At 41.2% G+C, this 211,493-nt stretch overlaps 9 protein-coding genes across 15 annotated transcripts; 7 read left to right on the top strand and 2 right to left on the bottom strand.

The window, feature by feature from the left end:
- Positions 1–9,839: 9,839 nt before the first annotated feature.
- Positions 9,840–70,683, top strand: pea15 (proliferation and apoptosis adaptor protein 15). The gene is made up of 4 exons (XM_088915531.1): positions 9,840–10,167; positions 57,309–57,483; positions 60,714–60,869; positions 61,686–70,683. The coding sequence occupies exons 2-4, from the start codon at positions 57,312–57,314 to the stop codon at positions 61,748–61,750; spliced, it is 393 nt and encodes a 130-aa protein (XP_088771657.1). The 5' UTR covers positions 9,840–10,167; positions 57,309–57,311; the 3' UTR covers positions 61,751–70,683.
- A 3,295-nt stretch (positions 70,684–73,978) lies between these two features.
- LOC148833661 (uncharacterized) lies at positions 73,979–114,061 on the top strand. Its single transcript, XM_088915530.1, has 30 exons — positions 73,979–74,215; positions 75,177–75,277; positions 75,668–76,012; positions 76,875–76,925; positions 77,868–78,212; positions 79,070–79,120; positions 80,063–80,407; positions 80,854–80,904; positions 81,787–82,128; positions 84,505–84,630; positions 85,531–85,635; positions 86,451–86,564; positions 87,275–87,394; positions 88,344–88,412; positions 88,937–89,056; positions 89,737–89,850; positions 91,924–91,992; positions 92,531–92,650; positions 93,331–93,444; positions 94,754–94,822; positions 95,349–95,477; positions 97,492–97,551; positions 97,762–97,806; positions 98,125–98,217; positions 99,586–99,636; positions 100,753–100,803; positions 106,248–106,274; positions 107,273–107,308; positions 111,182–111,208; positions 112,167–114,061. Exons 2-30 carry the CDS (start codon positions 75,184–75,186, stop codon positions 112,712–112,714), a joined length of 3,831 nt encoding a protein of 1,276 aa, XP_088771656.1. The 5' UTR covers positions 73,979–74,215; positions 75,177–75,183; the 3' UTR covers positions 112,715–114,061.
- A 2,734-nt stretch (positions 114,062–116,795) lies between these two features.
- Positions 116,796–126,726, top strand: LOC148833660 (E3 ubiquitin-protein ligase TRIM39-like). Its single transcript, XM_088915281.1, has 8 exons — positions 116,796–116,897; positions 117,740–117,769; positions 118,296–118,332; positions 120,561–120,680; positions 122,238–122,294; positions 123,100–123,156; positions 124,187–124,213; positions 126,209–126,726. Exons 2-8 carry the CDS (start codon positions 117,767–117,769, stop codon positions 126,724–126,726), a joined length of 819 nt encoding a protein of 272 aa, XP_088771407.1. The 5' UTR covers positions 116,796–116,897; positions 117,740–117,766.
- Positions 126,727–129,123: 2,397 nt separating this feature from the next.
- Positions 129,124–148,121, top strand: LOC148833659 (uncharacterized). The gene is made up of 23 exons (XM_088915277.1): positions 129,124–129,217; positions 129,608–129,952; positions 130,800–130,850; positions 131,789–132,133; positions 132,582–132,632; positions 133,433–133,774; positions 134,518–134,643; positions 135,525–135,629; positions 136,445–136,558; positions 137,360–137,479; positions 138,425–138,493; positions 139,051–139,179; positions 139,842–139,886; positions 139,967–140,023; positions 140,219–140,263; positions 140,344–140,400; positions 140,598–140,642; positions 140,977–141,021; positions 141,102–141,151; positions 141,908–141,978; positions 143,418–143,434; positions 144,943–144,978; positions 146,942–148,121. The coding sequence occupies exons 1-23, from the start codon at positions 129,124–129,126 to the stop codon at positions 147,493–147,495; spliced, it is 2,913 nt and encodes a 970-aa protein (XP_088771403.1). The 3' UTR covers positions 147,496–148,121.
- A 2,845-nt stretch (positions 148,122–150,966) lies between these two features.
- On the top strand, positions 150,967–163,321 carry LOC148833658 (E3 ubiquitin-protein ligase TRIM21-like). 2 transcript variants are annotated; one of them, XM_088916418.1, is made up of 7 exons: positions 150,967–151,254; positions 151,708–151,737; positions 154,519–154,561; positions 158,297–158,404; positions 160,899–160,985; positions 161,893–161,982; positions 162,267–163,321. In XM_088916418.1, exons 2-7 carry the CDS (start codon positions 151,735–151,737, stop codon positions 162,776–162,778), a joined length of 843 nt encoding a protein of 280 aa, XP_088772544.1. In that variant the 5' UTR covers positions 150,967–151,254; positions 151,708–151,734; the 3' UTR covers positions 162,779–163,321. The 2 variants fall into 2 exon arrangements, with proteins under 2 accessions (XP_088772544.1, XP_088772545.1); XM_088916419.1 differs by having other exon boundaries at positions 151,148–151,268.
- Positions 163,322–164,392: 1,071 nt separating this feature from the next.
- LOC148833657 (zinc finger protein RFP-like) lies at positions 164,393–174,399 on the top strand. 3 transcript variants are annotated; one of them, XM_088915484.1, is made up of 10 exons: positions 164,394–164,811; positions 166,277–166,341; positions 167,314–167,430; positions 168,677–168,763; positions 169,105–169,239; positions 170,092–170,124; positions 170,508–170,537; positions 170,881–170,940; positions 171,803–171,829; positions 172,238–174,399. In XM_088915484.1, exons 1-10 carry the CDS (start codon positions 164,795–164,797, stop codon positions 172,789–172,791), a joined length of 1,125 nt encoding a protein of 374 aa, XP_088771610.1. In that variant the 5' UTR covers positions 164,394–164,794; the 3' UTR covers positions 172,792–174,399. The 3 variants fall into 3 exon arrangements, with proteins under 3 accessions (XP_088771611.1, XP_088771610.1, XP_088771612.1); XM_088915485.1 differs by lacking the exon at positions 170,092–170,124 and having other exon boundaries at positions 164,393–164,811; XM_088915486.1 differs by lacking the exon at positions 166,277–166,341 and having other exon boundaries at positions 164,395–164,811.
- Positions 174,400–174,407: 8 nt separating this feature from the next.
- On the bottom strand, positions 174,408–184,753 carry LOC148833656 (butyrophilin subfamily 1 member A1-like). Its single transcript, XM_088915474.1, has 11 exons — positions 184,610–184,753; positions 182,430–182,506; positions 181,472–181,810; positions 180,181–180,474; positions 179,125–179,244; positions 178,512–178,538; positions 177,910–177,945; positions 177,783–177,809; positions 176,897–176,923; positions 176,332–176,358; positions 174,408–175,587 (listed from the first exon to the last, which is right to left on the bottom strand). Exons 2-11 carry the CDS (start codon positions 182,497–182,499, stop codon positions 175,022–175,024), a joined length of 1,533 nt encoding a protein of 510 aa, XP_088771600.1. The 5' UTR covers positions 182,500–182,506; positions 184,610–184,753; the 3' UTR covers positions 174,408–175,021.
- A 2,320-nt stretch (positions 184,754–187,073) lies between these two features.
- Positions 187,074–205,321, top strand: LOC148833655 (zinc finger protein RFP-like). Of its 4 annotated transcripts, XM_088915494.1 has the most exons (11): positions 187,122–187,358; positions 188,815–188,879; positions 189,142–189,189; positions 190,699–190,821; positions 191,929–191,994; positions 193,053–193,094; positions 196,005–196,046; positions 196,173–196,214; positions 196,329–196,370; positions 201,094–201,120; positions 202,908–205,321. In XM_088915494.1, the coding sequence occupies exons 2-11, from the start codon at positions 188,822–188,824 to the stop codon at positions 203,429–203,431; spliced, it is 1,014 nt and encodes a 337-aa protein (XP_088771620.1). In that variant the 5' UTR covers positions 187,122–187,358; positions 188,815–188,821; the 3' UTR covers positions 203,432–205,321. The 4 variants fall into 4 exon arrangements, with proteins under 4 accessions (XP_088771618.1, XP_088771621.1, XP_088771622.1 ...); XM_088915492.1 differs by lacking the exon at positions 188,815–188,879 and having other exon boundaries at positions 187,074–187,358; XM_088915495.1 differs by lacking the exons at positions 188,815–188,879; positions 193,053–193,094; positions 196,005–196,046; positions 196,173–196,214 and having other exon boundaries at positions 187,074–187,358.
- A 2,279-nt stretch (positions 205,322–207,600) lies between these two features.
- On the bottom strand, positions 207,601–210,837 carry LOC148833654 (butyrophilin subfamily 1 member A1-like). Its single transcript, XM_088915525.1, has 2 exons — positions 209,370–210,837; positions 207,601–209,013 (listed from the first exon to the last, which is right to left on the bottom strand). The coding sequence occupies exons 1-2, from the start codon at positions 209,773–209,775 to the stop codon at positions 208,712–208,714; spliced, it is 708 nt and encodes a 235-aa protein (XP_088771651.1). The 5' UTR covers positions 209,776–210,837; the 3' UTR covers positions 207,601–208,711.
- Between the last annotated feature and the right edge of the window lie 656 nt (positions 210,838–211,493).

The following is a 211,493-nucleotide window of genomic DNA, read 5'->3' as shown; positions in this document are numbered from 1 at the left end:
TACTGTAGCGGGCAGATCTCTTCTCTGAAGAAGCGTGTCATTCGCTTTTTTTTCTTTCTTACAAAAAATAAAGCACATTTTCTGTGCAAGAACCTTAAAAAGCAAATATGGATGAACAGAAGGTTATGTGTTACGGCAGTATGGGCCTTTGAAATAGGTCTTTTTCTGGGCAACACTGCCCTCTGCTAGGAAAACATGGAACTGCAACATGACATGAAATTCATTGTTTTCAGAGCATCTCATTCTTAACCGTTTACTCCATTGGATTCTCATTCCTCCTGGAGGCTTTAATAAGCCTATTTATTCAGCTTGATTTATGCACTGCCTGATTTCTTTTGCGGGGTCAATCTCTGCTATTGGATTTATAGTCACGGCTTGGCTGAACACTCTAGTGGGACGGTTTTATTCACTGCTAGATTTTTACATTTATACATCTATTGCATTGCTACTCCCTAGGCTGCAGCTTATTTGGTGTTTGGATAAATCATGAAATGGACATTAAAGAAAAATTGCTTTCATGTATCTTTATTACCATAACTCTAAATGTACAGTATGTAGAAAAATGTATAAGTGAACAAGAATGATTTCCTATGGAACTACAGAGGGCTTTCTAATACTAAAGTACAGTTTTATGGCCATTGTTAAAAAGTGCAATAGGTCTATACACAGAGAGACAGATTGATTGATAGATAAGGTTACATTTTTAAATTAAATTTTATTGTTCAAATGTGTCAAACAACCATAAAACACTATACATTTCACAGTCTGTGTTTTTTTTTTCAAATCACATTTTTATGAATATAAATAACCCACCACAATTTTGAGTAAATAAAACAGCCATCATATTAGATTTCAATATGGGGTGTCCAGACATATGCCTAGAAAAAACGTGTAGACAGATTTAGATTTGTGGATTGAGTATGTGGAAAGGTAGACAGAAGGATGGATAGCACATCACTGTCAGGGAAAGTAAAGAGGTGCATCACAGAAAAATAGTGGCGAGCTGACGAACGCAGAACAGGCTTGTCTGTCACTGGGGTTTGGAGCTGACTGGTACAGAGTTTTCCCCAGTTTACCAGGTGCTCACTCACAGCCTCCTCTTAGTCACTGAAAACAACAGCTGAGGTGAATGAAGTATTGACTAGTTATTGATCCATCACCAGGAGACATTGTTGAAGTGCAGGGAAGCTGGACAGGAAGGGAGGGGGGTTGTGCTGTGTATTTCCATATGTTGTCTATACCTGTGAGCGTGTTTGCTCTTGTGCAACTGTACTATATTTGTAAATATATATTTGTGTAGGTGTGTCTATGTGTGTGGTACACGTGTGTGTTTATCACTGAGTGTGTACAAGTGTGGGTGCATATCAGTTTATGTGTTTGCTTACGTGTATCAATGTCTTTATCTGTGTTTGTAAGTGTACGTGTGTGTATATGTTTGTGCGTGTGTGTTTATATGTGTGTATCTGTAAGTGTGTTTGTGTCTGTGTGAATATCTGTGTGTGTGCAGGTGTGTATATGTGTGTGTTTATCTGTTAATGTATGTGTGTAGGTGTGTGTAATTATTGTATATACTGAATATTTGTGTGTGTGTGTTGATCTGTGTGTGCGGGTGTTAATAAGTGTGTATGTGTGTATGTATCTGTGTGTGTGCAGGTGTTTGTAAGTATGTATCTGTGTGTGTGTAGGTGTTTGTAAGTGTGTGTTTATTTGTTAATGTATGTGTGTAGGTGTGTGTAATTATTGTATATACTGTATATTTGTGTACGTGTGTTGATCTGTGTGTTCGGGTGTTTGTAAGTGTGCATCTATGTGCGGTAGCAGGATTGTTTGAGGGGGGTAGTTTTCGTGACTGAAAAATGCTGCAGATTCAAAGCCGAAACCGCTGAACCATGGAGGAGATGACAAGAGGCCCCGCAGCTCTGACTCTGATTGATCTACCCTGCTCTCCGTGTCCATCAAACTGTCTTCCCAGGCTGCCAGCGTGCGTGACTAACCCTGCCCTGATTTATATTAACCTGTCTGGTTCTCTCTCTTTCTTTCTTTGGTTTTACAAAAAAGCAGTCCTGGAAGGGGAAAGGGACCACTGTGTGAGCTTGGAGTGGTATAAGATCACTTTATTGGCCATATACAATTTCTTGTATAAGGAACTTGTCTTTTCGCAGACCCCAGCTTGCTCTCCATGAGACACACAGACAGGGAGAGAAGCTGGGGGTCAGAGCACAAGATCAGCCATTTATACGGCGCCACTGGAGCAGTTGGGGTTAAGGGCCTTGCTCAGGGGCCCAACAGAGCAGGATTTCCCTGCTGGCTGCGGGATATGAACCAGCAACCTTCCAGCCACAGGCGCAGATCCTTAACACTCTTTGCCTGAGACTGAGGCTGGTTTACTGCGCTCCAGGAACTGCTATTGCACAGACTCAACAGAGTAAAGTTGCACAGGAAAGTTGCTGTTTTATTGCCTGTTTCCAAATCTTTTACTGTGGATTTATCTAGCATTTCCATGACTGCGTTTGTGTCTGTTCTGTCCAGGAAGAGTGATTTAATTTTTTTTGTTAAGAATGATTACATCCTAAATTGTGTTTTTTGTACTAGAGAGCTTGTAGGGGCAGCACGGTGGTGCAGTGGTTAGCATTGCTGCCTTGCTGCACTGGAACCCTGAGTTCCATTCCTGGGGTGCTGTCTGCGAGTGTCACGCCCTCTACATCTAGAGGGTGCTCCTTCTCTGTCCTGTTCCTAGTTTCCCTGTGCTTTACTTGTTCTTCCAGTGTGTCTTGTTTACTGGGGCTATATATTTCTGGGTCTTCCTTTCCTCCTCGCTCGGCATTGGGATCGGATGTCGTGAGACTAGCTTCACCAGGTCGTCCCATGTCCGCTGCCTGAGGACTCTCGCTTCCTTTTCCCGACTCCACCAGATACCTCAAACCCTGCCTACGCAGAAGGTCTTCCTGTTCTGCCGGTCTCTCCACGGCTAGCCTCTGGCTTCCATGACAGAGAGGAGTTAGTATGTTCTCTTCATGCTCGCTTGGGTTTCCTTCCACAGTCCAAAGACATGTGTTTGTGTCCTTGTTTGTCTGCTCTGAGAAGGACTGGTGTCCTATCTGTCACGATCGTAAACCACTCCTCTTAAGGACACTCCAGCCTTTCCTTGTTTATTCTTAATCTCCTGCATCTGCCTCCGGTTCCTGCCCCAGTGCTATAAAAGCCAGATGTTCCTGCCAATCTGGGCTCAGCTTTGGAAGATGGACGCCCGGAAGCCCGCCTACCCACGAGTCCAGGAGCGACTCGACGGCATCGGCTTCACAACGGCGTCCTGACCATCTGGGTCCAGGACTGGGAGCGCCTGGCCCTGTTTCCCCTTCTATCTCCCTGACCCTTCGCCAGATCGCGCTCCGGCTTTTAACTTCGTTCGTCTCTGTCAGGATGGATCACCCGGCTTTGGACATTGGCTTTCCCAGGATATTCTAAGGGACTCCCTTGGACTTGTTTGCCCTGGACACCCCCCCCCCCCCCCATGCACCAGTGCACCTTGGACACGCCCCCTGTTATTCTTCCAGCCCCTATCCTAGTCTTTTTTCATCGTGTTTTCTCACTCCCTTCCGGATTGTGCTGTCTGCATAGGGTCCTGAAAGTCGCTTTGTGACAGTGTCCAGGGTATATCTCGCCTTGAGCCCATTGCTTGCTGGGATAGACTCTAGCTCCCCCGTGATCCTGAATTGGAAGAAATGGTTAGAACATGGATGGATGGAGGTAGCTTGTAATATTGTATACCACCTTGCATAAGTGCTTTCTCAAACTGACAGCACAAATAACAAGCACAAAGGGAACAGACAGAGGTCAGATACCTCTGACATAGTGCTTGCAGTCATCCTGTAGCAACCCCCCACCATTCCCAGCAGCACCTCAAAAGGTGTCACCCTGGTTTAAGGACACTTTCTGCGTGTTGCTCCCTGTCTGACTTTTATTTTGGAAACACAGCCAAAATGAAATGCCTCGTTCTCCCTGTTGTCCGTGCCTCTTGTCTCAAACACTCCCCGGTATTTTGCCTCCTGAGCTCCGTCAAAGATGGTCTTGTTCCTGGAAGAAAGCAGACTTGTTTATTGTTTGCTGTCCGAGTCCATGTGGCCGTGCCCTGCAACACAAAAAACTGCCTGTGTCAGTGTCTCAGCATAAGCCCCTATTGAATCTGCTCCATCTGCCGAAGAGACAGAGGTAAGCAGTCTGTCTGTTTCCTTGCCTCGGCCAGCTCTGTAATCTCTCCTCCATCACTGGGGTGCCAGCCTGTCCCATTATGGATTTAGAAATCCAGTAGTGACTCCCTCTCCCACAGGAAAGGTCATCGAGGTCAATTCTCAACGTTCCTTTTCCTGTCTCACTAAGAATCTCTAAAAGAGATTTAAGCGTTTGTAGGCACGATTATTTTTTCGTCACCATTAATTCTCTTTGCAGATCTACCGAATATCAGGATGGGAGCCCGAGGAAAATCAGCCAAAAGCTCAAATCTTAAGTGAGCCTCTGGCTGTTGGAAGAGTCAACCCCATTTGTCTTTCAGGTTTATATTGAACCTGAGCAGCTGTATAGGGTTGTGAGGAGAAAAGCAGAAAAAAAACAAGAGGTAGTCTGAAATTTAGACTACGTGGTTATTGCCCTTTATTTTAACAGAAACTGGAAGTAATTGGGCTGCACAGTGGAGCAGTGGTGAGCATTGCTGAATTGCAGCACTGGGGTCCTGGTTCTATTCTGAACTTGGTGTGCTATCTGCATGACGTTTGTGTGTTCTCCCTGTGTCTGCATGGGTTTCCTATAGGGGCCACAGTTTCTGCCACAGTCCAAAGATATGCTGCTAAGTTAATTGGCTTCTGGGAAAACTGGCCGTGGTGTGAGTGTGTGTGTGTCCGTATCTGTGTGTCCAGGGAGTATCCCACCTTGCTCCCATTGCTTGCTGGGTTAGGCTTCATCTCCCCCGAGACCCTGCACTGGTTAGAAAATGGAGGGATGGAAGTAACTAAGGCCAGCTCTGAAGTGCAGCTGCTACAGCCAGACACGGTCGTAGCTTGCCTTGTCTCTAGTAATCTCTGAACTCCTAGAGCCCGCACAGTGCTCTGCTTTTGGGGCAGAGTGGTGGCACTGTAGCTAAGGATCTGTGCCTGTGGCTAGAAGGTTGCTGGTTCAAATCCTGTGGTGGGCAGAGGAATCCTACACTGTTGGGCCCCTGAGCAAGGCCCTTTACCCCAGCTGCTCCAGGGGTGCTGTATAAATGGTTGACCCTGTGCTCTGACCCCCAGCTTCTCACTCCCTGCCTGTGTGTCTCATGGAGAACAAGCTGGGGTCTGCAAAAAGACAAATCCCTAATGCAAGAAATTGTATATGGCTTATAAAGTGATTTTAGCTGATCTTATCTTCATTGCCCTTGGGGGCTGTGATTTCTTCCTCTCAGCTGGAGTCAAACCCACTTGTGCCCCCAAGAGCAGCACTTCAGAGCGCTCCACCCAGGCAGCAGTCTCGTGTACGGCTCAACCCCTGAGTTACGAGTCCAGGGTGCTGGACTTCTTTATAGCCCTGTCTTGTTTCAGCAGAACAATTTGAGCCGTTTTTCTATTCTGTTGTCATAAGTTCCCACATCATGAATTCAGTTCAGGAGGTCACCGGTAAATCGGCAGAGGTTTCTATTCCTTCACTGTGCAATTTAACGCTAACGGGTTCGTGCCTCGGCTTGATGTATTGTGTTTAATAGGGCTTGTAATTGTTGAGACAGTGCAGGTGTGTAATTAATGCTGTGGTAGTAATGCTAATGACTTCCGTGGGAAGAACGCAACCAAAATTCATGATGAATCAATGCAATTATGTGGAGAGCACACACACACAACAGATTCACAGATCACTGAGTGCACAAGGACAAATCTGTACATCTGTTTATGCCTTAGAGGTGAAAGGTTTAGCAGTATTGATATTTTTGTTGACTTATCAGGTATTTTCCACATCCGCTAAATCTCTACAGCTGTCCTCTGTAAATTGAGGTCCCACTGGACTTCCTCTGGACTTCTGACACAGCTTCCTTTCTAACTCTGTATGTATTGTAGAAGAGAGAGTTAGGCAAGGGGTTTGTTAACTCAGGGATTAAAGTGAGGAGTAATGATCACTGGTCTGCTCCTCCCTGCTCCCTCTGGGCATCACATGTTTTTATCAGCCCAGCGTGTCTAAACCAGCTGTAAATCTATTGATTAGTATTCCTCTCTCTTTCCAGCTCTAGCAGGGTTAAAGTGCTTTGGGGATGAGGAGAGGGATGAATATGATTGACTCATTTTGTTATTTCCATTTTCATTTCTCTCTGTTGGGATTTTTGTTTTCTTAGTCTTTCCAAAAGCCACACATTACTCACCAAAATTAAGACAAAAGCGACCAGATTGCGGGTCTCTGTGACTCGAGTGGCTGAATAGCTCTGCAATTCAAACGCAGAATGAAAAGCAGGGGAGACGAGGAGGCTGAATTGATAAGGAATGAATATGACTTTGCGATTTTGTTTCCCTCTCATGTCTCCATCTTTTCAAGGAGATTCCCCAGCTCCTGGCGTTAATGAGGGGAGCAATTAGTGGAAATGACTTCCATTCTGATGCAAATGTGAAAGGGGAAAATGGAGTAAAAAAAAGGAGATAGACTTTGGGTCTGAAACTGTCAGTTGCTAGTTTATCAGGCGGTTGGGAAGCTCAGAAAGAGCCCGTTTCATGGGAGTTGGCAGTTCTGGATTTTTGTGTGTTCTGAAAGAGGAATCTTTCGCTTTCTCTCTTGCTTTGGTTCTCTTAGCGGTCTGTTCCTGTTCGTCCTAGCACCACACTGCCGTTTCCTAAAAATAGTCAAACTTGTGATCTCTGATCAGACGTTGCTTGTTACTCGTGTCCTCATTTTTATTTCCTCTACCATTCAACTGCAGTAAACACAGAGCAGTAAACACAGAGCTTTCTATTGTAAAGGCTGCCACTACTGCCTCTGGCCAAATATTTCTGTCTCCGTCCACAGATTAGAACTAGAATTTGAATGAGAGGAAGTGCAAAACAAAGTTGAGATCCTAATGTGGTTCAGACACAGCCTGGCAGCACTAGGACCTAGGCACCTGACTGAGACTGCAGCCTGACTGTTGGGCTCAATCTGGTGGTGGAGTTCCAGAGAGGGTATTTCCGGCCCTGGGAACAGCTCAATGAAGAGAGAAGGGAATACAGGAATTCCGGGGCCCTGCAGGTTAGGGTTAGGCCTCTTTAGCCTTCCTTGCTGAGCAATAAAACCATCCCTGCATTTTCTAACCACTGCATCAAATACAGGGTCGAGGGGGAGCTGGAGCCTACTGTGGCGAAGTGGGGTACACGCTGGACAAGACTCCAACCCATCACAGGTGCCATATATTGTGGAACGCCAAACCACAAGGGGTAGTTGGGAGGATGGTGGTAATTAGGACTGAAAACAAAGGGTGCATCTTTACACAAAGGGTGGTGGGAATAGGGAACAAGCTGCCTGGCTACGTTGATTCAACCACTTCTGTAGGATCCTTTAATAAGCAGCTGCTCGTGATTCTATAGGCATTAGGTTATGAGCAACCAAGCTCAATGGGTATAACAGACACCTTGTTTTTGGAAGCTTTCTTATGTTCTTATTCTAGCCCTTCTGCTTTATCTGGACAACACTGGTTACTTCTTCTGTTTACTTTATAGACTCATCTACTATGCAATACAAGACACCCTTAAGCCAGCTGGATTGATCTAATAAACCACAGGGAAAACAATTATGTGTTGCACTTGGACATCTTTGTTGAACAGGCAAAAGATCGGGTGATAAATAATAAGAAGACTCTTTACACTAATATAGCACTTTTCTGGAAACTCCATTCAAAGTGATTTACAGGGAATGGGGACTCCCCTCCACCCAGCAATGTGTAGCACCACCTGGGGGATGAACATCTGTTCATAACAACATTACATTAACAAGCAGCTATAGAACAATAACAAACACCTTCATTCAAATAGATAAGTTGAGATTTGAATAAAGTCAGTTCCCTAGGATCTTATCCGAAACTCAGCGCAATGAGGTTCATTGTTCTGCTCGCACAGTGATTCAGCAAAGTGAGAAGAGCACCACCTACTGGTTTGCCAACACCATTGCAGCCAGCAACGTGAATTTCTCTCTTGCCAAGAACTACTGCAAAAGGTATATATCCATCCATCCAACTGCTTCATCCAAATTTGCAGGTTGCACATTTGCAGGTGAGTTTGAGTCTATCTCAGCAAGCATCAGTCACAAGGCAGGGTACGCCCTGGACAGGACGCCGGTCCATCACAGAGCACACACAGACACACACACGCACATCATCACACACACATTCACTCCAAGGGTCAATTTTCCCAGAAGCCAATTAACCTACCAGTATGTCATTGGACTGTGGGAGGAAACCGGAGATCCCAGAAGAAGGGAAAAACATAAAAACACCACACAGTGATGCAAAGCAGCAATGCTAACCACTGTGACATCATGCCACCCAATATAGAACTCCTGTCGTGTTATATTTTTTTCTGATTGTCAGCCCATCTCAGACCTTAATGACTTGATTGAAGTCATTGCCTGGACACGTAGTCACATCAGCAATGTTTTATGCAGGGCAGTCACAAATTGAACGGTACTTCTCAAACAGGCAGGTACACAAGGACTGGAGTGGTTTCTATTCATTCAAGAAAACGAGATGGACATGCGTGAGAGAGAAAGGGGTCGAGGCGGCTAGGCGGAAGAACCGCCCACAGCAGGACAAAGCCGCGAATAATGACGTCAGCGGCGTGACAACAGGCCCGGCACCGCTGGGCAGGTGTTACTGACAAAAACCACTCAGCTTTTCACTGGTGATTGGATTCAGGCTGCCTGTACCCAGAGTGCCCATGTCTTCTGCATTGTCGTGCCACCGTGTTTGTGCCGAAACATTATGCCTTTTATAGAACCAGTGTCATAGTTATTCATTGCCGCTTGTGTCATGGCAAAGGATCGTGAATGAGATTAAAAATGTGGTCAAGGTCAGTGAAATAGCAAGAGTTTTTTTTTTCTATGAGTCATGCTGTCGGGTCCATCTCCTTTTAACTTTTTTTTTTTAATGAACGAGGCTTACTGATGCCAAACGTGACTGGGGCGCATTTACCCACTCCTTTACACAGCGTTTGACATATGAAAGGCAAAGCGGGAATCTGGCCATGTCCTCAAAGAAAAGGCCAGCGACGTGAAGTACGGAATGTGTTTATAAAGGATGACTTTGCAAGTTTGTGTTGGGGCAGAGCGCAGACTTGAACGGAATCATCGACAACACAGGCAGAAAGCATTTTTGCGGTGAAAATTCTATATTAGGTTTCGTTCATTCCTAGTTGGACAGTAGTAACTTAGAAAATGAATCTAAGACAAAGCGACTCTCCTGTACTAGCTGGGATGCAGTGAGTACTTGGAAGGTCTGAATTTTTGTTTTTTTTACAGATGTAACCTGCATCGTGTAATATGCGATTGTGTAACACAGTACAGCAGCGATCCTTGACTTCCCTTCTCCCTGTCATTAAAAAACGGGCTTCAGGGGCCGGCGAGCAGAACAGACCGATGCCACATTCCTAAAGACCTTATGTCGTTCACCAACGTGAAGCTCGTCCAAACAGCGAGACCAGCCGGGACGAAGTACGGTAAAATATCCTCTCTGCCCCTTGCTTTAGCATACCCTGCACACACTGACCGCCGTTTACAGAGGAGAAAAGAATCAGAGAGAGAGAGAGAGAAAAATGAGAAGGAGGAGGGATTTGCTGACCGGATAGCGTGTGACATCAGCTTCAAAAAATGTGTGTGTGGATGTGTGCGTCTGTGTAGAGCCAGAGTCAGACAGCGCTCCGAGGAGGAAGGGGGAAAAAAAGGCGTTTCCATAGAGAAGCCGGCTAGACGACCCGGAGTGGACGTTCGTAGCGCTGAAACCAAATCCGATACATCGGCAGAAGCAGATCGATACCGTTAAATAAAGCCGAAGCCAGGAGGGACGAGCGGACTTGCAAACGGATTGCTTGCCAAGCCCCCAGAAGCAGCTGGAAACCGCCAACTTTCACCCTCTTACCCCGAAAGGCAGAAAAAGCATCTTCCCGTCCCCGGCTGACTTAAGCGACTCGCCCGCACGGAGTAAGTGCGAAAACACTCTTATTTCTCATTACGTATTTATTCATCTCTTTTCACCTCTGTGTTTCCTTCGCTCGGTTACAACTTATGCTGGGCTCGCGCGTTCATTTGTTTACCTTCTCTTTTGTTCTTGCTGAATGAAAGACACCAGGAATTCCGCTGCAAACAGTCTCAGACCCCCAAATCATGCGTTATCTACGGCCAGTCTTACTTCGGTCCCGTTTGCGCAGAAAACAGTGTGTGTGTATTCGAGCTAGAGCTGCTGCCAACTAATCGAGACCACATGGTAAATAATAAGAAAAGAGCTCGGATGACATCGTCTTGGACTGGAATCCACCCGAGATTTTCTTTATTTTCTCAATGCCCCCATCTTCAACACTCCCCTTAGAAAACACGACCGCAACAGTCATCGTGAAACTTGCTCTAGAGCAGCCTGCGTCCGGCTCGCTGTGCGTACCGACGCCTTTCAATGTACAGTACCTCCCACTACAAAACTACAGAATTAGTTTCCAGTCGTTCCGATGCATCTGGATGTAAGTTAAATAAATAATTAACATATTTATACAAATCGGTGTCTGGGAAATGTCGTGCCTGCAGACGCAGAACAAACGGCTTCCACTGTCATCAGTATTCTGCATAAACAGCCCATCAATCTCTGACCTATTTTCTCCATACAATTGAATGGCACCTTATGGGCGAGACAGCTCCCCAGCCTTTTAAACGTGCTTAATATGACCATCCTAACGGTGGACATGTACCTTAAGGATGTGTTGTGCAAACAGAAAAAAATAGGCAACTTTTTTTTATTTATTCTTTTAAAACGTGAGTTAGTTCACCATTAACCCCGTATAGACATGCGCTTAGTTAAAAAAAAATGAACAGTAAAATAACTTTCATTCGGTGAATATCGACCAACAGCCACCCCACCGTGCGGGTTGTTCTCAGTTATTTTTTTTTATCGATTACCTTACGAGTCATAAATTAAGACACGAGGCGACGACGACCGTCAGTTACCCATTTTACGTTTTTCTTCAAAGTATAATGACGTCCGAGTGTGGACCAACGCTTGGAGCAAACGGACCGTTAAAACTTATTTTCTTTTCTAAACAAGATGATGGCGGCATTTAATAGTTATAACAAGGCAAGAAAACCAGTTCTTTGGGGGAGTCGGTGAAGTGCCTTCTGGCTGATTTGTATTTCCAGGTTTCTCTCCTGACTCAAGTACGACGGTCTATCAGCTGGTGCCGTGGTGCCAGTTTCCTCCCTCTGTTCACATCCGAACCAAACCAGGCTGCCCGGATGTCGCCCTTTTCCCCGTAGTCAGCGAGTGTGCTTATGCCCAGGTGAAACAGTAGCAGACCTATCACCTTCCCGTGCCTTGGTAAAACCTGATACAGCGGTGCTATTGTTTGACAGTTGCGAACTATTCCACGCTCAGCTGTAGCATGTAATGTAGGGGAATACTGAGACCTTAGTAAAAACAGAATTACCGTGTTGTGCTCCACTTCGTAAAAATCACGTATTTGCTCATGCTGGTACTACAATGCGGTAGATATTACCATACGATTGTTACTATGGTGAATTGTTATATAATTTAGTAGGGCCTTCAAAACAATCTGGATTTTTTTTTAATCTTCTCGGTGCTGTCACACCCAGGTGTAGCTTACTGTACTGTTTTGGGAATGATATATTCAGCCTTGCACAGATATCCTTAATATATGTATTATTGATGAGCAGTGCCACTCATTTGCCTCATACCTTACTGCCTGGGCTTTCTTTGAGAGCTCCCCTCTATATAAAAATGCACTAAGTAATACAATGTAAAGAGTACACGAAGTAGCATACCTTAGTATAGAGTGTGCAAGTGTGGCATATCATTCCTGTGTTGTGGGGTCGATTTCAGTTGGGGGCACCTTCCGTGTGGAGTTTGCACACTCTCACCTGTGCTTGCATGGGCTATTTCTGGTTGCTCTAGTTTCCTCGCACCCCAGCTGGCTGGCTAGGTGAATCACTGTCCTTAAACAGCCCCTGAGTGTCTATGGCCTGCAGTGCACTGCAGGGGAGTTTCACACTGAGGTCGCAGGGAATAAGCTGCTGCTTGTTGTGACTTTCAGCAGCAATCAGCAGCTTCCCAGTGATGGATGGATTGATGCATGGTGCTGTGGAATAATAGCGCAGCAACTGGACAGTGCAAAGCCAGAGCAGGCTGTAGGGTGTGCAGTTTCAGTCCGTTCAGGCTGTACAGAGACAATCCCCGGGAGACCACTAGGTGGAGCCATCCTGATCATCACTGACAGTGGAGCTGAGTCCTCTACAGGGTGTGGCTCGGATGCCATAGGAAGCTGTAGTGCTTGAGAATCAGTGGGATTAAGGCCTTGGCCTTGAAAATGAATAAAACCAGCCACATTTCTGCCACAAATGGGAGGCCCTCTCCCTTTCACACAGACAGCATGGAGTTTCTCCACTCTGCAAAGGGAGATCTTCCATTTCATGGTAATCAGACAGCTGCCGGCTGTGTTCTGGAAACAACGGGAGTTTAGGATCCAGATTCCTGACTGCAAGCCCAGTGGGTGGATCCCTTCATCCCTCGATCCTGATATTTCATCCAGGTCCCTCCAGCCACTCCGGCTCTATAAATGGAAGTCACAACTGTATAGGTTAACAAAATAGGTCACTGTAAACTCTGTAACTCTCTGTGGATAAAAGCATCAGCCCAATCACAAATAATAATAACCTGTCAGCTTAGTACAGCTATAACTACACCCATGTGGCTTGTGGGCAACACTCTCTGTAACCACAGCATTGTGTACGGCGTGATCTCCCTCTGCACTCACCTACCCCTCAGTCCACAAAGTGAGCAGCTCGCCTGCTCTGCTGTTCACGGAGACAGCTCTGACCCCTCTGGAGCCATATCAGCAATATATACAGTACAAAACGCTGCACTACTTCAGAGCCAGTGGATAGCTCCCAGACACTTTACTTATAAAGCTTAAACACAGTTAGAATAATGGGATAATAACAGACTTCATTTATCCATTATTTTCGAACTGCTTTATCCAATTCAGGGTCACGGGGGAGCCGGAGCCTATCCTGGCGAGCAATGGGGACAAGGCAGGATACAACCTGGATGGGACACCAGTCCATCACAGGACACAGACTCACAGGACATAAACATGCATACACTCACACCAGAGCCATTGAACTCACCCCTATGCCTTTGGACTGTGGGAGGAAACCAGGGCAGCTGGAGGAAACCCACACAAACATGGGGGGAACATGCAAACTCCACACAGATAGCACCCCAGGTCTGGAACTGGAACTGAGCCCAGGACCCTAGCGCTGTGAGGCAGCAGTGTTAACCACTGCATCATCATGTTGCCCAGGAGGCTTTATCGGACTGAAATAATGGATTTTTTCGTGCTTTCCCACTGCACTCACTGCACATACATACAGTATGATCACATCCGTGGGAAAATGGACCATTTTATTCCCTGCTGGGAGTGGGTGGGTGTTCAGTGCGCAGAGACTGTAACGTGTAGGATCCTGTTCCGACGGTCAGCTGTAGCACATGAGAAACGATCTTGTCCTGGTCTGGATCAGCTACATCCCAGCAGGGTAGCAGATAAAGTTGTGAGTCAGTCCGGACAACCAGAGGATAATGGTAATATTTCTTCACTCCTCCTTCCCTGCATCACCCCCCCACCACCACCACCACCACCACCCTTCTCTTCTGCCTTTGAGAAAAGGAAAATATAAAATTTACAAGCCTCGTGCTTTCAAGATCGTCCCTTGACAATAGGGACTGGCAGAGCGGATGAATCAGGCACCAGGAAGGCCCTGTGTTTGTGCAGTGTGTTGATGTCATCTCCAGTGTCACAGTCCACCCTGTGAGCCTGCAGGCAGTTTTCCCAGTCTCAGTCTCAAGACACGGGGGTGAGCTGCGCACATCATCACAGCTTCAGATTCGGGCAACGTAAGGGATTGGTGTGGTTTCCATCTAGGAACATAAAGGGTACATTTTGCCAGTTTAGAGCACACATAGAGTGAAGAGGAAAAACAATCCACTGACAACTGACAATTGTGAACAGACGTGACAGATATGATCAGCCTTTCTCTCTTGTTCAGAAGCTGACTCTTCTGCAGGGCTGTGCTAGATTTCAGTACTGGAGCACTGATGAGATGGGGGGGGCAGTTAACACTGTCTTAGGTCCTAGAATCAGTTCTGGCTTGGGATATTTTTTGTGTGAATTTTGACCGGGGTCTGTGGTTTCTTCCTACACTCCAGTGACATCATTGCTGTGCCTGAAGGCATCTCTAAATTGCTCAGTAAGTGCACATATAAGTGTCCTGCAATGGACTGGTATCCTGTCTGACGTGTAGTCCTGCTTTTGGGTCCTGTGGTATCAGGATGGGCTCCACAAATAAGCACTGTAATGTTAAGAGACTGAGAAAGAGACATAGTTCAGTCTGTTATGGTGAGGGTTGTGGTTTCATATTTTTAAATGCTTGGTGATTTACAAAATTGATCACTGCATGTCAGCATAAACATTGACAAGATTTGGAACCACAGTGGCATAACTCTGATATACAGGGGCTAATAGTGGCCCAGTGATGACTGGCACTTGCAGTAACACTTACTGTGTTCAAAATGAAGAACGACATTAAGGAAGTGGATCCTCTGCTGGTTTGCAGAAAGAAATGAAAGAGCCTGAGTCAGCAGACAGTTTCAGAAGGGGAGTCATCCTTTGTCTATTTTTAAATCTTGGCCATTTAGCTCAACCAAAAATGCACAACTTGTTCTTAATAGGCAAATCATATTTGGCACGATCATATATTTAACTGATCTCATGGTATAGGAATAGATGGTTAAGAGCAGGGTCTTTAACTGAGGTGCTAATGTGATGGATAGGCATCGATGATGCATCGCCCTCAATCTTAAGTGAATATGGAAGTGACACACAGCAAACCAAGCGCTGTCTGCTTCACAATTCCTAAGCATAACCAAGCACTGCCTGCTTCCCAAACACTCAAGACCTGCTCCTAAGCAGAACCAAGCACTGTCGGCTTCTCAAGACCTGTTCATAGGCATAACCAAGCGCTGTCGGCTTCTCAAGACCTGTTCATAGGCATAACCAAGCGCTGTCGGCTTCTCAAGACCTGTTCATAGGCATAACCAAGCGCTGTCGGCTTCTCAAGACCTGTTCTTAGGCATAACCAAACGCTGTTTCTTGAGACTTGTTCCTAGGCATAGCCTTCTGCTTCTTAAAATGTGTTCATAAATAGGTCTGGGGAGGGTTAAAGTAGTATATTTCTAAACTGCTCAAAGGGAAATTGGGTGAGCAAATGAGTAAATTGTGACAAAAATCAAGAACATTATTCATTTTTTGTAGAGTAGCTTTAAGATGTTTTAGTGTCCTTCTGGCAAACAATGACACCATTGAAAATGTGTTTGTGAATGCTTATTTCCAGCAATTGTCTCTGGAAAGCCAAAAGCGTGGCGTGCCACACCCTCTTTACCCATTGAGAAAATACTCCGGTGTGGGGACTGTATACGTCTACTGGTCATTTCCTGTCATCAGTCTTAAGGCCTTTTTTGGTGTTTGTGCTGGACAAACAAGAAAGAATATACAAGAAAATATCAAGGTAAAATCTCCTTATATATATACAGTCTGAAGAATGGATAGGTTTCTTGTTCTTAAAGGAATCTTATATTTATGAACCTTTTGTTCTCTAAAATCAGGATGTTTTATAGGAAAGAATAAGAACAGGGGGCACTTTTATATATAAGGGGTCGAAAAGGTCTGGGACAATCTATTTGGCCAAGTTGGTGAAGCCAATAAACACCCTGGCATCTTTTGAAAAACAGTTGAATGAGATCTTCCAACTAGGGCAGGAGGTCTTCTTTACACCGATGGTGGTGGGAGTGTGGAACAAGCTGCCCAGGCGTGAAGCTGAAGCCCATACCCTGGCTTCGCTGAAGACACAGCTGGATGAGAAGCCTGGATCAGTTAGCTTCGTCCTAGATGGCGTTTATAACCTATTTTCTGTCCCTATGAAAAGATCAAATAGAATCCCAGACTTGTTTTTTTTTTCCTCCAGTGCCTGGGTTCTTGGCCAATTAAATAGAAAAAAACAAACTGCCCTGTCAGATGAGAAGCCTAGCGGGTTTTTCACGTTATCTGAAATGACGTATTAAACGCATTTTGGCGGGCTGGAAAATGTAAAAAGGTGATTCGAGGGCTGTCTGCGTGCTTAGTATGCTCAGGCGTGCCAGCACCGTTTAGCATTTAATCCACTTTCTTTCTCTCAAATAAAATGTCTTGCTTAGTGTAATTTGATTTGATACAAGTTGATTCGATTTGCTTTTTTTTTTCGGGACGTGATTGCGTTTCAAAACGACTCTTAACACAGCCTTCTTGTGTCCTGCTGTACAAACAAAAATAGGCCAGTGTCTTGTGTTGTTGCCGTGTTTTCATCTGCTCTTTCGTTTTTCTTCCTCTCAAAGGTTTTGTGATTTTGTCTCGTTATTTCTATATAAAACCTAAAGTATTCGATTTCTTAAAGAGTTACTAACATACACGTATAACAGCAAATTCCATTTTCAATTCACATCGTGTACTCGGGGAGACAATCAGATTCATGTTTTGCGATTTTGTTTGGGATATTAATAACATGAAATACAGATTTTCTATTTCCGAGACTGAAGAAATTGTCAATGTTTCGCCCCGAGGCAAGGGAGATAAACCCAAATCCCTTTCATTCGCACTAATTCAGCGTTAAAATGTCTGATAATCATTATAAGTATTTTTAATTTGCTCAGAAAGTCGGGAGTCCGAAAGTTTAAGTCTCCAAAGACGCACCCATGAACCTTCCAAGCAACAGCATCTTTTAATTTTTCTATCTTCATACTCCCGTCTGCCGGATCGTGTGCTCTTGTGTGAAAGAGAAGCGCGTCACCCGAACTGTGTTGGCTGGTGCAGAGGGTGAGAGGCCGAGGTTTTGTGATAAAGCTCGTCGGGGAAAGGCGTTTGAAAACCGGATATGCCGACGTGTGCGCAGACAGGGACATTTCCCTTTGTCCGGATGTTTAAGATCGGTGAATTCTTGCGTCCCCAAGTTCGACAGGTTTTAAGTCACTTACAGTAAGTGAGGAGCTAATGTGATTTCCAGTTGCCAGGGGTTACCTAGTGAAACAATAAAACTCGATAATTGCTGCCATAATTTCAAAGTGTAGCAAAACAAAAAGTTACATTTCGCCTAGGGGAGCAGTGGGGGTTGTGGAGTGTGGGGAATTTATAGTTTCTACAAGGTTTTCATTTAAGACTTGCTTACCCTTCAGTTTTCAAATCCAATTTCTGTTGTCTGTCCTAACCCATAACACTCACTGTATTAGCAAAAATAAATGTATCCCACTTACCTCTTCATCTTTGCTAAGGATCTGTGCCTGTGGCAAGACGGTTGCCAGTTTGAATCCTGCGGCCAGCACAGGAATCCTACTCTGTTGGGCCCCTGAGCAAGGCCCTTAACCCCAACTGCTCCAGGGACTCTGTACAATGGCTGATCCTGTGCTCTGACCCCCAGCTTCTCTCTCCCTGTCTGTGTGTCTCATGGAGAGCAAGCTGGGGTATGCGAAAAGACAAATTCCTAATCCAAGAAATTGTGTATGGCCAATAAAGTGATCTGATCTTATCTTATCTTAATTCAACAGCTCTCAAGTTTGATTGTTACACTAGTACAGTATGTCTCACCAGGTGACCAAGGCACCTCTCACATTGCTCACAGCAACGGCACGTTCTCGCCTCTGTAATTCTCACTTTCTGATTTCTTCCAATTTGTAAATCATTTGGTGCTTTGTTTCTGTGCCTTGCTTTCCAGCTGAGATTTACAATGTGTATCTTGAATTGCTTTCCAAACTATAATATAACTTTAAGGGGCGGTATGATGGCACAGGGGTTAGTATTGCTGGCTGTAACGATGCGTTGCTCAGGACCCTGTGCAGACGGCATCATTTGGAAATAAGTGGAAACGGACAGGGGGAGGAGACGATGAGGAACTGGCCAGGTTGAGGAACAGGGGGGCGTGACGACTGTGCACTGGGGCTCAGGGGGGGCGTGGCCATGGTGAACTAGTCCAGAGGAGTCCGGGGTGAAGTCCAAAAGTCCAAAGCCAAGTGATCCATCCAAGACAAAACGAGACAAGGTTTAAAAACCGGAACGGGATCCGGTGCAGGGACGGGAAATAAAAACGGGATGACGAGGCCAGGCGCTCCGAGCCCCGGAGCCAGACGGTCAGGACGCCGTGGTGAAGCCTGTGCCGTGGGGTCTCTCCTGGACCCGCTGGTAGGAGGGCTTCCAGGGTCCGTCTTCCAATGCAGAGCCCAGAATAGAGTGAGCATCTGGCTTAAATAAGGAGGGGCTGGACAGGAGGCAGGTGCACATAATCAACTAAAATGTGAAAGAGCCAGAGCACCCTTAAGAGGAGGCATTACGATCGTGACACTGCCTCACTGTGCTGGGGCCCTGGGTTAAATACTGGACCAGGGATGCTATCTTTTTGGAGTTTGTATGTTCTCCCCTTGTCTGTGTGGGTTTCCTCCAGGTGCCCCGGTTTCTTCCCACAGTCCAAAGACATGACGGTAGGTGAACTGGCTTCCAGGAAAATTGACCCTGGTGTGAGTGTGTGTGGGTCTGTGTGTCTGCTCTGCAGTGGACTGGCGTCCCATCCTGGGTGTACCCGGACTTGTGCCCAGTGCTTGCTGGGATAGGCTCCAGCTTTCTTGCTGCCCTGAATTGGAATAATGGATGGGTGGAACTTTATTCATTTGCTGTTATAAATGGATTTTAGATTATCAAGGTGCTGAACTAGATTAAGCCAGCTGAGTCATCTTGCTTTCTGAAAGTCTGTAGCCTATCCAGCCCTGTCTTTGAGACTAATACTGTGCTGCCATCATGGTTTCCAGTTTGTACCATACAGTAAATCTCCCCTGGTCTTTCTCTTTGTCTAAAAGAGTCCCAGAGAAATCGAATTACACTTACTGTACATGGGTTTCAAAAGTCCAGTTTTCCTTTTGGATGCAATCCCTTAGAGTGGCGACCCTCCCTCCTGGTCAGTCAGAGCCTCAGTCCTGCAGCTTTTATAGGGGACACACTTCACAGCCTTTAAAAGACTCAGAGCTGGTTGGAATTTGGACCAACAGCAGACACTTCAATCGAGTCATTAAAGGCTGAGCTGGGGTGCAAACCTGCACATGGATTGGGAGTGAGGATCACTGGCTTATAGGAAGATTCTCCTGGCCTGGACTTGGAGATTCCTCTGTGTCTGTTGATGTCCTGTCCAACAGAGGTCCCAGCTGCATAGAGTAATGTTTTAAGTTGACTTCAGTGCTGGCGCAGTGCTTCAGCACTTCTGAGAGCTCTGATCCTGGGTTCGATTCTGGCCTTCAGAGTGGACTAGACATGATCCACCTGTGGTCACCTGCCTGTATGGCAGGCAGCAATACTAACCCCTGTGCCAGAGATGTATGAGGAGTCCCATTCAGGGCCTAACCTGCCTAGCGCCCCCTGCCTTCCAAGAGCCGGTATTGGACTCTGCGGTTATTGAAAACAGATGGATCGAAGTTCGTCTTCTGTAGATTCAATATGGTTGTACAGGCAGGTGTCCTGCATTTCCTAACTGCTTAAGAAAAACAAAACACCATGAAACAGAGTCTTAATGAAGTTAAGAAAAAATGTGGCTAGTTATCATTTTATATTGATCGTTCGGAGTGACATCGGAAAGAGAACGAGCAGATCTGGGTGGACTGCAGGGGCCAGAATTAAAAACAAAAGACGATTTGAAGTGCCAGGAAAAAGAGAGAGCACTGATGGGGGTCTGAATGGCCCGTTTTCCTTGGGAAAATCCCCTTTGTTCTTAGAGCTTTGAGTTGACTTTATTCATCTCTCTCCGCACTTTCGAGTGCGAGTCATCTGAGCCTCTCCAAGGTCTCTGAAAGACCTTCGGTTCTTTTAATCTTTGGAAAGTGGCTTGAAAAACTATTTCAAACTGAAGCCACAGCAAGCGAAAGAGGGAAGCCATCAGCATCAAAGCCGGAGAATACAAGAGGCAAATGGAAGTGATTTCGGTGTCTGAGTGAGGTGTGTGCACACACACGGGGCGTGCAATGTGTCCTGCTTGTGAAACATGCTTATCAGATGCTAATCCGAATTTTTAATTGTGCCTCCCTGATCTGTGTCGGGGAGTTTCCATTTGTCGAAAGGGGAAATTCTGCCAGTGCTTCATAGCTTTTTTAAAACTGAAAGTCTGCCAAAGAGCAGAAAAAACACCTAAAAGAGACTGGGCGGCACATGGGCAAAACCAGGCATCTGGACAAACAAGAAACTCTGCCTCTCTTCGACCTGGCAGGAGGGGAAGGCTGCCAAGCTCTTCACTTGATCTCTTATCCATCACGCTTCCATTCACCAGGAAGCGCTTTTCAATGAGTCCTGACACTAGGGGTCCCGCAGGGAGACGTCTTCATAAACTCGCAATTTGGGATTTTGTTTTTTTACCTCCCTGGCCGAAAATATTGATCGGGTGGTGCTGGGTTGGGGCGGGGATGGGGCCTGGGAGGTCAATAGCTCTTGTTTTCCAACAGCCTCCCGAGACGTGAGAGGAAGCCCCTCCTGGAGGTTGTTAGGCCCACACACACACACACACACACACACACACACACACACAGTGGTTCTGTGTGTGCAAATGTTGATGCTAACAGCCTGCAGAAGAAGAATGGGAATAAAATGTATCGGTAGATAGACAGATCGTGCATTACAAACTGAAGAAATATATGTCTTAAATACAGAGCACACCTGGGCAACAGTGGAGGGGCTCAAGAGTATGTGCTGTATGAATTAGATCTTTTCTTGAATGGGCAAAGAGGGATTAGCATTACAGTGCACAAACAGGTGGGCTCTGGGCCGCCGGATCGCTGCTAGAAATCACGGCAAGGCCAAGGAAGTGATCGATGAAGATAAGGGAGTCGCAGAACCGCTGGAGGAAACATTTGGAAAAAGTGTCGGAGAAGTGGCCTTCAGAATCCCTTTGGATTGTAAGGGATCATTGTCCCTAATTCTGCCTGTAAATTAATCACTAAGAAAATAAAAATAAAACAATCAACAAAAAATGAGTGATTTGTGAGTTCGGCAGCTCACAAGTACACGGACTCTCGCACTGTTTTTTTTGGTTGTTGGCAGCACTTTAAAAGCCTGTTCGCTGAACCTTTGTTTTAACAAACACTATTGAGCTTTTGATCACCAACCGGGGCTGTTCTGGGGGCATGGAAGTGTCTCTTGTGCGCGATAATCTTGAGTTTGGCGCCACGTCAAGTTTGCAAATGGTTTAAGCACAGCTGTGGCTACAGAAGCTGAGGTCATGTCACTCTTCATAGTTTCCGTTCTTTGGCAAGAGTCCCGCTATAAATGAATCTGTTCTTCGTATATGCAGAAGTATGCGCATATATTCTGAAAACAGTGTCACGATTGGTAAATGTATTTTGGGTAGAAATGGGAAGGGAGACAAGATATTTGCTGGCATCTCTCTCAGTTTAGAGCGCATTTTTGACATTCATCGCACTGCGGTTTGGAACCAAGGTTTGTGCGGTACTTAAACTTCTGTCTTTAGAGGGCGAGATCACACGACCCAGCAGGCACCTGTCTGCGCTGTTGAAGAAGGTGCGATGAAAGAAGAAGGTGTTTACCACTCTCTTCTGCTGCTTTTGGTTTGTGCAAGTTAACAGCTGAGGCTCCCATTGCTCTGCAGTGTGATTCAGTTCAGGGTTTGTGCTGCATCGTGTTGTCCAGCCTTGGTCCTGCAGAGCAACAGGATCTTCTGCTTTTTAGTCCGACAGCTTTCTCATTGATGTAGGCTTTACTAGTCAATGTAAAGAGCAAGGCGATCTTGAAGCACTGACTGAACAAGCCTTGTAGATCCTGAAAGAACTGAGCTCTCCAGGGCCACAGCTGGGGACCACTGGTGTGGAATTTCATTGATAGAATACAAATACCTGAAACGGATCCAACTGCTGTGCAATACGAGCCTTTATTCGTGTCTCTGTGAGCACTGTGTTTTTAATCACAAAAGTACTGTAGACAAAACCTGATTGGTATTGCAGCAGTTATACGGAACATAGCGTCAGAGTGGCAGTGTATTGGACGAGGCAGGTATTGACACTGTGGATAAATTATAGGGATTGCAGTAATGACACATATGCAGTAAATTTGAACTGGACCTGCTGTGTGCATCAAGCATCTGTCTTGTTGGCATGTATCAGAGTAATGGAAAAAAAAAGGATATTTGCTCCATTGTTTTTAATTTTGTTTCGTTTTCTGCAGTTCCTGTTCTTCTGTATCCTGTTTCTTAGCTCCAGTGTGAGGCAGCTCCAGTGTGCATTTGTCCAACAGGTGCACATATTGTTACACATTGAGCCAGTGTGTTTATAGCGGGGTAGTTGTTTGTGCTTTTAGTAAAATGTTCAGGTAAGTAAAGGTCAGGACAAGTCCTGAAAGCCCATGCACAATTAGTTCATTTCCATATCCTAGTCTAGTTCCGACTGTATTGTGTAGCGTTCTCAGTGACAGAGGTGTGGCATGAAGCACATTTTGTGCTCTGTGACAGATCTCGCACCAAGGACTTTGTAATTCTCACCGTACGAGTCATGCATGACCACACAATGGACAATGCTGCTGTCCCTAGTTAGGTATGGCATAATTACTGACCCCATCAGACAGAACCAAAGGTTAACTTCATGTTAGGAGGAGCCAAGATGCTTAGCTGCTGCATGCCTTGTTTTATGAGATTTTAATATCGAGGATCTGATCCTCTCTGTAGTTTTGCATAAGAGCACCATTGACTTTTCATGGTTTGTCAGTGGTTATGGCTTGTTAGGGACTGCGGTGTTGACAAATAAGCACAATAAAGAAAATAGTAATCGCACTACCACTCGGTCTGATGCATGTCCTCATTTATTTATAAAACTATTATGAATCGGGTGGCACAGTGGCAGAGCGGTTAGCACTGCTGCCTCACAGACCTGGAAGTAACTAAGGCTGGCTTTGAAGCCCAGCTGATTAGAAAAGGGATGGATAAATTTGAATACGAATCTCTGAACAAATCAGTAGCTAAGGTTGCAAACAATGTACAGGTGTATAGTATGAAAGGTGTGCGAGTTTAGTCACGGTATTTCTGAAGAGCACAAATAAGGGTGAATGCATGTAAGAGCTTGAACATAATGCTTTGTACTTCCTGGAGGATTTTGGTAATGAATGGATTGTGGCAATCCTCAAAGTACAATGTTACAAGTGTATCTGTAGTGATATTGCAGCTGGAAAACCACAGTCACTTCAACCACGTAGTCTGATGTTGCATTTGGAGCTCTGTTTGTACATCTGGTGCGTAAGAACAAGTACGTCTTTCTAGATCTTCTGTGGATTTGAATTTAGGTAGCAATAAAATCCCTCCCCCCCTCACAACCATCGCAGACAGTGGTTAAGGCTGGAATAGTTCTGAATCTCTGTAAATGATGCAGATCATAATGTATCATAATGCACAGTGGTTTCAGCACGATTTTCCTCGAATATGTCCCCTCCTGTGGTCCTGGCTGCGTGTTGCATGGGCATCTGCTTCTCCTGCAGATATCTCTATGGAAAAAAATGCTCAAGAGCAAGTATGGAACATGAAAAAGCTCTGAGCTGCAGAACTACCTATTGACCAGTGTTTACCAGCTTGATATTGACCAACTGAGGGACCCCTCTGCTATGATCAGAACATTCAGGTTGTAGATCAAAAGAAGGGTTACTAGAAGGAGATTCTACTTTTTCTTTTCTTAAATCTCGTTAGGAACAAAAGAGAATTTTGCAATGTGTTGAGATGATCTCTGATGCTCAGAAGAAGGACAACAACAAAATCAAGCCACTCACAGCAGAGCTATCCAAGGGGTTTAAAAGCAGCATCGAGCAATGTGGTTAAAAGTTCCTAATCCAGACGATTCACATTTTCTGCCTCCCTAGTTTAACGGAGCGATCCAGTTTATTAGCATTTCCCAAGGCGGGTGATAAATAATTCTACAGTGAAACAGCTGAGTGGAAAAAAGAGGTGAGGAGCTGACAGAGCTTCTCTGACATCTTTTAGAAGCTCAGCGCTTCGGGTCCTTTGACTGTCAGGCGTGAGGAAGAAGTGTTAGATACTGAAAAGGACTTTTGAACACTTCTGACAAACATATCAACATAGCTCTGGCTCCAGAAAGATTTCTCCCTCGGAAAACAGTAGTGGGAAGCTAAATTGTATGTAGGGGACTTTCAGAAACACCCACTGTAATAAATACAATGAAACATTCCAATGTTCTGAAGAATGGTAATGTCAGCATGGAAACGATAAGCGTAGCACGTAAATGATACGTCCCTGCCATATTAACAGATGCCAAGGCTCAACATCCATCCATTGTCTAAGTGCTTTATCCAGTTCAGGGTTGCAGGGGAGCCTGAGTCTATCACAGCAAGCAAGGGGCACAAGGTATAATATACCTGGAAGGGATGCCAGTCCATCTCAGGGCACACACGGGCACCGATACTCCCACACTTAAACTCACATCAGGGCCTGTTTCCCTAGAAGTCAATTAACTTACTAGTATGTGTCTGAACTGTGGGAGGAAAATAGAGCACCCAGAGGAAACCCACAAACTCCACAAAGATAACACCCCAGGTCTGGGATTGAACCTGGAGCCCCAGCACTGTGAGGCAGCAATATTAATCACTCTCCCATCATGCTGCCCCAAAGCAGCTCATTGGTAAGTCAATAGTGCTGTGCAGATTTGAGAAGAAAGGTGTAGGAGAAAAGAAACTGGAGATAGAAGGCAGGAGATTATGTGATAGAGATATAAGGCAAACACCTGCAGCTACATCCACTTAGGTTCCTCTGATCTCTCAGTTATATTGTTCCTAAATGTTAAAACGTGAAGGAAATGAGTAGTGCTCAGTTGTGGCGCAGACTGATCCAATTCTATTGGTACCCATTTCCAAACTTAATGATCACTCCTAAATATTTGTACCAAGGGGATACTACATTTTTCACAGAAAATATGATTGATAACCATAATTATCACATGGTATACAAAAAGCAAAATCACTGTTGTCAGTTAAGAGTGCCTGTGATTAATTTTATGCATAGCATATTTTCACTGCAGGAGTTTTTACAAATACAGTCATGAGTTATCTGTGTGATCCGTGGTCTTGTAATGCCAGTAAGATCAAGGTGAACGAATGAGCTAAAGCTAAAAATGTCTTTGGAAGGGGCAGAAAGCCTCAGTCATTTGTCTTCATAGATTTTTCCTTCTACACTCAGAGACCTGAGGGTGATCAGAGAAAGGGTGCTACACTGGATGATCGAGGGTGATCAGGGAAAGAGTGCTACACTGGATGATTGAGAGTGATCAGGGAAAGAGTGCTACACTGGATGATTGAGGGTGATCAGGGAAAGAGTGCTACACTGGATGATTGAGGGTGATCAGAGAAAGAGTGCTACACTGGATGATTGAGGGTGATCAGGGAAAGAGTGCTACACTGGATGATTGAGGGTGATCAGGGAAAGAGTGCTACACTGGATGATTGAGGATGATCAGGGAAAGAGTGCTACACTGGATGATTGAGGGTGATCAGAGAAAGAGTGCTACACTGGATGATTAAGGGTGATCAGGGAGAGTGAGATGGTTGATGATTAAGGCTGATCAGTGCCTGACATGTGGTTTAATGGTTCTTGTATCACTTCCCTGCAAATCCACACAACTACAAAAAAACATGCTTTTACTCAGCCCTGCCCGTCTAAACAGTAATCTTCTCAAATGTGCTTTGTGTTAGTGAGAAAGAAGCCAAGAGAGACACTGAAAACACTCCCCCCCTCCCCTCCAGTCTCTTCCAGTCTCTGGGGGAGGTTGTGTGTGTTTGTGGTTGGAAGGAGAAATGAGAGAGTAGAAGCAGATACCTCAGGAAACTGTGACCCAGTCTAGTGGCTTTCTCACTGAGAATCTGAGACTCTAGACGATCTGGGTTCACATTCCTAACATTTCCACTTATGGGTGGGTGGGTGGGGGTTGAATTGTGCTCAGGGGTGGTGTATTTAATATATGTCTGATGTGGCCAGAAGCAGGATTCTGTGTGGTGGTGACCAGCTTACACTGATGCTGTGGCAGCCATGGTCTGGAAGAAGAGCACAAACAAAAATAACAATGATATGACAGCACTGTAAATCTTTGGCTTGAGAATGCGTGGACATATGGAGCAAAAGAAAAGGGAAAAAAAAAGTCCTGAAGTCTAGATCTGTTTGTGTCATCTGTTTATCGCCATTATTTTCGAGTTTTTTCCCACTTGGTGCCTGTCTGTCTCGCGGAGCACCTAAAACGCTAACAGGACTTGAGGAACGGTTTCCTCACTGAACAGGGACGGCCAGTGGGATTCACACCAGCCTTCTGCACTGTCCGTGCGCTAGTGCCGGCTGCAGTTTATTGTAGAATTGCTCTAGTATTGTGAATAATATATATAGTATATAGTGTATAGTGTATAGTGTATAGTGTATATATAGTGTATTGTGTATAGTATATATAGTGAATAGTAGCCATTTTAAAATAACAGAGCTGCATGCATCCTCTGTGATTCCCCCCCTGCTGTCTCCACCTGCATGTGTCTTGTTGTGGCTAGTTGTTCCACTTAAAATCAATATGTGTGTCAGAGACAGTAAACTGAGGGAAGAATTTCAGATCTCTCCAAATCCTTGATCCTAATTTCCTTGGCATTTAGCTGTTGTAACACTAACCAACCTGTCTCCGCTATTCCCTTGACTCTCTCCCAGTTGTATCTAATCGGAACTATTAGCCACAGAACGCCTGTGTCAACGCACATTCATTGAGCCATATCACTGGCAACAGATTCAGACTTTGATACCGCTGTATGGTAGCAGGTGGAGAGATTTTGCAAATCAAAAAATAATCAAATTTGACACCTCCCTAGGGATCTGAACCTCGGGCAAAATTTCAGTATCGCAGGAGCTTTTGTTAAAGAGGAGGCTGTGAGCAAAATGCACTTGCTGTTCTAGAATGCAGCAGACCGCATCATCGAATGTGACCTTGTGACCTCTAGCTAAGGCGTGCCCAACCTCGTTATACAGCCACCTGGCTAAATACACCCTCTCTTGAAAAGTAAGCTACCATAACAGAGTGCCGATCTGTACACATAACTAGATGGAACTAGATGGACTGCAACAAAGAGCATTTTGGTTTGTTTTTGTGATGTAGTTTCATGCTTTCAGGAAGAACAGTTGTGTTTCGCTTGAGAATCGACAGGCCTGTGTTTAAAATAGCCCCCATGGAATGCAAATGATCGGACCCTATCTAATCGCTTGGGGATCCCAACGACTTAGCGAAGGAATTTAATGTCATGTAGCAAGGTGCATGATGCTCCTTTAACTGACCATGTTTATCAGAGCTTCCTCAGTGTCAGGTGAAGCTGGTCCTGGAGCTGTCTGTCCGGATTCACACAGAATTCATCTCTTTCTTGGGTGATTAAGGAGTCTGGTTTTGCTAAGATCTTGGCAAAATTATCATGCCAGCTTGCTCAGCTCAAAGGCAGAGGAGGAAGGTGGATCAAGCCCCACCCCTGTAATGATGACAGTGGTCCAAAATGGGGTCTAGGGACCTCAGCGCTCTTTCTGTAGGGCTGTATCAATAGGAGAGACCTCATTCATTAACAAGGGTGCCTCAATAACAATAATAACTTTTATTTATAAAACACCTTTTCAAACCTTTTATCATGAATAAAGAAAAAGACAGGAAAAGTGCAATTAAAGTAAATGGAAAAATATACAAGTGCGTAGAGGTTTTTACAAACTGACTGCAGGCAATCAGACGTAAACCTTGTTTTAAGTTTAGGTTTGAAGAGAGTTAAAGAAGTTGCCTCTCGTACAGTCGGAGGAAGGTCATTCCACAACAATAGAGCAGCAACAGAGACGGCGTGACCCAGAGTCTGTGATTTAGTCTGAAGGGGACCGGCCTCAACTGAACGGAACCTATGGAGGGGGAGTGTAAATGTGGAGCTCAGAGATGTATGATGGAGCCAGATTGTTTCGAGCCTTGAAGGCTAGCAACAAGCTCTTGTATTGAATATGCAACTGTGGCTCAGGATCTGGGCCTGTGGCCGGAAGGTTGCCGGTTCATATCCCGCGGCCGGCAGAGGAATCCTACTCCATTGGGCCCCTGAGCAAGGCCCTTAACCCCAGCTGCTCCAGGGGTGCTGTACAATGGCTGACCCTGCGCTCTGACCCCCAGCTTCTCTCCCTGTCTGTGTGTCTCATGGAGAGCAAGCTGGGGTCTGTGAAAAGACACATTCCTAATACAAGGCATTGTATATGGCCAATAAAGTGATCTTATCTTATAGGCAACCGATGTAGAGACTTTAGTGTAGGAGTGATATGCTGCCTGGGTCTGGTGTGAGTAAGTAGTCTAGTTGCAGAGCTAGAACAAATTGCAGCTTGTTGAGGAAAGAGTTAGGCAGCTCACAGAGTAAATAGTTGGAGAAATCAAGCCTTGATTTGCATGAATCAGGCACTCAGCATCGGACATTGATAAAAATTGCCTAATGGAGGCAACGCTGGCTACAAAGTCCGTCTCTCAGGGTGACTCCTTTCCCCTCTCCTGAGCCTGCTGAGGGCTACGTCAGCGCTCCTCCCTCTGGCTCGGGGGAGATGACTTTGCAGTCGCCCGTGCTCGTCCCTCGGTGGCATGGCGATCAATGTGTGCCTGTCAGCACGCACTCTTCCCCAGCTCTTCCCCGCAACACGAGTGACCCTTTCCAGTGGGGGACAAGGCTGGGAGAGCACAGCTCCGCGAGGCGAGGCTAAAAGATTCTGACCTCCTAAAGGGGCGGATTAGGAAGTCAGCGGGATCCTGATCGATTCTGCTTCACGCTTATCATCTGAGCTCCCCCCCCCCAACAGAGATTCAATTGCCAAAGTTAATTTCGAGAGCTCAGGTAGCAGTGATTAGAAAAAGAATCCTCTTGTGGTATTTTGAAGTGTGTCTTATATTATCGAGTGCTGTTTTCCTTTCACTTCATCTTAGATGTTCTCTGGAGGGTTTGGTTTGCTCACTTGTGCTTTGGAAGACCAGCTCTTTTCATCTGTCACCCTGTGTTTCCCCATGAAATGAACCCACAATTCCCAGGATTTTGGGTCCCACCAGCTCCTAGTCATTTATTCCAAAAGCAAATGGAGCTGCTACACCCTGCAGTGCTCCCTACCGCACGTCCTGGTGTGCAAGTGTTCTGTAGTCTGCACACATCTTTCACCAAAGAGGTGTCTTTTTGGGAGACTAACTCTCCAGCTCAAGTTGATCTGTCTTAGAAGGCACTGGCTCCAGTGACCATATCAGCAGTGAAGGTTGTTGATTCCACATGAGTGAACTCTGACCTCACCCCCTTGCCAAATCCTCATCCTGACCTCCTGGCCTGTGTTTTAATAACCCTTAAAACAGTCAAGCTAAAATGCTCTGGTTGGGACCTTACAGACTCCTAGCCCATTAAATTGAGCCTGGTTACTGTCCACTGCACATCACCTTCTGCCCTTGGAGTAAATATAAGGTCTTTCTATGAGCATCTGCATCAGGCCCTTCACAACACATAAGACCAAGGGTCCAGATGATTGCTTCGTTGGTGTTGTTCAATTTGTGTCGCATGTACAGTATATATTACGTCGGAATATCGGAGCTGCTTATTCGAATGTGCCAGGCCTCTGTCTGGTTGTGAGGGATTTAGGACAATGTCAAAAACCTTCATTCTCCGGTCCAGAGCAGTGCAAATGTCCTGTCTTACTGTATGGGTTCACCAATGGGAAGCTGGCACACTACTGCGCTGGGATGTGCACTCGCTCCACTGTTTCCATTCCCAGAAGCTGGGGAAGACGGAGAGGACGGGGTCTGTGCATTTGCTCGTGGTACAGCAGATTCACTTCTTATGCTGTACTTAGGTTCCTGACATAGTTATTGCACACACATTTGTGTAAATCAGAACACCTCTCTTAGACCCTCCTATACCCCTCCGTCAAACAAGTAAAATCAATGGGTTAATTAGTTTGTGTACATAGTTTAAAGTATTATGAAAACACAAATTCAACCTATCTGTTCTTGACTTGCCTTTCCTCTTTGTACTTGTCTTCGGTTTCTGAGCCATATTGAGGGTGAAGCCTGTAACACGCATGTGCTTTCTTTATTGGTGCGGCATTGTTACCAAAGGTATGTGCCGTGCCAGATTGGAATTTGTGAAAGTTTCCACATTATTTCAATTTTTATTTGCATTATTTGTATTTTTGGACGTATGTCTACAGGAATACATACCATATATACAGGAATTCCCATAAAAATGTTTATTGTAAAACGCAAGTCTACTGTATTTGGTTTCCTCAGGCTGGCCTACTGGTGCCACAGGGGTGGGGGGGGGGGGGTTACAGAGAGAAACAGGGCCCGTTTTAGGCAGGTTCTCCCTTTTCATACAGACCTTTGTCAGAGAGCATCTCTCTTGCTGTTTTAGAGCTTTGGAGCTTCGTGTTTTCCCCTCTGGTGCTATTGGGATTGACACCAGAAATCCACCACGTGCACCGCTAAAAGAGCATCTGTCGCGTTAAATTTTTTATAACCAGCCCTGACTAACAGGCAGAACCCAATGGGCAATTTTCATTATTCAATTTTACCTACACCATCAGTTATTAGATTTTCCAGATTTTGTATTGTGATTGATAGAAGTCTGTCTGTGTTTTTGAAGGTCAGCTTTTTTAAACCTAGAGTGATTTGTGGCCAACGTGCATCAGGCACAGTGAGTTCTGATGTACAGAGTGTCGCCGTCCAATTTTCTGAAGGCTTTTATGCAATTATTAAACACAAAGCATTGGACGTAATTCTTTGAATCATCCATCTGCTGTTTTTTCTGCTTACTCACCCTGACCTGGCCACACAGGGCTTGCTCAGAGTCTGATTCATTGAAATCATACAGGTGGCAGGCCCACAGTTTTATAGTTGGGGCATTTCAGCACTTTTCTATACTGTGGTTCCAATTACTTCTCATTTTCTTTTTAAAAAAAAAAATCAGCGTTTTAATTAGACTCAAGTCACCACTTCCTCCCCTGGGCTATTTTTTTCATATCTTAGTTCAAATGCTTTAATCTCCCTTTAGAACGTATGGAAACACTGGCAAGACCTCTCGTTTTTAATTAACATTGCCTCAGTCTTAATTCTGTGTGTGTATATTTTGAAGAGATGCTTTTCCCAGAAACTCAGTTTAGGGAGAAAAGTAATGAGGCAAGGGCTTTCCATGTCATGGAAAACCAAAAAATGCCGCAAAACAACAGCAATTAGTGATACCAAACTGGGAGAAAGCAGTGGATATTATAAATGAAAAAGCCCAAAAGGTTCTAACCTTGTCAGCCCACAGATGCACACTTAACCTCACAGATGCAGGTGAGGACTGCATGGTGGGTAGGCTGAGCTGAAGGCTCTCTGACCCCATCACAAAATGAAATGATGGCGCAAAGGAAGAGGCTCGTAGATCAGCAGGAAAGGAGAGATAAGGTTACACGGGACATCCGCAGGGCTAAATACAGGACTCATACCGATGATTTACCCTCCCCGTTGAGAGACTTCATCACCTCAGGCCTGGCTGCAAACTGGGGGGCGAAGCAGCCAGTCAGAAACATCCCGTGCTGTGAAAAGGCACTGCTTGTCCGTGGGCTGAGAGCAGATACGCTGCAGCCTGTGATTTTTCTCACATCCTTCGTACCAATTAGTTAATTGGTCTGATTCAGCAAGGACATTTCACCCAACCGCCACAAGACGCCTGGTGTCGATCCAAAGAACTAGGCATCTCCACAGCCACAGAATGCTCTGTCGAAGTTTTGGCTGTCTGATAGAGGAGACTGGAATTTAAGTCATTTGTGCCCTGATATTGCATAAAAGAGCACAGATATAAGAATGACAGAAAATCCAGAAATGTACAGTTTCACCAGCTATGTTGTAGCACATGCATACAAGTTACAGTATTTTATTGTAATGTGAATCCTTTTGCTCTATGTACAGCTTTGCTATAAGCTGTTGTCGTCGCGTTCTGAAGTAAAAGAAATAAAAAAAAGAACCCATTTTTATTTCCCATAACTCATTGGCAAGGACAGCGTAGGTGCTCTTGGGATGTATTTGTTTTCCAAATTTGGAAAGTCTGAGCGTCAGCACAAATAGCAACGGAACATCCCTAACAGGACCTGCTGAAGAAAAATCATTATGCAGGCAATCAAATTACCCTAGAATGCAGATGGAAGTCTATACCTAAACTATGAGATATCACCTTGCGCTGGAGACCGAAGGTGGAGGTTTCTGGAGAACCTTGAGCCAAAAACGACAAATCGTTTTTATTGTTGCAACCTGGTGCAAGCTCATCTGTTATAAAATCGGCATCTTGGCACGTATTTCTTTAGTGTTTGCGATAACCTGCGTAGCCAGACATAAAAGAGGGCCCATTAAAAGCTTAGAAACAAGAGGCGTCAATATGCTTTGGTACCCTTTTCATTTTCAAGTGACCTACATATCTCCTGCCCTCGCTCTCTCTCCATCTCGGATTTTGCGTCGCACCATCTGCTACATTCCTGCAGCAATCGCGACTGATTGCCATTTAGATTAGTGATGGAGAGTGAAAACCAAGGCCGGGAGCAGTCACGACCAACCCGTCAAGCTGTTAGGACACGCGCACGGCTTCCACCCCTCTGCCTCCGTCTTCGGTCTGATCGCCAGCCCACTCCACCGCATTCTCTCTTTCCCACTGAGGAACACCCACTGCTTCTCAACCTCCTCCCCAGCCTCCCAGGCCCTCAGCTCCAGACGCTGGCTCACGCTGCCTGCTCTCTCCTCGCCCTGACAGCTGAACCCACCTTTAGATCTTACCTCCAGGCTAAGTGCTGGGCAGAGCTACAGCAGCAGGATTCACGTGCTCAGCATTGGCCACAGCTGAATGAGAGCCTGCGCCTCCATTTCTCATTGCTTAGTGACCGGAGAAGAGAGGACAGGCCAGAGCAAAACAGTGACTCAGCGACTTTTCTCAGGATTTCTGCAGATCTAGTCCGCTGAATGCCGCTCATTGTACGCGCAGGAATCCCAGGACAAAAGAGCGCAATTCAGGATCCGCCCGCTTCAAAGCTGGGCTAGTGAATCTGATGCCTGATAAAGACAAGAGCCTGCTGACAGCGATTGTAGCCTGCCTGGGCTGATGAGCGCATTTAGAGACAGCATGCCAAGTCCTGACTATCAATGCTTTTCATGTTCACTTACCAATTCTCTTTTACTTCCTGTGATCTGATGAGCCTACAGACTCTGCCTAGCACACAATGGGGCATGATTTGGAATCAACAGCCTAGGACTGATGGTTATAGAGACTGAACTGCAGCTCTCTCATCCTAATTATTTAGAGAGGCAGAGAAATTATGTGAAATTTCACCACATTTGTTTAAAGTTGCTGGGATTGATGCTTAAGCTGATTTGAAAGAAAATTGTCTACAGCTGGTTAGGACTGACTGTGAAGGACCAGCATCACAACGAGGAATTTATCCTGCCTTTGACCCTTTGTTTTCCAGGACAGGCTCAGTTTCCTCTCTTACCCTGAACTGAATAAAGTGGTTAGAAAATGGATGGATGTCCTAACCTGGTTCATGGAAAAATGGGGGAAACAGCATAGATACATATGAGCACAGAGCATAGATGAACATGGAGAAAAACAGACATCCTTCTTGTCCGGCAGATGGACGGCCATACATATAATTGGATACATGGGTAGAACTTCCATTTATTTCTGTATACAGTATCTGTATACAGATTCACAGATGTCCTATTCCCTGTACTGATCCTGCTCTGTGGATAGAGAGACATAAAGCTTAATTGATTTAAAGGACTATCCTGAGATAAAGACCTAGACTTCCATTGGTCTATTAAGAGTCTGTATTATTGACAGATGCACTGAATTCCCTTTACCTTGACCAGTGGGGTGATGGAGATATAGAGCTATATGTCTGCTATTGTGTGTTAAAGATAAATCGAGCTACCATGCCTCTTACTGCACCTGCTCTGTGGATAGACTCTGAACAGGAAGGACTTAGCTTTCCATTGCTTATAGCTCCTAGCTCAATTTAATTAAAGAACTTGGTTACTGTAGGGACTTTCTTTAACATCCTCTGAGATACACCACAGAATAATATCCATCCATCCATTTTCTGACTGCTTCTTCCTCTTCAGGGGAGCCGGAGCCTTTCCTGGAAAGTAACACGTGCGAGGCAGGGTACACCCTGAATGAGACGCCAGCCCACTGCAGGGCATACACAGACACTAGCACAGACATGCACACACTCACACCAGAGCAACACGTTGCTTTCAATATAGAGAGATTTGCTTATTATTTTTTATACCCAACTGGTTGCAAACATGCAGTTGTGTGTTTTCACTCCCGCGACCAGGATGAATGAGGAAGTGTGATCCATGCCTGATGTTCAGCACGGCCTGGAAGAGAAGCACATCACAGACCGCATAACATGGCTGCAATCTGAAGGGAAAAGATGATGGGGGACTGTATTGCTGAGAACAGAGAGCCCTGCCTGACTTATTCCACATTACTTCTAGTCAGCCAACCTCTACTAGGGGAGTCACAGTTACAGTCAGCTAGTGACCTGACACAGACTTGAACCCGTGATCAGAGAGCTCAGCCAGCCCTCAGGTGAGCACCTTTGCTGAGGGAGCCACTCAGGAAACACCATGTTGCTTTTTATACCCATCACCACAGAATACAACGAGAAACGATTTTAAGAACGGTTGTAGAGGCTTCAAACGAGAGTCATCCAGTAGGTTTTATAACTGTCTTACAGTTACAAAAAATGTAAAACAATGCTAAAACTGAGGTTTTCCAAGCTTCTTAGCTTATTTTTAGGCATTTTGCTATTATTTCCATTACTCTTTTTGTTCTGTTAGTCTTAAATGAGGAAATGGCCATTAAAATGTATTCCATGTGTCTTATTGTCATCAGTCTGAATGTATGAAGGGTTATGTAAGACTTTAAAATGAAAATGAGCAAGAATGATAGTATAACTAGAAAATAGTGACCTTACTAAGACCTGGCTATGGTTTCATTATCATTGTTTAAAAGTGAAATAGGTCCACACACAGTCACAAAGACATGATTCAAATGAGATGAGATTTCAACTCTTTCAAAAAGATTAGGTGCCAATAGGTTAATGCCTGTGCTTGATTTACTTGTTTAATTGAGTGTGGAATTGTTAAAACTGTGCAGGTGTGTAATTAATGCTGTGATAATAATACTAATATCCTCAGTGGGAAGAATGGAGCCTAAATTTTCTACCTTTTAGATGAATCAATGCAGTTATTTTGACTTAGCACACACACCCAATAGATTTACACAGACAAACTCTGTACAGTACATACGTTTGTGACACACAGGTACAAGGTCAATATTTGACTGGGATTTGTCAGGTTTGTAGGAATCCATCCCAAGTCTCCAGCTGTCTTTATAAAACACGGACTCAGCAGATTGAATTTATACAGTGTCCTTATCAATGCCTAAAGTAAATTGCCATAGAAGAAAGTAACTGTAAGTAAAAGGCTTTGTTAAATCAGGGTTTACAGTGAGGAAGAAAGAACACTAGTATGGGCATCTCAAGTTGCTGCACATCCTGCTTCTCTAATGCACACTCTAGATGAATTTATTATTGCTAGAGATGTTTTGTTTTGGCAGGGAATATTCCAAAGTAAAGGAACATTAGTACAGTTATATATGTCATTTAAGCCTATCAAGGGAGATAGTTTTTTAATATCTAGCTGATGGGAGGCTGTGGATCTGAGAAAGAAAAAGCACGTTCATCAGTGCTTTTTTAATAAAAGACAGATTGTTATCCAGTTATGTTATTAGGCCTTTATGAGGTTGCCTGGCGGTGCATCACACAGGATCTTCGATGTTGGCTCTTACTTGGATAAGAAATTACAACTGACTGAAAAAAGTGACTGTGCTTCTTTCATTTCAAGACACCCTCACAGCACTGAATGTGCTGGACTGAGTACCAGGCCTTATATTGACAGAATTAACTCAGCTGCAGCTGAGAGAATTTTAGGTGAGATGTGCATTAGTATTGTTTGTTCTTCAAAGAAATGTGGCTTTTTAAAAACTAAAGGTAGGCATTCCAAACAGAAACTGGTAAGTGAAATCAAGCATACTTTGCATTCTCTTGGAAACACACAGACACTCTAGTAATTAAACAGCAGAAAATAATAATGCTGTCATGGGCTGCTTACTATACTTACTTTTTTATAGTTCCCTGTTGCAGTGTCTCAGGCTGCACTATAAGCCCATCAACACACTGAGACCTAGATTATTGCACATGCTTTTCTTCTCACCTGATGTCATCATCTCTCTGAAGCTAAGCGGGACTGGACTGGTCAGTACTGGAATGGAAGACCTCCAGGGAAAATCAGGTTGCTTCTGCAAGTCTTGCTGGTCAACCAGTAGGTGGTGCTCTTCCCTCTAGACCAGAATTTCCCAATCAGTATCCGCAGTGTGGTGTAGGAGGAGCTTGTTCTATGGATGACACATTAAACTGAGAGCCAAGCTATTGGGCTATTAAAGATGTCATGGTGATGTTCATAAGAGCAGGGGTGTTAATCCCAGTGTTTGGGCTTTCAGTCTGAGTTTGTGCAATCCTAGAACTCTTCCTTAAATCCATCTAGGACAGCTGGCACAGGATGGCTGCCATGAGTCACCCAGAGGTGGCTGCTCCACTCCAGGGGAAGAAGGGTAGGGTCATGTCCTAGAAGCGAAGCCGTTAAGTAACTCTTTGGGATGAAAATCACTGTGTAGAGATACGAAATTAGTAGATGAATCATTAACCAGTGTAATGCAGGAGTGTACTGCGTAGATGCAAGAATATGGGTGTCAATGAGTTGTTCTTAAGAAGCTTTTTTATGTCCAGCATTTTTGAAGTGCTTTAAATTATGAATGAGAAGGCGCTGCCAGAACTCATCCTCCCCAGCATTATTCACAGAGTCTCGCACACATCTCTTGCTTCAGTGGTGGCGGGACAGAGAGAGAGAGAGGAAAAATGAAAACTTCTGGTCTCCAGAGGCTGGAGGAAGGAGGACGTGGGGTGGGGAGGTGGGGCCGAAGACAGCCTTAGCACTGGGGCACATATTTGGCCTTGCAGCAGTTTAAAAACGACGTTTCTGAATGCAGACTAATGCACATCTGCGACATGTTACTTTATCCCGCAGAGCAGCGGATGAAATTAAACCATAAAGCAAATACAAAAAAATATCAAACTGCAAAACTGAAAAAAAAGGAAAACCACAATATTTTGTTATTTGGTTTTATGACTAAGAAAGAAAACTGTATCTGGAGTCTCCAGATGAGACTCAATTACCATGAATGTAATTTATATCTCTACAATATGCGCTGCACTGTTCTGTACTCTATTGCAGTGCCCTGACTTACTGACTCACATTTTTCCTGAATATACAGTAGTCCTGCTCTTTTCCACCAAAAGGAGAGTTATAACAGTAGGAGAATCTGACTTGATGTGTCTTTCAAAGGGAACAGTGCTTTTTTGGAATAAAATGCAGGAAGGAAAATTTTGAAAGTGTTCTTTTTTTCATCTTTGCGGTGGGAATTCAATTTTCCTGTAGAGCAAAGACTTGTCCTGCTTTTTCAACAGACTCCACAAGCCAGCTTTCTTGGAAAAAGAAAAAAAATGCTGTGGCTTTTCACACCAGACAGGACATCTCCATTCAGCACATTTGAGACGTGGTCTTAATTGCTTTAAGTCTTTTCAAGGACAGGGGTCACGGAAGATAAGTTTTTAAGTGTTTACTCGGCAAACAGTAGTAAAAACATTTTCAATAGATTATATGTTCACTTAAGTGAAACTGTGCTTTGATTTTTTTTTATTGGAACTGTGTATTACTGTATATTTATATTTTCATAAATTTCTATTAGATACATGAAAACTTAGATTACATAGAACAGAAAGCTGTTACAGTATATGCATTACTTTCATACTTACAAGAGATGTCCTCTTTAAATTCAAGGAGCTGTTCATACTGTATGCTATTGCTTTTCACAGTATTTTTAATAACAGAGGGATTAATGGACAAGATGGACCATGTGGTTTATAACTGCTGCAAATTCTTAAAATCTGTTTATTGCACTATATATAATAATATGCTACATGTAATATAGTACAACGTTATATTGAAGAAACCAAATATACTTTTCAATTTGTGTTTCAAAGAGACACAGGGGAATGAAAAAATACTTTTAAGGGTTAAAGACAGTCGTTGTTAACCTTTAATATCTCATACTGCAATGGCTGCTTTTAGTGTAGAAAGTGCCTTGCGCCAGGCTGATTGCTTTCGGCAGAGATATGCCAGGAGAAAGACAGCTGGCACCTGGGGGGATTAGCTGAGTTCTAATTCCAATGGTGAATCCAGCTGCTGTTTTTTCCTCTGCCCCAGCCCGAGCAGGAAGTGTCTCCATAACAACCACAGGAAGTAAGCCGGCTGGCCAGTCACAGCTGGGTTTCCATGGTAACTGGGTTTGGCTGCTGCTTGTGAATGAACCATTGGGGAAGAGAGAGAGAGAGAGGAAGAGAGAAATTGAACCGTTTTTGTGTTTTGAAGCCCTGTCAAGTTCTCTTAATTTGACTTTGTTTTGTGAGAGAAAAAGCTGACATCTTCAGATGTTTGGAACACTTGCATACAGACTATATAGCAACAAAACTTGTACAACATCAAAGCTTAGGGGGTTCAGTTGCGACTGTAACATTTTACTCTGTGACATTTGTGAGAAAGGACACTTGAGAAACACGACAAAGTAAATATGGTCACAGGCAAATGTGACATCCAGCTGGCCAAGGTCTCTGCTCAGCACCCTTTAAAACCTTTAATCTGCGGCATCCTAGGCCAAAGAATATTGTTAGATGAGAGGTTTAAAAAGTGCAAATGTAAATTTGATAGAATCGTGTATAAACAAAACTGCATTCATGTAAGTAAACATACTGAGTGAAATTTCTGTCTGTCTTCTTAAATATGAAACTTATTTCAGATAAAAAATCTGACTGGATGTCCTGTTCAGCACATGTAAAGGCTTGGTTTTCTTCTTTCCAGTGCAGTTATAGAATAGGATTGGACGCTCACACTAATATTGGTCTCAAAACACAAGCTTTTGAAATCCTTTCACAAAGCCACAGTCATGTATTCTGCACTTAATAATTTTATAATTATGGGCTGTTAAAGTCTATGTGTTTTGTAATTGCACTGTTATCAGCAAGCTTGAGAATTAACCTCAAAGAGCTCAGCTTTAGAAGCCCAGAGGACATGCACAAAAAGACATTTCATATACAGCATGAATGGTGGAAATTGCAATTAATGGGAAAGAGAGCAATAATGACAGTTCTAAAAGCCATTATTTTCACTGTTTTTGTCACGATTCAATATAATAAACCTTGATTGCAGCAACGTTTTTGTGAACAAAGGAAAATCAAAGGGCAATAGTTTGGAACAGTGACTAGAGTTCTGTACACAGAACTGAAAGGTTGTGCATTCAGGTTGCGGGAGGAATACTGTTATTGTACCCTTGAGCAAGACACTTCAGTCAGATCGGTCCTGTGAAACTCCCAGCTGTGTAAATGGGTTCAAATATAAATCACCCTGGATAGGCATCAGCCAAACAAATAAGTCTATATCTGCCACCTTTAATCAATGATGCATTCACTCCTGTGTTTTGTTCTTAGTGTATCAGAAAACCAAGAGATTTTCACCGTCGCTTATTGAGCGTTCTGTGAAATGACCTCTGGAATTGGCCAGCCCATGGCGGATGAGCTCCCAGTAATAACCGGAACGGATCAGATTTGGAGCGGAGTGGACCATGAGGGCAAATGTGTGCCAGCCAACCCACTCTGCATGGCAGCTCTCCAAACAGTTTCGAAGGAGCACCAGATGGAGTAAAAAAAAAACAAACTGTGACATTCTGGGTCTTTGTACTGAGAAAAACAAAACATTTCTTCTAATCACGCTACAAAAATTAGCCAACAAGGATGAGATATATAGTCTGTCTGCTGCGGTTGTTATTAATCTATGTGCCTTGAGGTTATAATCCCTTTCAAGTGTATAAATACAAATGTTGGTACTTATTTATACAGATGGGCTTGCTGGGGTCTTTTGGGTAAAGCATCTAGCTCAAAGGTACAGCTTGTCAAAAAAAACATAGAGGTACTTAGGATAGTAAGCAATGCAAGACGCCAGTCTTCTAGACTATATTGGTGCAGAATTACAGTAGGAATAATTTAGTCATATACATTAAAAAACAGTTGTGTAGTTTCGTAGCATCTGTCACAGCTATAACAAAACGAGGCAGGATAACATAGTCATCTGCAATCATTTCCACGCAGCATTTATTGGGCCCAAGGTTGTCTCCTTTTATTAATTGTAATATGTTCTGTTTGAGTATCACAAATACAGTTTGCTGCAAGTTTGATATTCTTTCATTATCTGTAACGTCTGTCCTTGCTGGCAAAGGTTTCACATGGGCTTGTATAAAACTCCCCTGGGCCCTGCAGGATAATTACGTTTATGAAGTGAGCTTTTAAAATATATATTATGATCTGCAACTAGCTGTGATCCCTCGACATTAAACTGCAGGCAAGTGAGAGTGTTGAACATTTGCTCGTCACACTATAGGTATGAACAAATTGATTGTGTTTTTATTATGATTGTTGCTGAAATTACCTCTTTGAGCAATGTGATATTTCTGTAATGTTCTGCTGAATCTGTCAAGGAGCTGCTGAAACTCATGGAACAGTCATATATCGTAGGTAATGAAGACCTTTTGCAAAGCCTGGAATTTTAAGAACTTATAAAGACAAGCCAGCTAGCAGCCATATCACCCTTAAAGAAAAGTCAGCCAGCAGCTATATCACCCCGCAACTCATAACTGGCAGCCCCCTGAAGCTAAGCAGGTGTGAGCCTTGTCAGTACCTGGATGGGAGACTTCCTAGGAAAACTAAGATTGCTGCTAGAAGAGGTGTTAGTTAAGCCAGCAGGGGGCACTCACCCTGCGGTCTGCGTGGGTCCTAATGCACCAGTATAGTGATGGATATGCTATACTGTAAAAAGGTGATGTCCTTTGGATGAGATGTAAAATTGAGGGCCTGACTCTCTGTGGTCATTAAAAATCCCAGGGTGTTTCTCGAAAAGTCTTTTCCAGTCATGGCCTCCTAATAATCCCCATCTCTGAACTGGCTTCATCACTCTGCTCTTCTTCCCACTGATAGCTGATATGTGGTGAGTGTTCTGGTGCACTATGGCTGCTGTCGCATCATCCTGGTGGATGCTGCACATCCCCATTACCTGTAAAGCGCTTTGAGTGGAGTGTCCAGAAAAGCACTATATAAGTGTAAGGAATTATTATTATTAAAAGTCAACGTGCCCAAGCATGCATGGGGCTGACTGCTGGTCAGCTTCCATATGGTCATGACATATGTTAGCCCCAATGGAACGAGAGTCAATAATAAAAGAAGATCTTATTAAAGAAGAACCAGGAGGCAGAATGTGAATCCATAGCTTATCTATATCCCTGAACAGACATTCCTGCAGACTGCCTTTTATTTCTGTACAAATAAAAATCTTCCTTATGTCTGGTCTCTGAACCAGCGTTCATTCTAGCCACGCCAAGCAGATTTGCTCAGAAGCAACAGTGAAACGTGAAGCAGAGGACACAAGTGAGAGCCACAGGGAAGTGCATTTAAAACCAAAAGCAGGTGGCACTTCTTTACCCAAAGGTAACTTAACAACTTGCCACCCCCCCCGGACTCTCTCTCTAAAGGGCTGTGGGAAAGTGGATCAAGCTCCACAGCCATGGTGTTGAAGCCAATAAAGGTCTTTCAAGACGCATCTGGATAAGATCCTTGGATGAATTAACTATTAAGGGCCAAACAGGCCAGATGGGCAAAAAGGCCTCCTCTTATAAGTAACCTTTCTTAAACTCTTAATCTATTTGGCTGACATTCATTCAAAGTAACTTCCATTCACACAGCTGGGTTTTTTACCTAAATCAATTTGGGTGCAGTATTTCACTCAAGGGCTACAACAGCAATGTCTCAGGTGGGATTTGAACCAATGCTCTTTCAGTCACAAGACCAGAGTCCTAACCACTGCTGCACAAGCACAAGAGTTGTGAAAGATCACAGGATGTTTCTGGATGGTACCTGGATTTTTTTTATGTGCTGCGTTAGAAGAAATAAATCATTGTTTATTTAAAATTGTAAAAAAGTGTTTCCTGTTTCCCGTTACAAGTTGTTTTCTACTGTAGTTTATAATCTTCTTTTGCTGCATTTCCATAAATGTCTCCTGCTCAAGAACGTTGGAAAAATTGTGCCCCTTTTGAGATTCTGTGGAACCTCCATAGTAACCCAGTTTACCTTACAGTCATAACTTGAGGGGAAGAAGATATTGCTGCTTATTAGTGAAATGCATTCATCCTCAGAGCCGAGTTCCTTTCCAGATGGGGTTTGTTTTCTCTGTTATCAATCTCAGTAGAACCCCTTCTGCAAGCACCCCCTCTCTCCCTCAAATTACCCCTAACAACAAATCCAAACACGTTTCTTTTCTGAAGCACTGCCAGAATTTTGGCAGTGATAAAAATATTAATTAGATTCTGGGGACAACAAAACCTCCGTAAGCTTTGTCAAAGCAAATGAAAATGTTTGCACCCTGGTCTGAACTGTTGCTCAGGCTGGTGAGTGTAGATTCAGTGTGCTCACAGAGGAACATTGGCAGACACCCACTAAATTCAATAAACGGCTTTTCTGAGATGTGAATAGCCAGTAATTGAACCTGGAAGATTAAAGAACACTTGCAAAACAGCACACAAGTAATGTCCCCTTTGCTGACCCAAATCAATAAGCAGAACTGCTCACAACCTGGCAAGACACTTCAAAAGCTCAGAAACTGTTTTGATGGATGTTTATCACTGAGCATCTGAAGCTGGGAAAGGCCAGTTTTCTTTACAGTCTTTGAGTTGTTTACCTAAAACTGCCTATTTCAAAGCCCCCTTCAGTTCTCTCACACAAGCATTTTTTACTTACACATTTTAGACAGAACCCTATGAGCACTTTTAAATCAGTGTTTATAATACGTTTGATGTTAGAATCTTCATGCAATTCATAGCTGAAGTCCAGGAATAAACAATCAAAAGCTAATGGTTAAGCAAATGTGTTTGTAGGATGTACGGCAATGACTTGCATTTGGATTTCCTAACAAATGACCCAAAATTTACTCATTTAATATAGATCTACTAGTTCAGTGGATCTCACCATGGTGGTTAGGGTTATAGTTAAGTCACTTTGCACAACAGGATATTGTTGTTGCGTTACTGCATTATGGATTGTTCATTATCTGGAAGATAAGACTCAAGGTAACTCTGCTGTCTCCGACCTTGTTAGCCCCTAACTGAAGCTGCTTGTAACAACCAGACCATAAAGCCGTCCCACATAATTCTGTTCATCTTCAGCTTGTCAGGCTTTTTTTTAATGTTTCAGCTGATTTCAAAAGCCGAGCATTGATTTCCAGTACTTTTGACAAAGTGCGGCTTAGTCAGAGACAGTGTGGCTGAATGACTGAGGAGGGGATTGATGAAACTCGATAGAGATGGAGAGACAGATAGAATGGAGCTAAAGTTTTGTTCACCACCCAGAGATGACTGTGAACTGAAGCAGTTTCAGAAGCTGGCAAGGTCACAACAATGAAGTTTCCATTCAGGAAGTTGTGCCAGTCTTTGCAGGGAAGATGGTTCAGAGACCAGGGATAAGGAAGATTTTTATTTCTACAAAACTAAAAGACAGTCAGCAGGAATGTGTGCTCAGGAATAGGGATAAACAAACAAATTCACATTCTGCCTCCTGGTTCTTCTTTTAATAAAATTAATAATGATTTGCATCTATATAATGCTTCTCGACCCATAGGACTTTAAAGCGCTTTACATAAAGAGGAGATCCCTCTGCATCCATCACTGTGTAGCCCCCACCTGGTTGCCCAGTAGCCCCAGGACACAGCAGATCAGTTGGAGAAGAAGGAAAAATGGTCACAATATCCGCTCAAAGGAGAAATGTTTGGAGGTCAAATTGTTCAGGACTGGAGTGGAACTATGCCAGAATACCAGGTTTCATACTCCTACTCTTCCAAACAGAGCCATGGGCTCTTTAAAGTCTTGGATAACGTGCTGCATGTCAAGAGGTTTGAAAATGCAGTGATTGTTCAGCAGCATTGAAATTTGGGACTCCTTGTTTTCCCACTCCTATTTAAAATTAAACAATACAGTTCGGCTTACATCACTGTTTTCCTCTTAACTGGTTCGCTGGCTTGAATTCAGTGGTTTTAAAGCCGCTCGATGCGACCTAAAATCCTAACACACTATTTGACAGCTTTCCTGCATATATACAATTAAATGCACTCAATTTGTCTAGCAACGTCTGGGATATGTTTTTATATCACCTACATGCCTGTCAGTTATTTCCCAGCTTGAAACGTTCACTGCTTACATGCTTGGTTAGGCTACCAGTTAAAGGAGGCATGCGAGCTAATCGGTCGTCCTTTAATGAAGTCCCGTTTATTGACTGCTACCGTTTTTCAGCCTCCGTGATAATGCTGTCTCCTGGAGAGGTGGAGGGGAAGAGAGGCGCTGTAGCGAAGCCTGTTTTCCCAATTCCCTGTCAGGAGAGATTCTTTCGCTCTAATCGCCATTGCTGCTGTTGCCATGGTGACTGATAACAGCGGTGGTTCGGCTTTTGCCTGGTTTTGACATTCGGCTAACCCCTACAACCCCCGCCCCACCCCACCCCCCCCCCCCCCCCCGCCATAAATTAACCTCTTCCTTGCTGCTGACACAACAACCTACCATCTCTGTTGTGAAACTGAGTGTTCTGGGTAGGGCTGTGATTTCCTGTGCAGTTTGGCGAGGAGCAGTTTCAAGCCAGTTATTTTTTTTGTGACAATTAAAATGTGCATAAAAAAGCATGAAGGGATCGTGGTGTCCGACACCAGGGAATTAGCAGCTTGTTGAGTACTGAACCTCCTTCCCTAAATGGTCTTTCCTGGGAAGAGACCATTTAATTACCAGTGGTGGCCTTGGCTGTCTCTTGCAGCTTGTATACAATTTCTCCATTCCTCCAATCCCCAGTCTGCTTTCCATTCAATTTCATAGCCTGCCCTCTCACGGGTTGTGGACTCCTCATGGAAAGCAGTGATTGCTTTCCAAGCTGTTCCCAGGGTTTTCATTGTCTGATGATGATGAAAGACTGTGCTAACCCTTTGCTGCATGGCCTCTGGGCCTGTTATAGGACATTTTGATATAATTTTTATAAGTATGTTGCCATGTTATTTCTGTAATGTACGTATGGTTAGATTGTATTGTGTGTTACCTGTTGTGGATCCACAATGTTGTTTTGTGCCGATCTGTTCCACCATGTTGTGTCAGGATACAGAACTTGTCAACCCACCCCTTTAAATGGAGGTTCACTTGTCCATCGAGAGGACCAGGAGTGGGGCTTATAGTACAGTATATGCAGTAACCTGGCCTTGGTGGCATAGTAGTTCGGTTGCTGTGTCCTGATGTTTTTTTGTTTGCACTTTTGGTTTGCTTTCCCTTATTGAACCTGCACTTACTGTGCTCCTTATCTGATGGTACGGCATTTGTTTTTTGGCTTGGCTAAAGAATCATGCAGGGTAGTTGGGCACACTGACTCAGATCCCTCCTCTGCAAATTCTTCAGTACTGGGTGAACTTTGACTGGTTGGTAGAGTTCTGCCACCGGAGATCTCTGACCTAATCACCCTCAAGACCCCACAGTCCACACAGTCCGGCCTCCATCGGCTGACTTTGGCTTTGCAGGTTACAAGATCAAGTTGAAACCCCTCCAGTATACACCGAAATCCAGTGGAGTTACCTGGTGGTTTCCATACAAAGTCAAACCCTGTCCTCGGTCGAGGTTGGCCATCTTTCCTGGTCATGGCCGTTACCTTTGTGGGTTCAGATCCTTTTATAGGGTGCTGATGTTGTGCCCTTCAGCAAGGTGTATCGCTTCAACTGCACCATTAAAATTCCCACCTGTATGAAATGTGTATATCCCCAATCTCCAGAGTAAATGGACCATATTTTCTCAATGGACTTATCTGAAATAAATAAAGGTTTATTACACTTATTACACAACAGAGGTGAAATAATGGTCTATTACACTTGTAATTGACAGTGACTCTCAGATCTGTGCCCAACCTTCCTCCTTCTGGCTTTCTGTAGCACACTAAAACCCTCATTCCTTGGTCAGTGACCTTCCTGCATGGAAATAGCAATGATGAAGAGAAAAGACTTAGGAAGCCATGTACGTCGTAACAGCGGCTCTGCCTGTATCCCTCCTGGGAAGGAGGGGACAGAGCTGGGTTGCACACTCCTGGGATGACCTTGACATTTTTTGATGGCACTGTTACTTTGTTTGCTTTCAGGTTGGGGGTTCCAGGGAGGGATCCCTCATCACAATTTGTTTTATTGTTTTGTATTTGGGGACAAATGGGACACCTCCTCCCTCTCCTCTTCTTCTGGGTTTCCATCGGGTCTCTTTCACTTTCAGGGAGGGAGTGGGGTTCTTACATCTCTTTCCATTATCCCTTCATATTGCAGAGGAGGCAGGCAGGCGTCTCGGCTTCAAGACTAACACGGGGGCACAATGGCCGAAGTCTCCTAGGCCTTAAAAAATGCTGTGTGACCTGTGACCTGACCTAGCACATTTATTTACATGTACTTTCCTGTGTATGTCTGAAATACTGTATCTTCCTTCTCCTCCCCTGTCCCTTTTAGGTTATCAGAGTAAACCATTAACACAGAACAGAACAGCAAACTACTTTATCCTGAGGGGTTCTTTTTCTGTCCTTGTTGTGGAAAGAGTTAACCGCACAGTAAGACACTGTTAATTGCAAACTCCCAACACACACACACACACACACACACACACACACACAACTCGCACACACCTTCCCCACTCCAACTTACAATCACTCTTCCATGTTCACTATTTTTTTTTCTCAATGCCTTTTTTGTGCGCTCTTCTGTTGCTAGGCGACAGTCTCCCTGCTGAAAATGAAAAGGGACTGGTTTCCATGGCGATGTCAGCTGTGAGAAAGAGAAGGGGGGGGGGAGGGCTTTTTGAGCCTGGGTGTGTGTGGGGTGGGAGGGGGGAGTAGCAGTTCTGGCAGTGGTGGTAGAGATGATGTGTTGGAGTTTGGAGGTGGTTGTGTGTGTTGGGGAGGGGGGCGTCTTTTATATCCTTTTGCTCTGTTCTCTCGGACGTTCTCAAACTTTCCCAATTGCGCCACCCCGCACTCATTCCCATTCCTTCTTTGTGAGCGCGTTTTCCCATTCAACCGAGAGCCCTAATTTAAACTGACATCAAAGCAAGTCTGCAGTAGAGTATTTGCAAAGCTGAAATTCATAATAAAATCACAACAGTCAGGGCTGCAGGGGTGAGGGATTAACAATAACTCAGCCGAGCCGTCTTCATTGATAAGTGCAGACACCAATTACTGAGCTGGAGCGTTTAGAGAGCCCTGATTCTCACTCACTGGGGAGGAACCTTTCCAGTCCTTTCTGTGGGAAGGCTCTCTTTGTCTGCTCTTCCTTTGATCTGCCTTCTCTGTTCTCTCTCGGAGTTCCATTACTTCCATTATTATATTCCACACTAAGTGGAAAATGTTCTAATAATAATAATTGCTTACACTTATATAGCGCTATTCTGGACACTCCACTCAAGGCGCTTTATAGGTAATGGGGATCCCCTCCACCACCACCAGTGTGTCCCCCCACTTAGATGATGCTCCAGTACTCTCACCACACACCAGCTCTCAGTGGGGAGGAGAGCAGAGTGATGAAGCCAGTTCAGAGAGGGGGATTATTAGGAGGCCATGACTGGTAAAGACCAGGGGGAAATTTGGCCAGGATGCCAGTGTTACACCCCTACTCTTTTCGAGAAACACCCTGGGATTTTTAATGACCACAGAGAGTCAGGACCTCGGTTTTATGTCTCATCAGAAGGACAGCACCTTTTTACAGTATAGTTTCCCCGTCACTATACTGGGGCATTAGGACCCACACAGACCGCAGGGTGAGCGCCCCCTGCTGGCCCCACTAACACCTCTTCCAGCAGCAACCTTAGCTTTCCCAGGAGTCTCCCGTCCAGGTACTGACCAGGCTCACACCTTCTGAGCTCCCATGTGTTGCCAGTTGTGAGTTGCGGGGTGATATGGCTGCTGGCATGAGGTACACTAGAGGTACATTCCCCCCACCCAAGTGAGAAAGGCAGGAATAGACTCGGGTGGGTGTGTCAGCATGGTGCGCGAGAGGGGCCCCACAGTGGGCATGTGTGTATTTGCATGAGGCCAGATGAGCACAGCCATACATGCTCCCACCCACGCCACCCCAGCTCTGCCACACGCACAGTTTCTCTCTCACCAGGACGTTTCACTGTCGGCCAAATGAGAACCGACCCCAGAGCTGGTTGAGTTTCTGTTGCTTCAGCAGGGTGTCTACACCACTCACTGTCTTGCAGCTCCAGGGTTCTGGGTGCTGTTCCTGCTCGGTGTGCATGTCTCGGTGGAGTCTGCACGTTTCCTTTTTGTGCACCACTGGCTCTGATTTCCTCCCACATCCCTAAGACATGCTGGTCAGGTTGATTGGTGACTTCAAAAATGTCTTTCCAGGGAGATATCAGACTATGACAATGTGTTGTCTTTGCCACCTTTACTGGCAATTGCACTAAATAGAACAAAATGGTCTGTCCTTACGAGCAGCCTTTCTGATGACCTGATGTTCTGAGAGTACCTGATTTGCAGCTAAGCTCAGACAAGCAAGGAGAACATTGATACGCATATCAGCCATGCAAGCCCTGTGAGAAAACCCTTGAGAATTCACAGGGATATATGCCTTATGGGGCAGCCCAGTGGAGCAGTGGTTAGCATTGCTTCCTCACAGCACTGGGGCCCGTGGTTCAATTCTGGACCTGGGGTAGTATCTGTGTGGAGCTTGCATGTTCCCCTGTGTTTGTGTGGGTTTTCTCCAGGTGCTCTGGTTTCCTTCCACAAAGACATGCTGGTGGGTTCATTCCCCTTGCCCTGGTGGAAGTGTGTGTGTATGTGTGTGTCCTGTGATGGACTGCCTTTCTGTTGAGGACGTACCCAGCCTGTTGCTTGCCAGGATAGGCTGCGGCTCCCCTGGGACCATGTGCTGAATATAAATGGATCGATACATGTGCGTTATGTGAGAGACTTTCATTAAGAAATAATTGCAGGTCAGGTGACATCCAGCCTGAGTGACGATTGTCTACAGCACATGCCGTTAAACCGATGCTATAAAGCTGTGATCTGTAAAAGCCCACTGTCTGTCAAGGTCGCAAAAAGAATTCTCTCAGCCTCGTCCTTTAAGACAAGCTCCGCACATCGTCATGTCATGTGAAAGTCAGCACACATCCTCCGTGAGCAAAACAAGAAAGAAAGCTCTCACGAGAAAAGAAGATCGGGTGTGGAACTAGAAATAAGTCCGCAAGTGGAGAAATTCAGCGGTGTCGTTTATCGGCTGCTAGATAAGTGCAATAAAATGAATGTGAACTTAAAAGCAGCGTCTTTCTTGTCCTATTGCATGATCATTTTACGTAGGGTGAATCAGTTTTAAAATTTGTTTTTTTCAGTTGGGTAAAAGCATTCATGGTTGCGTTTAATACAAGGAACGGTCTGCCCGAATTCAGTAAAATTTGATCCAACTTCAAAAACCTTAATAAAAGCAAAACATAGTGAAAGCCAGCAATGTGGTGCTAAAAGCAGCAGAAATGTCTTTCAGGTGCAGTCAGATAATTTCTCTCGGTTTGGCTGCGACGGGGGATTATTTCTGGCCCGTGTTCGGCAGGGCCAGGCTCATTCGCTCGGCCGGATCACTGTTTATACTTCATTTCACACCGCCGCAACGTCTCGCTTGCCGTGATGTCACGCTGCTCCCCTGTAAACGCCGGATCGCAGGAAGTGTGATGTGCTGCTCTTTAATAAATCTCCCGTGCGTATGCAGCACTTAATCAGCCTCAATGAATCATATTTCGCCCCGGCAAGTTGCACGCAATCACTGGGTCAATTTCGCCTGAAACAACACCAACGGGGAAGATGAAACAAACGTTTTGTTTTTTTTTTCCAAGCTCATCGGATTGCCTTCATTCTAACTCATCCATGAAGGTGTTTCAAATGGCACAGCAGACGAACCCTTATGATGTGACTTCTGTGGTCTTTGTGGCTTTGTCTTTCCACGTATATATTTACAGTATGTGTGTAACACCTCGCAGGGCTCTGATGTATTTTAGGAGCTTACAGTCACTATGAGTGACGTACAGTATTGAAATGAATATTGAATAGTATGACTATACACTTGCTTCCCTGGTCAAACTTAGCTGATGATCCCTAATAAGGTCATTACACTATCTATGGCTGTTAACATTGACTTTATATTTGCAAAAGGCAGGAATGGATGTTTCTTTACTCCCACCTCTCAGTGTTGTGCACCAGCAAAAGCTCATTAATATTCCTGTCCCTATAATCCATCTCTATCTGTCTTTATGTGTATCTAAGTCTGCCTTGATCTGTCTGTCAGCTCCTCAGTTCATCTCTCCTTCTATCTACATGCTGTAGTGGCCAAGACAAGCACTGGGGACCTTATCTCCCCAAAGAGGGGGCAGAGTACAGTAAATGTGTTGTTAATCCTTGTGTATCTACCTATCTGTGCTTCTGTTTTCAGAACTGTGCTGGTCGTTTCTTCAGTTATTCATGAAATAAAAGTCACATAGACAAAAGGGATATCATTTTAGAGATGCCTTTTAAAATCCGTAGGCTGCCCCCAAATACACAAGCAGAACTTTATAATGGAGTGATCTTTGAGCGCAAGGCCTGCAGTCAGGCGCTCCACACCTGCAGTTTCCATTACTCACCCCCCCCCCCCCCCCCGGAGAGCAGAGCTCCCTCAGCCATCTGACATGTGGATGACGATGCAATATTCATGCCTTCAGAGTCGTCTCTCTCTCTCTCTCATCTTGCCTTCCATCTTGTGAATGGGAAAATAAAGCTGACAGCCCACCGGAGCAAGAAGTGTTTGCGGTTGTGCGTTTGCGGGAAGAGCTTCTGACTGGTTTTTTTTTTGTCTTCTGTAAAAACCCTCGTCCCGTGCCCACGTCGGGAAGAGAGCCGAATGGATACCTGATCCGGTCGTTCAAAGTGCATTTTAAACAGGCGGTGCGTTCGCCAGATCCGCTAATGCGCTTGGAGAGTGTCGCCGCATAAAAAGGCAGAACAAACATCAATGAATCGATTGAAAGTAACGGGCAGGGCTTACAACGGGAAATGAAAGGGAACTGGGGCTCCCAGCACTGCTAGCATGCAGGTCTAGGGCGGTGTCGAATTGTAAGAGCCCCATATGATGTCGTCACTGCCAAAGTGCATTCCTGTCCCCTTCCTGTAGGGGTCACACTGATCAGTCTCCTCTTTCTGCCACATCGATCATACCATGTATATCTCACTGGCTGCAGGTTTGAGAGGTCACTGCTACTAATTTCATTGTACAAAATCAGGCGCGTTGCACTTAGATCCCTTCGTTTTCAGCATTTCCTGGCAGTTCATACTACTTTAAATTTAGAATCGGCCAATCATACACCGGGTATATTTCATTTACAATCTGTCGTGTTTCTCAGACCAGTCTTCTCTCTTAATTTTTGGATGAAGGCTTCTTTAATTACACCTGGTAAATTAAAGGGGATCCCCTAAATTATGATACAAAATAATGCAGATTTCAAAATCTCATGGCACACGTCGCACGATGAGAGCTTTTTAAAAAAAACACGTACCTCTCACCGTTAGCTTGGCCACTTTCTGCACATCATAATCACGCGCAAACTGCACAGCAGGAAAACTCGACTGCGACTAACAGCCTTTCTAGTATTTTTAATGGAAGACACGGCCCCTGACAGGAAGGGGCTTGGTGAAATACATCGTTCTAGCGCAGAAGAAAGCAAACGCCAAGAAACCAACACGTTGCACGCGGTAACACCGAGACGCTAAATACTGGGTAATAAGGCTGACAATTGCCATGTAAAAACACACTCACGCTAGTGAAAGTGAACTGAAAGCTTATATTTCCGGGCCTAAGAGAAAGAGCGTACCGCTGGCATTGGACACTACATTTTGAAATGAGGATGTGTTGGAAGGCCGCAACGCTGGGTGCATGGAGTGGGCGCAGAGAAGAGCAAAGAGCGACGGCGAGGGATTGTACCAGCTCAGGCGCTGCGTGCGGACTTCTGACGTCCACGTTGATTGCTCTGTTCTGTGTTTTGACAGCCCAGTGCTTACAGCTCAGACGCTGTTATTATTACATTAGTCACCGCACTAGTTACTTCTTCTGACTAGATCCTTTCTTCCCATTCAGTTTACCGTAGCCGATTTCTGGCTTTATTTTTCCATAAAAACAACAAAACGGACCCAATTCCCTACGGTGATCTAAAGGGTTATCACCGGTGCGCGCTGTGTGTAGCTTCGTTTATATATTAGACACACAAACCCATTTAATACCCAGCAATATAATTACGCGTGAGTTTTGACCACCTCCAATTCTCCTTTACTGATTCATTATGTGAAATTTAGTTATTATCTGTGAAAGGCATTACATAACCTATAGGCGATTAGAAAAAAATCTAATTTCTAATGGGAAATGTGTCCTATTTATGTGGGGGTGTTAGTATTATTCAAAATGCATGCAGGCTTTGAAGTGATTGTGTATATTCAGGCAGTTTTCTAACCACTTTTTCCAGTTCAGGGTCTCAGGGGAGCCAGGGCCTATCCTAGCCAGCAATGGGCACAAGGCAGGGTACACCCTGGATGGCACACCAGTCCATTGTAGGACAAACAGACACAACCACACACATTCACACCAGGACCGATTTTCCCAGAAGTTAGTTACCCTACCAGTATATATTTAGATAATGGGAGGAAACAGGAGCACCCAGGGGAAACCCCTGCAAACAGGGGAAGAACATACAAACTCCACACAGATAGCACCCCAGAACCAGAATTGAACCCGGAGCCCCACCGCTGTGAGGCAGCACTACTAACCACCCAGGGCGCCCCGAGTTTGTAGAGTTTTGTTTCAATCTCAACAGCTACACATTATGACCAGTCCTGCTCTGTCAAAGAACGCAGATACTCCATCTGCAGGGTCGAGCAGCCATTTTGTGATCAAATCTTTATGTTAAGGTAGAGGGTGATATAGCTGCTGCCTTTACAATAAATATTAAGATCAATTTAGCGAATTCTTCCAGCTCTTAAGACTTAGGAGACCTGCAGAAATGCCTGCCCCCAAGGAACGGGACTGGACACATGCCCAGCGCTGTGAGGCAGCAATGCTATCCACTGCGTCAGCGTACCACCCTCCTCTCTGTATCTAAAAACTTAAAATCAACTCACCGGGGATACTGTGCACTAGAAAGTGCATCCTGAGGGAAGGGTAAGATGTAAAACCGAGGTCCTGGCTACCTCACTATTAAAGAATCAGTTTAAATTGATCAGCTCCTATATGTAAAGTGCTTGGTATTCTTTGAGATAAAAAAATACAGTATATACTGTAAAGATCAGATCACTTTATTGGCCATATACAATTTCTTGCATTAGGAATTTGTCTTTTTCACAGACCCCAGCTTGCTCTCCATGAGGCACACAGAGAGAGAAGCCTGGGGTCAGAGCGCAGGGTCAGAAATTATTACGGCACCCCTGGAGCAGTTGGGGTTAAGGGCCTTGCTCAGGGGCCCAAGGGAGTAGGATTCCTCTGCCGGCCGCGGGATACAAACCGGCAACCTTCCAGCCACAGGAGCAGATCCTCAGCCAGAGAACCACCTCGGGCCTTGGGAGCCCGCCCTCACCGCATGTAAATGCAATTAGCGTTAGTAATTTTAATAATGATTGTACAACAAGTGAGGAAAATGATGTGTAACGATAAAGCGCAGAGTGCGTATTTATATGTACGGAGGAAGCAGTTCTGATGTGTTACACAGAGTCGTACTCCGCTTTTTCTTGGATGGCAGAGCAGCGCGTAGGCGGCGGCCCGTTCGCAGGCCACTGTGAACTAAAAACGCGCGGACAAAAAGCCACTTACACTCGCCAGCTGCTCAGAAAAAAAAAGCATGTGGCTCTTTGGTACGTTCTGCTCACACCTACTGACAAATTCATGGTGTGAGAAACACGATTTACGTTTATATACAGTATTCACTACTCACGGCCGCATCAACACTGCGCTGCCTCAACAGCCCTCGGTCTTATCGGGACACTCCTGCTCCGGCTCTAGCTATGAATCAGGTTGCCTATTTTGAGATAACGTGTATTTTTTTTTTAAAAACGAGTAGCTTTGAGGTTTCTCGAGATGTGGTAATTGCCTTTTATACTCTTTTACACTTTTATACGGTTTTGATGCCACTTTTCCGTTTCTGAGGGCACTGCTCGGAACGGCCTTATTTTCCTTATTTTATTTTCTGAATTGGGCTCCTCTTCGCGATGAACTCGATGTGAGCGCTTTCGAGTGAGTCACGCTACACTAGAGTAAAAGAGGGCGCCATTCCGTTTTAATAAATGCATTATATCAAATTAGATCACGCTTCTAAGTGCTTCCGTCTAAGCTCCTGGCAGTTATTTTATTACTACCTATTTTTTTTATATACTGTACAAAGCGACTTACGTTTGGGGCTGTTTATACACTGTTTCACTGAAACGTGACTGAAATATTTCTTCATGGGTGTTAAGAGATGTGCCCCATATGGGCTTCTAACACACGAACCTCCAGTCACGGGTCGTATTCACATTGGAGCAGCGCTCCCTCACGCGTTACATAGAGCGGCGTTTCTGTAGTTGCCCTAAAACGTTTTTCACTATTGCACGCCTCTGCTCCTACCAGAGTCTGTAACTCTATGTTTTAAACGTGTTTTTTTCTTCTAGTTTGAATGCGCTATATTTTCCACCTACATTTGGACTTTACTGGGCAAACAATTGTTTTACTACGCTATATAATATTTTTTAGAACGATGAGATTAATACGATGCCAGTCTGTCGTTGTGCGGGTAATCCAGTTTTTAAAAAAAAACCCAACAACAACAAGAAGTAGCTCTTCTGTGGTTGTCACACTCCCCTCTACGACCACCCCCAAATATCCACATGATGTGCGGGATTCTTATCTGGGACACCCTGGTGTAATTGTCCAGTCCCAGCCGAATTTCGTTGCTTTTAGAAAGAGGTATTTGTCTCTTTTAGGGCGCACAAAGCCACCACCACCAAAAAAAAAACAAAAAACGTTGGATCCACCATGGGAAAGGAAATAGCCTTTTTGTCTGCCGGCATGGAAGACCCCGTTTGAGTTCGTCCGCCCGGGGTCGATTTTCAGTTCAGTCACGGCCGGCAGGCGAGTGAGTCAGACAGGACAGCAAGGCTGTGCCCAGCACGCTGCCGGCAGTCACCGCCAGACAGCGCGCTGAAGCCGTGGAGGAGGGGGGTCGGGGGAGACGGCGAACAGTAAGACTGTTTGTGCTTTGTGAGAGAGGACAGGGGCGATCGGTCGTGAACTGGGGTCAGCGGGCCTAGCTGAGGGCAGTAAATAATACGCTTATGCACAGCTCGGGACCGACCGATTGCCGTGCGCGATTACCTTTTACAGTTCAGCCACGTTTTTTATTCCTTTTCAAAGCACGCCGATAATTTCGTGTCCGTTCGTGACAAAGTTGAACTCCTCCGATCCGTGACGTCATGTTTTTTAGCTTTTGATTTTTTTAGCTCTTGATAAAATAATAAAATGTTTCGCGTGACCAGCACTTACTGTACTGTCTTGCTCCTTAGAAGAGATTTCAGTTATGCGAGTAATAAACGAACGGTTTGCACAGACCAGGTGCAACTGAATCATTCGAAACGTGACTTTGTCAATCGTGTGGGTTTCGCAGATCAGATTTAAATGGAGCTGGCGTGTGTGCGTGTCTGCCCTGCCATGGACTGGCGTCCCCTCCAGGGTGTATCCTACCTTACACCTGCTGCTTTCTGCTTGCCTGTAGACTCTTGCTTTCCCGTGACCTTGAATTAAATGAAATTATTAGAAATGGGTGGATGTTAAAATAAATGAACAACATTCAAGGTTTGTGTTTCCAGTTCAGTTATTTGAAACGCTTTCACACGTTTTGTGAATTATATTTGTTACCAAGCCTAGAAAAAAATGCGGCTTGGTGGAGCTTTGTTAATTATATTGAAAGAAGGGCCATCCTGACGCGTTTTCAAGGTCTCTTGTCCTGGTATTTACAATGTGCAGAGTCTCCCGGTTTTGTTCTGGCGTTATGATACATTATTCCAAGGCCAGCAATTCAAAGTGCATAAGTAGGAGTCCTACTGGAGAAAGGGTTCCATCTGCTGGCAGCAGCCTGTAATTACTGTTTGCTGGCAATTCAATTTGAGAAAAATATGAGCGAATGAGATTAAAACTCAGACTTCTAGCACGGTCTGGATTTTTTAAAGGATTTTTTAAAATAAAACTCGATTTGTTTCTACTGTACTGATTTGCAGCCTTACTCATCGCATGTGTAGATACTAACATACCTTCTTGCGTTTACATGAAAGAATGCACGAAGGTTTGCAGAACGGTTTCCAAATTCCGATCATAAAGCAGCATTCGCACAATCGCTGACAATAACATCAGATAAGCAGTAAACATTCATGCAGAAGACTTTAGACTCGTGGAATTTAGCTGCTGCCAGCAGATCTTTAACCCACCCTTTAACTGACTCATCATTACTTAAACAATCCTACAGCTGAATTCTATACTCAAAGGGTTGTTTGGAGCGCAGATTTGCCTTAGTTATTCCAGCAACAGATCATTTGTTTTACAATTTTTCTTTGTCCCTCTGTCTCCCTCTGCTGGCCAGACCATGTCAGAGTACAGCTCTCTGCTCAGCGACCTCTCTGAGAACATCACCAACGAGGACCTGGAGCAGCTGAAGTCTGCCTGCAAGGAGGACATCCCTGAGGACCAGAGCACCAACATCACCTCCTCCAAAGAGTGGTTCAACTACCTGGAGAAGAACGACAAGCTGGCACAGGGTAGGGAAGAGTAGGACACTGGCTTTGTCACATTGTGGGCATGGCACTAGGTGCAGGACAACATATTAACTAAGCATTAGAATCAGGGATCAATGTAGCCTAATTTGAGCAAGTAATAACCTTTAAGGGGCATCATGGTTGCCCCACAGGGCTGGACCCCTAGGTTCAATTCCTGGGGTGCTATCTGTGTGGAGTTTGCATGTTCTCGCGAATGTTTGAGTGAGTTTCCACCGGATGACCCTACTGTCCCATGAGATGCTGGCAGCTTAGTTGACTTTTGGGAAAATTGGCCTTTGTATGAGTTGGAGCAGGTGTGTGGCTGTGTGTGTCCTCTGACTGGTATCCCATTGAGGATATTTCCCGCCTTGTGCCCGTCACAACTGGATGAAATCACAACTGAAGGTAAACGTGTGTGTCTCTTGGGCTGATCCCGCTACACAGCTGTGTCTTACAAGCAAAAGCAAAATCACAAAAGTAACATCTGAATCAGAAAATGAAATGCTAAGTGAAGTGGGACATATATATATACAGTGGTGTGAAAAAGTGTTTGCCAACTTCCTGATTTCTTATTTTTTTGCATGTTTGTCACACTGAAATGTTTCAGATCATCAAACAAATTGAAATATTAGACAAAGATAACACAAGTAAACACAAAATGCAGTTTTTAAATGAAGGTTTTTATTATTAAGGGGAAAAAAAAATCCAAACCTACATGGCCCTGTGTGAAAAAGTGATTGCCCCCTAAACCTAATAACTGGTTGGGCCACCCTTAGCAGCAACAACTGCAATCAAGCGTTTGCGATAACTGACAATGAGTCTTTTACAGCGCTGTGGAGGAATTTTGGCCCACTCATCTTTGCAGAATTGTTGTAATTCAGCCACATTGGAGGGTTTTCGAGCCTTAACCGCTTTTTTAAGGTCATGCCACAACATCTCAATCAGATTCAGGTCAGGACTTTGACTAGGCCACTCCAAAGTCTTCATTTTGTTTTTCTTAAGCCATTCAGAGGTGGACTTGCTGGTGTGTTTTGGATCATTGTCCTGCTGCAGAACCCAAGTGCGCTTCAGCTTGAGGTCACGAAGGTCACTTGAGGTCAGGCAGGTCCTATTTAAGTGATTTCTTGATTAAGAACAGGTGTGGCAGTAATCAGGCTTGGGTGTGGCTAGAGAAATTGAACTCAGCTTTCCAAAGATGTGATAAACCACAGTTGATTTATGTTTTAACAGGGGGGGCAATCACTTTTTCACACAGGGCCATGTAGGTTTGGATTTTTTTTTCCCCTTAATAATAAAAACCTTCATTTAAAAACTGCATTTTGTGTTTACTTGTGTTATCTTTGTCTAATATTTCAATTTGTTTGATGATCTGAAACATTTCAGTGTGACAAACATGCAAAAAAATAAGAAATCAGGAAGGGGGCAAACACTTTTTCACACCACTGTATATATATTCAGGGCTGGCTCAAGGGGCCCCCTCAATGTGCAACACAACACATTTTTAATCAGCACATTCAAATGTGAGTGAAAAATTCCCTATAGCGGCTCTTTCTGTTGCTGCTGTGGATTGTCCCAATCAGATGTCCAGTCAAAAACTGACCGATCCTAATTGAATACGGAATGTTTCAGAAGCACAGAAAAGAGGAGCGGGATTAAACATCTCCAAAGCAGAGGTACGCCGCGTAATAACGCATGATATGCGTAATAATGCAATCTTCTGTAGTTTGTTTCGGTTTTGCGTCTGTCAGATCCATGTACCTGGCGAACGGCGGACATGTTACAGTACATTTTCAGGGGAGACGTAGCCTACTGGAGATGCCTTCGTAGAAGTTAACCGATTGTGTTTCCCTCAATTGTACACATTAACCGTGTGGGTCACCTGGCTAAAAACCGACCAGGTGTAAAAGTTAATGTGCAGTACAAAAGACTGTCCTGCGATCGTACATAATGGCCATTAAAACACACTGTTTTCCTCGCGGCTTCTCCTGTATTTCATTAAATGGGGGTATTGTGAACCCAAGCTTCGGATTGCAGTCTCTCTCCCAGTGACAGCGGCAGGAGCAGAGAGGAGCTTTTCAGAGCTCGAGATGATTTAAATACACCCGAGGTCGAAAATATAGGCACATTGATTTGTAGAACATTTTTATAAAACTCTTCCATCTGCTCAGCCTCTACTGACCTCACCTCCCTTGTTAGTGAGTGCTCTCTTTCTTTCTAACTTAATTTCATATTTATTTCTGCAGGTCATTCAGGGTTGCAAAGCGCTAATTTGTAAGTTACGCTTTGCTGGGATTTTGAAATAACGGAGATCCAGTTTATCATCATTTATTGTTATCAATGCCCCTGTTGTCATTAATTATTGATATTAATGCTTTGTCATGACTTGCAATGTCAAAATACTTTATCTTTGTAAAATGTGTGCCTCATGTTCTCGTTTATAAGTTATTCATTATGTGTCCTGCAAAGCTAGTTAATAAACGTTTTCTAGTGATATAATTTTTTTTTTATTGTTCTAAGTAGTACCATAAGGTTGTGTTGGGAGCTCATAGCAGTGCAGTGTATAGTAGTGTCTGTGCAAATCATGACCTGGAGGGCCTAGGGCCCCCAAACAGCTAGGGCCAGCCCTGTATATATACAGTATATCACATTTCCAACACTACTAGATCACTGCTCAATCATATTGTGGGAGGTCAGAGTAATTGCTGGCATGTGTTGACTTAGCTTTGGTAGGTACAGTAGAGTATGTAAACAAGATCATTTATATTAACAGGTGCAGCTTTTTTATTTCCTCCTACAATGTGATAAGAGTAGAACTGATTGCGTATCAAAGAACTGGACAGGCACCCAAGGGTGAAACAAAGCTCTTTCTGAGCCTGTACTGTATATTACAGTTGGGAACCCTCTGCAGTGTGACTGCTGTGCAGGGCAGTCCCAGTCCTGTGTCACTGAATGTACTGAGGTCAATAAAGAGTGCAACTACATGAGGGTCTCGCTCCTCTGTTGAGAATTTCACACAACTCCCAGTATTGCTGTGGGTATAGTGGATTGCCACCACATAGTTGACCCACTGAGAATTGCATTTGTATCCTGCCTTGCACCTGCTGCTTGCTGGGATAGACTCTGGTGACCCTGAATTGGATAAAGTGGTCAGGATGAGGGACAGCTTCACAATCCTGTCTTTGTCTCGAGTCAATTGTTTAATCGTGCATTGATTGCTTCTGCCTTGCTCCCAGACAACCTGTCCTACATCGAGCACATCTTCGAGATTTCCCGGCGCCCGGACCTGCTGACCCGCGTGATCGAGTACCGGACCACCGTGCTGAAGATCTCCGAGGACGACGAGATCGACACCAAGCTGACACGCATTCCCTCGGCGAAGAAATACAAAGGTACGCCTCGGCCCCTCCTCGTTAAATTGTTAGACGGATTTTCTTTTGGCTCACAGCCCCAAGAGGGCAGAAGAACAAGGACGCCACAACAGACATTCCAAACAGTTGTGCCTGGGGTGATGTGCATTAATATTCATGGAACTATAACAAAGCTATAATGGACATTCGGGAGGATGGTTAGATCCTAACATCGGACACTTCCAGAGGGTGTGTACATAAGTCTTGCACATGGGACTTCCTGCAGCCCATCTCTCTCATTACCCTCCCACTCCCCCACCACACCCCTGCAGCAGCTCCCTGGCTCAATCCTTGTGATACTGAGGTGGGGGGAGCTTTGAGAGCAGCCTCATCCTTAAGGCGAGTCTGTCTGTTCTCTTAGCTAACTATACTCTAGATCTCATCTCTCTCTCACATTTACAGTATTAGGGTGTAACTGAACTACTGAACTCATTTATTTAGTTGGCGTTTTATTACACATTTGTACCCTTTTATACAGCGGGGATGTTTTCAGTTATTTTACTGGAGCAGTCAGGGTGATGTACAACAGCATTGTCACTCCTGGGATTTGAAATTTTGTTATAAGTTATAAGTCCAAACCCTAACAACTGCTCCAGACTGCCGCATGGATCTTCAGGCTTCAAAAAGGCAAGAGCAGGAGTGTAGTGGCCCTTAGAGTGCCCGTTTGTTAGGCTAACTGTAGGCTAAGTTAAAGCTCCTTGTGACGGTCTTCTGTGAATTCCGAGATTTGCCGATCGAAACGTTTCTTTTAAAGGATGCTGTCCCACGCCAGGCCTCACAGACGCTCCTGTCTTTCAGATATCATCCGCCAGCCCTCGGAAGAAGAGATCATCAAGCTCGCCCCGCCCCCCAAGAAGGTCTGAGGTCGAAGTCGAGGACGACTGCGCCGCAGAAACCCCGCCCCTTCCCATCATTGCCCCTCCCACTTCCGTCACCGCTGACACACACACTGACGCACTAGCAGCCTCCCGACCAGTCACTCGAATCCCACGATGCCTGACAAGTCCCGCCTCCCCTCTGATAAATAAGACCTGGCAGCGAGAGAGGGAGACGGAGAAGGAATTCTTCCTTGGAAGAGTCTGCCGTTTAACTGGCCCTCCGACGAGCTGAGTGTGTTTCAAAATGGCGTAACCTGTTACTCCCCCAGCAGCGCGAAAGAGCTTCAATATAGTTTGCTCCACATGCAAAGTGATTAGTCAGGGGATGGACAAAAGTCATGGTACATTCCTTATCATTTTCTGACAGCTGGAATTCCGTTTCTGCCGTTAAGCCCAAACCGCAAACTCCTGAGGTTTTTCCAGTGCTTATCGTGATATGGCATGGCATATCGCAATAGTGTGCCCCGGTTATTGCAATTGAAAAAAAAAAGAAATGCCGCATGTATTATGCAGCCTATATCGCAATATAGTGTACGCTGTGTGGCGCCTGTTGTGATCATGGCAGCTGAAGTTGTAACGCTAGCCTTGATATTGCAGATGCAACTTGTTGTTAATCTGGTTTTTATTGTTATACGCTAATGGGAAAGATGCAGCTGACCTCCGATAGTATTTCCATTAGAAATTCAGTATAGATCCAATTGTTACTGATCGGATGTTTCTCAAGAACATAGAAACTATTTGCCGCATATTTTGTTCCGCTACAGTCCAACTCTTGCCTGTGGGTGGGCTAAACTCACTATATCACTCGATAACTTTTCAGTCTTTAACGTCTTCTCTATGGGAGAACCTATTGCGATAAGTGTAATTATCATGATACTGTCAAAAGTCGGGACTTTTTTGATCTTTCACCCTTACCTGAGATCACAAGAATCCTTACTTTTCGACTATTCATGTCTAAAATGAGATATCTCTTTTTAAATTATATATTGGAATAGTATATATTTAATATTTTTATAGGCTTATTTAAAAACTGCATTCCTTTCCGATTTTAGCACTAGAGAATTTCCTTTTGATTTGAAAAGCACTAAAAATACTGTAAGGATTCTATGCTTTTCTTCAGTTTCTGGTATTAATGTAAATTGAACTGCGACACAACGGTTTTAATTCCGCGTTTGAGTACGCCATGAAAGCGTACGCTGAAGGCTCTTTAGACGTTTGTGACACCCAACACAATGTTATAGAAATGAAATTTAAATAAAAGCAGTATTGGAGCAGTGTGGTCTATCAGAAGAGTGGTTAAAGAAGGAGACGGAGAAAATAAGTAGAAACTGTTCTAAGATAGTGTAGTGAAAAATCAGCGTCGTTTTTCTGAGGTTCTTGAACTGTTGGGGAGCTTTTTAACGGATCGTCATAAGTTTTCAACTGACAAATTAACTTAAATACTAAAGAATATCAACTAATAATATGTGGTGTCAAACTAAAACCGACTGTGGTGCAGTATACATCATTGCTAAGGCAAAGTCAACGGCAATTTAAAAGCTTAGGGCAGTTGTGTAGTAGGTATCTGCTATCTCGGCATGATCAGAGAACTTGAGATATCCCTTTACTGCTTCTCTGAGGACTTGAATCATTCCAGCCATGCACACACTCCTAAAACTAGACTGTTGACAATACACGCGTTATCACTGTGTTTCCACGACTCAATTAAGCCTTAGCAGATAATGCGCGTTTTCAATGCGTCGTCCGGTTTTGTGCGTTAAAACGTTGCTCGCGGCGGAGTTTTTTGTTTGTTTTGTGAGGCGCTTCGTGTCTCACTGTTCGCTTTGACACATAATGAATAAGCAGAGCGCGGCGAACGGAAGGTCCTTTGGTTTCACCGTGGCGTTTCTGCCTCGGTGGGGTGGGGCCTTGTCTTCAGAAATCCCACGGGACCCTCCCTCCGGCTGCCCAGTTTGGGAACCGCAGGCTTGACGAAACTCTGCTTTTGATGTGCTTTTGATGAACGTTTCGTTCGTCCACGACTTGGTCCGTTGTCAGTCGAGTCCCGTTTTTGTCCGTTGGTTAACAAGCGTGGTACTTTTTTAAGTGTTATTTTTTTCAGAAACCTTGCCGCTTTCTTACTCTGTTCCACTAATACTTCACGTGCCAAGTACCAAGCCTTTACAAGTGTTAATGTGAAGAAAAACACACACAAAAAAGTTTTTTTTTAAGTCAGACGATACTCAATTCTATGCAAAGCATCTAAAAAAAAAAAGACGAACCTACAGGTCAACACAGCCCTCGACTCTCCTCTGTTATTTATCGTCCTCCCCCCCCCCACACGACCCCCGGACGCTAATTCGTACGTGTCACCCCTAACAAAGGTTAAGCGATTGCATCATTTTCCCTGTGTTTCTGAAGGGTAGCTCTTGAAAAACCATCGATTGTGAAATTCCGTGTTGGGTCGAACTTTCTTAAAAATCTCTTGATTTGTCGACTAAATTCTGGTGTTGTTGTAATCCGGACGCCCTTGGCGTATGTGTGTTAAACCATAAATATCAACCTGGATCATGTTCAGTAAAGTTACCTTAACATACGCATTTTCTCAGATTTAAGATAAAGCATGCTACCTTTTACAGTTATACAGCTACCTAACAAGGTTATATTTACATATCGAGCTTTTCAGCTGCAAGCAGTGAACGGAGTAACGTGTTGAAGCACAGAATTTCTCGCTTGTTAATTATAGTGTAGGCAGAGGAAGTCGAAGCTGCTTCGATGTATGTTCAGTGGATGTGGTTGAATGTCTGCTATGATGAAGCGGGTGTTCTCACTTGTACCACTCTCGCTCCTGCGGGGAGTCTTGAAAACCGCAGAGCAGTGACTTATATATTGCTTTTTTTTTTTCCTGAGATACTGGTCTGTACGTTTCGATCCGTGTGCTTTCGCTGGTTGCTCAGCGTTTTTATTCTCGACCACAGCAGCCTCTTATCGCCATAGTGGTCTTGCCGCCGTTTTGCTGTTGCTGTGTGTTTTACTATGTTAATAGAGTATTGCTAGTGACGTAGAAGGTGGTGGTTCAGTGTCTTTTACTCTAACTCTGGCCGTACAAGGATCGTGTCCTAGGCAGCATCGCAATGTTGCTTTGCATATCCACTTAAACACAGGGACCAAGAAAACAGAACCTGATCGATGCGATCTGGAAGGGGGTGACGAGCGGTCCAGGCAGTTTCTCTAAATTTTAGCTGTGCCGACCTCTATGCCCTCTAAAAACTATTTCCGCAGACTGCTCGTTTTCTATCAGTTATGGATCCTGATTCTCCGCTCAGCTGGGAAAATCTCTCCTTCCAGAGGCGAGCAGTAACGCACACGTGAACAGCATCGCTGTGCTTGTTTCCCGCTTCCCTTAGCTGGCACAGACTCGAAATGGCTTAACGTTGGTTTTGAAATTTGATATCAATGCTGAACTTTTCCCGAAAATGTCCGGATAGCTCCAGGGCAAACAGAGGAGAAAGTTGTTTTATTTGTTCTCTATGGTGCTTGGAATGTAGATCTGTTCAATTTTAATGTCTGTGGTTGAGTGCTCAGTATTGTTTGGTGTTAAAAAAGGTTTTGATTTCCTCAACATGCTTGGTGATCGAGGTTCTATTTTCCTTCATGTCTTTGCTCAGCGTGTAGGGTATGTTGTCGGTAGATCTTGGTTAAAGGAGAGGCCTAGCCTCCTTTTTTTGTGAGTCCTCATCCTCTTTGGCAAACACTAGACATCTGTTGTCTCTGACACCCCAAACAGTCCTAACATTGTGGAAAATGCCAAGCTCTTGAGGTACACCCTGCTGAAGTCCTGCAGCTTTTTGAAAATGACCAATACTGTCTTTAATCTTGAGATCTCATTCCAAGACATGATCATGCATCACACAGAAACAGCCATGCATTCCATTCCGGTTTCTAGTTGTACTGCAAAAATGATATCGTTCGACTGAAATTCTTTTTTTTTTTCCTGTGAAATTCTGAACTGTATTATTTAGTCTGATGAACGGTATATTTAGATTCCCCAGGTTTGGGTGGTTCCATAAAGGGACTGTCTGCCAAAAATACTCTGCCCCAGAAGAGAAAACAGGATTTTGCATGAAAACATTGTTGGTTCTGGTAGGGACTTTTCTGGCAATTCTTGGGGTGATACACCTTAAGGTGTGTAAGTGCTTACTTCTTCCTCTGAATAAATTCCTTGCCTTTACTATCCTGTGCAACCCCTGAGTGTACATTCAGGCTGCATTGCTTGTAACAGAGTGCATGTGATGTCACACCAAGTTCTCCCCATTCAAGAGGCCCAACCTTTTGGCATAGTGGAATCCTCTGCTTACTAAGGAGAGTGCTGTGTGACTATGAAGTCTTTGGTTCCCAGAAGCTGTTGGCTATTGAAATTTCACATCTTGCATTATTTTCTAGTTTTTTTTCAAGTAATAGAGAAAACCATAGAGAAATTAGAGATTTGTTTCATCTATAGCTGTTACCCAGAGCTCTACATCAGATTTGGCAAATTTACTAGTATTAAATTGGGCATCAGGTTTCGTGTGGTGGGAGGCAAGTTTGTGCACCAATTTGGCCTGTATCACTGTGAAACCACCACTAAGAAAAACAAACCCGTGCCAGGCATGCACTCCCAGACTCAGTGTCGGTTGAAGAAAGGGGGATAGGTTTAGGATAGGCAGACAACTCAATGGAGTTCAGAGGTACCTCTTTCAGTTAGGTGTCATGGAGTTCAATGTTATTTCAGGGTACAAGAGAGTTATACTCCCAACAAAGATACTTTCAATATGAAATTTAATATGAAGTCTTCAATTCTCCATAAATTCATCCGTATACTAAATATTTCATTAATCTACATAATGTATTAATTGCTATTTGTGTAAATCAGAGCTGAGTATTTTGGCAATGACGATACAGATCTTATTCTTTAGATATAATTGATTATTGAGTACTACTGTAGGTAACTTCTGCTCTGTGCCATATATAATCATTTTCATGTAAACAAAATATCCACTAAAGCCATGTTCAGTGCTCTCAAAATGAATCACTGTTACAAACTAATTAACAACTCAGCTGAAAGAATACCAGACCTCAAGCCTGGGGAACTATTTGTCACCAAATTAGCATCACACACTTTTTTTGATGGTATTTCTAGATAGGAGCAGCTCTTTTCTTTCTTAATGAAGTTGTATATAAATATTGTGAGTTTATTTCAGTGTGTTTTTATTATTGATTAATTTATTTAATGCAAATATGGTTTAATGTAACAGAAAATGTTTACTAACTGGAAAAGTTGTAAAGATGAAAATAAAACTGTGCTCATAATTGTACATGAAAGGAACAGAAGCATTTTCAGTAAGAATTGCATAATATGTGGTGAAAAGTAGTTGTCTTTTTAGTGACCCAACTTGTACCCCATAAATATACCAGTCCACATACACAGGATTATTGATAAGTTTATACAGTATTAATTATAAATGTACAATATTATTTAAAATATTGTAGATTTCCACATTTCTGGGGGGTGAGAAAAGTTAGGAGATTCTGTTTTCCAGCAGCAGAAAGCGTGCCCAATAGAGAATATTGTCTCAACAATATTCAGCGTCTGTGTTATTTTCGCTGTAGGAATTTTGGTAGCTTAGCATTTAACAGGATTTTCACACCACAAACAGAACTGCTTTGTATCGAAGGCTGAGCTGCGGTAATTCATTGATCGACGTAGCATGATTAAATCTGAATTCTAGAGAGGTTTTTGATCTATGTTGAAAATTATAATCAGGTCATATTTATGCGTTTTCCTGCAGGAGCCTGGTTGTGTGGACTAGTATCCAGGGTTTTGACTTATTCCAGTTTCAGATATGCGCTTCTCCATGTCGGCGATTTCAGAACCTGTTGTTTTCCTGGTTTTTAATGAAATTCATGGCGTAGCAATACGAGCAACTGAATCTGTGACAAACTGCAGTTACCACTGTAGCCAGCAGAGGGCACATGACTTGATATGCCGCGTAACTATTAAGGTTTTCCCCCGTTTGCTCTGAACTCACAGAAGCAGTGATTGAAAATTTAACGTTTCAATTCAAAAGCGTAATCTGAAGCTTATTTTTATTAGTGTGTGTCTGATTTTTTTTTATATACAGCAAGTCACCGTCGTGTTCGAAAAAAAGCAAGCGAATTCCACGGTGATAAGACGAAAGCAGCTTTAAAATGAAGCCCAAGAGGGGAAGTCGGGAATGGACAGGTGATTTCTCACAATTCATAAAAAAGGGAAGTGAAAAGGATAGAAAATCGTTCACATCTGGATGCTTTTGTACTTTTATGGCCTGGAAAAGATTGCATGAATGCCAACGGCTTGATACTTTGCGTTTTATTCTCAGAAACAAAAAAAAAAACCCGAAAGATGTAGAGCTAAGGGATATGCAAAGAGTGCATTTTTGTTTTCATTTATTCTCCCGTTTTGAAAACTGCAGCTTTGATACAGAACCACATTCCTTACTGAAAACACGTTATAGTTGGACAGAAACCACACAGTCACCAAGGCCTTAAGTTACTAACTGAAAAACAGGCTTAACCTGTTATATAAATAATAGAGGGTTCTTAGCCAAGTAAAATGATCACGTCCGACAGGCAAGGTTCATTTTTCATTCGAAAACCTAATATCTTTTATATCTGAAAAATCTGAAAATATCTGAAACTGCATATAGCACATTCCTTGAGGATCTCAGTGGCTTTAAAATCCAATTCTTATTTTAGCTTTTACATTCATTTTCTTAAGAGCTTAGAGCCCACGTTCAGCCATTCAGTTCATTTTGCTCTGTTACACTGAAGAAAGAAATGGAGGAAATACTCTGACCTCCTAGCTCCGAAGGCAGAATGGATTTCAGAGGAATCATTTGAAAGCCAAGTGGACTTTGCTCCAGTTAACAAAACAGGAAGGCCAGACAGAGACGTGGTGCTCTCTCCTTGGTTCTAGAGGTAGATTAGTACAACTTGACATCCGTTACTTAGACTCAGTTTTGTACGTAACAAATCAGGCCCCTTGGCAGGATTTCTGTCCAAATGTATTTTCCTTCCCCAACAAACGATGCAAAACTACATTTAAAAAAAATACAGTTTACATTCTGCACTAACGCTTCTGTGCTAGACAATGTGCCAAAGTGCTTTCATGCTGTGTGCTAAGCAAGAACGTCTTGATTTGAAGATGTTTATTAGGCAGTACACCCTGAACAGTCAGCACATTAGAGGTTAGGTTGGGGTATAGATACAAATCTGTAACTGCTGTGCTGTAGAATACAGCTTCCTGACGCAGTGGCTCGAGGTGCTGTATTGAGACGGAGATAGCAAGTTTTTCTCTCTTTCTTGAACGCGGTGGAGTGACGAACAGGGCGGGTGGGAGCTGGAATAAAACCACAGAAGAGATCTGCATTCCCACGCGTCCCTATAAAGAAAGGCCCAGAGCTGGGACAAAGACCAGCTTGTGGCGAATATTATTTAGGATGATGATTATGAGTGAAATGTAATGCCTTTTCATTTACAGTCCATTATGGATCTTGGAAATTCCTGGAAAGGGATTTTCCTGGGAATTGGTGGTGGTGGTGGGGGGGCGAGTTCAGATTGGAGAGGTGCTGCAATATTCTGTTACAACCTACTGATGATGGTTCTGGCCGTTAGAAAAAGTGGCCATTAGCTGATGACTTTGGCAGAGAAAGGCAGGAGGGTGGAGGGGTATACATTTGAGGGAGATGCAGGATGATGAGATTAGCAACAGGGTGAAGGTGCAGAGGGGGTGTGGCTGTGTATTGTGAGAGGGGACTGGACGTGAGAATACTCCATAAATACCGAACAGGATGCACGGATTTGTAAAGTGTCCATTCACGGGAGTTTGAGAAGAAAGATTTCACCTCTTTGGGCGTGCTGTTATACAGCTGCAATCTAACCGCTTGCTGGGGTCTCGGTTTGCAAATAGGGTTCAGTTTGAAGTGATGTGTGAGTGATCAAAATGTAAAAGGCTAAGATCACTTTAAAAAAGAAAAGCTTCAAACCTGAAGGATATTGGAAGGAAATGCTGGCACTGACTCCAGAGCCATCTTGCTTAAGTCAGTTCCACGTTTTCCAGAAAATATTTATCTCTTCTTGAAAATTCACTTTATCTCAATTTTTTTTGTTTGCCTTATGGTAGTTCGACAGTTAATACTCCTTTGAAGGGCTCTTCTTGTTTTTTTTCTTTCACAAAGATTTGGTCCAAGGACTGGAGATTCATTTGCAAAAGGTAACAGATAGGATTGCCATAGAATCCCTCCCAGGGTCACAGAAGTACTCCTTTTGAAAACAAAATGTGATGTTTGTGGTATAAAGCCGAGTCTGTACTTTCTAGTGGTATTGTGCTGCATCTGTCTGAAGTCCCGGACTGAGCCACTGAGAGTTTTGGGGACAGGGCTGGGGTGTATGGCAGACAGGAAAAAGGAAGGTTCTGATATAAGGGTCTTTTAGTTTGAGGAAAATTGAATAAAATGACCTGCTGAAAACCAAACAGGCTTCAATGCAGGAGGGTGTCCGAGTCCGTTAGAAGAGACGAGGCAGATGGGGAGGATAGTGGAAGTAAAGAGCGCTGTTTTTTTTTTCTTTATTATTATTTTTTAAACATGACTGTGTTACAAACACCAAGAGTTTGAAGGATTGTTTTCCTTTCTGGTTGTGTGTGTGTGATTTATTTTTCCTGTAGAAGAAAAAAAAAATATTTTGCAAAGATGGTGACAAAAGGAACAGAGCTGAAAAATGTTATTTAAAATAAAAAAGTACAGGTGTGGCTTTTCCATGAATTAAATGAAACTAAACTGAAAGAAATGCCATTTTTTGTCATTGTGCTCAAATAAATATAAATATTATATTATATATATTAAAATATATTTGCTAACCTATCCTGCTGTGATGTCTGTTCATTTCAGAAGCGTTTTAAATGTCTTTGCGGTGTATGTAATCTACAGTATTTTTCTGTATAAGTGAGATATTTATATATTAAGAGTCTATGGTTTTACGTATTTAAACATACAGTATCTGAACCTCACCTAGTCCTCACCAAGTGCTAGCAATAGATAAATCTCACCTCATGTGACAAATAACACTCACAGATTTTGTTTTGTCGTTATTTATTAAACAACAAAAATCGGCCAACATTCAGAAGCCTTGTGTGAAAAACTAAGTGCAACTGTACTGATTCCAAATCAGGCGCCGTCCTTCGGATGAGACGTAAAACCGAGGTCCTGACTTTGTGTGGTCATTAAAAATCCCAGGGCGTTTCTCGAAAAGAGTAGGGGTGTTACCCCGGTGTCCTGGCCAAATTTCCCATTGGCCCTTACTAATCATGGCCTCCTAATAATCTCCATCTCTGAACTGGCTTCATTACTCTGCTCTCCTCCCCACTGAAAGCTGATGTGTGGGGAGCGTTCTTGTGCACTATGGCTGCTGTCGCATCATCCAGGTGGGGCTGCACACTGGTGGTGTTGGAGGAGAGTCCTCATTACCTGTAAAGCGCTTTGAGTGGAGTGTCCAGGAAAGCACTATGTAAGTGTAAGCAATTATTATTATTAAGAATGTAATTAGGATCAGGTGATGTTAAACAAGTGCACATGATTAGTTGATGATTTGGAAGAACTTCCACCTGTATATATAATATTAGAAAATTTAGCAGGTTTGTGGTAAAACGCCTAGGTCAAAAGATATCTGTGATGGTGTCAGAGAAAGAATCATTGCTGCTCATCAGCCTGGGATAGGTTATAAAGTCATTTCCAAATAAGAAGTCTGTCATTCCACAGTGAGAAAGATAATTTACAAATGGAGAAAGTTCAAGATAGATGCCAGTCTACCCAGCAGTGGGCGTCCCAGTAAAGATCAGGCCATATGATGCTCCCAGAGATTCCAGACAACCTCAGAGATGCATCCAGGGATCTACAGGCCTCTGTCAATATGCTAAACGTTAGAGTTCATGATACTACTGTTAGGAAAAGACTGAACAAGAATGGGTTTCGTGGAAGGGTAGCCGGGAGAAAACACCCATCACTCCAGAAAGAAAATAGCTCCGCAGCTTAGGTCTGCAAAACAGCACCGTAAAGAACCACAAATCTTCTGGAACAATATCCCCTGGAATGACAAAACAAAAGTGGAGTTTTTTGGCCATAATGCCAAATGCCATGTTCGGCAAAAAAACAAACACAGCGTATCGCCACAAGAGCCTCAAACTAACCGCCAGGCCACCATAGCGGAGAGGTGATTTGGGCCCGCTTAGCCGCCTGAGGTCCTGGACGCCTCAGAATCATTGAGTCCACTATGAATTCCTCTCTATACCAGCGCATTCCAGGGAGCAATGTTATCACGGATGTCGGAGAGGACGAACCGTGGAATGACAGGAGAGCGAAAAGACCCTGTGCGTAGCGGCGAGACGGGGGTTAGCCCGGGCTCGGCTGTTCAGGGAATGCCGTATAGAAACCTATGCCCTCAGGTAGCGGACCTGGGGCGACCTGGTGCTAGGCGGGTTTCAGGACATCCGAACGTCAATACCGAGCCCCGGCAGAACGAAAGACCCGGAAGTATAAAGCCCAGGGAAAGAGGGAGACCGGAAGGACAGCGAAGCAGGAAACTAGGGACAGGACAGAGTAGGAGCGCCCTCTGGCTACAGAGGGCGTGACAAATGTGTGGTCATCTGTCCCACAGCTGGAGCTTAGCCGAAAGTGGATCATGCAACAGGGCAATGATCCAAAACCCACCGGTAAATCTACAACCTGAATGGCCGAAAAAAAAAATAAAATCAGGATTTTGGAATGGAAAATGTTACAGAAGACTTCACGTTATCGCTGCTAAGGGCGCTTCCACGTGCTACTGTACTCACTTACTTTTTTCACGTACGGCCATTGAATGTTGGCTGATTTTTTTTTTTGTTTAATAAATAATGCGAAAGTAAAATTTGTGTGTGTGTTATCTGTCACATGAGGTCAGATTTATCTACTGTTAGGACTTGGTGAGGACTAGATGAAGGTCCAATATGTCTTAATACGTATAACCACAGAATCGTAAGGGGGTGTAATTTCCTTTTCACATCATTTTATAATATATACAGTATATATTTATTAATTTATTATAAATTTGTATTTATCTAGTGGTTTATAAAAGAGCTCTCAGAAATTCACACAAATCTTGAGTTCGTGGCTAATGACCCTGAAACACGGCTGACGTTGCTAAATTCAGAAAAAAAAGGACATTTCATTGACTCGGGCTAACGCAATAACCGGAGGGTGGAGCTGGTGAATTTTCACAGTGCGTCTGAAATTTGTCTCCCACTATTACTGTTTTCCTGATGCCCGCCATTCCTCTTGGTGTTCAAATAAGGCTGTGTGCCAGTGATGTCACTGAGATTTACCTCACACGAGATAAATAATAAGGACGTCGTCTCCTGTAAACTGTTGTGATACTGTCCGTACGCTTCAGTTCTCAGGAAGAAATGTCGCTCAGGTTTAATTTGCTTGTGAAACTCAGGCCAGGAAAAAAAAAACAGACTTTCGCACACAGGCACTTCGTTAAAAACGCCCCCTTTCTGTGCGAATCTGTGCAATAGAGAGCACATCACGTCTCAGACGTTGAGAGCTGAAACACGTCCCCGAATCTCTTTGAAACAAAACAGGTTTTTTATTTATAATTAAATGTATATATTTATATATAATTTAGATAAGAACACAAAACGTAAGGTTTTTAAAAAGAGAGGAATCCATTTGGCGCATCAAGCCCCTTCAGTCTGAAGATCTGGCGCAGTAGTATCTTTCAGGATGAATTTCTGTTCTTCAGATGGTAATGGAAAATGTTTTCTTAAAAAAGTCAGAAATATTGGTATCTATGGGGGGAAGCACAATTGTGGTGGATGGGTGTCTGAATAACAGCAGAAAAGATGGAATCAGTGTAGAAGCGATCCCTGCAAAACCGAAGTGATGTAAAAAGGTCTAGGGTGAAAAAATGAGCAGTTTTTACAAGCTTTCTACCGCCTGCGACAGAGCAGAATTTACAGTATGTTTGTGGTTTGTGTGGACAGTGAGCCCTGCGCTGTGGTCGATGATAATACACCGGGCTCTCCTACTGCAGCTCTGCTCTCTCTGACCGATACTGTAAATTACAGTGTAATATGAGAAGGTCACTCCCACCGTGGTGTCATAACGCAACCGCTTGTCACACTTTCACTTTTGGTTTCTCTGCTTCAGAAAAAAATACATTAAAACATTTTAATAGGCAAGAGTTTTGTTGTAGTAAGATCGACTGTAGTATTTTGATGTTGTTGACACCCATAGAGGTTACTTCTCGCTTAAAATGACGATAATTCCAGTGACGTTTTTAAACTAAGGAGTAAACAAAGGAGCGAAGTCTGTCGGGGGAAAACTACTCGTTTGATAAGATCATTTTGCGGACATAAAGGTACAGAAACAACGTTCATTAAACGGGTTTTTGCTTTTAAAACAGGCGACGGAGTGTAATTGTTGAGAAGTGCTTAGATTGTAATGAAGATCACTACTGTATACATGTATGTATACCGTATACCATTCACACGAACTCGGTTAGTGGAAGCTTGAGTTTTGTATTGTCTTAAGAAAATACGGACTAAACTGATAATAGTGCGCGATTTCGTTTTATGAATGGTGTCATGTGACCCACACCCGTTGTGATTGTGGCAGATTTCACCTCTGTACTGTAGTTTAAAATCTTGGCGCCTACTCTGTGGCGGCACATAAACTGATTCTTCTCCTTAAGCAGCGACACTTTTCTGTAAGTATTCCTGTAAATTTGAAAGTATTCTGACAAAAATTTTTTAGGTGCTTAAAACTGTAAACGTTCATTTTGCTGATGCTTGATTTCACTTATTTAACTTTTTATTTCGGTTAGGAATGAATTAGGATAAAGTTATTTCATGAAATCAGGGTAATTTGCATGTTATTACAGTAACAATATTCTACTATGAATAATCATAAAAAAGACGAGTGATTTAAATTGTTTCATTTATTATTGATTATATTAGGCTGTGATACAGCTGTTGCTACAAAGAACACTGGTACTAGTGACATGTGGACAGTGGATTTGTATTTTACTGGAATAAATACGGAGAGGACAATAAGACGAGACAGACAAGGTGAAGCTGCAACAAAGAATAAGTCATGACATTAAAGAAAACAAAATAGAGACATTAAAAAAGAATTTTAAGTTCAGTCAGTAAGATTAGTTGTCCCATGAAACAGTAAAGCACACATATGAGAGGGGACACTATGTTGCTTGTATGAATGTGTTGAGCATGGAGAGACTATAGAGACGTGTTGTTTGGGTCAGTCAGCACTTCATTGCGGGAAAGTGAAGGGAAAGTGACTGACAATTTGCTCTTTGACAGGAACGTTATGGATATAAACAGCAAGATAAATCTAGTGACCACACTGCTAATTGCGTTGGTCAACTGGACGCGGAAGGACAGTACAATACTTTCTAAGCCAGGTATGAGCTGCTGATAACAGTTCTTCTACAGGACTGGCCTGTTCTTATAGCCCACCGGTCTGTTTCCAAACCAACCACAGCTGGACTGTGTAACGTCATTTGGTGTGATTGCTATATTACTTTCTTGCTGGGTAAAAATAATGATTTATGCTTTACTTTACACTTGGTTTAAACCAGTCATTGCCAGCTTTTTCCATCATGCATGCTTTCTTGACATTGCAGCAAATATTGTGAGAGCAATCACGTGAATTATCAAGATAATTCAAATAAATTGAAATAAAAAATAAATTGTCTGTTAAAAAAAGTAACTTTTTTTTTCACATTTGTTGAACCACAATATTTCCTACCATATTGGAAATCAAACCACCATTCTCTTTTGTTCACCCCCAGGTCTACAGTGTAAACTCACGGTTCCATTGGAATCTTTGACTGTCAGTGTGGGCAGTGACATCGTCCTGCCCTGTCACCTCACACCTGAGACAAGCGCCGTGTCTCTGGAGGTGAGGTGGTACAAAGGGAGCTCTGGTGAGCTGGTCCATCAGTACACAGACAGGAGGGAGACAGAAGGCCCAGGCTACCAGGGCAGAGTGCAGCTGTTCCATCAGGAGCTGGAGAGAGGCAACGTGTCCCTGCTGCTCAAAGATGTCAGAACCTCAGACCAAAGCACCTACATTTGTCACGTCTACTCTTTGCTGGGAGATGAACTGGATTCCCAGCTGGAGATGCTGGTTACAGGTAACACAGTTGAAGACAGTCCTTTCAGGTTGCTAAATAAAACAAGAATCAGGGTTGCTATGAGTGAATACAATTTAAGATGTTACAGTATCATTTGCATTCGGGTGGCAGGGTGGTGCAGTTGTCAGCACCCACAGCTCACAGTGCTGGGTCTCTGGGTTCAGTTCCTGGGATGCTGTCTGCATGAAGTTTGTATGTTCTCCCTGTGTCTGTATGGGTTTCCTCCAGGTGGTCCGGTTTCCTCCCACAGTCCAAAGACATGCAGGTGGGTTAACTGGCTCCTGGGAAAACTGGCCCTGGAGTGATTGTGTGTGTGTTTGTGTGTGCTCTCCAGTGGACTCATGTCCCATCCAGAGTGCATCATGGCTTGCTGGGATAGGCTACGCCCTTCCCGACAACCCAGTATAGGATAAAGATGGATGGACTGCTTTATAGATGGAACAATATTGTTCATGTACTGAACATTTTATGTTCAGTAAATGTTTTTAGGGCTATGAAGCAGAATGTAGGGTACACAATCATCTCCAGATCTCCAGAAGTTAATGACCCTTTATCTTAAAAAACAGATCTACATATATGATGTATATTATATATTAGATATATAATACATATTATTCATATGTATATTAGATATATTATTATATATTATATTATAAATGCAAACACATTTTACAATTTCAAATTCTTGTTTTCAGCATATGAAATTATCATTTAATTGTTTTACTCTTTTAACATTTCGGAATTTCTCACCACTTCTCCTTGTCATTTACATAACAAGTGTTATGTAAATGTTTGTATATTTCAGACCATCTTTGTCAATAATAACAATAATACATAATAGTAATTTCCCTTTCTTCTCCAGAACCTGTATCAGAAGATCTCCCAACTCATGTCCCACCATCTCCAGTCACAGGTTAAGTACAATTGGGTATTAATCGTGTTTCCTGTCCAATGTTTGATTAAAGCCTATTGTGTGAAAACTGTAAATTATCTGTTGTGCTATATGCACATTATTTACTAGAGTCTGAGCAATATCTACATATATGTAAGCAAAAAACATTTTAATTATTAAAGTTCTGTTTATATTTTAGTAAGAACTGTTTCATCACACAGATATTAGCAGTTAACATGGGTGCATGTAACTATACCAGGTACCAGACCAGGTTGTAAATCCAGCATCTTGAATATGTGCAAAGGCACATTTTTGAGGAAAATTCAGACAAAGTTGTCAGTTTACCTGATTTTATTCTGTGAATCTTGCTGGTGGCTTTCAGCTGTGTTGACTGGGAACAGAACCCAGAGAACACAAACTGCGAAAGATCACATTATCTTATTGCCACAAAGCTAACAAAGCACAACATTTGATGGGAACTGTACCTGAATAACAAAATGTACGCTGCATCCCTCCAAGCCACAGCATGTGACTGAACTGGAGCTCACAGTTGCAACACATAGCTTAAAACAACAGATTCCTTATCCCACGATTAACATCAATGTGTCACTGTACAGACAGGAATAAGAGCATGATGTCAAATCTTAATACTAGCACTGCAGACAAGCTTGTGTCCTCAAACTGTCTTATCTCCTGACAAAGAACTAATCCGCCATTAAGGTCTTACTTGAACTCCTTCAAGACTAAATGTGTGCTTACAATATATTCTCCCTTTGCCTTTACTTTGACATCCAGAGTTCTACTGGGGATGCAATCTGACCAAACAGGAAGAGCAAGTTTAGGGACAGATATTTGTGTTTCTTAAATATTACACAGTATTAATTCTCTCATATTAGTATCCAATCACAGTACATGGCTACAAAATGAGCCACCCAAATACCATTCTCTTTTGTTCACCCCCAGGTCTACAGTGTAAACTCACGGTTCCATTGAAACCTCTGACTGTCAGTGTGGGCAGTGACATCGTCCTGCCCTGTCACCTCACACCTGAGACAAGCGCTGTGTCTCTGGAGGTGAGGTGGTACAAACGGACCTCTGGTGAGCTGGTCCATCAGTACACAGACAGGAGGGAGACAGAAGGCCCAGGCTACCAGGGCAGAGTGCAGCTGTTCCATCAGGAGCTGGAGAGAGGCAACGTGTCCCTGCTGCTCAAAGATGTCAGAACCTCAGACCAAAACATCTACACTTGTCACATCAAGTCTGTGCAGGGGGATGAACTGGATTCCCAACTGGAGATGCTGGTTACAGGTAACACAGTTGAAGACAGTCCTTTCAGGTTGCTAAATAAAACAAGAATCAGGGTTGCTATGAGCGAATACAATTTAAGATGTTATCATTTGCATTGGGGCGGCAGGGTGGTGCAGTTGTCAGCACCCACAGCTCACAGTGCTGGGTCTCTGGGTTCAGTTCCTGGGATGCTGTCTGCATGAAGTTTGTATGTTCTCCCTGTGTCTGTATGGGTTTCCTCCAGGTGGTCCGGTTTTCTCCCACAGTCCAAAGACATGCAGGTGGGTTAACTGGCTCCTGGGAAAACTGGCCCTGGAGTGATTGTGTGTGTGTTTGTGTGTGCTCTCCAGTGGACTCATGTCCCATCCAGAGTGCATCATGGCTTGCTGGGATAGGCTACGCCCTTTCCGACAACCCAGTATAGGATAAAGATGGATGGACTGCTTTATAGATGGAACAATATTGTTCATGTACTGAACATTTTATGTTCAGTAAACGTTTTTAGGGCTATGAAGCAGAATGTAGGGTACACAATTATCTCCAGATCTCCAGAAGTTAATGACCCTTTTTCTTAAAAAACAGATCTACATTTATGATGTATATTATATATTAGATATATAATATATATTATTAATATGCATATTAGATATATTATTATACATTATATTATAAATGCAAACACATTTTACAATTTCAAATTCTTGTTTTCAGCATATGAAACCATAATTTAATTGCTTTACTCTTTTAACATTTCAGAATTTCTCACCACTTCTCCTTATCATTTACATAACAAGTGTTATGTAAATGTTTGTATATTTCAGACCATCTGTATCAATTATAACAATAATACATAATAGTAATTTGCCTTTCTTCTCCAGAACCTGTATCAGAAGATCTCCCAACTCATGCCCCACCATCTCCAGTCACAGGTTAAGTACAATTGGGTATTAATCGTGTTTCCTGTCCAATGTTTGATTAAAGCCTATTGTGTGAAAACTGTAAATTATCTGTTGTGCTATATGCACATTATTTACTAGAGTCTGAGCAATATCTACATATATGTCAGCAAAAAACATTTTAATTATTAAAGTTCTGTTTATATTTTAGTAAGAACTGTTTCATCACACAGATATTAGCAGTTACCACGGGTGCATGTGACTATACCAGGTACCAGACCAGGTTGTAAATCCAGCATCTTGAATATGTGCAAAGGCACATTTTTGAGGAAAATTCGGACAAAGTTGTCAGTTTACCTGATTTTATTCTGTGAATCTTGCTGGTGGCTTTCTGCTGTGTTGACTGGGAACAGAACCCAGAGAACACAAACTGCAAAAGATCACATTATCTTATTGCCACAAAGCTATCAAAGCACAACGTTTGATGGGAACTGTACCTGAATAACAAAATGTACGCTGCATCCCTCCAAGCCACAGCATGTGACTCAACTGCAGCTCACAGTTGCAACACATAGCTTAAAACAACAGATTCCTTATCCCATGATTAACACCAATGTGTCACTGTACAGACAGGAATAAGAGCATGATGTCAAATCTTAATGCTAGCACTGCAGACAAGCTTGTGTCCTCAAACTGTCTTATCTCCTGACAAAGAACTAATCCGCCGTTAAGGTCTTACTTGAGCTCCTTCAAGACTAAATGTGTGCTTACAATATATTCTCCCTTTGCCTTTACTTTGACATCCAGAGTTCCACTGGGGATGCAATCTGACCAAACAGGAAGAGCAAGTTTAGGGACAGATATTTGTGTTTCTTAAATATTACACAGTATTAATTCTCTCATATTAGTATCCAATCACAGTAGATGGCTACAAAATGAGCCACCCAAATACCATTCTCTTTTGTTCACCCCCAGGTCTACAGTGTAAACTCACGGTTCCATTGGAATCTTTGACTGTCAGTGTGGGCAGTGACATCATCCTGCCCTGTCACCTCACACCTGAGACGAGCGCCGTGTCTCTGGAGGTGAGGTGGTACAAAGGGACCTCTGGTGAGCTGGTCCATCAGTACACAGACAGGAGGGAGACAGAAGGCCCAGGCTACCAGGGCAGAGTGCAGCTGTTCCATCAGGAGCTGGAGAGAGGCAACGTGTCCCTGCTGCTCAAAGATGTCAGAACCTCAGACCAAAACATCTACACTTGTCACATCAAGTCTATGCAGGGGGATGAACTGGATTCCCAACTGGAGATGCTGGTTACAGGTAACACTGTTGAAAGAGATTTATATACTAAAATGACATTTTTATTAATTTTATGTATTGAAAAAAATATCTCAAGGAGCTTAGCATTGTGCGGGACTTGAAACCAGGCTTTTTCTGGCGATAGACCAAATGCTTCCACATGCCATATTAAGCATTCACTTAAGGTATATGTTCAGGTGTGTTAATATATGTATGACACAATGTGCTGTGTTACCTGGTGTACATTCTGAATGGCTGGATCTGTTTTTAGAATGCAAACATAATTTAACATTTCAAAATCTTTTTTTGTCAAGAAAAATGTAGCATTTTCTGTTGACTTTTGACAGTGCAATTTTTTCCACTATTTATCCTTAACTTTAAATATCAAGTCAAATTTACATTGCATTACATGGAACTTCTAAAACATGGATAATGGTAATCCAGAAAAATAATATTTTTTCCTCCAGACTCTGTATCAGAAGATCTCCCAACTCCTGCTCCTCCAGTTGTGATCACAGGTTAAGTACCTTTGGATATTAATCACGTTCCCTGTGAACCATATAGTTAATGCTTATTGTTTGAAAACCTGAAGTTAACCATGTTGCAACATGTCCATTTTGCATTTATAACATTCAGAGTATATATTTGTTATAAAAACATTTTTTTTAAAAATATGTTTTGATGTTTTTTTAAGAGTTCTGCTCCTCCCAAGATACCTCGTCTCAGTGATACTTTCAGATTATGTGGGTGTGTGAGAGTGTGTAGGGGCTCCGAAATTTAATGAAAATCAAAATACAGACATCTTGCCAATTATCGCTCATACAACACCAGTGAAGCCAAAAGATCTGTTATGGGAGAAAAAAATCACAATTTGCTCCTTATAATTATAATTGTGCCAAAAAGTTCTCTATGATGGGAACTGTACCATAATAGCATCCTATAGACTGTACATCTAAGAGACACATTGTGTGCCTGCATTGCAGCACATAGATAGCCAAACAGCTGGGTCCCCAGCCTACTAGTAATACCAATGCAACACTGTGCAGTAAAGGAATCTGAAACCAATACTAAATAATACTAAATGTTATTCGCTTGTAATGCAGTCTTGCAGTGTCAAAATTTTCTAACCTCCAGATAAGGAATTAATCTGCCTCCAAGATATTCCTGGGACTAATATGCGACTGTGTGCAAGATTGCAATATTTTATTTTTCTTTTCCTTTGTGTTGAAGTTCAGTTTTTGTGGCACTGGGATTTTGAATCTTGACAAGCAAGAAAAGTGGCTTTTAGATCATCTTTTAAATATTACACTGTTAATTCTCTTATATACTGTAAGTGTAAAGACACACTAAATCCCTTTAACAGCATTCACCAAAGCACTATTCTCTTTTGTTCACCACAGATCAGTTTACACTCATGGTTCCATCAAAATCTTTGTCTGGCAATGTGGGCCGTGACATCATCCTGCCGTGTCACCTCACACCTGAGACGAGCGCCGTGTCTCTGGAGGTGAGGTGGTACAAAGGGAGCTCTGGTGAGCTGGTCCATCAGTACACAGACAGGAGGGAGACAGAAGGCCCAGGCTACCAGGGCAGAGTGCAGCTGTTCCATCAGGAGCTGGAGAGAGGCAACGTGTCCCTGCTGCTTGAAGATATCAGGATCTCTGACCAAGGCATCTACACATGCCAAGTCAGCTCGGGGTTTAGGAACAAGCTGGAGTCTAAGTTGAAGATAGTGGTTAGAGGTGAGTACTGGAGCTTTTTATACTATGGCTGTTACTTTCAGTTATATACTATATATAATATATGCTACAGTGGTGTGAAAAAGTGTTTGCCCCCTTCCAGATTTCTTATTTTTTTGCATGTTTGTCACACTGAAATGTTTCAGATCATCAAATAAATTGAAATATTAGACAAAGATAACACAAGTAAACACAAAATGCAGTTTTTAAGTGAAGGTTTTTATTATTAAGGGAAAAAAAAATCCAAACCTACATGGGCCTGTGTGAAAAAGTGATTGCCCCCTAAACCTAATAACTGGTTGGGCCACCCTTAGCAGCAACAACTGCAATCAAGCGTTTGCGATAAATGGCAATGAGTCTTTTACAGCGCTGTGGAGGAATTTTGGCCCACTCATCTTTGCAGAATTATTGTAATTCAGCCACATTGGAGGGTTTTCGAGCCTTAACTGCTTTTTTAAGGTTATGCCACAACATCTCAATCGGATTCAGGTCAGGACTTTGACTAGGCCACTCCAAAGTCTTCATTTTGTTTTTCTTAAGCCATTCAGAGGTGGACTTGCTGGTGTGTTTTGGATCATTGTCTTGCTGCAGAACCCAAGTGCGCTTCAGCTTGAGGTCACGAACAGATGGCCGGACATTCTCCTTCAGGATTTTTTGGTAGACAGCAGAATTCATGGTTCCATTTACCACAGCAAGTCTTCCAGGTCCTGAAGCAGCAAAACAGCCCCAGACCATCACACTACCACCACCATATTTTACTGTTGGTATGATGTTCCTTTTCTGAAATGCTGTGTTACTTTTACGCCAGATGTAATGGGACACACACCTTCCAAAAAGTTCAACTTTTGTCTCGTCAGTCCACAGAGTATTTTCCCAAAAGTCTTGGGGATCATCAAGATGTTTTCTGGCAAAACTGAGACGAGCCTTTATGTTCTTTTTGCTCAGCAGTGGTTATCGTCTTGGAACTCTGCCATGCAGGCCATTTTTTCCCAGTCTCTTTCTTATGGTGGAGTCATGAGCACTGACCTTAACTGAGGCAAGTGAAGAATGCAGTTCTTTGGATGTTGTTGTGGGGTTTTTTGTGACCGCTTGGATGAGTCGTCGCTGCGCTCTTGGGGTAATTTTGGTCGGCCGGCCACTCCTGGGAAGGTTCACCACTGTTCCATGTTTTCGCCATTTGTGGATAATGGCTCTCATTGTGGTTCGCTGGAGTCCCAAAGCTTTAGAAATGGCTTTATAACCTTTTCCAGACTGATAAATCTCAATTACTCTGTTTCTCCTTTGTTCCTTAATTTGTTTGGATCACAGCATGATGTCTAGCTTTTGAGGATCTTTTGGTCTACTTCACTTTGTCAGGCAGGTCCTATTTAAGTGATTTCTTGATTAAGAACAGGTGTGGCAGTAATCAGGCCTGGGTGTGGCTAGAGAAATTGAACTCAGCTTTCCAAAGATGTGATAAACCACAGTTGATTTATGTTTTAACAGGGGGGGCAATCACTTTTTCACACAGGGCCATGTAGGTTTGGATTTTTTTTTTCCCTTAATAATAAAAACCTTCATTTAAAAACTGCATTTTGTGTTTACTTGTGTTATCTTTGTCTAATATTTCAATTTGTTTGATGATCTGAAACATTTCAGTGTGACAAACATGCAAAAAAATAAGAAATCAGGAAGGGGGCAAACACTTTTTCACACCACTGTATATGGACATTTGCAGTTAACACTCATCCCCAGGCACTACTTATCCCTGCTCATTAGAGCACTTCTGACCTCAGTTACATATTGGTATTAATTGAATTTTGTGTTCAGAAATACACAAAATAGTCTTTAACAGTGACATTATTGAACAATATTGTTAATATATGTACAGATTATGTGTCAATAAAAGGCTTTTTGAATGGTGTCATTTTGATAGTTTCCTTAGAAGACCTTTCGTTTTAGTAAGGTGCGTCAACACTCTATAATGCCAGCTACACCACAACATCGTATTATAGTTTATATTATATTAATAATATTATAATATAATATTATACTATATTAGATTACAGTGCTGCTATATTTTCCTGTAGTAAATCACACAATTGACCAGACTAAGTGCTCCACATCCCACTACTTACACCAATGTAATGGAGCAGAATGGTGTTAGGTTTGGGGATCAGAACTGCATAATTAATTAGCCAAAAAAATGATCTCTCAGCTGTTTTGAAATTTTAAATCTGACTATAATGCAAGAGTGAATATAGGATGTGTTCTTTCACCCTCACCTCGAAGTTAAAGGTGTTCAGTTAGATTGGTTCTTAATTAGATTCTACTTACTGTCAAGCTATGGATAACTGATTGATCAAATGTTCACTATATATCCATTCTTTTATCTTCCAGGCCAGAAGCATGGACAGCCATTATCCTCCCATTGGGATCACCGAAGAGAAGGTTTTGTACTGGGAATGGCAGTGGCTCTGATGGTTTTTATATTGTTTCAGTGGATGAAGAATAGAAAAACACAAGGTATTATAAAATCTCAAAATCTGTGTTATCAAAGGTATATTATGTAAACATAATCATGACACATGCATTTACATAACAAGTGTTATTATGATAGAATACAACACAAAAAAGGCTGTATTTTTTGAAGTTATTGTAATACAAATATATGAAGGTACTTCATTTTTAAACTGAAATGTTTTTAGGAAAAATATTTACTGGTAAATTGCTATATAGACCACGTCTTCATGGGGTCAGAGCGCAGGTCAGGCATTTGTACAGCGCCCCTGGAGCAGCTGGGGCCTAACGGAGTAGGATTCCTCTGTCGGCCGTGGGATAAGAACCTTCCAGCGACAGGCGCAGATCCTTAGCCACAGAGCCACTGCACCGCCCCTATTTTATCCTCATCAAAATGTATTAGAATCACCTTATTTCCACTAACTTGTAAGCACATCGTTCTATTTTTATTTTGTCTGCTAGTTTCTATTGTCTGGTTCACTAAAATAAAAGGTGTGGACAAAGAGATTTGCTAAACCTTTTAGATATGAAGCCATGACACGCCACTAAAGTAATATGGGGAAATATGTATTTTACTTATCTTACTTATCATTAATGAATACATATTAATAATGACTAATCAATGAATCTGCTACTTTGGTTTGTGGGGGAGGGGGGGTCTGTCAGCACCACTGCTGTATACATGTATATAATTCATTTTCTTTAAATATTTATCAGTGTGTATTTGTCATTTACTGGTCTGGCTTCAGGGGAAAGATAGACCTGTTGAAATCCATGCCCTACAAGTTCTCTCTGTGAGTCTTCCAGGGGGAGATTGAAGAAATAATGGAATTGAGCACGATGGGCTTAATACGTTTTTCCTGTTTTTAACCTGCTTTCTTTGGAACATTGGTTGTTTTTTTCTAGGAAAGAAGTCTCGAGTCCTGCGGAACACGTGTCTCGGCCTGATATTTCTGTCTGCAGTTGTTGGAGGTCTGTTTTACACTGGTAAATTACCACAGGAGCTGTCAGGTATGTTTTACAGCACAGAATCCAGAGAGGTGTAGGATCCGTGAACATTGTTCGATCACATGATTGATTTGAACTTTGTGATTAATCTTAATACAGAGAGTCCCCATTATGTCACTTTTAAGGACTGAAAAGTAGCAATTTAAAGTGTAAATATGAGGTGTTAGAGACCATAATCCTGGTATTTCTTCCATAAGAACAGCTTAGGATATTTACCATGTCCTTAAATCATTTTCCTTTATATCATAAAAAAACATATTTAGATATATACCAATGACACCCAGTAAACTTTTTTTTGTTTAGAATTTTAACACTAAAACCCTCCCAGAAAATGGTATGGTTAGGGACAATTTCTTTTTTTTATTTAAAAACACAAAAGCATCTAAGTATGATAGGGAGGTTTAATATGAACTTTATAAAGTTGACATCATATCTCAAATCAGCTGTTTTCATTGCAGTACCTCCCTCTCACAGCTTTTTTTTGGTCAGTAGACAATCTTATGACTTTCTCCTCCATGAGTGCTAAGCTGGTTAGAGTGTTTGGATTATGAAGATCTTTAACCCAGCAATCATCCCATTGTTTCCATTACCTCACTTCTTTGCCATATTATCTGTACTTTTGAAATGCTTTTGAAGAGAATTTTCCCTTCCTGGAGATGGGAGAAGGGGAGTTCACCGTTCTGCTATTGTGTACAGAAACATGTTGCAAATTGATTCTACATTTTGGGGCCCTGTAGTGCTCTAATGGGGGAAGAAGTATTGAGATTTAGTGACAGTTTTCTTAATTGCTTTGAAGACCTTTACTTTTTTGTTTTAAGGAATGATGCCTTGTGATGATGCAGACAGCTGCCTGCCCGTTGTGTCAGCTGCTGTGACCATCTTGATTTCTACATACTCTTTCATCCGAGTCGTCAGGGTCCAGGAGAATCCAGGTACACAGCACAGCTTCATGTAGATAGTTGTCATGTAGAGTTTGCCATGATGAAAAGCATCTGAAGACTCTACTAAGACAGATTACAACATAGCACAGTCAAATCAGAAGTATACACTATACAAGTCAATACGCAATAAAACCATGAGGGTTCTCTGAAATAATTTTTAATAATTTTTACTCCCCATGCACTTACTGTAGTCAGCAATATTAACATGACAGCTTTTAGCTCTAATAATAGTTGCAATACACACTTTAAAAATCATCATTAGATTTTGTTTTGCTCAGAAAACATAAATGGATATGTGGAATAGGCAGTTCACAGCAGTGAGAAACACAACCCAAAAGGTACAAAAATGTGGGGGGACACCACAGTCAAAACTGTTGTTATTGCCTTAAAATCAAGCCATTTCTATTTTTACTCATGAAATTAATAGGAATATTAATAGTTCAATATAACATACATTTTATTTTGGGTTAATTTGATGAATAAATATAATTATATACATCATATTTGATCAAAAGTACCTCATGTTCAACATGTTTGTGTTTCATATGACTGACCTTTTTGATAAAATAGTTTTGGTATTGGTGGACTTTAGAATGTTAATCACAATTATTCAAATTTCAAATATCAAGGTTGGACTGTAAATTATTTATGCATTATTTATTGTTGTACTCAACTCTTTTCTGTTCTTATTCAATGTCCAGGGATTAAAACTGAAGTAGCAGTGCCTTCCTGGTTCCTGCCTACAGGAATGGGATTTGGTGTGGGCTTGTTTGTTGGAATCGGAAGTATTTGCCTGTACTTCATAATGAAGAGCAAACAAGGTATATTAATTTCTAAATCAGCAAATTTGTATAATCAAAATATGTCCGTGGTAATCACAAATGTTATTCTCCCACATAAAAAACATTAGTAGTATCCCACTACTGTATCATAAAGCTGAGCGAATGATGAATTTGCTTGTGAGACCCTGTTGGATGGGTGTGAGAGTTACAAGGAATAAGAGGCTTTCAAGCTACTAAAACTAAAAAAGCATCAGACTATAAACAATTACCAGTGCAAAAAATATGTATCCAAGTATAAATATATATAAGTATATATTTTATATACATTTTAAGTAACCACATCCATTACTGCATGTAAGGGTGATGATTAATTGGAAGCTGGAAGGAGGTCTAATTCTAATGCTGCACTTCCGCTCTCCTATACAGTATATATATATACTACCCAATCTCCACCCTAGCAGCAGCTCCCATGTTCATTCCTCATAACTGAAGGGGATTGTGACAGAGCTGATCTTCAGCAAATGGCACCATTTCCTTAGCCAGGAGAACTCACACCACAGTATTAAGTTATGGATGTTATTCTCTCTTTTTAGGTTTGCAAGATAATAGTTGTGAATTCTGGCAATTTAAGAGTTTAACAGATACATGAAAAAGCTTCCTGGCTGCCCATATCTCTACACACATTGTTTCTATCACCCCTCCCTCAACCCCAACTTCACCCTAGCAGCAGCTCCCTGGTTCATTCCTCATAAGTGAGCAGGGTTGTGACAGAGCTGATCTTCAGCCAGTGCTGTTATTTCCTCTGCCAGGAGAGCTACCACCAAAGTTAGAAGTATGCTATCCCTTTACATTCAGCAATTAATTTCTCAGTTCCAGTTTGACCAAATTGTTGCATTGCATGATCCTGCAGTATGAGGTTATAAATCACTGGATACCTTTTGCTTCAAGATAGTTTGTCACATAATGGATATTATGCTCTTTTTTTCAGGCTTGCCAGAAAATATTGCAGCGTACTTGCAGTTTAAAAGATTGACAGATTATTTTGAAAATTTCAGAGGTAAGAAATATTGTGCAGTCTGGCATCATCACAGGCAAACACAGAGAAATGGATTCACAAGATTCATGTAACTGGAACCTCATTTTTAACCAAATGCCACAGCAAGAAATACACATTCTGTATTCTAAAATGCCATTATTTACAAAATACACTAGCTACCAGCAAACACCACAGTAGATTATTTTACAACATTAAAGTATGTCAATACTTGCATTTAATGAAGTGCTGTGTTCAATTGTTAACACAAACATACAAGAGCAGGCAAAAGACAATGCAAGGAATATTAAATTCCTCAGATAGGTTAGTCAATAAAAATATAAATCTATATTTTCTAAACAAACTATTTTCTTTAATAATTCACTTTTTAATTTTATAATGAAATCCTGTTCGTATGGTTGAACTTTGTAAAGGTAATCAGAATCTGGGCCCCAATCACAGTACAGGATTCACTGCTTATGATTAACATGTTATGGACTCCAGGGCTGTTGTGCTCAGCTCATTTCTGTTCTTATTCAATTGTCCAGATATTCAGCCCGGAGAAGGTGTTCCCTCCTGGTTACTGCCAGCTGGAGTTGGATTTGTAGTGGGCCTTATTATTGGAGTGTGTTTCCTTTTGGTCTACCAGCTGTGCTTAAGAAAACAAGGTAAATGTATGATCTTGATGATCTCAAACTGAATTAAAGCTCTGAGAAACATGCACCTTTACTGCTTCGTTTGGCCAGGTGATTATAGTAACTCAGTGAATTTACATGTAAGCTCCTGATGTTTGTTTGCAACTCATGATTCTGGGATGGGTCTTGGATTACCCTAGACAGGACAGGCCTTGGGCTTACCTGGATATGATTAGCATAGGGTTGCAATGGATGAGACTGAACAATTGAAATGAATGAAGTATTCAAGGTAATAACACTAAAATAATTACCAGATTATAAAAACTGCCATTACATGAAATATCTAGAATACCAGAACATTTTTGTATCCTATATTTTAACATTTTGTTATTTTAAAGGAAAGCTGAGAGCAGATGAAACATTTTATTTATGGTACACATTTTTGTATTGTACCGTCTCTATTCTCCACTGTCTTTCCTCTCAATTCGTTGGAAACATTCCTTGAATGTGTCCAGTGCCATGGGACTGAACAAAAAGCCATTTATATTAGACGTTCTGTATATTCAGATTAGTTACTGCTTTCTGTAATCTTTTTCAGTCAAGGGGAAATGAATTGACCAAAATCTTCAGGTGAATGACACCAGTACGTACAGCCCTATATATGATAGTTCAGATCTCTTTTCACTGGAACACTGGTTGTTGTTTTTTTCTAGAAAAGAAGTCTCGAATGTTGCGGAACACGTGTCTTGGCCTGATATTTCTGTCTGCAGTTGCTGCAGTTGGTGGAGGTCTGTTTTACACAAACAAATTACCACAGGAGCTGTCAGGTATGTTTTACAGCACAGGATTCAAAGAGCCATAAGATACATGAACAATTGTGTACAATCCCATGATGAATTTTAATTTTGTAGAGCTCATTTGTTTACAAAGCTTAACCAATATAGAAAGTAAATATAATCGTAAAAAATAAAATACAAGTAGTACCTGTCATCGATGCAGAGTATTCTGTGATGTATGTCAGACCAATGCAATGTATTGTGTTGTTTGAAAGGGGCAAGCACACTCAAAATTATTATTTCCCCTTCAGGAGGTGGTGGGGGGAATCCTCTGACACTTTCTGCTATGATTAGGTCAGGGAGGTGCTGGTCAGTTAACTCTTCTTTTTGGGGCCCAGCAGTGTTCTATGGGAGAAGGATCTGAGAGACACTCGTCTTAATTGTTTTGTATCAGTCGTCACAAAAGTGTGTTGTTTTTATGCTCCCTGAGCTCCCAGAATAGGCTTTTGGATAGATACCCGTATACAGAATATGAGGTTTTCAAGCTACTAAAACCAGAAAAAATTGCCAGACTGTGAAATGTTACCATTGCAAGAAATATGCAGTAATGCTATTCTATGATACATATGTTTGGAGTAGCCCTATCCATTGCTACACTTAATGGTGTTGATGAACAGAAGCTCAGGTGGAGGTCAAATTCTAATCTTGCACTTCCACTCTTCTACACAAGGTAAATAATAACTAATTGCATAGAAGACAAGCATGCCACCAGTCTCCCCAAAGTAAGGATTTTATGGGGATAAGTTCTAGATAAGGGAAAGATATCCTTCTTTAAACAGCATTGACCGATCCCTCTTAATATATTAAGACTGTTTATTAAAAATGTATGTCCCGGTTTGTTAGCCTGAGGTGATGGAATGTTGTTCACAGTTCTGAAAATAAATCGTTAGCAACCAAACACAGTCCTTAATCCAATATTCACTCTTCTTTAGCAGTCCACAGTCCTTAACTGTCCAAATTCACACTCCACACTTCTCATTCACAGATTCTTACTGCACCACAGTTCTCATATAACCTTCCTCACTTTTACTGTATCGGCTTCCACATTATCAACCTGATCCAAGCTTGATTTATAGTGTTTTCAGAGCTGCACACCTCTTCTGCATTTGTTTAATTAAGAATACAGGAATTTCCTCAGTTCTGCCACCTTGTGGCTCTGGTCAGACGTGTTGGTGGGGTCTGGGCATATATCTAACGCATGCAGTAAGTTATTAGAAAAGCTCACTGGCTGCAGACACAACTCTATTCACATCTTTTCTAGTTTCCATCCCTTGACCTCAATTTCATACTTGCAGCTGCCTCTCTAGTTCATTCCTCATGAATGAAGGGGCTTGTGACAATGCTAATCATCAGCTAGCACTGTCATTTCCTCTGTCAAGACAGGCAATGCCAAAGTATAAAGTATGCTACTGAATTATATTTATCTCGTTTCATCACAATTACAAGTACCAAATCTCCACCCCAGCTGCACCCTAACAGCACCTCCCTGGTTCATTCCTCATAACTGAGGGGGGTTGTGACAGAGCTGATCTTCAGCAAATTCATGTCATTTCCTCAGCCAAGAGAGCTAACATCATAGTACAAAGTACGCTACTCCTTGACATTTGTCAGCTTGTGTCATAGCAATTATAATTTGACCAAACTAATAAATTGAATATATTTCAACAGATATTATGGATATTATTCTCTCTTTTTAGGTTTGCATGAGAATAGTTTAATTCTGGTAATTCAAGAGTTTATCAGATAAATGTAAAAGCTCCCTGGCTGCCTATATCTCTACACACATCTTTTCAATCACCCCTCCCTCCACCCCAACTTCACCCTAGCAGCAGCTCCCTGGTTCATTCCTCATAATCTTCAGCCAGTGCTGTTATTTCCTCTGCCAGGAGAGCTACCACCAATGTTAGAAGTATGCTATCCCTTTACATTCAGCAGTTCATTTCTTAATTCAAGTTTGACCGAATTATTGAATTGCATGATCCTGCAGTATGAGGCCATAAATCACTGGATACCTTTTGCTTCAATATAGTTTGTAACATAATGGATGTTGTGCTCTTTTTTCAGGCTTGCCAGAAAATATTGCAGCATACTTGCAGTTGAAAAGATTGACAGATTATTTGCAAAATTTCAGAGGTAAGAAATATTGTACAGTCTAGCATCATCACAGACTTATCCTAGTAAGTGAAACACAGAGAATTGGATTCACAAGATTCATGAAACTGGAATCTCATTTTTTAACCAAATGCCACAGCAAGAAATACACATTCTGTTTTCTAAAACGCCATTATTTACAAAAAACACTAGGTACCAGCAAACACCACAGTAGATAAAGTATGTAAATGCTTCCATTTAATGACTTCTCAAAATTGAAGTGCTGCGTTCAATTGTTAATAAAAACATAAGAGAAGGCAAAAGACAATGTAAGGAATAGTAAATTATTCAGATAGGTGAGTGAATAAAAATATAAATCTACATTTTCTAAACAAACTATTTTCTTTAATAATTCACTCTTTAGTTTTATCATGAAAACCTGTTGGTATGGTTGAACTTTGTAAAGGTAATCAGAATCTGGGCCCCAATCACAGTACAGGATTCACTGCTTATGATTAACATGTTATGGACTCCAGGGCTGTTGTACTCAGCTCATTTCTGTTCTTATTCAATTGTCCAGGTATTCAGCCCGAAGAAGGTGTTCCCTCCTGGTTTCTGCCAGCTGGAGTTGGATTTGTAGTGGGCCTTATTATTGGAGTGTGTTTCCTTTTGGTCTACTGGCTGTGCTTAAGAAAACAAGGTAAATGTATGATCTTGATGATCTCAAACTGAATTAAAGCTCTGAGAAACATACACCTTTACTGCTTCGTTTGGCCAGGTGATTGTAGTAACTCAGTGAATTTACATGTAAGCTCCTGATGTTTGTTTGCAACTCATGATTCTGGGATGGGTCTTGGATTACCCTGGACAGGACAGGCCTTGGGCTTACCTGGATATGATTAGCATAGGGTTGCAATGGATGAGACTGAACAATTGAAATGAATGAAGTATTCAAGGTAATAACACTAAAATAATTACCAGATTATAAAAACTGCCATTACATGAAATATCTAGAATACCAGAACATTTTTGTATCCTATATTTTAACATTTTGTTATTTTAAAGGAAAGCTGAGAGTAGATGAAACATTTTATTTATGGTACACATTTTTGTATTGTACAGTCTCTATTCTCCACTGTCTTTCCTCTCAGTTAGTTGGAAACATTCCTTGAATGTGTCCAGTGCCATGGGACTGAACAAAAAGCCATTTATATTAGACGTTCTGTATATTCAGATTAGTTACTGCTTTCTGTAATCTTTTTCAGTCAAGGGGAAATGAATTGACCAAAAGCTTCAGGTGAATGACACCAGTACATACAGCCCTATATATGATAGTTCAAATCTCTTTTCATTGGAACACTGGTTGTTGCTTTTTTCTAGAAAAGAAGTCTCGAATGTTGCGGAACACGTGTCTTGGCCTGATATTTCTGTCTGCAGTTGCTGCAGTTGGTGGAGGTCTGTTTTACACAAACAAATTACCACAGGAGCTGTCAGGTATGTTTTACAGCACAGGATTCAAAGAGCCATAAGATACATGAACAATTGTGTACAATCCCATGATGAATTTTAATTTTGTAGAGCTCATTTGTTTACAAAGTTTAACCAATATAGAAAGTAAATATAATCACAAAAAATAAAATACAAGTAGTACCTGCCATTGATGCAGAGTATTCTGTGATGTATGTCAGACCAATGCAATGTATTGTGTTGTTTGAAAGGGGCAAGCACACTCAAAATTATTATTTCCCCTTCAGGAGGTGGTGGGGGGAATCCTCTGACACTTTCTGCTATGATTAGGTCAGGGAGGTGCTGGTCAGTTAACTCTTCTTTTTGGGGCCCAGCAGTGTTCTCTGGGAGAAGGATCTGAGAGACACTCGTCTTAATTGTTTTGTATCAGTCGTCACAAAACTGTGTTGTTTTTATGCTCCCTGAGCTCCCAGAATAGGCTTTTGGATAGATACCCGTATACAGAATATGAAGTTTTCAAGCTACTAAAACCAGAAAAAATTGCCAGACTGTAAAACGTTACCATTGGAAGAAATATGCAGCAATGTTATTCTATTATACATATGTTTGGAGTAGCCCTATCCATTGCTACACTTAATGGTGTTGATGAACAGAAGCTCAGGTGGAGGTCAAATTCTAATCTTGCACTTCCACTCTTCTACACAAGGTAAATAATAACTAATTGCATAGAAGACAAGCATGCCACCAGTCTCCCCAAGTAAGGATTTAATGGGGATAAGTTCTAGATAAGGGAAAGATATCCTTCTTTAAACAGCATTGACCGATCCCTCTTAATATATTAAGACTGTTTATTAAAAATGTATGTCCTGGTTTGTTAGCCTGAGGTGATGGAATGTTGTTCACAGTTCTGAAAATAAATCATTAGCAACCAAACACAGTCCTTAATCCAATATTCACTCTTCTTTAGCAGTCCACAGTCCTTAACTGTCCAAATTCACACTCCACACTTCTCATTCACAGATTCTTACTGCACCATGGTTCTCATATCACCTTCCTCACTTTCACTGTTCCGGCTTCCACATGATCAACCTGATCCTAGCTTGATTTATAGTGTTTTCAGAGCTGCACGCCTTTTTCTCATTTGATTAATTGAGAATACAGGAATTTCCTCCGTGCTGTCGTCTTGTGGGTCTGGTCAGCCATGTTGGTGGCTGGTCAATTCCAGTTTGACTGAATTACTGAATTGTATGATCCTGCAGTATGAGGCCATAAATCACTGGATACCTTTTGCTTCAAAAGAGTTCATTACATGATGGATGTTATGCTCTTTTTTCAGGCTTGCCAGAAAGTATTGCAGCATACTGGCAGTTCAAAAGTTTGACAGATTATTTTGAAAATTTCAGAGGTAAGAAGTTCTGCCTGGCTTGTTCATAGGCTCATTTTAGTGATAAAAACGAAACACAGAGAAATGGATTCACAAGATTCTAACAGGAACCTTCTTTGTTAACCAAGTGCCACTGTGGGAATGACACATACTACTTTTCTATTATGTCATTATTTCCTAAATCCAACATAAGCAGCAAACACACCTTACTAAGTGCTGCCTGGCAATCTGTGCTCAGAATTTTAATGTAGTAGTACCTAGTTCTGTTGTCAACAAAAATACATAATAGAACACAAAAGAAAAGGTAAACAGCAGTAAATAAAAAAGTAAAGTTAGTCAATAAACATTATGAGTACATGTTTTCTGAAAAACAATTTTCTTTAATGATGCACTCTTTAATTTTATAATATCATCATGGGGTTGTGTTGAACTTTGATGTTTTAATCAGAATGAGGGCCTCAGTCACAGTACGGGATGTAATGATTGACATATTATTGACCCCAGGACTGTTTTACACAGCTCATTTCTGTTCCTTTTAATTGTCCAGGTATTCAGTCTGGAGAAGGTGTGCCCTCCTGGTTACTGCCAGCTGGAATGGGATTTGCAGTGAGCCTTGTCTTTACCGCAGTTTCTTCCCTTTTGGTTTGCCTGTGCTGTTTAGGAAAGACACAACGAGGTATATTTATGACCTTGATAATCACAATATTGTTCATCTGAGAAACGTGCCTTAACTGTGTTGTTTAGCCAGGTGATTATAGTAAATTATAGTAGTGAATTTACATGTAAAGTCTTTATGTTTGTTTGTTTGTTTTGCACCTTATGATTCTGGGATAGACCTTGAATTATCCTAGATAGCACAGGCTGTGGCTCACCATGGACAGGATAGGCCTTGGGTTGCCATGGATATGATTAGCCTAGGGTTGCCATGACAGAGTAGGCTCTGGGTTCCCTCAACAGGTATGGCAGTCTTTCTGATGGTGCATTGGATGTGTAGACTGACTCTTTCATCCACGTGTCGCTGCTACTAACACTAGGAAAGTTACAGACTATACAAATAACCATTAAACGTACTGTTGTAGTGTTTCATAGCCGTTCAGGGACGCCAAATATGTAACGTTGTGGCTCTCTGAAGGCACCAGTTCTGTAGGGTTTGGGCATTTACTGAGACAATTATCAATTGTAGCAGTAAATCACAAAGTTGATTCTTTTGATGGCTTTAGAATCCAACCATGCGACATAACTCAAACAACGCGCACACACAGGTACTAATACACGAGGATACATTTATTAATACATAGAATATGCATATAAACCTAACAGACCTTATCGAGAGGGTTATCAGAATACAAAAGATATATATTCATTCAGTTACAAAGTGTTACACATATCAAGAGGACATACGTTCAGTATATCATTCATTAAGACCGTTTCATAAATGAACTTGGTTATAACTTCTACATTAGATACTCAAAACAAGTACATAACTCTTAGGAATTAAATTGATATCAACTGGTTGGGATAACAATTGAATTCTCGAGCTGTAATGCATTGAAGTTGAATACTCATCCAATCTCTGGGGATTCAGATCTCCTGCGGGCACAAAGAAACAGTTGCAGGCTGTTGCTGTCCAATCCGCGCTCTCTGGCTCGGTGCCAGGTTGTGCTGTGCAGCTTGCGATGGTGCGCTGCTGATGTTCACTGTTGGCTTTAACTAGCAAAGTTTGTGCACAGGAGAAAAGATGACTGTGGATCCCAGCAAGTCAGGAAGAGGACCGGTTCGTTCCTGATGAAGAGCTAGTTCTGAATAGTGATTCAGCTGTCCACAGTTCTGACCTGTTCACGAGGCCTGCTGCTGGTTACTCTCTGGCAACCTCCACTCTAGACTCTTAGAACAAAGGAAAGTTCTGGCACTCGGACACACTGGCCGTTCCGTGGTTGTCCGGGCTGAGTCTCGGGATGGTCAGGAGGCGCGCTGCGAGAATGTCCTGCCCTTGGGAGCCTTCTGCTCCTGGGCCGTCCTGCCCTGGAATTCTCCTTTGAATTCCCTTTAGAACAGTCCACAGAATCCTCTCCAGAATCTTACTGAATCTCCCGAATCTGAATCTCTCAGGCTCTCTGTGTTGCCTGTTTTTACCTGGAGGAACTTCAGCTCGTTGATTGGCTGAAAGTTCCATGGGCATCAGAGTCCCACGTGGGTTACTCAGCCCTACCAGTCCCTGATTGGTTGATCAAGGTGAGATATGAGTCACTTAGTCCTGACACTTAGTAATGCAGTCCAGATGTCCATCTGGCACTCCCTAGACAGATAGGCGCCAATGGATGACCATTGATCATGATAGCCAGACTTAGCTAAGTGCATCCCCCTTTGGGAGCTGTCCTAGGAAACCTTAAATCACCCTGCACTAATGGTCTCTCTGTGGCTGCACCACAGAGATGAACAGAGAAATGGGGCCTCATTTGGGAAACAGGCCTAGCTCTGAAAACAGATGGTGAGATTGTATGTCTGGACGGACAGTGGTTCTAATGCCAGGATACAACAACTACTGCTGTCTGTATTCACTTTCAGTCAAGGAAAACCAAATGGGCCAAAAGACTGAAGTGAATGACACTGGTAGGTACAGTACTGTGTGTTATTAATAATACACTTTACTTCACTCCAAATTCACATTCAGTGTTTATGTTCACATTTAGGGAAGGAGCACCAAACACACCACCAAGTGGATGAAACAGACCTAACTCTGAAAACAGATGGTGAGTTCATATCTGGAGAGGGACAGTGGTTCTAATGCCAAGATACAACAAGATGCTGTTGATTCCCAATCAAGATCTGTGCAGAACATTAGTTTTGTTGTTGGTATTGCTCTGCCAATACGTAGCTACGATAATATTGATCTGAGATAAATTACAAGTCCTTCACACTACCTCAAAATTAACTAGTTCTGTCTATATTCTTTCTTTCAGTCAAGAAAAAACAAATGGGCCAAAAGGTTCAAGTGAATGACACTGGTAGGTACAGTACTGTGTGTTAATAATACACTTTACTTCACTTCAAATTCACATTCAGTGGTTATGTTCACATTTAGGAAAAGAGCACCAAACACACCAAATGGGTGAAACAGGCCTAGCTCTGAAAACAGATGGTGAGATTGTATGTCTGGACGGACAGTGGTTCTAATGCCAGGATACAACAACTACTGCTGTCTGTATTCTTCTGTCAGTCAAGGAGAACTGAATGGGCCAGAGGATTCAATTGAATGACACTGGTATTAATAATACACTTCACTTCAATATCATCATTAACTACTGCTGTCTACATATTTCCAGCCAAAAAAGACCAAAAGGGCCAAGAGTTTCAAACAACACCTAAGAGGCACAAAAGGCACAAAATGGATCAAGTAGACAACACTGAGCAAAAAAGTAAGTTCTGTATGTATTCACAATCTTGAGAGGCACAGACGTGGAATTTCAACAAGAGGCTGATGAGTCCCAGACTAGATCTGTACAGAACAATAGTTTTGCTGCTGGAATGGTATTGTCATGGGCAACATCACCCAGAAGCACCATTCGTCCTTCAACATACAGTTAAAAATATTCTCTGGCCAGATGTGAAAGAGTGATGTCTAGAGCTGTCTAACAGTAAGAGGAGCATTACAGTCTTTCCTCCATCCACTGGCCTCTGCACTGGGGTAATAAGTTGGCCCTGTCTTATATAATACTGAACGATAAGTCAGGATCCACTGCGAGGAGAAATAGGGGCAGAATGGCTCAATCTTAATCTCTTTTGGTCCTTCACACGTGTATCTGTGTATTGCATAATATTCTAAATGTGCCCAATATAAATTCTGCAAAACAACAAATGGTGTTAGTGAACAGAATTTTGTGTGATGGTCAAATTCTAATCTTGCACTTCCAAGATTGTGCATAAAAGCTCCCTGTCTGTACATTGTATTCAGGCCCGCAGCATTTTGCTTTGTTAGACCCCACAAAAAAAAAACACACACATTTGATTCTGAGTAAACATATTTTTTTATTTAGTAATCTATTTTTTATTGAAATAAAGAAAGGAGGATAGACAAACTTAAGAGGTTAAGCTTGTCTCTCACTCGATTTTTCAAACAGAACAACAGGCTTTTATTCTTGAAGATGAGCAAAATGTTTCATACTGAGACGTGCGTTTCTATGATAGGTCAGTAAGATTGGTTTTTAATTGGTTAATAAGGCATAAACAAGGTCAGAGAGTCTGGCAGTTAGTTCAGGTCAGCCCTGGCAATAAACCAAGACCCCTGTTCCCTTCATGTTGCTAAACCTGAGTGTGGGATATATGAATTACTTCTCCATTCAGTTGTCCTTGTCTGGCCCTCAGTGTCCAGAACAATAAAACTATTCTTCAAGACTTCATTAAAGTCTAAAGTGAAAGACTTCATTGTTAACTCAGAAGAAGCCAAAGGTTCCTTCAGCTTCACACAGACTGGGGTGAAGGCATGACACTGTGGTAAGGCTCTGTGCCTGTGGCTGGAACATTGCTGGTTCAAATCCTGTGGCCAGTAGAGGAATCCTACTCAGTTGGGCCCCTGAGCAAGACCCTTAACCCCACCTGCTCCAGGGGTGCTGTATAAGTGACTGACCCTGTGCTCTGACCCCCAGCTTCTCTCTCCCTGTCTCTGAAAAGACATTTCTAATGCAAGAAATTGTATATGGCTAATAAAGTGATCTTATCTTATAGATATGCTACTGCATTATTGGGACCTTTGCTCTGTGGTTATCTACTGTTATCTTTATTTGTAGAGAAAATAGCAGAGCTTGAACAATGGAATAAAGAGCTGTGTGATGAGATCAGTAAGTACTGCTCTATTTTCTGTCTTTGAAGTATGATATCATTTAATAGTGTAGTTTTACAGGCATAAGAGCAGATATAATACTTTGGGTTTTTTTAGTTAAGCACTCATGATCTCACTCAGGAGGGTGTAGTGTTCTGTTAATCTCGACAGGAACAGCTATGTACAGTCAAGTCTTTATTGTTCGATCACTCAATGGACTTTCAAACAGTGGTCATTTAACAACATGGTCTCTTCGTGAACTGATTGTAGTTTCCCAGCATTCAAACATGACATAAAGCCCATATTACAAATAGCGGTACAGATGAACACTGCATTTGCAAAAGTTACAGCACGAATGTTAAGAATCAGTGTTGTCCAGTTACTGTTGTCTCCTATTGATTTGCATGTTTGACCCATATATGTACCATTTGAGGAAAAGGAGGTTAGGAGAAAAAAATATACAGGAAAAAGTTCTGGTTTTATCTAGATTGTTTTTTTGAAGGCACGCCATTGTATTCCCAGCACTGTCACGTCTTGTATTGTCCACTCAGAAAAACAACACTTCTGCATTGACTTACTGAGCAGGAAATATCCCCATAATCTGCAACAATGGTGATCTTCTATTAATGGAGATTTCTCTCATCAGAGTTCTCTTACCTCACTGGTTGGCTTGAAAAAAGCAGCAGTCAGCACAATGTGCGCAGTGTGTCTGTGTTGTCCCCATACATTGTCTTCCTTCAGGTCTCCCCAAGAGTCATTCTCTGTCTCCAGCTCAGATGATTTCTCTCACAAAAGAGGACAGTTTCATCTTTCTCCTGTCAGCTTGTTTCCCCTGAATAGCCTCTGAGAATACAGATAACATGCTAGACTTACAGACAGATTCACATATTCACATACATTATATAGAGACTACAGTATATACATATATTTAGTGGTCTGGAAGAGTAAATGAAACATTTTCACAATCTTTGTTTTGAAACACAAAGAGGTTTATGCACATTCCACCTGTTTCTGTTTGACATCCCTCACATTGTGATGAATTTTGTCATTCAACAATAACTAAATAACTCTTCCTTCTTTAGTTATTTAAAGTCTCTGTTATATCCTGTTATTAACTGTAAATGTCTATGTGCAGGCAGAGCAAACCTTGTCATAGAAAATTTGAAAGAAAAGCAAGAGGAGCTCTGTAAGTATTGAAATATTTACAGTTTAGTGGCTTTACTAGGAGAGGTTTGCAGAATGTATTCTTTTCATTTTGTATAGAAGTTGGTTACTTGGCCTCATGCTTTATGCTTTTACTTGTTCATGGTTTCTATTTGAGTTTCTATTTTCTACTCTTTCGTTTCTTGCCAACACCAGCATATCAACCCGAGCAACAAATGGTACACTGGCGCACTGTCTGTTTGGTTAGACTTCATCATGGAAGGGAATAATAGATGACTAGATACTGCAGTAACAGCCAAATAAGTTCTAGAACCTGAGATGAAGTTTAAACAACTGAGTTTATTGCATGCAAGGAACAATAAGACCAAAGTATTGTTCGAAATATAGGTACAAAACTTCCAGTTTATAGAGCAAACTTCAGCTGCTTCTGACGCAAATTGTTACCATGGTAATGGGGGGGGGCACCTGTGTTTGGACATTCCCAAGACCTTGACCACTTTGAATGGTCGGTTTTATCTTTTCTTAGTTAGGGGGGGTCTTTATCTTGCACTTGGAAGTTCATATCAATTAACTCCCATCCCTACCATAACTCAAAGGTGCCTAAGCATGAGATGTCTTGTGTCACAAGACGTCTTTGTGCAGAAAGAAATCAGTTAACCCTTTTTTCACATCTTATATCTTTCTTCAATACCATGAGGTGTTGCAGGGAGATACAACTATAGGCCAGCTGCCAGCTGGAAGGCCCTGTGTGGCCCACTGTCTATGTGTTCTCAGTGGCTTTTTGATAACCTCAGTCCAGGTTTTGACTTTGTACCCTGACATCTCACTGTACGCCAGTTGATTGGTGAGCAAGATGACTAAAACACCTGATCAGCTGTTGTGGTGGACTGGTGAAGCTCCCAGTATTTCTGTACTGTATTGTACTGTACTGTATTTTTTGTCTGGTCTTACATTACATGGTGCATAAACTTGGATATAGTTAGAATCTTAATAATTCTCTCTGAAATATATTCAGCTTCCAAGACATTTGCTGCTATACAGTATCTGGATGCAAGATGAAACCCACACCATGTGCTGCTCTAGTATTAGTATTAGTATTAGTATTAGTGTTCACACCACTAGCCAGCAGCCATGTTACCCTGCAACTTACAATTGACAACCCACTGGAGCTCAGCAGGTGTGAGCCTGGTCAGTACCTGGATGGGAGACCTCCTGGAAAAACTAAGGTTGCTGCTGGAAGAGGTGTTAGTGGGGCCAGCAGGGGGCACTCACCCTGTGGTCCATGTGGGTCCTAATGCCCCAGTATAGTGACAGGGACAGTAGACTGTAAACAAGCGCTGTCTTTTGGATGAGATGTAAAACTGGGGTCCTGACTCTCTGTGGTCATTAAAAATCCCAGGCCGTTTCTTGAAAAGAGTAGGGGTGTAACCCTGGCCAAATTTCCGGAGCGACACGCCGGTTGGAGTATTTCTCGGTCGCATTTAATGGCAACGTCAGCTCAAAGATTTGGTTCAAACCACCAAATGGAGACGGGCGTGCCGACAAGCGGACCTGCTGATGCGGGATTAACGCTAGGATGAGAGATTAGTGTTCATACCACTCCATATGAGAACATAATCTGAAGAAATGTATTTTATACCAGATCATTTTTGCCTACAGTCTGAAATATCCATTACTTATATTTTCCACCTCTTCATGAAATCGGTGATTTTAGGTTCTTTATGTCCACACATGTTTTAAATGCTCTTGTTGTACTTTTCCAGTCCTTTCCTGTCCATTTTCCATTATCCAGCCATTTATTTCTCCCTTTTATTTACTTGAGCAATAATAATAATCTGCTCCCGGCTTGCTAGGGGTTGGTCTTTGGGAGGCAATCTTTACAGATGCTTTTTTCACGATTAGAAATATGATTTGGAATGTATTTAAAAAGTATTCGTATGTTTATACAACATCTTGATATTGTATTTTATTAAATAAGTGAAAAGATTCACTATGTGTTCAATCTGGAAAATAAGATGTAAAAAGAACACATATCTAAAAGGACAGCTGAAGTCTATCAGAATACACAACACACAACTAGTGACTTAATTAGACTGCAGGAACTACACTTTCCTTCCTTAATGCCAGGTTTGTATTTTTGAAGCTATGAGTATATAATGTATTGTAACGTTGCCATAGCCAAAATGTAATGGTAGTGTGCTCTCTGAAGGCACCAGTTCTGTAGGGTTTGGGCATTTACTGGGACAATTATTAATTGTAGCAGTAAATCACAAAATTGATTCTTTTGATGGCTTTAGAATCCAACCATGCGACATAACTCAAACAACGCACACACACAAGTACTAATACACGAGGATACATTTATTAATACATAGAATATGCATGTAAAACTAACAGATCTTATTGAGAGGGTTATCAGAATACAAAAGGTATATATTCAGTCAGTTACAAAGTGTTACACACATCAAGAGGACATACGTTCAGTATATCATTCATTAAGACCGTTTCGTAAATGAACTTGGTTATAACTTCTACATTAGATACTCAAAACAAGTACATAACTCTTAGGAATTAAATTGATATCAACTGGTTTGGATAACAATTGAATTCTCGAGCTGCAATGCATTGAAGTTGAATACTCATCCAATCTCTGGGGATTCAGATCTCCTGCGGGCACAAAGAAACAGTTGCAGGCTTGTTGCTGTCCAATCCGCGCTCTCTGGCTCGGTGCCAGGCTGTGCTGTGCGGCTTGCGACGGTGCGCTGCTGATGTTCACTGACCGGCTAGTTAGTGTTGGCTTTAACTAGCACTGTGCACAGGAGACAAGATGACTGTGGGTCCCAGCAAGTCAGGAAGAGGACCGGTTCGTTCCTGATGAAGAGCTAGTTCTGAATAGTGATTCAGCTGTCCACAGTTCTGACCTGTTCATGAGGCCTGCTGCTGGTGCTAACCTCGGGTGGATCCTCTGGTTACTCTCTGGCAACCTCCGCTCTAGACTCTTAGAACAAAGGAAAGTTCTGGCACTCGGACACACTGGCCATTCCGTGGTTGTCCGGGCTGAGTCTCAGGATAGTCAGGAGGCGCGCTGCGAGAATGTCCTGCCCTTGGGAGCCTTCTGCTCCTGGGCCGTCCTGCCCTGGAATTCTCCTTTGAATTCCCTTTAGAAAAGTCCAAGAATTCTCTACTGAATCTCACTGAATCTCTCAGGCTCTCTGTGTTGCCTGTTTTTACCTGGAGGAACTTCAGCTCGTTGATTGGCTGAAAGTTCCATGGGCATCAGAGTCCCACGTGGGTTACTCGGCCCTACCAGTCCCTGATTGGTTGATCAAGGTGAGATATGAGTCACTTACTCCTGACACTTAGGAATGCAGTCCAGATGTCCATCTGGCACTCCCTAGACAGATAGGCGCCAATGGATGACCATTGATCATGATAGCCAGGCTTAGCTAAGTGCATCCCCCTTTGGGAGCTGTCCTAGGAAACCTTATCAAAGGAACCTTAAATCAGCCTGCATGAATAGTTTCTCTGTGGCTGCACCACAGAGATGAACAGAGAAATGGGGCCTAATTTGGGAAGCTCAGAACACTTAATTCTTTCTTATTAATAAGCCTCGCCGCTACAGTATGTATTATATTAAATGATCTAAATTGAGGTATACTAAAATATCTAAAGAACACAAGGTGAATAATACCTTTAGTCATACATACTTATTGAAACAAATGAGGGGTACGAAAATGGAGAAAATCAGGAAATAACTGCTTGTAAAGATTTCTGCCAAGAATATACCCGAGCGGTTGGTATAGTTTAGAGGCAAGTGAATTGTTTGTTCTCTGGCACAGCATTGGTGAAAAACGTATTAATTCAGGCACACCTGGATAAACACATATTTATTAACAAAGATAGTGACACACACTACATACAACATAAACATACAGCACACAAGTTTCTCTGTTTACAAGTTTACAGACAAGGCATTTCAGAGACCTACTGTATGTCTGTCACGAATGATCAGCAGACCAATCGAGAGGATGAACCCAGTGCGGTACCTCAGTGGTCAGGAGACAAAGGGAAAAGACCCAGAAGCTTCCAATGCAAGAGAGGGCTAGGCGAGAAACATGGTCAGGGGGGGGTCCGTAGTTCTTATCCAAAAGCGCGTAGAAGATTTGGAAAGGACGGCAAGGTAGGAGCTCTGAAGGGGCGACCAATACCAAACGAAGAACAGAGGGTTTTAGAGGGTTTAAATATTGTGAGAGGAGGAAGGTGCGCTGACAGGTGGTGTCGTGGTTGGTTGATTGATAGGGAACAGGGATTGACAGTCGTTTGGAAGAAGTGCTCAGGGCTGGAGTGTAATTAGCATGAGAGCGCTTCCGTGTGGGAATCTGGTTGGATGAGGGCGTGACAATGTCTAGACTACCCAGAAAACCCCTAAACTGCTACCAAGTACTTGACTTTTCAATAATGCCTACAGAGGCCAAAGAAGAGAGAATTTGTGTAATAAACTAAATAGAATATGACCTGCAGTTAAACCATTATCTCTGCCAACTCAGATGTCACAAAATAAATGGGAACATATCCTAAAAAGGTCATTATTCTAAAATGCACTCAGAGAGATTCTTCACTTTAGGAAATCAAAATTCCCCCAAAACTACAGAATAGCAGGCTCACTTAGCAAGGTTAAACAAATAGTTTCATTCAGGTCTTTCCTCAGAAAGGTTTTTTTCTCAGAAAAGAACCTCTCACCTGGCACATGCTTTATGTTCTGTCTCCTCTCTTTCTCTGTCTATTCTTTTTCTCTGTTCTCTCTTGATCTGATCTCATCGGTTGTCCTTTTAAAGTCCACACGGAATTTGACAGGAAGCCAGTGCAAGGACTCCAGGATAGGAGTAATGTGAACACTTGCACTGGACCTGGTCAGGATTCTGGCTGCTGAATTTTGGACATACCTCAGTTTGTTCAATGTAGATTTAGATACCCCAGAGAGTAGAGCATTAGAGTAGTGAATTCGGGAAAACACAGATATGTTTGTTTATACATTATACCTACATTTCTGGAAATTTGAGAACTTTATATTTCTTTCTCAGAGGGCTTCAGATAAAAAGCTTTTATTTGGTTTAATGTATAGTTTATGTGCAGTAATACCTATAGCCACATACATGCACACATGCAGAGAATGATGTTTGTTCCTTACAGGTATATACTGTATGTTTCGTGTCTCACAACTTATATTCCATCATGAACTGACTAATAAGGACTAATGTAGGAACACTATTCTTTAAAATCATCTATCCTGAGAACAGTTCCTTGCCTAATCATTCATTTTGAAATGTCCAGTGTTATTGTAATCAAATTATTATGCTTATTAGAATCTGATTGATTCTGGCTAATCTAAATGATTCAAATGAAAACGTTAATATTGTTAATAAACAATAGAACATATTAACTAACTCATGAGTTTATATTTTCCAGGTTTCCATCAGATACAACGTTTTGAAGGTAATTTCTCTCTCTTTTTTTAAACTGAGATGTCACATTCAAATCCAGATGTTGTTTGGACATTAATTTCCAGTATAATTTAATATATAAGTGATATAAAACAAGGTTTATCAGGTGGAGTGAAATAGTTTCCACCAAAGTAGGCTCTTCTGTCTCAGTACTGTAGATGGGCTAGAGAATTTCAGTTTTTTCTTAGTTTGGAACAGATAGTATGAGGAGACTTGAGCCAAATAGTTTTCATTATTTGGATCAAGTCTCCTCACACTCTAAGAAAAACTGAAATTCTCTAGCCCATCTACAGTTCAAATAATGATCCAAATAGTTTTACCTCTCACATACACACAAAACGCTCTCACATTCACTAGTTCTACCTCTCACATTCACACAAAATGCAAATTTTGGCCCAATGTAGGCAGTCCGTCTAAACGGCACAATGTGATTGGCTGAGAATTTATCAACACGCTTTCTCATTTTCTACTGCTCTACAAGATGGAGGAAAGAAAGCAACCTCAACCGCATCAAGCACTGTGCCAAGCCGTAGCTTTAAGTAATAAAACCTTAGAGGTAAAACTAGTGAATGTGAGAGCCTTTTGTGTGTGTGTGAGAGGTAAAATGGAGAGTGTGAGAGCAATTTGTGTGTGTACGAAAGGTAAAGTTTGAATAATGGCCTAAACGGCACCTCATATATATACGCTTGAGGAAACATGACAAACTTCCAGATGAATGTGTATATGTTTCTTCTACATATATACATCTGGTGCCTCACAACTTATATGCCATCATGAATGGCCTAGGAATACCATTCCTTAAAATCACATAACCCGAGAAGAGATCATTCATTTTGAAATGGACAGTATCATAGTAGACAATTGATCGTATCTCACTAGTATCTCATTCCATCACTGATTCTAGCTAATTGAAATGATACGAATGATGACATAATGTTAATAATAAACAATAGAATATATTAACTAACAAGATGACTTTATATTTTCCAGGTTTTCCAGGTTTGTTTCAGATAAAACATTTGGAAGGTAATGTCTCTTTTGTAATAGTTTTTTTTTTCATTTTATAAACTGAAATGTTCAGCTCAGATTCATTGTCGTTTGTGCATTCTGTTGTGAAAAAGCACTCAACATGCATTTAATTAAATTTTCCATATTAATTAATATATAATTGATATAAAGCTAGGGTTCATCAGGTGCGGTGAAACAGTTTCCAGCAGAGTAGGGGCTGCTGTCCTAGTACTGTAGCTGGGCTGATCCAGGATGCTGAGAGAATGTCATTTTTTTTTCTTCCAATTTGTAACAGAACACACGTATGAGGAGACTTGATCCAAATAACAAAAATTCTGAAAGGTCAATCCAGCAGACCCCTTCAAAACCAGCAGTGAAAACAAGATTATATTGTTTGAAATTAAGTGCTTTTAATGCGGACAACAGAAAATGTTGTGTTACACAGAGATTTTGGGAGTCTGGTAACAGATTCCCTGTCATATTGTTTTAAATCACCTTGGCATGCTTGATGAAGTGGGTGGATGGGATCCTAAGATTACTTAGCTAATAGTAACTAAAGCTGGCATCACACTACAGGACTCGACATGACTTCTAGTCAGAGAGCACGTCAAATTTAACGACTGCAGTTGCTGAATCTCGCTGCCTTTTCTGTCCTAGAGGGCGTCAAATTATACGACTAGGAATCGCAGGGGGTGACTAATTACACGATTCCCTCACGACTTTTCATCACGGGTCCAAATCTCGTATTGCACCGTGAAAGTACCGCGAGGCCGCCTCATTTTGGCAGCCAACCAACACGGAGACCAAGCACGTAAACATCTTGAAAAATGTAACACAGGCATTGTTTTCCACAAATAATCTTCAAAAATACAATTCTTCTTTATAAATATAGAAGAAATTTACAAAAATACAAGTTCAAAAGATAAAACACCTTTAAAACAAATATTGTAAACAAATTAGTATTGCGCTATAACGCGTAATATTATTACACATCTGGCTCACTGCCCAATCCTACGACTTACGACTCTCTACGAGAAAATGAGACCAGTTTGATTTTGTTGTAGCGGGTCGCAAAGAGTCGTAGGGGCTGTTAAGAGTCTCTGGGGGTGTCACACTACACAACTGAAGGTAACGGGCGCGCGCTGCGACACTCTACAACTCGCTGTGATTTTGTTACGATTAAATATATATGGCTACGACTGAAAATCCTAGGAAAATTTACGTAGTGTGATGCTGGCATAAAGGAAAATGAGTGTAACCTGGTTGGCTGAGACGAGTGATTTATTTCTCGACAGCCTTATGAGACCACTGGTTGAAGGGCTTCCTTCATACAGTATATTAAGGACACTGACCGTGCTCTCCAACTCTTTAACAATTTCCATTTTCAGGGCACAGAATGTTTAATTTGTTTTTTATCACTTTTGGACATCTCATCCTTATACAGTACATCATATTTCTCCACAATGATGGTCTTATAGCCCTCAAGCACACCCTGGACAAATGCACAGTGCTTGATCCACCTACCCAGACTCTTATATGTCTTTCAGAATTGGTCCTCCACTGTCATAGCTGTCAGGATCAAAGATGTCTCCAAACCCTTAGTTCCCCATTTCATTTCTAACAGCCACAATCTTGCTGATCTCTTCATCTGCATTTTCAGAGATTGATATCAAAACTCCTTTTACAGAAAGACATTTGAAACCAAAATTATCCTGAAACTAGGATCACACCTTCCCTCTTCTCTCAACGACAGACTCGTTTCCTTCTAATCCTCTCTATTCATTTGGTTCATCTCCTTGAACTTTCCACTACTTCTATACTCCAAACACTTCATGTTCTCAGACTGAGCCCTGGATAATTGACTTTAAATTCAAGCCTTGTAACCAAGTAAAACATGAATACTATCATGAGAAGGCAGAGATGAAAGAGCGATTTCTCTAGCATATGCACTAAAACAGACAAGCTCATTCTAAAGGTGAGGTAAGGTAAACTGTCAATGGGGAGAGAGTTTGAGAGAGTTTTACTCTAGTCCGGGGGTTGGCAAACTGTGGCACACGTGCTAAGTGGAACCCGCTGAGACTTAGCGTAGGGTACAAAAAGCACCCCAAAAATTGGGATTTGTGGGGATTGATCTGCTACATACTTGATCCTAAAGAGGACTACTTAAATCCCAGCAGAGTGGAAATGTTGATGCGCCTGAGGCGTGACAGCAAATTAAGAGATGAGAATCACGTCACGGTCGCTGCATGTCCTTACATAAACCGGACGGACAAGAGCCAGACTGGTACAGTAGTTTCCAGTCCTGTTTGATCTAGCGTCTTCCCCGTGACATAAACTGGTAGTCTCTGACTAAGTGGTATTCTGTAACTGCACTAAAAAAACCTTGTGCGTGAGTGAGATATGTATGACTAAAATGCTTTAAGTTGAACATTTGGTATTGTTGCAAGTCAACCCTTTTCAAAAAATGTCAGCCAAAGAAAGCTCGACTGTTTCAAAAATTCATGGAAAGAATGGTTTATGCCACAAGGAAAAAGCATTACCTGCACATTATGTTGCAAAACTATTGTGGCACACACATTTAATGTTTTGAGACATTTTAACACAAATTATCATTGTTACATATGGATACTGCTGACAGAGCCAAATATATAAAGAAATATGTTGAGTCATATGCCAAACCTAAAGACAGTCTATTGAAGTTTTACGAAAAGGCTCAAAATTTCTAATAAGGCAACAGTGGAACTATATATTTCACATAATATTGCACATTTTTTAAATGAACATCTTTTCATAATGCACCGAAGATGTGTTTGAGGGCTTTGCCAACAAAAGTGATATTTTGGCTAAAATTAGAGACGTACCTCTCTCGGATAGAAGTATTCAGCGGTGTATATGCAACATTGTTGGCATTGTACTGTACATAGGCAGTTAAAAGATTAAAACTGGTTGTTAATTACAGGTGTGTTTGTGATCTACTTTGTCAATTAAATACATTTTTATAATACATTTCTAGTATATTTTTGTAAAATGATTAACCGTTGAAACCACCTGATAGTACGTGGCACATGTTAAATTTAACAGCAGGAAAAGTGGCACAGGATACAAAACAGGTTACTGACCCCTGAACTACACTGTAATTCACTGATGCCAAGTCCGTATTTTTCAAGCTATTTATGTAAAGGGTATTACTGTATGTATATTAAATGATGCACTTGAAGCTATATGAGGGCTTTTTGGGGTCCTAGACAAGATCTTGGAAAGGGGCCCCTCCAGATCATGATTTGCACAGACATTATTATCAGCTCCCAACACAATCTTATTTGACTATTTAGAGCAATTAAATATATAAATGATAAATTATTAAAATTATAACAAATAAATTCTTAACTAGAAAACTTGGTATTCAGCTTTGAAGAACACATGATGAATGACTTATAAATAATAACGCGAGACACACAATTTACAAGGATACAGTAGCATGTACTTGAGCACTGAAAGTAATAAATAGGAATATTAATAACATTACATAACAACAGGGCCTCTGTTACTTCAAACAAATTAGAGTTACTTATACTTATAACAAATTACAAATTACTGCATTGAAACTTCTGTGGAAAGAAATGGAAGAAATACATCTCCAATTAAGTAAGAAATAAAAACCAAAGTTTTTATTTCAAAAAAAGCTCAAAAACAAGAGTGGTGAGATCAGGAAGGCTGAGCAGCTGGGAAAGTTTTATATAACAAATATTCCATAAATCAATTCACCGAGATTTTTGGAACGCAGAGTCATCAATTACATTTTCATTCAACAGTAGTTCACCCACTACAAGTGATTCAAATGTTATAAACCCAAGAATATATTAACTAACTTGTTGATTTTATATTTTCCAGATTTCCTTCAAGTGCATATTTTTGAAGGTAACTTCTCCATTTTAATTAATTTTATTATTTTTTAATTCTATAAACTGAGATGTTCAGTTCTTATTTAAATTTCATTTGGATGTTCTGTTATGTTGAAGCACTCAGCATTGTATTTAATGTGATTTCCAGTATAAATTAATATGTAGCTGATATGAAACTAAGGTTAGGTGGGTGGAATAGTTTCCATCAGAGTGGGTTAAAATTACCTTGGCAACCTTGATGAAGAGGATAGCCGTGATCCTAAGATTCCTTATCTACTGGTAACGAGTGTACCATGGCTTACTGAGAACAGTGATATCTTTGGTTCATTTTCTTGAACATGCTGCTGCTTCAGCACTCCACATACTTCATGTTCTCAGTAAAACATGAAGACTATCATAAAAAGAAACAGACGAAGAACACATTTCTATAATGCATGAAAACCAGACAAGTTTATTCTAGAGGTGACATAAAGGAAACTGTCAACGGGAAGGAGCGTTTAAGCAAGTTTTACTCTAGTCTCTTCAAATCTGGTCAGCTGATGCAGAGCACTCAAATTCATTGAATCGAATGTGCTCCCACAGCTGACTTTAAATCCCTGTCTGACTTCAGGCTAAGCATACAGTGTGTGCTGTCTTATTCGAAGCCCACAGTTGCTCACAAGACTTAGTCTGCACCTAAGCCCCTGATCTCTTTATCAAGCCCCAGCAGGGTCTTTCTCTGGCCCAGCGCAATACACTCATTCTTTCTCTCAAGAAACAGCTCTTGTACAGCTCAGCCTCACACACAGTTTCCACACAGCTTACTGCTCACAATGTACCATCATTTATAGCTATAACTATTCTCAATAATGCTCAATTTTCAATCTTTAACCTCTTTGTTTAGAGAAACCCACTATTGCACTGGAGTGTTCTAAGAGGTGGATTGTATTTGAAGTGGAGACAGAGAAAACTTATACCCTCTCTCTACTTTATAGTGATAATGACCCTGGATGAGGACACAATGAACCCCTACCTGAGAGTGTCAGAAGATGGCAGAAAACTGTGGTGGACAGAGCAGCGCCAGAATCTCCCTGACAATCCTGAGCGGTTTGATGAATACCCCTGTGTGCTGGGCAACAGGTTACCAGCAGAGATGAGATGGGGGTGTTACTGGGAGGTGGAGGTTGGAAACAAGTCCTGGGAGCTGGGAGTGGCCCGAGACTCAGTGTGCAGGAAGGGGCAACTGAGTCTGAGCCCTGAAAATGGGTTTTGGGTCCTCAGTCTTTGGGATGGGAAGCTGACGGCCCTGACTGACCCTGAGACCCCACTGAACACAGAAGTTCCCAGAAGAGTTGGGATCTATGTGAACTATAAGGAGAAGAAAGTACACTTCTACAATGCTGATGTTGCTAAACATTCCAACAAAAGTGAAAAATACACCCTCATCCATACTTTCAAAGAGGAAATTGACAGGACTGTCCGTCCTTTCTTCTCCCCTGGGAACAGCGATCTGGACCCTCTGATCATAACTCAGGATCATTAACAGGAGTTTAACTGCCCTTGAAAAATATCCTGCTAAAGTAAATCTTAAAACTCAATGTATTACGATCTATGTACAAGTCGTGTTGACCATTTTGGATATCTTTTATTATCATCACTTTTAATTGAACTCCTTAAAAATTTACCCTTGACAAATAAGTTGCAGTTGTCCAAGAAACTTTTGGAAACTTCAAAGTGATAAGGGTCAAACTGAAACTGTGTATATACAAATTGTTTCATTTTACATGTTTTTGCAGCTGCGTTAAAATGATAAAAACTATTTTATATAAAAAACTACTATTTTGAAATTATTTGTCTGGGTGCTTGGGAGCATAGTGTGGTAATGCACAAGATGTGTTTGTTTGAGAGGTGTCAATTTTGCTATGTGCTATTATGGTCATCTAGGCCTATTTAATTCATATTTAAACATATACTGGTTTGTTCTGAAGCAAGCAGATGTATAAAACTTGACAAGTAAAAATACAGTATCAGCATCACTTTAATTTCACATATTGTAATATCTGCAACCTACCTGAGTACTTCTTGGCAAATTTGTTATTTTTTAAAATGGAATGTACTTGGAGTGGTGGTGCAGTGGTTGTGCCTCGCAGTACTGTGGCTCTGGGTTGAATTCCGGACCTGGGGTGTTGTCTGTGTGGAGTTTGCATGGTCTCTCAGTGTTCATGTAGGTTTACACCAGGTGCTCCAGTTTCCTCCCAGAGTCGAAGATGTACCAGTAGGTTAGTTGGCTTCTGTAACAAAAATGACCCCAGTGTGAGGGTCCAGGGTGTACCCTGCCTTGCGCTAAATGCCTGCCAATATCCACTGGGATAGGCACCAGCCAACATGACCCTGAATGGGAATAGTGGCTATTGAAAGTGTTGTGAAGACGCTTTGACACAGAATGCATTTTGGAATTCATTGTTGATATCATTCATTTGAAAAAGTCTGAGGATTTGCCTCCAGGATTAGTATTTCTGTTCTAAAACTGTTAATCCAAATTTGTACAAATCCATTAAGGAAAAATACTTGTATCTATCCTTAGAAGCACTAGCATGGTCGATGCTGTAGACAGGACAATTTTTTTTTCTACAATGTTTTTTTTTTTCTACAATGAATGTAGAAAAAAAAACCCACAAAATATGTAAAAATGTATTGACAGTGAAAAAAATAAGATTTTTATAATTTTTTAGTAGCTTCCTATGATGTGGATTTTTGTATATACATATACTAGGATATATGTGTGAATTGTGTGAGTGTGAACTCTGCACTGTGTAAGAAAATAATTTTGTTATCCTCTCCTACAGGAGTTGTGACCTTACTAAACAAAATAGAAATAAAAGCAGAGTCACTCCCACAGTGACTATAGTTGCTTGTTACAGTCTCATTTCTGAATTTAATACTACATCTCTGCATTTAAGTAGGTAACAGTTCCAGTTAAAACTGATAGTAGTATTGACCTCAAGATTAGGGATAGAGAATCAGTAGCAGAGGACATAAGAAAATGATTAGTGACTTTAACACTAACCTGTTAAAGGGCACTTTAATAATAATAATAATTGCTTACACATATATAGCGCTTTTCTGGACACTCCACTCAAAGCGCTTTACAGGTAATGGCGATCCCCTCCACCACCACCAGTGTGCAGCCCCACCTGGATGATGCTCCAGTACTCTCCCCACACACCAGCTCTCAGTGGGGAGGAGAGTAGAGTGATGAAGCCAGTTCAGAGATGGGGATTATTAGGAGGCCATGATTGGTAAGGGCCAATGGGAAATTTTGCTGTGTAATTGTCTGAAACCAGACTTGTAGGGTTAAAAAGTGTTGTTTGCAATACGATGGAATAAACCCATTACCTGTTTCTTTGCATTGCTAACACATATTTGTGTCCCTGGGATGTTTTAGGCAGAGAACCTAGTATAGCCATTGCAATGTGAGTAAAGGGTTCCTCAGTGATGGGTAGGGCTGCAGTGGTGCGCAGTGCCGTGCTTTGGAGAACTAAGCTGACAGTCTGGACAGTTGATATGGTAACACCTGACATCGGCATATATCCCCAGGCAGACAAATCTTTTTAAAACCCTTTTATGGGTGTAATCTATCCCTGGGTGTCCACCAAGTGGTCCACCCAGTTGAAATGTGAGTTGCCGATATTTTTGATGGCCTGATTTGGGCCGTAAGGCCGGCAAAGATAATTTTTTATGATCATTGAATTTGCTAATTGAGAGCATCCCTCGATGGGTTGTCCATTCAACTTGACTTGTTCCCATGCGTGTATCAAGATAGGATCCATGACTAACCCTAACCCAGGTGTCAAGGGGGTTGGTATGGGCAGAGACCATCTTCGGAGCGAGAGAGCAATGCAGAGAAAGAGAAGGAGTGGAAAAAGGTCACAGCTATGAAATATTGAGACGTACTGGTTAAAGCCTCTTTGTAAGAACATGCAGTTGCTCGCTAATGTTCACCTTTTAAGGCTACATCCGCAACTGTTCTGATTAGGGTACGATATTGGTGACACATTTAATTTTCCTGTTCACACAAACGCACAGAAGATACTGCTATTAAAAGCAAAATCACCCGGGCCAACAGAGAAACAAAGCTGCAGACTTGTTATCCTGGCACCCGCTTGAACTCGCAGACGGGGCCACTGGAGGTCAAAGTCACCGTGCATGGTCATGTGATCACCTGAAAACCAAGGCGCTATATCTCGGGAACAAAAGCAGCTGGGAAGTTACTTTCACAAACCGGCACAAACGAAGCACTAACGAATAAAACCGGTCCGGTTCCCCTACGACGTTGTTGGGGGGCTGAGTGACGTCACGACCCCCCAAAACAAGGCGTTATATCTCGGAAAGGAAAGCAGCACAAACGCTACTTTCAACAGTACAAACCGGCACAAATGTAGCACTAACGAATGAGGGGGGTTTCATCGTTTGTGCTGTCTGTAGGGGGGCCAACTTCACAGAGCCCTGATCTAGTCCCACTTTTACTTCTGTATTCGCATTGCAGATTTAGGATTTATTAGGATTTTTCATCATACACAATTCTCTTTGTCAATGTCAGTTTAGTTTGCTATACACTACGTTTGTTCAGTCATTCTTATCCAAAGGTGAAACTACACATATTTCTATTTTACTCACCCTTACTGCTGAAGTATTTTTTTACTTTATTTAGTAAAAGTTGTGAGAAGCCCAATCCCCTCCGGCCATTGTTTCTGCCTCGAAAAATAAAAATAATGGAAAGATGTAGGGCACCAGTCAGAAGGAAATTCAAAGAGTGGACATCGTATCGCTTTAAAGATAAAAAAATGATAAATGTCGTTAAATGTTTGATACCGTGTTGTACACAGCAATTTTTCTCTCAGTACACACAAGGTGTACTTAGTGAATTCTTTCAAACACAACAGTGATTTACATGATTGTGTTTTAACCGGCCATGCATGTGACAAATGGCTCTGATTCATGGTTTTGTGGTCCGGGTTTTTATTTTATAGTGACAAAAGATGTGCACTACATCAGCTAAGAATTGTATATGTTTAGAAAGGAACATTTTTCTGCAAAGCTTTAAGAAGATTTGCTGCCCATATTTGTTACTCTGAGCAAGCGCTAGTAAATTAGCAGTCATAGTGTAAATATGCTGAACGTTGGATATTTTTTTCCAAAATGAATCAGCAGAAACTTTCACTTTCGGTGTTGAAAGCAGCTTTAATGGAAATAATCTTAATGTACTTCAGAAACTCAATTGATTGTGGGCGCAGTCCTAACGGATAGATATAAAATCCAATTCAAATTTCATTGACATAACTGATGAATTGCAGTGTTGCCAAAGAAGAAAGTCACTGAAAATTAAGATATCGCCAGGCTCACGGCCTATCTGTAATGAAGGAAGGGTTAAAAACAAGGTTAAGAGTATAAAATGCAGCCAATCGGCAGTTCGTTCAGCTTGTAATACTTGCCTCTTATTGGGTAAGCTGTTACCTCCTTGACTTTCACAAAACGTGTATCACAAAGTACGCACAACTGGGACTACTGTACCTGCCCTGTTGTTGGAGCTTCTTTTAATCAGAAGAGTTGCAGAATCTGAAGGACTGCCCGAAAGTTGTGGGTCCAGCTTGGTGAAACGCAATACCTTTAAAACAGTTGTCGCTACACGGCATTGCAAAGCTGCTTTGTGCTGCTGCGCTACTACTGTAAGTAAAAGGTGATGTAGTTTCTCCATTGCCAATATCTCCTATTTCGTTCTCCATTGCCTGAAAACGAGACTCAGCGTCTCCTAGGCAGCAACAGTTTTATTGCAGATGTAGAAAAGGGAATGCTATGAAAGACCGTTTCTGCCAGGGAGTAAAAAAAAACGCGCTATGGTATCTCAGAATTCCGACTTTATATCTCAGAATTGCGACTTAAAAACTCAGAATTACGAGTTTATATCTCACATTTGCGACTTCGAAATAGCCCACATTTCATTGCCTGTCCTTTTGTTATTGCGACGGATTCTTGTTCTAGGGCTTGTGCCCTCGCCGCTCCCACCCTACTTCGTGCCTCACTGCATTGGCTCGAACCCAGGTCTTGCCAGCTGAGCTAAGAACACTTAATTCTGAGTTTTTAAGTCGCAATTCTCAGATACTTAGTTGGAATTGTGAGATACCATAGCGCGTTTTTTATACTCCCTGGCGGATCCCGCCTTCCATAGAATGCAGTACTGAGTCCGTATTCTTAAAACCTGTATATCGCGTTAATGACACCAACGTTATTCGAATAGTAAAACAAGAAATGTCATTTATGTCTTAATTGTATCTTGCAAATGTTAATTAACAACAGTTAGTTTTCTCAAAAGAAGGAAAACAATAGAAATTCGTCTAGATAGAAAAACGTTCATTCATATAGGTGTTCATCTTTAATTCAGATCGGTACTGTAGCTTATTCTCAAAATTTTGTTACATATAAATCCGCATTGTTTGTAATTAGTAGATTGTTGCAATATACTGGCATTTAGAAAGGACTTGTTTTAATTTAATTATTTTCTTCTTGTCAGATCTAGAAGCTGTGTATCGCCTACACGATGGTGAGTAAACACAAGTCGCACAGTCCTAAATCTGAATAATATCAAACACCAACATGGCAGTATTTTGGCTAAAACAATGTTTTACTTGATATTATTTTAGTACATTCAGATTTTTTTTATTTTCAAAATAAACTATATTAACATTTAATTCTTCTGGCAGTAATTTACAGATTATAATTATCTGATCTATTGTGTGTCATTTTCTCTACTGTTTACACAGTTGTGAATATAGGCAGGTGAAAGTATATTTCACATGTTTTTTACACCGTCTAAATGGTGTTTCCATTAAATGTTACTGCACGATGCTCAGTCAGTGTCTGTTATCCCAATTAAATACATTCAGACATTCTAATATGATCACAAAAATGACATTTAATGCAGTTCATGTCACTGAAGTGTTTTTGGTAAATATCAAGTCAGAAAGTGGCAGTCCTACACCCGAAGAAGGTCCCACAGCCTAATAATATAACATCATCCTGTTAGAAATGAGTAGAAATATTGAACTCGCATTATCTCATTCGTACAGGAAATTTCTAAAATTACTGCAGCAGATATTGAAAATGGTAAGTTTTCTATTTTGTAAATACATTTACAATGTGACCAGGCTAAAATGCTCTAAATGATGTATCTGCATTGAATTTGTTAATATTGTTTGGGAATGTTATTTGAGATCTGTACTTTCATTAATAAACTAATTAAATCATCAGCATGTTATATAGCCCTCTGTGATTTGTGCATGTGTATCTATCCGTTATGTGTTATTATCCACTATTTCGATATTTATTTGCTTACAAGCACCATAAAATTATTTGATTTGGGGTTAATCTTGAGAAAACCCAGGCATATAAACTGTCTTCACACTGTATAATTACATAAAGAACATTAATATTAAATTAAGTGTTTTCTGTGTGTATTACATTGGGAGAGTTGCTGAAGTACCTTCTGTGCAGTTGTGTTTAATTATTTATCCGATGATAATTTTTCATATGCACATACAGTGCCTTGCAAAAGTATTTTTGCCCCCCCTCCAATGATGATTGATTATTTTGAATTAAAAAGAATGCATATAATTTCGAAGGACTGGGTCAAATATCTGCTCAATGTAGACACATACTGTATGTGTCCTTTGCTGTTGCAGTTTGCTGTGTACATGTAGATACTGTTGACACAAACACTCTATGCTCACAGTATATATTGGAAAGGCAGGTGATGAGTGCTTTTAGTGGTAACAGGAGCAGTTATGAGAAGAAGAACTTGCCTCTTAAGCAAAAAAATAGTTGAAGCAATAGCAGTTGCAGTGCCTCTTGGTATATATAGAGGGTGAATATTTTTGCAAGACACATTATGTCCTGGATAGCTATTGGAAAATGTGCAACTTTTTAGAAGTCTTTACATTAAAATTAATTGCTTTATGAAATTGTTTTAAAAAGAACAATGGAATGGAGGAAATATCAAACTCCTCTAATAATGTTTGAGAAATGATGTTAAAAAGGGACCACATTAATGATTTTGTCCAGTTTTAAGCAATATTTTGAAATTGAAAAAAAAGCCCTTTTAGATGTTTAACCGCTTTAGCCAATTAAACAAATCTGACTGTTTTTTTCATTAAAATTGTAGCAGGACCTACTCATCCACTATGTTCTACAGGCCCTCTTGTTCTACAGTTTTGATTTGTGATTAATTAATTAATCAGGTCAAAATGATCAATTTGAAATGTAGTTCAGGTGGGTAGCTGCGTCAGCATGCGTAGGCTGCAAAGGAACAAGTAATAGGTTTATTCCATGCTGAAAAAAAGAAGAAAGAGAACACAACGTTTCGGCCGTGGAGCCTTCTTCAGGTGTGAGAGAGACAGGGCAGTAGGCAAAGGTAAAGTAGCGGGAGAACAAAGGTTGGGAGGGAGGAGGAGTGAGAGGCGGGAGCAGGGGACAGAAAGAGAGGCCAATCAAGAGGTGTGAAGTCAGAATGGGTGCAGAGAGGTGTGAAATGAAACTTCCAATGAATGGAGAAAATTTAAAAGAACAGTAGTCTGTCGTTAAGGGAAGGGAGAAGGTGTGATCCTAGCTGCAGAATAATTTTAGTTTCGGTGGTCTTTCTGATGTATGAGAGTGTGTAAATTTGAAACTGCAGCTGCTGAAAAGTTGAATAACCAGTACAATCTACATGTATAAGATACACTATATTCATGGGGACAATGGAAGTTAAAAATGTATTTCAATTTTTAAAAATATTTCTCTGATTACAAAATTCATACTAATAACTTGTGTGATATTCATTACTATAAGCACAATTCTTTTTGTTGTTTTCTGAGGGGTGCAGATTTTCAAAAAATATAATGAAAAACAGACACTTTTTAAATGTATTATTTGATCCATAACTTCTACCCAAACTATTTAATATTATGTCAGCATCACACCCACGCCTGTGGCAGCTTGTAGCCCATGGTCATGGGAGACTTCAGCATTCCCACAAGCAAGGGTATTTCTTCCAGCTCAACCACTCATGCCCACTATTTTCTTTCCACCTTCTATCATTAGTATCTTGTTATCTTTTAAGCTACTATGCTTTGCAGCTTTACAGTTTTTTATCTTGACATAGTACTGAAAAAATGTTTGCATCCTTAATGAATTTATGCTAATCTCCATCATAACAGAAAAGCTGTGCTGCTTTTTGGTCAAGGAGTGCAAAACACACGAAAACTAACATTGTAAATACAACACAACACATACTGCAATTGATGTCTGTATTTAGACGAAAGGAATGCAATTTTTATTTTGTTTCTTATCTTACACAGTTGCCATCATAGGTGGTGTTCAAAAGTGGCATTGGCCGGGGCCTGCAGCAATTCAGCTTGGACTGGGTGTAATAATAAGAGGGGGCTTGGTTTACTGGTGTATGAGAAGAAAACTACAAGGTAAGTCAGAAACCTCTAATTCTAATAATTTCCTTAAGATTGGTAATTAGCCACAAATAGTCTGTTAACAATGTAACAAAAACAGCTGCTTGTCTCTGTGAGACAAGTTTGTCTGTGCAGTCTTTCTGGAGGTTTGCTACTGTCCAATACAAATTTATAGGGGAGTAGTGGTAGTTTCTTTCTGGCCTGTTATCGCATTTGTTTCCACAGTCCATATCTAACGTCTCTACCTCTCTCCCAGATACCGTTCACACCAGGACTGGACACCTGGCTTCCCTTAACCTTAGGAAATGTACTATTAAGGCGAAGAGAACCTGCTTGATGTTACTAAATGTACTCTCCTCCAAGAGTAGTGATGTTCTTGCTTCCGGTCCTCTGGGAACTGTCAGCTACCACTGAGACTAGGAGTTAAGGCAACTAACAGCTAACAAGCCCAGGAAGACTCTTTAGCTTCCTCCTTTGCTCTACCAAAAGGTTAACCAAGATAAGACCTCTGAACTCTTAGCTCACAAGTTCCTGGGCTCAGTGATTTATGAGTTAAGTCTCACCATCCCTCAGCGAACTAAGCTGTCTCCTGCTCTATTACTTAACTGTTCTTCAATCCTAGTTTCCATAACCTCCTCTGAGGTTCTTTAGACGTAACTTAGTCCCTTCTGGACACCAGTCCGCCAAGTGCTAAAGAAACAGGGCAATAACTCTCAAGCACTTGCTGAGAAACCAGTACTGTAGCTATAAGTACAATAATAACAGTTATCTGCCTAGGAACCAGGACAGTTAGTTCCTTTGTAGCACTGTCATACTTGGATGTAAATAGTTGGTGTGTGATTTTTAATAGCTTGATTGGTGGGAGTTTGACTGTGGTAGTCACATTATTCAATAAAATGGTGTGTTGGTCCTTACAGGTACATGATAAAATGTCCTTTACTTTATAAAATGTACTGTATATACTATCTATGTATTGACTTGTACTGGGTAGGCAGCTTAGTTTTCCTACTGTATGCTTGTAGTAAATTATAATACCATTACCCATCAAAGATGGATTAGCCTTAATACAAACAAATAGGAAGGTGACAGATAAGAGATGTAAGGCTGGTTAATAAAGACCCTCACAGCACAGTGTTCTGATAGTGAATTGTAAGAGGTATTTCTCTAAACCAGGTAATGTACCTCAGAGCTCTGTCTGGAAGATACATAAAGGAAATATGTCTTTAAAATAACTATATATAGTATTTATCATTTATATTAATCTAATGAAAATTCATAAATACAAATTTCTCAAACAAACATAACAATAATAGTTTTCATTTCACTGTCCAAATGCTTTATCTTTGGACAGCACTGCAAATTCATGAATTCATCTCTTCTAATATAAAATAGTACCTGCTGTTCATACTGCTTAACTCATAAAGGAACAGGTAAAGGTTTATTCCATGCGGAAAAGAGAAGAAAAGAAACAATGTTTTGGCTGTGGAGCCTTCTTCAGGTGTCTGCTCAGTTTGTGTCATTCTGGGAAACTCAATATAAATCACACAACTTTGCACTTCTATTCATTTTTAGGTAACAAAGAACACAAGGACCAAACGGTGCAGACAGACCACACTGTCGAAACTGAGGGTAAGATCTGTACGTAGTCAAAATGTTCAGAGGAACAGTATTTCTGACTCCACAATAAAACGTGCCTGATGACACAGAGTCACTCCTGTGCAAAAACGTTTGCTGCCGGAGCTCTATCAGTCAGTTAAATAATTATATGTAGTTCTAACTCGGGTGTCGCAGTGGTGAGCATGGCTGTTTCAGACCACTGGGCCTTGAGTTCAGTTCCTGACCTGGGTTACTATCTGCGTGGAGTTTGTATGTTTCCCCATTGCAGTGTGAGTTATCTCTGGGTACTTAGGTTTCCTATCACAGTCCAAAGATGTGCTGATGGGTTAATTGGCTTCTGGGAAAATTGAGTGTGCCTGTGTGTGCCCTGAGATGGACTGGCATTCAATCCAGGGTGTACCCTTCCTTGCACCTGTTGCTTGCTGGGATAGGCTCTGGCTCCTCTGTGACTCTGAACTGGATCGATGGACTGTACTTTATGTTAATAATAATACACTTTACCTGACTATACCTAATAATATTAGAAAGATTATGATATTAGAGGAGGCCATCTAGCTCATTTGGTAATTGCTAGTTTATTGATGCGATGATCTCATCTATTTCTTGAAGGAAGTCAAAGTATCATCTTAAACATTATGGCTGGGTAGCTTGATCCAAACTCCCACAACACTTTGGGTAAAAACGTACCTGCTTTAATAAGTTTCAAATGCACTTCCACATACAATAATTTCCATTTGTTTCCACTCGTTTGTGTTTCACTCTTCATTTTGAAACTTTACCTCCAGCAAATCCACTTTGCGCTTGTATTCCTTTTTAGGTAACAAAGAACACAAGGACCAAACAGTGCAGAAAGACCACACTGTCGAAACTGAGGGTAAGATCTGTACGTAGTCAAAATGTTCAGAGGAACAGTATTTCTGACTCCACAGTGAAACAAAATCCTGATGACTAATAATAAAAAAGGGTACAGAAAGACTGATGTTTGTAGGGTACTGCCATGAAATAGGTGCTCATGGCAACAATGAACATTGTTAAATTAAATGTAAAAATCTTCTTTAGTCCAATGTAAAAGAGCAGTTTCAACAGCAGTCTTCCATTAAGCTCAAAAATTGAGAAAGTGGAGGAATTCTTTTCAGATGGAAGTCCTCACCATGGACTACATCTGCTACACACTTGCAGCATTTAAATTCAGATGTGTTCAGTCTTGCAGTTAAACAGTTCTTTTTTGGTTTCTGTCAAGGCCATTATACAATTAAATACATATGTGTATTTTTTATAGTTTTTAATAGTCTTATACCTGTTTTTGTTTTCATCTTCTTTAAGCTGGATTTTTAAAACTCTTCACGATTAAGATGGTAGGGATAAGATTACAACTTGTATGCAAAACATATATTTCGTTTGAAAAGGTCCTTTACTTCATAGAGAATATCAATTTATTTATACTGTAGCAACATTTTCATTAACTAATTTTATGGAAAAAAGAAAGACCATTGAATTCACAGACAAGACTTACCACAAGAAATGAACACTGGAATACTACAATAAGTGAATTTGTAATACATTGTCTTGTTTATTTTGCTTAATGTGAAATTACTATTTTACATATTTACAGATAATGTTAAATGGAAATACAAATTTAAATGACATGCACAATATACATTCTGCTATGTCCTAAATTAGTACCAGATGAGAAAAGACAAGTTTACCTCTGATAGTTGTTGAAACACCTGTTTGAACCAACATGCTGCCAATATGAATAATGAGCTTTTCATGAAGATACAGAAGGCCTTGATATACAGTATAAGTGAAAGATTAATGGTAGTTTGGTTCTATGCATATTCTGAAAAATACAAAGTCCTGTCAAAGTTTGCTTTTGTAACTTAATTATTATTTTTTTCTTCCAGATCTGTTGAAAAGATACCAAACTATAGGTAATGATTTTGGTCATTCAACATCAACAGATAATATGACATTTAGGCTTTTAATGTTTAAAGAATTCCTTTTATAATATTAATGTAGAACTATCTAGTATCTAGGTTTTAAAAGCTTCCTGGACCCTCTGGTTTGACTTGTAGCTAATTATTAATTTTCAGATAATGGCCAGCAGTATAACTTTAACTGTGTCACATGACCTTAGCGCCTTTAGTGCTTTACAGCCTGTGATAGACATTTTGAAGAATTGGTGAATGTAAATATTTGTTGATATACTGTAGATATTAAAACTGGGTGCAAAAGTTTTCTGAATACTTATTCTTACTTCTGTCTTTTACATAGTTCTACATTACTGTGCTATTACAAAATTGCACCAGGAGATCGGATTGTATTACATAAGATAAGATTAAGGACTTTTGCAAATTACTGTGCAGTAAAGTCAAAATACGTATGAGATCTTGTAATGGTCATAGGATGTCATGGAAAATTAGATTACTATTCCACAATGCCAATGGAAATGATAAATCTAAATCATTCTCCATAAATAGTCAGCAGCCACATCACCGTGTAACTTACAACTGGCAACCCACTAGAGCTCAGCAGGTGTGAGCCTGGTTAGTAACTGTATGGGAAACCTCCTAGGAAAAACTAAGGTTGCTGCTGGAAGAGGTGTTAGTGGGGCCAGTAGGGGACCTCACCCTGCAGTCTGTGTGGGTCCTAATGCCCCAGTATAGTGACAGGGACAATATACTGTAAAAGGCGCCAAGTTTCTGAGGTCTTTAAAAATCCAGGGCATTTCTTGAAAAGAGTAGGGGTGTTACCCCAGCGTCCTGGCTAAATCTCCCCCTGACTTCTACCTATCATGGCCTCCTAATAATCCTCATCTCTGAACTGGCTTCATCACTCTGTTCTCCACTCCACTGAGAGCTGGTGTGTGGGGAGAGTACTGGAGCATCATCCAGATGGATGTTGCACACTGGTGGTGGTAGTGGGATCCCCATTACCTGTAAAGCGCTTTGAGTGGAGTGTCCAGAAAAGCACTATATAAGTGTAAGGAATTATTATTATTATTATTATTATTATTAAATGAGTTTGAGTATTGTCAAATAAATAATAAATCTTTTAATGTGTTGCTAGAGTACATGAGATCAAATGTCTGACATACTTAGGAATGATATATCTGTAAGGGAATTTTGATAACTGTGACATTTCAAGGCCGTTCAGGTTCAAGTTGTATCGAAAGCCTTGGAGATCATCAGTAACAAAAACAAATAATATTGGAACAAAACTTTATCATTTAAGATTTTGATTTTACCTCTTAAAATCACTCACAAACAAACTACCTCTTTAACAGCTCAAAAATATTTTATTGAGAAATATCGACTCTTTTATTTGGCTTCCCGAGTATGACATTCCCAAAATTAATGCTAAATATGCACTAAGCCCTGATTCTATTATAATATCATACATATAACGTGGAGTGTGCTGAAAGAACAAACAGTTTTACATATGAAACATATTCTTCTATATCCTTTTTCCAAACTACTCTCTTCTATCCATATTAACTTGACTCAATCCCAAAAAAATTCCTTCTGCAAATTATCTCACTACTCTCACACTCTCACTGTTTACAGAAAACAAAAACATGAATTGTTTCTATGCAAAAGAGAAAAGGAGAAAATCAAACACCAAAGCCACTGTCAAGAAGACATCAGAGTTAGTCCATTAATGAGCACAAGCAGTCAAACCACAGGACAGATCCTGTGTGAGAGAGTGCAAGGCTGCTTCATGATGGTTTGACAGATCTCGTATAGAGAAATGCCAGATCCTCCCTTTTGGATGGAACATCAAGATCACACCTCCTCTCACTCAGGTTTGAATCGGTAACATTTAAGGCAATATCAGAAAAAAGACACAGACACAAAAGTCATAACACGTTACATTTTCACTTGTCAAATTTCAGTCATATTCTCATTTGTTTTTCTTGTGCACAGTCTATGTAACCCTGGATATGAACACAATGAACCCCTACCTGAGAGTGTCAGAAGACGGCAGAGAACTGTGGTGGACAGAGCAGCGCCAGAATCTCACTGACACCCCAGAGTGGTTTGATGAATACCCCTGTGTGCTGGGCAACAGGTTATCAGCAAGGAGGAGGCGTGGGTGTTACTGGGAGGTGGAGGTTGGAAACAAGAAGTCCTGGGAGCTGGGAGTGGCCCGAGACTCAGTGTGCAGGAAGGGACAACTGAGTCTGAGCCCTGGAGCTGGGTTTTGGGTCCTGAGTCTTTGGGATGGGAAGCTGATGGCCCTGACTGACCCAGAGACCCCTCTGGACACAAAGATTCCCTCAAGACTGGGGATCCACGTGGACTATGAGGAGAAGAAGGTCTCCTTCTACAATGCTGTGGACGGCTCCCACATCTACACTTTTGAGGACAAAATAGACAGGAACATTCAACCATTCTTCTCTCCTGGGAACTCCGATCAGACCCCCCTGGTCATTCTTCCTTAATTAGAAACTTGCAGAATAAATAATATTTTATTAAAAAATCAAATAATATCTGTATCCAAAAACTCCTTTTTATTGTGATTATGTACAGTATATCTGGAACCTGATCTGGGCGTGTAACTTTACTTTAGGTTTTCATATCAAGGGAGAGTCATATATATTCTTACCTATAATCTTGGGGAGAAAAGATTTTTTAGTAGTTTGTTCAAACAATGAAATGAGTCGATGAATGTAAAGGGTTAGCATACAGTACGTAATAGACTGGTGTTAACCTGTCTGGCCTAGGACAGCACTGGCTAAATTTCAGCTGGAAGGATGAAATTGGGGTGGAGGGAAGGGGACCCAAAAAGATGTGTGCAGAGTTGTGAACAGCTAGGTAGTATCTAGTATCTAAGAGGATGGAAATGTGAGATTAGACTCTGACCTCCTGAACTTCTATTAAATAACACAATGTTTTTATCTGAACTCTGTTATACCAGTGATATTTACTTGACCAATTTCAAGGTGTTTGGCTAAATTGGAAAAAGAAAACAAAATCATGCTCACAATCAGATACATATTTTATTGAATCAATGATGGATTGATTAAATATCTTTTTCATTTAGTGACTTGGAGCTCTGAAACCAGATTTGTGGTCCCCAGCTTTTGGAATAGGTGAAAGCCGACGACTGAATGATCATGAGACCCCACTGGAGCCAGCATTGCAGCCGAGTAGATTCTACTTGGATTTCAAAATTTCCATTTTCTCCCATCCCCGTCTAGGCCCGGCCCAAACTTTTTTTATAATAACATAACATCACTTTATTAACACTTTACAATTTCTTGCATTAGGAATTTGTTTTTTCACAGACCCCAGCTTGCTCTCCATGAGACACACAGGCAGGGAGAGAAGCTTGGGGTCAGAGCACAGGGTCAGCCATTTACACAGCACCCCTGGAGCAGCTGGGGTGAAGGGCCTTGCTCAAAGACCCAACAGACTGGGATTCCTCTGCCAGCTACAGGATTTGAACCAGCAACCTTCCAGCCACAGGCACAGATCCTTAGCAACAGAGCCACCCTAAATATCTAAGATTTGGCAAGATCTAAGGCTAAGAGGTAGTAAGTAGCTCTTCTGCTAATGTGTAAGCAGAAGCGGGGCGCTTTAGCCATGCGTGCGCAAGGCCGGCTGAGAACAGCGCCTGGGGGCGGGACTACGAGACTGTATATAGTGGGACGGAGGCTGTGAGACAGCCTCTTCCCTTCGTGTGTGTGTGCGCGCGTTAGTGAAGGTGTAGCGCTGTAACCCCTGTCCGTGTGTGTGCACCATTCCCCGGTTCGAGTTAATAAATGTGTTGTTCAACACCATTCCCCGAGTTCCATGCCTGCTCCATTCCATACCGAAACCCGCGGTCGATACATTACGTTACTGACTACTGAGAATGCCAAATAATAAAATAGAAACAGCCAGGAACTGCATGATAGAATAAACACGCACTTTAAGTAAGCATATAATATTCCAAGTAAGAACATTGCTGTCACGACCGCCAGCCAGCAAAGATCAACTCGTAAGCGAGCTAATCAGCACCAGCAGCGGGTTATTATTAACAAGCGCCGCCGCACATACGGACTCAACTGATAATAGTGCGCGATTTCGTTTTATGAATGGTGTCATGTGACCCACACCCGTTGTGATTGTGGCAGATTTCACCTCTGTACTGTAGTTTACAATCCTGGCGCCTACTCTGTGGCGGCACATAAACTGATTCTTCTCCTTAAGCAGCGACACTTTTCTGTAAGTATTCCTGTAAATTTGAAAGTATTCTGACAAAAATACTTGGTTTTAGGTGCTTAAAACTGTAAAAGTTCATTTTGCTGATGCTTGATTTTACTTATTTAACTTTTTAATTCGGTTAGGAATGAATTAAGATAAAGTTATTTCATGGAATTAGGATAATTTACGTGCTATTACAATAACAATATACTACTATGAATAATAATTAAAAGACGAGTGATTTAAATTGCTTTATTTATTATTGATTATATTAGGCTGTGATACAGCTGTTGCTACAAAGAACACTGGTACTAGTGACATGTGGACAGTGGATTTGTATTTTACTGGAATAAATACGGAGAGGACAATAAGACGAGACAGACAAGGTGAAGCTGCAACAAATAATAAGTCATGACATTAAAGAAAACAAAATAGAGACATTCAAAAAAAAAAGAATTTTAAGTTCAGTCAGTAAGATTAGTTGTCCCATGAAACAGTAAAGCACACATATGAGAGGGGACACTATGTTGCTTGTATGAATGTGTTGAGCATGGAGAGACTATAGAGACGTGTTGTTTGGGTCAGTCAGCACTTCACTGCGGGAAAGTGAAGGGAAAGTGACTGACAATTTGCTCTTTGACAGGAACGTTATGGATATACACAGCAAGATAAATCTAGTGACCACACTGCTAATTGCGTTGGTCAACTGGACGCGGAAGGACAGTACAATACTTTCTAAGCCAGGTATGAGCTGCTGATAACAGTTCTTCTACAGGACTGGCCTGTTCTTATAGCCCACCGGTCTGTTTCCAAACCAACCACAGCTGGACTGTGTAATGTCATTTGGCGTGATTGCTATATTACTTTCTTGCTGGGTAAAAATAATGATTTATGCTTTACTTTACACTTGGTTTAAACCAGTCAATGCCAGCTTTTTCCATCATGCATGCTTTCTTGACATTGCAGCAAATATTGTGAGAGCAATCACGTGAATTATCAAGATAATTCAAATAAATTGAAATAAAAAATAAATTGTCTGTTAAAAAAAGTAACTTTTTTTTTCACATTTGTTGAACCACAATATTTCCTACCATATTGGAAATCAAACCACCATTCTCTTTTGTTCACCCCCAGGTCTACAGTGTAAACTCACGGTTCCATTGGAATCTTTGACTGTCAGTGTGGGCAGTGACATCGTCTTGCCCTGTCACCTCACACCTGAGACAAGCGCCGTGTCTCTGGAGGTGAGGTGGTACAAAGGGAGCTCTGGTGAGCTGGTCCATCAGTACACAGACAGGAGGGAGACAGAATGCCCAGGCTACCAGGGCAGAGTGCAGCTGTTCCATCAGGAGCTGGAGAGAGGCAACGTGTCCCTGCTGCTCAAAGATGTCAGAACCTCAGACCAAAACATCTACACTTGTCACATCAAGTCTGTGCAGGGGGATGAACTGGATTCCCAGCTGGAGATGCTGGTTACAGGTAACACAGTTGAAGACAGTCCTTTCAGGTTGCTAAATAAAACAAGAATCAGGGTTGCTATGAGCGAATACAATTTAAGATGTTATCATTTGCATTGGGGCGGCAGGGTGGTGCAGTTGTCAGCACCCACAGCTCACAGTGCTGGGTCTCTGGGTTCAGTTCCTGGGATGCTGTCTGCATGAAGTTTGTATGTTCTCCCTGTGTCTGTATGGGTTTCCTCCAGGTGGTCCGGTTTCCTCCCACAGTCCAAAGACATGCAGGTGGGTTAACTGGCTCCTGGGAAAACTGGCCCTGGAGTGATTGTGTGTGTGTTTGTGTGTGCTCTCCAGTGGACTCATGTCCCATCCAGAGTGCATCATGGCTTGCTGGGATAGGCTACGCCCTTCCCGACAACCCAGTATAGGATAAAGATGGATGGACTGCTTTATAGATGGAACAATATTGTTCATGTACTGAACATTTTATGTTCAGTAAACGTTTTTAGGGCTATGAAGCAGAATGTAGGGTACACAATCATCTCCAGAAGTTAATGACCCTTTATCTTAAAAAACAGATCTACATTTATGATGTATATTATATATTATATATACTATATATTATTCATATGTATATTAGATATATTATTATATATTATATTATAAATGCAAACACATTTTACAATTTCAAATTCTTGTTTTCAGCATATGAAATTATCATTTAATTGTTTTACTCTTTTAACATTTCGGAATTTCTCACCACTTCTCCTTGTCATTTACATAACAAGTATTATGTAAATGTTTGTATATTTCAGACCATCTGTATCAATTATAACAATAATACATAATAGTCATTTGTCTTTCTTCTCCAGAACCTGTATCAGAAGATCTCCCAACTCATGCCCCACCATCTCCAGTCACAGGTTAAGTACAATTGGGTATTAATCGTGTTTCCTGTCCAATGTTTGATTAAAGCCTATTGTGTGAAAACTGTAAGTTATCTGTTGTGGTATATGCACATTATTTACTAGAGTCTGAGCAATATCTACATATATGTCAGCAAAAAACATTTTAATTATTAAAGTTCTGTTTATATTTTAGTTACAACTGTTTAATCACACAGATATTAGCAGTTACCACGGGTGCATGTGACTATATCAGGTACCAGACCAGTTGTAAATCCAGCATCTTGAATATGTGCAAAGACACATTTTTGGGGAAAATTCTGAAACGTTGTCAGTTTACCTGGTTTTATTCTGTGAATCTTGCTGGTGGCTTTCTGCTGTGTTGACTGGGAACAGAACCCAGAGACACTAACTGCAAAAGATCACATTATCTTATTGCCACAAAGCTATCAAAGCACAACGTTTGATGGGAACTGTACCTGAATAACAAAATGTTCGTGCATCCCTCCAAGCCACAGCATGTGACTGAACTGCAGCTCACAGTTGCAACACATACCTTAAAACAACAGATTCCTTATCCCACGATTCACACCAATGTGTCACTGTACAGACAGGAATAAGAGCATGATGTCAAATCTTAATGCTAGCACTGCAGACAAGCTTGTGTCCTCAAACTGTCTTATCTCCTGACAAAGAACTAATCCGCCGTTAAGGTCTTACCTGAGCTTCTTCAAGACTAAATGTGTGCTTACAATATATTCTTCCTTTGCCTTTACTTTGACATCCAGAGTTCCACTGGGGATGCAATCTGACCAAACAGGAAGAGCAAGTTTAGGGACAGATATTTGTGTTTCTTAAATATTACACAGTATTAATTCTCTCATATTAGTATACAATCACAGTACATGGCTACAAAATGAGCCACCCAAATACCATTCTCTTTTGTTCACCCCCAGGTCTACAGTGTAAACTCACGGTTCCATTGGAATCTTTGACTGTCAGTGTGGGCAGTGACATCATCCTGCCCTGTCACCTCACACCTGAGACAAGCGCCGTGTCTCTGGAGGTGAGGTGGTACAAAGGGACCTCTGGTGAGCTGGTCCATCAGTACACAGACAGGAGGGAGACAGAAGGCCCAGGCTACCAGGGCAGAGTGCAGCTGTTCCATCAGGAGCTGGAGAGAGGCAACGTGTCCCTGCTGCTCAAAGATGTCAGAACCTCAGACCAAAACATCTACACTTGTCACATCAAGTCTGTGCAGGGGGATGAACTGGATTCCCAGCTGGAGATACTGGTTACAGGTAACACTGTTGGAAGAGATTTATATACTAAAATGACATTTTTATTAATTTTATGTATTGAAAAAAATATCTCAAGGAGATATTTAGTATTGTCCGGGACTTGAAACCAGGCTTTTTCTGGCGATAGACCAAATGCTTCCACATGCCATATTAAGCATATTAAGCATTCACTTAAGGTATGTGTTCAGGTGTGTTAATATATGCATGACACAATGTGCTGTGTTACCTGGTGTACATTCTGAAAGTCTGGATCTGTTTTTAGAATGCAAACATAATTTAATATTTTTTTGTCAAGAAAAATGTAGCATTTTCAGTTGACTTTTGACAGTGCAATTTTTTCCACTATTTATCCTTATCTTTAAATATCAAGTCAAATTTACATTACATTACATGGAACTTCTAAAACATGGATAATGGTAATCCAGAAAAATAATCTTTTTTCCTCCAGACTCTGTATCAGAAGATCTCCCAACTCCTGCCCCTCCAGTTGTGATCACAGGTTAAGTACCTTTGGATATTAATCACATTCGCTGTGAACCATATAGTTAATGCTTATTATAAAAACATTTTTTTTAAAAATATGTTTTGATGTTTTTTTAAGAGTTCTGCTCCTCCCAAAATACCTCGTCTCAGTGATACTCTCAGATTATGTGGGTGTGTGAGAGTGTGTAGGGGCTCCTAAATTTAATGATAATTAAAATACAGACATCTTGCCAGTTATTGCTCGTACAACACCAGTGAAGCCAAAAGATCTGTTATGGAAGAAAAAATTCACAATTTGCTCCTTATTATAATTGTGCCAAAAAGTTCTGTATGATGGGAACTGTACCATAATAGCATCCTATAGACTGTACGTCTAAGAGACACATTGTTTGCCTGCATTGCAGCACATAGATAGCCAAACAGCTGGGTCCCCAGCCTACTAGTAATACCAATGCAACACTGTGCAGTAAAGGAATCTGAAACCTATACTAAATAATACTAAATGTTATTCGCTTGTAATGCAGTCTTGCAGTGTCAAAATGTTCTAACCTCCAGATAAGGAATTAATCTGCCTCCAAGATATTCCTGGGACTAATATGCGACTGTGTGCAAGATCGCAATATTTTATTTTTCTTTTCCTTTGTGTTGAAGTTCAGTTTTTGTGGCACTGGGATTTTGAATCTTAACAAGCAAGAAAAGTGGCTTTTAGACCATCTTTTAAATATTACACTGTTAATTATCTTATATAAGTGTAAAGGCACACCAAATCCCTTCAACAGCATTCACCAAAGCACTATTCTCTTTTGTTCACCACAGATCAGTTTACACTCATGGTTCCATCAAAATCTTTGTCTGGCAATGTGGGCAGTGACATCGTCCTGCCCTGTCACCTCACACCTGAGACAAGCGCCGTGTCTCTGGAGGTGAGGTGGTACAAAGGGAGCTCTGGTGAGCTGGTCCATCAGTACACAGACAGGAGGGAGACAGAAGGCCCAGGCTACCAGGGCAGAGTGCAGCTGTTCCATCAGGAGCTGGAGAGAGGCAACGTGTCCCTGCTGCTTGAAGATATCAGGATCTCTGACCAAGGCATCTACACATGCCAAGTCAGCTCTGGGTTTAGGAACAAGCTTGAGTCTAAGTTGAAGATAGTGGTTAGAGGTGAGTACTGGAGCTTTTTATACTATGGCTGTTACTTTCAGTTATATATTATATATAATATATGCTATTTGGACGTTTGCAGTTAACACTCATCCCCAGGCACTACTTATCCCTGTTCATTAGAGCACTTCTGACCTCAGTTACATATTGGTATTAATTGAATTTTGTGTTCAGAAATACACAAAATAGTCTTTAACAGGGACATTATTGAACAATATTGTTAATATATGTACAGATTATGTGTCAATAAAAGGCTTTTTAAATGGTGTCATTTTGATAGTTTCCTTAGAAGACCTTTCATTTTAGTAAGGTGCGTCAACACTGTATAATGCCAGCTACACCACAACATCGTATTATAGTTTATATTATATTAATAATATTATGATATATTATTATACTATATTAGATTACAGTGCTGCTATATTTTCCTGTAGTAAATCACACAATTGACCAGACTAAGTGCTCCACATCCCACTACTTACACCAATGTAATGGAGCAGAAAGGTGTTAGGTCTGGGGATCAGAACTGCATAATTAATTAGCCAAAAAATGATCTCTCAGCTGTTTTGGAATTTTAAATCTGACTATAATGCAAGAGTGAATATAGGATGTGTTCTTTCACCCTCACCTTGATGTTAAAGGTGTTCAGTTAGATTGGTTCTTTATTAGATTCTACTTACTGTCAAGCTATGGATAACTGATTGATCAAATGTTCACTATATATCCATTCTTTTATCTTCCAGGCCAGAAGCATGGACAGCCATTATCCTTCCGTTGGGATCACCGAAGAGAAGGTTTTGTACTGGGAATGGCAGTGGCTCTGATGGTTTTTATATTGTTTCAGTGGATGAAGAATAGAAAAACACAAGGTATTATAAAATCTCAAAATCTGTGTTATCAAAGCTATATTATGTAAACATAATCATGACACATGCATTTACATAACAAGTGTTATTATGATAGAATACAACACAAAAAAGGCTGTATTTTTTGAAGTTATTGTAATACAAATATATGAAGGTACTTCATTTTTAAACTGAAATGTTTTTAGGAAAAATATTTACTGGTAAATTGCTATATAGACCACGTCTTCATGGGGTCAGAGCGCAGGTCAGGCATTTGTACAGCGCCCCTGGAGCAGCTGGGGCCTAACGGAGTAGGATTCCTCTGTCGGCCATGGGATAAGAACCTTCCAGCGACAGGCGCAGATCCTTAGCCACAGAGCCACTGCACCGCCCTTATTTTATCCTCATCAAAATGTATTAGAATCACCTTATTTCCACTAACTTGTAAGCACATCGTTCTATTTTTATTTTGTCTGCTAGTTTCCATTGTCTGGTTCACTAAAATAAAAGGTGTGGACAAAGAGATTTGTTAAACCTTTTAGATATGAAGCCATGACACGCCACTAAAGTAATATGGGGAAATATGTATTTTACTTATCTTACTTAACATTAATGAATACATATTAATAAAGACTTATAAATGAATCTGCTACTTTGGTTTGTGGGGGGGTCTGTCAGCACCACTGCTGTATACATGTATATAATTCATTTTCTTTAAATATTTGTCATTTACTGTTCTGGCTTCAGGGGAAAGATAGACCTGTTGAAATCCATGCCCTACAAGTTCTCTCTGTGAGTCTTCCAGGGGGAGATTGAAGAAATAATGGAATTGAGCACGATGGGCTTAATAAGTTTTTTCCTGTTTTTAACCTGCTTTCTTTGGAACTTTGGTTGTTTTTTTCTAGGAAAGAAGTCTCGAGTCCTGCGGAACACGTGTCTCGGCCTGATATTTCTGTCTGCAGTTGTTGGAGGCCTATTTTACACTGATAAATTACCACAGGAGCTGTCAGGTATGTTTTACAGCACAGAATCCAGAGAGGTGTAGGATCCGTGAACATTGTTCGATAACATGATTGATTTGAACTTTGTGATTAATCTTAATACAGAGAGTCCCCATTATGTCACTTTTAAGGACTGAAAAGTAGCAATTTAAAGTGTAAATACAAGGTGTTAGAGACCATAATCCTGGTATTTCTTCCATAAGAACAGCTTAGGATATTTACCATGTCCTTAAATCATTTTCCTTTATATCATAAAAAACATATTTAGATATATACCAATGACACCCAGTAAACTTTTTTTTTGTTTAGAATTTTAACACTAAAACCCTCCCAGAAAATGGTATGGTTAGGGACAATTTCTTTTTTTTATTTAAAAACACAAAAGCATCTAAGTATGATAGGGAGGTTTAATATGAACTTTATAAAGTTGACATCATATCTCAAATCAGCTGTTTTCATTGCAGTACCTCCCTCTCACAGCTTTTTTTTGGTCAGTAGACAATCTTATGACTTTCTCCTCCATGAGTGCTAAGCTGGTTAGAGTGTTTGGATTATGAAGATCTTTAACCCAGCAATCATCCCATTGTTTCCATTACCTCACTTCTTTGCCATATTATCTGTACTTTTGAAATGCTTTTGAAGAGAATTTTCCCTTCCTGGAGATGGGAGAAGGGGAGTTCACCGTTCTGCTATTGTGTACAGAAACATGTTGCAAATTGATTCTATATTTTGGGGCCCTGTAGTGCTCTAATGGGGGAAGAAGTATTGAGATTTAGTGACAGTTTTCTTCATTGCTTTGAAGACCTTTAATTTTTTGTTTTAAGGAATGATGCCTTGTGATGATGCAGACAGCTGCCTGCCCGTTGTGTCAGCTGCTGTGACCATCTTGATTTCTACATACTCTTTCATCCGAGTCGTCAGGGTCCAGGAGAATCCAGGTACACAGCACAGCTTCATGTAGATAGTTGTCATGTAGAGTTTGCCATGATGAAAAGCATCTGAAGACTCTACTAAGACAGATTACAACATAGCACAGTCAAATCAGACGTCCACACTATACAAGTCAACATGCAATAAAACCATGAGGGTTCTCCGAAATAATTTTTAATCATTTTTACTGCCCATGCACTTACTGTAGTCTGCAATATTAACACAACAGCTTTTAGCTCTAATAATAGTTGCAATACACACTTTAAAAATCATAATTAGATTTTGTTTTGCTCCGAAAACATAATGATAATGACACATTCCTTCAAATTGGCTAAATCCATAATGAACCTCTGATCTGTACATTGCAAGTTCAGATCCAGGCTGTGCCACTCTTTGCCATCAGCTGACAATGTGGAATAGGCAGTCCACAGCAGTGAGAAACACAACCCAAAAGGTACAAAAATGTAGGGGGACACCACAGTCAAAACTGTTGTTATTGCCTTAAAATCAAGCCATTTCTATTTTTAATCATGAAATTAATAGGAATATTAATAGTTCAATATAACATACATTTTATTTTGGGGTAATTTGATGCATAAATATAATTATATACATTTCATCAAAAGTACCTCATGTTCAACATGTTTGTGTTTCATATGACTGACCTTTTTGATAAAATAGTTTTGGTATTGGTGGACTTTAGAATGTTAATCACAATTATTCAAATTTCAATCAAGGTTGGACTGTAAATTATTTATGCATTATTTATTGTTGTACTCAACTCTTTTCTGTTCTTATTCAATGTCCAGGGATTAAAACTGAAGTAGCAGTGCCTTCCTGGTTCCTGCCTACAGGAATGGGATTTGGTGTGGGCTTGTTTGTTGGAATCGGAAGTATTTGCCTGTACTTCATAATGAAGAGCAAACAAGGTATATTAATTTCTAAATCAGCAAATTTGTATAATCAAAATATGTCCGTGGTAATCACAAACGTTATTCTCCCACATAAAAAACATTAGTAGTATGCCACTACTGTATCATAAAGCTGAGCGAATGATGAATTTGCTTGTGAGACCCTGTTGGATGGGTGTGAGAGTTACAAGGAATAAGAGGCTTTCAAGCTACTAAAACTAAAAAAGCATCAGACTATAAACAATTACCAGTGCGAGAAAAATGTATCCAAGTATAAATATATATAAGTATATATTTTATATACATTTTAAGTAACCACATCCATTACTGCATGTAAGGGTGATGATTAATTGGAAGCTGGAAGGAGGTCTAATTCTAATGCTGCACTTCCGCTCTCCTATACAGTATATATATACTACCCAATCTCCACCCTAGCAGCAGCTCCCATGTTCATTCCTCATAACTGAAGGGGATTGTGACAGAGCTGATCTTCAGCAAATGGCACCATTTCCTTAGCCAGGAGAACTCACACCACAGTATTAAGTTATGGATGTTATTCTCTCTTTTTAGGTTTGCAAGATAATAGTTGTGAATTCTGGCAATTTAAGAGTTTAACAGATACATGAAAAAGCTTCCTGGCTGCCCATATCTCTACACACATTGTTTCTATCACCCCTCCCTCAACCCCAACTTCACCCTAGCAGCAGCTCCCTGGTTCATTCCTCATAAGTGAGCAGGGTTGTGACAGAGCTGATCTTCAGCCAGTGCTGTTATTTCCTCTGCCAGGAGAGCTACCACCAAAGTTAGAAGTATGCCATCCCTTTACATTCACCATTTCAGTTTCAATTCCAGTTTGACTGAATTACTGAATTCTATGATCCTGCAGTATGAGGCCATAAATCACTGGATACCTTTTGCTTCAGGATAGTTCATTACATAATGGATGTTATGCTCTTTTTTCAGGCCTGCCAGAAAATATTGTAGCATACTGGCAGTTGAAAAGTTTGACAGATTATTTTGAAAATTTCAGAGGTAAGAAGTTCTGCCTGGCTTGTTCATAGGCTCATTTTAGTGATAAAAACGAAAAACAGAGAAATGGATTCACAAGATTAATGTAACAGGAACCTTCTTTGTTAACTAAGTGCCACTGTGGGAATGACACATAATACTTTTCTATTATGTCATTATTTCCTAAATCCAACATAAGCAGCAAACACACCTTACTAGTTTATTTGAAACCCTAACTGAATTTAAGTGCTGCCTGGCAATCTGTGCTCAGAATTTTAATGTAGTAGTACCTAGTTCTGTTGTCAACAAAAATACATAATAGAACACAAAAGAAAAGGCAAACAGCAGTAAATCCCTAAGTAAAGTTAGTCAATGAACATTATGAGTACATATTTTCTGAAAAACAATTTTCTTTAATGATGCAGTCTTTAATTTTATAATATCATCATGGTGGTGTGGTTGAACTTTGATGTTTTAATCAGAATGAGGGTCTCAGTCACAGTACAGGATGTAATGATTGACATATTATTGACCCCAGGACTGTTTTGCTCAGCTCATTTCTGTTCCTTTTAATTGTCCAGGTATTCAGTCTGAAGAAGGTGTGCCCTCCTGGTTACTGCCAGCTGGAATGGGATTTGCAGTGAGCCTTGTCTTTACCGCAGTTTCTTCCCTTTTGGTTTGCCTGTGCTGTTTAGGAAAGACACAACGAGGTATATTTATGACCTTGATAATCACAATATTGTTCATCTGAGAAACATACACCTTAACTGTGTTATTTAGCCAGGTGATTCTAGTAAATTATAGTAGTGAATTTACATGTTAGGTCTTTATGTTTGTTTGTTTGTTTGTTTGTTTATTTGTTTGTTTGTTTTGCACCTTATGATTATGGGATAGACCTTGGATTATCCTAGATAGCACAGGCTGTGGCTCACCATGGACAGGATAGGCCTTGGGTTGCCATGGATATGATTAGCATAGGGTTGCCATGATAGAGTAGGCTCTGGGTTGCTGGGAGTCTTTCTGATGGTGCATTGGATGTGTGGACTGACTCTTTCATCCACATGTCCCTACTACTAACACTAGAAACGTTTCAGACTATAAAAATAACTATTAAAAGTACTGTGTATAACACTAGGTTATTGTTTATATCCCATTTGGATCCTCAAGTTTTTTAGCATCTAACATGAAAAGTGTAAACTAAGTGAAATTATTTTTTTCTTGTACCCGTTTGTTCAAATGTCCATTACTATCCTTAAATTGCAAATCCTATTAAACTTTTTCAGCCTTACGGGACAAAGCCATTTATATTAGATACAACAGAAGCTTTACACATGACTCAACATTAACTACTGCTGTCTGTATTCACTTTCAGTCGAGGAAAATCAAATTGGCCAAAAGACTAAACTGAATGACACTGGTAGGTACAGTACTGTGTGTTATTAATAATACACTTTACTTCACTCCAAATTCACATTCAGTGTTTATGTTCACATTTAGGTAATGAGCACCAAATTAACCAGATGGATGAAACAGACATAACTCTGAAAACAGATGGTGAGTTTGTATGTTTAGGGGTGCAGTAGTCTTAATGCCAGGATACAACAAGCAGCTGATAATTCAGGGCAATAGTTTTGCTGTTGATATTGTTCTGCCAATATGTAACTACCTTAATGTTGATCAGAGTAAATTACAAGTCCTGCAGTACATACTACCTCAACATTAACTACTTCTGTCTGTATTCACTTTCAGTCGAGGAAAACCAAATGGGCCAAAAGACTAAACTGAATGACACTGGTAGGTACAGTACTGTGTGTTATTAATAATACACTTTACTTCACTCCAAATTCACATTCAGTGTTTATGTTCACATTTAGGTAATGAGCACCAAATTAACCAGATGGATGAAACAGACATAACTCTGAAAACAGATGGTGAGTTTGTATGTTTAGGGGTGCAGTAGTCTTAATGCCAGGATACAACAAGCAGCTGATAATTCAGGGCAATAGTTTTGCTGTTGATATTGTTCTGCCAATATGTAACTACCTTAATGTTGATCAGAGTAAATTACAAGTCCTACAGTACATACTACCTCAACATTAACTACTTCTGTCAATGTTCTTTCTTTCAGTCGAGAAAAACCAAATGGGCCAAAAGATTGAAGTGAATGACACTGGTAGGTACAGTACTGTGTGTTATTAATAATACACTTTACTTCACTTCAAATTCACATTCAGTGTTTATGTTCAGATTTAGGTAATGAGCACCAAATTAACCAGATGGATGAAACATACATAACTCTGAAAATAGATGGTGAGTTTGTATGTTTAGGGGTGCAGTAGTCTTAATGCCAGGATACAACAAGCAGCTGATAATTCAGGGCAATAGTTTTGCTGTTGATATTGTTCTGCCAATATGTAACTACCTTAATGTTGATCAGAGTAAATTACAAGTCCTACAGTACATACTACCTCAACATTAACTACTTCTGTCAATGTTCTTTCTTTCAGTCGAGAAAAACCAAATGGGCCAAAAGATTGAAGTGAATGACACTGGTAGGTACAGTACTGTGTGTTATTAATAATACACTTTACTTCACTTCAAATTCACATTCAGTGTTTATGTTCACATTTAGGGAACGAGCACCAAATTAACCAGATGGATGAAACGGACGTAACTCAGATGGTGAGTTCATATCTCTAGAAGGATAGTGGTTCTAGTGCCGGGATACAAAAAGAGGCTGATATTTCAATAGAGGCAATAGTTTTGCTGTTGGTATTGTTCTGGCAATATACGACTACCATAATGTTGATCAGAGTTAAATTACAAGCCCTAAACACTACCTCAACATTAACTACTGCTAGCTATATTCTTTCTTTCAGTCAAGAAAAACCAAATGGGCCAAATGATTCAATTGAATGACATTGGTAGGTGCAGTACTGTATTTTATTAATAGTACACTTCGGTATCATCATCAGCAGCCATATCACCCTGCAGCTCAAAACTGGCAACACACTGAGCTAAGCAGGTGTGAGTCTGGTCAGTACCTGGATGGGAGACCTCCTGGGAAAAACTAAAGTTGCTGCTGGAAGAGGTGATAGTGGGGCCAGCAGGGGGTGCTCACCCTGCGGTCTGTGTGGGTCCTAATGCCCCAGTATAGTGACAGGAACTCAGTGGAAAGCGATCCTCGGCAACCAAGGAAGTCTCCAGTTGGGACGGCTACTCGTACTACTGGAGCCAGGCTTCTGAGGGCGAGAGAGTGGGACTGCCCTAGTGCAATGGCTTTCCCCCTTCAAAACGCTCACCTGCACGGGTGTCTTCGTGCAGCAAATCTTCCATCCAGATGAGGTGCACAAAGTACAACCGCCATCGTCGGACACAATGGACAACCATCATATCAATATCATCATTAACTACTGCTGTCTATATATATATTTCCAGCCAAGAAAGACCAAAAGGGCCAAGAGTTTAAAACAACACCTAAGAGGCACAAAGGGTGCAAAATGGATCAAGTAGACAACACTGCGCAAAAACGTAAGTTCTGTGTGTAGTCACAATCTTGAGAGGCGCAGAAGTCCTGACACCGAAATTCAACAAGAGGCTGATGAGTCCCAGTCTAGATTTGTACAGAACAATAGTTGTGCTGCTGGAATGGCATTGTCATGGGCAACATCACCCAGAAGCACCATTCGTCCTTCAACATACAGTTAAAAATATTCTCTGGCCAAATGTGAAAGAGTGATGTCTAGAGCTGTCTAACAGTAAGAGGAGCATTACAGCCTTTCCTCCATCCACTGGCCTCTGCACTGGGGTAATAAGTTGGCCCTGTCTTATAGAATACTGAACGATAAGTCAGGAAGGAATGTAACATCACTATCCTTCCTCCACTGCGAGGAGATATAGGGGCAGAATGGCTCAGTCTTAATCTCTTTTGGTCCCTCGCACAAGTATTTGTATATTGCGTAATATTTTAAATGTGTTCAATATAAATTCTGCAAAACAACAAATGGTGTTAGTGAACAGAATATTGTGTGATGGTCAAATTCTAATCTTGCACTTCCAAGATTGTGCGTAAAAGCTCCCTCTCTATACATTGTATTCAAGCACTCACCATTTTGCTTTGTTAGACTCCACAAAGAAAACCAAGTACGATTCTGATTAACCAAATTGTGATTTCTTTATTGCAATAAAGAAAAGAGCACAAACAAAGTTAAATGGTTATAACCTTGTCTCTCACTTACATTTTGAAACAGAACAAGCTTTTATTCTTGAAGATGGGCAAAATGTTCCATACTAAAACATACATTTTTATGATTGTGGAATAACAAATGGTATACTCTCTGTTTGGTTAGACCTCCTCATGGAAGGGAATAATAGATTACACGTTACTCTGATTCCCTGGAAGAGAAGTGCACCCTCAAATTGCCTGTAGGCTCAATAACAGCCAGAATCATCAATGAAAGAGAATGGAACAGTAGCATGAGGGTGTCATTCTTCTTACTAGCCTGATGGTGGTGTTGCCTTGTTTTGCTCAAATCCAGTTTGTCTGCAGCTAGTCTTCTGTCAGGGTTAGAGGAATAGCTGATCTATCAGTGATCTTTCCTTTATCCCTTATACCGTAAAGTGTCGTGGGGAGAAACAACTGTCGGCCAGCTGCCAGCTGGAAGGCCCTCTGAGAGGGATTGTGGCTCTTTAATGCCTTCAATCAAGGTTTTTCTTGGTCAACTTCTTGTCTTGGACCCTGACATCCTACTCTTATATGCTCTCTATCCCAGTTGTTTGGTAGCCATGCGAACAAGATGACCAAACTTCCTTATCTCAAGTTGTTGTATAAGTGGTGGACTGGTGTAACCCTCTGTTTCTCCAATTCTTTCATTTTTGATCTTGTTTCGTCTGGTCTTGTTGGCAGCTCTCACAGAGGGTGAGTTTACGTTCTGGGCTCTTTGTCAAGGTCCATGTTTGGCACTGGTACACCGCTGTCGGAATAGATGGAATTAATTTTGTCTTGATCTCTATGGGAATGTGTGGGTGTCTCCGGAGAGGTGCGAGCTGATAGGTGACCTTATTTGCTTTCCGTATCCTTGTATCCATCTCTCTGTTCAGTCTTCCATCTTCTGTGAAGATGCTTCCCAGATATTTGATATTCTGACACTTGTTGAAGCTGAGTGCCATTGACAGTGATATTGAGGCTGACGGGAATTCTGCTCACCTTCATCGTTTCGGTCCTGTTTATGCTGATCTTCATATCATACTCTTCACAAATGATATTTAGTCTAGTCATATGAACCTGCAGTTTCTCCTCATCTTCATGGACAAGGATTCGGTTATCAGCACACAGATTCTCCTTCAAGGCTTCAGGTTCTGGGCTGGCCTCTTTGATAATTTCTTCTATGTACATAATGAAAAGCAGAGGTGACCCTGAGTCCATTTAAAGTATGTACAGAGCTCATACCGTTAGCATAAAGAGCTCTGATATTATCCTTTCACATTGTACCACTCCAATATCCTCCACAATTTCTCCCATTTTCCCTGTCAAAAGCTTTTTCTTGATCCACAAATACCAAGTTAAATTCTCTATTATGAGCTATTGCTTTCTTTCTTATTTGTCGTAGCGCAAAGATGGCATCTGTGTGTTCACTTCCTTTCCTAATAACCATATGTGCATCACTCAGTAAGGTTTCACCTTGTACCTAGTGTGCTGCTTCAATATGTTTGCTTACATTTTCCCGGTGTAGTTTAATAATGATATTCTTCTCTACATGTTATATTCTTCTTACTTCCCTTCTTACTCCAAATTGGTAAGACCACTTCAAATGGGGGGTTGCAGAAATGGAGAAAATCAGAAAATGACTGAGTGGATAAATCAATGAGAAAACTAAATAATCATAACCCCTAAACTTTCTGCTAAGAATATACCAAAGTGGTTAGAATTCTTTGTTCTCTGGCACAGCTTCGGTGAAGAGAGTAGTAATTTGGTCACACCTGGTTAAACAAGTATTTATTTACAATGCAACTGACACACAGTACACTACACACAGCATAAATGTAGACACTACACACAACACACAGGTTACTGTATTTACAAGTTTATCAACAAGGCTTTTCAGAGACCTACAATAAGCCACATGCACATGCAGCACCTACATGTATTTGAGGAAACATGAAAAACCTCCAGGTGAAGGTGTATATGATGTTCCGCATACAGTATTTATATACATATATATTTAGTGCCTCACAACGTATATGCCTTCACGAATGTGCTAGAAATACCATTCTTTTAACCATCTAACCTGAGAACAGTTCCTTCAATAATCTTTGATTTTGAAATAGACAGTTATAGTAGACAAATGATTCTAGTTGACTAGAATCTGATTGTGTCACTGATTCTAACAAATCGAAATGATTCAAATGATAATGCAATCTAAACAATAAACAATAGAGTATATTGACTAACTTGTTAATTTGATATTTTCCAGGTTTTCCAGGACAGATTCAGATACAGTATTTGGAAGGTAATTTCCCCTTTGTAATAAATTAATTTTGATTTTTTAAAATTAATTATATAAACTCAGATGTTCTGCTCAAGTTGAAATGTCATTTGGACATTTTGTTATGAATAAGCACTCAATATGTATTGGACCCCTTCAAAACCAGCAGTGAAAACTGAACCAGATGATACTGTTTGAAATTAAGGGATCGTGTTTTTAATGCAGACAACAGGAAATGTTACACTACACAGAGATTTGTGGGAGTCTCCTTGGCATGCTTGATGAATTGAATGGATAATTTCCTAAGATTACTTAGTTAATAGTAGCTAAAGAAAAATAAGTGTAACATGGTTGGCTGAGAGCAGTAGTATCTTATCTGTATGCTTATCTCCTTGAACTTTCCACTGCTTCGACACTCCAAACACGTCATGTTGTGATCAAACTGATCCCTGGATAAATTACTTTTAATTCAAGCCTTGTAACCACGTAACAGATTAATGCTATCATGAATAGAGAGGAAAATTCTCTAGCATATGCACTAACATAGACAAGTGTATTCAAAGGTATAACTGTTAATAAGAGGGAGGGTTTCAGCCAGTTTCACTTTAGTCTGTCAAAATGTGGTCAGCTGATGTGAGGGCACTTGGATTCAGTAAATTGAATGGGCTCCCTCTGGTGACTGTTAACCCCTGTATGACTTCAGGGTAAACGTGCAGTGTGTGATGTGTGATCCACAGTCCACAGCTGTTCACAGGACTCAGTACTTTCTTAAAGCCCCTGATCTCTTCATCAAGCCCCAGCAGGGTCTCTCTCTGGCCCAGCGCAATCCACTCACTTAGCTCAGACTCTCACCCAGTTTCCACACATCTCACTGCTCACAATGTACCATCATTTATAGAATGGATAGTTCCAGTCCTGAAATCTGATTGGCTGACACGCATTCAAAGCCGTGCTATATTCTCTGATATACGCGCACCCCGGAAGGAATTTTGACTTTTTACTGTGTGATAAAGAAATATCAATGCAGTGACTGATAAATAACTGTCAATCAAATCAATCACATAGGCTTTAAAAGCCTACTTCTTATTATAGATAAGAAAGCATAGAAAAAAAGTTTGGATTCTCAGGTATCTGATACACGTATCTTCCTCTGCTGTCTTTGGTGTGCTCTTGAGGATCCTTGTGATATTTTCTTGCTCTCGTTGAATGATAGTGTCACATAGTTTAAATCATTTTCATTCTTAGAAATGATCAAACGCTCAGTTAAAAGCAAGGGAGATTATGTCTGTTATTGTGGACATAAAAACAAGAGTTTGTTACGGCGTTATTGGAAACCCAATTTTAATGACAAAGCGCTGCAGTGATATCCTGGCAGGCAATGAGACCAGTACCTGTGGGAGCACTCCAGCAGCAAAAAGGAAAATGCCTGACGAAATAGGGATTGGACAGTTTTTCAATGCTTGTACGATCAATGGAAATGTTCAAATAAATGTGCTAAGGAAATAAACAAAAAACAAGTCATTTATTCCTTTATCATATTGGCTAGCTAATGTCTTTTCTTTGCTAGTTATTGTTACTTATGTATGTGTTCCTGCGTTGCGTAACAACGAGGGACTATATTCTCTGGCAGAGGAATGTAAACAGATGAATTTTTGTGTTAAATACATTTTTAAATTAAAATTCATTCTATACAGCAATCGCATATTTGGGGACCGTTTTATGAAAGCAATAAGACACTTGAGGCCTGTGCTATATTACCTTTTAACTGTGACTATATCCACGATATAGCACGGCCTGTCGTGACAGATTGCTTAAGTATAGCTGTAGCTATTCTCAATAATATTCCCTGAACATTCTGGAATCTCTTTGTTTAGAGAAATCCATCACTATTGCACTGAACTGTTCTAAGAGGTGGTTGGCATTTAGAATGGACACATAGAAAACATTTCACATAAGTCCTACATTATTCCCTCTGTCTACTTTATAGTGATAATGACCCTGGATGAGGACACAATGAACCCCTACCTGATGGTGTCAGAAGATGGCAGATCAGTGAGGTGGACAGAGCAGCGCCAGAATCTCATTGACATCCCAGAGAGGTTTGATGAATACCCCTGTGTGCTGGGCAAGAGATTACCTGCAGAAATGAGGTGGGGGTGTTACTGGGAGGTGGAGGTTGGAAACAAGAAGTACTGGGAGCTGGGAGTGGCCCGAGACTCAGTGTGCAGGAAGGGACAACTGAGTCTGAGCCCTGGAGCTGGGTTTTGGGTCCTGAGTCTTTGGGATGGGAAGCTGACGGCCCTGACTGACCCAGAGACCCCACTGGACACAGACGTTCTCACAAGAGTGGGGATCTATGTGGACTATGAAGAGAAGAAGGTCCGCTTCTACAATGTTGATAAAGATTCCAACAAATGTGAGAAAAAACGACCCATCTACATTTTTGACGAGGAAATCGACAGGACAGTCCGTCCTTTCTTCTCCCCTGGCAACAGTGATCAGAACCCACTGATCATATCTCCCAATGCAAGAAAGCCATAATGGAAATTGAACTATCTTCAATACACTACTGCAAAAGTAGTTTTACTTTTGTGTGGTGTGGTGGATCGGTGGCTGAGGATCTGCACCTGTGGCTGGAAGGTTGCTGGTTCAAATCCCATGGCTAGCAGAGGAATCCTACTCCATTGGGCCCCTGAACTGCTCCAGGGGTGCTGTACTACTCTGTTGGGTCCCTGAGCAAGACCCTTAATTCCAGGGCACTCTACAAAATATTAGACTCTATGGGCATGAGGCCTGGTGACCATTTCGGAGTTCTTGGATTATCCTTATTTACCCTTGAAGAGGGTGGCGAAGAAGGTCCACTTCTACAATGGTGAAGTTTACCAAAAAAAGTACCCCTCATTTACACTTTCGAAGAACAAATCGATGGAGCTGTCTGTCCTTTCTTCTCCCCTGGGAGCAGTGATCAGAATCGCCTAATCCTATCTCCTAATGCAAGCACGTTAAACAGGAATTTATAGCTCATGAATAATACCCTGCTAAAGGAAATCTAAAAACCTGTTGACCCTTTTGGATATCTTGTATGATCATTTTAATTGTACTCTTTATAAATTTATCCTTGCCATAAAAGTTGCAGCTGTGTGTATAAAAGTGTTTCAGTGTATTAAAATTTTTCAAAAACTGTTTTCTAAAAATCCTTACAGTTTTGAAGTAATTTCTATGGGTGTTTGGGAACTTGGATAGTGAGTTAAAGCACAACATTAGTTTGTGAAATGCCAGATTTTTTATGTGTTATTACAGTCATCTTGGATTACTGAATTCATATTTGTTAAAGGCTTGAAGCTGAAGGTGCTGTGCAGGGAGAAGCAAAGGCTGGAGACGTCGGCCGATTCCACAGAGAAATATGGAGAGCATGGAAGTAGCACTACAACTGGGAAGAAAACTGGGAGAAATGACTAATGACTAAGCAGCGCCTCGGTATTAAATAGTGAAACGTGAATTGAATAACAGATTGGATAATTACTCATGAAGACAGGTCACCAGGAGGAGATCTGGTCAGAGCACCAGGCCCTGGAAAACCGGTTTCCCAGGGAAAGTGCTGGCTGTAGGACACCACAGGCCAGCAGTCATGATATATATAGTGTGGCACTATTCAGTGTGGAGGGGCGTGTTCAGTGTGGAGGCGGAGACCCGGAGGAAGGGCGATGCAATGGCTTTGTAAACACAGCTGCACTCACTGATCAGGGACGAGCCACAGCTGTGGGGGCTCTTTAAAGGCACTCTGAACACCTCCCCGCAGGGAGGAGCAGGGCCGTCCCCGGAAGGGGAAGGGGAAGGGGAAGGGGAAGGGGAAGGTCATGGTCATGGTCATGGTCATGGTCATGGTCATGGTCATGGTCATGGTCATGGTCATGGTCATTCCACCCGCAGTCCCGGAGGGCATTGTACCCCAGCGTGAGGCAGTCGTTTGTCGTTGTTTTCTTTTTGCCTGTCCTGTCCTGTATCTGTACCGGGGCAGGCTTCCCTTTTTACACGTTGACTTTTTATTTCTGGCCTTGCGCTCTCCGCTCTCCCAGACTGGACCCTGTTAGATAGGCCAAGTCCAGTCTGGTCCCCGCCATCAAGCGGGTTTTTTTTCCTGACCGGACCCCGTAATGGGGCACCCGTTAGACAGGGTCAGTCCAGTCTGGGTGCCGCTCTACTCGACGGGGTATTTTTTTATTTTTCCATTTTGTTTTCTTTGTCGGTTCTCGCCAACCTCACACCGGCGCCTCCGCCCACTCAGACAGGGCGTTGGCGTTTACCGGAGGTCGCCCCGGCTCCTCCGACTCCTGCACTGTTACATTAGTAATATCTTTATTATACCTTGCAGCCTACCTGGGTACTTCTTGTGAAATGTATTATTCCTTAAAATGGAAGGTCCTGGGAGCAGTGGCACAGTGGTTAGCATTGCTGGATCACAGCACTGGGGCCTTGTGTTGAGTTCTGGACCTGGGGTGCTATCTGTGTGGAGTTTGTACTGTCTCCCCGTGTTCATGTAGGTGGACTCCAGGTGCTCCAGTTTCCAATCCTAGTCTGAAGATGTGCTAGTCGGTTAATTGGCTTCTGTAAATGAAAAAGACCCTGATGTGAGTGTGTACATGTCTGTGTCTGTGTGTGCCCTGCAATGGACCGACGTCCTGTCCAGGGTGTACCCCACCTTGCGCCCAGTGCTTCCTGGGATAGGCACGGGCCCCCGTGATCCTGAATTGGATAAGTGGCTATCGAAGGTTGGGATGATGATTTGACACAGAATGTATTTTGGAATATGTTGTTGAAATCATTCATCAGGGAACAGGGACAGGGAACTTCCACCAATATGACTTACAAGAGCAATCTAGTTTTCCTCTGACGTGTCCCAGTCCAGTATGGACCAGCTTGAGGCTTCCTTAACTTGTGAGATCTGAAAGTGTCCGGCTACAAGGAAGCAAGGAGCTCTCCTTCTCTTCAAGGGTAACCTGACACACTAAAAGGATGGAAAAAACTGAGGACACAAAATGATAAGGGAGGAACAGAATCAGGAGGTGCACAATGAGAAACAAGATAGATCCAGCAAGTTAAAGCTCATGGATGTTTTATAGATCGGTTTATAAAAAAACCACAGACAACCCTGTTAACAGGTAATGCTAACCTATATTTAAACCTGAATGACTTGTTATGCGTTAAGCATCAAATGTCATCAATGAAGACACAAAATAAATCAAATCCAAACTCCAAGTTCGGATAAGAAATGGAGGAATTTGGGGAGAAACTGTTTGGGGTTTTTATGTTTTATCATTTATAAACAGTTATAAATGGTCAAACTCTGTTCAGACACTGCTTTTAATTATGTCTGTGGATTTGACTGTGTGTGACTAATGAATTTAGCAGGTTATTTTGGATGACTGTATTGTTTTGATTTTCCCCCAAATTCCTGAGTTACATCAGATGATAATTACAACAACAGGAACACAGAATTTAGTCAGTTTCATTAGTGTATATACAGTGTTTTCACTTTCAATTAGCTGAACCAATTGAAATATATATATGTATAGAAACAGTCTAGTCTTTTTAAAGTTAGAGATCTATCTTTAAAATGCAGCTCAATTTTTCATTGTTTTCATTCTACTTGAAAGATCTGAAAATGAATAATCGAGGGTGCTGAAAAAAACGCCAAGACAATTAACAGTCGTGTAAATACCGCATGTCTTTTCCGCAGAGCACATCGTAACACTAGGCTTTATAAAAGAGAAGCTGGATTTTTTTTCCCCAAAATGAGTCAGCAGTTTTTTTTTAAGTCTGTAAGAAATTCATACGGGATTTCACTGTAAAGAGTTTCATTGAGCTTAATAAGCACACTGGGGGATAGTCGAGCTGTGCGAGCTCAAAAGCGCGGCTCTAAGATGTTGTCCTGGAGATACTCAATATTACAGGTAGTAATCCCTGTCCTTGTTCCTCCCCTTTTCTCTGTCTGACGCAATCACCCTGCGCCTTACCCTTGCCCTGCAATTAAAGGACACAGGTGTAAAAAATTAAACGACAAGGACGGAGATTTGTAATGCTCGCCTCTCTGTGGATAACATGAGAACACAAAGGAGAGCGATAATCCCTCCTACTTTTCTGATCGCTGAGCTGAGACTCGCGGTGTGAGAAATCAAAGGTCCTTGACTTTCACAGGACGTGAACTGATAATGCCATGCTACGAGTAAACGAGTCCTGGCGCTGGGGCTTCTTTTAATTAAGCTCGAAGAGACGCAGAGTCAGAGGGGCTGCCCGAACGTAGTAAGTCTGGCTAGGTAAAGTGCAATGGATTTAATAACGTTATGATACAGTTTTGCCAACTGCTGAGTGCTACTATGTGAAAAACACAAGAGATGCATCCGAATTTGTTCCTTTACAGTCGTTTTAATCACGTATTTGGAAAACAGTTTTATAAGCGCGACTCCAGAATTGGCGGCGTATTTGTAAACGATTATATTGCCTTAATGGTACCACCCGTTTTTTTAACAGAAATTGTTTACATTATGAATATTTGTCACTTCCTGACACAGAGTATAGTAATAATAGAGTGGAATTCAGCAAGATGATAAAGGGTTTATAAATGTAGTCGTGGGTGTTTAAGATTATTATGAATAAATAAATAATCTTGTTACTGTACCACATTGCTGATAAAAAGCACTTAATTTCACTGGCCTGTTCTTTAGAAATGATTTTGATTTTTTTTTTAATTTTCAGACCCAAAATAGGAGTCGGTTGTAAAACATGGTGAGTGTGCCCAGGCTGCAAAGAGTTAAACCTATCCTACGCAATATCAAACGTTAGGAAAACGGGCTGGGTCAGTTGCAACGAATTTCCCGAGTTAGTACGCAGCTGCGTACTAAATTGCGGTTTAGTTAGTACGGTACTTTCTGGAGATCATCTACAGCTCTGAGTTCAATTGCAGCGAGAAAGCGTGAGGAACAAAGTTGGAGTTCAGTTGAATTTGTACTTAATACGGTTCCCAGGGCTCGGCGTTGTTGTTGTACTAATTAGCCCGAACTGCAGGGGACTGTGCATCACAACATTTCAATTCATCTGATTAGTAGGTTAATACGTAGGCCACGTTAATATCCAATTATTACTTTGTCTGTTTCTTGTTTATATTTAAACTACATTTCCTGACAAATTAATGTTCGTTTTTAACTTAAGAACTGCATTTACGCTACAATTTAACGGATGAGGGTACGAAGTTACTAATGAGATGCTCAATTGCTATTAGCCGCGAAACAAATGAGAACTGCAGCTGAGCGTTTGAAACAGAACGCTGCTGGACTATTGCGGCTTTCATTTCCTTGAACAAGACATACCCGGACGAACAAGCGAACACACTGCTTTTGCTAAATCGATACAAAAGACACCAACTAATGACCAGTAAAGTTAAAAGTTTTATTTTTAACAGAACTGGAAATTAAACGTATACAATTACTGGAGCAAAAAAAAAAGGAAACGTTTATTGTCCCTCTGACCTTCTAAGCATTTCTACTTGTTTTAAGGTAATACATTTCTTTACCACGGTGTGCCTTTTTTGCTTACTTTTGAGAACTTTCATTTTCTCTTGAAATAACGTTTATTATCTCTCCTCCTGTGTCAGCAGAAGCTTACAGCACGTTTCAAATGAAGTTCTTTTGTAGTCAGTTCCAGCATCTTCCTTTCAAAGTGGGGAAGAGCTCGCTGGCGTGTAGCTCTGCTAAATCGTGCTTGCTGATCTTCTCCCTCTGCCTGGTTATTGGGATCTTCTGCACCCCTCTCCACTCCACTACACCTGCTTACACGAGTGTCCAGGCCAGAGGGACCTTCGCCGTCAAGAGTCAGTCTCGTCTTGTGGCTGCAGAGAAAGTCCTTTCTGTTGGGATGTTATATCTGAAATGTGTTCTACATGCATAAATTCAGTACGTAGTGACTGTGTTGTTTCCACTACATTCGGGAGCCTCCTAATGCGATCTAGTGTTACGCCAGGTACGGTACTAAGTTGCTTAAACCATATGAAGAGGTGGTTAAAGTCAGTCCGCTACTTTAGTCACCTCTAGGGGACAGCAGCTGTTACTTTGTGTTCGTTGCAATTGGGAACGGGTTTAGTAAGGTGCTGCGGACTAAGCACAGCGGCAAAATTCGTTGCAATTGGTCTTAAAGTGGAGCACAAGTTTAAACCGCAGCTGCGTATTAAGCACGGGTTGAACTGCTGTTAGTACGCTACTTTCAGTTCGTCGAAATTGACCCGCTGTGATCAAATATGTTCTAGACTGTATTTTAGCCCTTTCAGAATGACAGGATTATATCTTTTTTTTAAAATAGCTCGGGGGATCCCTAGGTGCTTTGTTTGGCAGAGCTTTGCCTTTCCCCTTTCATGAAGGCTCAGCAGCGTGAAGCTCGCTACATTAAGCGACGCAAGCTTGGTAGCATCTTTCAAAAATGAATGTTCCCTAAAACCTGCCTCAGAGAAAAATCCCGGACAAGGTAAAGTCACATTTATAGCACAACATTTTTTACATCCTCAAAACTGGGTGGAATGTGATAAAGACACACAGGTAATAGAAAAGTGCCGTTCTTCATTTTTTGCCTTTTTTTTGGTGTTTTCATATCACTCCGACTTTGTAAATTCGGTATTTATATTTATATTTGAATTTATTTTGTAATAACCCCCCCCCCCCCCCCCCGACGATGTTTTTGTCTTGAATTGTTATATGTACTCTTGCTTGTATTGTAATGTTTGTTGTTTATGCACAAATAAAAAAAACACAAATACTCGGTATTTACGTACACTTCCGGATGCGGCTGCGTACTCGTCACCGGTCACCGCTTTGCCCGTTTCTGCTGTCCACAGTGCCCTTTCTGCTGCTTTCCTGTTTTTTTTCTCTCTAGTTCCGCACTTGGCTTCGCAGCCCGATTCTCAGATATATCATTCTCAGGCATATATAATACACTGGACAAGTCAGGTCCCATCTATTGCTTTATTATACTACTAATGTCGGGTTTACGAAACTCTTAGAAATAGTTCATCCTCCAATTAAGAAAGAAGTTGTTTTACATTTCAAAAGTCTTGAGTGTAGCAGATTATTATTTTTTTGCACAAAGACCACCAGGTCTCAGAGTTTATCTCGGAGTCGTGCAGACGGGCAGGGCAGGGGATGTGAGGGCATGAGTGGCGCAGGCGGGCAGAATCAGCGGCCCTGCAACACACAGAAAAGAGCTAGAAATCCGGTTAGTAGTCGGGTTCTGACTCGGTGTCAGGGTCCAAGGCTCTGGCAGTTTCAGGCAGATGGCTGGATTACTCTGTCAGGCGGGTTTGTGCAAGAAACACTTCGAGAAACACTCTCGGGGTGAAAACCCAAGAACAGTGACAGAGGGGAACAAATGGCCCAGGCCTTAGTGAGCAGAGGCTGGCTGTGAGCTCGAGGTCACCTGGGAGTTACAGTCAGAAAGCAAGCCTTTTTCACCGGTATCCCAGGTTACTAATGTTGGAAACGAATAGGAATACTGCGCTTACATTGCTTCTTCTCATTTTTATAGGGAATGTTTCGAAGTCATTCTTTGTACGCTTTTGATTTAAGAGGTAAGTTTTTTTTTCTGTTTTGCTCGACTTTCCTGTGCTTACAAGATTGGCGGTGTTCCAAAGTCACGCACATTCTCCTACCTCCCTATGTGCTGGAGATAGCTTTTTTTTAAATACAATTGGCCGCTTTCGTTCGTAGCACGCATTCCTATAGAACGGAATAGAATTACATTGTAGCTCTGTGTCGTAGTACGTGGGCTGCGTATTCGACACGTATTAAAATAAAAAATATGAAAACCCGTCCCGATTTTTCAGTGCACACAACAAAGTTCCAGGGTCATATGGTGTACCACCTGGTGGCGCTCCGCGTACCACTCGTACCATAGTTTGAGAACCACTGTACTAAATGATGTACTCTTTCATTAACATGGTGTTAATACACAACCTGAAGTTGTACTGTAAAACCACTTTGAGAATTGAACAGTTGAGTCAGTTGATAAAATATGAAGTGTGAGAAATCATCAGCATTTTATAAGTCCCTTTGTGATCTGTTACTTGCTGTATGTTACTTACAGTATGTGTTTTAATATTTCCTACTTTACAAGTGCTTTTAGTACAGTTCAGTGCTTTAAGATAAATAATTTAATCCTTAAAATACCAAGGCCATGTTGCACATCTAAACAGGAAATTATTCAGTGGCATTTCATCACTACAGAAACAAAAACTGTGATGTTTTTATATTTATTTAATTGGCAGGGGTGTTACAATGTACATACTGTACAATTATTCTCAGCAGGTTTCAGACTGTAAATTCTGTTGTATGCACACAGTACCCTGCAAGAATATTCACCCCTTTCTAGTAATGTCCCATATTGTTGAGCTGTAAAAGATGTGAAAAAGAAACTATATGGAAAAACCAATAAAGAGATACAGTAGAATCATATTTGTTCCTTTTACAGTCATTTTAATCACCTATTTAGAAGACAGTTTTATAAACATGACTGTAGAATTGGAGCCATATTTATAAAACTGTTATTGCCTAAATAATACCACCCATTTTTTTAAAAACAGGAATTATAAACTCTTAAGATGACAAAAGTGAATATTGGTTACTTCCTGACATTTCTAGTAATGTCCCATTTTGCTGAATTGTAAAAATGTGCACATATCTTCCTGGGTGTTGTCTGACTCAGACACCATCTTTTTGTGATGCAAGAGCAATTGTTCGTTCTCTTTGTGTCCTGCTACAGCTTACTGTATACATGTAGATATTGTTGACACCATCACTCTGCGTTTATTGTACACACTAGAACGGCAAGTGCTGTGTACCTGCAGGAGGTGGGGTAACAGGGGCATAAAATAATAAACACTGTCGTTTCGCGGAATGAGTGGTCACACTAGGGGTTCTGCTCTTGTAGTGAATGGCAGCAGGTTGTTTGTTTCTTGTCTGGTGGAAAGGAGCCCTAACTTTTTTTTGTAAAGTCCTGTGTGAGTCCATTTCCAGTCAAGATAATCATTTATTGTTTGGTGCTACCTTTTTACTACTTTTAGTGACTCTCTTAAACTATACACAGAGTCCACCTGAGCTGTGTCCTCCACATTCGATACTCTAGGGAGCTCCTGCTACGGTGGACCCAGCCTGGTCCGCGGGATGATTCTGTGGAAGTATTTCCGCAGAACACTATTGCGGTGAACATCCCAACAAAGAAAATGAGAAAAAAACTGCATTTGCTTCATAACAGCAAATAATGAGTCTGTTAAGAGGGAAATCAGATCTGAAGTTAGAGCAGAAATGAGAAAGGAAAAATTAAAGTAGAAGATACAATTCAAAAGCAAACTCAGTTCTAATAATGTGATAACTGCATGGACTGGGATGAAAACTATGGTGGGGCTACAGACAAAAGTAAACTCATCCAAAATCACACTGTATGTTGATGGTTGAAACACCAACAAAGAGCTGGATGACGGACTTAATCATTTTTACCTTAGATCTGACGAGCATGACTTTAGTGGAGACGTCAGGGAACTTAAAGAGAAGCTCTCCGCTACCACCAAGGATGAATTTGATACTAAATGTGTTTCAGACATTTTCAAGAATTTGATATTCATTATTAATGATATTCCATATTAATGATATGAATCATTAAGGCTAAGGTCACGTGCTGTGTAACTCAGTACAATATTTCATTATATTTTCAAAATGTCTCTGAATCAGAAAACAGTACCCAAAATTTGGAACTAGGCAACAATCATACCAGTTGCTAAACACAAATGTCCCAAGATAAAATGATTTCCGACCAGTGGTATTGACCTCTTTAGTTTAGAAGTCATTTGAGAACATTTTGACTAACAGATCACAAAGAGTGATCGTAAACAGTGTTATATCAGAGCCTTGATATAAGAGCAGGCTTACTGGGCCCGCTCTGGGCTGTGTGCCGTCCCCCATCTCATACATTCTGTATACAGACAGATGTAGAAGCCCTTAGGAAGACAGACACATTATTACATTTGCTGATGACTCTGTCACCGTCAGTCTCCTCCAAGACATAGACACTGATCATGGGCCTGTAGTGGATTATTTCCTCCTTTCTTAATGTGTCAAAAACCGAAGACATGATCATTGATTATAGAAAGCATCCGCTGCCTGCAAAACCAACATTGAGGAGTAAGAAATTGAAATTGTCAAAAGTGTGACGAAATGTGGGGCAGGGTCATAGAGGGAGTGTACTATGGGCCTAGAGTTTTGAGAAGCCTTTACCCTCTTTGACCTGTGTCTTTAAAAAATTGTAGTTTCCTCTGTGTAGGAGACATGGAAACTACACGTCCCAAGATGCTGTGAGGAAATGGCCTGCTCATTTCCTGTCTAAACAGTCTCAGGTGTGAGGGATTAAGCCGGCGGCACACTACAGGACGACTTCTAGTATGAGAGCATGTCAAATTTAAAGACTGAGGTTGCTGAATTTTGCTGCCTTTTCTGTCCTAGAGGGTCTCAAATGATGCATATATATATATATTGAGGCTCTTCTTGGGAAGTACAAGGTTGTGATGTTTTCAGGGGCTGTTGGGTCACAACAGTTACTAGTATCTTTTGAACTAACCTTTGACAAACAGAAATTCCACATGTTAGAAGAGCCAACAGAAATTTTACTTCCTAAGAAAACTCTGCTCTTTTAATGTATGTACTATTCTATGGAACTTTCATTGAATCTGTCCTAATATTTATTGTCATAGCCTGGTTAGGTAACCTTCATGTACTGTATGCAATAAACAGACTGAGCAGAATTGTGAAGGTAGCTAGCAAAACTATTGGTGCACAACTACAGCTTTCAGAGATCTACTGTACGTCAAGCACGTGTGCAGAAGGCCAATATAATTGACTGTCATGACCACCCCTTGCACAGTGAAGTTGACCACCTTCCATCTACTGTATGTGTTGATTTAGACTGCCTAGATTCAAGAGCAACTTAACCTGCTTAATTTGGACAATTAAACATATATTTTAACTTGTGTGTTTTCTTTCTTACATATGTATGTCTCATTTTTGTTAATGGGTTCATGTGTTAATTATTGTGTGTTATGTAGTGTGTAATGTGTTTGGTCCTTTACCTGCCTACAGGGTAAAATTCCCTCCTGGGAGAATTAAGTTAAGGAATAGGATTTGTTGCATATATTGTGCATTGAAATGGGGAAATGATTTTGATAATGTAAATATTCACATCAAGTTATACTGAAGATGATGCATTGATCTGGATCAGAAGATGGCAATCATTTTTGTGTTCTTTCTCAATTGTGCAGATGGTATCCGCCCCTATGTTGTGTCTGCAGCCTTTGGAATTGGACTGGGTGTAGTAATAGGAGGGTGTATCGTTTATGTGTTCACTTCTGAAGACCAAAAACAACAGGGTATGTTACAAATCTCAAATTCTAAACATTTATATTGTGCCTCATAATAAATACACAATATATTTATAGTCATTTATCTATTAACAATTAAGTACCTAACAATGTTTAGTCTTTACATTGCTGTCTCACCTGGGTATATGTAGATGGTGGATCTTGTTATTTATGATCACTTGTGCTGCTTGGAGAACTTGGAGTTCAATTGTGGAAGCCACACTCTTCAATAAACGGATGTATGTTTTTGTCCTTGTAAGTACGAAAGTTTTGTCCTCTACTTTGTGAAGTGTTTGTAGTGATTTGTAATAGGTAGACCACTTAGTTGTTCTAGTGTCTGCAGGCTACACATCAATTGCTACCTACTGTGTAAATTTATTCACAAAGACAGAATCCCTGAGCCCAGGACCTCCACAGTCCAAAGCTACCCTCATTCACCTCCTCAAAGATAGACCAACTTCAGTGCAAATGATAAGAAAGGGACACCATAGTGAGATGGGACAGGTTTCTAAACAAGACTCCCCACAGGAAAGACTGTTATTGTTTGTGCAAGTGATGAGAACTATTTCTCTAAACCATATAATGCATAATGCTCATTTTAGCATGTGCTAAGAGGAACTTAATTTTTCCTCAAATTATCCAATACTCTATGATAAACATAGGGAACTGGAATATAGCAGGTATATTTGGTCAAAGGGCTGGTGCTTTGTTTCTGTAGGAAGACACTTCATTGGCTTAATGTGTCTCTAGCTGACTGTACCTTCCCCTCCTAAGGAAGTGGTTCTGCTTTTGTCCAGTAATGTCTGACACTGATTTTCCATAACGCCACAACTGGCCTCGTGCACTATTCCAAGGCCAAGGTCTGCCTTGGCAACCATTCAAATTGGTGGAAGGTTGCGGTGGGCATTCTGGGCTGGCCCGTTGTCTGAGCAAGCCATGTGTGTGCTCTCATGGCCTGCTGGCATGTATTTTCCAAATTGTACAGAAAGTAAAATAGCTGTTTCCTCATTTATATTGGTTTAAATCTTATATGAATCAATGTAATGAGGGCTGAATTGTGGACTGAACTCCATAACATATGAATAGTGGAGGTCATGACTTTCCCCTTACAATACCTGCTACGCTCTGTTATCCCACAGTAGAAACCCCCAGACTGGACACTTTATATAGTACATTTTATATTAATACAAATGGGGGGTTACGAAAAGGGTGAAAATCAGGATTTGACTGAGCGGTTTAGTCAATCAGTGAAATAATTATCCATAACCCCCATCTTGTAAGTAATTTCTAGAAATGTTCCCCGAGTGGTTAGTATAATTGGAGGCACGTGAATTATTTCTCTGGCACAGCTTTGTTGAGAGGAGTAACAATCCAGACACTCTTGGTAAACAAATAATTATTACAATGACAGGACAGAAACTACACTACATACAACACACAAGTTACCTTATGTACTGTATTTACAAACAAGGTATTTCGGAGGCCTAGCATTCTGGTCACCCAGAAAACCCCAGACTGCTACTAAGCATTAAACTCTTAATATGCCTGCAGAGGCCACACAAGAGATGACTTGCCTTCTAACTAAATACAATGCATCCTGCAGTTAAATCTCTTTCTGCACCCCAGATGCCACTAAATAAATATGAGCCTATATCCCTATCTATAAAAATACCCACTAAGCAGGAAAGGAAGCAGTGTGCCTCACCTGAAATGCTATACCTGCTGGATCAAAAACATCAGCAGCAGGTGATATTCATTTGTCATTCACATGGGGAATGTCAGAGAATTTGAATATAATGTCACATTACATTATAGGTGCCACAGCATGAAAAGTGATTGTGTGCATCAGAGCCACATAACTCCATCTACAACTGCAGCTTCACCTCTACATTAACATTATAAATTTAGTTAATAACTTTCTTTGACAACCGAATTTGACATGTCTGAAGATGTCCTTAAGAAAAAAATGTATATGAATTGAGACTAGCTCTGGGAGAATCCATTTTTCTGTATCACTTTCAGATCCTGATTTGCTATATTCAAAGTCTCAAAGATGAGAGAAACAGGGGTCACAGGCCTTTTATGCTTCTCTGATAAAACTAGCTGTCAGTCAGTGAAATCTAACCATTTAGGGGAGGTTTATAGGTGTTCAGAGAGAAAGCTATGTTTTATTTGCTTTCCTTTGGTTGTCTGCCAATCAATCAAGTGAAGATCTAACAAACCTTTTTCATTTTCTCGTCTTGTTGACTCCTGGAGCCTAGAAAGACTATTTCTAGTGTTTGGAATGTAAAAAAGAGCCTTTCAATGTCTGTAGCTCAACAGCAACAGAATGACGTATATTCTTTTCATGAAAGTGACCTAATGCATTTATTTTTTGGAAGGCTGAGAAAATCATGTCAGGACCTGGCTTACTTCACCGCTTCAACATTGATTGACCAGAGACACAACAGAGGGTCCTACAAACTACCCAACATTAACTACTGCTGTCTATATTTGCTTCCAGCCAATGAGGACCAAACAGGCCAAAAGGTTCAACCAAAACGTAAGAGCCAAATGACCCAAACGGATCAGCCAGACCACACAGCGAATGGTAAGTAGTAATGAACTGAACTGTACTGAGTAATGAACAACGCTGAGAGGGACAGTAGTCCCGATGGTGAGATTCAACAAGAGGCCAATGACTCCCAGTCTAAGTCTGATACTGAGTTTTTACCTCTATTATTGTGACATCTTCCCCACTGTGTTGCAACACATTATAGGTGCCACAACATGAAAAGAGTTTCTGTGCATCAAAGTCACGTAACTCCACCTACAACTGCAGCTTGACTTCTACATTAATACATATCAGTTTAGTTAATAACCTTTCATTTTCTAAGCAACCCAATGTGACAATGTGTCAGATATCCGAAGATGTCTTGCTTCATGTAAAATTCATTATTCTTAAGGAAAATCAAATTTTCTGTATCACTTTCAGATCCTGAATTTCCAAAATTAAATGGGGATAAAACTCTCAGTGTTCGGATTAAAGATGGGTGACCTTAATTCAGATTGTTAATTAAAGGGCAAATTAATTGTAGTATTACAGTAGCAGGTTTCCAGATTGTGTGACAGGACAACTTCATCACACAGATCTCCATCAACACATGAATGATTCTCTTTTCAATCCTCTTTGTTCTAGAATGAACATATTTAACTCCTTTATTCCATCTTTACATTTTTAGATATTTGATCCAAATTTCAGCCTTTTTTTCAGCCATTTTGTGAAGAAAGTCAGGGTATTGGCTCCAATCCTATATGTGAACAGTTTGTTCCAGATCCCCACTGTGAATGACTCCCAATATGGCACAGACTCCAGCCTTACCTTTAGCAATGTGGAATAGGAGGTCGGTGATTTATCTAACATAAGTGACATGTTGTAAGTGTCAATATTGATTGACCAGAGACTCAATGGATGTCCTACAAATTACCTGACATTAACTACTGCTGTCTATTTCCAGCCAATGAGGACCAAACCGGCCAAGAGGTTCAAGCAAAACATGAGAGGGACGAAACAGGCGAAAAGGATCAACCAGACCGCTCAGTGAGTGGTAAGTAGTAATGTACATTATACAGTATAGTCACAAAGTTGAGAGGGACAGTAATCTTCATGCTGCGATTCAACAAGAGACCAGTACATCCCAGTCTAAGTCTGTAAAGACCAATTCTTTTGCTGTTCATAGGGTACTGCCATGGCCAACCTAAATCACTCTAATGCCTAGATCTCCTGAAGAAAAACATTGCTGTTTCCCTGAATGGGTTTAAGAGACAGTTGGTGCCTAGAGGTTTCCACCTTCTAAAAAGATTTTGTTTTCTTCCACCTTCTACTGTACAGTGGAAGTGACCCTGGATGTGAACACAATCAATCCCTACTTGTGTGTGTCCAAAGACTGCAGAGAAGTGAGGTGGACAGACAGAAGACAGACTCTCCCAGACACCCCAGAGCGGTTCGATGAATACCCCTGTGTGCTGGGCACCATAGGACTGAACAAGAAGGGGTGCTACTGGGAGGTAGAGGTTGGAGGCAAGATGTCCTGGGAGCTGGGTGTGGCCACAGATTTGGTCCACAGGAAGGGTCAGCTGACATTGAGCCCTCAAACAGGCTTCTGGGTCCTGAGTCTTTGGGATGGGAAGCTGACGGCCCTGACTGACCCAGAGACCCCACTGGACACAGACGTTCCCAGAAGAGTGGGGATCGATGTGGACTATGAGGAGGAGAAGATCCGCTTCTACAATGTTGATGAGGGCACCATCATCTACACTTTTCAAGAGCGAATTGACAGAACGGTCCGTCCTTTTTTCTCCCCTGGGAGCAACGATCAAGACCCTCTGATCATTATCACGTAATTAGAAATGATTTGAAAAGTATCTTCAGTACACTGTGGAAGAAGTAACTTGAGACCTTAGCCTTAAGAAACAATATGCTGGTGTTTAAGCTGTTTTTGCATTTCTTGGAATTCTTTCATTTTGCCATTCTCATAAGAGACAAAGGCCCTAGTTTTGCCAGAAATGTAGAAGGTTTAAGAACATTGCGTGTAAATGGAAACTGAAACATTGCAAAAACAATGTTCAGTGTTTGTTTATGATCCCATATTGGAATTTAGAACTTTTTAAATAAAGTGTTTGTTTTTGAAATCATCTGTGTGGTGGTCGGGAAACTTAGGGTGGATAATGAGATAGAGTACAAGATTTCAGTTTGTGCGTTAGTTTGCTGTGTGGAATTATAAGGATAACTTAAGTTATGCTTAAACACAAAAAGATGAGAGGAAACCGGAAGTGTTTTGTGGCGTGCCTCATCCCCAGGTACAATAAGTGCTTCTGGCCAATATGGTTATGCCTTTTAATGGAATATACTGTGTAGTGACAATATATCTTATGACATATATGAAACTGCCTTCTGTGTGCTGTATAAACAGACACGTTGTGTAGACACCTGTTGTATTCACAAAAGAACCTGACAGCTTGGCTGAGATGTCTCATATACTTCATATGGAAATCTGTATAAAGGCTCAAAAGGTTATCTTTAAAAATACCGGTCCTAAACTCAGAAATGATTTGATAAGTATCTTCAATATATTCTGGAAGAAGTAACACACGATACACTGCTGTTAAGGCATATCCAGTTGACTGTATTGTGTATCGTGGAATTTTGTCATTTGAATTTTACCATTTTTAAATAAATCTTCTACACACAGTGTAAATGGAAACTGAAACTGCATGCAAAAACAATGTTCAGTATTGATATTTATGATCTCATACTGGAATTTTCAAAAACCCGAAGAAGACACCGCAGCAGATATGTTGTCTCTTTTCTTTTCTGCATGGAATAAACCTTTACATGTTCCTTTCTGGTTTCTCCAAATGCTATAAAAGGTCATCGAAGGAAGTGAACATTTGTATGTAGATCGGATAGTGTGCGGACATCGGCCCGTCAGCCTGATCTCCTGTAGGCCTCTCCTTTGCAGAACAAACCACCAATGGACTGCGCTGTGACTTCTTGCATCCTGTTCCAGCGTCTCTCTAGACTCTCATAAGACTCGACAATATGTAGCAGGGGCTCCACTTCACTGATAACAGAAGTGCAGTATACAGTACAGCTGGGTGATGTGCTGCCAGCATTCTGCTCTATCACTACACAGCAGATGAGGAGGAGAGGTGATTAATGACTTCGACTATTGAAATTGGAGCAACATTTTGGGGAATGTGCCAAACAGGACAGGTTATAATTTTGATACCAGACTAGACAAACCAAGGTAGGGTTTAACACCTATGCGCTTTAGATCTTTGCCACTGTGTCTTGATGACCGAGTGGTCAGGGCCTCTGACTACCATCGCGATAGCCCACACTGAGGAAGTGGTTTGGAGAAAGTCTGGCGCGGATAGCAGAAGGTGGAGTTTCTCTTGGCCAACTAGTCCACTCGGGGGCAGTCTGGTTTCCCTTGGACGTCTCCGACCGTAACCCAGTTGAGGTTGCGGCTTTCTTAGCTAATGCATTCCGAAAGAATCAGAATACAGAAAGTAGTAAGACGTTCTTCTTAAAAAGCGTAACACGAAACCCCGAAATACAGAGGACGCAAAATAGGAAGAAACTGAGGCAGGAAAAACCTGATTAAACAGGAAAACTAACAGCGTTGAAATCGTATTATGATCCAGGAAAAGGTTTTTTTTTTCTTGTTTCAGTATAGCATGAACAGTTCCTGATTGTTGTAGCCACATGACTCATCTCACATGATATTGTAACAGTTCAATACCGAAGTGCGAGTCGAGTGCGCAAACAGTAGGCTGGTTGCTTTTCCCACCAAAGTAAATAGTAAAAAACGAAACTCTTCTCTTCGCCTATATTTTGTTGAATTGAAACTGATCATGCATAAACCTCACAGGTAAGAGTTTTATTCTTTTAGTTAGTTTTATTCTATTATCAGTATTATCTGTCGACTATCCACAGCTGAAAATACTGTATATTTTATGTTTTACGGTGTTTGTTTCAATGCACCGTTAGCTGAACAGTAAGTACACTTGATAAAAAAAAAGTTCTAAAGGTTGTTTGGTCAGAAAAGCTGTGCTAGAAATGTTAGTGTATTTTGATTCCATATGTCTCCAGATATTTAATGTTGTCAACCCGAAAACTTGTTTTTGTTTGGTTACTGTAGAGATTAAATGATACATTTACGATTCCTATACGCGAACCTACAGTACAGTACATAGATTAAACCTTACATTTCTACTTACTGTATGCAGCGTTAATTAAAGCAGCGAGAGACTCCACGGTTTGCAGGATATTAATCACCACATAAAAAGGGGTGTGGACGTATGGCAAGTAACGGCAGAGAACTGGTTTTCAATGCTCTAAAGTGAAACCGCCTTACGGTACTTGTGGAATTTGTCTTCTGGCTTTTGTGTATCATTAATGAACAATTTAGATTTGTAGCATTGTGCGAAATATGAGATGTAGATGCTTTTGAAATAACGACACAGTGCGTGCAGTTGTACATTTTTAATCAAAGCCACAGGTGGATTCGTCGGTAAACAATCCTGCCTAACAGCTGTTAGGTTCTGAGTTCAATAATTGATTGGGGGCGCTCTCTTTGTGCTCTTTACAACTTTTCCTCGCTCTTTCCGGGTTTCAAAGACACTCTGGCCAGATTTGGGGTGTCTCTGAATTATCCGTGTGTGTCTTGCCTTGCTTGTTACATTTCAGGGACAAACTCCGGGATACTACATTCCCAGAAATAAGACAATTTCTGATGGAAGCTGGAATGTGCGTGCAGTGTCTGTATCATATTAGCATTTTAGTATTTGTAACAAAATTTCTTAAGACGTTTTTATTGCTTAAGACGTTAGTGGTTCCACTTTTTATATTTGCATAAGGATTTGAACATTAAATGTTAATTCAAAATCATATTTGTTTCTTTTCTATATCTGACACCTTATCAATTTTTTTTGTTGTATTGGTAATGGTAACTGGTCCAACTAACACTTATACCACTATCTGTACTGGTATTGAACATGATTTATACACAGTGTTGGTGTTTAGTTCTTCACTGTGTGCAATAACACTGTGCAGCAGCTGTGTTCAGTGTTCTTAAAGAATAAGACATATTGTACTTTGGTTACATTGGATCTTGGAACATATACATTCTGTTTCACTTATTAAATACAGAATCTTCCATCCTCGTTATTAAAAGATCAGCTAGAACATCATCATCAGAGGTATATCATTGTCCAATAGAAAGAACAAAAACAATAAAAAATGGTATTAATCTGATAAAAATCTTGTTTTAAGTCTCCCAAAGTTGATCTTATAGTTTCAAATAGAAACATTCCAACGCCATGTGTTCTTCACAGTTTCACAATGGGGACCTTCTGGCGGTTGGCACTGCTGGGCTGTCTGTTAAGAGTTTGTGTAGCAGGTACAGTAAGTTACTGAATTTGGTGAGGTGTGTTGTTCTGTTTATTTTTCTGTGCAAAGTGTCACTTCATGAGGACACCATTACGACAGCACATGAGGCAGTGTCATGTCATGTGAATTGTGTTATGATAACACACATGACAGTGTTATTTCATGAGGACTGCTCTATGACAGCACACATGACAGTGTTATTTCATGAGGATCGCTCTATGACAGCACAGATGACAGTGTTATTTCATGAGGACTGCTCTATGACAGCACACATGACAGTGTTATTTCATGAGGATCGCTCTATGACAGCACAGATGACAGTGTTATTTCATGAGGATCGCTCTATGACAGCACACATGACAGTGTTATTTCATGAGGACTGCTCTATGATGGCACACGTGACAGTGTTATTTCATGAGGACTGCTCTATGATGGCACACGTGACAGTGTTATTTCATGAGGACTGCTCTATGACAGCACACATGACAGTGTTATTTCATGAGGATTGCTCTATGATAGCACACATGACAGTGTTATTTCATGAGGATCGCTCTATGACAGCACACATGACAGTGTTATTTCATGAGGACTGCTCTATGATGGCACACATGACTGTTATTTCATGGGGACTGCACTATGATAGCACACATGACGGTGTTATTTCATGAGGACTGCACTATCATAGCACACATGACAGTGTTATTTCATGAGGACTGCTCTATGATGGCACACATGACTGTTATTTCATGGGGACTGCACTATGATAGCACACATGACGGTGTTATTTCATGAGGACTGCACTATGATAGCACACATGACAGTGTTATTTCATGAGGACTGCACTATCATAGCACACATGACAGTGTTATTTCATGAACACTCCACACAGACAGGATAGCACACAAGACAATGCGGCAGTAGTAAAAGAGTTGCTGCTTTTCTCACTACCTGGGTTTCCTTTTGTTGTTTCTTGCTCCTGTAGCTCATCTGTACATGGAAGACCTTCAGGAGCAGAAGAAACAGATTGAGCGTATTGAAGAAGAAATAATGGGAGACCTTCAGGAGCAGAAGAAACAGACTGAGCATATTGAAGAAGAAAGTTTGTATTTTGGTTTTGCTTTCAGATGTGTTATATATCACTAGTCCTGTCAGCTACAGTAGAAATCCGTAGCATGTGTGAACAAATTGATGACTTATGGGAAAAGAATTAATAAGGGCGAACTGTAAGGATCCAGGCAGCTGCAATATGATCTTGGGGAGCACGACTTCAGTCAGAGAACCAAGAAAAGAGAAACATTACTGAAAACATCACAGTCCCTTACCTACACTGAGAAACATAACTTTACTTAGATATAAGCTGTTGTAGCTTCAGGAGTGGCTTCAACACTGTATGTTTTGGTTCTTAGACAATTGTTCTGGCAGGTAATCTCTCCACTTGAAGCCTAAAGGGGGAATCCAGTTGAGCTGTGTCTGAAACAGCTGTAGTAAATAAATCCAGATGTGTTCCCTATTTCTGTTATCCTGAGAGCCATCCTTTTTACCACTACAATATGATACAGGCATATCACTTAGGGTCCAAAGAGATTTGGAAATTACTGGGCATCAGGTCAGGGCTGTGAGATGTGTGTTCAACCCCTTTCTCCTTCCTTAATGCCACCCGGACTCACAGGTGTGGTAGGCAGTGTTTGCTTGGCTCTATTGTCTCGCAGTGAAATGGCTGAAATCCAAACATTGTTTTTGCCAGGTGGCCTCCCTGAGCCACTCCAGGATGTGGAATCATGCTGTTTGAACACGTTGTTAATGTGAACATATTTGCATAAAGCAATTGTGAATGGTATGTTAGGCTTCATCATGGACAGGTGCTGCACTCCTCAGGACGGATGATGAACTACATAATAATGTTAAGAGTGCGTAGTAAGTAATTACCAGCGGAAGAGACTTTGTATCATCCATTTTTAGCAAACATTTTTTGCTGCAGTCATTGAGGGTTCCTGGGGCCTGGGGATCAATATCTGGGGTGCTGTCTGTGTGGAGTTTGCATGTTCTCCCTGTGTTTGCCTGGGTTTTCACCAGGTGTCTTGGTTTCGTCCCACAATCCAAAGACATACTGGTAGGTTAATTGGCTTCTGGGAAACGTGGCCCTGGTGTGAGTTTGTGTCTGAGTCTGTGTCTGTGTGTGTGTGTCCTGTGGCAGACTCGTGTCCTATCCAGGGAGAACCCTGCCTTGTGCCTGTTGCATGCCGGGATAGGCTGTGGCTCCCCCTGGATTGGATGAAGCTGTCAGAAAATGGATGGATGGAAATCCCATAACATACAGTACAATAGATGTTGTTCTTCATTTCTAGGTTTACCACAAAGTGGTAGTTATCGAAGTGGAAGTAATCCAGTCTGGCAGTCCAACAATTTGACAGGTTCATTTGCAAATGCTAAAGGTAAGAAATATTAGAACATTTCTTTATTGTGCTCAAAATTGATATGCTTGCCTCACATTTCCATTAAAATACATTAGAGAAAGCAAAAGAAAATGCAAAGGGCAGCAAATTGTTTGGTTACTGTAAATTAGTAGACATGAAAACACATGTACATTTCTAGACACAACCTCTTGTCTTCAGTGATATTCTGCTTGTGTTTTTCTAATCAAAGCATGTTGATGTGGATGATTTAATCAGAATTAGGGTCTCAGTCACAGTACAGGGTGCACTGCTAATGATAAACATTAGGGACCCCAGGGCTGTAGCACTCAAATTGTTTCTGTTCTGATTCATTTGTCCAGATATTCAGACTGAAGTCGTTGTGCCCTCCTGGGTAGAGCCAGGCGGAGTTGGACTTCTTTTGGGCCTGGGTATTGGAATTGGAATTGGAATTGGACTAACTTGCTTGTACTTAAAAATCAGAAACCAACAACAAGGTATGTTTTACGATCTAAAGCTGCATGTCAGCCAAATGTTGTCATCCAAACGTACAACATTCGAAACATTCTTCTTCTCTGTCACATAACCCGGTAATTAGTAGTATATAATAAATACAGTATTTAATAAATAAATAATATTTTAGCATGCTTTCTTTCACATTTTGATCCGAAGAGCAAGTTTTTTTTCTTGTGTAAACAACAGCTTTGTTCCAATCTTAATTGCTTTTATTGACTGGACGTGTCTCATACTTAAGAAGTGTGTTTATTTCTACGAGATATTTCTGTGAGATATTCTTTAACCCTGCCCCACTAACCTTCTAATAAACTGATTTCTGTACCAAGCCTCAATTGCTTAATTGACCCAGGTACAGAAGATCTCTTTAATAATTAAGTTTGAACTTTATTAAATTGAAAACTGCACACTAGTTAATTATGATCAGAGATAAGTAGTGTCTATAGTACACAACTCCATCCTGGGTCTTCTGGTTTTTGTTCCACTCTGGGTAGTCAATTAAACAATTAAGGTAATTATTTTCTTAGACATGTATGGAGTTTTTCTTAATGCTTCTACTTTTGATCACTGAAACAAAATTGCTTCACTGAAGGCACAGTTAGCTTTTAAGTACCTCTGTTCCTGGTTAAAAGTGCTACAACTATACAGGTAATGAATGAATTAACTATGTAGCTAAGAGTTTTGATTGAAAATAAGCAGAAGGCAGTAGACGTGTAAGGATCTACATTTGTGACTCCTTGTCTTTATAGTGTTTTATTTACTGAAACTGATAAAACAATGGGTTAAAAATCGGATGGACTTGAAGTGTTCTGTTACATATTTTTTATATTTTACAGGTAATCATGGAATGAACTATACCCGTCTCTCAGGTGAATTACAGTCCCATGTATGATACTGAATCAGTATTGACCTTGACATTTAAAAACATATCACTTTTCAGATGGACTTTGTTCCAGTTTAATGACACAATTAAGTTTAAATTAAGCCTGTTAAAAATCAGTTCTATTTTAGGAAAGAGTGTCTCTCCTGTTAATGCTGTTGAAAGTGTTTGTAATTCTTTAGAGAAGACTGAGTTTGCATTAATAATGTTATAGGAGTCTTCATAGCTGGCTCTTGTGTCCAGAGTAAGACTGTGGCTTTCAGGCTGTAACAATAATCATTCACATTCTCCAGCCATTCTCATGTGTTTCACAGTCTAAACTGCATTTTATCAGGTAATTCATAAATTATTGGTGTTTGTCTTCACCTACAGAAACCAGGGAAAAAGTAAGAGAAGGAGATGGTAAGTACTGTAAAGTTGTTAGTAAAACAGTTCTTAAAAGTAATATAAGAAGAAACTGAAAACTATAGTCTATCCTACTCTTATATGTATAATCAGAAAAATATGACAGCTAAGATGGCATTAGTAAAGGCTCTTGTTGAGTTCAGTAGGTACTTGTAGGTGATTGCCAGTGAATCAGTGTGTGCATAACAGTATCAGTAAAATAGACTGTGGCCTTCAGACTGTAAGATTTATTTGTCACATTCATCTAGAGCTTTTTGCCACACAGTGTTTTAATACATTTTGTACATGTGAAGCCTATTTTAGTGGGTAATAATTTATTGGTGTGTGTCTTGACTTACAGGTAAGAAGGAAGGAGCTGGAGAAAGTGCTAAACAGTGGTCAGGAGAAGGAGAAGTAGCTGGTAGGTACTAAACAGTAGTCAGTTAAAGAATTTATCCGTTTATTAAATGATATATTGGAAAAACTGGAAACCAGCGTACTCTTCAGTGTATATTTGGCAAAGGAAGGTTTTTGTTGAGTTTTAGGAGGTACCACACTGTTTTCCAGATAGAGTAACAGTATTATAGACTGCAGGCTGTAAGATTTATCTTTTAAAATCATGTAGAGATTTTTGCCACCCATGTAAGAAGGAATTCACCAATTTTTTAAATTTATTTGGCACTTCTGAATTGTATTGTACACACTTTTCTGTTAGTTGTTCTGTTCTGCCAGTTAAACTAAGTATCAAGTGCTCCTAATACTATTAAGGAATATATTTAAAACAGACTAGGATAATTTATCCCACCCTTGTATAATCAGCAAGATAAAACAGCTGTAACATTTCACACATGATTAAGTTTTTTTTTCCTTCCTTTCCTTGACTCTGAAGTTATGCTTTCATTTTGAAAGTTTTTTAGTAGATTCCAGTTGAAGAAAAACAGTTATTTGATAAAGTCAGATACTTGTGGATTAGGGTATGTTGGCACCTATTGTATGTGCAGAATTCTTTCTTCCCTCATCCTCTTTTTGATTCTGTAGAACTGAAGACAAACCCATTAAATATTTGTCATGAGCATTGTTTTCTCAGACACCGTGGACTGAGACGGGAGTGACTTCTGTACGAAGATGTTTTGTTAAAATTTAAAATGTTAAAACAGTCTTAACATGGAGAAAAAACAAGGGTTTTTGCAATGGTTTGTAGGTTTTGAAACTGAGCAATATTTACTCCAACATGTAACATTCATTAACCATACCCATTGTCTTGTTGGCTTCATGTCTTTCAGATCTCCCTGATGTACGCTTGTTGGAAGGTAGGTTATTTCTCATTCATTCATTTCTAGAATTTATTAACTTTTATTTCTTAATTATTCACAGACAAATGTAATGCCAGCTTATGGAGCTATGAAAAGGAGGCATTTTGTTTCTGGGTGTCTTCAACAAACTTCCCAGCCATTTTGTTTAATATGCCCTTAAAAAAACAGGCAACATTAGATGCGTAGAATAGATGTTCTTGCAACTAAATTGCTAGCTACAATTGTGGTATGAATAGTCGCTTATTTTCTGCACTGTTAGTTGTGTTTTTATAAAGTTCAAGTAGGACTCACAGCTGAAGAAGGTACCGCAGATGAAACTTATCATCTCCTTTCTGCATGGGACAAACCTTTACCTGTTCCATTGTGTATTTACGTTTGGCCATTTTAAGATGTTTTTCTCCACAGTCTTAATAAACCTGGATATGAACACTATCAACCCCTACCTGATGGTGTCAGAAGATGGCAGATCAGTGAGGTGGACAGAGCAGCGCCAGAATCTCATTGACATCCCAGAGAGGTTTGATGAATACCCCTGTGTGCTGGGCAACAGGTTACCAGCAGAGTTGAGGCGTGGGTGTTACTGGGAGGTGGAGGTTGGAAACAAGAGGTTCTGGGAGCTGGGAGTGGCCCGAGACTCAGTGTGCAGGAAGGGACAACTGAGTCTGAGCCCTGGAGCTGGGTTTTGGGTCCTGAGTCTTTGGGATGGGAAGCTGATGGCCCTGACTGACCCAGAGACCCCACTGGACACAGATGTTCTCACAAGAGTGGGGATCTACCTGGACTATGAGAAGAAGAAGGTCCGCTTCTACAATGTTGATAAAGATTCCAACAAAAGTGGGAAAAAACGACTCATCTACATTTTTGATGAGGAAATCGACAGGACAGTCCGTCCTTTTTTCTCCCCTGGGAACAGTGATCAGGACCCTCTGATCATATCTCCCAATGCAAGAACGCCATAATGGGAATTGAATTATCTTCAACACACTACTGCAAATTAGTTTTACGACAAAATATACGACTGTATGGGCATGAGGCCTGGTGATCATTTTGGATTTTTTGGAATATCCTTATTGACCCTTAGTATAAAAGCATGAGACACAAAATTTCATATTTAATGAAGTTGTGTATGTGAATAACAAACTCTTTCTAAAAAAAGTAGGTCTGAAATCAATTTGTTTGAGACCTTTGAAACTTACGGTAGATATTCCCAAAATTTAATTTTAGGAATGTCAGTTAACCTTGTGGGATTACTTAATTCATGTTCAAACATCAAGTGTTTGAAGGGAGTTCATGTATAAAATGGAACTGTGGGGAATTTCATTCTTCTTGTGAGCTGTGCTTTTTTATTTATTTTTTTACCATATTTTTTTGGTCCTGACCCTTAATTATATTAAAATTAATCAAGTACTGAATTGCAGTAAGTTTCAGTTTATTTTGTTTTTAGTTAGGAGTTGTCAGTACATAGAATTCGGTAATACAAAGAGCAGCAGAAACAATATACTGTTGATGTTCTTGTGGTTATCAACTTTTTTGTCAATCATTTCAGTGCAGATCCTCCTTTTATTTCATTTACTTCCTTCATAACTAAAAGCATTCAATTGTTGCACAATGAAAATGTTACAGATGCTGTAGGGATTTTATTATCTTATTGTTGTTTTTAGACTCCGACAGCTAATTGACAGGGTTTTTTTTCCATCTTTATGGTACTGGAAGAGTTCTGACTGAGCAATGTTGTTGAATGTTGTTTTTTATCATGGTACTGTATTGTATTATTGTCGTATATGTTATATGTTTTTTTTTGTTTAGGAGGTTTTGATGTGCAAGACAAGTCAATTAGGGGCAACAAAGGTTCATTCATTCCATTTTGCTTTTGTCTGAGCACATCTTAATATTAAGAATACAAAAGAAACATTTCATGCCCATGCCATTCTGGTGAAATGAGCACAGTAGTTGAGGTAATAGAGTTAAAAAGTTTCTAGCAAAGTGGAGTCTAGGTTTCTAGTTCAGTAAACACACATAGCCTTGAGGGTCTGGCATACTGCCCAGCTGCCAGTACGTGACACCTGCACCCTTGTTTGCCTTTTCCTTGTCCTTGTACTCCTGCTGATGGGCTCTGTTCTCTTGGGAACACCAGTGATACAAGATTCCACAAACCTGCTTACCATTCTATATAAGCTAGGAAAGACCCCCTGTAATTTGAGCTATTTTGTTTTAATGCAAGCTTTGCTCCTGTATGCACTGGGGTGGACCAGTGGCTCGGTGGCTAAGGATCTGCACCTGTGGCTGGAAGGTTGCTGGTTTAAATCCAGTGGCTGGCAGAGGAACCCTACTCCACTGGGCCCCTGAGCAAGGCCCTTAACCCCAACTGCTCCAGGGGTGCTGTATAAATGGCTGATCCTGCACTCTGACCCCCAGCTTCTCTCTCCCTGTCTGTGTGTCTCATGGAGAGCAAGCTGGGGTATGCGAAAAGACAAATTCCTAATACAAGAAATTGTATATGGCCAATAAAGTGATCTTATCTTATAACTTAAACCTAAATAAATAATGATTAAAAAAATCAGAAAAAATGCTCTTATTACCATTATCAAACAATTTAATAATATATTTAAAACAATTGAGAGCTATATACACTAGCTCAATTAAACAATAAAACATTCTTTATTGTCAATTCCACAGCTTTCTTTTGGAGCCATATTTTAATTACCACATAACAAGATGTTCATTCACATGCAAACCAAATACTGATTTTTGCCAAGTACAAATAATATATTTTAAAGAACTATTTAACAACACAGCAATGTCCTAAGTATAAGAAAAAAAGAAAAAACAGTTAAAAGTAGAAAATAAGCATACAAGTAATGATATGGAAATGTAAGTAAAATTATATATGAACGTTTTTAACGTTAAAAATTGCAACTGAACTGCACCTCTAAAAGATCTGTGAAACAGAAAGTGCCCATAAATCATTCAGAATTCAAGTTTAACAAATCTTTAGGCTACCCAAGGATTTACTGTACTGGTGATCTCTCAAGTTTTGTCCAAAAAAACAAATGAACTCCCCTGGTTTTTTATGGGCTGCTATCATGTTCATACAGTAACTAGCAGGCCTGCAATTTCAGTATGTTCTTCCTTACTTCACTTCTTGAGCCATTCTTGCATCTGCTGGCCTTAAAAGGCTTTAGATTTGTGTTATGATGCGTTTCCGGCTACAGGAGAAATGGTGAGTGGTATTTTACATGGGGGGTCAGTGCCAAAAAATGGGAAGAGGTTCTCCTCGAAGGTGTCGTTGAAAGTGTGGATGTGAGACCTTAGCTCAGCGTTGTAAAAGGAGACGTGCCCCTCCTCGGAATCCACATACACCCCCAACCTCCGGGGCTTCAGGCTTGACTGCAGAGGAGTCTCTTGTTTTCCAGCAACAAAAAATTTATCATCCCGGAGGCCTAAAGCCCAGTATCCTGCTGAGGGGTCAATAGATAGTTTACCAGACCTCTTCGCTGACTCATTGGAGACTCCAACATACCACTGAGTCTTCTCCCCCACAGTCACCTCCCAGTATTGTCTGCCCTTGGTGAAGCCCACCGTGCCCAGGACACAGGGCAGCCGCTCAAATCTCTTCTGACTGGAAGGGACGTCCTTTTTATCTCCCAGTTTATCTCCCAGTTTATCTCCCAGTTTATCTCCCAGTCTCACAGTCTTGCCATCCTCGGATATTATAAGGCTTTCCTGTGCTGTTTCAGGATCCAGTCTCACATCGACTAAAGAGAAGAAAAACAATGCTGTAAAAAGGAGGGTTTATGTGTTGTGTTTTTACCTTTCTAACAAAACTGCATAAAACATTAAGATTTGGAGTTGCAGCCTCAGTCATAACTATAATCGGAACATTTTAGACAAACACATATCAATACATGCACTCCAACTGGCACAACATGGGAGGTCTACATCCACTAAAAAAATAGGTCTTCATTACTTATATGTAATTACACTATATATACAGTTTCAAGGAAAAGAGAGAAAAGTATATAAAGCCCATTTCACATTGTAAATTCAATGTTTAATGTAAAAAAAAAGATCAAATACAATAATATATTAACATCTTGTATTTAATGTGGAAGTATAAATAAGAGCCTGGATTTGATGGTGTGTCCACAATAACCTTGAACTTCAATTCAACTTTTTATTTTATTGTGTAATTGCAAATGTAACCACACAATGTAACCACACACAATTAACAGTAAAATTGGTTTATTTACTGTAGAGCCATTCAATATTCTTTTCAGTATCTGTGCACCTTCTCTTTAAAATGTGTTTTCAAGCTTTGTAAAGGTACTGTGTACTTTTGTGCAAATTAAAATGTCACAAAAACATGACACTATCTGGACTGTGCATACACACATACCAAACCATTCCACACAGCATGTGTCAAAATCAAAATTAAAAACCATAAGAAAACTGAATAAGAAATGGAAAACATTCTCATCTAAGTAAAATGAAGATATTACCTGCAGCACTGCAAATCCAGTGCCAAACTAGAAGAATAAAAGACACCATTACACACTGCATTACTAAATATAAATAATAAATTAATAAAATATTAAGACAGATTATTTATAACAGAATGTTAAGCCACCAGCTGTGATTGCACCATATTACTGTACATTAGGAAACATTACTGGTTCAAATGATCAGTAACAATAATTCCTTACACTTATGTAGTGCTTTTCTAGACACTCAAAGCGCTTTACAGGTAATGAGGACTCCCCCTCCACCACCACTAATAATATTAGTAATTACTGTCTTAAATTGATCGCTTTCTCTGTTTTCAGGGAAATGATTTCAACAAGCCACATCCGTATCTAAAATGAGCTCTATATGCACTTTCTGTTCAATATGGTTTCACCTATCACACGAATACCAGATTTCTCAGCCAGTCGGTAAATGCATAAAATGATTTAAAAATGAATACATAATATAAAACATTTTTATTGATGCTTTGACAGGTTGATAGACTGTAAGGTTACAAATGAGTAAAATTGGTATAAAAACAATTAAAATAATAATTCTTACCTGAATTTGGGATAAACTTTACAGCATCTGTACAAGACAGGAGTATAAAAGATTTAAATGTAGATACAAAAAATCTTGTGCTTATGGTACACAAGGAACAATACTCATCATACCACCCTAATGTAAAGTGGTAACTATTATGATTCCCTACACAAGAGATTGTACTATACTAATACAACTGTTGTAATTCAGGGGGTTAATAAAATATCTTCCCTTGAGGATATATACAAAATACAGTTAAATATATAAATGTGTATATGCAAGATGTCCTTTTAATAGCAAAGGTGCATTGCTTTATCCATCTCTTAGTTATTGAACACTGAAGACAGAGCCCCGTTTAATACGGTGTGTATAATCTTTAACTGCATGTGAATTGCTTTTCTTCTTCATTTCCTGTAGGGTAAATTTCCTGTTTTGTCTACAGTAGAAATTAAACACTGGCAAATCTGAAGATAGGAAGTTGGGGAGGAATGGGTTTTGGGCACAGAACTTCAATCTTCAAAGTTCTGTATGCCTGCCAGTACTCCTTTAACGAACTCTGAGACACGTTAATTGCTGGAGTGCTGTGTGAAGGTCCTAATGGATGTTGAAAAAGAGGATCAAACAGCTCCTACCAGGCACGGGTCTACGGGTCACTAGACTTCAATTCCCAGAATTCAGTGCTCAAGCATCCCTCCATTAAGCCCATGGTCACTGTCCCTGCAGCAATCCCTCTGGATCGTTTCATAGGGGCAGAGTTTCCGAATCGACCTCAGGACCCTCAAGCTAAATCCAGACTACTGCATGTGCTTAAATCATCATTTAATAAACTCTCAGAAGCGTGATTTTGCTTTTGGCTGTGTGGTAAAGAGATGTTCGTTCTAGCTTTTGTATAATTGACACCCACCTTTTATGCGGGTCTGATCCTCGCAATCTGCAAGAGCAAAAACAGGATTATATCTCACAGTCAGTATATATTTCTCCTCTTTCAAATGTGTTGGAAAAGTCAACATGCAGTCAGCAATGGCATTTACCTCTCCTCGTTTTTTCCAGTTGTGAAGTGACAGAAGCTGTAAAACAGTTCAAAAAGCAATCAGATTTATTTTCAATGCAAATGTGAAGAAAACATTTTTAAAACTTAAAAACAGTACACATACCGTACATAGACGCTCTACGTATATCAGGATTAGCCAAGTCAGTGATACAGATTCAGAGCTAAAGCCGGAATCAGCTAATTAGAGAGAAGTGCTCTAACGCGCTGTGGAAAGAGATGAAGGCGGAAAGGCCACCACACAGACATCAAATGTTGTGGTTCACAATCTCAAGATTTCACTTTTGATACTTAGGTTTAATATTAAAGACTGTGTTGCTTGTTTCATGATTAGAAAATTAATGCACCAAAATAAAAGTGAATAATTTAATGAATTCCCAAAAAACATGTACTTTTGCACCTTAACTGTAAAATACCAAAAATAAGAATTCAGTTCATGGTACCTCTGTTATTAGTAAAATTTCAAAAGTGGGAATGAAGAGTGAAATGCATTCTTTACCTCTAATCCCTTTGTTAGTCAAAATACTTTTTAGTTTTTATTTCACAGCGTAATTACAAACATTGAGCCAAGAATATAAAACTTACCATATTCGCTGAGCTTCTCCTTACAGGCTGAAAGAAAATAGAGATGTTCTGGGTTAGAAAAAGTGCACAGTTGTATTGCAGTATTGCTAATGTAGCTCATGCTATCTGCACCAGACAATTGGAAAATACTGGATTTCCAGATCAGTCATTATCTAATTGCATGTGAAGAAGAGTACTAGTGATGCACATAACTGTACTTTGACCTATTCAGCTAGGTGTCTGAAGGTGTTCTGATGATCTAAGGCCAGGTGGAGAGAGGACAGACCCCGCCAGAGAGGCCAGGACCAGCGAGGAAGTTCTGAACTTTAAGTCTGCCCAGTCAGTGGAACAGTAAGGCACCACTTTGATTTCTCAATATCTTTTCTTGCTGAAACCATGAATTACAGAATCCTGTTGCTGGTAGGTCTGCTGTAGTTCTTTGTGTATACACTCATGACATTAAGGGCCGTGTGGCCCAAAATATGTCAGAGAATACTATAATTGTTCAAGTAAAAACACCTTGCACAATCGATACCATGCACCGAGTCCAATTTTGATTAAATTATTCCAAGTAGTCTAGGACGGGGAAGATGCACATGGATAACTGATATGAATGGAAGAAGGACGGGGATACCTCTTTCTTGGCTGCGGATACTAAGACATGCGACTGCCATGGACATCAGCGCCAGTGCAAAGGCTATCACAACAACCGAGACATAGAGCCTCACAGGGTGGGTGCTTTCAAAGAAGTGATCTGGAAGAAAAATCAGGTTGGGTTATTTTCTTGCAATCTGCAGCCAAAGCTACAGTATATGTCACGACGGTGTCCGTCAGCTAGCAGTTGCCGTGGGAAACCGTCACATTTTCACACGGGCTCACGGTTTTCCCAGGGCTTGCTGCTAGCTGCTCCCGCTTTTTTTTTATTTAGAGCTGAGGGGCCACTTTGGCGGCACTTCATCATTTTTCACTTCGCCCCGGCTTTTCTTCGCTGGCTCTACAGCTTTGACTCTCCACGTATCTCCGCTGAGCAAGACAGTCCTTCACGCTGTGCCGCAGCTGCAGCCTCAAGCCTGCCCCGCAGGCCTGCTTTCTCAGGAGGCTGGCTTGCTCTCGTACCCAAGGCTCCCTGTTTCCCACCGGGGGACTCTGTTTGACAGCACTTTTGGCTTCAAGACAGTGCTTCGCTCTGCGCAGCAGCCTCAGATTCAAGCCCGAACTCCATCCCACAATTATTCTTTTCACTGCACACTGTGTTGACCCTTGAACTTGCCAATCTGCACCCCTAACACTCCTGAGGGCTGCCCTACAACCGACAGGCTGTGTTTAGCAACCTCTCTTCACCAGGGATGCAGTTAGCAGGTTTCTCCTGGGACTGTCGTGCCTCCCCATTTCTTTTCTTTCCTCTTACTGACTGGCCTGGGCTGATTAAGCCCTGCCAGACAGGAATCAATTATTTCATTTTCACCTTTCACATTTTTTACTTTCCGGTCTCTTGCACTTGGGTTCTAACAAATCACCACCTGTGCAGCTGTATTCAGATTTGACATTACACTGTAACAGTTAATGTAACAACATGTACTTCAGGTTCCTTCTTAGCTGTACATCACTTACACAGGAATTAAGGAGGTACCCTTTAGAGAGAAAACAAGTCAATGTTAACCTTTAAAACCCTTTGAGCAAATTCACCTACCGTTGATTTTTACGGAGGACCTGAGCTGCGCTGTATGTGCTGTACGGTCCTTTGGGCCAACCACACAGGTGACCTCTTCATTACTGGACCTCATCATGTAGAGGTGACTGGAGACGGAGAAGGGACTGTTCTTGTCCTGCTGCCTGGCTGGCTCTGCTGTAAATGTGATGTTTCTTCCTTTCTTATCCATCCAAACCATCTGAGGCTCAGGGTACCAGCCCTGAGAGCTGCACCTCAGCTTCAAAGAGTCTTTCTCAAGCTTTTCAACTTCAATCAGGGGAACAGAGCCTTGGCCTGTGGACAGATAAATTTCACATTCAAACACAACAAGTATTCATGAGTAGATAAGAGATGGGCGAGAACAAATGACAGGGCTAACGTCTGTCCCAGTTATAAAAAAGACAAAATGTGTATATAATTTTGTGTCAGGATTTTCCAGTGTAACTTTTTCTTCTATGCTGAAGTTATGCTGGAATGAGAACTAATTTCCATTATGATTCTTAATTGATATTATTAAAGGGGGAGAGGGCAACAACTAAAATACAAATTAATGGAAACACCATGTGAATCAATATTGTAGATGGTCTGAATAACTGAATATCATTTTTGAGAATTTAATATAACATAATACGTGATTTGCACTGGATGGAGGGCTGGAAGGTTGCTGGTTCAAATCCCGTGGCTGGCAGAGGAATCCTACTCCATTGGGCCCCTGAGCAAGGCCCTTAACCCTAGCTGCTCCAGGGGTGCTGTATAAATAGCTGACCCTGCGCTCTGACCGCAAGCTTCTCTCCCTGTCTGTGTGTTTCATGGAGAGCAAGCTGGGGTATGTGAACAGACAAATTCCTCATACAAGAAATTGTATAGGGCTAATAAAGTGATCTTAACTTATGCAGGTTGCGAGAATAAAAACCAGCATGTTTATGTTTACAATGAAAAGCAAGCTCACAAACTTTTATGCAAGGACTGTAGAGCTATGGGTTAATAAACATTAATACTGCTGAAAAGCACACACAGCTGTCTTAATTTAAGGATTCACCGCACCACCTGGCACTTTAGAGAGTAGTGAAGTCCCACGTCAGATTATTTGCCATGACGCAGTGCTGTCTCTGTCATATTGTGGCATTGAGGTCTAGTGACTGACACTTCATGCCTTCACCTCACACTTTCATGCCTTTAGAATGCAATTCACAATTAAAGCATTCGAAATGGCTACATCTGTATATCTGACTTACATACTGTAACTCAGCAGCGCGTTGACAATAATAGATGGACAAGAACATGGACTCACGTTTAACAGTTAACTGCAGCTGGGGTTCTGCAAACGATTCTAGTCTGCTGACATGACACTTGAAGGGGCCTTCATCTGAGATCTTGACTTCTTTGAGCAGCAGGGAGACATTGCCGTTCTCCAGCTCTGTACTGAAGAGCGAAGCTCTGCCCTCATAGCCCGATCCTACTGTCTCCATCTTGTCTTTGTACAGATAGACGTATTCACTGAACTTCTGCCTGAACCACCTCACGTGCATGCCTATCACACTGGTCTGAGGTGAGAGGTGACAGGGCAGGACAATGTCGCTGCCCTCATCAGCGACTACAGGGACCAGAGGCACGATGACTTCAAATTTATCTACAGTGGAACAAAGGCAAAACAAGAGTTGGTGTGACATTACTATGTTCTTAACCACACTTGGCATGATTACTGGTGTGACAGATCTTTAGGACATACATACAAAGCAGAATTCAATAACATAAAAGACCATTCAGTCTGTAGGAGCTAGTTATTATCTATGCTGAGAACTGTGTTGCCAGTCTTCATTTTCAAAGGCTGCAGCTTCTATACCTCTGCAAAGTGATGCTAATTCATTCTGTAAAGGATTTTTTTAACATTCTTTGCTAGCTTCTTTTAAAACAGTAGGAGAGAAAGAAGACATTCCAATAGATAGATGAAAAAGGAAATTGGCAGAAAGAAAAAACAAGAAGATGCACTAATCAGACAGGTTTTAGAGAAAGCACCTGACCACACGATCACTGTGTTAAAATGTTGACTAGCTTTATTTCATTCCATGAAATTGTTTTTAAAAAAAGCAGATAAGACAGAATATTGTTTTCCATCCTGTTTTTGAAAATCAATTTTTGCTTAAAAACTTACTTGTGAATAAAGGACTGGCTGTCTGAAAACTATTAGTAATTTAACTTGAATCTAAAATGAGCAATTTTGTCTGCACCAGACTGATGCTCGTCCTTACCTTGCTGAAAAGCTCCTGGGCAGAAGCACACAAGGACAAGTTTAACACAGACACAGATGCTCAGTTTCATGGTGTACCTGTGGAGAAAACCAGTCACCTTCTTTCAGTTTGGGGCTGAATGTTTTCCAAAACCATCAGTTGTAAGGAAACCAATAATCTGATTCAACGCTTTATGAAAATTCAGTTGTTGTGTTTTCATGACTGTGAATAGACAGTAAGTCTATTATCATTAAAGTCTCCCTTCACCATCTTTTGATAAGGATATATTGAAACAATTTGTCACACAGTGTTATTATAATAGGTAAATATGAAGAACTTTTGAATTCACAATATACAGTATGTGCAAATATGGACTTTTAAAGTATCTCCTAAGACAATATCAAACCGATTAAAGACTGTAAAATTGTCAAACATGAAAAAAATAAAAATAATACAGTTGATTTGATCAATTTTTCAGGAAGTTGAATGACGAACTGAATTGAGCAAATGGTTCTAATTAGATTAACGGTTCTAATTCTTGATACAGTATATATTTAAAAACAATGCGATAGTATCCAGCAGCCAGATCACCCTGTCACTCACAACTGGCAACCCCCTGAAGCTCAGCAGGTGTGAGCCTGGCCTGGTCAGTACCTGGATGGGAGACCTCCTGTGAAAAAGTAAGGTTGGTGCTGGAAGAGGTGTTAGTGGTGTAGGGATGCAAGGTCACAGTGAAGGTTTGAGATGAGTTTAATTGTAATGAAAATGGCCACTGCTGAAGAATACTGAAGGAGTCACACACAAGGTGTATTTCCCACAGTGCCCCAGATTTCAACAGTTTTACAGAGGTTTATATAGTCCCAGTCCAACCATGTTATTATTATGAATGGGGGTTAAAGAGTCCGCATTCTACTTATGGTACAGTGGCAATTCTTGTTGATGTTGTCTCACTTTTCAGTTATTTCTGTGTTGTCACGTAAAACAGCAGATGACTGTTCTAAAATTCTCTACAGCCAGGTCAGGAGACCAGGTCAATGACCCAAGGCCAGAGCCAGATATCTACAGCGGGGCCAGTAGGGGGCGCTCACTCTGTGGCCTGTGTGGGTCCTAATGCCCCCGTTTAGTGACGGGGACACTATACTGTTAAAAGACGCCTTCCTTTGAATGAGATGTAAAATCTGACTCTCAGTGCTCATTAAAAAAATTAAAAATCCCAGGGCGTTTCTTGAAAAAAGTAAGGGTGTTACCCCGGGGTCCTGGCCAAATTTCCCCCAGGCCTTTACCAATCATTGCCTGCTAGTAACCCCCCTCTCTGAACTGGCTTCATCACTCTGCTCTCCTCCCCACTGAGAGCTGGTGTGTGGTGAGAGTACTGGAGCATCATCCAGGTGGGGCTGCACACTGGTGGTGGTAGTGGGATTCCCCATTACCTGTACAGCGCTCTGAGTGTAGTCTCCAGAAAAGCGTTATATAAGTGTAAGGAATTGTTATTATTGATAAATTAAATAATGACACAAACTGAATGTTTTTTTTTTAAATCTTTGCATACTTTTCCCAAAAAAGTACTACAATAACCACAAGGCAAAAAAAGAGATAGCTTGGAACATTATCTAGAAAAACCAGTGTTGAAAACGTCCAGTATTAAATAGACTATAGTTGAGTATGTTTCGGAAACCTCAATTGTCAATTATCATTATGCTGTGATATACAGTATTAGGGATTTTTTAGGAAGATAAAAGGACTACAAGAAACGAATGATAAAAACTCTATGCTGTTGCTGGCGCTTAGCGAAACGCTGAATACCCCACTAGCGCACATATCGACATAATTCATGCGCACCTTCAGTGATATAAACAACATTTGTACATACTGTATCACAATTTAATACAAGTATCATATATTCATGAACATCGTGTAACTTAGATAGCCTTTAAAAGGTTTTTAAACACTTTTAAACTTTTTTGAGCGAAACGGTAAACAAATAGTAAAAACAGCAATGATACAAATAAAAAAGAATGTCTTTTTAAAACAATAACAATAACGAACAACAAAACAATAAGCAATACAATGAAAAATATACAGAAGTAACGCAAATTGTTTAGGAAAAATCACCACCGCCCATTCCCAGTACTCTCAGGAACATATTTAAATCCATTCATGGATATATTATACTGTATATAGAAATAAATGTATTTATTTACCGTGAACTGTAAAAGTAACCGGCCTCGCACTCCCAGTGTTATTTCAAAAACTACTAACGAATTATTAAGGAATACTAACTACAACAAACAATAAAATGTCTCGATGGAAAGCAGCGATGTCCCCACAAAATGGAGGTTTGAAATACTTTCACTTTCACTGGTGAAAAGGTAAGGAAGGGTATTAGCGCCACTGAGAAAAACATTTTTTTTTGCATTTAAACGAGAAACCTTTTGCGTTTATACGAGTTAACTTTGCATTAAAATGCGAGAATTATTCGTGAACAATATTACCTACTTTATTAATATTTTACAATATAAATGCAATAATACTATCCCATGCAAAGTAGCATTGACTTTGACAACAGTAGGTTTAAATCTTACCGTGACATAATCGTAAATATATTCTAAAGACCTTTTACAGTACATATTTCTGCAGTGTCACGTCATGAATAACATACAGTACGTTAGGAAAACCCCGTCAGTTCTACTTTTCACAGAAACGGCGAAAACGACACACGTTTTACCGCAATGTAACCGCAAAGGGTTCTCGTGTAAAAGCAAAAAATATATATTTTCCTTCATGACGCTAATACAGTAAGTGTAACTGTAGAGCTCGTGTGATGGTGGATAACACTGATAGTAAGGAAGGGATCTGGATGGAGACGGGTATTCTTTGTACAAGTTAATTTCAGAACAGTCTGAACAAACTTAAGTAGAGAATTCCATATAACTCAAAAATATTTTAAAATGCGTAACTAATTAATACAACAATAACACAGGGAATATGTTCACATTAGCTTCCGGAGAAAGGGAAATCCCCGAGAATTGTGTATAGGGAAATTTCTTCACGGCGAGCCCGAAACACTTACTGCATCTAATCATATGACACGTTAAATATTAACAAGAACAAAGTCATTGCCTCAGAGGGACATACTGTGTGCATTCAGTCACCAAAGTGAGGTTAACTTGTTTCTATGGAAGCCCGTTTCCGCCAGGGAGTAAAAAAACGCGCTATAGTATGGAGATATGAAGTCGCAATTTTGAGTTTTCAAGTCGTAATTCTGAGATACGAAGTCGAAATTCTGAACTGCGCCAACACAGGTCCTCGACGGCACGCCTCGCATCCATGGAACGCTTGGCCCCCCATCACCACTGCTTTGTCTGCCCCCCTGGGTGGCTCAGGGGCAGGATCCGGCATGCCCGCCGCTTTCTCCCCCAGCCCCAGCAAGCCCGCATCCCCCCCCTGCCACACCAACTCCCGCCAGCCCAAGTTCAATCTGGCCCCCACTCGCTGCAGCAGGTCCAGCTCCAGGATGCAGTCCTCTTAAATGGGAGCGAGGTAGCTAGGGTGGCGCACCGTCGTCCTGACGGATGGCGAGTGTCTGTTTCCACTCACTGGACTCCTCTGTCGCTACCTCAGTCAGCCGGCAGGGCGCGCTCCGTCTGCTGGCACTGCCAGCTCCCTCAAACATGGCCTCAGCCTGCGTAGCAAGGGCCAAGGCCTGCGCCAGCGAGGCCGGCACGGCCAGCTGTACGTGGCGCCGCAGCTCCTCGGGTGAGAGGGCCTTGAGAAAGGCCTGGAGAGCCATCTCCCGCCGCGCCTCCCGGGGGAATGCTGGGTATCCCCGACAGGCGAGGATCAAGACATCTGCTGCGACCGGGCCCAGTCGCTCTCCTGGTCGGCGCCGCCGCAGGGCCAGTCTCTCCCGCTCAGGTCCGGTGCCTCCTCCACGCTGAAGCTCCACTCCTTCTCTGGGACATCTAGGAGCACCTGGCAGCCCGCTCCTTCCAGCGCCACCACCAGGTGGCCAGCCATCTCTGCCCAGCTCCAGCCATTCGCCCGGGCCGCGAGCTGGAACTGCACCTCATACGTCTCCCACGGCGCTTCTCCGTTGTAGCGACCGGATTGTACCCACGCCGGCGGTGTGCGGGAAGAGCTGTCCGGCCCCTGAGGAAAGGGCATCCCTTCTCTGCAGCATCTGCTGGACGGGAGTAGCAGGGAGTTGCTCCAGTTCCCTTCCAAGGGCTGTGGCCACCCGTTGCACCCAGGAGTTGCTCAGGCTCCAGGTGTGCGCCGCCGCTGGGTCCGGTCTCTTTCAGGGTCCACCAACGTCTGCCACAGGTTTTCCATCCTGCCTGCTTCTGGTACCAATTGTAACATCTACAGGTTCATTCAGGATGGACAAGAGGAGACAGTGTTGGCTCATAAGCACCTGCTTTTATTCTCTTTTACAAAACAAAACCTAGCACCAGGTTTTACACACACATTAGTGGACAGATGGAACCCGTACACAAGTTTAGAGTCTTAACTTTTTAACAGGCTCTACACACTTACGGGACACAAAGCTTCAGAGAGCACTTAAGCTGACACAGGTTATTTACATGAGCAGGGTCAGTTGCTGGTTATTACGGACCCTTGGACTCCCCCCGGGTACAACTCCCAGCAGGCGCTGCGATGCCCTCAGCGACTGGGTGCGCTTCCTCCTCAATACGAGGAGCGTACATTATTTTGTACCTCAATATCCCCAAAGGAAGAGGAAAGGGAAGATATTTTAAGGAGGACTGGGAGAAGAAGTTGGTTTCAATTTCTTTTTCGCCCTTATTGTATTGCGTGTTCTGTAATCGTCTGTCCAAATTTGCAAGGCATTTGCCGCTGTTGCTGAGCTGGTGTCGATGTCTACTACAATCAGACCTCCTGGAACAGAACTATATGACCTGGTTCGATCCGTTAATCCAGAGATAGAAGCAGGTAAAAACACGATCACACAATTGTAATTACTCTATTTTTAGCCAGATATTTGCTAGCACACATATTGTCTGCTTTGTGAATTGTCAAATTGCAACTTTATATATTAATCGCGATGTAACTGAGCATTGTTAATACACTGTACAGTATGTGGCTCTGATTTAAGGGCGTGACTAATGAAGCGGTCCTGATTTATATTTTCTTTTTCATAGGTGACACGAAAGTGCAGTAATTAGCAAATAAGGCTTAAATTGCATTGAAAATGAAGAGCATATGCAAACGTTAAGCGAGAACTTCTGTCTATTAAAGACGGCTCTTATTCTGTTTGTGACCGTTAGAAAATGGAGAATCGGGAGTGACGAGCCGCTACAGTACATTGAGCGCCGTTAACAGTTAAAAACGGCTTATAATAAAGTCATAACCGTTATGTAAATATGTCTTTGCTGTAGATCTCAAGAAATATCCAGAGAATTGGGAATGTTTGCTTAGACCAAGTATTTATTTTGTCGTTTTTTTCCCCAAAATGAAGAAAATCCCAGATACTTTCACTTTCGTATCCCGACATCTTTCAGTAACCAGACAGTAACAGGCTGAGCTGTAGTTTAAACGCAGTTGTAGAAAGCTTTCGAGTCATTAACATTTCAGGGCAAAAGCATTAAAATGTGATATTTTACCCCATCCGGTGTTAAAGTTATGCGTGTTAAAAGAATACTGAGGTGTTTTTAGTCTGATCTAATGATTAATAGAACTTTATTTTTAACTTAATGGGGAATATTCAGAATGTTAGAGTGAGACCACCGTTAAAACTAGACTGTCATTCAGGTCATGGCTAAGATTTTGAAAGGATTAGCAATATGGAAGTAGTAAAACTGTACTTGTATCTCTGAAATTGTAGTATCTTGGGTACTATTGTGCAAGGGCCACATACTACCTAGAACCTAATATGGAGCCCTTGAAAAGGTTGTGCGAAAGCTCATCTGGTTGTCCAGCTCTTAATTTTAAAAAGAACAGCCATAGTGATCACTGATGTCAGTCTTTACTGGATCTTTTAAACCTACCCCTAGCTCCGCAGCACACCTAACCTACAGTATATCATAAGAATTACATTCACACTACAGGTAGAAATAAAATTAAAATGTTCTTGAAGTGTTTTAGTCTAGCCTAAAAGTTAATCTAAATTACATTTGAAATCAATTAAAGTTGTTCATTTCATAGTTTCAGAAACATATCCCAAAACCACGTTTAATTGAAAAAGTATTTCATTTATACTTCATTTTCACTAAAGTTTGCTTGGACAACTTTGTTGTTTGTAACTTGACTGGCATCTTCATCCCTTCATACCTTATACTGTTAGTCAGTTTCCCTTGAGAATTAATAACAGAAAAATACTCATATTTCCTTCCTGAGGTTGTTTTCTCAGTTGTAGATAGAAACAGACTAACACCATGTGTTTACACAGTTTCACAATGAGACACCTGTGGATAATCGTGTTGGTGGTCATTCTGTTCATATTCTGTCAAGCAGGTATGTTTGTGATATTATTAACTCAATTTCCCTTCGGGATCAATAAAGGCTTATCTCTCTATCTATAGGGAAGAGTAATTCCATTAACATTAGTTACTTGATTGCACAAAGCAGGACACATCCTCGATGGAGAGCCAGTCCACCTCAGGTCACACACTGACACAAACATAGAAACACTCACAACAGGGCCAATTTTCCCAGACGCCAACTAACCCACCAGCATGTCTGTGGACTGTTTTACTTGTTTTTGTAATTCCTGTAGGTACTCTTCATAAGGGAAGACACCAGAAGAACATGTCCGAGACTCAAGGTCTGTACTTGAAAGAAAGTTGTTAATTTTTATTGATCTGTAAACCATTGTATGTTTGTAGTGCCACTGTACTACTGTTGACTGTTCAACAGGCGGGAGCTTCTCTACTTTTTAGGCGGCTATTCCCTGTTTTGTTAATATGAGATTATTTCAACAGATAATTCATTTATTCATGCATAACTCCAAGAGGAGCCAAGTCTCCAAGCCTGTTTTCATATGAGCACCATTGTTAGAGCTGCTCGTATAGGCAGTAGCTATATCGCTCTGTAGCTCACAACTGGCTCCCCGCTGAAGCTCAGCTGGTGAGAGCCTGGCCAGTACTTGGACAGGAGACTCCTGGGAAAGCTAAGGTTGCTGCTGGAAGAGGTGTTGGCAGGCGGCGCTCACCCTGAGGTCTTTGTGTGTCCTAATGCCCCAGTATAGTGATGGGGACACTATACTGTAGAACAGGTGCTGTCCTTTGGATGAGATCTCAAGGCCTTGGTTTCACTCTCTGTGTTATCCCAGTGTCCTGGCCAAATTTCCCTTTACCAATCATGACCTCCTAATAATCTCCATCTATGAGCTGTTTGTAACTTGACTGGCATCTTTATCCCCTCATACTCTGCTCTCCTCCTCACTGATAGCTGGAGTGTGGTGAGAGTACTGGCACACTTTGGCTGCCGACACATCATTCAAGTGGGGGGTGGTGGTGGAGGGGAGTCTCCATTACCTGTAAAGTCCTTTGGGTGGAGTGTCCAGAAAAGAGCTCTTTAAGTGTAAAGGATTACTAATTATTATTGTTTGTGATGAGGAACACCTGCAAGTAACAAAGCTGGAATAGACTGGTGAATATGATGGATTAGCTTCGATCCGTACAGCACATTACAGTGGCTGCTCATGTAGAGGTTACCCGTGGAAGGAAACTGGAATACCTGAAGGAAATCCAGGCAAAAGTGAGGAGAACATGCAAACTCCACACAGATTGCACCACAGGACTCAAACCCAGGGCAGCAATGCTAACCACTGCACCACAGTGCCTACCAAGATATTGAAGTATGAAATCATAGACAGATAAGTTCCTCTTCAAGAAATCCCATATCCCATAATCCCATAATTCAAATCATGTATTGTTTTCAGGTTTACCACACGGCCGTATAATTGTTAAATCCAAGACTCTCACAGACTATTTTTCAAAAGATAGAACCAAGAATTCTTGAGTTTCTTCCTTTCTGTCTGCGCTTTAATTTGAGGTACATCAGTTTTCAGTAAAATACTGACGAGAAGGCAAAAGAAAATGTAAAGAGCAGAAAAGTCCTCACTTCAATTTGTTCACATGAAAACACAGCCTCTCTTCTTCAGTGATGCTCTCTCTGTATTTTGCTAAAACAATGGTGCTGGTGTGGTTGAACTGAAGACTGAAGGGTTAGGGTCTCAATCACAGTACAGGATTCACTGCTAATGATTAACATGTTATAGACGGCAGGGCTGTTGTACTCAGCTCATTTCTGTTCTTATTCAATTGTCCAGGTATTCAGCCTGAAGAAGCTGTTCCCTCCTGGTTACTGCCAGCTGGAGTTGGATGTGTAGTGGGCTTCATTATTGCAATGTTTTTCATTTCGGTTATCCTGTGCTGCTTAAGGAGAAAACCATGTAAGTATATTTATGATCTCATCACAAACATTATTCATGCTCTGAGAAACATGTGCCGTTACTGTTTCCTTTGGTCAGGTGATTATAGTAACGCTGAATTAAAAATTTACAAGTGAGCTCTTGATGTTTGATTCTGGGAATGATGTTAATTGTAGGGGGCTGGTTTGCTGGTTTTGGAAATATTTGCAGGGACTGCTTTAAGAGAAAAAATGTATATTTTGCAAACTAAATCTTCCTGTTCTAAATTAGACAGATTTGTCATCCAAAATATTGACCTTGGTAATCACAAATATTTCACCCTCGCACCATTAGCCATATGCCTCTGCTGTATCATATAGCCAGGTGACTATTGGAGCTGGCTGAATTTATGTACAGTATACTTTAGCTCCTGTTGTGTTTTTTTTCACAATTAAAAAGAAAGTGGAAAGTAAGTTTTTTTTTTCTCTCATAAGCAACCTCTTTGTTCCAGTGTTCATCGCTTATATTTAAGTGCAAGTGTTGAATATTAATAACATGATATGTCCTTATATGACCAAGTGTGTATTACATTGTATTGCACAGCTAAGGACATGACATTCATGAGGGTTGGGTGCAGGGAACTATCACAATTCATCACATATAGTCCATCCCTATACTTTTGTGTAATGTACAACAGTAAATAGTACGTACAGCTAGGTTAGTCTCATAATACTCGTCTGTTCTGCAGCTAAAATTTTCATCCTGTTCTGCTTCTTTTTTCATGTGGCAAGGCGACATAGCAGATAAGCGAATGTTCGAATGTTAAATCCTCAGATGTCGAGATCAGATCTCATTGACTTTATCACTGATATTTCATTTACAGATTGACTTTGCTGTCCCCATACTCTTAAGTGCAATGTGTGGACCCATATATATGTGTCTTGTAAAAGATAATACCTACACATGTTACTGCATCATTTCTACATTGCCAGTATCTTCCGTTGGTCCAATTGGTCCAATTTATTAAACTAGGTGATCTTAACAAGCAGCTGTGCTCTGTTCTTAATCTTTGTACTATTCACTTGAGTTAATTGTATTTTTTAAATATAGTTTGAATTAAAGTGTTTAATATATTTCCCTGTGCATCAGCCTGTATTAGGAGCCTGCTTGGTAGGAGGGAAACCAAGCATGATGTGGAGGCATGTGAAGATCCCAGTGAGTACTGACATGATCACATTTCTGTATGACTACTTGGATTTTCCTGATTGTAGATATTAGGCTTTTTTGCATTTGCATTTAAAGCAGCAGTCTGCTATTTTATCTTGTCAGTGCTCCTGTCCCGAAACTGTGTACCCAGGAGCCTCTTTTACTGTTGAACCTGAACAGCTTATTATAGTGATTGTAATATTATAGTGATCACAAGAACTGAATCCCTTCATACACCTTGTGAAAGATTTAAGAGATTCAGCTCGTTTCACCTGTGTAGACGGAGGTACAATACACTACTAAAGGAACAACTGGGTATACTATTACTAAATATTCAACTGGTGTGTTTCTTCGTATGCCTGTTACATTGCTGAGCTTCAGCTACAGGGGTGGGGTTGATTTAATTTAAAATATAAAACAGATCTGAACAATTGGCCCATCCTTGGACACTCTTTGCACCAACTAAAGAGTGTAAGCACCTTTCACGGTCTAGATGTGACATCTGAGTTGCAGTTTTTATCAAGTGAAAATATAGGGATAATATAACCAGTTCTTTTTCTTATCTTTAGAACTAAGGGTGGAAATGTACATGAGTCTTCTCATTTATGGAAGACTCAATTATAAAGTTTCAGGGAGACAGCCATTTTGGATCTTACTTTCATCATGTGTAGATATGAGCCCAAATGGCTTCTGACCTCCCAATAACTCAACCCAGGTGTGGGCAGTTAAAACCAAAATCACTCCCTGTGAAACAATTCAGGGAGAGAACAAGTGGGAAGAATATAGTGATCAAAGTTTATGAAGCATGACCTGAAAGTTACATTAATCAAACTGTAAAACTGTATTTTGTGGGGAAAATAGAATTAGCCTGCATAATACTAGGTAGATCTCCAAACTGTGATGGGATTTGTTTTCTTTCCTTTGCTTTGCTGTGCAACCCTTCATAATTACTTCCTATAGGCTTTTAAATCTTTAAATATTTAATATTAATATTAATATAACCAAGACCACCAGTCAGTCAGACTGTGTTGTACTCTGCTGTTAACGCTTGTTGTTTGTGTTTGTAGTGAAGCTTGAAGAAGAGAATGAGAAGCTGCAGAATGACAAAGGTACAGGACTGTTTGTGGTTTGTTTAATAGTTCTACATACAGTTAGATAGATAGATACTTTATTGATCCCGTGAGGGAAATTGCAGTGCAACAGCAGCTTAACACACACAACACAGCCACAGTGTAACGAATTATATAATAATAGTACAATACATACAATACAATACAAGAGTTACTCACAGTCCGGACGCACAAGAACAAACTAGAACAGAACAGTACACAGAAAATCGTATCACACTCATATCACACATATGAATATAAATATAGATGTAACTATAGATATAAATATAAATGTATTGCACAGGTCCCTGGCATATATTGCACAAAAAGTGGTTGTAAACGGGAAAAAGAAAAAGAAAAAGAAAGAGAACAGATGTAGCAGTAGATGTGTAGATGCGTTTAGTCCAGAAACAGGTCACTGTCGATGTTGCCTCTGCCAAGACGCAAGGTGGATGCGTTGTACAGTCTTATGGCAGACGGCAAGAATGACCTCCTGTAGCGCTCCCTGTCGCACCGTGGATGAATCAGTCTATTGCTGAACGTGCTCTTCATTCCTGCAAGCCTGTCATAGAGGGGATGGGAGAAGTTGTCCATGATGGCCTCTAGTTTGGACATCATTCTCCTCTCAGCCACTACCTCCAAGGAGTCCAGGTCAAACCCAATGACAGAGCTTGCTCTCCTGATGAGCTTGTTCAGCCTTTTGGAATCTGCTGCTCTAATCCCAGAGCCCCAGCACACCACTGCGTAGAAAATGGCACTCGCTACCACCGACTGATAGAACATGTGTAGCATCTTACTACACACATTGAAGGACCTGAGCCTCCTCAAGAAGTAGAGTCGGCTCTGTCCCTTCTTATAGATGGCCTCGATGTTCTTAGACCATTCCAGTCTATCGTCGATGTGCACTCCCAGGTACTTGTACGAGTCCACCATCTCCACGCCACTCCCATGGATGTAGACAGGAGTAGGTTTGACCTTTTTCCTCCTGAAATCTACCACCAGTTCCTTTGTCTTTGTAACATTCAGTTCCAAGTGGTTCACCCCACACCACTCCACAAAGCTGCTGACCAGTCCTCTGTACTCCTCCTCCTGTTCACCCTTGATACATCCCACAATTGCAGAGTCATCTGAGAACTTCTGCAGGTGGCATGACTTTGAGTTGTACTTAAAGTCCGAAGTATAGAGGGTGAAGAGGAATGGAGAAAGAACTGTCCCTTGAGGTGCCCCTGTGTTACTCACTACCTGTTCAGACACACAGTTCTGAAGTCTCACAGACTGTGGTCTGCCTGTCAGGTAGTCAGTGATCCACGAGGTCGTGGAGGCATCGACTTGCATCTCCTCCAGCTTCCTCCTTAGAAGTAAGGGCTGGATGGTATTGAAGGCACTGGAGAAGTCGAAAAACATGATCCTTACAGTGTTGCCAGCCCTGTCCAGGTGTGAGTAGGCCCTTTGCAGCATGTAGATGATCGCATCCTCCACACCAACACTGGGCTGGTAGGCAAACTGTAGGGTGTCCAGTGATGAGCTGACCAGGGGTCTCAGGTGGGATAAGACCAGCCTCTCCAGTGTCTTCATGATGTGAGAAGTCAGTGCAACTGGTCTGTAGTCGTTGAGGACAGAGGGGCGCCCTTTCTTTGGTACCGGGACCAGGCATGATGTCTTCCAGAGCACCGGGACTCTTTCCAAGCGCAGGCTCAGGTTGAACAGTCGCTGGAGCACTCCGCTCAGCTGATCAGCACAGGCCCTCAGAACTCTGGGGCAGATGTTATCTGGTCCTGTGGCCTTACCCTCGTGCAGCCTCTTCAGCTCCTTCTTCACCTGGTCAGCTGTGATGGTCAGCCTGGCCTGGGGGATGGTGCTCATAGTGCTTTCAGTGCTGCAGGTGTTAATGGTGGAGGTGTTGGAGAGTGGCAGCTGTGGGGGATGGGTGGGTGAGTAGCCGTCGGGGGTTGTGGCTGTAGGCGGCCATGTTTGTGGGGGGATGGAGGAGGTATTGGGCAGTCGCAGCTGTGAAGGGTTAGGGAGCGTGTGGCTGTGGGGGGATGGGTGTTGCGCCACAGAGGACCCAGAATCAAACCTGTTAAAGAACTGGTTCAACTCGTTGGCCATCTCCAGGTTCCCTTCTGTTGCACCCCCAGCCTGTTTGAAGCCAGTGATCTCTCTCATGCTGCTCCATACATCTCTCACCCTATTCCTTTGCAGCTTGTCCTCTATCTTCTTTCTGTATGCGTCCTTGCTCTCTCTTAACTTCTGCTTTAGCTCCCTCTGTACACGCTTGACCTCTTCCTTATCTCCCCTCCTAAAGGCTCTCTTCTTGTCATTCAGAAGAGCCTTCAGGTCGCTGGTGATCCAGGGTTTGTTATTGGAAAAGCAGTGTACGTCTTTGGTGGGGATGGTGTTATCTACGCAGAAGTTAATATAGTCAGTGACACAGTCCACCATGCTGTCTATGTCGTCCCCATGTGGTTCGCACAGCACATCCCAGTCGGTGGCCTCCAAAGCACCACGTAGATCCTCCATAGCCTCCTGAGACCACCTCCTCACAGTCCTCATGGTCACAGGTTGGCGCTGGACAATAGGCGTGTACAGTGGTGTAAGCAAGACAAGGTTGTGATCTGATCTGCCAAGGGGGGGAAGGGCTGTGGAACTATATGCATCCTTAGCATTGGCATATAATAAGTCCAGTGTTTTGTTTTCTCTGGTCGGGCACTTAACAAACTGGTGGAAAGTAGGCAGAGTGGTGGAAATAGATACGTGGTTAAAGTCCCCTGAAATAGCTATAAAAGCGCTTGGGTGCTTTGTTTGTAGCCTGGCTGTGACTGTGTTTATGACGTCACACGTATAGTTGAAACAGCCATCAGTCAGACTGTATCGTACTGTACTGTTAACGCTTGTTGTTTGTGTTTGTAGAGAAGCCTGAAGAAGAGAATGAGAAGCTGTGGAATGACAAAGGTACAGGACTGTTTGTGGTTCTGTTTAATAGTTCTAAAGTACAGTTATAGTTGAAACAGCCATCAGTCAGACTGTATTGTACTCTGCTGTTCCCTCTTATTCACTCTCTATTTTTTGCTTTTGTAGAGAAGCTTGAAGAAGAGAATAAGAAGCTGCAGAATGACAAAGGTACAGGACTGTTTGTGGTTTTGTTTGATAGTTCTACATACAGTTATAGCTGTGACAGCCATCAGTCAGACTGTATTGTACTGTACTGTTAACGCTTGTTGTTTGTGTTTGTAGTGAAGCTTGAAGAAGAGAATGAGAAGCTGCAGAATGAGAGAGGTACAGGACTGTTTGTGGTTTTGTTTAATAGTTCTACCCTACAGATACAGAATACAGTGGCTATCAAAAGTATTCACCCCCCTTGGACTTTTTCCATATTTAACTGTGTTACAATATAGAATCACAAAGTATTAATTTGAGCTTTTTTTGCAATTGATATTGATCAAAACCAAACAATCTATAATGTCAGTGGAAACATAAATCTACAGACCTTCATAAATTCATTATAAACATAGAGCACACAATAGGTGCATAATATGCATAAGTATTCACCCCCTTTACAAAGACACACCTTAATAGGCTCTTGTCTTTACAAGTCACATAGGTTGTTGAATGGAGTCCAGTTGATTAGTACAAAACAACATCATGAAGACAAATTTTCAGAGTAAATCTGGAATAAGGTTATCGAAAAGACGAAAAGCAAAAAGGTTTAAGAAAAGGTTTAAGAAGGTTTAAACCTTCTTGGAAGGTTCGTGGAAAGGTTTAAGAAAATTTCTAAGGCATTACATATCCCCAAAACACAGTTAAATCCATTATAAAGAAGTGTAGAAAATATGGCTCAACTGTGAAACTGTGAAGAACAGGATGTCCTCAAAATCTGAGTTTGAGGAGAGAAGAGCACTAGTCAGGGAGGCCACCAAGAGGCCAGTGACAACTCTAAAGGAATTACAGTCTTCCATGGCAGAGATGGGAGAAACCATGCACATGACATTTGCCTGAGTGCTTCACAAATTTGAGCTTCATGGGAAAGTGACAACAAATTCACATCAGATCTTGACTACAATTTGCCAGAAGGCATGTGGGAGACTCTGAGACCAAATGGAAGACACATTTTTAGTCTGCAAGTACAAATTATGTACAAATTCTGGGAGAATAGCACTTGTGACTAAACCTTAGACACTGTTGTAAGCACTTTCAACCACAAGACCCATATCTCGTGTCCTAGGTTACTGAAAGACCAAGAGCAGGTACTGTATAAAACACGTCCTGTGATCTAGTGTTAGTCACTACACCAACCCTTATATAACCATGTCCTCTGAAAACACACCCAGATTAATGTGATAATTAATACATTGCCTAACATTCCAAGATAGTGGTGAGGTTGAGCTGCATGAATTCAAATCAGGACTGCTTTGGTTTATTAAAATAGGTGAATTTAGTAAAATTAATACAAACTAAGGATTATGGAAAGAGAAGTGGAAATGGATGAAAATAAAGAATTAGAAGTTGCTAAGATATAGAACAGTGTCAATAAATCTGAATTCTATTCAAGGCAAAAGGCATGAGAGTTCAGTAAGTTCTCATTATGATAACTATTTTACACTATCAAACACTGAACCCAAGTACAAGGTGAATGCAACCTATTCCTTTAAGAGGTGTGAAAATGAGGGTGCTTGGTATGTTCCTATTGGTTACATTCTGAATAGCGGGGAAGTAGGCATCACCTGATCAGTGGAGATTTATTAAGGTTAGGGGTTCTGTGCCACTGCTCAGGAGCCGATCCAGCGTTGCTGTGGAGTGCAAGTAGATGGGCTGCTGGCTGGAGAGGGAGGAGCAGCTGGAGCAGCTTCCCTGGTCCAGCTGAGCTCTTTGCTACTTCTTCTCCGTTGTGTGCTGGCTGAAATAATCACGATGCCTTATATTGTATATTCATTTAATATGTTCAGGTGGGTAGCTGCATCAGCATGCGTAGGCTGCAAAGGACCAAGTAAAAGGTTTATTCAATGCTAAAAAGAGAAGACCTATTACTTATTGATTTAATATTTTTAACTTACCCTTTTGCAATGGAATGGAGTATGTGATGTGGCAACATAGCCAGTACTTCATACAGTCTTTTAGTGTTAAGGATTGAAGGATGCTGTTTTATTGGGTCAAAATTCTCATTTGTTATACAAGCAATGGGAGGAGTTTCCACGTCATTTAAAGAGGTGTGACTCGGTTTTGCATTGACTGGTTTGCATGTGCATAGATCAGAATAATCTGTTTTCTAAATTCTAAATCCTTTCAATAATGCCTGTTGCAGTCAGAATTTGGATTGTTTCATCTGTTTTATTATATATTGCTCTTTAATGGAAGACCAGATAAGTGATATCTATGGGTATTTTCTCAGACATCGCTTGTTTCGTGAGGTTTACTGCAGCTGGCTGTGTTTCTTTTCAGTATAATCATGTGGTTTCTTCATTTAATATCAGTAGAATGAAAAAAACATGGTGTTTGCAGTGCATAGGATATATCTATGATTTTAAGTTACGTTTGCTCAGTTTCTTGAAACTTACAAAAGTCCTTCTTGCATTCCTTGCCAAGTTGTGGCCCCAAATTTGTGGCCTTTTGTCTGGTTTTAGGAATCTCTTTTCTTGACTTGAGAATCACCAGGCCTACTTTGTTCCTTGCCATATGGTTTTATGGCTGTGTCTGTACAACTCTTGTCTTTCTCTGATAGAGAGGTTCACAGTTCTTGTAGCCTTTGTGGAGCCACAAGGATTAACAAAAGAAACAAGAACTGGGCACAAACGCGCCCTAACATCAAATGGTATGACTTACAGGCCTCAATGGTAAGCGTTATGTTTGGCGCAAGCATGACAGTGAAGTTAATCCTGAGAACACAACCCTTACTATGGTGCATGTGGGTGGCAGTATCATGCTATGGGGAAGCTTTGCTACATCAGTGTCACGGAACCTATACGTGGAATAGGAGGATCCTTATGCGTGACCGGAATCCCACAGGACGCAGAGCAGCAAAGAGACAATCCAAAAGACAAAATCCAAAGGCTGGGTCGATAAGGGAGGCAGAGGGTCCGGTAACGAGAGATATCCAAAAACAATCCAAAAGACAAAATCCAGAAGGCAAGGTCAAGAGGCGGAAGCAGAAGATTCGTAACGGGAGATCAGTCGAAAGGTTTGGAAACGCGCACTGGAGAATACTATGAAAGGCTTCTCAATAGTGAGCATGGGAAGGTGTGCGAAGGGGGTTTAAATACTGAAAGGAAAGGGGTGTGATTGGATGATTGGTTAGGGAGTGAGAAATTGAGGAATCTGATGCATGTGAGAATGTGATGGGTTCAATCGGGGATGAGATTGTGAAGCAGAGGTTCCGGGAATGTAATGTCGTTTGCGAGGGAGAGTGTGGAATGTGACAGGGACAGAACGGCGTTTCCGAGTAAGAGTGTGGGGCGTGACAATCAGGGTCTGGAAGACATGTGAAAAATGGATGCAGCAAAGTATAGAGATTTTCTGGAGGAAAACCTGCAGCAGTCTGCCTGACACATGGGTCTGGGGAGAAGATTCATCTTCCAGTAGGACAATAACTCAAAACACAGAGCCATAACCACATTGGAGTGGTTTGAAAAGAAAAAAAGGCCATGTTCTGGGGTGGTCCACACAGAGCCCAGACCTGGATTATAGAATCTGTAGTAGGAGTTGAAAATTGCTGGCTGCCAGATCAGTTCCCATCCAATCTGAGGGAGTTTGAGCAATTTTGCAAAGAAGAGTGGGAAAAATTGCAGTGTCCAAATGTACAAATCTGGTAGAAACTTATCCAAGAAGACTCATAGCTGTTATTTCTCCCAAATATGCCTCTTCCAAATATTGTCTCAAAGGGGGTGAATTCTTATGCAATCAGTTTATTTTCTGTTTTACATTTATAACGAATTTAGGAGCATCTGTAGAATCTTGTTTTCACTTTATAGAGTGTTTGACATTATAGAGTGTTTTCTGTCAATCAATGACACAAACTCCCAGTTAAATACAATATTATATTGTAACACAATAGTAACACAAAAGTCCAAGGGGAACAAATATTTGTGATAGCAAGTGTAGTTGAACTGTTTTTAATTTTTGTTGCTTGCATTTGTAGAGGTTGAAAAACCAGGTTGAAAAGCTGCACAGTAAGAAATGTGTTTGCAATGTTGTCATTGCAAACAGACAGGGGTGGTGTGGTGGCTCTGTGGCTAAGGCTCTGTGCCTGTGGCTGAAGGGTTACTGGTTCAAATCCTGTGACTGGCAGAGAAATCCTACTCTACTGGGCCCCTGAGCAAGGCCCTTTACCCCAGCTGCTCCAGGGGTGCCGTATAATGGCTGACCCTGCACTCTGACCCCCAGCTTCTCTCCCTGTCTGTGTGTCTCATAGAGAGCAAGATGGGGTATGTGAAAAGACAAATTCCTAATACAATAAATTGTATATGGCTAATAAAGTGATCTTATCTTATAATAATTCTACATAAGCATTTTTCTTCCATCTTGAGAGTCAGCTGTATTACTTTCCATTTAAAATAAAATTGTGTGATAGGGTTTAAAAAAGATTGGGACCTCTGTAACATCTAAAACATGAGGTCTGTGGAGTTGAGTGTTTGGGAAGAACTGTTTCCCTGATCTGAAGCTGAGTTATTGGACCTGCTGTATCTGTGTGTCTATAAGGCTATATATTCTGGATTGTAATTTTCTTTATTTACAGTGATGAGAACATATATTGTACACTTTCTACCAATGAAACAAGAGATAGTCTTTTTCCTTATAAGTGCACCTGTCTTTACTTTCTACATGATCCTTCAGGGTTTTGATGTGATACTTAGCTTAAATAGTTTTAAATTCAGGCTTTGTGAAAGCTTTAAAAGAGAAGTTCTTGTTTTTCTTTCACATGATATAGGAACTTCTATGTATAAATGATTTGGAAAAGTGCCATATTTGTTTACCTTATGAATGAACCCTGGCTTTTTCTCTCTTCCAGATATTTTAGTGAGACGGGCCATGAAAGGTACTTTTTTTGTTGTTGTCGCTGTCAGTAATGTCAGTTTTGGATTTATCTGTTTTCATGCACAACACCTGAGTTATTTTCAGTTCTGTGAATTAAATCTGAACTTTACTAAGAAAACCACAACCAAGAAACTAAGGAGGAAGACAGTGCACTTAAAGTAATTGAATGGTCCCACTTACTCATATGTTGATTACTGGCACTGAAACTGCCTGCCGACTCTACCTGGTATATCTACTCCACGAGTCATCTCTGATGGCATTACACAACAGTAAAAGTTAAATAGTCAGGGATTGAAATTTAACAAGTCTAGCTGCGTAAATCCAAATTGTTTCACACTCTTCTAAATGTTATGAATAAAGACCCTAATGTTTCTATTACTTTCAGGTATTTCAAAGCTTGGCACAATGCTGGCCAACACTAACCTAAACCCCTGTCTACCAAATTAATCTAACATACTATTTGAATTGTTGTACTTAATCATGTCAAGAGAGCTTACTATTCTTTTAATAATAATAATTCCTTACACTTACATAGCGCTTTTCTGGACACTCCACTCAAAGTGCTTTACAGGTAACGGGGACTCCCCTCCACCAATGTGCAGCCCCACCAGGATGATGCGACGGCAGCCATAGTGCGCCAGAACACTCACCACACATCAGCTCTCAGTGGGGAGGAGAGCAGAGTAATGAAGCCAATTCATAGATGGGGATTAATTAGGAGTCCATGATTGGTAAGGGCCAATGGGAAATTTGGCCAGGACGCCAGGGTTACACCCCTACTCTTTTCGAGAAACACCCTGGGATTTTTAATGACCACAGAGAGTCAGGACCTCTGTTTTACGTCTCATCTGAAGGACGGTGCCTATTTACAGTTTAGTGTCCCCCTCACTGTACTGGTGCATTAGGACCCCCATGGACCACAGGGTGAGCGCCCCCTGCTGGCCCCACTAACACCTCTTCCAGCAGCAACTTTAGCCACTTTAGTGTCTCCCATCAAGGTAGTGACCAGGCTCACCTGCTGAGCTTCAGTGGGCTGCCAGCTGTGAGTTGCAGGGTGATATGGCTGCTGGCCAAAAGTTTCATTCTGTAAACTTCTGTGGTAGCATTTCACAAGAATGGGAGAAAGATTAAATGATTCAGGTCATGGCAGCTAATATGCAGCTCCCTCCTTGCCAGACAACAGCTACCTCTTACTTCAGCTACCTTTACACCACATACCCGTGGACAGCAGGAGGATAAGCAAGAAAGCTCCTCCAAACTTTTAGAAATAAAATCTTATTACAGCTTTTCAACATTTCGACATACTTTTGAGATTGAAGACCCATTGAAGTCCTCTATGAAAATAGATGGTGTTTCTACATTATGCCACTGATGGCATTTTATTTATTCATTCTTTAAAACAAATATCAGAGCAAGTAAATAATGTAAAGCTGAGATCTTGCAATGGTTTTCCAAGTTTCTGTTTACAATGGATGTGCACATACAGGTAATAATGGGGTTTCAGAAAGTAAAGTCAATTCACAAAAGTGACAAGCGACCAGATGTAACATATTGGACAGCTGTTTCATTGCTGTATAAGCTAGTTTTACTAATAATCATCTTCAGAAACCATCTTTAAAGTTTTTTGTGAGAACAGCAAGCCATTAAAATGTCACATTACAAAACAAATTAACTATATAGATCAGAATTTCTTTATGAATTGTCATTTAATTAAACTCCCTCAAATTTCAAACATTTTCAAACATTTCTGAGGATTGTGTCTGTATTTGTTTGTTTCTCTTTACACAGTCTTTGTGACCCTGGATAAGGACACAATGTACCCCTACCTGATGGTGTCAGAAGATGGCAGATCAGTGAGGTGGACAGAGCAGCGCCAGAATCTCCCTGACAATCCTGAGCGGTTTGATGAATACCCCTATGTGCTGGGCAACAGGTTACCAGAGATGAGATGGGGGTGTTACTGGGAGGTGGAGGTTGGAAACAAGAGGTCCTGGGAGCTGGGAGTGGCCCAAGACTCAGTGTGCAGGAAGGGGCAACTGAGTCTGAGCCCTGGAGCTGGGTTTTGGGTCCTCAGTCTTTGGGATGGGAAGCTGACGGCCCTGACTGAACCAGAGACCCCACTGGACACAGACGTTCTCACAAGAGTGGGGATCCATGTGGACTATGAGAAGGATAAGGTCTCTTTCTATAACGTTAAAGAAGATGTATACTCAGTCATCTACACTTTCACAGACAAAATAGACAGAAACATTCGACCGTTCTTTTCCCCTGGCAACAATGATAACGATCCCCTTAGGATTGCAGAATCTTAAGAATTGTCATCATTACAGATTAATAATGAAATAACAAGGAAAATATACAAATAATACACACATGTAGTGTAATCAATATTGTTTAAATATTTCTAGATTTGTTGCTATAATCACAATAGCATTGTGCAGAGAAACATGACATTTGTCCAAACTGAATTCCAGTAAGGACAGGGCCCACACTTATTGACACCTCCGATTATTATTTTAAAATTCAAAAGAAACAAACCTTGAATAACATTCTTCTCTATGTGCAGTGGAAACCCTGAGAAATATACAGAGACTCTCAAAGTTTCCTCTGCTCCTGGGGTGTGAAAGGAAACAGCACTGAAGACATTCAGTACTAGTGACTTCATCATGGTGGAGGTCAGGCAGCTCCCTGAAAACTCCAGCCAAACGATCTCTGACCTCCATTACTTGGGAAATGGCTACAAAAAATCAACACAAAGCTATTCTTTCCACTCTAGAGTCCATTATCAAGTCCATTGCCAGAGGAGGAAATTGTATCTTGTGGGACAAGTGTTAGAGGAGACAGCTGTAAATCCAAAGGCAGTGGGTGGAGATCTGCAGTACAAACTGGTGAAGGCAAGAACAAGAAAGCCAGGCTACTGGACCAGAAAACCTACACGTGCAGAACACAATTAAACGATAACAAAAGTACATTACTAAAACTACACACACTCACACATTGTACTGCGCAATTACAACTGACACCCACTCACAGGGTGTACTGCACAGTAGCAACACTAACACACTCTCTCGGACTGTACTGTATATTAGCAATACTGAAACCCTCTCACAGACTGTATGCACAATAACAACACCGATACACTCTCACATGTGACATTAGTGCACATTAACAATACTGGTGCTCCCTCATAGACTGTACTGCACAATAACAGCACTGGACTTACTGGCTGGCTGCTACACATTAACAATACAGACACACTCTCACAACCTGTACTGAGCTTCTCAATGCTCTGTCCATTGGAGTAAAGTGTCCTCTCAGTAAGACAAAAGAATGCAGAAGATTTGATTACAGCCTGAATGGAGGAGTGCTTCCACACACCTTCCTAATAAGAAGTTGGCTTAGCACCTTGTATCTGATCCATTATGCAGGATGGCAGGGATTCTAGAAGTGACCCTCATGTGTTTTACCTTTAATATATTTAGGAGTCTACAAAAGGAAACAAATTATATAAGCTCAATGATATGCTAAAGTGTAAATTGATCTGGAATACTGTAAAGTCTAAATTGATTGTGCAGCTTGCTAACTTTTGTTTTAATAAAAAATGTTTTATGCTAGTCAAATCAAATTCTCACATTCATTAATAACCCATTACAGACTGGTTATAGGTACCGGGAAAGATACAATGTGGAATATGGAGACTTGCAATGCAGGGTGTTGGCTCTGTGGTCTGACTCTATCATATCAAGTAAATGACTCAACACTACAGGTAGCATACAGTATAAGAACATAAAAAGTGTTACGAATAAGTGGATATGATTTATTTCCCATTCTGGGTAACTCTAATGATCACAATACCAGCCCTGCTGTGACGTGACACCTAAACACCTACTGAGCATCCAGTGCCAGGGATGAACTCCTTTTTACAGTTCTTCTGCAGCAGTATGTTCCTGTAGGTCAGCTGTCTGATTCCTAGCCAAGCACATCTAGAATGTGACACTGTATAATGTCATTGGTTGTGATTACTACAATACTAATGTGATTACTGCTTGCTTTCTCATTGTGTAAAAGTAACCATTTATGCTTAGTTTCACACTTTGTTTAGACCACTCTACACTATCCTTTCTTTGCTTGTCAATAAGTGCTCTGAGATAATGGCATAAGTTAAATATTCAAGATAATTAAAAATATATAGAATAACCTTGTCTCCGGTTCCCCCAGATAATTGTTCTCCAATACTGATCACTCATGGACAAGCCTCGTATTAAATCCCACACATTGCTTTCAAACCCCAATCCCCACATTTACACCTCTCCAGTCATTGTTTACACGTCTGTATTGTTTACAGTACATTTAAACTGTCTACATGTTTACTTGCACATTGTCTACTGTTTGTATATTGTCTTGATGCACTGTTTGCACTTTGTTTTGTTTTTTACACTTGTTTTACAATCGAGAGACTTTCTGTAAGTAAGAATTCCATTGTACCAGTACCGGTTACATACAGTATGGCAATAAAGTTCAAGTTCAAGTTCAAGTTTCAATTCAGCATGTATTGTCATCTTAGCTCAACACAGAGATGAGTCTGGCTTTGATAGCTTGCTTGAATGAATAAGAAATGGTAGGTCATAGAAGGCAATTGAGATCAATGACTTTTTGTAGTTTTTTAATATGTTAGACAAAAGATTGTCCTGCCCTGTCACTTCACACCTGAGACAAGTGCCGTGTCTCTGGAGGTGAGGTGGTACAAAGGGAGCCACCAAAATACCATTCTCTTTTGTTCACCCCCAGGTCTACAGTGTAAACTCACGGTTCCATTGGAATCTTTGTCTGTCAGTGTGGGCAGTGACATCATCCTGACCTGTCACCTCACACCTGAGACAAGCGCTGTGTCTCTGGAGGTGAGGTGGTACAAAGGGACCTCTGGTGAGCTGGTCCATCAGTACACAGACAGGAGGGAGACAGAAGGCCCAGGCTACCAGGGCAGAGTGCAGCTGTTCCATCAGGAGCTGGAGAGAGGCAACGTGTCCCTGCTGCTCAAAGATGTCAGAACCTCAGACCAAAACATCTACACTTGACATGCCACCTCTGTGCAGGGGGGTGAACTGCAGTCCTAGCTGGAGAGTGGTTACAGGTAACACAGTTGAAGACAGTGTTTACAGATAACACAGCTGAGATACAACTTACACATGGCTAAATGAAAACATACCTGAGGCCACCATAAGCAAATAACATTTAAGACGTGATAAATTACATATATTGTAAATTATATACAGTAAGCTATTGTAGACCTAAGACATAAAGAAAAAGATTGCAGGGAGCAAAGTCATCTCCAGATTTTAGTTAGCCCTTGTCTTCAGATCCATATCTAAAGTAAAAATGCAAGCACAATTAATACAGTATATTTCAAATTCATGTTTTCAAATATACTGTATGTAGCATTTTTGGACTAATTTTGAATGTGTATATGCAACCAAACCCTTTCAATGTTGCAAAATGTCTGCTGATCATCACATATTAAGTCAAATTTAATTTTTTAAAACACCTCAGACTTTCTATAGCGCAGATCACTGTAATACAGTATTTCTGTATTTCTACTCTGGACTCCATATCAGAAGCACTCCCAGCTCCTACTCCACCAGTTCCAATCACAGGTTAAGTACATCTGGGTATTAATCTTCTTTTGAGCGGTTCAACTTTGTAGTTTGAAAACTAAGTTATACAGTATAAATGTTCTCTAGCACAGGTAAGTATTGTTTTTTGTTTCACAACTAGAGGTTAAAAGCGCTTTCTCTTCCATAGCTCAGGACTGTTTATTATGTACCGCCCTTACGCTAGATCACAAGTATAAAAACATAGAAACAGTAAATAACAGTATTAACATCTAGCCTATTATCTGCAAATAAAGTTTATAAATCCACTAAACAAAATAGTGACAATTTTAACTATATAAAATAGTTTCTAGAAACTACAGTGTTGTGCAGTTGATCATTGTTGCTCTTCTTTCAGGGAATAAGAGTTTGATAAAGCCAGATCCTTATATAATCTGACGTTTCTGTGCTCTTTATATTCAGTATGCTTTTAAACATATTTCCAAAATAAACACCAAAATACATTCTTCAGCCAATCAGTGAATGCAGGACCAGGAAAATCCAGATTAATAGATTTTCATGCTGTAAACGAAACAAATTACAAAACAGTTAAATCAGTTTCAGGAATAATTAAACTTTCTTCAAGATTTTCCTTAGAAAAGAAGAATTCCTACCTGAATTCGGGATAATCTTCACAGCATCTCTACAGGACAGAATGCATAAAACATTTAAATGTTTGATGGTGTATAACAATATATGAAAAAAATATTATATCATAATATACTAAAATGAATATTTGTACTAAATAATATACTAATATATACATACTATATACTATATACTATATACTATATACTATATACTATATGCTATATGCTATATGCTATATACTAATATACTAAAATGATTTAAAAAACAGACATTCTGAAGGAAAATACAGCCACTTCCACTTGCCTCCACATGAATATCTCACCGGCTGATATTCATTCTCCTCCCCCCTCCACCCCATCTTCACTCTTGCAGCAGCTCCCTGGTTCATTCCAAGTCACATTTATTTGGCTTAACTATCAAAATCATAATTCCAATATTCCATTGAGCAAACAGTCCAGCATATGTGTTTTCACTCAGAGGCAAGGTGAGAGACCTGTCTTGCCTGAGGTTGTAAAGGTCCCATTGGATTCTGTGTTAGACCATATTGCTATTGTTCAATTAAAAGCACCTTGCCAAATTTATCCCAAACACTGTATCATATTTTTGACAAGTTATCCCCAATAGTATGTGACCAGAAGGGTGCATATCTGTACTGGATAACTGATATGAATGGACAAAGGATTGGAATTTGGCTGCTGATCCAAAAACACAGCTGTTATGCACACCGTGGCCAGGACAAGGGCTGATAAAAAAACTGAGACATACAGACTCACAGGGTGAATGCTTACATAGAACCGTTCTGGAAGAAAAATCAGGTTGTTGATTTTTATTTTGCAATCTGCGGTCAAAGCTGTAACAACTCAGTTAGATATTCTAAAGATTCATTCTTACGTGTAAGTTATCTTTGACCCTGGAATAATGGGGGTAATGTGCATAAAATGGAGGGGTGTCGCTTTAAATACTCTGGATTACAGAGATGATTCGTCCCTTTAAAGTGCCCCAGGGAGAATTCACAAAAAATCATATCAATTTTCAAATTTCAATCAATCAAATGATCTAAGCATGGACACAATGCTACTATTCACACTGTGTATGTGTTGTCACCTTTGTTTGCTTCTCAATGAACAGAATATTCACGATTGGCTAAATACAAGGTAAAGCTTATTGTCCTTCATTAAGCAGCTTTCATACTGCAAGTCTTTGAAGCCACCAAAATAACCCTCTAGATTAAGTATATACTGTATTGTCAAGTCCTCAGCTTTTCATACTGGGAGTCTTTTACCCTACTGTAGTCTTCTAGTACAAAGGCTATTGAGGATATATTCTTTCCACTTTATATTCTTTTGAGCAAATTCACCTACCGTTGATTTTTACAGAGGTCCTGAGCTGCGCTGTATGTGCTGTACGGTCCTTTGGGCCAACCACACAGGTGACCTCTTCATTACTGGACCTCATCATGTAGAGGTGACTGGAGACGGAGAAGGGACTGTTCTTGTCCTGCTGCCTGGCTGGCTCTGCTGTAAATGTGATGTTTCTTCCTTTCTTATCCATCCAAACCATCTGAGGCTCAGGGTACCAGCCCTGAGAGCTGCACCTCAGCTTCAAAGAGTCTTTCTCAAGCTTTTCAACTTCAATCAGGGGAACAGAGCCTTGGCCTGTAGACAGATTAATTTCACATTCAAACACAACAAGTATTCATGAGTGGATAAAAGATGGGTGAGAACAAATGACAGGGCTAACGTCTGTCCCAGTTATAAAAAAGACAAAGGTGTGTAATGTAATGTCAAAAGAACAGCTGAATACAATACATTTTTTTATCAGGATTTCCCTGTGTTACCACTTTCTTCTATGCTAAAGTTATGCTGGAATTAGAACCAATTCTGTCCTTTCATTAAAAATATGCATATTCCTTACTTAATCTTTGTTGCGGAAATGTAAGTGCAAGAAATTAGTGTAAATCTCTATCAGTCTTACGCTACTCAGTAGCAGGGTGACAAGAACATGGACTCACGTTTAACAGTTAACTGCAGCTGGAGTTCCTCAAACAATCCTGGGCTGCTGACATGACGCTTGTAGGAGCCTTCGTCTGAGATCTTGACTTCTTTGAGCAGCAGGGAGACATTGCCATTCTCCAGCTCTGTACTGAAGAGCGAAGCTCTGCCCTCATAGCCCGATCCTACTGTCTCCATCTTGTCTTTGTACAGATAGACGTATTCACTGAACTTCTGCCTGAACCACCTCACGTGCATGCCTATCACACTGGTCTGAGGTGAGAGGTGATAGGGCAGGACAATGTCTCTGGCCTCATCAGCGACCACAGGGACCAGAGGCATGATGACTTTAAATTCATCTACAGTGGGACAAAGGAAAATCAACACAGTTGGTGTGACATTACTGTGTCCTACCACAGCCCACATGATTTAGCAATCATGCACATGACACACATGATTGCTAAATGTGACATCTTTAGGACATACACACAAAGCACAATTCAATTACAGAAGAGGCCTTTTAGTCCATCAGAGCTAATCATCATCTATGCTGAGAATTGAGTTGTCTTCATTTTGAAAGGCCTCAGCTTCTATACCTCCACAAAGGGACGATAATTATTTTTGAAAAGGAACTTTTGTAACATTCCAATAGATAGATGAAAAAGGAATACTAATCAAACAGGTTTTGGAGAAAGCACCTGACCACACTATCGCACTTTTAAAATGTAAACTAGCTCTACTTCATTCCATACAATTGTGAGGTGGATAAGACAAAATATTTTGTTTTCTATCCACTCTTTGAAAATGGGATTTTTGTTCCAAATTTAACTTTTGAATCGAAGTCAAGATGTCTGAAAGGGAAAACAGGAAAAGATAATCGACATGCAGTGAACTATGGTGTTTGGACTGTGACATGTCAGTAGCAGTAATGCTGTTAGTCTGTCCTATAATATGTGTACTAATGAAAGTAAAGCTATATAATGTATAATGCTGTGAACTGAGAGGAAGCACAGAACAAGCAGTGGGACAGCTGCACAACTGTGAATCATGTGTATTAATGAGCAAAGAAAGCAGAGATTATCTAGATGAGCCCATTGATTGTTCTATTCTGGGTGATTAAAGACTTTGTATATATATAAACCTGAAACAGCAGAAAAACACAGTGGAGTAAATTGATATGGAACATGAAGAAACCTTTGTATGTAACCAGATGCAAATTGGACCTTCAAAGAAAACCTCCAGTCATATCATATTACTATAACTTTTTTTGTATATTTCCATCTGCTTAGAAAGATCTTTTGCCTATAGTTTTATGTCTGTGTGTAATAGTGATGATGGACTACATCTATTGTGATTTAGTGGGTCTTTACTATTTTTAAGATGAAAGACTAGAGATAATGAAAAGAGATCTACTGTATACCGGAAAATGTATAGAATGTAGGTTTAACAGGGTTACCTGACGTGACACTGTGTGCAATAAAAAGCTAAGGTGGGAGATTTATGTCTCTGCACAGATTTATCAGGTTCCAGCCCCCTTCCTACAAAAGCCAGACGCTCCTACCAATCTGTGCCCTGCTTTGGAAGATGGACACCCGGAAACCCACCTACCAGCGAGTCCAGGACGGTGTCCTGACCATCTTGGTCCGGGGCTGGGAGCGCCTGGCCCCGTTACCCTTTTTCACGCCCCCCCCCCCCCCTTCTGAGCACCAGCACACCTTGGACACGCCCCCCTGTTCTTCTTCCAGCCCCTATCATAGTCTGTTTGCCCCGTGTTTGTATTCTGCCATCTGCATAGGGTCCTGAAACACACTTCATGACAAAACCACCCCCAGCAATGTTAACTAGAACCTAACAAACCCACAGCAATGTTAACTAGAACCAAAACCCTCCCCCAGCAATTTTGTCTGCACAAGACTGATGCTCGTCCTTACCTTGCTGAAAAGCTCCTGGGCAGAAGCACACAAGGACAAGTTTAACACAGACACAGATGCTCAGTTTCATGCTGTACCTGTGGAGAAACCCAGTCAGCCTCTTTCAGTTTGGGGCTGAATTGTTATCTGAAAACATCAGCTGTAAGGAAACCAATTAGCTGATTCAATTTTTTTTTCTGAAAAAGCCATTTTTGCGTTTTCATGACTGAGAGT

This window comes from Atractosteus spatula, chromosome 5 (assembly GCF_055471065.1).
Source record: "Atractosteus spatula isolate fAtrSpa1 chromosome 5, fAtrSpa1.hap1, whole genome shotgun sequence".
NCBI lineage: Eukaryota > Metazoa > Chordata > Actinopteri > Semionotiformes > Lepisosteidae > Atractosteus > Atractosteus spatula.
This window is presented reverse-complemented; position numbering and strand designations above follow the sequence as displayed.

Coding starts and splice junctions, on each gene's coding strand:
- pea15 (XM_088915531.1), top strand. CDS start 57,312: ATGTCAGAGTACAGCTCTCTGCTCAGCGACCTCTCTGAGAACATCACC. Junction 57,484..60,713: donor GAACGACAAGCTGGCACAGG/GTAGGGAAGAGT, acceptor CCTTGCTCCCAG/ACAACCTGTCCTACATCGAG. Junction 60,870..61,685: donor CTCGGCGAAGAAATACAAAG/GTACGCCTCGGC, acceptor CCTGTCTTTCAG/ATATCATCCGCCAGCCCTCG.
- LOC148833661 (XM_088915530.1), top strand. CDS start 75,184: ATGGATATAAACAGCAAGATAAATCTAGTGACCACACTGCTAATTGCG. Junction 82,129..84,504: donor GTTGAAGATAGTGGTTAGAG/GTGAGTACTGGA, acceptor TTTATCTTCCAG/GCCAGAAGCATGGACAGCCA. Junction 84,631..85,530: donor GAAGAATAGAAAAACACAAG/GTATTATAAAAT, acceptor GTTTTTTTCTAG/GAAAGAAGTCTCGAGTCCTG.
- LOC148833660 (XM_088915281.1), top strand. Junction 118,333..120,560: donor TGCAGCAGATATTGAAAATG/GTAAGTTTTCTA, acceptor TATCTTACACAG/TTGCCATCATAGGTGGTGTT. Junction 122,295..123,099: donor CCACACTGTCGAAACTGAGG/GTAAGATCTGTA, acceptor ATTCCTTTTTAG/GTAACAAAGAACACAAGGAC.
- LOC148833659 (XM_088915277.1), top strand. CDS start 129,124: ATGGATATACACAGCAAGATAAATCTAGTGACCACACTGCTAATTGCG. Junction 132,633..133,432: donor CCCTCCAGTTGTGATCACAG/GTTAAGTACCTT, acceptor TGTTCACCACAG/ATCAGTTTACACTCATGGTT. Junction 139,180..139,841: donor TTTAGGAAAGACACAACGAG/GTATATTTATGA, acceptor ATTCACTTTCAG/TCGAGGAAAATCAAATTGGC.
- LOC148833658 (XM_088916418.1), top strand. Junction 158,405..160,898: donor TGAAGACCAAAAACAACAGG/GTATGTTACAAA, acceptor ATTTGCTTCCAG/CCAATGAGGACCAAACAGGC. Junction 160,986..161,892: donor GCCAGACCACACAGCGAATG/GTAAGTAGTAAT, acceptor GTCTATTTCCAG/CCAATGAGGACCAAACCGGC.
- LOC148833657 (XM_088915484.1), top strand. Junction 170,125..170,507: donor GAACTATACCCGTCTCTCAG/GTGAATTACAGT, acceptor CTTCACCTACAG/AAACCAGGGAAAAAGTAAGA. Junction 170,538..170,880: donor AAAAGTAAGAGAAGGAGATG/GTAAGTACTGTA, acceptor CTTGACTTACAG/GTAAGAAGGAAGGAGCTGGA.
- LOC148833656 (XM_088915474.1), bottom strand. CDS start 182,499: ATGAAACTGAGCATCTGTGTCTGTGTTAAACTTGTCCTTGTGTGCTTC. Junction 181,811..182,429: donor CCCAGGAGCTTTTCAGCAAG/GTAAGGACGAGC, acceptor GTTCCACTGTAG/ATAAATTTGAAGTCATCGTG. Junction 179,245..180,180: donor GTCCTCCGTAAAAATCAACG/GTAGGTGAATTT, acceptor TTTTTCTTCCAG/ATCACTTCTTTGAAAGCACC.
- LOC148833655 (XM_088915492.1), top strand. CDS start 187,283: ATGTCTACTACAATCAGACCTCCTGGAACAGAACTATATGACCTGGTT. Junction 191,995..193,052: donor GGAGGCATGTGAAGATCCCA/GTGAGTACTGAC, acceptor TTGTGTTTGTAG/TGAAGCTTGAAGAAGAGAAT. Junction 196,215..196,328: donor GAAGCTGCAGAATGACAAAG/GTACAGGACTGT, acceptor TTGTGTTTGTAG/TGAAGCTTGAAGAAGAGAAT.
- LOC148833654 (XM_088915525.1), bottom strand. CDS start 209,775: ATGTGGGCTGTGGTAGGACACAGTAATGTCACACCAACTGTGTTGATT. Junction 209,014..209,369: donor GCTGCAGTTAACTGTTAAAC/GTGAGTCCATGT, acceptor ATCTGTCTACAG/GCCAAGGCTCTGTTCCCCTG.